At 41.2% G+C, this 288358-nt stretch overlaps 13 protein-coding genes across 23 annotated transcripts in view; 8 read left to right on the forward strand and 5 right to left on the reverse strand.

Moving 5' to 3' along the window:
- Positions 1 to 9453: 9453 nt before the first annotated feature.
- Positions 9454 to 20518, forward strand: LOC125883190 (neoverrucotoxin subunit beta-like). Its single transcript, XM_049567410.1, has 3 exons — positions 9454 to 9544; positions 15522 to 16983; positions 17919 to 20518. Exons 1-3 carry the CDS (start codon positions 9454 to 9456, stop codon positions 18406 to 18408), a joined length of 2043 nt encoding a protein of 680 aa, XP_049423367.1. The 3' UTR covers positions 18409 to 20518.
- Positions 20519 to 22591: 2073 nt separating this feature from the next.
- On the reverse strand, positions 22592 to 93125 carry lhfpl3 (LHFPL tetraspan subfamily member 3). 2 transcript variants are annotated; one of them, XM_049566503.1, is made up of 5 exons: positions 92929 to 93125; positions 90839 to 91832; positions 32729 to 32959; positions 27856 to 27909; positions 22592 to 25435 (listed from the first exon to the last, which is right to left on the reverse strand). In XM_049566503.1, the coding sequence occupies exons 2-4, from the start codon at positions 91275 to 91277 to the stop codon at positions 27887 to 27889; spliced, it is 693 nt and encodes a 230-aa protein (XP_049422460.1). In that variant the 5' UTR covers positions 91278 to 91832; positions 92929 to 93125; the 3' UTR covers positions 22592 to 25435; positions 27856 to 27886. The 2 variants fall into 2 exon arrangements, with proteins under 2 accessions (XP_049422460.1, XP_049422459.1); XM_049566502.1 differs by lacking the exon at positions 92929 to 93125 and having other exon boundaries at positions 90839 to 91956.
- Positions 93126 to 93955: 830 nt separating this feature from the next.
- Positions 93956 to 105382, forward strand: orc5 (origin recognition complex, subunit 5). Its single transcript, XM_049566490.1, has 15 exons — positions 93956 to 93975; positions 94223 to 94382; positions 95652 to 95744; positions 96684 to 96869; positions 97235 to 97309; positions 100110 to 100221; positions 100524 to 100654; positions 100765 to 100813; positions 102091 to 102181; positions 102347 to 102402; positions 102673 to 102785; positions 103007 to 103054; positions 103147 to 103257; positions 104887 to 104999; positions 105105 to 105382. The coding sequence occupies exons 2-15, from the start codon at positions 94269 to 94271 to the stop codon at positions 105148 to 105150; spliced, it is 1338 nt and encodes a 445-aa protein (XP_049422447.1). The 5' UTR covers positions 93956 to 93975; positions 94223 to 94268; the 3' UTR covers positions 105151 to 105382.
- A 3250-nt stretch (positions 105383 to 108632) lies between these two features.
- Positions 108633 to 115426, reverse strand: guca1a (guanylate cyclase activator 1A). 4 transcript variants are annotated; one of them, XM_049566505.1, is made up of 4 exons: positions 115033 to 115426; positions 113764 to 114587; positions 111021 to 111345; positions 108633 to 109450 (listed from the first exon to the last, which is right to left on the reverse strand). In XM_049566505.1, the coding sequence occupies exons 2-4, from the start codon at positions 113959 to 113961 to the stop codon at positions 109323 to 109325; spliced, it is 651 nt and encodes a 216-aa protein (XP_049422462.1). In that variant the 5' UTR covers positions 113962 to 114587; positions 115033 to 115426; the 3' UTR covers positions 108633 to 109322. The 4 variants fall into 4 exon arrangements, with proteins under 4 accessions (XP_049422462.1, XP_049422461.1, XP_049422463.1 ...); XM_049566504.1 differs by having other exon boundaries at positions 114888 to 115426; XM_049566506.1 differs by having other exon boundaries at positions 113764 to 113974; positions 114261 to 115426.
- Positions 115427 to 118122: 2696 nt separating this feature from the next.
- Positions 118123 to 155953, forward strand: golgb1 (golgin B1). Of its 2 annotated transcripts, none has more exons than XM_049566479.1 (20): positions 118123 to 118308; positions 121786 to 121864; positions 130984 to 131175; positions 132449 to 132562; positions 132732 to 132899; positions 132995 to 133117; positions 133376 to 133489; positions 133714 to 134416; positions 134509 to 134585; positions 136462 to 136522; positions 138945 to 143997; positions 144086 to 144497; positions 144581 to 144814; positions 147446 to 148282; positions 148434 to 148627; positions 148730 to 148889; positions 149203 to 149303; positions 149401 to 149472; positions 152362 to 152449; positions 152566 to 155953. In XM_049566479.1, the coding sequence occupies exons 2-20, from the start codon at positions 121796 to 121798 to the stop codon at positions 152701 to 152703; spliced, it is 8910 nt and encodes a 2969-aa protein (XP_049422436.1). In that variant the 5' UTR covers positions 118123 to 118308; positions 121786 to 121795; the 3' UTR covers positions 152704 to 155953. The 2 variants fall into 2 exon arrangements, with proteins under 2 accessions (XP_049422436.1, XP_049422437.1); XM_049566480.1 differs by having other exon boundaries at positions 132735 to 132899.
- A 2525-nt stretch (positions 155954 to 158478) lies between these two features.
- On the forward strand, positions 158479 to 170421 carry hcls1 (hematopoietic cell-specific Lyn substrate 1). Of its 3 annotated transcripts, XM_049566487.1 has the most exons (16): positions 158479 to 158582; positions 159307 to 159390; positions 159479 to 159552; positions 162736 to 162859; positions 162982 to 163092; positions 163373 to 163427; positions 163527 to 163637; positions 163718 to 163828; positions 163916 to 164026; positions 164112 to 164167; positions 164534 to 164603; positions 164738 to 164886; positions 164991 to 165146; positions 169072 to 169243; positions 169321 to 169389; positions 169486 to 170421. In XM_049566487.1, the coding sequence occupies exons 2-16, from the start codon at positions 159307 to 159309 to the stop codon at positions 169617 to 169619; spliced, it is 1587 nt and encodes a 528-aa protein (XP_049422444.1). In that variant the 5' UTR covers positions 158479 to 158582; the 3' UTR covers positions 169620 to 170421. The 3 variants fall into 3 exon arrangements, with proteins under 3 accessions (XP_049422444.1, XP_049422442.1, XP_049422443.1); XM_049566485.1 differs by having other exon boundaries at positions 163373 to 163637; XM_049566486.1 differs by having other exon boundaries at positions 163718 to 164026.
- Positions 170422 to 171248: 827 nt separating this feature from the next.
- llph (LLP homolog, long-term synaptic facilitation factor) lies at positions 171249 to 173475 on the reverse strand. The gene is made up of 3 exons (XM_049566510.1): positions 173364 to 173475; positions 171858 to 172086; positions 171249 to 171712 (listed from the first exon to the last, which is right to left on the reverse strand). Exons 2-3 carry the CDS (start codon positions 172072 to 172074, stop codon positions 171549 to 171551), a joined length of 381 nt encoding a protein of 126 aa, XP_049422467.1. The 5' UTR covers positions 172075 to 172086; positions 173364 to 173475; the 3' UTR covers positions 171249 to 171548.
- Positions 173476 to 173530: 55 nt separating this feature from the next.
- Positions 173531 to 177522, forward strand: pex26 (peroxisomal biogenesis factor 26). Of its 2 annotated transcripts, XM_049566498.1 has the most exons (6): positions 173538 to 173688; positions 173747 to 173915; positions 174005 to 174145; positions 176273 to 176598; positions 176679 to 176819; positions 176937 to 177522. In XM_049566498.1, exons 2-6 carry the CDS (start codon positions 173794 to 173796, stop codon positions 177047 to 177049), a joined length of 843 nt encoding a protein of 280 aa, XP_049422455.1. In that variant the 5' UTR covers positions 173538 to 173688; positions 173747 to 173793; the 3' UTR covers positions 177050 to 177522. The 2 variants fall into 2 exon arrangements, with proteins under 2 accessions (XP_049422454.1, XP_049422455.1); XM_049566497.1 differs by having other exon boundaries at positions 173531 to 173915.
- A 2893-nt stretch (positions 177523 to 180415) lies between these two features.
- On the forward strand, positions 180416 to 187631 carry usp18 (ubiquitin specific peptidase 18). 2 transcript variants are annotated; one of them, XM_049566494.1, is made up of 10 exons: positions 180416 to 180656; positions 182687 to 182816; positions 183663 to 183805; positions 183879 to 183958; positions 184045 to 184179; positions 184631 to 184726; positions 184798 to 184959; positions 185035 to 185166; positions 185261 to 185304; positions 187078 to 187631. In XM_049566494.1, exons 2-10 carry the CDS (start codon positions 182722 to 182724, stop codon positions 187148 to 187150), a joined length of 960 nt encoding a protein of 319 aa, XP_049422451.1. In that variant the 5' UTR covers positions 180416 to 180656; positions 182687 to 182721; the 3' UTR covers positions 187151 to 187631. The 2 variants fall into 2 exon arrangements, with proteins under 2 accessions (XP_049422451.1, XP_049422450.1); XM_049566493.1 differs by having other exon boundaries at positions 182720 to 182816.
- Positions 187632 to 228188: 40557 nt separating this feature from the next.
- LOC125882679 (G1/S-specific cyclin-D2-like) lies at positions 228189 to 247885 on the forward strand. The gene is made up of 5 exons (XM_049566500.1): positions 228189 to 228604; positions 229494 to 229709; positions 233707 to 233866; positions 239394 to 239542; positions 244462 to 247885. Exons 1-5 carry the CDS (start codon positions 228410 to 228412, stop codon positions 244624 to 244626), a joined length of 885 nt encoding a protein of 294 aa, XP_049422457.1. The 5' UTR covers positions 228189 to 228409; the 3' UTR covers positions 244627 to 247885.
- Positions 247886 to 249241: 1356 nt separating this feature from the next.
- On the forward strand, positions 249242 to 262806 carry tigarb (TP53 induced glycolysis regulatory phosphatase b). The gene is made up of 7 exons (XM_049566499.1): positions 249242 to 249316; positions 249631 to 249668; positions 251789 to 251910; positions 254990 to 255067; positions 255173 to 255283; positions 257343 to 257780; positions 262679 to 262806. The coding sequence occupies exons 1-7, from the start codon at positions 249285 to 249287 to the stop codon at positions 262775 to 262777; spliced, it is 918 nt and encodes a 305-aa protein (XP_049422456.1). The 5' UTR covers positions 249242 to 249284; the 3' UTR covers positions 262778 to 262806.
- Positions 262807 to 264241: 1435 nt separating this feature from the next.
- On the reverse strand, positions 264242 to 266969 carry fgf23 (fibroblast growth factor 23). The gene is made up of 3 exons (XM_049566501.1): positions 266337 to 266969; positions 266144 to 266247; positions 264242 to 264984 (listed from the first exon to the last, which is right to left on the reverse strand). Exons 1-3 carry the CDS (start codon positions 266569 to 266571, stop codon positions 264526 to 264528), a joined length of 798 nt encoding a protein of 265 aa, XP_049422458.1. The 5' UTR covers positions 266572 to 266969; the 3' UTR covers positions 264242 to 264525.
- A 5298-nt stretch (positions 266970 to 272267) lies between these two features.
- The window catches only part of LOC125882684 (fibroblast growth factor 6-like), a 34877-nt gene continuing 18786 nt past the window's right edge, over positions 272268 to 288358 (reverse strand). The window contains exons 1-3 of one of the 2 annotated variants that reach the window (XM_049566508.1): positions 283271 to 284543; positions 282621 to 282724; positions 272268 to 277246 (exon numbers count right to left, since the gene is read on the reverse strand). In XM_049566508.1, the coding sequence (XP_049422465.1) occupies positions 277070 to 277246; positions 282621 to 282724; positions 283271 to 283613 (624 nt within the window). In that variant the 5' untranslated portion in view covers positions 283614 to 284543 and the 3' untranslated portion in view covers positions 272268 to 277069. Of the gene's footprint in view, positions 277247 to 282620; positions 282725 to 283270; positions 284544 to 288358 lie in introns of those variants that run through there. The other variant, XM_049566509.1, reaches the window with a different exon arrangement.

Consider the following 288358-nt stretch of genomic DNA (forward strand, 5'->3'; position numbering starts at 1 on the left):
TGGCATAGTATGTTGGAAAATGATAAAAACGTCATAGTATAGTATGTCGAAAAAAGCTATGAAAACATCATGCTAGAGCATGTCCAAAAATCTATAAAAACGTCATAGTATAGTATGTCGAAAAAAGCTATAAAAACATCATGCTAGAGCATGTCCAAAAATCTATAAAAACGTCATAGTATAGTATGTTGAAAAAAGCTATCAAAACATCATGCTAGAGCATGTCCAAAAATCTATAAAAACGTCATAGTATAGTATGTTGAAAAAAGCTATAAAAACATCATGCTAGAGCATGTCCAAAAATCTATAAAAACGTCACAGTATAGTATGTCCAATACGTGATAAAAACAACATAGTGTAACATATCGAAAAAGTGAAAAAAAAGTCATAGTATGACCAAAGAAAGTGATAAAAATGTCATAGTATAGTATGTCGAAAAAATTGTTAAAAAAGACAGTATAGTATGTTGAAAAAAGTGACGAAAATGTCATCGTATAGTATGTCGAAAAAAGCCACAAAAACATCATTGTATAATATGTCGAAAAAAGCTATAAAAACATCATAGTAGGGTATGTCCAAAAATCTATTAAAACGTCAAAGTATAGTATGACGAAAAAACTATAAAAATGTGATAGTATAGTATGTCGAAAAAAAAGTGATAAAAACAACATAGTATATTATGTTGAGAAAAACTGATAAAAACGTCATAGTATAGTATGTCCAAAAAAGCTATAAAAATGTCATAGTGTAGTATGTCGAAAAAACTGTAAAAACGTTGTATGTTGAAAAAAGTGATAAAAACGTCATTGTGCAGTATGTCGAAAAAAACTGGAAAAAACGTCATAGTATAGTATGTCCAAAAAAGCTATAAAAATGTCATCGTATCGTATGTTGAAAAAAGCCATAAAAACAGCATAGTATAGTATGTCGAAAAAAAGCCATAAAAACGTCATAGTATAGTATTTTGAAAAACGTGATAAAAATGTCGAAAAAAGTGAAAAAAAAAATCATATTATAGTATGAACACAAAAAGTGATAAAAAAACGTCATAGTATGTCGAAAAAAGTGACGAAAATGTCATCGTATAGTATGTCAAAAAAAGCCATTAAAATATCAAAGTATGGTATGTCGAAAAAAGCCATAAAAACGTCATAGTATAGTATGTCCAAAAAAGCAATAAAAACGTCATAGTATAGTATAGTATGGCGAAAAAACTATAAAAACATCGTATGTTGAAAAAGTGATAAAAACGTCATAGTGCAGTATGTCAAAAAAACTGATAAAAACGTCATAGTATAGTATGTCGAAAAGAGCCATAAAAGCATCATAGTATAGTATGTCAAAAAAAGCCATGAAAAACATCATAGTATAGTATTTTGAAAAATGTGATAAAAACGTCACAGTATAGGCTGTCGAAAAAGTGATTAAAAACGTCATAGTATAGTATGTCGAAAAAAATGATAGAAAGGACATAGTATAGTCTGTCGAAAAAAGTGATGAAAAAGGTCATAGATAGTATGTCCAAAAAAGTGATAAAAACGTCATAGTATAGTATGTTGAAAAAAGTGACAAAAACATCATAGTATAGCATGTCGAAAAAAGCTATAAAAATGTCATAGTATCGTATGTCAAAAAAAGTGATAAAAACGTCATAGTATACTATGTTGAAAAAACTGATGAAAACGTCATAGTATAGTATGTCCAAGAAAGCTATAAAAACGTCATAGTATAGTATGTCGACAAAAGTATAAAAACATTGTATGTTGAAAAAAGTGATAAAAACGTCATAGTATACTATGTTGAAAAAACTGATAAAAACGTCATAGTATAGTATGTCCAAGAAAGCTATAAAAACGTCATAGTATAGTATGTCGACAAAAGTATAAAAACGTTGTATGTTGAAAAAAGTGATTAAAAACGTCATAGTGTAGTATGTCGAAAAAAAGCCATAAAAATGTCATAGTATAGTTTGACCAAAAAACCGATAAAAACGTCATAGTATCGTATGTCAAAAAAAGTGATACAAATGACATAGTATACTATGTCGGAAAAAAAAACTAAAAAAAAATGTGATACTATAGTATGTCGAAAAAAGTGATAAAAACGACATACTGTGTCGAAAAAAGCTATAAAAATGTCATAGTATAGTATGTCAAAAAAAAGTTATAAAAATGACATAGTATACTATGTCGGAAAAAAAAACTATAAAAATGTGATAGTATAGTATGTCGAAATAAGTGATAAAAACGTCATAGCATAGTATGTTGAAAAAAGTGATAAAAATGTCATAGTGTAGTATGTCGAAAAAAACAGATAAAACCGCCATAGTAAGGTATGTCGAAAAAAGTGACGAAAAAGTTATCATATAGTATGTCGAAAAAAGCCATAAAACATTATAGTATAGTATGTTAAAAAAGCCATAAAAACGTCATAGTATAGCATGTCGAAAAAAGTGATAAAAACGACATAGTATACTATGTCCAAAAAAACTATAAAAACGTCATACTCTAGTATGTGGAAAAACTATAAAAACGTCATAGTATATAGTATGTCCATAAAACATGATAAAAATGACATAGTATAGTATGACCAAAAAAAGTGATAAAAACGGCCTAGTATATTATGTTGAAAAACGTGATAAAAACTTCATAGTATAGTATGACCAAAAAAGTAATAAAAACGTCCTAGTATATTATGTTGAAAAAAGTGATAAAAACGTCCTAGTATATTATGTTGAAAAACGTGATAAAAACTTCATAGTATAGTATGACCAAAAAAGTAATAAAAACATCCTAGTATATTATGTTGAAAAAAGTGATAAAAACGTCATAGTGTAGTATGTCGAAAAAAGTAACGAAAATGTCATCGTATAGTATGTCGAAAAAAGCCACTGTTCGTTTGGGCCTGCCAGGTCTGCGCGGCATCTTCCCCCGCCATCTGATCCAACTCACCACCAGGTGGTGATCAATCAGTTGACAGCTCTGCTCCTCTCTTCACCCGAGTGTCCAGAACATATGGCCGCAGGTCAAATGATATGACTACAAAGTCAATCATTGACCTGCGACCTAGGCTGTCTTGGTGCTACGTGCACCGATGGACATCCTTATGTTTGAACATGGTGTTAGTTATGGCCAAACTGCGATCCACACAGAAGTCCAATAACTGAACACCACTCAGGTTCAGATCGGGCAGGCTGTTCCTCCCAATCACGGCCCCCCAGGTCCTGCTGTCATTGCTCACGTGAGTGTTTAAGTCCCCCAGCAGAACAATGGAGTCCCCAGTCGGGGCACTGTCCAGCACCCGTCCCAGGGACTCCAAAAAGGACGGGTACTCTGCTGAACTGTTGTTCGGCGCATAAGCGCAGACAACAGTCAGGACCCGTTCCCCGACCCGAAGGCGCAGGGAAGCAACCCTTTCGTCTACCGGGGTAAACCCCAACATACAGGCAGAGAGTCTGGGGGCTATCAGAAAGCCCACCCCGGCCCTCCCCCTCTCACCCGGAGCAACTCCAGCGAAGGAGAGAGTCCAACCCCTCTCAAGGACTTGGGTTCCAGAGCCGGAACTATGTGTCTAGGTGAGGCCGACTATATCTAGCCGATAATGCTCAACCTCATCCACAAGCTCCAGCTCCTTCCCCGCCAGAGAGGTGACATTCCATGTCCCAAGAGCCAACTTCTGTAGCTGAGAATCGGACCGCCAAGGCCCCCGCCTTGGTCTGCTGCCCAAATCTAGATAGCACCGAACCCTTCTGGATCCCTCTGCGGGTTGTGGGCCTACAGGGGGACGAGCCCATGTAGCCAGTTCGGGCTGGGCCCGGCCGGACCCCATGGGCGAAGGCCCGGCCACCAGGCGCTCGCCCACGGGCCCCAACCCCAGGCCTGGCTCCAGGGCAGGGCTCCAGTAACCCTCCAGGCCGGGTACACGAATCCTTGTTTTTATCCATCATGAAGGGTCTTTTGAACCGTTCTTCGTCTGACCCTTCGCCCAGAACCAATCTGCCATGGGAAACCCTACCAGGGGCAAAATGCCCCCGACAGCATAGCTCCTAGGGTTATTAGGGCACTCAAACTCCTCCACCACGTTAAGGTGATGGTTCTCAGAGGAGTGCAATCTTTTTATAATGCACAAACTAGAGGAACTGAATTAACATTACACTTGAAAAAACTGATACAAAAGAAATAGTATAGTATGTCAAAAATAGTCATAGTGTAGTATGTTGAAAAACCTGATTAAAAACGAAATAGTATAGTATGTCAAAAATAGTCATGGTATAGTATGTTGAAAAAGCTGATTAAAATGACATAGTATAGTATGTTGAAAAAAAAAAATTAAAATTACATAGTATAGTATGTCAAAAATATTCATTGTATAGAAATTTTTAAAAAGTCATAAAAACAACACTATGGTATGTTGAAAAAAGTGATAAAAAATGACATAGTATAGTATGTCGGAAAAAAAAAAGTCATAGTATAGTATCTTGAAAAAAATGATAAACGACATAGTATAGTATGTTGAAAAAGTGCTAAAAACAACATAGTATGTCGAAAATACTCATGGTATAATATAATGAAAAAGTGCTAAAAATAACATAGTATAGTATGTTGAAAAAAGTCAAAAACAATATATTATAGTTTTGGCAACAATTAAATCATAGGCAACTGGACTTTGATTTTGTCTAGAAGACGTTTTGCCTCTTATCCAAGCGGCTTCATCAGTTCTCAACGCATCGGTCTGACTAGTCCTCACTAGTCTGACAAACAGTGGAGTAAGACTCAGGTTTTTAACCTCTGTGGAGGTGTACACCCACCACCCTCATAAGACAATACTTCGTTAGTAGAGTTTCACTGGACCATTGTTTGGGTCAGGTGAGTCACACTAGTGAACGACAGTCGTTAGGAGTGAATGGGGCCACTGGTGAGCCACAGTCGTTAGGCATAATGTGTGGTTACCAGTGAACGACTGTCGTTGTGTTTCTTTGAGCCACTTGAGGTTAGTTTCGGGCAGTCTTTGTTGTTCAAACTCTTAACAACAAAAGTAATCAAACATAGTGACCTCTCAAGAAAAACAAGCTCATGTCTCTGTCACCACATTCTTTATGATGCCCTTAAATTCACTGATGGATGTAAGTGTCTCTAATTTTAGATCTTTTTGAAGACTGTTTAATGTCCAAGGTGCAGTGTAGGAGAATGCAGTTTTCCCCAGATCTGTTAAAACCTGAGGTTCATTAAAAAGTAACCACTTAGAGGAGCGTAGCTGGAAACTACCAGAGCTGACACACAGAAGGGTGCAGAGGTAGGCTGGAAGTTTGCCCAATGTTTCTTTATAGATAAAAAAAAAAATAAATATATATATATATATATATATATATATATATATATATATATATATATATACATATATATATATATATACACCAGTGGTCAATGACGTCCATCCCACCAGATCATAAAGAATGCGGTGATGAGTAGGTGACTTTGCATTTGTTATAAAACATAGAGGTGCATGGTATACTGAATCAAAGCTACATAAAATGGAGGAGGTTGCATGCATGTTAGAACATGATTTGTCCCAATTCTTAAGAATGGGTGAAATACGTTGGTGCCTATCTGCAAAATCTCCTCTGTCACTGTTATATTATAGGGGCAAGACAAGTTAGTTGTTTCAGTAGTTACACATAAACAATTACAACATTGTAACCTTATCAAATAGCAAACAGGAAATTAGGTCATCAGAAGGTCTTTATAGTTTTATTTCCCAGTAGGTACTAATTTCTGAGGAAGACATTCTGTTATGCATTTGATCAGGGGTCAAGGCCATGGCACCCACCGAGCGGAAACCTTTGACATGCCAAGTTCATTGTGCAGAATGTTCTCTACTCTTTCACAGGAGATGCTTACAGCCTTAGCTATCTGATAAACAGTCAAATGTCTGTCACCCATCACCATGTGGTGAACACGATCAATATTTTCTTGGGTAGTGGCTGTGGCAGGACGTCTGGACCTTGGGTCATCTTCAAGGCTCTCACTACCCCTCTTGAATTCAGCCGCCCACTTTTGCACAATTGATAAAACTGGAGCATCATCCCCTAATGTGGCAATGTCAGCATAATGTCCTTGGGGGCTAACCCCTTTTTCTGCAGACATTTGATAACACCACAATGCCAAATTTTGTCCATGTTCATGAAATGTCTCTAGTACTAATATTCAATGTCCTCGATTAGCTGTCAAATGTGGGTTTAACCAGAAGGAAACAATGCAGTTAATGTCAGGAAAGGTGGAATTAATGCATGCCAAGTTTCATTGCTCTGGCATTACTCCTTCTTAGTCAGCCTATGAACTTTTCAGTCCACCCTCGTAAATGAACTGATATTAGCAACTTCATAACTATAACTGGCTGGAATCAATATGTATTGTGTCATTTTGTGTCCCAGCAAACTGGGATGCTGATCTTGAATTCTTGAATTAGGCGTGTTTATATGATGTTATTTTATGACACTTCATACATGTCTTGAGGTGTGTAATAGGAGGGGTCAATAGAAGTGGCAGTATCTGACAGGATATAAATAATCTACTATAATAATCAACATGACAGATCATCAGACGGAAAGCTCCAGTTGAAAGTCAAGAAGACTCACACACAACTCAGCTGATCTACACAACTTCACCAGGTGAGTACAAATTAGGCGGCCAGAGACAGAAGGTATTTTTAGACCTTTACTTAAAGGGGAACACCATCTACATATGTTATTTCCATGACCTTGGAAAGTTCAATCAGTATTTGAGTCATTATATGAAAACGTGCCATTTCCCATTTTAATGTTTGATTTTTTTAAAGTACTGTTTTAAAACAATTTATGACCCTTTTTGGATTAAATAGATCCTTACCTATCAGAAATAGGTGCTGTGCCATCTCAGGCTATCTTTCCCCCCCCCCCCCCCCACATTTAATCAACATGCATATGTGTGTTTTGTCAACCTTGTTACAATACATCATTTAATGTTTGAAAATGTTTTAAATGTATATTTACAACAAATCTGATATACTATGAAAGATAAATCTCCCCTTGTTACACTGAGTGTGTTTGTACAGTGAGAATATTGAGGTGTTTATTTTTATCCATGGATGAATATGCTAATTTGCAATTGACACTTTCACAGCATCTTTCTTTTTAAGAACAGAATATGGAAACAAAACAATAAAACCCTCATTTTGTTCTGTAGATTACTGGTTTCTTTTACTTAACATATAAAATGAGTTTTTGACATTTGTCTTGTCTATAATTTTTGAATTATACTAGAATATTATACAAGTAACAGGGCTGACACCTCAGTAACAGTTGACAAGAGTTACCATACTGCTAGTTTAAGTTGCAGCTTTGGGTGTAATGGAGATAATGCGACAGTTCACCAACAGACAGCTTTTTCCCTGTGTCCCTGTCCTTTCTCCATTTTGCCCTCTTTTTTCAAATATGCTTCTCGTCTTTCGGGATTAGCATCTCTGCGCTGTCTGTATAGGCGCTGTTTTATATAATGTAAATACTATTGGTAAGGAAAGTATATTTTCATGTACTCGCAAAACCATACTTTTGTCAACCCTGTTACCATCAACCCTGTTATGCTAGACCGGTAACAGGGTTGACGGTGACAGGGTTGACAAAACATGTTCTTGGCAGCCATAACTAGCCATGTGGTGAAGGTCATGAGACCACATGGTATGCATTCGTTGACAGGCTTAAATCATGTTATTTATGTACATTAAAAAATTCTAACAAATATCTTAACGTGTCCTTTTGTGGAAACAGGGCTGACACAATAAGCTTGTCCCTCTCTGTCAAACATTATATAACTCTAAGAAAAATCATGAAAAGAAGAGGACAGTTACTTGTCTTTTCACCAGCATGTTCACAAAAAAGGAAGCTGATTTCACTCCCAGGAAATGATGCGACTTTTGGAGCAGTCCGTTATCTCAGAAGGGGTGTTTTCATTTAAAGTAACAGGGTTGACGACTACCTGGGGACCCGACTAAATTGATGTTTTTTTGTTTGTTTTTTTTTTACAACATTTTACATATATTAAGAATAAAACCCATTCATGAGTAATTAAAGGACACTTGAGGCTTTATATATAAGTTTATGTTTTTATGATAGTTTGACTTTTGTGGGCCTTAATAGCTAGTAAAAGTAGAACAATCATATTGAGGGACAGGCCATTTTTACAGTTTTTGAATGATGATTCATACAAAAAGGTGTTTAAAACTCTTTGAAAACAAAATAAATAAAACTTTACATTGTTTTAATGTTGCAAGAGAAATCATGGAATATAAATTCTAAAATGATTATAGCATATTTATTGTTTATTGACATTTATAGCACAGTTTTGTTTGAGGCACATAAAATGGCATGTTTTCGTTTAACGACCCATTTGAGAACATGAGCCTCTCTCTTTCAAAGCCAGAAACCAGAGAGGTAAGTCTCTTGTTACTTGTGATGTTATCAAGTTCGCATGTGTGAACACAGCAATCAAACTCAGGTGTGCACCAAAACAACCGGACCGAGACGATTACAAACGAACTCTGGTGTGGTTGGTTTGTAGTGAGAACGTGTTCCGACCTCGATCCGAACCAACTGCAGTCACATGACACATTGTTTGGGTTAAACATGAGCATGTTACAGTCCTGGAGGATTATTAATGTGCACCTCCTCCTGTACTGCCTTAATATGCACATTCAGCACATCCAATGCATCAAAACATTGTTTTCTAGTTGGAGCCGCGCCTCGTTTTCAAACTGTATGGTTTGACTAAAATGAACAATGACAGCAATATAGTCCACGATGAGCAGCGCTAAAATCAACCTGCGTAGTTGTCCCTCCACTGTGACATTAGAAAGTGTCACATTTATCTTGCAAGTGTACTCTTAATAATAATAATAATAATAATAATAGATTAGATTTATATAGCACTTTTCAGGATACTCAAAGACGCTTTATAAAGAGCAACAGTTTTGTTTAATTCCTGGATTTTTCCCACATGGACATTCTGACCAGTCAAGAGCAGCTTTCTCACGCAAGGCATTTGATCTGGTCTGCTTGTAAATGCTGCCATGAGAACACAAATCAACTCTAGGCAATTTTATAACTTTGGTCCAAATCAGGAGGTAATTTAATTACAAATCAAGACAACCCTAGGTCTAAAAGCACCTTTATGCATAGAAATAACATAGCGTAGCATAGCTCCTCTTTAACTGTGTAAAACTGTCAGTGTCTGCAGGGAAACACAGTATTTCTAAGTGTAGTAGACTGTCAGTCTTTCTGTCTCTTATCTTTGTCGTCCTTTATGCTTGTGTCAAGGAGGAGAATTGACTCCCAGTGATATAAACTCTCAACACTTGGATAACTTAAGAGTGTAAATTAAGTGTTAAGGGCTGTGTGATCATTTTTCTCAACAGGTTGGAGAAATGGCCTCAGATCAAATCACAGTTGCAGCCCTGGGTCGACCTTTCACCCTAGGAATGCTCTACGACGCTCGGAAAGATGAACTGATCCCAGGTAAGTCTTGACTTAGACTACAATCTTATTAAATAATATTTCTAAATGTATCTGCCTACAGGAACTTTAAAATCATTTCATAAAGCAGTACCACTATTTTAACAAATACAACGGTCTGCCTGTGGGCTCATAAGGTATTGTGTGATGATAATGATATGTAAAAAAAAAACTGCTATATTTGCTGGGTTTAAGTGATTTACTCCTGCAACCTAACGTTAGAAACTTGCGCTCCCTGAGGCGACAGATGTAGACAATGTCAAGATATGACCATCAAGGCAGGTTTAATAAACACCGTCAGACAAAAAACAAACAAATAACTCACCTTAGAAGCGTTATCATAATCCACAGATCCATATTATGGCAACAAGAACAGTCCTCATACAGTCTTCATACACTTCCAGTGGACTAGACAATCTAAATTCAGCAAAATATTTAGTCCAAATATGTTATTACATCCATAGATATCCACAAACTGCTGTTGCATCATCTCAAACATTCATATTTCTTCACATTCGTTCATCCATTTTCTGTAACAGCTTATCCTGTTGAGGGTCGCAGGGGGGCTGGAGCCTATCCCAGCTGACATTGAGCGAGAGGCGGGGTACACCCTGGACAGGTCACCAGACTATCACAGGTCTGACACACAGAGACAGATAACCAGTGTACTTGACCACCTGAAAGGTTGGCCAGGTAAAACGCGGCAGAACAAGAATGAAAATAAGGCAGTCAAAGTCTGAGTAGGGTGGGCTGGAGGGGTGGTGGATGGGTCTAGCAACCACCGACCTTCACTTGAGAGAGCAGCATTCACAGCCCGTACGATTACAAAAGCCAAACTCTGTTCTTTTTTCCTAAACCTAACCATATGCTTTTGTTGTTGAAGGAAAAAATATGTCAATTCACGGTGTTGTACTGTGCGTTTATTTTGAAAGAGACTGTATGTAAACGGTAAATTTCCTGTGAAAATAGAAGTGTATTTTTAAAGACAATGCATGTAACAGGCAGAACTTGACACGGCATCCCAGAACGTCAACAACCAATGTACCCAGAGTACCTTGCACGTTGTATGTGGACATTGAAAGTCCATAACCAAATGTCACTATATTGTTGACGTTGTTATGAGGTTGTTGTGACAATGTGTTGCCCGTTTCTACTCGTCTGTAGGGATGTAACGATATGAAAAATTTGATATCTCGATTATAGTGACCAAATTATCACGGTAAACGATAATATCGAGATATTTTTTTAAGTGCTGTAAAATGTCCAAAAAATAGACATATTGAAATAACTTCACTAAATCTTGTAACTTCCTTATCATACCAAAATATTAACAGTCAAAATCTCATATTAAAATGAAACTTTCACATTAAAGGGGCAAGGGATTGGCACAGCATCAGAAAATTTTATTTTAAATGAACAAAGCATGGGCGGCACGGTGGTGTGTGGTTCGGAATCATTTCAATTACATTGACAAGTGTAGCACCCGACCCATGTAGCTCAGGGCTTGACGCTAACTTTTTTCCCAAGGAGCACATGTGCTCCCAAGTTGAAAAAGTAAGGAGCGCACAAAGAACTTTAGGGGCACAATGTAAATTGATCAAATAACGTGTTTTCCGTAATAAACGTGATGCAAATAGACATTTACAAGCAAAATTATTTAATGAATTTGTATACAAAATATACAGAAAGGTAAAATCATCAAGTTTTGAAAAAGTAGGCCTATTGCAATTTAATTTTGTCTTTAATGTTATTATCTTATATATATTATCTTTGCAATATGATTATCTTATATAATGTTATTACTATCCTAAAACATTCTCCAGGTCCTCTGAAACTCTGCAGGACTTAAGCCTCTTTCACACAGAGCTTTTGCGGCGGCCACCGCAGGGTAGGGCGCAGAGGACAGGATTTGGGGGAGTACAGGCTCGTTCAGGAGCTACAGCTCCATGGTGACCGCTTCCGGGTCTACTTCAGGCTCTTCTCTGCTATTGGACGCGCGGCGCCGAGGTTTTGTCACAGCGCGCAGACGCCGCGACATGCGCCCCCTCGCGCGCCGCTCAGCTCGGTGGCAGAGCAGTGTGCACTTGCGCCAAGGTAGCACATACACAATGAATGGGTTCGTTGGTGGAGGTCTGCGCTTTGCGCGCTCTGTGTGAAAAGGGCTTTATTTCCACCCTGCCCAGCAGCGGTACCGTGGCGAACGGACCCTAAAGGCCTCTACACATGATCAGCTGTAAAACCGCTTTGCGCTGGCTGTCCCATTGTTTGTCTACGGGGAGGGCAGTAACGCCTGACAAAGCGGCACCGCTACCCTTGGCGTCGCGCACCGCTCTGATTTTCCGCCCGAGCACTGCGCTCAGAGCTGAAATTATTTGAACTACGGGGAGAACGGAACAGGCTTCCCCGGAGATCCGCCGCTTAACCGGGTCCATCTCCTCCACACTTTGACTTATTTCCACGCTGCCGACAGTGGGACTTAAGCCCTTTTCACACAGAGCGCGCAAAGCGCAGACCTCCGCCGACAAACCCATTCATTGTGTATGTGCTACCGCGGCGCAAGAGCGCATTGTTCCAACAGTGGCTTGGAAAACCGCCCATAACCGTGTCACATGGGGAAGAGGGAATAGGGAAGGCAGCTGGAGTATTTTTAGTTGCAAATGCGAGTGAAACGCTCACACTGTCAAGCGCTGTAGCTAGGTGGTTAATAACTGAATAACCCGTGTGGCAGTACTGTGAGCGGGGCCCTGGGTACATTTATTTATGGCGGTCCGTATTAACCTGTTCACACAATAAGATTTCCAATTTACAAACAGCTCAATTATTAATTTCAAATATTTGGCGGTGCCTCCACTTAGTAGGACTAAATGATTTTAATCACTAGTTTTAACCCACTAAGAATTATTTATGCTTTTTAAATCACTACTCCCTTTTTTTCTCAAAACACACCTTAATGAAATGTAAACAACACACACACACACACACACACACACACACACACAATACCTTAAATGCAAATCACGAATTTAGTCAAGGAAAACCAATATTTAAATCAGTCATAAAATAAACAAATATGAAATTACACAAAACTTACATGTGTTCCTTTTTCTGTTCTTTTCTCAACAGTTGTGACCTTTTGTTTACCTTATTTTTCAGTTACACCGAAAAGGCTCACAATCACCCACATTCACACTCACTCTGCAACCCAAATAATTAATGTAATGTCCTTTAAACAAAACAAAAAACCGTTGCAGGCCTGATTCGTTGGTCGTTTCACTTGCTAGGCAAGCTGTAAAATAAAATGCACGTGCACTGTGTTTAGGGTTGGGATCCGGATCCGGTTCTTTTTTGGAACTGGGTCCAAAGTTCTAGTTCCGGAACTGGTTCCATCACATTTGGAGTAACGGTTCCTGCAAACGGTTCCTAGATTGTAAAAAAAAAACCCAACGTCACGTGCATTTCCATTAGAGTGCGGCACGGGCCGCATATTTCTGTCCGAACCCGACTGAGCCCGGCATTATTTAATTACTAAAGCACTGAGTTTGTGTCACACAGTTGTTATAGTTACAGGCTTTAACAGGCCGGGGTGCGCCGGGTGCTCAGCGGAGAGGGAGACCTCCGTGGTCCGCTTCCAGCAAGGGGAGAGGGAGAAATATAACAAAATAAGATAAAATAGGAGACACCTGTCTCCCTCTTTTATTTTATTTTCAGTGTTTAATCAAGGCGGAGGCGGGCGGTGGGAGGTCCGAGAATTTGAGGTAATAGTGTTACTGTAGAAATCAGAGAATCACTTTTTGTTTTTATATATTCTCAGGGAGATGATACAAGCTCTAAATCTGAAATACACACCACACACAAATGTGTATTTTCATCTAATTGTACTGTGCAACAGTTAGAAGAAAGTTTTTGTATTTGTATGATTGCATTTGTGTTTATTATATACTTTTTTAAGTATAGCAAGTATAATGAATATAATGTAGGAATCGGTGAGAGGAATCGGAATCGTTAAAATCCTAACGAGTCCCAACCCTAACTGTGTTTCTGTTACTCACAAATCCTGATGTGAACTTGGTAAAGGGGGGAAACCTGGCGCAGTATGACGAGAGGGAGACGAGGAGCGAGGCCACCGGCGGGCTGCCGACAACAGTCCTGGTACAGAGAGTCCAAGGAGCTTTTCCTGGTCCTCAGTCTAACGAATGTACATGACAGTTTTTCTCAGTCACATATCTCACACCGAAACTCATGTCGAGCTTCCAGCTAATAAACATTTACACATATCAGCACACACAATAACATTAGCGGCTAATACAGTGAGATATGAGCTAGTTTAGCTACCATGCTAACTCGCTAATCGCGATTAGCATCAATATTTTACATGCAACATATTGATGAAACAATATACAGATTACACAGAGGTTATTTACCTTCTGCAGTTGCAATATGTCCCTTACACTTCGGTAAACTCTGCATCCACCAACGTAATGGACACACACAAATCTCCAGCAGCGTACTTTCACACAGCGTCTTTTGTTTTCGTCTGACGCTGTAATCTACAGGGTCTCCTCTACATCCCGCCCCTATCAGATAGGCTGACGAGTGAATAACAACCAATACAGTTAACAACATGACATGACTGACAACCTGATGCTCTCAGAAACTAGGTTGTGAGCTGAACACGTTTCTCTTCTGCGCATCATAAACAAACTATTTAAACGTCAATGAACTTTATACACCCACAGACAAAGATTTATTTATCTGCCTATAGCACTGTTGTTTTTAATTCACTTATGAACTGTAATTAAGACTCTTTAATCTAACTTATTTTAATAAAATAGCCTTTAAACACTTTTCCACATATGAAATACTTCTATTTTAAATAGTTTTTAAAACATATTTATTAGTCTAAACTTAAATGTTTTAGACTGTGCTACACCAGGGCAGAGTGTAGAGTCTGCAAGATTAAAATCTCATATCCAAACAACCTGCACAGGCACATGAGAACTGTTTATCCATCAGTACATTGGAAGAAAAAAGACAAGCAAGGGAACCTGCTATTAATCAAGGTGCCAGTGTGTCTACTGCAACTGCTGCTTCTGTTTAAGATGGTTAAATGTTTAATAGTAAAAAGCCAAAAATTTAAAATAGTTAAAAGTTTTTTGTACTTTATAATTTATTTTTTTGTAGCACTCTGTAGAGTATATAAAGCCATATAAATAATAAACATTTGATATAATGTATTTTTTTTACATTAGTAATGGATTTTACATTATTGTTGATAATACATTAATTTAAGCAACAAAAATCTGAGGAGCCACTTGGGAACCGAAAGAGCCGGCTCTTTTTAGTGAGCCGAGCCAAAAGAACCGGCTCTCTAAAAAGAGCTGGAATTCCCATCATTAATTGGCTGTAAAGCTGTGGATGACGGTCACGGAGATGAGCCAGCAGATTTGTAGTGTTGCTGCCCTTCGCAGCAACTTTCTTTCTGCATGTTCTGCACACAGGATAGTTGTCCTCCACCAGCCGTCCCTCGGCATTCTTCAGAAACCCAAAGTACGCCCAGACCTCAGACTTTGTGCGTTTAGTTGGGGGGGATGTCCTGAGTGCCACTATCACCGCCTTCCACCATGTTCTCATTCTTTGTGTTTACACATGCTACGCATTCACGCAGCGCCTGCATTGCGAGACTTGAATGAGGCTGTTATTACATATCCTGATTATCCAATGACAGAAGCACTTACAGTGATTCTTACTGCTGAGGAAAAACATCAGTTTTATCTTTGAAATGAGACCCTGCATGTACATGTTCTAAAAGTGGAACAACAATAACTTTCAAATTGCTTTGGGTATTCCTTGGATAGGTGTTTTAGGTTAATTTTACAGGACCAGTTAACAAAATATTAATCACCGGACATGTTTGGTGTGAATCTTTAACAAAAAACATTTTCCTTCTAATCAGATGACTGATGTTTTCCAATCTCTACAGGTATGACATTGTGGGAAGAGAAAACTCTAGAAGAGCACACTACTGAAAATCTTCAGCACAGCAGTGATTTTGTCATTTCTGCATCTGACTCCATTGAATCCAAGTCCTCTCTGCTGGATATTGAAGCTTCTCTGAGGGCCAGTTTCCTGTGTGGACTGGTTGAAGTTGGAGGATCTGCCAAGTATCTGAATGATGAGAAGAAATTCAAGAATCAGAGCAGAGTGACAGGTCGGTTCAAAGCTACTACCAGCTTCAAGCAGCTGTCAGTGAATCACCTTGGAGCCGTGAAAACCCAAGACATGGATGTCATTAAGAAGGGCATGGCAACACATGTCGTCACAGGCATTCAGTATGGGGCAAATGCTGTCTTTGTGTTTGACAGTGAGAAGTTAGAAGACAACAGCGTTCAGGACATCCAGGGCAGCATGGAAGCTGTGATAAAGAAGATCCCGTCATTTGATGTTAAGGGAAGAGTTGACATCAAACTGACTGATGAGGAAAAAACCCTGACCAACAAATTCTCCTGCAAATTCTACGGAGACTTCATTCTTGACAGCAACCCTGCCACATTCGAAGATGCAGTGAAGACCTACGTACAACTCCCACAGCTACTGGAAAAAAATGGAGAGAACAGCGTTCCAGTGAAGGTCTGGCTGATGCCGCTGAAGAATTTTGATCTGGAAGCTGCTGATCTGATGTGTGATATCAGTGTTGGACTGGTGTGGAAGGCACAGGATGCTCTGGAAGATTTAAGGGAAATGAGAATGAGATGCAACGATTCTCTAGAAGACAGAGTGGTAGAGAACTTTCCACAGATTCAAGAAGGGTTACGCACTTTCCAAAAATTGTGTGGCTATTATGAGTCTAACCTCCAGCAGACCATGGCAAAGAAACTCCTAGCCATCCGTGAAGGGAAAGAAGATGAGAGCTCTATAGCGCAACTCTTTGAAGACAGAGACAAGTCACCATTCAGTCATGAAAAACTAAGCAAGTGGCTGCTTCATAAGGAGAGAGAGATCAACGTCATCAGATCCTCTGTGGATATGATGAAGGGAATAAAGATCGTCCCAAATCAGTCAGGGCTGGACAGAGAGGTTCTCGCACCAGGTGTAGATGATGCTTTGTGCTTCGTTTTCACCTCCCTGGGCAGCATCGATCCCTGCCTTGATGTGTTGACCAACTACCTGAACTCACCTGAATTGAGCATCACCAATGAAGACCCGTGGTACTTCTCCGATGATGTTTTCATCAGAATGAGAGAAAAAGCCAAAGATTTCCATGATCTTGCCAAAGCACAGAAGAAAAACAAACGATTCCGGTTCCTTGTAGCAGCCATTGCAAATGAGAAATACAAAGGAGCAACCATCTATCGTTACAAGGAAGGCATCCTGGACACTGAAGACTTTTCAAAGCCCGAACTGCCTGAAGTGGAGACCATCACAGACAGAAGAGATCTGATCTGGTGGTTTTTATGTGTTTTTGGTAAAACTAACAGTGTCAATGTTTAACCGATAACCACAAGAATATTTTTTTTTTTTAACTTTGCTGCGGGCAGGAACGGGTGGCTAAAAAAAAACACTGTGGGATCGGGATGTAACAGAAAGCCAGACATATACACATTATTTTCGGCATATTTGTAAAGCTTTTCAATTAATGTAGGAACTTGGTGCACATGCATGAGCGTTTCCACTCCATATTTATTCATGAATGGACGAATATGCCCTGAACCAGCTTTCGTACCAATTTGCCGCTTGCTCCACCTGTCTGTCTGTCTGTAAGCTCCATCTGTCATGAGACAAACATGAAAGAAGACATGCAGTTTATTGTGTTTCACCGGCGTCGAGCTGTCATTACGTGCGACAATTACGCACGGCTGCGCGCTCTTTATAACTCACTGTGTGAACCTATGTTGCATAATAAAGATTTGCCCCCTCGTAATTTTTAACCGCCCCCTCAGTAACTTCATCCTGGCGCCAGGCTTGCCCTAACCTCAATCACTGCGTGATTATATAAAGGTAGAAAAATAAATAAATACAGAGGAGGAGAATAGAATATGAAACAGCCTTTATTTCATTACAAACTAAATGAAAACAATGAAATAGGAGCGCTATTCCTGACCAGTGCGTCAAAAGACATGCAGACCAGGGAAACAAACAAACAACCCAATGAAGCTCTTTATTAATAGCCTATAAAATGACGTGTTTTCTCCTGCGGGACGGGAGAAGACACAAAATCAATGCATCTCTATTATTGTGCGGGCATAAATTCTGAGTTTTGCGGGAACGGGCGGGAGTGGACATAAACATTGTGGGAGCGGGCGGGAGTGTAACACACACATTGCGGTTGCAGGCGGTAATGGTCAGAAATTCAACGGGAGCGGGCAGGAGCGGGATGAAGCGGGATGACATGCGGAGAATGGCAGACATATCCCGATTGCCAGGAGAGGTTTGATGTACATACTCAGGTTTTGTGCTACGAGAGCTTAAACAGGCGCCATTACTGGGAGGTTGAGTTTAGTCAGTGTCCTAAGGAATCTAATTATGTAGCTGTGGCATACAAGGAGATTGAAAGAAAATCTGGCAGTTCAAGGGCTGAGTTTGGAAATAATACCGTATCGTGGGCTTTTGGCCAGTGTGCATCACCTCACAAACACCTACTTAGAGCATGGCACAATGGGGAGGTGTGGCACACTCCTTTTCCCTCTGGTGGCTGCAGCAGAGTTGGGGTCTATCTGGACCAGCCTGCTGGCACTCTGTCCTTCTACAAGGTCTCTTCTAACACACTGAGCCACTTATACACCTTTCGCACCACATTCACTGAGCCTGTTTACCCAGGCCTCTGGGTTTATCATACAAACAACTTCGGGTACCTGCGTCCAGTAGAGTAAGAGCAAGTATGGAGACTTGTTAGAGTCTAGGTCTGTTGATAGGAATATGGGTTTACATTTAAAGTTTAAAGAGCAACTTAACACCCCATTTTAGCTTTAATGTGCTTCACAAAGTAAAAAAAAAAATACATTAAAACCCAGACGGACCAGAATATAATCAATATCAATATCAATATCAATATGAAGCTGACCTTATTAAACGAAGCACGTCAAAAGGCACAACAATGACAATGAATGCAAGACCTTCAGAAAATATCTTGCAGCATTCACAGACAAACACTTGTCTTTATCTGGACACATTTTCCCCACAAATACAACATGCTAACGTTTTTAGCACAAGCCTATGGCATTTTACATTATATAAATTAGCCTAGCAGCTAGTGAACCTTTCCTCTACTCATATAAAGCCAGGGACAACAGCAACATTTAACAAAGGTAACGTTACAAAATTTGGCTCTATTACAGCTCACAAGGTTCACTGACAAAACAACTGTCTTATACTAAATATGTTTTCCAAACAAATATAACATGCTAACGATATTAACACAAGCCTATAGCATTTTACATTGTATAAATTAGCCTCGGGGAGATTTCCTCTGCTCATATGAAGCCAGGATAAATCATACACAAGACTTAAAATGCTATTTTTTGGAGGCTTTATTGTCTTCACAATTTATTGTTGTTGGTTTGTTTGTTTTTTTTACACATTCTTGAGAATTAGGACAAGACCTTATTTGTTGGAGTTTTTATTTTTTATTTTTACTCTTCAGTTAGACTGGGGGGAAAAAAATATTTTAAAAGATCAAAGTCTTGACTATCAAACCTTATAATGAGCCAACCTCCCAGTGATTTAATTTTTCTTGAATAGCATACATAATGGGTGTCAGAGGTAAAAATCTGATTGAGCTAGCATCATATGCATTAAGCAAAAAGTTGATACAACTTTTAATGAATTCATTTAATGAATTTAAAAAAAAAAAAGCTAACCAGTGCTTGAGCAGCATTCCTGCCTTTTTGAAAACCAGTAAGTGAGACAGGCGTCTTCGGGATATAACTGACATTTTCATACCTGATTAAATTATGTTTTTGTAGAAATCTGACGAACTGGAACACATCTTTAAAGAGACAACATTTTCATGAAAATATAATATATTTTAAAACAAAGATGATTATAGCAGTACATTTTTAGACAGTTGTTGTCAGTACATAGTGTTATTTTTAGATTTTGAAGCCTTTTAATACATTTTTTAATTGTTTGAATTCTCGTCTAGGGCAAGGATGTATTCTGGCACATAGCAAGTAAAAAAAATAAAAGCAGATCAAAGTATTTTAGAAATCAAATTTGTTTTTTACATAAAAAATGTTTGAAATTTGTATGTTGAAAAAATGGGTGAAAATACTCATTAAGGAGCTGGGCCATATTTTGCTGTCCAACAACCGGACAGACAGTAAATGACAAAGACACACATACTTGTTCTTCTATCTTTGTGAGGACCCTCATCAACATAATGCATTCCCTTGCCCCTAACCCTAACCTTAACCATCACAACTAAATGCCTAACCCTAGACCCCCTAACCCTTATCTGACCTAAGGACCAGCTAAAATGTCCTCACTCTGTACACACACACACACACACACACACACACACACACTATATGATTAATATGAATCAATGTTAATGTTGTGTTAATGTTACTATAATTGTGTTCTGACAAATTTTATTTTGATGCTTTTGGCAGCATTGTTATAGAAACTTTCATGCCAGTTAAATCCTTTGTATTGATTGATAAAATCAAAAATGTATTTACACACCTCGTGTGTTTGTGCAAAAATACAATGTAATGGCATTAAAATATATTTTAGGTGTTGGTATTTTAGAAATGTGCTTTATATCATGTTATACTTGCAATAGTGGGTTTATGTAATGGAAACTAATTCAGTTATTGTTAAACTGTTGATTGATTTGTTGAATTCATTATCTAATCATTCCTTATTATGTGCAGTTATTTCACGGCTGCATTTCTTTCTTTGCATTGATTTACAGACATATTAACTGACTAGTGTGGTGTGTCTCTCCTCTGATGACTTCATGATTTCAGGCTTTGTGCATTTTTTTTCTTGTTAAAATGTTGGGCTTCACAAGCTTGTGTTTCCCCTCTGTTTCCATAAGAAATGAATGTGCCAAAGATAAGTATATCTGTCTTTAAATTGTATTTTAACATTTAATAAACACTGAAACATTATCTACACAGCTTTAGAGATTGAGTTGTTTTTTTTGAGAGATGTAAGAATGATTAGTTTCATCCATTTCATGTTTTGAACATTCCTCTCATGAAAAGTAACACTAAATGTCAAAACCCACTTTAAGGTGAACTTCACAGAGTGACAAGTTAATCTTTTGTGATCTAGCATCAACATAAGCTTTACACATTAAAATAAGCAGACTGTAGAAAATGAGCAAAACAGAACAGAAAGCAGATGGGCTCCTGCCGTGACCATGCACAGGCAAATAATGATAAATAAGAAGAAATTTCACTGCTCAAAAATATTAAGGGAACACTTAATGGTCACAGTATAATACCAAGTCAGTTAAACTTCAGGGATATCAATCTGTCCATTTAGGAAGCACAAGTGATGATGAATCAGGTTCACCTGCTGTGGTGCAAATCAAAGTGACAACAGGTGCAATGGAAAGGCAAAAACAAGACAACTCCCAAAAAGGGAAAGGTTTTACATATGGTGGCCACACATAGGAGGGCAGCCGTAACACAAGGAGAGCTGGACAGGGCCGTAGAAGGGCATGAACCCATCAGCAGAAACGGTATCTGCTCCTTGGTGTGAGGAGGAACAGGAGGAGCACTGTCAGAGACCACCAAAATGATCTCCAGCAGGCTACTGGTGTGCATGTTTCTGACCCAACTGTCAAAAACAGACTCCATGAGGGTGGCATGAGGGCCCGATGTCCTCTAGTGCAGTGGTTCCCAACCATTTTCTTGAGGGACCCATATTTTTACCATAGTAGACTTTGGGGCCCCAAAGTCTACTATGGTAAAAACTTTGGGGCCCCAAAATCTACAACCCCTAAATGTTGACAAAGAACACATTAAATTTACACCCCTTAAAATCAAGAGAGCTTTGGGACCCCCCTATGGGGGTTGCGTCCCCCCGGTTGGGAACCACTGCTCTAGTGGGACCTGTGCTCACAGCCCAGCACTGTGCAGCTTGATTGGCATTCTTCAGAGAACACCAGAATTGGCAGGTCCGTCATTGGCGCCCCGTTCTCTTCATAAATGAGAGCAGGTTCACACTGAGCACATGTGACAGGTGTTAAAGATTCTGGAGACGCTGTGGTGAACGTTATGCTGCCTGTAACATCATCCAGCATGACCGGTTTGGTGGTGGGTCAGTGATGGTCTGGGGAGGCATATCCTTGGAGGGTCACACAGACCTCCATGTCATAGCCAACGGTACCCTGACTGCTGTAAGGTACCAGGATGAAATCCTCAGAGCGACTGTCAGACGTTACTCTGGTGCAGTGGGCCCTGGGTTCCTCCTGGTGCCGGACAATGCCCAGCATCATGTGGCCAAAGTGTGTAGGCAGTCCCTGGATGACAAATGCATTGAGGCCACTGACTGGCTCTCTCGCTCCCCTGACATTAATTCAACTGAGTAATGGGACATTATGTATCAGTACATCCGACGCTGCCAAGATCCAGCACAAACTGTCCAGGAGCTCACTGAAGCCCTGATCCAGGTCTGGGAGGAGATCCCCAGGACACCATCCATTGATTTTTCAGGAGCATGCCCAGACGTTGTTGGGAGTACATACAGGCACTACTGGTACTACTGAGTCACATCATGAGTTGTTGTGATAAAATTGGCGTCACCAGCCCAAGATGGTGGCGCCCATTTCTGTTATATTTTGGCCTTATTTTTGTACAGTAGGGAGAAGTTGAGACGCGTTGTCCATCTTTTTACAGTCATTGGTCTTCACTGAAAATGGTCCCCCTCAATGTTAAATACGTTATTACAGCCCTGCTTTAATTGGAATTAAGGAGCCTCGCCCAAAACATAAAAAACCCACAAGACATCTAGCTACAAAATGTTTTTTCTTTGATCTCATTTTCAAAAAAACCTTCAAACTAAAGCACAGGCACACACCGCTTAGTAAATTTGGTCATATTTTATTATATCTCACACTTTGATTCCATATTAGAAGTTATTCATCTGGATAGACTCGTACAGAAAAGGGTTCAACATCTTGTCATAGTCTCAAAATGACTTGAGAGAAAGAAGTACAACCTCCACCTCCACCTCCACCTTACACCTCTGGGCCCAGGAATGTGACCTGATGACAGGGCAGGAGAGTTCAATGAGTCCTTTTGGAGTAACAGTCTGTATTTCAGTTTGGTAACAAACACTCAGGACCTTCAGCTCAACCTGGAAACACCTGAAGTAACAGCAAATCACAAAGGAGGCATGTTCACAAATATCATATTGCCGCATGACACTCAAAACTGTCCTACTTTGTTTAAAAAAAAAAAAGATGTTCAAGAAATTCAACACTTTGGGAAATGGGCTGGTTAGTTTTCTAGCGAAGAGTTGGCTAGCTTAAAAGATTGACACCACCCTCATGTTTGTCCAATGGATGTATAAAGACACCTGGATACAGTGTTGGAGGCAAGACTCTGTTCCATCCTATAAAAGTCACTCAGTGGTGCATGGAGCCAAAAAGGCTGAACTGCCGCTTGTAACCTGGATGATCGCCACTGCTTCCCCATCGCTGGGCCAAATAAGCAAGTGCACTAGAGATTTCCAACATTCAAGCCAGCTACTTCAGTTTAGCGCTCTGCTAACTTGAATGGGAATACAATGACTTAATCTTGTGGCTCTTCTAGGCTTTCCAAATGTTACTATGAACATATGGATAGTGTAACAAGTCATTTCATGGGGGTTGTAACACGAAGATTCTCAGTCATCCAGATCATGGTAATCTTTATTGCTCCTTCAGCTCCCTTGGATGAGAGGTGAATACGTCTTCAAGAAACTTAAACAAGTCTGGCTGCCTACAACATAGCACTTAAGATCACTCAAAAAATTGTATCCACTGATTTACAGGCGTTTCTTTTCCAACGTAAGTCTTTGGGAAATTGTCTTTTGGGCCGAATGGCATCATGTGATGGACTCAGAAGCTGTACTTCAAGTTGGCTTCAAAGTGCCGCGCACTTCCTGGGGGCTTGATTTCTCTGACTCTGTTAGTCAGTTAGCTTAGCCTAATGTTTGTGAGGTTAGCACAAATGCAAACTTCCCCTTACTAGCACCTCTAAGGCGTACCAATTAAAAGATTATATCAAGCTTGCTTAATATGTACAAAACCTGAAGTGTAAGACCCCCAATTCAGTGTTTTAATTTAGCAAGCTATAGGCCAGACTACTCAACACCTCGCCTCTCACTCCGACCTCGTCACATATCAATGTTTGGTTATGGACCTTCCATGTCCAGATATGACGTGGGAGGTACCCTGGGTGTGTTGGTTATTGATGTTCTGGGACGCTGTGTCAAGTTCTGCCTGTTACATGCATTGTCTTCTTTCAAAATAAACGTGTTACGTCAGTACAACAATGCGAATTGAATTTTTTTCCCTCCAATAACTAATGCACATGGTTTGGGCAACAAAAACCCATGGTTAGGTTTAGACCACAGAAATGGTTGAGACCAGGACCCCAGGAAAGCCGCTTAGTCTTGCAGCAAATCTCTCCCAGTGGCCACTCGCGGTATTGCAGCCAAAAAATCCCCTACGGCCCAAAAATTATTTTCCCCTTAGACCACAATTGTAAAAGACACACTGTTACTTTACTTTACTGTTCTCTCATCTTCTAAAATGATATACAGATACACAGCATTACTCTCTTCCAGAAAGCGAATGAGCGTATTTCCCAAAATGTCTATTTTTTTGCTTTAAATGTGTCGAACATTTTCAGTGTCAGACTCACTACTTGTGTTTAACTATCTATTTTAGCGTGAGACTGAAGAATGACAGGCAACAAAAAGATTCAAAGAGTCAAACTTACCCAGCTTCAATTCATGTTCAGTTTAACTTTTTTTACTCCCTGTTAGTACTCCACAATACTGTCAGATTACACAATACTGTATGGCACACACTAATAATGGACCAATAGCTTGACATTTCAAAGTGTACATTTCAAAGTCAAGACAAAGTACAGGGACCTAATCAACATAGAGCTATACACAGATTATAGACTTGTCACAATTGATGTTTTCTCCTGCTTAGTATCTTTTTTTTTCACCTCTAATAACTACCTTTGATTCTATCACATCAAACATTTATTTATAACAAAACAGCACTGTTTTTCTGTTGGTTTATCCAGTCAGTCGTTTTTGTCAGTCCTCACTTCGCTCTCCTTTAAATCAAAGGTCAAAGAGTGTCAAAGCCAAATTCCTTCGCAGGGAGTTTGTTGACTTGATAAGAAAGAAGATCTGACAGCTTTGACCTCGAGTCTGTTAAGTCCTTATTTGTGTCGGTCAAAGTCTGTATAATTTGTTTTGATTTAATTCGATTTGAGCAGCCGTCGCTCCATGATGTGTATCCCGGGGCTGAATTACCACACTAAGAGTCTTTTTAGTGTTTTTTTTTTTCTTCTTTTTTTCAGCTGAACCATCGCAGCCCTCCTCACATCCACACGGACAAACATTTCAGTTTGAACAGCTTGGGTAAGATGATGCAGTGACATACCAACACAGGTTAATTTTGAGAACGTCTTTTTGACAATTCATCCTGCAGTTTGAGATGAATGAGACGGCTATTTTACAGGGGTGGAGCTTTCAGAGAGGACGAACGGCATCCTGGTGTTCACCAAGGTTGTGTGGCCTCTTTCAGACCTCCTCCTCTTCCTCCTCCTCTTTGATCTGTTCTTTCCCTTCACATCAGCTCTGCATCCCAGCCACAGGTTGGACCAGGAGAGGGAAGCTGGATCCTGAAGTAACATCACGTTTAGGCAGCAAAACCTGCAGGCAAGAGAAAAAATAATGTATAATCCGCAGCAATACATGTAATTTAGAACAGTGGATATAGATCAGTTATTCCCTCTGGTTTGCACTGTATTTAATTGATACAGATGATTTTTCCCGTGCATTTGATTGAAGATCCTAGTAGGTGGGAGCTTCATAATGTTCACACTCATACATCATCCAATTATTGTGCAAATGAACTTACATGCTTTTAAAAAAGAAACACACCCTCGTGCTTTTAAACAGCAATTATTCACTTAAAATGCAAAAGCATCTCTAATTCAGATTCATGAGCACAGCAGCAGCTGAAAGGCACTTGTAAATAAAGAACAAATCAATTTTGATGTGCTGAATCCACTACTGTTTTAAGTGATTATGATTAGGGTATTATTATTACTATTTAATTTCAGTATTTTACGCACTGATTTGTGTTAAAAAAAAATGCTATGAAAAAAATAAACAATTCATTACATGATGAGGACGTTTATCAGATGATGAATGTCATTATTGTCATTAGCGCCACTTCTGATAATTATATTGATGTTGCTTGAGGAGCATTTAATCGCCATAAATATGTTCTGGGTTCTGTTCAAACCCACAGAACTTTATTTAAAACTCTAGTGACGATTCAAAGGCACAATCAGGATGAACACCTAACGCAAATAGCTAATCAGCCAATCGTGGCAGCAACTCAATGCATTTAGGCACGTTGGCATGGTCAAGACGACCTGCTGAAGTTCATTCAGAGCATCAGAATGTAGAAGAAAGGTGATTTGAGTGACTTTGAATGTGGCATGGTTGTTGGTGTCATAATTTAAAGCTGGGGTAGGCAGAAATTTGGAAATGGCAAAAAGCAGCAGAAATTAAAAATACACCCTCCTTGCTCTCTGTCCTCAGCCCCTCCCACCAGACAACCACAGGCATATGCACGTGCTTCATACAGTAACCCAGTGTTTTCCATGTACTGATTTATTTAATCTTATTGTATTGTAGAGTTGTGCACAATGCCTTCACTCTTCTCCTCATCCCACTCTTTCTCTTTGTTAATCAGACCACAAATGAGCAGCTTGGGAGACGGAACTTTGGTCGGCAGCTAAATTCAGCCGGCATAAAGCCCCCAGCGCTGGGTGTCCCAGCAGGCTGGTGACCAGCAGCAGTGACAGCACCCAGGACTAACTTGTGTCACAGCAGCAACAGAAAGCTTGCTGATCCAGGGCTGTCAGGTCCCCCGCAGCTGGGGTTTACACTGGCTGGATTTAAGTTGCAAGGTGCTCTATAGTGGCGGGGAGTGAGGCGGAGGACACACTGTGATTCAAAGCTCTAGATAACATTAGCTACATAAAAGTGAACTTGAAGCTGCAGCCTTGAGCCTTTGGCTCTGGTAAGCAGAAGGTTAAACTATTAGCGGAACATTTTCTTTCCATCTCTTAAACTTCGATACTGACACATGTTTTATTGTGTTTATTGTCAGACTGTCTTTCTGACAACTCCTATCTTCTTTTTTGGGTTGCTTTGCAGAGTTGACAGTATTTACCAATGCTGGAATAGCAACTTTCTCTGCAGGACTGAGAGTATTGAAATGAGGAGAGGGAGGTTTTATTGCTCATGAATCTAACATTTTGCTTGTAAGAGGAAAATCTCTTTTTTCAAAAGTTACATAGTCTCCTAAATGTATTTTCTCTATCATCACATTGGAGTTTTTGAATGTTGCGCTCTATATAAATGATAACTGACTCTGATTTTTGCTTATTTAGTTGTGAACGGTGGTTAAAAGGAAATGGGGAAAAAGGAAAACTGGATATTAAGGGGATAAAGTGGCTTGTAATGGGAGAAATTTTAAGCAAACACATGATTATTGCTTGAAAGGTTCAGTGATAGCTTATCCTCCTGAGACCTGAACTTTTGTTTGGTATGCATTTTTAATTTCTCCTAGCTATTTGGGATCAGTAGGGCCCAATATGTATAAAAAACTGAACGTTGTCAACAATAATAAAGTCCCAGTGTCCTCAAATGAGTACTTCCTATCTAGCAGCGTCTTATCTTCTTACTGTTGCTAAAATTGGTCAAATTTGTTGCCATATCAAACTACAAAAGTTATTAATCATAAACAAGTTTCAACCATAAAATGTGATCAGGTTTTGAACCTTGTCCACTTTTGTGTCGGGATCAACTGCAGACTGACTTGGCAGAGATGGCTGCCATCTTGTTTTTACATGGATTAGTATATTGTGCTCTTACTATCATTAGATGGGACAAAAAAGGATGACAACAACAGGTCTAAGTTAAGCAGAATCAAGTATAAGGTGCAGTAAACCCAAAATGTGATGTCCTCATATGAGGTCTCAGGAGGATTTGATTTATGTTTCTGATTTCTATTTGTTGCTATAAACAACATTACACTTAAATATAATCCTTACCTGTGTGTGTGTGCTTTACCATTATCAGATATTATATGGCGTTGTTGCCGCTCTCTGTGGGGACAAAAAGAGAGACACCAGTTCAGTATAAAGAGGATTGCTCTGACATCGTTTTAACCAGCAGGTGGCAGTGCTACATCACTTTTTCCTCCTCTACAGGCTGCATGAATTAAAACACCTCTGGACAGGTGTCACTATCCATCCTCCTGAGTGACAAGATAAGACAACATCCAATTTAAACTTCATCTGCTGGGTGATGAATCCCCAACTTTTCACTTTGATTCTCATATTTCATGTACATCTGCCTCTCTTCCTCTTCCTCAGCTCATTATCCTCTCTCTGTCTTGCCCTTCCCTCTCCGGTCTCTCGTTGATAATGGCTTCTTCCTCCCAGTCTTTTTGCTTATATGAGCTAACAGGCGACTGTGTCCCGGCTGATAGGGTGGCTGTGATTCATTTAGACAGGCTGGCAGCAAGCTGTGTAAACAGCCATTAGTAATTCATGACTCTGTCCAGCATCCCCAGGCTTCAATTAACCCTTGCTATCGGTGCATTCTTCCTCTCAGTCACCCATCTTTCTCTCTGTGTGCGTCTCTCCTCTCATCTCCGGCCTTCTTCATCTGTATTCTCCTCCTCTTCCTGCCTCCTTCCTCGCTGTTTAAATCATTCTCGTTGGGTCCGAGTGCAGTTGTCACCTCGCCCCAATCAGGACAGAAAAATCTCACTGGTAACAGAAGCAAGCAGGTGGTGTACAACATTCATCTAATGTATGAAAATGAATAAGCTGAGCATGGGAAATTATGCAAGGAGGAGTTTTTAATTTCAAGCTGCTGGTGGGATGTGGAATCAGATTTTTGATGTGTGCCGTCTCATTAATGTACTGAGGTTTAATGGTAAAGCCAATTAAGCTCAAAAACGTAGCAGAGGTGTGGATACGAGTCACAGATCTAATGTATTCAGACTTGTAGCTCACTTTGACTTTGCTTGGACTCGAGCCTCACGATGCTCCTCAAGCCAAAAGTGGAATAGATCTCAGACACAGAGCAGACATTCAGGCCAGCGTCCAAATGGATTTTTTAATAAGTTTAGTGGCACCTGCTTTGTTTTGTTTTGAAAATAGCCTGAATCTCATTTCAGGTGTAATTGCACTACAGCTTTTATTATGTTGTCGTGCACCAAACTGTCTCTGTTAAAGTGCTCCGTGAATTAACATGAAATGGGTTTTGAGATGTACAAAGTGTACTATTACTCTTCTGGGGTTTCCATTTCGAAAGGGCGACAAATCTAGTGAAGAATGTGTTATGACTTTTAGAGGACTTGCCTGTTTTAATTTGGGACTTCAGTGCCAAGACTGCAGCTGAAACAATTAGTTGAATCGTTTAGTCCTTTGGCCCGTGACCCTTTAAGGCAAAGCAGTGTTTACTTGTGACTTCTCCTCACAGACTGCAGGTATCTACGAGTTACGAGCAGTTCAAACAAAGAGCAACGTTCCCCTTTCAGACTTATTCAACTGAAAATTTTAGGTAAGTGGGTCCAAATTGGTGGGTTGCGGTCTAAAAATGGATCATGGGTCCACTCTGAGTGGACCAGAAGTGATTGCAGACGTGTCAAGTTTGTAAAAAACACACTTTACTTTGAAGTACAGTGAGTATCTGGCACAGAACCTTTATTTTCAAGTGCTGTTTCCTGCTGTAGAGTGAATGAGTCACGGACAGCTACTTGACAGAGACAGCAAACTAGCTCTACTGAATGGCCAAACACAATAATGACGCTGAATGTGTTAAACTGTGTGGACCTTGAACTAATGAGGAAGGAGAAATCTGGACCCTGTGGCTGGACCAGTTGGGAACCACTGTTTTATCTCTGCCAGCTGTAAGCCTGGAGGGGATCGTGCATTTGGTCATGTGTGTAAATGTGTATCTGTCTGTCCACAGCTAATCTTGCAATCTACTGGACCAACCAGCCTCATATTTTGTAAGACTGTATGCTCAAGGACTTCTTGTGCTTGCGGTGATTTACAATTGTTGAAAAACCTGTTTTATTGACTCCTTCATATCGTCACTCACTGCTGACTCCTCTTCATTTTAACCAGCCAGTTGGAGCCGTAAGTTTTCCAGACATCCGCTCAGCTAAAAGCATTTAGGCATCGTCGTGGCTCAAAAACTGACATCCATACAAAGGTTTTCTCTCATTTTGAACCAGAGCACCTACAACTTATTTTTAAACCAATATGTTATGATCATTTCAAGTTAGGTATGATATGAGATGATTAGGTCAATTGCTTTCGTTATCTTTGACACCATCAGTGCCACCTGGCGCAGCTATGCCAGGTTTTGGCTGCCATGGCTGTGACCTGGTTTTGTTTCGTCTGACGCATGCTGTCATTCCACACCACGAGTGTTTCAGAAGTGGATGGTTTTGTCTGCCCGTTTTTGTAGACTTGCAGATTTTGTTGATTTGGTCTTGATATTCATGCTTCTATCCTCAGCAGGCAGTTGTTTCTTTATCTGTTATGTTTTAATCATGTTTATTGCTGTTATTTACTTTGTTGTGCTGTGGCCTACAGGCAAAGTTAGTACTGTTAAAACTCCAGTTATGAGTGACATGGATTAAAGATTTGTGCCTGTGTTTTAGCTATTAAAAATACATTAATCCTCATAATAACATTGTATCTTTATTTTACATCCAGTGCCTGTTAACTGGAGAACTCGATCTGCTTCATGAAACGCCCTGCAGCTCTGTCAAAAATAGACGAGGTGTGTATTTCATTAGCCTCTAGGATGCTTCTGAAACATGCATTGGCTGAAATTACAACAGTTCTGTAGAGACGCAGCGACCACTTTGCAGTCTGGTGGAGCACTTCTCTAGTTTACCGATAACAAGCAAATATTAGGTACGTTTTTCCTCAGTTTGTGCAAGACATGGACTTTTGCAATTTAAAATCTTGCATAGACTCCACTTATAAAATAAGCTCAGGAACATGTATCCAAATATTAGTCCAGTGTGCAACAATGGGCAACCATTGTGTAAAATCACCTGCCTCACTAGCCTTTATGTTCTGGCACTGCCCAGGAGTCACAGTATATTGGCAAAATATTTCTCAGTTGCTACCAGATAGGACCAGATAGTCCTGGATAGACCTGAAGATTCTGATCCACTGACAGCACTCTTTGGTATTTAAGGTTCTGATCTTGTGTTAACCAGCTCCCAACATATATGTTAGTATTTGTAACCTTACTAGCACGCATCATTTGATGGAAGATGGTGGTGGAAGGTTAAATTCTCCTTAGTAGGGTGCGAAAACAAACCCTACCAGATCTGGCAACCCTTTATAGACCGCTTAAAGAAAGATGCGCTAAGTTCTTCCCCAAACTAGCCCAGTTTGAATGACACAAAACACTGCCAAATTTTATTTTATTTTTTTTAGAAATATTTGTCTATTTATTTTCTTTTTTATTGTAATGATATATACGATACATTTTATCTGTAAATATTATATTTATATATATTATAATATTATAATATTATATTTATGACAAATCACCCTTTAGAGTATTTCTGATTTTTGACTTGTGGAATATTTTATACATTTCTGTATCAGAAATTCTGTTTTCCCTTTTATACTATTGCCACTGTTTGTTTAACTTCAAAAAACCCAATTAAAAGTATTGAAAAAAAGCAAATATTAAGCAAAATGCATGTGACTTGTTTAGCAAAAATGTTTTTGGTTTTGTTTTTCCTCTATATTCAGTCTTTGTAATTTAATCATGGCCCTTCAGACGGATCTAGTTATCCGCTGACGGGTCCTGACCCCAAGGAAAGTTAGTAGTCAATTAAAAGAAAACGAAAACAGCAGCTATTTAAATAATAAATTGGTCATGTTAAGTAATTTATTAAGTAATTTGATAAGCATTTACCATTATTCTTGAAATCCTTGAAAAATTGTGAACTTGAGGGAAAAAATCAAGGCCTTTAAAATTTTTGATAACAGACATTAATAGATATGGGTTATTAAAGGTGCTTGAATTTATATATTTTATGCAACGATAGCAGATATTATCAAAAGAGCTTCAATTTCTGTCACTGTAACACAGCACAACTGAGAAGAACTCATTCTTTCTGCCTGTGAGCTTCTGTAAATCCTGCTGGATCTCACTATGTAACTTCTCATTGCTGTAACACTAATTAATCTTGAGTCCTGTCCCAAACTGTGCCATGTAGGGTCCTTAAATTTGAGGGAGCTTGGCCTGGAAAGTCCTGGAATTTGAATCATCGCAGCTTTTCTGGGTCTGTCTAATTTAAGGCTGTCAGAAGTATTAATACTTGACAACATGATCTCTGTTAATTACACATTTAATAGTAGTGAATGTATCAAAGCTAAAAAAACGAACAGATCTACAATCAGATTTGCATCCCAAGGCTGGAAAGATGAAACAACAGGAAAGAAAATCAACTGGTCCTCAACCTGTGGCTGTTACAGCCTTCTCTCTAACAACAAAGCCACCACGTGACTGGAGGCAAGCAGTAACTCTTTCTGTATCAGCGCTGTGTGCAGGTTGTTCATTAAAAATAAAATTTCCCATTCTGTGTGCCAAGGACTTTTTCGTCTTTTTGCCATGGTACTGAAAGAGGTATCATTTTTTTATACTATTTTTTATTGAAGTTAAAATTCTGTATCGTGACAACCTTAATCTGAGGGCATTTACAGGATGTTTCTGTGAGTCTGACCATGAAAACGGCCTCAGATCAGAGCACAAAGTATGTGCACTGTTGTTTCTCCTCTCCCTGACCAACTGCATTATTCCAGAACCTGCAGCCTAACACACACATGGCCTGTGTGTGCCCACTGAGCCATGACGGCATTATCCTCTTACTGTCTCCCAGCAGCTCCTCAGACATCAGACTGTCCTGACGGTTCCCCAGCACGAAGGCCAGGAAGGAGAGGATGAGGGCGTCCATGATGCCCATGATAGCCAGGATGTAGGCCCAGCGCACCGAGCAAGCTCCCAGCGTGTACTTGTCCGTCTGCTCGCCACACATCCGTTTCACCTCGTCGCTGTCCCAGCCATCCGGGTAGATCATGCAGCCCAGAATCAGACATGTACCTGGATCAGGAGGAGAGAAAGACGGGTTAGTTGGCTACCACGAGAGGATTTGGATTTGGGATACTCTGTGAACCTAGAAAAATGCACAAGACACGAAGTAGTCAATAAAATGTAAATTCATGGAGGAGATATTAGCAGAGGGTCTGTATCTTGAGTGATGAGCAGGTGAACTCTGCAGAGAAACAGGGTGAAATATATTTTATAAGGAAAAAAGAAATAAGGCAGTATGAGAAGAAGAGGTGACAGCAGTGCAGAAATGGGACAGGGAGGTGAGGAAGGAGGCAGAAACAGAGAGAATATGTTACAACATGTCACAGCACCATGTGGCGAGTCGCGCTGCCTTCATTAGCCGTCTGCTGCACGGCTGACAATGACAGACTGAGCTGTTAGAGAGCAGAGTCATCTAACAACACTTCTGCTGCCAGTAGGGAACTGTTGTCACATTCACACACTCACACACAGTCAGCTGAGGCAATCAGATGATTTACAGGTCTGAGAGGTCCGCATTTATTTATTTATTGACGACGCTGCCAAAAGCTAAGTCTGAATGTCAGAGGTTTTGTTTTAATTTACGTCTCAGCAAGGGCCAATTTTAATTTTAGATAATTAGAGTGAGGACGTTTTTGGGAAGGCAGGAGAAGTTGGATGATTGAGGGCTGGGACTTCAGGACAACGTCCAGCACTGCCTGGCAGGAGAGATATTGTATCTTAATGGGACCTTTCTGGTTAAATAAAGGATAAATAAGAAGCTTTAGGGTTAGTGTTTGAGGGAGGTGAGAGGGGCTTTTATTGGGAGCTTTGCCTCTAAAGGCCCAGACACACAAAACCAACTTTCCCTTACCCTTCTCTCACTCATACTCAAAATGATTTAAAGTAGAGGTTACAACTGCACTTTGTATACGATGTGATCTGAGGGGCTGCCAAGTTGTAATATATTAAGCCCTTTAAGATATATCTTAGATCATGTAGCCACATACTGAAGGTAGGAACTGTTGTTTCTTTCCATGACATAAGTAGAAGGTTTTGATGTTGTAATGATACAGATAAGTTGTTGCTGTGCTGTGGTAAGTTGTCCCAATATTTCAGATACAGAATGATTAATATAGGTTCTGGTTCTGGTGAAATATTAATAATGTCTGAGACGATGAAGATATCGGACCAAAAAAGATGCAATCTGAGGGCATAATACAAAGCTATGAAAAAGAGTTGCCTCTGAGGAATGAATCATCATAAGTGGGTGTTACGTTTGGATATATTTTGTGTATTTTTACCACAAATACCCTTGGGTGTGCGCTTACACACTGGGGGCATGGAGTATGAAAGAAGTTTCTTTACTTAGTCGACCAGCTATCAGAAACAGAAACAGAACAGAAATTCACAAAACTTTATTTAAATTCTAGTGAAGATCCCAAAGTTTCCAAAGATATCTAGAATATTTCCTCGAACATTTTGATGGAATCACACAGCCATAAAAAACACAAAGTCTTGGGTATGAATATTTCAACACCATAATGCTTCAATGATGAACTGGAATGAGCCGATAAAGAAGATACATGATAAAGTTAAACACTGTGGAATATGATTTTGTTTTTAAACTGAAAGTTGGGTAAAAAGAAAAAAAAAAACTCAAGTGAAGTTCAAGTACTGTAAATTTGTACTTAAAGGGTTACTTCAGTATTTTTCAGCCTGGACCATGTTTTTGTGTCTAAGTGAATAATTGGAACAATAATATTTGAAACTGGTCCTGTTTTTTAAGATCTGTCAGCATTGGGTACTTTTACTTTAAATATTTAAGTACATAAGTAACATTTTCAATGCAGGACTTTTACTTGTAACAGAGTATTTTCACGCTGTGGCATTAGTACTTCTACTTAAGTAAACGATCTGATTAATTCCTCCACCACTGCTTGCAAAATTATCTTTAAAACTGTCAAACATTATATGTGTACAATTCAAACTGGATCAATTATTTATCTCTGTTGACTGTTGACTACTGCACATATCTTTTCAGAAATAATGTCCTATAGGGGACATCAGAAGGAGAAGGGGGAGCGTCACTGCATTCACGTGTCTCACAAGTACGGAAACTCAAGTGTGTGTGTGTATACTTGTGTATGCTACATAGTGAGGACCAAATAACACAGTGAGGACATTTCTGCAAAGTGGGGACATTTTGTCCAGTCCTCAGTTTTTCAAAGGCCTGCTTGAGGGTTAAGACGTTTAGGTTGGGGCTAAAACGCAGCACTCTGAAAACAGCGCTCCGAGGGACACGGGCTCTTGATGAGTGGTAGGATGGGAATACTTAAAAATGTCCTTTTATGAGTCCCGATAGAGGTTGGAAGAGCCACATGAACATAAAATCTGAGTGTACTGAGCCACTACACATGTGGGCAATGGGAAATTTGTCATTTATTAACGCTGCTCCCATCCCCCAGGGTCTCTGAAGAAATTACCTGGTGACTGCCGATGAGATTTATGAGATGAATAAATAGATAAATAGATCCATGAATACATCAGTTAAAAAAAATAATCGATTATTAAGCAGGTTTAATAATAAATCAGCTGAACTAGGGCAAAAAGACCTGTTAATAAGTGTTTAAAAATATAAAACAGACAAAGGTAAGTGCTTGTTAAAAAGAGTAGGTGCTTAAAAGGTGAAAAAACTTAATTTCAAACAATCCATATAGACATAAGAGACATTAGAGTTCAAATAAAGTTGTGCATCAGTGTATTTATATCAATTAAAGTATTGTAATTCAAGTCAGTGGTTATATGACCGTTAGGGTAAGGGGCAAGGGAATTCATTATGTCAATGAAGGTCCTCACAAAATTAGAAGTACAAGAATGTGTGTGTGTGTAAGGTTAGCACACTAAGGTGAGCAGCCAGAAGATTAAGTAAACGGATAATCTCCGGAAATGTCAGGGACTTGTGTCCCTCCTTCCCTCCGCTTTCCCTCTTTCTTATCTCCCCCTCCCCCCTTGCGCTCTCTTTGTGGCCGCCATAATGAGAAAAGATAGCGAGAGGAGCAGCGGTGAGACGGAGACCTTTATACACAGTCCATAACAGAGACGGAGGACGAGCTGAAACCACACAGGTGTCTGGGTCATGTCTGTTTTCCTGTTAGTCATGAGTTAAACACAACCAGCCGTCCCTCTCACAGTTGTACCAATAAAAGCAGCAACAAGCTACTGTAATAATAACCTGCATTGATGCGAAAGCACTCTAATCCATATCCGACGCCTACATTTCCCAGGAGGCTCTGAGTCTATTGACTTTCCTGCAGCCTTCCTGAGTTTGGAGATCAATGTTCTCAGAGCAAATCCAAAAGAAAAAAACTGTTTAAAGCAGCAGTGAGTTTCTTTATGTTATTTTTATTAGACACATCAGTTCCCTGTTTGGTGCATAACGGAGAGACAGAGTTTATCAGATATGTAAGTTGTCGTCTTGAACATATCATAAATCAGATCCCAGTGATTAGCGTTAATATTTTCCAGTTCTTTTTTAAACTCAGCCTGTGATCGCACAGCAACAACAACTGAGAGTCCAAATTTGCACACCATGCCAAACACCTCGCCACCAAAACAAAGCTTGAAAGAAAACAACCGAGAGAGTAATGTGTGAAATTCAACAAGGACGAGGATAATTTCTGAGATACTGGTGCGTCTCCAGGACTGATTAGTTTGTTTGTTATACAACAGTTATTCTTGCGGTCCACATGAAAATATAGTCAGCGACAGTACAAATCAAACACACAGCTCACAGTCTTACACCAACGATGACAATAATATACAAAAGCATTACAACATTAGATACAACATGAGGAGACAGACAAAAGTGGTATAAGCAGAGCTGTCTTTCCTAGCATTGATATAGTCAGTGTCTCATCATAGATGGGGGTATAGTGAGGGCAGAGTGAGAGGGGAAAACGGTTCTTTCCCTCAGCCTCCAAACGCCCTGAAAGTGCGTATTTCAAATTTACATAAGAGACGCTTTTACTTTTTTTTTTTTATAGGTATGATTAATGAAACTTTACCAGTGGCTAAACAATCTAACACTGTTTGGTTAAAGCGTTAGATCGTTTTTGTTTAACAAAAAACAACCCTAAAGTCACTATCGCCAAACCCACCAGCCTCCATTTAAATAAACAGTCATTTTAGTGTGTTGTTACCAGCTCACACTTTTTAAAGCAAGACAGCTTGTTTGGGGTCCCAGGCCCCCAAAACACTAAATCCATGCCTGCTTTTATCAATATTTCCCTCCAAAGTCTGACTAAAACTTAAACAAAGCACTCTAGCCCCTTTTACACTGCCAGATTTTCGGCGAATGTTGGGCCGTTTTGCCAGCAAGCTGCGAGCATTTAGACACACAGAGCCGGATTGGCGAGTTGATCCGAGGTGCCCAATTTTCCGCCTCGTAGGGTAGTCATATTGGTGGAACCTTTTTGGTTTAAACAGACCGAGGCGGCCTTCTGCTACACGAGAGGCTGTTGAAGACTTGTGGGAGGAGCTGTTGATGACGCCACACGTGCACTGGCGGTGGATAAACAGGAAACAGCTGATAGCAGGAATTAGTGAGCAGCTAGTAGCAAGAGGGAAACACAAACCTGACAGACACTGTAAAGATGAGCAACTGGGGAGACAAGGCATTGCGCGCCCTCCTTGTCTTCGCAAACGAAGAGGCCATTAACTGTCAGATGACGGGGACGGTAAAGGATGGGCCGACTTATGAGAGAATCGTCGAAGGACTGACCAGCTGGGGCTTCCTTCACACATCACTGTTTACGTCACACGCTGAGCTACACGTTTTGTTACTTGCTCACGCCCCCCATTGCCCCGAAAAAGGCGCATTCTGTGTAAACAAAAGTAGGTAGGCAGCATTTTGCTGCACTCCCCGATTTTGTTTTTATACTGCCAATGCTGAAAGAAGACTGATTGGGCTTTCCTGCAAATTTGCACAATTCCTGTTTAAAAAGGGCTTCAGTCCAAGTCTAACGAGTCACTTTCCATCATGATCAGTGTAGTCCACAAATGTGTTGGGTTTTTGTCAGTTGCTGAAAATAGTAAAATAAATCCATCGGGCTCAGTTACTTGGGTTTGGACTGAAATGTGCTGCCTGAGCCACATCTGGCACACATACAGGCAGGTTTTCTTGGAGAAAAAAAAAGTGTTTCTCTGCATTTACAGTATCAACTCTTTAAACAGCAGTTGTATGTTGAATGTTTAATAAAACATAGGACACAGAGTGGTAAGGATCATGTGCTACAGACTGTATGCACCTCCTGAATGCATTATGACCAACACAATGATTACCAGGGGTCTCATTTATAAAACAATGCGTAGGAACCATACTAAACATGTTCGCACTGACGAAAGCCAAAGAGTATTTGACAAGTTCTAAAAACAGGCTTCCACCTCACCATGTGTGTCGTCAATTTCCCATCTCCAAAATGTTTGTAAGCATAGGTCAAAGTTTCTCCTATCAAGTCTGTTTTTATAGATTACAACTTTTGCGTGGGAAGTGGCATACGCCTCTTTCAGGCCATACAAAATATTTATAAATGAGACCCCTGGTCCGTTCACAGTGAGGTGGATGAATGTGTTTTTAATATCCTTCTTGTCACTTGCTTTCAAGCACTTTAAAGTGTATTGATTTGTTTGAAAGGCACTGTATAAATACATTTTGATGGATTGATTGATTGATTACATGCTAAAATAAGATACATGCTAAGTATCAGCAAATTAGCATGTTAATGTTTAGCTCAAAGCAACATTAGCATCAGAGAGCTCTCAGTCTCTTTTAGATTGATCATTAACTAAGCATTAACTAGTTTTATCATCATCACATCCCTGTCACAATATGATCACAATGAGATTTAGAGCATAACTTTGCACACGGTGCTGAACACCATGGCACTACAACAAAGCTCGAAACAAAGCACCTGAGGGTGTAATCTCTGAAATTCACAAGAGGACATTTGGTGTTTCTGTGCAGACAGTGAAAAACTGTCAACAAAGTATTTCGGTACGTTTACAGGACTGTTTGATACCACCACTATCGCATTTAGTGCAGCTCTAACAAACCTTTAAACCCGCAGGTTTATGCATGCCCTTTAAAGTGTAAATGCGGCTGCTTAAAATGTGTCGCGTCTTTAATTTCTGACTCTTCTGATCTTCAGGAAACGTTTTTTCATGTTCACAAAACGCTAAACTTTCACCATGTCTTCCACGGTATATTAGTGTGGATTTCCTTTTATTCATATTAGAGGATTTGGTACAGTGCACACAGTTCTCTCCTGTGTAAACAACCTGCTCCTGCAGGCTTTGCAGCTGTAATATTAATAGAATGAGTTGAACTGCACGCTGTCTCAACGGCAAATCTTAAATCTCCCACGGAGCTCAAGTCAAAGAGAAATACAGATGATCAAAGAGACACCCGGTTTGTCTTTCTGACTCTCATCTGACTGTTTTAAAATGCCCATTTCCGTGCTGTGGTGGTTCAGCCTTAAGCTTCCTGTAGCTGCAGGTTTGATGCCACCAAAGCTGAAGTGCAGCCCTCGCTCTTTGCATGCTGTTGCATAAAAGGACTAAAGGATTGTCATTCTTCTCACCGACTGATCTCATCATCATACATTTATCCTCAAAACCTAAACGCTTCCTGCAAAAACACTTTTTTCCTGTTTTCCAAAATGTTCTGAATCTAATCTTTCAGCTTCACAGACATGTATTTTTTTCTCCTGTTATCAGCAAAGCTAAAAAAGCTCAAACAGAAATCGTCTCTATCCCCAAACTGCATCCAAATGTCTCTAAAGTGGGCCGAGGGCAATCTTTTATCTTTGGCAGCACTGTTTTGTTTTCAGGCTTGTACAGAAACATTGTGTAGCCACAAACAATCCTCCAAATGGCATGCAGCTACAGTGTAACATGCAGTAACAACAGGGGTAAGCCAAAGGGGTCAGGCTCTTCATCTCCTGATGAATAAATTCTCTTCATCTCAACATCCCTGCAGCCACAGCAGCCTGCACACAATCCTCACCATAAATAATGAAAGATATTATGAAAGCCTCCAACGAGGAATCATGTCAGCCGATTTCAACACTTTAAATGAGTGATGTTTTAAACCTGCACAACCTGCGAAGCTCAGGGTAACACTCGGACTCATAGGGAGAAAACAGATGAGCGATATGGGTTCAATGCTCCAAATGATTTAGGTCGAGGGAAAAAAAACAAGCTCACAAGCTGTTCAGAAATGTTAAAAAACAGGCTTCTTAACTGAAGGCTTCATTCAGCGTGGTAGTACTCCAACTCTGCAGGAGGTGGGTAGTAATGAGCTGAAGTTCAGCCTTGGACGACTGGGAAAGGCTTTTCATCACAGAGGGAAGAGGAGGTCAATTACTAAGCAACGCTGCATCGCACTCTTTTATCTCTTTCTCGTTACTAGAGAGACTCCAGGCATGTTTTGCTCTTTGGTTCAGTCAGTATTGAAGAGATCAAATGTTCTGGATTCCTCGAGAGTAATGAATTGGTTTGGTTTAAATGCAAATAGTGAAATGTTCGACTGTTCAGATTGGTTTAGAGAAAGAGAAAACTAGTGATGAAGGCTGATTGAAACCAATTCAAAAATTTATTTATCATTGAAATAGTAAATTAAAGGGTAACTTCGGTATTTTTCAACCTGGACTGTATTCCTTTGTGTTTTTATGTCTAAATTACTCATGGGAACAACATGACCCCGCCCCTTTGTGATGGTCCGACAAGCTGTCGCAGTAAGCATGGAGCCCACACTGTAATTAACTGCACTCTCTGAAGAAAAATGATCATATTTTTGGAAAAATGAAGCAGTAATTCCAGAGAGAAGCAGACAGAGGGGTCTACAGTCTGTGTTTGAAGGATATATCCAGGATGTCAAACTGACTCAGCAGCAACAACAGGTTAAAAAGACAAAGATAGTTAGAAGCTAAAGCCGAACTATAGGCTACAGATCACAGTGTAAAAGTGAACCACCACATCACTGCTGATCACCACACAAGACAATGAATATAAAGGGAAACTTTGCTGATATTCAACCAGCTGTGTGGCAACGGAGTGTGTGCAGATGAACGGTGTTTGCACATTGCGATGCCACACAGCTGGTTGAATATCAGTAAAGTTTCCTTGCTTCCCTTCACTGGTCTTTGTTTCACTGTTATAATCATCAAAAAGCAAAAGCAGCATGTGTATACATTCAGTAGGCTATATCTTCAGTAGCTAGCTAGCTAACCCTAGACTTTTCAGGGTTTGATTTTGGTTTTGGAACAGGGAAGAAACGTATATCTTTTTCCAACCTCTCCAGGTAACGAGTATCATTAATACACAACGTGCCCCAGACACAACATTTAGCTCCAAATCCACAAAACCAGCCTGAAAATGACGGAAACCTGAAATGACTGCATTAGAGTCAATGGAGGTCTGAATTGGCCCGATGATAGGTTGTGATTGGCCAGTCTGCGTCCGAAGGCGGGACTTAGTGAAGGGTCAATTAGTGCCAAATACCTGCATCTGGTAGAAAAGTCTTGGGCAGATTGACGAGGCGGCCACCCAACCAGAGAAGAGTGTTTCAAACGACTACCAATGAGGTGGCGGAGAGGAGGGTTTAAGCAACCAAAATGCAGAAATAAATAGGCCATGGTGTGTCGGACCAAGAAGAGAATGGCCTGAGAGGATGGCTCGAGGGGTAGCACGAGGGGACGGCAGCGAGGCAAGACTACAAAGAGCTGGAAATGGCACAGCAGTCAGCAGTCCATTAAGGGGTGGTCGCAGAGGAGCGACCAGCAGCCACAGCACTTTGGCGCATCATAACTGTCAAGCAGAGTTGAGAGCTCTACCTGATTAAGCGAGTATCCCCCAACTTGACTTGGGTGTAAGTAGGTAATGGCCCTCTGGACGAGTGACTGCCGGTTGTCTCTTATAACAGGTTGCCTGTGAACGCGTGGACATCTGACGCAGAAGAGTGGAGCTACAGTGTCGCAGCGCCGTATTGGTCAGACAAGTCTTAAAAACTGTTGCTCCCACTGGACACAAAAAGAAGGGAAAAGAGGGTCCAGTTTGAAAAATATCACAGTCACCTTTTAATAGGCTAGAAAGCAGAATTCAACAGCACTCTGGATTAAAATCTGTCATGCATTACCCAACAGGGATGCCATGGTGTACTGGAGTACACTTCTACATCACTGCAGTCAGCAAGACCAAAATTTTTAGGGGTCTAAAACTGCTCTCTGTAATTTTTTGGCTAAAAATACCAAACATTTGCCTGTTGATCGTGGCAAAATAACCTTGAGTTGGACATTTTTAGAATTGTGTAATGTTTTATGGACAAAAAACTACAACTAGAAAGAAATTATCTTTTCACGTGGAGGTCAGAAGTCGTGCAGAATGAGTTCGCCTTTAAAAAGTTTCTCAAACATCCCCTTAACAGTTTTGGATGCCCTTGATTTCTCTCTTAACACACACATACACACACACACACACACACACACACACACACACACTAAACACTCACTTCCTCTCTTCTTAAAGGCCTCCCAGCTGACAGCTGTTGGCAGTGACATCAGGGACAATCAGAGTAGGAGGAGGTGTCATAATCTAGACCTCTGTGTCCAATCGCCACATGCTATTACACACACACACACACACACACACACACACACACACACACACACACACACATGAAGCCACTCATTATGGTGCATTTCACAGGCCCAGCTGTAGCTGTCTACTCTGTGTGATTCATGTTCCTTTAAACATCATGGTTATTAAGACATTGTGAGTGCATGTGCAGGAGTGTTTCTATCTGTGCATGTGTGGTGGCGTGCCAGAGATACAGAGGGCTCATACTGTATGCACCGAGCATCGGCATCAAGGTGGACCGCGGCAAATTATATTAATGGGAGTTAATTGGGGCAGAAACTGGCAGATGCAAGAAGGTATGAGGACAAAATCTCTCTCTCCACCCCCCCTACCCTGATCCCTTCTGCTCCACAGAGGACTGTGAGTGTGTGTGTATGTGTGTGTGTGTTGGGAGATAAGGCAAAGGAGAGGCAGCATGATTTGCAACACAAATCCGTTGGTATACGCCCCATCCTCATTAACACCTCTTGTATTAGGTCCACTGATTCACAGGGTCCGTCTGTGCTATCAACCGCTGGCTCAGCAGATTAGTGGGCTGCTCTGATGTCACCGTACTTGTTTCACAAACTCATATGTTGCATGATACACTTACACACACACACACAAAGAGAAACTAGAAGGGCACCCAGAGAGCACAGACCTCTGCCAAGGCCAAATGCCCTGACTCACAATGTTAATGAAAGGGAAAAACATCCAGGTTGTATCTGCCCCGTTATCTGCTCTAAAAATTTAATGGGTTCTTCCTTCCAGAGAGACCCCTTCACCAAGTGTCATGAAAATCAGGCTGCTGACAGACAAAAAACCAACAAACAAACAAACCGAACCTTGTTTTTTAAATAGTAAGGTTTTAGCGAAAATGCATGTGTTAAAGGTGGAGCTGCACCTTGTCAAAATAAATCAAAACCTATATGTCTGGACCATGTGGGAATCTGATTTGAAAGGACAGACACAGCAAGTGTCCACGCTCAGCAGTCAGACAGGAGTCAGGTTAATTATTAATTAATTTTATTAATTATATCAAACAAAAGCCAGAGACTGTATTGTATTAAATTACTCTGAACTGTAAATTCACCACTTCTAAACAGAACGTAGAGGATAACGTTATCTCAGAATCCGACCGGGCAAAGCCTCTCTTCCTCCGGGCAGCTGTCTCCATCTCACTCAGACTCACCTTGGGTCTGAGTCTGCAGCTGCCTGTACCAGAGAGCAGCGTGAAAGTGAGGAGCGCTCCCTCTGCAGCTAAATCTGGGGTCTAAATGTCTGCAGAGGTACTCTGCAAACTGACAACACAACAAAATAAAACTTGAAGGAATCTCAGTTGCCTGAACGGTCTCTGACTTATGATTCAAATAGACTTTTTGGGGGGCAGCCCTAGAAAAAACAGGTAAGACAGGGCTAGTAATTGGTATACAGATGGTCATTTCTTGCATAAAGTATTCCTTTAACTTACAGTGTGCACAACAAAGCATGAGTTAGTTAGTTAGAGAGGCAAGATGAAAGTCAGAGTCTGAGTAACTGACTGCACACTCAGCCCATTAAAATCTATATGATCAGGGATCTTTTATGAACGTTGGCATGAGCAACATGCTTTGTTCAGCACTTCATTAGGCTCATGAAGAGATGCAACGAGCCAACTGTAATTTATAATGTTACCCATGTGTGTTCATAAAAAATGTAGATAATAATTACAGGAAAAAACATTAAACTATCCCTGCACTGTGAGCAAACATCATGTAAAAAATACACAGGAGCAAAACACAACTATCTATAACAAAGCTGACTATAAACAAAAGAAATCAAATTAAAGGTCCAGTGTGGGGGATATTTTGGCAGAAATGGAATATAATATAATAAGTATGTTTCCTCTAGTGTGTAATCACCTGAAAATAAGAATCACTGTGTTTTTATTACCTTAGAATGAGCCGTTTATATTGACATAGGGAGCGTGTTTTCGCGCCGGCCTTCATAGCTAGCAGACCCCTGACAAAAGAATACTGAAGGAATTCTAACCGGGAGCTTGCGCTTGGTACATGGGAGAATTTCAGCTGGTTACGATATGTAATCTTCACTACTTTTCTAGAAAATAAGCTAATACACTCTATGGCCACTTTATTAGGTACACCTATTCAACTGCTCGTTAACGCGAATAGCTAATCAGCAACTCAGTGCATCTAGGCACGTAGACATGGTGAGGACGACCTGCTGAAGTTCATACCGAGCATCAGAATGGAGAAGAAAGGTGATTTAAGGGACTTTGAATGTGCCATGGTTTGCTGGTGCTAGACGGGCTGGTCTGAGTGTTTCAGAACCTGCTGATCTGCTGGGATTTTCACACACAACCATCTCTAGGGTTTACAGAGGATGGTCCCAAAAAGAGAAAATATCCAGTGAGCAGCAATTCTCTGGGTGAAAATGCCTTGTTGATGCCAGAGGTCAGAGGAGAATGGCCAGACTGGTTCAAGATGATAGAAAGGCAACAGTAACTCAAATAACCACTGGTTACAACCAAGGTCTGCAGAAGACCATCTCTGAAACAACAACACGTCCAACCTTGAAGCAGATGGGCTACAGCAGCAGAAGACCACACCACCTGACAGGTGCCACCCTGTCAGCTAACAACAGGAAACAGAATTTGCTTGGGCTCACAAGAACTGGACAATAGAAGATTGGAAAACATTGCCTGGTCTGATGAGTCTGGATTTCTGCTGCCACATTCAGATGGTAGGGTCAGAATTTGGTGTGAACAACATGAAAGCATGGATCCATCCTGCCTTGTATCAACGGTTCAGGCTGCTGCTGGTGGTGTAATGGTGTGGGGGAGATTTTCTTGGCACACTTTATGACCACAGTGTACCCATCTTCTGATGGCTACTTCCAGCAGGATAACGCACCATGTCACAAAGCTCAAATCATCTCAAACTGGTTTCTTGAACATGACAATGAGTTCACTGTACTCCAATGGCCTCCACAGTCACCAGATCTCAATTCAATAGAGCACCTTTGGGATGTGGTGGAACGGGAGATTCACATCATGGATGTGCAGCTGACAAGTCTGCAGCAACTGTGTGATGTCATCACGTCAATATGGATCAACATCTCTGAGGAATGTTTCCAGCACCTTGTTGAATCTATGACACCAAGAATGACGGCAATTCTGAAGGCAAAAGGGGTCCAACCTGGTACTAGCAAGGTGTACCTAATAAAGTGGCCAGTGAGAGTATGTATTACTGAGAAAGATTCCTGAAAATAATGTAATTACCGGGACACTTGCTTCACTTTTCAGTCATGCAGAGGGTCTAAAAATACTGAAACAGTCCTCAGCTGTAGCTACAGTTCTTGTTCCCACACTGCATTTGCATAACACAAAACCCAATGAAAAAATACTATCAATATTTTATATATGCATGCCCCAATATTGAACATACCAATCTACCAACAAGTCTGGCTATCACTGCGAGCACTGCAAAGACACAAAACACAGAGGATAAGAATATCTAATTCAATTCAGAGTCTAGCTAAACTTCCCCGCTAACACTGTAATCCTCACAAGGAGCTGTCCGCGCACCGCAGTGCTGAAACAACACTTTTCAGCTGCTCCATTCTGCACTACACAGCCTCAACAATTCGCTGTGATTTAGACGCTGACTGGGGTCACTCTGGGCCACTCTGTATGCATGCCAGCACTCAGGCTGAAACAAAAGACTTTCCCCTCTCCACCTCCTACAACAACCATGTTTCTGTTGTCACGGTGGATGATGACACAGAGGGAGAAGGGGAAGGAGAGGTGAGGATGATAAAGCACAGCCTGAAGATGAAGAGACACGAAAGAGAAAGACAAGAATAAAGACATGAAATGAGGAAAAAATAGTAGAGGAGAGAGGCGCTTGATCGGTGCAGCTCAGGCTTAAAAATAACATAAGTGGTTGCATGGTGTTTGCTTGTAAGGAAGGTACAGACAACGACGGCAAGAAGAGGATGATGATGAGGATGAGACAGGAATCATTAGGTGTCAGGACAGAATCTGATTGTTATTGATATCACGATACGTGTGTCATTTACGTGTCATTTTCAGGTGTGGATTTAAAATGAATGCTGTTCGGCAGGAACACGGGTTACTTGATTGGAATCCCAATGCACCTCATTTGAGACATGAAGGGAATGAAAGTGGCTGTTTAAAAATGCAGCGCCAGACAGACCACGCTCCTTCATCAGATCAGAGAACGGCACACAGACAGAGAGACCACACTTCAAAGACATAAAGCAGACTGGCTTTCAAGTCAAGAGTCGGAGTTAAAAAAATAAAAAAAAACCTGGCTAATCCACTCTTTATTTTACTCGCGAGGATGACCTCGGCCATTAGGCTGTCCTCATTCAATTTATTGGAAAGCAAAATAAAATTTAACTCTGTGTCAAAGACAAGCTAGTTTGGGGATGGTCCCTGGAGGGGGGAGTGCCGTAAAATTGATTGAGGATCAAATTTACAATCTAATCATCTCTGAAGGGAGAGGGAAGCAGCACGGGTCTGTAGTGAGCGCAGGCCAAACACAAGAGTTATTATATTATTACTGCTTTATCATTTATCAAAGGAAAAAACAGCTGACCTTGGTTCAAGGATATACACACCTTTATTTAAACCTAATGTAATAGAGGAAACACAGCAGCAGCTAATTGACAGTCCTTAGTTACTGTTGCTACATCTCGCCTTGCTAAGGTTGCTACGCTTTCTGTTCTTGAGGTTTACAATCGTCACAAAGACAGTTATCATTTAAAATTCATAGTACTTTTTAGTTCACAAAGGGTCCTTGATTTTAGGCAAAAGTAGGCTGCTCATTTCTAGCCAGTGAATGTCAATTTTGCTGCTGCTCTATCGATACGTGCTACCTATCAACATGCTACTTAGCGGTTCTGCACTTTTTTTTTTTTTCTTTAAGATTTTTTTTGGGCTTTTTAGCCTTTAATGGACAGGACAGACAAGTGTGAAAGGGGGAGAGAGAGAGGGAGTGACATGCAGCAAAAGGCCACAGGCTGGAGTCGAACCCGGGCCGCTGCGACCATAGCCTTGTACATGGGGCGCCTGCTCTACCACTAAGCCACCAGCGCCCCGGTTCTGCACATTTTTACAGTAAACATGGAGTGAGTAGTGGTGTAAAGACAATGATTCTGTAGTATAAGCATTATTTTATAGTACGAATCTTAATGACCAGATCATAACTTTTGTTTACAGTGACTTTAAGGTATAAAAACCCTGCGTCACGTACATAAAATTAAATGGCGCTGAGCAAATGCTGCCTCACCTGGTTAGCATTTAGTCACCTACAAAGAGGCCAACCTAAAAAAAATAATTAAAAAAATCACTATCAGTTTAAGTGTGTGCTATAATTGGAATATTTTCACCACCCTACCTTGCTGTCAGACAGCACTTCTGAAGGGGAACTGAAGCCGTTATTCCAAAGCCGCCAGACTCTATTCACAAAAACAGTAATTTTACTTTGCAGAACATGGGAGTTGCTGGTCTACCAAGGCCACAATCAGTATATGAGGTAAAGTGGATGAAATATTTCAAATACAGCATGCACATTGCTTGGGTGGCTATAATACCTTTTGTATTATTTGTATGCATTTTTTATTTCTCCTAGCTATTTGGGATCAATAAGACCAGATAAGTCTAAAAAACGAAACATTGTCAACGATAATTCAGTCCCAGTCTCCTCAAATGAGTACTGCCTTATTAATGGTGTCTTATTTTGTTACTGTTGCTAAAACTGGTCAAATTTGTTGCCATATCAAAATACAAACATCGTTAATTATAAATAAACAAGTTTCAACCATAAAATGTGATCAGGTTTTGGACGTTGTCCACTTTTGTGTCGGGAATAGGGCTGCAACTAATGATTATTTTCATTGTCAACTGATCTGTCGATTATTTCTTCGATTAGTCGACTAACCATTTTATCAAAAAATGTGTTCAAATGTCAGTCTGTCTCTCCCAAACCCCAAAATTATGTCATCTAATCTTGTTTCGTACTCACACCAGAGGGTTTTAGTTCACCGTCATAGGAGGGTGTGTAAAGCTGCCAATATTTGAACGTAAGAAGCTGCAATAAGAGTATTGTGGGGTACTTTTATAGTACTTTTCTATGAAAAATGACTCAAACCAATTAGTCGACTACTAAAATTGACACTGATTATTTTAATAGTCGATTAGTCACAGATTAGCCGACTAGTCATCGATTAGTCGACTAATCGATTAGTCCACTTACTACCACTAGATGGCACAAAAAAAGTGTCCACGAACAAGGACAACAGGTCTAAGTTAAGCAGAATGACATAAAAGGTCAAGTAAACCGAAAATGTGTGTGTTTAACGTAATATCTCACAAAGTATATGTATAAAAAAATATATACCGTGAGATCACATCATAGGGCCGCTACAAAGTCCCTTCTTCATGCCACCTTTGCATTTTTACACTGTGACACATCAACATATGCGTTGGTAGCGCTTTATAAACAACAACAATGGCATAACATGCCAGTAACAATCATTTGATGTCCCTGTTATATGGGGGTTGAACTTGTCCTCTTCCTTGAGGGTAAGGAGCTCCTGGATCTCATTGTTTTCCTCATTTGCAAACATTATCAGCCACTTTTTTTTGTTTTCTTTGAGTTAGCTGCTAACTGCTAACAGTCACTATCTAAATCTCCCGCAGTGGGTTGCACACATAACACATTGTCAAAATGTCACACCCGTGCCACCCATTATCCTGTCCTGCCGGCTGTCCCGTTTATACAGACATCGTTTTGGCACTGTTACTACCTCCGATGCCGGCTTAAAGGCGAAACAATCCCCCCACTCCCCCATTCCGTGAACAACAGAACAGCGAGGCAGCATAACGGTTTGAATAACCCCCTTGAAGAGGCGATGTACAAGGGGCTAGAAAGAGTGACGGTGTGGAGACAGAGAGGGAAGACAGCTCAGCCCCTTCATGTAGCCGCAGTGCCAAACGCAAGACGCCAGCAGAGAACGGTGACAGACGGAGACGTAACTCTAGTGGAGAGATGCACAGGAGCAAATGTGTCTTTACATTTTGTCTCATATTGTCTCAGAGTGCAAAGGCCTGAACTGTAAATGAACCAACATGTAACAGTGATGATTCATTTATAGTTCAGGCCTTTGCACTCTGAGGGGCGAATGGTGCAACCACTTCAAAGGAAAATAATGTAAGTTAATGTTGTGAAAATGGCTGAAAGCCTCTTAAGGTGATGATGTGAAAATGTGTTATCATATTAGGATGATTTTAAGACACCTCAGGTGGCCCGTTTTAAAACTTCTCTCTCACACGGCAGCGCTGCAGAAACAAAGCCTTCTTATTTTAGTGATAATCTGCATAATAGTTATTATGATAATCCTCCTGGGCTGAGGTATTGTTTTCCTCCTTTAGATGCCTCCTCTATTGCACGAGGCCCCCCTGCTGCCTCGCAGTACACAGGAGACGACTTCAGAAGTTGCATCCAAACACTGATGGCGCCTCAGATTTGGTGCCTGTCTCGTTTGAAGTCGGTCCTAGTTGGAACAGTCTCCCTCTAAGTTTTCAAACAAGCTTTTAATCAAAGCTTCCTCTGATTTTTCTTCTGAGCACAAAACATGTTCAGGAGTGGGAGGTCGCTCCCCACGCCGAGGATCCAATCGGCGGGTTGGATGAGGGAGATGCTGCATCGCCATGGCGACGGGCCGCCTGCTGTCCCCGCTCCGACTGATATGTGGATTTGTATGGATGAGTGTCAGGATTGCACCAACACCTCAGCGCTGTGGTGTGAATGTGACACAAAAGGCCCGTCTCGTTTTCTTCGTCCATCTGTTCTGATGAGTAAAGCCCCGCCGTATGTCCATATGAGCAACATATCCTCACGTATGACCATAATCTGAGGCAGCTTTTGTTCTGTGGAAGTACAGGAGGACTCCCAAAAACCTATCACAGGGGGATCGAGAACAGGTGTCCCCATTAATTAACAGCTCCTACCGGTGAAGCTGAGGAGTAAATCTGCCAAACAGGATCCACGCTGCATCCACGACTTAAGAACAACACAAATTAAAGCTTGCATGCTCACTGTCAGTAAAGCTAAAATCCCCCTACAGTGATAATGTTAGTGAAGCCCAGTATTGTCACGGCTCAGCGGGTGACAGGCGAAGACTAAACAAGAGTAAGACATTTTATTTTCTCTGTTGGAGGGCGAGGAAAACGCCCACACGGTCAGGTTTTATTCACGACATTCGATCCGATGGATGTTGCGCTACACGTTTGATCAATCGCTTCATTTAAGTGCTCTCTCCTCTCTTTGCCTTCTCAGATGTTGGTGACAGCGTTCTTGAACGCAACTTTGGCAGTTCTGAATCTTTAACGGTTGTCCTTATTTTCTCTTCCAAAACCGGCTGCCTTTGAAGTGGAGCCGAGGGGATTGCTCCACTCCGTTTCAGTAACTTCTAATGTGTCTCTGATCTGTGGTGATGGCAGAGAGTACATGTTCTCCTCTTTTTATTTTCTTTCAAGCCTTCCCCCCCTTGCTCCTCTCTGTCTCACTCTCTTCCTGAAGCACTGTCTAATTGAGGAAAATCCACCTGGCACCAATAGAGAGATGCAGGCTGGTAAGAACAATGGAGGCATGGAGACCTCTTAAACCACGCTGTCTCAGTGGGAGGCCACTGGGAACGAGGCTGCTTGTTTGTGTCGACAAAAACTGTTCTGATTTGGAGCTGCTGACCTCATTACATACTGACATCACTGATTTTCAGACATAGTAATTTTTCATTTTCCTGTGCTTTTCTTTTCATCCATGTTGGTTTTAAAGTTGAGACTGAAAATGCACACTTGAGTTTGGAAAAAGCAGTTGACAAACTCACCACAAGCTGCATTCAGTTGCTGTTCTTGCTGTTTAACACCACACAACTTTCCTTTAAATTCTGGTAAAGATCCAAAAGTTTTCAAAGATATGAAATATGTGTATGAAAAGATGCATGAGACATCTGTAATATTTGCTTTTGGCAGTTTTTGCGTTGTGACTTGCCTCGCGTTTTTGTGCTCTAAGCACCATTTTACTAAATGAAGGAAATCCCCTGTTGATTTATCGATATAGAACCCAGGGGATATTTTTTGTATTTGGGAGCTGTTTAAATGTGTAATTTGTGGCAGATTTTATTTTGTTTAATTATTAATATTGTATTCAAAATCTGAATCTGAGTTAGTTGTTTACAAACTAAACAAAATGAGAGATCAGTTGAATATTCACTGAATGTTTGAAGGCAAACTCTAAAAATATATCACTTATTTTGCTGTAATTCTGTGTTCTTAAATTAATATTTTTTCCCACAAATTTGTCATATTGTCAAGAACATCATTTAAATTACGTTGAAATTTTGTGATATTATTTAAAGGGCTCACCCCTAACATAATGCACCATTTTACGATGTACTTACATCCTGTATGCAGTTGCAATCCTAGACTCTGGGGCCCCCATTTTGGGGCTCCAAACATTTGCAAGGTTTGCCTCTCTTGACAGTGCACCCCTGTCTGCGTGTAACAAACATAGTTTTTAGGCCTAGTCTACTCAGACCCGTGTACTTCTGAAACCGAAGTTTTTCAGGCTCCAGTTTACAAAAAAAATTCGTCCACACGAGTGGTGTGATAAAAAAAAATATGCTATCCACATGAAACCGCAAAACCCGCTACCACGTGATGTAATACACATGCCAAAGCAGTAGGTGGCGATGTAACTTCTAACGGAAAGGCCATTTTAACCAATCAGAAGTCAGAGTCAATACTGGAATAGGGATCCACGATGGGCCTGCCAACGGAGGTCGACCCGGCCGGATCCAGAACCTACGTTGGCAGGCCCGTCACTGCTCTCCTGGTAGTGTAGTTGGGGTAGCTAGCAACACGAGCAGCCTCCTTCGTTGGTCGCTAGGTTGAGCAGCTGGATATGCCATCCAAAGAGAGCAGATATAGCACAAATAAAGTTAGCACCAGGATGTTTGTTTGGTCTGCCATTTCACTAGCTATTTACCGTCGCTCTGACGTCAAACAATGGAGAAAGGTAATAAAATACTGTGGTTATCCTATCTACACGCAACCGCTGGCACCGGAGTCTTCCAAAAACTTCACCCAAAAGTGTGGTTGCGTGTGGCCAAACAGCCAAATCGCAGAGAATAATACACGGTTTCAGAAGTACACAGGTCCGTGTGGACTAGGCCTTAGTCTAAAACACAATCTTTTAACCCTTAAGTTCAAGTTAGAAGCAAAACATGTTTACTAAAATTGAGCAAACCTGAATAGTCTCACTCTCGGGAGAAGTCTTAGAGCAGAGTGACCTGGCAAACATTGTGATGGAGAAACACTGTGATGGGGAAATAGATGTCCTTAGTAGAACAAAATGTGGTGGAACGCCAAGTATTAAGGTGAAGTGTGTGGGGGTGTATTTATCTACAGATTATCTGCCCTCTGCCTGTATTTTCTTATTTTCCATGTATGTTTGGGATGTTTAAGAGTGTGTAGCCACCAGTCAGTAACAGCATGCAGGTGAGGTTGTGACTTTATACAGAAGTAATGCTAGAGATCAGGTAGTAGCAGCACGTATCCAAGAAGCAGCTACTGAATTGTGGACACTGCACAGAAGAAATACAAATACAGGTGAACCAACAAGTGGACAAAGCTCAAGAGTGAATCTGGGGTTTGCTTTCACGTTTGCTGGTGACTGAAGGAGGGGACGGGATGATGAGTGACGCTGAATTGGGCTGTTTTCTGTTAAACAGGTAGGTGCCAGTGGTTATTTTAGTTAGCTTGCGTAAGTATCAGCTTTGTAATCACACCAAATGTAATGTTCCTACAATAGTTCAGTAGCTTGCAGTGAACATACAAGCAGTGTAGGAAGGAGGGGTCAGGTTTGAATGCTGTGTTTACAAACAGTAAACAACAATTCATGCACAAGATTCTTCAAATGATGTCACTCTTGCACTGATGTGAGACGGAAAAAAAGCCTCATGTAGCCACTTGTCATGCAGCTGTGATGCTTCACTGCTCCGGGGACGCTCTCCTGACCTGCAGTTTGTGACCTGAAGCAAGCAGTTGGCTTTTACGGAGCCAAATCGGCTTGAACCTTGTTCTTGAATTCGTGTAGGTTGCCATGGAGACACCTTGAACCACAGCAGGGGTTCATCAGCTCCCACATCGCGTCCCCATCCTTTCGGCAGCTCCTGAAGGACCCCGTTGATCCTGAGCAGCTCACCTTGGCGATCTCTTGGCGAGTGAGAGTGATAGGATGCCGCCTGCAGCAGCAGCAGCAGCAGTGGCGGCAGCAGCAGCAGCAGCACGGAGAGTGGTTTCCATGGAAACCGGCAAGCTCGGAGGGAGGAAGAGCATTAATGGGTGGCTGAGGTGTCTGCGCGCATCACTGAAACAACACACGTCCCCTCTCTCTTTGCACACACACTCGGAGTCCGTGTTCTCTGATCCGTGACCTTCGAAAAACGGCGACTGTAAACAAACACACTGCAGAGCAAAGGCAACTGTTAACCCACAAACACACACACACACACACACACCTGAGGAAACACTTGAGAGAGCCTCCTCCGAGGGCAGCAAGGAGTATTGTTCCTCCGGTGTAATCATAAGTAAGTCCACTGGGATGCAAACACTCCCACAGCTCACACTTCTTAACTCCCCCTGCTAAGTTTATCAAATAACAACCCTCTGCTGTGGCGCTACACGAGCTTGGGAAGTCTTTTGATGTCCTCTCAAGCTCAAACCTCATTTGTATTCCACTTCTACCCCCAGTTTTCACTAAGCTTTCTTTGATTCAGTCCCCCTGCCAATATGTTTTCCAATGTTAACATTGTTAGTCATGTTTTCCACACAGCATGGTGCACCTCCTCATTTGCAGCTCAATACCACTGTTATAATCACCAATGGATGATCACTGTAATTAGGCGTCTACCTCGGAGGGAAACCAGCGGGAGGAGACGCCTTGCGACTCTGATCCATGAACCGATTTCAGCTCAGTTCACGTCCATTCAGAGGTGATCTCAGCAGGTAGACATCAGGTGGACATTTATTACTCAATAACAGCCAGTCATGTTTCCTCTCAGTCGACCCAGTGCAGCACTTAAATCATCCGAGGCCGCAGAGGGTAATATATTCTGGATGTCACGTCTGTATGATTGCTAAAAGGCTGCAGTCATCAAACAGCTTCTTCATCCGATATGAGGGTATTGATTGATGAGAGGATGGGATGTTGGAAATGAAATGTCCTGCTGAGAAGTAGATCTAATGGATGTGAGTTTTGTTTTGGCTCTTTGGGGGAGGAAATGTGGCTGCACTTTAGACCTGCAGGGATGACCAGAACAGGGGATTGTGGGTCATAAATGGGACATTTAGGAGGAGGAGAAAGCAGAGAGAGTATAGTATATAGAGATTGAATGCTGGGCTGAATAAACAATGCGGGTAATCAGAAAGATCCACATAAAGTGCAGAGCTTTATTGTCTTTAGTGTTGACAAACTGCAGACTTTTATATTTATTTATCATATTTCTTTTCAGCCCTCACTGGCACCTTCTTATGTTCGTTTTCATATTTTTTTTTTCTATTTGAACTAAGTCAGTCATTCATTCCTTCGACTAGACAGTCTAAACGTCATCTTCCTTTATGTTCGTGATGTGTTTTGTGGAATTCAAACTTGCATACTGTGCATCATTCATCATCTTGTTTACTTTAAAAAAAAACACCCTAAACAAACATTGGTAACTACGGAGCCCCTTTTAGGTCAAGTTTTTTTTTTTTTTTCGTCAGGAGATTTTTTTTTTTCGTCAGGAGATTTTTTTTTTTCGGACTGACTTTTGCGTTACCTCCCAATAAATTTTGCGTTACCTCACAATACTTTTGCATACCCTCATGCAACGCGTCACAGTGTATTGCAAGGGAACACAAAAGTATTGTGAGGCAACGCAAAATTTATTGCGAGGGAATGCAGAAAGTATTCTGAGGGAACGCAAAAGTCAGTCCAAAAAAAATCTCCCGACTTGACCTTTAAGGGGCTCCGTAGATAACTTCCCCATTATAGTTTTGACAGTTGGACTGGGGTGAGAAATATATGTATATGAAAAAAAAATTATAGAGGCCATTGTAACTTATTCTTATTACCAAGTTAACAAAAAACCTGACACTTTATCAAGACCCTTAGCATCTCATAGTGACCCACAGGGCAACCTTTGGCATCTCTATGTGAAGCACAGCTGAAACATGTTGTAACACGTGTTGCAGGTGTGAAACTTTTGCTGTTTAGGCAACAAAATCTATTCAGGGACTGTTCTTTATTCATCAGAGGAGGAGGGTGGCTGGAGTGTGACTTCGGGTTTTTTTTTTGTTTAGATTTTTTCCATCCCTGAAGCTACAAATATTTTTCTTTGAGCCTCCCTGAGTGACTGGCAAAAAATGCATGACCTTCCCTCCACCATAAATTTGTTATTAGATTTTTAAAACGTACTCTCTGATGTTTGAAAAATAAAAGTTAGAAACAGAAGACAAAATTGAGTTGAAAAAAGCCTTGGTTTTACACTCTTGTCGTGCATGCTGGCTAGTTCGTGCAAACAGTTTATTTTTGGCTAATTTCTAAATGAGGTGTAGAATAAAGTGACTTCAATAAAATATCACTATTTTAAGCTCAGATTTAGTTATATTTTTTTTCTCACACAAAAGCATTCGTTGCATATTATGTGTCCAAGAACCATCAGAAATTTGAAAATCCATTAATAATTTCTTTTTCTTTTTTTTACAGTTTCTGGCGGTGATAAATGGCATAATTTTGACTATTTCTAAAGAAAGCATGCCTTCCACACCAGCACAAGTTTGGATGGCATGTTTTCTTTAAAGATCGGCAGTAAAATAAACACAAAATTCAACCATTTAAATTTGTGTGCCTCTGTCTTAATCCAAAATAAAAAACACAAGTCCCTCCTTGGTGCTTAGAAAATTATTTGACATGCCTCCCCCATTTTGCACCAACACCTCCCCCCTCATAAATAACGAACAGTCCCTTAGGTTTAGAAAAAAATCATCTTTTGGGTTTAAATAAGTACATTTGCTACGTAATGTAACCTGAGTGACATCAGTGCACGACGGCCGTATGTGTAATTGTGTAAAGTTATATTGAAACAACACCGATTGTCAGCTTGAGACAAGAACTGCAGTCTCCTGGATGAAAGTCTGTTCTTGTTTGACCCATCCACCTCCACTCCCTCCCACCCTACGCTGATCTTCTAGCTCTTTATACTTAGGTTAGTTGCTCTCTGCCTTAAGTACTGCCAAAGCTGGGTTTACATTGGAGTTAGTTGGAAGCCTGATGCTGTGGAAGAGTGCCGATATCCACACTGAGGGGTGTGACAAAGCCTTGGCATTTATAGACGTGGGAATAAGCATGGGCTGGTCTTTTTATTACTTATCATTTTCATTTCCTCTGCTTGCTTTGAATCTTTGTACAAGCTTTTAGCTTCCTAACTCTTTTCCAAGCTTTTTTTAAATTTTAAATTCATGTAAATCTGAGTATATGTGGGTAAAAGTGTGTACGTCTTTGTGTATGTATCATATCTTTCATAATTATTTTATCTTTCAATGTGCAGACAAATCAAAAGAAATACTGTTTCCTACCAGCAGAGGTATATGTTGGTAAAGATTCAACATAAGCTGTGTGGGGAGTGGTACAGTGATGGTACTGTATATGGCAGCGGAAGAGGAGTGATGTGCTATTTTTTTGCCATTAACCAGTCAAACAGCAGGAACCTATCATGAGTCAAAGCGGCCTAAAACATTGAAAGAAGAGTGGCACAACCACCGGTAGGCTGGTGGATGGTAAGACTGAGTCAGTGAGAAGCGGTTTATGACAGAAGAAGATGAGGAACATACTAGAAACCAACAGTGACATATCAGCCACTTTTCATTGACATCACTCACAATATCTGCAAAAATGTGGAAGCAGCTTTCTTAATGTCACGTCCTCCTGCTGTCATTGGAAAAGAGAGTTCACAGCTGTTTTTCAGAGTTTAAAATTGGGCATTGTGGTGCAGCCTTCACAGAAGTGTCTCTTCTATAAATCAAGGAGCATCTGCGCATCATTCACCCTGAAACAATGACAGCCAGGTGTCATAACAGAACCTGATATATGACGAAGACCCAAGCCCGTGCGTCAGTCTCCTCGACACCAGCAGACACCGGCATCACTCATTAACTCAAAGTCTCGCACACGTTGAAATGAACATCACTCAAATGCGCATGCACGGACACACGCAGGCTTATCCGAGGCAGATAGTTTCAAATGGGTCACTGTGTCCTTGTCCTGCTGCCTAACTCAGGAGGAGGAGGATAAATCAAATGGCTGTCTTCTCCATCCCGGCCCAGTGATCAAGAAGATAAACTCCCGATGGGAAATCTATAAAGCCTGCCCCTCCTCTGGGGAAACATGTGAAAGCGAGCAGCAGAGGAAGAGATGTATTGACGACAGTTAGAGATGCGCTGTAGAGGACACAGCTGCAAAGTCTAATGGATCAAACGGGAGCTTGATATAGCTGCTGTCTATAGCTGGTCATTCATTTCTTTACAGAAAGAAAACACAAGACTCAACCGTCTGGTCATTTGCTTTTATCCTTAGTTTTATGGCCCTTCTTACTTCAATAATACACTTACGGAAAGTAAGAGACAAGACAGCAAACAAAAACCAACCTGCCAGTACACCAAGTTGCTTTGCTGTTATAACTGGTAGCTCCTTCTTGTTGTTTTCCTCTCAGATATCACTTAGTATTCAACCAGTGTCCAAACTTTTTGTTTGGAGATGGTAACAGACTAAAAGTTTTCATCTTGGAAGATAATGTTGGCACTGTACATTTCTGCAAATCACAAATCTGTTACATTTGCATCTTTCATATGTATCATTTGAGAGTGATGTAGTATATAAGCTGACTTTGTCATCAGGAGGTGGAGGGGACTGGGAGGGGACTGGCGTGACACCTGGGTGAGACGCCTGCCTAGCTGCAGACCCCTGTTCGAGAACAATAAACAACAAATCAGGTTGTGATTTAGTGAGTCATTGCTGTGTTCTCAGCTGCTTTTAAGGTGCCAAACGTGGGTTTTTTGTAGTGACCCTTTGTGGATTTCTAGGCATGAAACGCAGTGATTTTTAACAAGACACGCTGCTTTTCCTGCTGAGATAGTGGCACAAAAAGCGGCTGTTTATTCCTGCAACACCGCTGCGTTTTCTGCCAGGATAGTGGCCCGAAAAGCGGTTATCTTTTACCAAAACATCACTGCTTTTCCTGTGGGATTAGTGGCATAAATAGCATTTGTTTTTTACTGCGACATTGCTGCGTTTCCTGTTGGGAAAGTGGCAGGAAAAGCAGTTGTTTTTTCCAAGACACTGTGTTTTTCCTGCTGGAATAGTGGCATGAAAAGCGTTTGTTTATTCTTATGACATCGCTGCGTTTTCTGCCAGGATAGTGGCCTGAAAGGCGGTTGTCTTTTACCAAAACATCACTGCTTTTCCTGTGGGATTAGTGGCACAAATAGCATTTGTTTTTTACCACGACATTACTGCGTTTCCTGTTGGGATAGTGGCAAAAAAGCGGTTGTTTTTTACCCGGACATTGCTGTGTTTCCTGTCAAGATAGTGGCACAAAAAGCGGTTGTTTATTCCTGCAACATTACTGCATTTCCTGATGGGAAAGTGGCAGGAAAAGCGTTTGTTTACTCTTGCGACATCGCTGCGTTTTCTGTCTGGATAGTGGCCCGAAAGTGGTTATTTGTATTTATTTATTAGTGGTTGTTTTTACGGAAACATCACTTAATTCCCTGCTAGAATAGTGGCACAGAAAGCTGTTGTTTATTCCTGCGACATTGCTGCATTTTCTGTTGGGATAGTAGCACGAAAAGGGGCTGTAAAACACCACATTTGGTGGCACAGATAGCACTGGAAAAGCAGGGATGAGGTGGTGAAAAACACCCAAGAACGCTGGCTCAAATACAGCTGGGAAACACAGCAAAGTGTCGGTAAAAACACCCAAGAACGCTGGCTTAAATGCCACTGGAGAATGCCACTAAGGGTCGGTAAAAACACCTAGGATTGGTGGCTCAAATACAGCTGGGAAACACCCCGAAGCGTTGGTAAAAACACCCGAGATCACTGGCTTAAATGCCGCTGGGAAATGCCACTAAGGGTTGGTAAACACACCTAGGATTGGAAGTTCAAATGCCGCTGAAAAACTTAAACTAACTGCAGGAAGTGTGTATTTTGGCAGGTTTTTTCTTTTCTTTTTGCAGTAACGGGCTGTCGGAGAAATGAACTTTCAGTCCAATGGGACATTTTCGGACACATGGAGCAGCAGACCTTTGGGCCATCGGAACAATGGCACGGCGCCGTGAATGTCACGCATCTGTGGTTTGCACAAATGTACAATGCCAACATTTTTTCTGGCAATTGAGTCGTAGAGATATTAATAAATCAAAGCAAAATAAGAAAAAAAATAATAAATCAAAGCGTTTCAGCTTTCACATTGTGAACCAGGGAGTTTTACAAATTTTCCCTGCCAACATGAAAATAGCTGCAGCCAGCCCAGTGAGCCCACAGACATGCTGGTGAATTAAAATGCTTAGATCATTAGTAGCATGGAAGCGCTTCACAATAGTGAGCTCTTGTAGTATAATTACTTAACACGGTGTATTGTCTTCCCCTGCACAGTAAACATGTTCCTACAAACATGATGTGTTCTTGTTAAGACACCACGTCTCCCTTTTTTTTTCTTGCTAAAACACAGCACCCTCTCGTCACCCTCGGGGTGAGATTAATTGTGTGAAGTTATTTCTCTCTCTTTGCCCTCAGGCCCTAATTAGGTGGAATTCAACTTGCTTCATCTCATAATTATGAAGCAGGGGAGGGAGAGGAGCGGCTTTGGACCCAGTGTATGTACAAACAGATTGAGGAGGAGGAGGAGGAGGGAGAGCTGGAGAGGGTGGGCAGGAGGTTGTTAGTTGGACGTTTTTGCTGCAGCTTTGTGTTCGTATTTTTACTGTATGTAATTCCAGTAAAGCTACACGTTCATTTGCATTCAGGAGATTTGGAGTAGTTAGCCTACAGTTGCGATCTGCAGATTGAATGAGGATATTTACTTTGTAAGAGTCGAACGTGACTGAAATTTTGAGAAACTGCACCATAAGAGCAACTCGACACACTCCGAGGCTTTCATTCATGTCTGAGAGTGTAATGATTAATTCACAAACAAGCCGTTGTGTTTGCATTTATAATTCATATCAAAGTGACCCGCTGCAGAGAGACAATGAGAACAACAACAGCAGCACTTAATCCGCGAGGTCGCTGGAACTGACTGTGATGTTCAAAATATCTCGACTGTGAACTGTGAGCTCAGATTGAAAAGGCCCGAGGGATCAAGAAGCAACAAAGTCATTCGCCAGTCGATTTGGCATCCTGTTGGTCCGGGGGTCTCGTTCCATGCATTCAGCCTGTCACATCTCATCACGGCGAGCGCAGCCTCAAAGCTCAGTCTTGTTTTTAGCTCTGATGTGAAACTTTGGCAGAAGTTTCCGAGTCGTCTGAGGTTATGATAAGTCGTCGGTCACCACCTCCTCAGCGACGTCTCCTCATAACTGTAGGTGTCTAAGCAGAGAGGTCAGAGCAGCGGGGCAGGGCTGTAATCAGCCTTTCCACTCAACCATCCTGGTTACACTAATTACATTACTCCTGGGGAGACGGGATAATCAAATCTTAATGAGGCGTGGAGGACTTGAGTGCTGCGCTTGACATGACAGTTTCTACTAACAGAGGTGCTGAACCTTTGTCGATTTGCAGGAGCTTCTGTAGAAAGTGCACAGAAAAGGCAGCTGAAACCCATTTTACATCAGAACTGCTGTCCAGCTGAAAACTGTGAGTGCAACACAGTCCGCCCTGATAAAGAGCAGCACAGAGATGTGAGTGTAAAAGCAGATTCACACCGAGCACAGGTTTTCTTCCGGATAGTTTCTACAGAAATTTTAAAAAACTGATATGGGATCTTATGAATGCAGAACATTTGGATGGGGAAAAATATATATTCAGAAGGACATTGATTTCAGATGATTATCAGCTGTGAAAATATGTTTGACCAATGAAATCATTTGTTCCAACTGATGTCATACCTCCATGTCTTATGCTGCCCTCCATTTACCTCAGATGCCGTAAGTCAGAGCTGGGAATGACATCACACCTGAGTTGGTGGCGTTCTAGTACAAGTCAGAAAACCAAGATCTTGCCCTGCGATCCATTGCAAGTCGGAAGTCGATTATTCCAACTCAGTATTCCCAACTTCTGATCTAAATGCATCCCAGTGTATCTGCTCGGGAAACTTGGAACACCCACAGCAAACTGATATTGGTATGGCAAGTCTCCAACCTTTACCAGCATCCAATGGTCCATAACGTAAGTCAGCTGTCTTGCTCATCTTTACCCATTCAAATAATGTACAACAGCTCAAAATTGTGTCAACAGGAGCGGAGTATAACGGTGTAAATCACCATGTTCTTGTGTGCATTACGAACGCTCACAAAGACATCTATGAGGCGCAACTCAACTACATGGAAATGGCAGCTACAACAGCTTCCCAAAAACTAGGGATTCACCAATCCAACGTTAGTTATCGGTTTATCCTAAATTTAATATGTGTCTACATCACGTTGTGAAACACATCTGGATCATTGTTATGGAAGTTGTCGGTGAAGATTCTCAGTCATCCAGGTCATGGTAATCGTAAGGGCTAATATCATAGGCAGCTGGACTTGCTTGCGTTTCTTGAAGACGTTTCGCCTCTCATCCAAGAAGCTTCTTCAGTTCTAAATGACTGGTACAAAGTTGCAGGCTATAAACCCTGTGTGGGTGGGAACCCTTGCAGAGTCGTAGGGGTCACGTGAGCTCTTAGGCCATGTTTACACAAAAACGATCCACTGAAAACAGAATCTTTTCTCATTTTCGTTTTGAGAAAAGTTCCGCATTTAGATTACAACTTTTTGATAACAATCGCCGTGCACACGGATCCGCAAAAATGACCCATAACGCTGCAGTACAGGCCAGTAGTTGGCGTTTGGACAGACAACGAGGTGGAGTTGCTACAGTAAATCTACACTATGATGGGGAAGCGTTGATAAATTCACTACGGTGAGCAGCACAAACAGAGCTTGGCATTGTTGTTGTGATGGTCAGCTTTCTCGCGCATGCCTAGTGACTGGAACCGTAACGCGCATGTGCGAAAAGTCTGCATATTGCAAGTTTACATGACAGCGGAGACGCTGCCGTTTCCAAAAAATTGCACTCTGGAACCTGTTTTCAGAACGTTGCGTTTTTAGGCACCCAAAACACCGCTGTCGTGTAAATGATCAGCCAAAACGCAACTAAAATTTACCGTTTTCAGTTGAAATTGTTGACGTATAAACGGGACCTTAGTTTCAGAGTCGTTAAGGCCACCATGTGAGTAGTTAGGGTCAGGTGGGACCAGGTTTGAATGGGTGTGAAGTCGTCTGGGGAGTGATCCCAAGACTGCATTGTAGGTGGGTGACGAGTGGTGTCATAAGCCACAGAGGGGGTGGCTTATGGACTTCATCCGTACATACTGTGACATCACGTGTTCAGTGTCCTCACATAAAGTCTGCAAGAGAGCAAGACTGCAAACCAAAAACCAATTATAGACAGGCCTCAAGTCCTCTTCACTCATTGCTGTGGAAACGTTTAAGTGACAGTGACAACTACATGGTGTAGAGAGTAATCGGCGTTTTCATATTACCAGTGTAAGTTGAATTGTGTTTGCCCATCTGTCCTTACAGATACTGACATAATAATCCCACAGGCTTTTCCGTGAGTGAACAAAATGATATTCATACCTTTCTATACAACATATAATCTACACACATTTAAATATAGAAATGTTTGGAACTAAGGACTGAACTATGGCTAAATAAAGTGTCTTTTACTTCTTGTCATTGAGAAGCAGAATTCACCATGCAATGGATTGTTCACCCATTAACAGGGAACGTGAGCTGGGTTTAGACGTCCCAAGACAGGTTAGTTTTACCCTGCTGATGATACTGATATATGATGATATACATATGAGGTTATTTCTAAATATTCCTGTAATTGTTTTACACATTCATTATAGGTTTGTTTTGTTTTTTATCTGGCAGTTGGAAAAACTACGCCAAATCTGCAGTGAATTGCAGGGTAATTAAATGAATGAGGTCTGATGAAATCTGCACCCCAGACGGACACACTGGAAGTCTGCAGAAACATTTGGTGCCCTAGACAAGTCCACAATAATCAATTAAAAAAGAATTACAAATTAACTTGTTCAGAAGAATAAACAATAACATAATATATGACATTGTAAAATAATAATAAAATGTACTAATGGAACTAGGGATGCACTGATTTTGAAATTTTGGGTCGATACATATACCAATATCTAACAGCCAATACCTATGTTTAAGTATTGGTGTTGCTTTTGTTTATTGTTGTTATTTATTTTTCTTCTGTGCCAAGGAAACACAGAAATCTACACTACAAAAAATGCAGTTTTAAAGTCACCCAGTCCTTCATTACACGACCTTCGAGTGAGCACAAATTCAGTAATACACATTTGTGCAACAACCTTTAACATAACCTTCTTTCACATGAAAAACATCTTTAAAAAATAGGCAAAATGCCTTTTTACTGTATATGATCCATCATAATTCCCTCTCTAATATCTATTTCATATTACTGTAAAAACATCAACTAATTTCTCCTTCAAAAAGCTGTATTTATTCAAGTTTCTCCTCAGCATTTTACAAAATTCCACTGAACGCATCATGAGAATGTTATAATTTATCTTCACCCAATACTCCTTTTTACTGAATAGAGTTGGAACGCTTCACAATGTAAATCAATGCATCCTCTGGCTCTCCTGCTGATTTCATGTTCTTTCTCTCCACGAACGCTCCTCTCAGTAGTGTCGTGGTAGTTGAGTGGGCACTAGAGAGCTTTGGTCGTTTTGACGTGATAACGATACAGTGTGTTTCAGTGTTCATGTGATGTCAGATAACGCATCCATCTCCCCCAGAGAGCAGGTAAAGTGTAAGGAGCTGAGGAGGGGGGCCGGAAGGCTTCTCTATTATTTAGTAGGCTTTGCTATGTAGTTATGTTGCTATGGCCTTACGTAATATTTCAAAATAATTTTGATTTTTTTCCGTCCCCCATGTGTGGCGCCCCCTATGGATGACAGCGCCCTTAGCGTCCACCTGTACTACCTATGCCATAGCCAGCACTACCGCAAAGTCTGCAAATCTGCAAGTGCAGTGAAGTCCAGACAACTGGATTCAGCCTTATATAATTCAACCAGGCATCAATCTACATTTTTAGTGCATTAAACCCCTATCTAAGCATTTTGCTTTCAATTTTCTTTGAGATTTTCTTGAAGACAACACACAGAACAGCATTAATTTATGATATTAGTAGCCAAAAAAGCAATATATCTAATGCACCACTGGACTCTGAATAATGGAGGCTTTCCTGTTTAAAGTTCTGCAAACTGGTCTGACTGGAAGGATTTTAGCAATTACTTAATAGAAGGAATCAATCAGGACCAGCTGTGATTGACTGAGTGGAGTGAGTCCAAAACTGCTGGTGGTGGGATGGATGGATTTAATTTTAGCAGCTCAATCACAATAACATTTTTACAATGTCCTCATAATACAGACAAGGCGGGCGTATATCAATAAACTATGATTCAAATCCTGAGATTTTTATTTTATTTTACAAATGTGAATAAAATATGAACTGTTCTGCAACTGAAATCCACCATCATGGTAGCCTTTCATATGCAGAGAAGACTGATACCCACAACTCTGACGAATAAGTTAGTTAGTGTTATTCCGGAGCTTCCCGTAAGACTTAAAAAGCAGCAGGAAAAACAGAGTATTTTGTTCTCCTCTGGGACGAGCTTATGCTCCTTGAGATTATCACTTTCCCCTGCTGGGGGATTTGTCACTGATCCCTCGTGCAGCGGGCAAGCTATTTAGTGACGCTCCCTCAGGGATACATAATACAATGGGATAATACAACAGCAGATTGGGAGCATTTTCTTTCGCGGAGAGAAAAAAAAAATAACACAACATCGACGGCTGCTGCTCGCATCAGTGATACTCCCACTCAGCCGGGCTGAAACACACTTGCTGAATAAATCTCTTGTCTTTCATACACACAGACACTCTGTTCAACAACAACACACCGGGGATGTCAAACTCAGAGCTGCCAATCACTCCTCTTCCTCTCCTCACGCCATTCAGCGCGCTCATTTCCGTCCAAATCCCCTGCTGTTAGCTCTCCTGCTGCTCCATAACTAGCACCTGATTAGGAGCGTTATTAAGCTCTATAACTTCAGCACATCCACATCCTGCAGAGACTCCTGGAAAGACCTCGTTATCTCCCCATCAGCTTCACAATCGGCTCCCTCTGTCTGGCAACTGGACACTATCCCATCATCATCTCACCAATTTAAAGGGCACCACAGCTGTGGAAAATGCCAACGGACTTCCAAAGCTGCGCAGCTTCTTTCTCCAGCCTCAGCGAAACATGAGAGAAGCAGGCAGAGCTCATGAAACATGTATAAAGCCATACTTCTGGCAAACACTGCAGAAATCGGGGCTATGGGCCGCCTCTGAGAGACACATCGCTCCGTCATGCAAGCAAATTGAGGGTGTAATTAGAGGTTCAACTCTGACAGTTTTTAATAACGGCAATGCTGAGGAATTTCCCCCAGCAATATCCTAACAACATGAACATTAAACCAGCCTCCTCGTAGATGGTTTAATGAAGAGGTAATGGAGCCTGTGTGGTCTCTGATGCTTGTCCCCATAAAGCAACTGTCCAGAACGCTGCAGTTAAAGTGCGATTTAATGTTAAATAAGGCATTCAAAACAAAGAGAAAGCGAACAGAGAGCACATATGTCCACAGAGGCCACATTAGTCTCATGATGGAGGGGATGCGAGTTTTTAATCTGCTTCAAACACATGAAGTGTTGGACGTATTCTGAGAATATTAGGGCATTGTACAAGAGTGAATTATGTCGAGTTTTACATGACAGCTCGGAGTAAACGTGTGCACATGTTGCCTCAATTTGTCCAAGAGTTATGGCAGTTTATGTCAAATAATAGACTACTAGAATTTGGCAGCCAATTACAGGAAAACTGTACGGCATGTCAAAAAATGTAATAAATAACTTTTCCCCAGGGTAATCGAAATATTTAAACTCCAACTTTGGTGAAGACTGAGTGACGGATGAGGACAAAATGTTTCTAAAGTCGACATCTCATGGTTTAAAAGGAGCAGTGTGTGAGATTTAGGAGGATTTAGTTGTATCTAGCAGTGAGGACTGCAGATTGCAACCAGCTAAAACTTCTCCTGGTTAGAATTCCTTCAGTGTTCATTGTTCAAGAGGTTGATACTGGGAGCAGAATTATACGCAAAGGTCTCCTCCTCTCCAAAACAATTTGATCAAGTGATTAAAACTGCTAAAAACACTGAATAAAGCAGCTTCATGTTTGAAAATCTGTGTTTTTCCGACAGCATATCAGCATATCAGCAACATGGCGGACTCCGTGGACCTGCTGCGTATAGATATAAATGGCTCATTCTATATCCTCCCACAGACTGTGGGATTTTAGCAGTCTTAAAAGATTAGTGCAGCTGCACTGTGCGACATGGATCTAATAAACTTGGGTACGACATCAAGTTTGATGTATGCAGACTGTACAGTGACGAGCACCTATTGAATCGTAGGCTACGACGTACGTCCAACGGGTCTCATTCATGAAAAGTGAGTAAATCTGTGTGTAGATTTGCACATAAAAGCCTACGCTACTAAAAACCTACTCCGGATTCAGGAACGCCGCGGGAAACTCAGATTTGATCGTAAACGTGTGTATGATCATGAATGCCAATCCATCGTAAAGTGACAGCGCGCTCCCGGTAATCAGCAATTAGCATAAATCCCCACCCATGAATAGCCAATGACCACCATATAAGGAGGTGTAGGTGCATCCAGTGGACCTGTCGGTCATGGAGCAAAGAAAGAAAGAGAAAGGAAGAAAAAAGAATTTTTCCGAAGCAGAGATCGAAATAATTTTGGGTGAAGTGGACTTAAGAAAAAACATTTTATTTTCTTCAGTTAGTAGTGGTGTGACAGGGACAGACAAAGCGAAGGCCTGGAGGCCTGCGTGCTTCTTCGTGGCTTCACCCCTGCTGCCCCTGCTGAACCCAGGCACCGAGGCCGAAGAGGCTGTGATCCGGCTGTCCTTACGGATATTTTTATTATCATCATTCAACATGTAGAAAGAACGTGTAATCTATTGAGTCGATTAACATAGATAATTCACAATCATGAACCTAATCTGGATCTTAAACCTGCTAATTGCCAACTAATTTAACTAAATGTGTTATATTTTTAATATTTTTGTCATGTTTAGATTACGTGTTTCAAAGGCATCTGTGTATTGTGTACATAACAGAGCGCAATACGAATTAAAATTGTAATTTCCAATAGTGAAAAGCAATATTTATGTGCTTTACTAAATTTACACAAGCACTAAGAGTGGTCAGGAGCAGGAGTAGATTTTGTTCGTAACTACGAAAAGATCGGAGCTACTAAAATATTGATGGATGCGGACATGCACGTAAATTTCCGTCTGCGAACAGTTAACACACAAATTCCTTCTGCTCACGTTTCATGAATGAGACCCAACGATGTCAATATGCAAGAGCAAAACGTCAGCGTACGTCAGCATACATCATCAGGCTATGCTGCTGTGGCCATAAGAGATAAATGACAACAAACATGAATTGAGCCTGAAAAAGTCTGAAGAAGAGGAGGAGAATGTGGACGCGGACATGGCATGCCAATTTTGCAGCAAGAGCTCGAAGGGTATTCATTAGCATCTACTAGCATTTAGCATTGTCGCGCTGATCAATGCGTCATTTCATGCTGCATTTCTATTGGTTGGTTAGTAGACGTAGGTCATAACAGCAGTCACACAGTGAGATGGTAATCCCAAATTTCTGACACTGTCAAATTTTTATCCCAGGATGTCTTTAATCGCAAGACCGTGATGTTACTGGCTCATCCTTTTTCCCCTTTGTAACTAACTTTGTCTGTCTGCTGTTTAACACATGGCAGGGAGCATTAAGTGGTTTTAATCTGAGCTTTTTTGTTGAAAACACCTGCATGTAGAAAAGAGGTTGATGAGAGCCATGAGAGTGAATCGAAACAGTAAAGCTGGGGGCCGTAAAACCAAAACAATTAGCTGAAAGCTGCTAAAATGCTCCACAGAGCTGAGAGGAACTGCAGAATCGGGTGATAATTTGTTTCTATGAACCACACCTTTCACAATATTAAACATCTTAATTAAAAAATACTGATTAGTTCAGCTTTAATCATTCACTGAAATCTCCAAAAGCATCTTTTGTGCTAACACACAAAAAAGGTAATAGGGCGGCAATGATCTCTCCCTATCAGTCAAACAATAGCCTTGGTGCTATTATATTATGTTTTGTTTATGCATGTAAATTCACACCCCTATCACTGTGCCTCATTTCATTGCAATTTAACCTGAACAGAGGAGTATCCATTTTGCAGAACATAATTACAGTTCCAGAGCGTTTTGAAGAACGAGGGACTCTGGATGTCATTTTCATCTGTCAGCCCTGACAGTTTCTTCGTCTCCTCATCTCACATAATCTCCATCTCTCTGCTCATTCCACGTCGTAACTACTCTGCAATCAAAACTGTCAGTCACACTTAAGGCTCTAAATACCTTGCGATTCCCCAATCAGGCACACCACTCTCGTTTTACCTCGAACAGGCTCCAGACGCTCCTGCAGCCCCATCTGTCCATCACGCCTCGGCTAATAAAAGACAAACTCATCATCACCTCGGGATGACATGTTATTCATCAACAAGCTGCAGTAAATGGCTCAAAACAATGTGACCTTGACGATATCTGTGTAGTGTTTTTCTGTTTGTGCTTGTATTTACACTCATTATATACTATAAATGTATATTTATCACATATTTCATCTAACTGCGGTTGCTCTAAGGATGGATGACAATGTTGATCTACCTCTTTGGTCCAGACTGAAATATCTCAACAACTATTGGATGAATTGCCATGAAATTTTATGCAGAAATGTAGAGGATAAAGCCTACAGAGCTTGGTGATCACTTAACTTTTCATCGAGCACCATCATCAAGTTAAAATTTGCCTGATTCTTTGGTTTATGACCATCAGCTTCAACTGTACTTGACATACACTACAAACTCTTGAGTGAGCTTCAGTTTTCCATCCTTTCTGGTTAATCCTACAACCTTGTTACATTTTGATCGAAGAATATCGAGGCCAACAACGACTATTTCGATGTCCTCTCTGGTGATTCTAAAGCAAGATATGAAGGAAAGCTCACTCTTGAATTCACAAGCATAACATGGTTGGTACCAACTGATCCCGTGGGTTGTCTAGTTTCACATGATACCGCTACTTTCGTGCTAGCTTATAAAATGAGTAAAGTACGTATGAGGAAAGTACTTAAAACTGGCCATGCCTGGGCCCATAAATACCACCAAAATAAAAGACCAAACATGGGTTTGCCGTATCACAGTCATACCATTATTATATGAGATTTTTTTTTTTTTATTCTGATGTCAAACAGCCAATCAACTGAGCAGCTGATTGATGGAAGGGAGTCAGCTGATAGATCACATGATTCCTTTCTATGCAACCAATTGGTGAATCTCACTCATAGCGCCCTATTTAAACTGCTCCAGCCTGCCTACGGTTGCTGCTTCCTCTGCAAGCCACTTTGTAACCTGCCTCCTCCCCAGCTCCTCCTTTTCATGCTGTGTCTGACTTATCAATGTCATTTCTGTTTGTCATTGATGCTGCTCTGTTCTGTTCCCGGGGGGGTCTTCGCTGCTGCTCTCCCTGCCTTAGGCTTTCCATGTATGCGCATAGAAGGGCAGAGAGGTGTGCTCTCTCTGCCTCAGGCCTTCCTTGTATTCACCTGCAAGGGCAGAGAGGTATGCTACCTCTGCCTCGGGCCTTCCCTGTATTCACTTGGAAGGGCAGAGAGGTATGCTACCTCTGCCTCGGGCATTCCCTGTATTCACCTGGAAGGGCAGGGAGGTGTGCTCTCTCTGCCTCAGGCCTTCCTTGTATTCACCTGGAAGGGCAGAGAGGTATGCTATCTCTGCTTTGGGGTTTCTGCACAGGCCCAAGGAAAGGCAGAGAGGCCCCAGGACAGAGCCATACCACCAAATATAATACTGCAAATGGAAATAAAGTTTTCTTAAGCGTTCCTGACTGAAATTAGGTTAGGCAACAAATTCACAATTTTGGGTATCCTGTACATTTACTGCTAACTGACCCTTTGCATTGCGCCAGCCCAGACCAGGGTCCGACAACAACATGGCTGTGCACCATTGACTTTAATGCAGATATTTCAGATTTCCTTCATTATCAGGCTGGTTTTGTTGATTCCAAGCTAAACATTGTGCCTGGGACACGTCATATATTAATGTAACTGCTTTTTTGTTTCTCCAAAAACGTGATAATATTTCTTCAGGGAGTGCAGTTAGTCAGAGTGGGCTCCATGCTTACTCCGACAGCTTGGGCGGAGTAAGCTTAGTGAAGAGTCAATGAAAATAAATGTTAACATTGCTAATATGCTAATCGTATACGGTAAACATTACACCTGTTAAGTGCCAGCATGTAAGTATGTTAGCATGCTGTGCCTAAGTGGCATTGCTGTAGACTTAACATTCTGGTTAGCAATATATTTATCATGTATTTAATGCACTTTTGTTCACGTGTCTTTATCTGGTTTTCATATCTATAAAGCACTTTGACTTCTTATCGTTATTTATCCAGAACTTTTACAAAGAATATTTGATTATTTCTCAAGGTCAGCACTACAATTAAACCATAGAGACCCTGTAATCCTTGTTAGAGAAAGCACAGTCCCGCAGCAGCTTGTAGCCCTGACCACTCTGTTACCTATGAAACTGTTAGCGCACATTAATGTCAAAGTCCTCCACTGGCTGCAGCAGATTTGTGAACAGCTGACAGGCAGATATTAGGACTTCAAGTCCGGCTGTGATTGCAGCATCTTGGACACCATGTTTCGACCTCACATCTCCACCAGACCACACACCTCATAAAACACCTCACCCTCTGGGACACCTTTAAATTGCCTCGCCCACGCTTTTGTTTGATTTATTCTCTGTGGGTGACAGCTCTATTAAGTAGATCACTGATGGTCTGGGTGGAAGCTTGTAAAGGACACATTTTAAGCTTTTTTTTGTTGGGGGGGGGGTTGATCTCGTGATCTCATGAAGCTCTAGGCCTTTATTTTTTATGTCTATGTTTAAAGGGGCATCTTTTTTCCAATCCCACTGCTCAGAACAACCATCTGTAGAGGGGCTGACACCCTCAGAAAAGTGGCCTCAGCAACATTTGCAGCTGTGATTGAGACACTAAAACCAGGTATTTTAAACCAAAAACACGATCTTTTCCGAACCATAACTGAGTGGTTTTTGTGCTTAAACATAACCACACGAAAGCCACAGTGTTGTTACATTGTAAAAAAAAAAAAGTATAGTTTAAATCTATCTGCTACACAGTAATGTACAAACGTTACATATCCATGGTCTGCAGAAATGTACAATGCCGACACTTATTCTGCTGACTGGGTTAAATGTACATCTAACAAAACATTAAACTGTTTAATATGTTATGATATAATGAAAGGAAAAAAAGCAACATGTGAGTTCAGTGTTTTGCACATGCACACTTTGACACGTGGAAAGGAAGAGCTGAAGATCAAAACTCCAACTGCACAATTTTTTTTAGCTTTACCTGTTAAAATGGATTTCGGATCACATTCCTGCTGGAGCATGTCCAGTTTTGGTGAAGAAGCTTTCTGGTTTTTTTGGGGCATCGGTGGCTTAGTGGTAGAGCAGGTGCCCCATGTACAAGGCTGCTGCCGCAGCGGCCCAGGTTCGGCTCCAGCCTGCGGCCCTATGCTGCATATCACTCTACTGTTTGTCTGTCCTATCAAATAAAGGCTAAAAATGCCCCAAAAATATCTTTAAAAAAAGAAAAGCTTTGTGTTTTTCAACATTAGAAAGAGCCACTATCCGCTATTCTCCATTACAGTCATTTTGCCGGATGCAGTGTGGGGTCTTTAACACTGCGTCCCAAGTGGATCGCTGCAAGCAGGCGTCAGCAACCAAATGAGAGATCTTATTTATTTAGGATTAGGAGTCTTAAATTGATACATGGTGTAAGAGATGTGCTCTAAATGGAGCGTTTCAGACAGAGGGTAAATACAGTTGTTCTAACACAGATAGTAGCATAGTGGTTTTTTTGATCATTAAAGCATATAAACATGACTCAGATACAAGTGTGAACTTGAAAATGAACATCCTTTACTGTAAACTGTAGACTGTAACTCAGGTGGTGGGCAGATAAGTTATGTTATTGGTAAAAGTAATAAAATGTAGAATTATGACTTGAAGCAGCACAATGATGCAGCAGCTTCATGATTATAGGCCCGTTTCCACCGAAGAACTTCGGGGTAATTTTATGGGGCCGGTCCGTTGGTGCGTGTCTCCACCACAGGAACCACCCCTGAAGGACAGAGTTCTGGAACTTTTACAGGGGCCAAACAAGTCACTGCCTCGGAGTAGGTACTCAGAACGGCCCCGAGAGACTCCTGGCTGGGGCTTGGGGATTACTTGGTGCTGATTGGATATACTCAAGACGGGATGTGACGTCAACAGAAAGCGGCAAAATAGCCGGCATTTTTAAACGCAGCAGACGAGGGTTAGCTCGTGCATAGCTTCAGAAACTCAAATGGTCCGTGAAAAAAGTATTTTTTCCAGCGGATATCTTAGTTACAACATGATTGAGCTAGCAAAGCCACTACGTCACCCCACGTAGCGGCGTAGGGACACCGTTAGCTGTTAGCCCTTAGCGGTGTCTGTAATACTCAGTAACTCAATATATGGTTTGTGGAAAAAAAAAAGTTTACAGCGGATGTCTTAGTTACAACATGATTGAGCTAACTGGAGTAGTTTCATGTCATATCCGACAACGGGAGGCTTTTAACAGATGACGTCCTGATGTTAGCTTTGCTGCTGCTGTTAGCTGTCCCTGTCAGCTGCAGCCACTGATGCTTTCTAGACATCGTGATTTCCCAAAACTGAATAAATACCACACATAGCAACACAAAACTGCTTTGCTAGCTCAATCATGTTGTAACTAAGATATCCGCTGGAAAAAATCAAAATGGTCGCGCAACGATTACATCACATACAGAGCCTGGTAACTTTACAGGAACCTTCCTCCTACTCCACTCTCTCAGTGGAGACACGGCGGTTGAGAGGGCCGAGCGAGAGGACGTTCCTGTAGTAGTTCCTGTCCCCCACATAGTACCAGGAACTTCTTCAGTGGAAACGGGCCTTATGCTACTTTTCTCTGCATCGTTACTTAATGTTTCTGTTGTCAAAGGGATGTTGAGGCTATTAGAGTGTCAAACATAGATGCTGGCAGAGGTCACAGATCGGCCACTGTCCCTTTAAAAGCATCACCAGCTAAAGGAGGTGATCCACTTTCTTAATCCTTTAGAAATAGTCTGTAGTTTGAGATCTGTGAGCTTCAGCTGACTTGGCTGCCTTTTAATTTGGCTGATTCACTCTGCATGCTTCAGCATCTCTCTTTTTGTTTATGCCACTGTAGCTTTTTCTTTTTTTGTTGTTTTTCTTTTTGACTCTGTGTAAAAATCACCGTCCATCCACTGTGACCTTTCTGAGTTCAAAAAAAAGAAATGTTTTCCTGTAAGGCAGCCAGAGGGAAGCAGCTGGGCACTTAGCCGAGTGCAGAGAGGGAATAAAGGGAAAGAGGGGAGAGGGTTTCAACTAAAAACCTGCAGGTGAACACTGAATCTTTTTCCTTTTTTTCTGCTAATAGCTTCTTCCTCTGTGTGTGTGTGTGTGTGTGTGTGTGTGTGTGTGTGTGTGTGTCGGCATCTTAGTCTCAAGTGTGGTCATGTTACATCACTGTAAAGCCTCTCAGACTCTTCCGGCCTGTCATTATATGTGTGAGAGGATAAAGGCTGGGCTGATGTCATTAGCTCTCTGCTTTAAATCCAGACCATCTCAGCGACACTGCAAGTGTTCACAGAGCAGTTCACATTAATGTTTTTTTCCCCCAGATTAGCTTTGATCAACAGCCAGTTATAGCCAACAGACTCCGACTTTGATTTATTTATTTAATGTCTATTTTTATAGAGACGAGCGCTGAATTTACAGCATTTATTTAGATCAGGGATTTTAGCTATTTCCTTGGCCTGTGATACAACAACGTTTGTATACTGTACATGTGAAAAGTTTGGTGTTTGGTTGGACGTTAAGTGCTAATGTGCAGCCCAATCACCAGAATAAAATGCTGGCATTGTACGTTTCTGCACACCATGGATATGTTACATTTGTAAGTTTCATATGTAACACACAGTTCAAATCACGTAGCGAGTTTCTCATCAGGAGGGGATGGTGGATAGCAAAGACCCATGCGAGACAGCTGCCTGGATGCAGACAGCAGCAGACCACTCATCAAAACCAATAAAGCGGATGTTTTTAACAAAAGGTCGGGGACATTTCCAGCTGTGTTTGTTGCAACAACGGTGGACATTTTTTAATGACAGTTTAGGACATTTCCAGCTGTTATTGTAGCTGCAATAAAGCAGGTGTTTTTTAACAATAGTTCGGGACATTGCCAGCTATGATTTTTAGCGACAAAAGCAGGTGTTTAACAATAGGTCGGGGACATTTCCAGCTGTGTTTGTAGCAACAAATGTGGGCGTTTCTTAATGGCATTTTCAGCTGGTGCTTTAGCTGCAATAAAGCTTGTGTTTTTAATGTCAGTTCGAGACATTTCCTGCTGCATTTCTAGCCTAGTTTCAGAGTATTCTTTGGTTATGTCTTGATAAATAAATGACGGCTGTGACTGACACATTGATGCTTTTGATTCATGCTCAAATGATGCACTTATTCTTTGTATGATTGTCAGTATTATCTATCATTTGTCTTGCCTTCACTTGACTTTTTGTTCGAGTTATGATGGCACACTTGTAAAAGAGAGATCTACAATGTGTTCTTTCTGACTCTGAATATAAGTGGGACTAAAAGATGAAAGAATGAATAAATAAAAAAAGCAAAAAATTAAAGTTTGATTGCAGGAAATTGCACTGTAATGCATCCATCATATAGAACATAATGTGTAATTTGTACAATATATGTGTATTTCTAACCACGGATAATGAATTTTAAGGAGTGAACGAGTCTTCTTATTGGATTATTAAATGGACAGAAATAAGACGAGCAGCATTTCAACATGAAGATTTCAGCTTTCAAACATTCCCTGGATCGTTTCTCATTATCTCCCCTGCTCCTCTGCAAACGAAGTGTGATAGTGTCTCCGCATATCTTTCCCTCTCCTTTCCAACACAATGTGACGGTGATAAGCAGAACGTCCCCGTTCCGCTTGACATCTCTCTGAGGAGGTATAAAATTGAATACCGCACGACGCGCCAAGCGTTCATATAATGTAATATCAGTCACTCAGATGTTTTTATCAAACTGTGTTATCATCCATCAAACATAAGGAGAGCAGAGCTTTTATGTTCTCTGTCACTCTGACAGCGTGATAATAACATAACAGAACATGCAGCTGTCCCCTGTTGGAGCCTCTTCCTGATATTCTGGAAGTCAACATTTGGATCAATAAACCTCCAGCAACCAAATGGACTTTTTAGTTTTGGCTCCAAATGCGAGACCACTTAGCACCGTGAGGAAAGCTACTTAACTGCAAAGGATGGTGCTGGTGAGACAACCAGCAAACGGGCCCATCTCTGATTCTATGGATTTCTATGAATTTACAGCCGCTGAAAATGTGCAGCTATTTATGCCATTGAAATCTTCATGTGTGTGTTTGTGAGATGTGGACCCTGTGTGTCCTGTTCTCGGTGGGAGTTTTTAGTAGCTTTTAAAAAGGGGTTCATACGTTGTAACTAATGGATTTATTAATGGCAAATAAATCATGGCTTTATATATAAATAATAGACCATTAATAACCTTGCAGGTCATGAGGTTGTGAAAAATCCATTTGGCGTCCTCCAGACTGCTGGTTTACAAGCTCCTTAAAGGAATACTTCTACACTCAAAATGATCATCTGTCAATTACTCACCCCGTTAATTTTTTATTCGTAAAGCCAACTTTGTTTTCCGCACACGCCTCCATTCAGGCTGTTGTCATGCACTGTTCCTATGTATACCTACAGGAAGTAATGCACCAGAATTCCTATGTAACCCACATAATCATGTGGCAGTAATTTGTGTATAACCTACGTAATCAGGAAGGGTGCGATCAGGTGACCAATTTGCTGACAGCAGTAAAGAAGGAAGTGGTATAAAGAGCAAGAGGCAGTTGGAACAATGGATGGGTCAAACAAATACATGACTTCCCCCCAAGAGACCAGTGTTTGTGTCCCCTGTGAAACCAAGTGAGCTTCAAGTTTTTTAAAAAGGTGTGTCGTCACCATGCTTCTTTTCTTAAACCTAACCTAAGGAACTTTATGTTAAGTACCTCAAATTATGTACATAACTTTATATTAATGTAATTACTGAAGGCACGTAATGTGACGACAACCAACCATGTTTATTTTCCTAAACCCAACCAATGTAACTTTATGTTAAGTATGAAGTGACAATGCTCAATCATATTAATCTTCCAAAACTTAACTTACGTAACTTTAATTTACTATACTTAACCTGCATAACTTTACGTTAAGAACGTAACATAATGACACCCAACTATATTTCCTTTCCTAAACCCAACCTATGTAACTTTATGTTGAATATGTAGTGACGATGCTCAGCCATGTTTTCCATAATTTAAGATACATAACTTAATTTACTATACTTAACCTTTACGTTAAGAACATAAATTTACGTTAAGAACGGACACCCAACTATGTTTTTTTTCCTGAACCCAACCCACCTGACTTTATTTTAAGTACATAATCATGTTAGGTACGTAACGTGATGACACTCAACCATGTTTCTTTTCCTAGACCTAATCCACTAAACTTTATTTAACTAAAATTAACGTACATAACTTTACATTAAGTACACCCAACTATGTTTCTTTTCCTAAACCCAACCAATGTAACTTTATGTTAAGTATGTAACTTTATATAAAGTACATATGGTGATGATGCCCATAGTGGGGCACCAATTCCTTAGATAGCATACAAACTGTTGTTGCTCCAGTGAACAAAGAATCTGAAAACAGAGAAAATTCTTCATGGATTTAAGGGGGTGTTAAGTATGAAGTGATGATGCTCGACCATGTTTTCCAAAACTTAAGCTACGTAACTTTAATTTATTAAACTTAACCTGCATAACTTTATGTTAGTACATAATTTTACGTTAAGTATGGAACATAACGATGTCCAACTATGTTTTTTTTCCTAAACCCAACCCACGTAACTTCATGTTAAGTATGTAATCACGTTAGGTACATAACGTGATGACACTCAACCATGTTTCTTTTCCTAAACCTAATCCACTAAACTTTACTTGACTAAACTTAACGTACATAACTTTACATTAAGTACATAATTTTATGTTAAGCACAAAATGTAACAACACCCAACTATGTTTCTTTTCCTAAACCCAACCAATGTAACTTTATGTGAAGTACGTAATTATGTTAAGTACAAAACGTGACAACACCCAACCATGTTTATTTCCCAAACCCAACCTATGTAACTTTATGTTAAGTATCAAGTGACGATGCTCAACCATGTTAATTCTCCAAAACTTAAGCTACGTAACTTTAATTTACTAAAATTAACCTGCATAACTTTACGTTAAGTACATAATTTTACGTTAAGAACGTAACGTAACGTAACGACACCCAACTATGTTTCTTTTCCTAAACCCAACCCACGTAACTTTATGTTAAGTACGTAATCATGTTAGGTACGTAACGTAGTGACACTCAACCATGTTTCTTTTCCTAAACCTAATCCACTAAACTTTACTTAACTAAAATTAACGTACATAACTTTACATTAAGTACACCCAACTATGTTTCTTTTCCTAAACCCAATCAATGTAACTTTATGTTAAGTACGTAACTTTATATAAAGTACATATGGTGATGATGCCCATAGTGGGGCGCCAATTCCTTAGATAGCATACAAACCGTTGTTGCTCCAGTGAACAAAGAATCTGAAAACAGAGAAAATTCTTCATGGATTTAAGGGGGTCCGCGTCTAACAACAGCAAAATTGTATCAAAACATCCATTTACAAACTCTCACACAAGTCGTGCAGTAAAATCCAAGGCTCATTTATCCGGTCGTACGCTATGTACTTCAAAAACACAGCCATTTTCTCTAAAACCTCACTAAAAAAACTATGCAAATGTGTGAGTTTGGACTCTGCTCGTGCATTTCACTGAGAGTCCAAACACAGTTCTCACTTTTTGGATTCTTTGTTCATCATTCAGGCATGCTGGAAAAACAAAGCTTTAAGATAAGTTTTTCTGTAATTGTCAGAAAGAAATTCTGAAATTTGTCTCACGTCACAGGACATCAACTGTTTCACATGAATATGAAAATATAATGCAACACATAAATACAATACAAAACATTCAACCAAACAACAAAACCTACACCTTCTACAAACGCTACAAATCATATCAGACAAAACAAAAAGAGGATGCAGTGGAACAACTTATTCATATTATACTCAAATTCAACGCAACACAAGGTGATGATTAACAGATGATCATTTTAAGTGTGAGGTAATCTTCAAATTCCTAAAAAAAAAAAAAGGAAGATTTTAAATAGAAAAGGAAACTAAAAAGGCAAAAATCAACATGAAACATCTTTGAGCAAACACGAGCTTCAGTGCTCCTTGGCACAGATTCCACAACTCTGAGGGATGAAACACAAATTTTTCCAAGAGATATTCCCTCATTTGGCAACAACATCATTCTCACGCTGTGTTAAGCTGTTTAAGGTTGTAGATGATTCCACATTATCAAGTCTGATTTTAAACAATAATCAGGCAGCTTACAAGAATTAGGTTCCATGCCTGGTGGACTGATGTGCAGCCAACAACTACCAGTTCCAAAACAAAAGACATAGCAGTGGGGGGGCGTCCATACGAGACACAGTGTCCTTCTACTTTTAGTTATAAATAGGAACTGGAAAATTCAGCAGGTGGGGAGCTGGTGGTGCTCATGCAGAAAAGTAAAGGTAAGTAACAGAGGAGAAAGATATGAAAGTTGTAGGTTTGGGCGGGATGCCAGCTCCGTCTGATATACGTCTGCCAGCTACTGAGCAAAGCAAAAGATTTGTGCAAACCATAAAACAGACCATCAAACCAGACTGTGTTTTTACCCACATCTGCAAAGAAGCAAAGAAACGACTACATCATTACAGCCATCATCATTATTCTTCTGTAAAAACCTCTTTATCTAGCAGAAGGCAGAGCTCATCAAACATTCAGGACATCCCATCGTAGGAGAGGAGGGCTGCCTCTGAGCTGTGTGCACTGCCTTTGATAGCACATCACAGCAACCTCATACCACCTGAAATGACATCTGACTGGGAGGATTTTTTTACAATCACCTCAGGATTTCAGACTGCTTAGACAGAAAAAGCACCTTGATATTGGCTATTTAAGTCGCCAAGAAAACCTTTAAATGGCAGATTTCATGGCGGCCTCGACGAGAATGAGATACGATAAGACAGATGTAGAGATACGGAATGAGACTACAAGTGAAAGAAGCCCCGCAATGATCAAGAAGGATTATTTCTACTTGAGTAAAAGTCCAGAAATATCAGCAGCAAAATGTACTTAAGGGGGACCTATTATTCTTTCCCTATCCTCTATCATATATATGCTACTGTGACTATGAATACCTGCACAAAATGTTCTTATTTTTTGCCCTTATTCCAAACAAGACAATATCCATACTAAGCCGTTTACATGACTAATGAAAATTATTTATCAACCAACGTTCCTGTTTACATGCAGCTGTGCACACAGTATGTTTTTTTTTATATAAAATCTTTCCTGAAATGTAACTTCACCTGTTATACCAAATGAAATGCAGGTGATTAAAAAGTACAATATATCACTCTGAAATGTTACATGTTTCCACCGAGCAGTTCAGTTCAATACACTTTCTTTCGGTCTCCACTGTGTAAAGTTGTGGATGGTACCAATGGAAGCGTTCCTAACCGTCCCCATTTTTGGTCCCCCCTCTGTTGGGGTACCTAGCACACAGATCTGGTACTAAAAGGTGGAGCTGTGAACACTGCAGTCTGATTGGTCAATAGAGGACGGTCACTCTGCTCAGGGCTGAGTCGTGGCTGGTTTTGAGGCTCATGTAACCACTGTTCATACTGTGGAGAGGTTTATTAGTAAACTGTAACTATAAAATGAAAGGATGTTGTGCTGCCTCTCACAGCAGCTGGAGTCGGAGAAAAAATAACTTCATTCACTGGGCCGACTGCCGGCAACTTTTAAGGTGGTTTACTTGTAATGTAATCTGGAAATCCATCGGTCAAAAAAAAAGTTCTTCCTTTACCTCTGGAGGCACAGCCCGGAGTTTTTCGACTAACGGAAGTGCAGGGGCCTCGGCGATCACTGACGCCCTTCACTTCTGGCGGTGCCCCCAGGGAATCGCTGTGTTGTTTACAAATACTTCGGGTAGAAAACCAGCAGAGTTTAGCTATATATCACATTTTTCACGTCACTATATCACCATGTAGACTAATCTGATGTTTGTTAAGTCTGTAAACACAATGGTTGAACAAACGTTACTATTTCTGTGTGCATGTTTTGTAATAAATAACATTGTTATCGTAGATTAGCTGGGCTAACCGTTAGCTGTTAACGTTAGCCGTTAGCGGTGTCTGTAATAACCATAGACTGTATAAAAATAAGGTATTAACTCATTAAATGGTCCGTGAAAAAAATATTTTTTCCAGCGGATATCTTAGTTACAACATGATTGAGCTAGCAAAGCAGTTTTGTGTTGCTATGTGTGGTATTTATTCAGTTATGGGAAATCACGATGTCTAGAAAGCATCAGTGGCTGCAGCTGACAGGGACAGTTAGCAAAGCTAACATCAGGACGTCATCTGTTAAAAGCCTCCCGTTGTTGGATACGACATGAAACTACTCCAGTTAGCTCAATCATGTTGTAACTAAGACATCCTCTGGAAATAATTTTTTTTTTTCACGTTGACGAGATGGCGTTTTGGGTGGAGCGGTCGCTATGGACGTGGAGCTTGCTGTTTCTGTAGGCACACATTTCCTGGGGACAGGAACTGTGTGCTCGGCCACGCCCCCTCCATTGTGATTGGCAAAAGCGCAGTATCGTTCAAACTCAAAACCTCGCCCTCCCCCCCTCTAGTCGTCTTTCACACAGGGCTGCTGACAGATTCTACAATGGAAATTGCAGAATCTGTCTTGAGAGATTACTTGTAATGTTACTCAACTTTTAGTAATAGATCTTCAGCTGTTATATACATTAATTTTGACTGGGTTATGTGAGCTGCATATCTTCTAACCCTCACTTGAGAGAAAAAAAAGTGTTGCAGAGCGTAGTTCCTGTGAGCTCCAGAAACACTAAACCCATGAGCTTGCCTGAGAAGGACTAAATGCACAAACCCGCTATTTTTAAATATCTCATGGAGAGAGACTCTCACTGCAGCCTGTTTTCTTCTGTTCAGAAAATGTCGGCGTGCAGCCTCGTTCTGTGGACGATAAACGAGGTGCAGACTGATAAAGGAGGAAATACAGTGAGTGCTGGACGGAGCAGAGTGACTACAACCCAGCCCACATTTAAGAGTACTGTTGTGGTGGAAACCCTAGGGTCTACGTACCATGTCTGAAGGGTTACTGTTGGTTCCATTGGTACCATACTGAAAGTGTTTGGTGGAAACGCGGCTAAAATCTACCTCAAAAATTGTACTTCAGTGATGATTAGTCAGTCAACAGGAAATTAATAGACAACTATTTTGCTAATCAAATAATCATTTGGTGATTTTTTTGGCAAAAAAGCTTAACGTTAAATGCATAGGTGTAGATTTGGGATGTGTCCCACCCAAAAGTTGAAACGAAACAAACACTGTTGCTTACATGCCTAAATTGATGCTTTTCTTTGTCATACATGATAATAAACAAAACAGTTTAGATTTTCGGACTGCTGGTCTGACAAAACGTACCATTTATAGATGTAACTTTGGGCTAAGATAAATTGCACACGGTGTTTTCCACTATTTTCTGACATTTGATTGACAAACAATTGATCAAAAACAGTGTGGCAGATTAATCAACAATGAGAAAAATCGTTTGTCACAGCCCCATACTTAAGCACAACACTTGAGTAAATGTACTTAGTTACTCCGCCACTGCGAATCACATTCACAGAAACCACCAGAGAAGAAAATCTGATTCATGTCTTCACCTGAATGTGTTGCACACTGTCACATCTGCTCCTCTGACACGGTGGGAAACCTGAAGAACATGTGACTCAGAAGAAAAAGAAGCAGCTTTGATCTGTGACAAGAAAAAAAAAAACCTGCAAAGACTCAAACTGCCAGGATGTGACACTCATTACAACTCTGACAGAGCTCGTCGTAGTGCTTTTACATCCAACTCACAGCTGCTGGCGTCTGAGACACTGATGATACTTTAACGACAGTTTTTTTTTTTTTTGCTCACAGCTGGCCAATGGCTCCACTAACCTCTGTATCTAATCAACGGCTTGTGCAACGACAAATTAGACTGGAGTCTGTGGTTGATATTTATTGCCAAACTGGTGATCAGCGGACTTTTGGGACACATGTTCACCCTGAATCAGAGTGGATATTCAGCCGCTGTGTGCTTCTGTGGGCAAAGCAGACTCTATGAATGTGACTGTTATTGGGTATGACGTTTAATTCCCATTTGAGAACAAGCTGTGTTTTACAAGCAGGCATCCGTGAAGATGCACAGCGTGACACTGCGGAGATTATTCATACACATAAATTAGATTTAGATGAGAATTACGAACCATACATTACGCTCAAAAAGTCATTATTTGCCATACGTTTCTCAGTGGGGGTGTGAATTAGTGAGATGCCAGTTATTTTCTCACAGAAACACAATGAAATCTCTTGTTTTCGGTTTAAATTACACCTCCCCTCATTTACACAGTTGTTCTTATGTGTTTATTAACAATGGCTCTTTTTCGCAGCGTGTTACAAAATCCACCGCTCTCACCAGTGAATATTGAGTCAAGGTCATTTTAATGACAGGCTGACAGATGACCACAGCTGGGGTCATTACTCAGAATGAGTAATGTATAACACATGACTCGGTAGTTTTAAAAAAGGATACATTACATGACTTAATTACCTCCTGTAGAAGGTAATTAATTCAGGTTGTTCTCACTGTGACACAACAATCGCGACTACAGCAGAGTCAAACATTCAGACACACAAATATCAAAAGACTTAACCTCTTCATCTCTGCCTGAGTTTAGTGAGAAGAATATGTTGGCATTGTAAGTTCCTGCAAATCAAGGATATTATGTCAACTTTTCTATAGTGAAGCGATCTGACTTTGACATGGTCAAGGAGGCGGAAGGGCAACCTGGTCTCCCTCCAAAGTCGTCGAAATCTGGGCAGTGACTTGCAGAGTCAGACATCGACAGAAAAAGCTGTTCTTCATGTCGGCATGATACACGACCGGTTGCCATTAGTGTTTAACGGTGCCCAGTGGCATCAGTGGAAAACGTAGTGGGACAAGAACGAAAGTTAAGGCGACAAAAGTCCAAGTGGGGTGGGCAGGAGGGGTGGCTAATGGGTCCATCAAACACTGACTTTCACCCGGGAGAGGGGTGTTTGTGTCCTGTAAGATTATAAAGCCAAAAAAACATTGATTGGTGGTGTTGTACCGACATAGTGCGTTTATTTTCAAAGAGACTGTATGTAAATGTTAAATTTCCAGTAAAACAAAAGTGCATTTTGAAAGAAGACAACGCATGTAACAGGCAGAACTTGACACGGCATCCCAGAACGTCAACTTAACGCACCCAGGGTACCTTTCACATCGTATCCGGACGTGGTAAGTCCATGACCAAACGTCGATATGGGACGATGTTGGAGTGAGAATGTGTTGGGAGGGGTTGATGCATGCAGAGCTGCAGACCACTGTTTGAGACCCACAAACAACAACACCGGCTGTTTTTTAGTGAGTCACTGCTGCATTTCCCGAAGCTTTTTAGGCAACAATGTGGGTGTTTTTTTTTTAGCGACCCATCACTGTTTCTCCAGTGAGATGGAAAACTTGTTTTTAACAAAGACATCTCTCTGTTTTCAGCTGTTACTGTGCCACTACAACCATGGATTTTAAACTAAAACATGATATTTTTCTAACCATAACCAACTGTTTTTGGTGCCTAAACCTCACCACACAATAACCACAGTCGTCAGTGGCAGAAGAAAATGCTGGCATTGTACATTTCTGCAAACCCTGCAAGCCATTTGTACGTTTCATACATGTCATGTCAGTTAGCCTAGCAGGAGAACCAACATGGCATTTTTTTGTAACCTGATTTTTTAGGACTCTAATGGTGTCTAGTTGAGAATTTGAACTTGAATTGATGTCCAAGCTAATTGCTAAAAAATGATGATTTTCATAACTCCACCAGACAACATACAAAAGACAAATGAACCCACTAACCCACTAATTTTGACACTAGGAATTGAATGGAGAAGTCATTGGCATGCTACAACCACTTTTTATTAGTAAAAAAAGCAGGCAAATAACACATTTTAGGTTCATAACAATATTAAGTTCTACTGGTTTGTTTAGCAGTTGTCTCCTGCAATAGCCAAATGTAGCTACTTTATTATCTTCCATAAATCTCAAGGTTATTACATGGTCTATGACAGCAAGATGAGTCTGTTTCAGGTCGGTGAGGAGGACCTCAGATCAGACCAGGTGCCTGTTGAGGTGTGAATAATGATGTTGAGTGTTAAGTTGAATAAGCTTTGAAGTTTCACAATCTTACTTGTATATAATATGAGAGCTTTGTTCAATACAATAATCTGGAGTAGTTCTGATTATCAAATGTGAGGAACAAGTCCGCTACGTCCACATTGTACTTAAGGGAGAGCACCAGGTCATTGGTCCTCACAGAGAAGAGGAGCATGAAAATGAACCGCCTGCAGTCCATGTCTCCAAGGTGACGTAGTGTATGAGCTGACTTTGTCATGGTGAATGGTGTGTCATCTAGGCAGTACGCAACAAAACCTGACGTTTTCTGGAGAGTCACCGCTGTGTTTCCAGCGGCTTTTTAGGCAACAAATGTGGGTGTGTTTGGCAACCTGTTGCTGTTTTTCCACAGGGTTAGTGCCACGACAAGGTGTTGGCTTTTACAGAAACGCTCCTGCATTTCCTACTGGGATAGTGCCATAAAAAGCAGTTATCTTTAATTGAGACATTGCTGCATTTCCTGCCGGGATTGTGCCACGAAAAGAAAAAGAAAATTGCACCATTTTTGATTTAACAAGATTTCTTCTTTAAACACAGGCTTATTTCCAGGTGGCAATCAGGCCCCTCCATCCCACTGGACCCAGTGCAACTGCGCTGCTTACACGAGCCATGTTTCCATCAGCCTGTTTAGATGCATATCTAGAAGTATCGCATCAGAAAATTATGATGGAAACGCCAAAATTCAAATTAAAATCCCCTGATTCGCACAAACTAAAATACGCTCACTTTAGCCGGGTTTTGGTTGATTAAAAAAAACGGGGGATGGAAACAGTTATGTTCGAATTAAGTCTGACGTAGCACACCTCTCTCCATGGTGATATCCACACTCTGGGTCGGGAAGGTGGTAATGCATGTACAAGCTGGTTGCCAACCGCCAGAAAACGTAGAAGAAGAAGAATGCAAGACTTGTTTTGTTTCCAGTTCTGTGGAAAACTCGCACGAGTTCGTAGTTTTCACCAACATCCGTACATTTAATGGAAACACAGGATTCGTATTTCTTTTAATGCGCATTTCCCAATGATTCAAATCACTTTTGGATGGAAACATAGCTACTGTCTCCCTGAATAGTGCCATGAAAGGTTTTCTAAATTTTGAGAGACATCGCTGAATTTCCAGCGGAGATTGTGCCACGAGAAGTGGTTGGTTTGGGTTTTTGTTGTTGTTATTGTTGTGCTGAAACCTGACTTCACTTTAACCACAGGGTTGCCAAAACATAAAGTTTCAACGTATCTGCTAAATAATAACATATAAATGTAATGTATCCATAGTTTGCTGAAATGTACAGCGCCAACATTGTTTTCTGGTGACTGGGTTACGCTTTAAAATGTGTGAACATTAAACAACCTACAAGTACATCAAGTTCAAAAGACCAATATGCATCAGAACAAACTGTTACAGTGCGAGATATTCATGTTACATACAACCAAAATTAAATGTGTTTTCCATACATGTATTCCAATTGCTGAATTTCATCTTGTAAGTGTGTATGTGATGATTATGTGCACCCGAGTTTGTGTGTATGTGTGCTATCAAAGGCTCTTTATAGTGATATCAATATGAACTCTCGGCCTGGAGCTAATTGAGAGCCAAATTAACAGATGATAAAATGTAAAACTCTTGTGTTTGGTCTCTCGTCAATTTTTTCTTTGTGTGCTGAAAAAAGTTGGCTGAGATATAAAAGCTGAGCCGCACCAGCTATTTGAAAAATATCATTTTGGAAGGAAATCAAGATCCTGTGTGTCTGCTTCAGAGCGGATGCTGGAAATTTGACTAAAAATAATTAAAGTAGTTCAGTCAGTCGTACTCTTCATGGTCCTGCTCCTTTGATTTCTCCTTTCTAATTTCTTTTTACATGTGTTTTTCTTTCATATTTAATATGCACGGTGGGTTTTAAGATGTTAGAGAGACTCCTTCTGTTCTCATTAAGAAAAGAAGCATTTGCATATTTTTGATTTATGCTCCTATGGTTGAAAGGGCCATAAAATGTAAAGCCCCTAAAACAGAGGACTTACCTGTTTCTGTGGTGTTGTCGGGGGTTTTTAAGCTTTATATTGACAAGTCGTATTTATTACAGTTTTTGGCTGATGTGACAAAATTCTATGGAATAAGTTGCATGAAAAGAATTGAATCTCTGAATATTAGAGCTTTAGGATGAAAAACAAACAGAAAATACATCTTTGTTGGTATCTTTGTTCATATTGATGATCCTCACCTGGAATGAAATTCTTCATATACTGTATATCACTGTCCAACACAACCACCAGAATAAATGCTGGCATTGTACATTTCTGCAAACCACTGATGCATTACATTGGTACATGAAATGTTATGTTTCAACACGGCTGTGGTTTAACTGAAGTTAGGTTTTGCACAACAATAACAACAAAAAGCAAAACACTTTTCCTGACACTATCCAGGGGTGTAAATATAGACAGATCAGGCAGTATGGTTGCACTAGGGCCCATGGGGAGGAGGGGCCCAATTGCCACCTGGAAATACACCCGTGTTCAAAGAAGAACTCAAGTTAAATAAACAATGGAGTGATTTTCTACATATGCCCTCAAAAAGGCAAACCCATCTCCATCATGGCTTTCTGTGTCTGAAAAATAGTCAGTCTATAACAAAAGTATGTTTATTCTATATAAAATATAAAAAACTATTTAGTTAAACTCATAATTTTCTATTTTCTTTTGTAGTTTTTGTCATACACAGATATGCAATGATGATTGCTGGGTATTATCAAGTCTGTTAATCATGTGACGAGACAATACGATTCACAGCTAGGTGCAAAATCTCTTAAGTCTGACAAGCTGGGCACATCTGCAAACAGATATAACATAAGAGCAACAGTAAAACACACTGTTACGCCTAAATGTCTGTGTGTGCTTAATAACTACTAACTAAGGCGCACTAGGGCCCGTCATAACAGCGTGCACTGGAGCCCATCCTAACTATCCACTGGCACTATCCCAGCAGAGAATGCAGCAATGTCTCGGTAAAAAGTGACCGCTTTTTGTGGCACAATCCTGGTAGGAAACGCAGCAACATCCTGGTTAAAGATAACCACTTTTTGTGGCACAAGCCCAGCTGGAAATGCAGCGACATCTCACCTCAGTAAAAGCCAAACCCTTGCTGCAACCCCGGTCTCACTATGAAGTCGTTCAAATCTGGCGCTTGGGCAGTGACTTGTAGCATCAGACACTGGTGAAAAAAAGCCCTTCTTTAACGTCGGCATGATACGCAGCTGGTTGCCATTATAGTTTAATGGCGCTCAACGGTGTCAGGGGGAAACACGGTGGGACAAGAACGAAAGTTAAGGCGGTAAAAGTCCAAGTAGGGTGGTGGGGCGGTGGTGGTGGATGGGTCCAACAAACACAGACCATCACCCAGGAGAGCTGTGTTTGCATCCTGTAAGATTCCAAAGCCAAACCCTGTTCTTTTTTCCTAAACTCAACCACGTGTGTTAGCTGTTGAAGGAAAAAGACATCAATTTGTGTTGTACCAACGTAGTGCTTTTATTTTGAAAGAGACTGTATGCAGACGGTAAATTTCCTGTGAGAACCGAAGTGTATTTTGAAAGAAGACAATGCATGTAACAGGCAGAACTTGACATGGCGTCCCAGAACATCAACAACCAACACACCCAGGGTACCTTTGACATCGTATGTGGACGTGGTGAGTCCATGACCAAACGTCGATATGCGACAAGGTCGAAGTGTCACTGTGGCACTAGTCTCTATATACAGACTCTACATTCAGTGAATGTAGAGTCTATAGGCAAACCCTGGAGATCTTGCCTCCGGAAGAAGAGCGGAAGAGCCCTGGTTTCCGGTTGTAGGCTGTTTGTAGTCCGTGTGATATTGACCAATCACGTTTGAGCCGGCTGCAGTTGTTGCCAGGTTAAACGGTCCGTGTGGTGAACTAACGAGGCAGAACATAACTGGCGTCACTGCAAACTCTGAATCCATCGCAATTGTTTGGCATATTTACTTAAATGGAAGTTGGAAACGGAAATTCTCCCTCCGCCCAAATCAAACCGGAATGCCAAAAAATCAGGGGTCTGCCCCCAGAGGCTGTATTGCCGTCTGCCGGAAGTCAGACGCTGAATACAGCCGATGGGTTCCGAGAATGCTGTGGCACTAACCCCTAAACACACCCACATTTGATGTTTAAAAAGCCGCTGGAAACACAGCGATGACTCCCTAAAAAACAACCAGTTTTGTTGCATTCTGCCGAAGTCACACACCATTCACCATGACGAAGTCAACCTAGAAACATTGACATGACACGTACGAAACGTACAAAAGTAACTGTGGTTTGCAGAAAAACACAATGCCAGCATTTTATTCTGAGAAATCTGTTCCACAAAGTCAACCTCTAACCTGCAGGTATCAGTTAAACATCCCCAGCGAAAGATACAACTGAAAAAAATTCTTGAATCTGCACATTATTCACCTCTAGAGGCATCCGGAGTTTTATTTTATCACTGATTCAGTCGGAGGTCTTACGCTCTCCCAAGGGTGTTTCACTCCACCTACACTTCAGACAGTTACATAATGTTTTATCAGGGGCTTTAATAACCACAGAGATCTGCTAAAATGGGGCTCTGTGGCAGAGTCAGTGGAGCCCTCGAGCTGAGAAGGAAGAGGAACATGTAGATTTAAGTGAAAGGTGTTTGCATTTTGATCCTGGTCAGTTATTTACAAGGGTGAGTGTCTATTGAAGCATATGAGCTGGGGAAGATGAAGAACATCTGGATTTTTAGGTGCAGACTGCATTTTGAGCTATACCAAACTTTCAGTGGTGGACAGATGAGGGAGAAACCTTTATAGTGAGCTGTATTTCTTACTCTGGTGGGATCTCATTGGAGCTCCTGCACAGTGACACACTGAACTGTTAAACTCCAACCTGTAGTCAGAGCAGAGCAGAGCCTCCTACCTGCAGCCAGCTGCATCCAGCCGCAGATCTTGTACACGGTGCCGGTGCTGCAGAAGAAGAAGAGCGCGAAGCAGCCGATGCAGGTGAGCACCAGCACCATAGACATGCCGATGAAGAAGGAGGCGGCCTTGAACGCACCGGAGGGGATGGTGCTGAACTCGGTGAAGCTGCCCTGGCAGGTCAAGTCCCGGGACAGCCCGTTCCCGATGCAGTAGTGGAACAGCCCGAAGTAGCCCGCCTGCGGTGTGTCCATGCCGTCCCCGATCCAGTAGGGCTGGATGAAGCACACCACGTTGACGATGGCGAAGAGGATGGTGAAGATGGCCCACAGGACGCCGATGGCGCGGGAGTTGCGCACGTAGTTGGTTTGGTAGATTTTGGCAGCCTCGGAGGCGGGGAGCATGGTGGTGGTGGTGGTGCTGGGGGCCCCGGGGATCATCCTCCAGTCTGTGTGAAGGGGGGTCTGCTCGGTCCTCAGGATCAAACTCACATCTGCCGCATCTGATCCGAAAAAGGCAAAAATCACAGCTTTGAGCAGAACTTGTTCTCGGATTTTAATTTCTCAGACTTGAGTCACAGATGTGTCCACAGCATCACTGCACTCTCGTCTCCATGGCGAGCTCGGGTTTTCTTTCCTTGTGTTTTCCTCTGGTTTTCATTCATCACTCTCGCAAACGTGCGCTCCGTGGAAAAACACAATCATCAGGAGCACATCCTCCCGTGGATTCATCCTACATCTGTCCTCATATTCACTAACATTCAGCCTGTGGAAAATGTCGCTGCCAGAGTCGTGTCCAGAGCCGGAGAGTGTTATTCCTGTGTGATTCAGTGTGTGACAGCTCGCTGTAATGGTCCGTGTGTGCTCGACGACAGAGCCACAGCCGCAGCTCAGCTCCTATTGAATTAGAGTAGGAGGATAGCCTCGGATATCACAGGGCCAGCCCACATCCCTTAATCCCAGCATGACGTATTGTTCCAGTAACACGCGCGAAATCTTAAACAGACACAAGTGAATAATGAAAAACAACAAGTGGAGCTGATTGTCCCAAATGTAATGCTCATATAATCCCACAGCTGCACCAACAGCCTGTTAGCGGGGTGTGGACACATGCACCAAGAATTACTGCACATAAATGTCTCTATTCAGCAATAATATTTAGAACAGTAATAAAAGAAATAACATAAACTAACAAACTAACATCCAGTGTCTGTCTGACCTAGTCATCAGAAAACTACAATAATGTTTCCAGAAATTGCTTGGTTTTTTGGGGGTTTTTTTTGGCAAAAATATAGCCACTGTGATGTAAAATATGTATTTAACATTTACATCGTATATGTGATATACACATTAATTACACTGTGTAATTATTCTTAGATTATATCTATCATTATATAATTATACGATCTCGTATATATCTAAATATTATATATATTATTAAATGTAAATAAATAAATATATGTTATATAACATAGTAGCCTATACTAATTTCTTATAAATGTTATAATATATACAATATTTTATTTAAAATATTGCATACATTAAATAATATTTATAATATATTATTATACTATTATTATATATTTATTTAAATTTAATAATATATGTAAATTGTTATATAAATATATGTAAATATATCATTAAATTAACTAAACTAACTAAATAAATATATGTTATATAAATTAATTATGTATTATAAATGTTATATAATATATGCAATATTTTCTCTCTATAAAATATTAATAATAAAAATATTGCAATATTATATAGTATTGCATTTATTATAAATTAGTTACAATATATTATTATATTCTATTATATAATATTATTTATTTATTTATTTATTTATCCATAGTTTCTCCTGGCCTGGGATCAATAGGACCCTATAATTATAAAAATCTAAACATCGTCAACAATAATAAAGTCCCAGTGTCCTCAAATGAGTACTTCCTAATTAACTTCCTAATTAACAGTGTCTCATCTTGTTACTGCTGCTACAAAAATTGGTCAAATTTGTTGCCATATCAAACTACACACATAACTTATCATGAATAAACAAGTTCCAACCGTAAAATGTGATTAGATTTTGGACCTTGTCCACTTCTGTGTCGGGATCAGCTGCAGACTGACTTGGCAGAGATGGCTGCCATCTTGTTTTTTTTTTTGTTTTTTTGTTGTTGTTTTTTTAGCACGCATTAGTGTATAGTGGTCTCACTACCACTAGATGGCAGACAAAAGTGTCCACAAACGAGGACGACAAGTCTAGGTTAAACCCAAGTAAACCCAAAATGTGATGTCCTCATATGAGGTCTCAGCAGGATATATATATTTCTATACTTTTTCAGTAAAAATACTGAACACCATGTTTGCATTACTATCATCCTGTGCAACTATCAATCATGAACATACAGTAGGCCTATCTGTATAAGTGAAAGGCAGTGCTGGGAAATAACTTGTTACGTATAATTGAATTACACAGTAAATGTTATTGCAATCAATTATAGCTACTGAGAAAATATATCTACAAAAGGGGTTACATCCACAATATCGCCTATTCTTTTGTGTAAAAAGTTTATATGTAGGATGTAACATTCTTTCTGTTGCTTTGCATCTTTTCCTGTGCAGGAATGCCTGTTTTTTGGCCTATTCCCAGGCATTTTTTAGCTTTATTGCCCACTTTAAAACATTTGTTAGAAAAGTAATTAAAAAATATTCAAATGTAAGTAATACATCATCAAAATGGTAACATTACATATCACATTTTTAACAGGGTAACTAGTAACCTGAAGCCTATTTTTATTTCAAAATTAACCTTTCCAACATTGATAAAAAGGTGTATGTAGTGTATATAGCTTTTATATTATCTTAAATTTACCTTTATCAGATTTGTATTTTTGTCGTATTTTTATTCTTATGCATCACTCAATCACTTTTTTCCTTTTTTGTTTTGCTTCTGATTATATAAAGATGTATGTGCGTGTGTTTTAAAAGTATATTAAAGCATCTAATGAGCTTTAGTTCCACAAAACTAGTTTTAGAGCCAAAGACTCCATTACCCATGATTCTGTGTGTGATATCTGATTGGCCAGTAACCGAAGACTGTCATTTGACGTAATCCGAAGGCGCGCGCGAATCTCCTGTGAGTGTGCTCAACTGTTTGTTTGTGATTTTAACTTTTAACGTCGCTTTTCACCGCATTTTGAGTTTGTTACACATTTTATTCTCAGTTATGGACATTTCCATGATACTCTGTCGTGTTCACAGTGAATAATTTCCTACAAATTTCCCCGTTTTGGTCGCATTTTTACAGAATACCGTCGTGTGTGCTTTAACTGTACGTGAAAACTAGCTAACGTTAACTTGTAGCTGTCACTAACCTCTCACAGTGTACTTCACATACACGGTGCTGTGGTTGGTAGTAGGAAGACCAGGATGTTAGCGCCGTTACAGCACCCAGGATATGAGGAGGAGAGGCTGCAGAGGGTCTCGGAGCAGCTGCCCTGCAGAGAGGTCCAGGCGGGGATGCTGCTGTCGCTCATGGGGCAGGTATGTAGGCTGGTGTCAGGTCCTGTCAGCGCCGGGGTTTCGCTCAGGTAGTTACCCACTAGGCTGTGTGCACCTGGTCGCGGGAGCGCGCACGTATTAGGTGGAGGTGGATTTTTTTTTACATTAGTAAGTAACAATAACAACATGTTGATTGTTTAACGTGTGAGTGTTGTTTTAGCAAGAGGTTTTGCATGTGCCACTTTATTAGGTACACTTGTTCAACTGCTCATTAACGCAAATAGCTGATCACATGGCAGCAACGCAATGCACTTAGGCACGCAGACATGGTGACCTGCTGAAGTTCAAACCGAGCATCAGAATGGGGAAGAAAGGTGATTTAAGTGGCTTTGAACGTGACATGGTTGTTGGTGGCTACAGTTCACACAGGCTCACCAAAACTGGACAATAGAAGATTGGAAAAACGTTGCCTGGTCTGATGAGTCTGGATTTCTGCTGCCACATTCAGATGGTAGGGTCAGAATTTGGCGTCATGGATCCATCCTGCCTTGTATCAACGGTTCAGGCTGCTGCTGGTGGTGTAATGGTGTGGGGGAGATTTTCTTAGTACCAACTGAGCATTGTTTAAACACCACAGCCTACCTGAGTATTGTTGCTGACCGTGTCCATCCCTTTATGACCACAGTGTACCCATCTTCTGATGGCTACTTCCAGCAGGATAACACACCATGTCACAAAGCTCAAATCATCTCAAACTGTTTTCTCGAATATGACAATAAGTTCACTGTACTCCAATGGCCTCCACAGTCACCAGATCTCAGTCCAATAGAGCACCTTTGGGATGTGGTGGAACGGGAGATTCACATCATGGATGTGCAGCCGACAAATCTGCAGCAACTGTGTGATGTCATCATGTCAATATGGACCAACATCTCTGAGGAATGTTTCCAGCACCCTGTTGAATCTATGACACCAAGAATGACCGCAGTTCTGAAAGCAAAAGGGGTCCCACCTGGTACTGGCAAGATGTACCTAATAAAGTGGCCTGTGAGAGTAAATGTGTAAAGTTAGGGTTTAATATCTTTATAAAATTATGTTTCATCGGATTAATAGTTATTCCTGTTATAAAAAAAACATTTAATCAAGTTACATTTGTCCATTTTGCATTAGGGTATTGGTTGACATAGTAATATTTAGAAATGTTTAGAATGTTTAATGTTCTTTGTATGAGAATGAACTTGTGTGTGTAGATTGTAATTGATCATAATTAAATGTCACATTTGTATTAAGTGAAAACGTTTCTTCTTACAGCCACACCAGTACAGCTACCCTTCGATCTTCATCTATGGTCATCGGGCTTCTGGGAAGAGTCATGTGTTGCATGTCCTGCTGAAGGAACTTGAGGTGAGAGACATTTACTAAAGTTTGTTACAGATGAAAGAGTTTGACTCAGTGTCTACTTCAGGCTCATATAAACCTGAAACAGATGCTGGTACTTTAGCCATGCGGAGCCTCCTTCGTCAGACTGCTGAAAGAGCGCTTAGTCCTTGAAAATATATCTTTTATTTTTAATAAATTTTATTGCAGCTCAGAGAAATCTCATTTCTCAGTGTGCACAAAGCTTTGTGTTTGTACTTTGAATGTGTGTGTAGGCTTATATTTCCTTCCTTGATTTAAAATGTATGAACAGAATCACAAGGTGTCTGTTTTAGATTTCTTCCCACCCTTTGCACCCATACTTTGAGCTTTTCCCCTTCGGGGAGACGTTATAGACAAGTAACAGCCACAGAAAATGTGCGCAGAAAGTCTTTCTTGCCGACTACAGTTAGAATGCTTAATGCATCACCTCATTATCAAATTACAGACATACGTACAGCTTTTTGTTTTTGTTGAATTTATGTTTTGGTTAATCAGGTTTTTTCTTGAGATGTTGCAACAAGTTATTATTATTTTCATTGTTTATAAAATGTTAGAAAAGGCAAAACCCAACACAACGTCCTCAAATGTTTTGTCCACAACCCAAAGATATTAAATTCACTGTGATAGAAGAGTAAAGTACCTAGAAATGTGAATATATTGACATTTAAAAAGCTGGAATCAAGTATTGAAGATGTTTCAAATACTCAGAATCGATATGTATGGATAGATTGACATGTTTGACTCCTCCTATTGTAACAATAAAAAACAGCAGGGGAGATTTTTGACAGTTTCTGTACTTAATGCTTCACTGAGGACAGATTGTAAATGTTCAGTGTGCACCAAATACAAAGCAGAGAGCCAAGACAATGTGTACTTAACAATATCAAACTGACTGTCTCTCATCATCCCTCCTCCTCTCTGCAGCTTCCTCACGCCACAGTCAGCTGTGTCGAATGTGTTTCAGTTGCGTTGCTGTTTGAACAAGTGCTGCTGTCCTTCTTTGGCTGCGACGCCGCCTCGCTGCTCCCCCGCAGTCCCTCCCTGTCTGACTTTGTTCGCATCTACAGACAGCAGCGCTCCCAGTCTCCTGCCAAGCAGACGCGATACATTGTGAGTGCCGTGCACTTTATGCCCAGCCACGAAAAATCACTGCTCACTTGAAACATGGCATCACTGTAATCCATACGACATCAAATAATTTATTCTTTGGCTGTGTCACTGAAATGTTTGTGTGATAATATGATTAGTGGTAATAACACATGCAAATAGATGCTGAAACAAAGCTGCAGATGCATCAGCCTGGAGAGAGTACATGTGATTTTCAGCCAGCACAGGAGCGCCTTTAATCTAGTATTTTGGAAAGTGAACTTGCAGCATATTAAGCAGTAATGTGCCGTGATAAAACAGCCATTCACTGCCTCTATAGTTTACTGAATATGGATGTTACACAGTAAACTCAAATGTATATTTTCCAGATGATTGAAAAAGCCGAGCTTCTGAGAGACACCGATGCCAATCTGCTCCCTGCTCTGCTGCGTCTCCAGGAACTGGTGAGAAAGTGCAGTGTGTTATCTATCAAGTGAGCCACTTTATTGTTGTAGCGCTGTGCGGATGATGAAGAGTAACTCAAGGAGCTTCTTTTGTGATGAATGACCTTGAGCAGAGTGTGTGGAGCGCTTTCATAGCGCTGTTAGGAGAGAAGAATGGTAAACACTCATGGCATTTTAATTAAAGACATCAGGAGTCAAAAGACCATTTGTGTTTTGTTCCTGTGAAAGCTGTTTGCTGGTGGGTTGTGAGTGTTTAGAGGAATCGGTCTTCTCAATGTCATGCCGCTTCAGTATGGCCACGCAGGAATCTGAAGTGATAATTAGGATGCGGATTTACACCTATGTGAAGGCTGACAGGATGTTGACAGGTTGTTGTGTCTCTAATGTGTGTTAGTAGTAGTAGTAGTAGTAGTAGTAGTGCATTATCTATGCAAAAAGGTTAACATGACAGATTTACTGCCAAGTGTTAGAGTATATTTTATTATAGTAGCAGGAAGGCACAAGCAGAGGTCAGAGTGTGTGTTACTTATGATTATGGCGATGCAGGTATTTGCATATTTAAATTGACACTATGCAAGAATTGTTGGTTACTGTTTGTAAACAGTATTCCCAGTGAAAGTGACAGCCAGGCCCCGATAAGTCATTTGGAACAAGCTTTGTTTGCTTGGTGTTTTGCCTCGTTTTACTTGCATTTTACAGTGTGTGCGTCTGATTTTCCTAGCTTCCTCTTTGATGCATGGTGCTTATGTTTTGGCACCTTTCTAAGTTCCAACCTCACCTGCATGCTGTGCCCATAAATATCCGGACCACAGCAAAATAAGAAGAAAGTAAGAAAATACAGGACTAGACAATGACGAGCTAAAAATAGATCTTGATAAAACTAAGCATTCACACCAGGATAGTCCGGGGAACTTGGTTTGATTGGGCGGGGAGTGCCGAAAAGTTTCACACCTTCATTTGGTTCGGTTCACTTTCACACTGCACTTTTTAATGCGGACCAAACTGCCTGGACAACGTCACGCAGTTACAACAGCTGCTCGTCTGGGGGCGGTATTGCCCAAATGGACCTCTGATCAGGAAGAAAGAAAGCAAGAGGAAGAAGAAAACCCAGCTCATCGATTGGCCAGGACCGAAAACGGACATCCATCCTCTTCTGTCAAGGACCTTGATATATTGCTGTTGTAGTTTTGATCCGCCTACCGATTAAATCCGCATGCCTCCATCCTCTCCTTAAACAATTTCAAAACTGCTTCTCTCGGTTTGCGCTTTTGGCTTTCTTTGTTTTTTTTACCCAAAATGCACTATGCTCTACGTCACTTCGTGTCTTTGGTTCACTTTCTGTCTTTGGTTCACTTTCTCTCTTTGGTTTGCTGGATATGATGCGTTCGTTTTGTACTCGGAGGTCGGAAATTCCCAGTTCCCAGTCGGAAGTTTAAACTCAAACGCACCTTGAGATCAGATTTCCAACTCGGAAACTTGGAGCAAACGCATCAGCTCCGACTTACGAATTCAAGATGGCTGCCGGTCACATACATAGTGAGTAAACACTCTGCTAAAGTACTGTTTATAGCAATTTTGTCTTATTTGTTTTACATTAGGTCAGCCTCATCTGTGGCGTTCCTCAGTTGGAGTGCATGATGGTTTTGAAGCTGTCTATACTCGGAAAGTGCAAGGGCAACAAAGGCTTTCTTGTGAGCATCTATGTTTTTTTCCGACTTGTCCACCGTTGTCAACTAGAATGCAAAAACTGTTTTTCCCACTTCTGACCTCCGAGTACAAAACGAACGCACCAGTAGTCCGTTTGCATTTCCCACTGTAAGCACACCGCACGTGTGTTCACTTGCAAGTGAACCGAGACCCCCAGTTTTGGTCTGCACCAGGGTTTGAATGAGCGTTCACATCACTCCAAACGAACCAAACTATTCATGAGAGCGAACCAGGGTTTGTTTTAAGTGGACCAAATAGCGGCAGTGTGAATGTGTCATAAGACAAAATCTATGCTTCAGTTTCGTTGACGAGATGTGATGAAAATGTTTGTGGTCGACTATCGGACATTGAGAGCTGAGAATGGCTGTGCTTACAATTTTCAAATGCCACATGAGCAACGGGCTGGTAAACTCCAGTATAGTCTGTGCCAGGATGTTCCGCTGGCCAGCGAAAACACTCACACCAGAGCAGCGTCAGCCGTTGGTGCGAGCTGTGAGCTGTAATTCAGCAGTTAATAATCAGCTGCGTGTGTCTGACTGTAGATGGTGGAGCTGTTGAATAGATGGGTGGAGTTTGTTAGTTGCAGCGGTGGCTGTTAGCAGTTAGCTCCACTTGTTAGCCACTGATTGGCAGTGGAGCAAGCAGCCACTGGCCGCCTGACTCCACTCAGTCCGCATTGTCTCAGGAAGGTTTATGGGTTGATGTTGTTAAACAGGCAGGTAGGAGGCGAGAAGAAGGAGATGGAAGTTAAGTTTTAATCACCAACTCTGTGAGAGGACGTGAGTTTAAACCTCCAGTCATATAACCTCGATAAAACTACAAAATCCTCACATTTAAACAACTGTAACTTGGGAATGTTTGATGGTTTTTGCTTCATAAATGACTTAAATGATTAATTAACTATCAAAATTGTCAACCGACTTATCAATCCAGCATTAAATGAAATACACAGAACATTAGACATAAATACATATAAAACATAAATTGAAAGAGACAGCAATGCCTGTAGCCATGGCGATGTACTGTCACTGAGTCCACATTTACAAGCCACTGTTACATGATATGTGTCTTTCTTCCTCTGTGTCCTCGTCAGGTTGAGGACAACGTGACCGTCATCCTGCTCAGTGAAATCGTCTGGGACAAGTTCAGACCAAACACCGGCTGTTTCGAGCCCCTTCTGCTCCATTTCCCCGACTACAGTAAAGGTATTATCGTTCATGCGCTCGCACACGCTACATCAGCCAGTGTCATGAATAAACTCCCTCCACGCTGCATAATAATGACGTGCACTTGGCGGATGCGGTGTGAGATTTGTACCTGTGATTTTGTTCTAACACTTCAGGCAGCGATTGTGGAGGAACGTTGCATTATCAAACACCACTGTATAAAATCAGCACTTTACAGGGGGTGAATCGTTGTGTACGATATGTGAGACCAGACATTGCTTTTTATAATACCTCAGTGTCATTGGTGTTCTGTGTGTGTCTGTGTGTTCATGTATTTGAAGGTGAGCTGCAGCAGATTTTGTCCCAGGACAGACATCCTTCATATTCCGCTGAGTTTTACTCGTCCTACATCAACATCCTGCTGGGAGTCTTTTACTCGGTCTGTCGGGACCTCAGAGAGCTGCGCCACCTGGTCAGACACACACACAACACACACACTCATAGCTCAGTAAAGATTTCTCATTGTTTTGATTTTCTTTCACTCTTTGATCATCGATTTCTCTTTATTCTCTTTTCAACCAGGCTGCCCTCAACTTCTCAAAGTTCTGTGAGCCATTAGCAGAAGGAAAAGGTAAAGCACACAGAGGCGTATTCATTCATCTGACAGCTGATCAATATTTAAAGATACCTTATTTCTCCCTTTTCTTTGTGTTTATTTGAAGAGAGATCTCTCTATCATGTTGAAATGCCCTTAAGCTGTTTTAACGTTTTAATAGTTATTTCTTTAAAATTGCATTATTGATTTTTTTGGCCAACTGGGGCAAAGCTTTGAACACAGTGTTGACATATTATCTCCATATAAAGCTGGTGAATGTGAATGTGTTAGCAAACTGATATACACATCCTCCATACACATAGCAACATAAGTTGGCCAATCACAGTTCTTACATTCCTCGTGTGGTTACCTGGTAGGAGGGGCACGTCAGAAACAGCGCAGGTACAGCAAAACCCCTAAATACAGAAGTGTAAATGAACCTTAAGATGAAAAAATGCTGTTCTTGTAGCTCTGTTTTGGTCCCCTCTTGGTCTGGTGTGACAAAAATATCTGGATCTTTAGCTGCTGGGTGATCAGCTTCCATCTCGGCTAGTTGCTAACTTTGTGTGTGTGCCAGTTAGGGTTCGGTACTTTTCACTTTTACACCGATACTGTTACCAGGGGTGCTGGAGTGGTCATGGGAGTTTGCCCATCCTGGATTGCCCCCTTCGGGTTGGGGGTAAGTTACTGCCCCAAGCGAGGGAGCCCAGGTATCTCGGGGTCCTGTTCATGAGTGAGGGTAAAATGGAGCTTCTGCAGTGATGCGGGCGCAGATGCGGCCTGTCATGGTGATCAGGAAGCTGAACCTGAAGGCGAAGCTTTCGATTTACTGGTCCATCTACGCCCCAACCCTCACCTATGGTTATGAGCTCGGGGTAGTGACCGACAGAATGAAATCACGGATGCAAGCGGCCGATATAAGTTTCCTCCGTGGTGTGGCTGGGCTCAGCCTTAGAGATGGGGTGAGGATGTTGGACATCTGGAAAGAGCTCGGAGGAGAGCTGCTGCTCACATTAGAGGTGTAAGACCCAGACCCAGAACACACTGGATGGATTACATATCTCATCTGGCCTTGGGGCCCCCCAGGAGGAGCTGGAAAGCGTTCAAGGTTTCCAGTGTACGTGTTGACTTGAGTCTGGTGATAACTGTCTACGGGTTCATTACTACAGCCTTCACTACATCTTATACATCATACAGTCATTTAATCCATTTGTCCTTCCTGTTTACATCCCTTTATTAATAAGCAAATCTTGAACTCGTCATATGCTGTAACTGTGTTTTTACAACAATGCTGCTGTGTTTTATGTCCTCAGTGAAAGAGACTGACACACATAAGCTGTGGAGAAACATCGAGCCTCATCTGAAAAAAGCCATGCAGACTGTTTACCTGCGAGAAGTGTCCAGGTCTGTGTCCCTTACATCAGCCTGCTAATGAACTGTGTCACTTCTCTCCACTCATTCTAGTAATTCTGCTTGTTTACGGCCGTCTGGCAAACAACACGATCAAGCGTGATTACTGAGCGCTGTGTTTTATTGTCATAGTTATTGTCCTCTCCTGTCTCTGTTCAGCCTTCAGTGGGAGCAGATGCAGCAAATGGAGGAGAAGGAGAACGGAGCCGTGAGAGGTACCAACACACACTGAGCGCTGTGGCACTCGGTGACGTTTGCAGAGCAGATGTTAAACTGTAAAACAGCTGATAGGGTGCAGTGACACCCTGGATTCATGCTAAAATTGTGACTTATTTTTAACAGCATATCTGTGCATCACACCAAATATAAATCACATTATCACCAAATCTCAGGGTTGCGCTGAACATCATGATGTACTGTGTGAAAGTATATTTAGTTTTCTGGATATACGGTGCATCTGACGCGTTGCATTTATTTCCCCTCAGGTTTATCTGCTCACACTCATGTTGAACTGCCTTATTACTCCAAGTTCTTGCTGATCGCTGCCTACCTGGCATCCTACAACCCTGCCCGCACAGATAAACGCTTCTTTGTAAAGGTACAGGAATTTTATCTGACAAGGTTTGAGAATCTCCCGTTAAATTATGCCTCTGTAGTTCTTTCTTATTGGAATCAAGAGTCTGAGGATAGACAGTATTGTGTGTTGTACATATTGTAAAGCCCTCTGAGGCAGGTTGGTTATTTGTGATTCATGCAGATTAAATTGTTTTGTCTTGTGTGAATTGATGAGTTTGACATGCCTTTGTTTCCTCCCCACAGCACCACGGTAAAATAAGAAAAACAAACTTCTTGAAGAAAAATGAAAAGGTGATTATCTTAACATCAACACAGGCTTTGACTCACAGGTTTTAGATATAACCTCTTATTTTAATATCAATATATTCTGTCTCTTTTGCTAGACAAGTAACCATCTTCTGGGACCAAAGCCGTTTCCTCTGGACCGCCTGCTTGCCATTTTCTACAGCGTGGTGGACAGCAGAGTCGCCCCCACTGCCAGCATCTTTTCCCAGGTCAGCGTCCAGTCATATTTAGGCTACAACCACACGTATACATTTTTGTTTGAAAACACATAAATATTGCTGTGTTAACACCTAGTGTCCACACTACTTCGGCGTTTTGGAATCCCTAAAATGGAGACCTTTGAAAACACTGCTGACCCTGTTTTAGTTTGTAAACTCCACGGTTGTGTTTTAGTCTGGATTGGTGGAAACAGAGACTTTGGAAACGATGACACAGACAACCATCTTTGCTTACTGATTGGGTCTTATCACGACAGATCAAGCCCACAGCAGCAGAAGTGCTTGGCTGTTGAGCAGCACTTGTTGGTGGACTTGCTGCAGTTTTGGCCCAGATTGTCATGCTCTCAGTGTAGTCGCTGGGATGATTGTAGTATTTCTCATCCTGGTTGGCACCAACTGACGCCATATTTTGCAGACCGTCTTTGACCGTGCGTCGTCACCTTTCAAGTAGCCAAACCACTTTCAAATTACTGATGTTGTGTAACCTTTTTTAGCCACAATTCTGTCTGTTTTTGAGGATAATGCAGCTCTTCTTCAGCTTCACTGATGCTTTGCTCCTCACTTCCACTCATTTGCCCCTTTTTTCATTATGTCCACGCTACTTTCAATTCCTCTTCACCTCAGCACAAGTTTTGCAATGGAAAAATGGGCGTGTACAATGACGCGCATCACTTAATACTGCAGACTGACTGACAGCGGTGTGTTAACTTCTGCTGCTTGACACGCTGTTTGGATTTATCTAGATCTGTCCATATCAAGTAAAAATGGCTATAGTTTATCATCATCATCGACATACATTTTATTGCGATCCTGATTCTAAATAGTTTTATCACCCAGCTCTACCGCCCATCATCTACTGTAGGTAATACACTGACCATGCATATGCACCTGACACAACCTCTCTTCAAAAGATCTGAGCTGTGCTTTTTTTGTGGATTGTCTGAGATTACTAGACTAATAAAATAAAGATGAACGATGTCAGCACAACACTAAAATTATCCATCCAAAACTTCAGTAGTTTGGATGGCTCAAACTCAATAATTGTCTGTATACATGCCTCTTACTGCTTTTTCAACATGGCCGGTTCTGTTAGAGTTAAACTGAGCTCTGAAGTGCTTTAATTTTGTCCTTCATTTAGTCCTGCGGCGCTTGTAATCTTTCCAGTGATTGTGGCTCCCAAACATAGCTGCAGGAAGTGTAATGGGTCTGTAAAGTGGCTTCTACCGAAGATAAAAAAAATATTTAATACATGCTTTTTCCCCGTTTTCCAGATAAGCAAATGAAAGAGAATGCACACTATGATAATAAGGGTTTTAAATGACATTTTTTCCATTACTAGGTGCTAATGGCACACTGTTTTGTGTTAAACCAAGCCTAATGACCACAGTGCCTCTGATGAGAGTTTTCTACCCATATGGTCATGAGTTGCGGGATCCGTGGCCAAATGCTGATCTATTTATGGCCCTGAGCATGAAATGGTTTTAGGAAATTAGCCCCGACCCATATCTGTGCAACTGGCTCTCTCTATCACTTAGTGCCACACATCAAAGTGAGGAAAAGCTGTGTTTAAAGAAGTGGAACAGAGAGTCATTTCATGTTTCCCCTCTGTTCTCCATTTAGATCTCGTCTCTGGTGACCCTGCAGCTGTTGACTCAGGTCAGCCACGACGACCAGCTCGACGCCCCCAAGTACAAATGTGCCGTTTCTATGGACTTCATCTGTGCCATCTCCAGGTGTGTGTGTGTGTGTGAATATGACTGAGGCTAAAGCCCAATTATTCAAGTGACTTGACCTTTCTTTTGTCAGTAATAGTGTGTTTTGTGTGATTTATCTTCCAGGACGGTGAATTTTGAGATTGTCAAGTACCTTTATGACTTCCTGTGAGGCTGCTGAGAACAAAGGAGAGATGACACACTGTGACTGTAAGACAAAAGGGGGATTTATACATTTAGAGATAAGCAGAATGAGGAGCTCAGACCATTGTAGGGAATTTTGTGGAGGAAAATTCATCCAATTATGTTGCTGCCCCCTTGTGGTTGATGAACGAGATTACGTATGTCTTGTAAAGTCTCTCAGAATGTGAAAAAAAAACAACTGTTCATGTTAAATATTTGCATCTGTATAAAATAAATGCCATATTGGCAATTTTGCTTTACATTTGTTTTGTTCAAAACCTCTTTTAAGTTATCTAAGTCCAAAGAGTCTCACTGTAGTCGAGAAATTTCTTTTATTTTTTTACTATAGCCCCCAGCCTGTCTGTAATATAGGTCATCCTGTTTAAAATAATGGGGTAAAACAAGATGAAAACGATGCAGGTTGAGCATGTTTGCCTGACACAGAGCGACCTGGCATCATGCAGGTGAATCATCGTCCTTGCTCAAAGGGAAGATTTTGTTTCCGTGGTGTGTCATCTTTGTTTATGTGGTTGTATGAGGCTGTACACTGACCTCATAGAATACTAGATTCTGTAATGGAGAACATTAACAAGCTTTTATAAAGGTTCAGTGTGTTACAGGTCCTCCTTTAACTGTAACCTTTAATCTAAAATACATTAGTGGTTCCTAACTGTCAAAACAAACCACTGTCAGTGTGTGACCCCCTGCAACTGGTTGTATACGTCTGCCAGTTGTTTGTATTGTTATATTTAACAAAGCTCGTCCTAGCTCATGGTAAATATCTAGTCTTTCTAAAAGATGGTTTATGATATTGTACAACTCAGATGCTCACTCGTTTTTTATTTCTAAACAAGCAGTTTTTTTAATATAGAAATGAAATCAAAATGCAGTCAGACGGGGAAAGACAGAGATACTGCACTGATGTTGAGTGACAGACCTGTCTAGGTGTCTCTCTCTCTTCCATAAATGCTGATTTAATACTTCTCCACTCAGCTATGTCTTGGGAGACTTTTGGTTTCATTATTTCTCATGTCAACTGTTGACATGTTGTTAAAGTAAAATATTAACCATAGTCTGGTTGCTAGTACAGCCGCGGACAGTGCACAAGGTGCCAGAGCTCTGCCAAGACGCTAATCAATTCATTCCTGGAGCCTATCACAACGGTCACTGTGCAAGAGGCACAGTTCACCCTGGACAGGTCCCCAGACTCTAACAGGGCTGACACACAGAGACAGAACCCACCCACATTCACACCTACTGGCAATTTAGAGTCACCAATTAACCTACATGTCTTTGGACTTTGGGAGGAAGCCGGAGTACCCAGAGAAAACCCACACTGACACAGGGAGAACATGCAAACCGAATTTCTTGGTGTTTGAGCCACAGATCCCTGGTGTTTATATCAACCCTTTGCTGAATTTCTTAGTATTTGAGCCACAGATCCCTGGTGTTTATATCGACCTTTTGCAGAATTTCTTGGTGTTTGAGCCACAGATCCCTGGTGTTTATATCGACCCTTTGCTGAATTTCTTGGTGTTTGAGCCACAGATCCCTGGCGTTTTTACTGACCCTTTGCCGAATTTCTTGGCGTTTGAGCCACAGATCCCTGGTGTTTCTAATGACCCTTTGCTGAATTTCTTAGTATTTGAGCCACAGATCCCTGGTGTTTATATCGACCCTTTGCTGAATTTCTTGGCGTTTGAGCCACAGATCCCTAGTGTTTCTAATGACCCTTTGCTGAATTTCTTAGTATTTGAGCCACAGATCCCTGGTGTTTATATCGACCTTTTGCAGATTTTCTTGGTGTTTGAGCCACAGATCCCTGGCGTTTTTACTGACCCTTTGCCTAATTTCTTGGCGTTTGAGCCACAGATCCCTGGTGTTTTTACTGACCCTTTGCCGAATTTCTTGGCGTTTGAGCCACAGATCCCTGGTGTTTCTAATGACCCTTTGCTGAATTTCTTGGCGTTTGAGCCACAGATCCCTGGTGTTTCTAATGACCCTTTGCTGAATTTCTTAGTATTTGAGCCACAGATCCCTGGTGTTTATATCAACCTTTTGCAGATTTTCTTGGTGTTTGAGCCACAGATCCCTGGCGTTTTTACTGACTCTTTGCCTAATTTCTTGGCGTTTGAGCCACAGATCCCTGGTGTTTCTAATGACCCTTTGCTGAATTTCTTAGTATTTGAGCCACAGATCCCTGGTGTTTATATCGACCCTTTGCTGAATTTCTTGGTGTTTGAGCCACAGATCCCTGGCGTTTTTACTGACTCTTTGCCGAATTTCTTGGCGTTTGAGCCACAGATCCCTGGTGTTTCTAATGACCCTTTGCTGAATTTCTTAGTATTTGAGCCACAGATCCCTGGTGTTTATATCGACCCTTTGCTGAATTTCTTGGTGTTTGAGCCACAGATCCCTGGTGTTCTTACTGACCCTTTGCCGAATTTCTTGGCGTTTGAGCCACAGATCCCTGGTGTTTTTACTGACCCTTTGCCGAATTTCTTGGCGTTTGAGCCACAGATCCCTGGTGATTTTACTGACCCTTTGCAGCTTTTTTTGACGTTTGAGTGTCCGAGTGCTTTCACTGACCCATTCCTGCTTTTCCAGCAGATTTTGTGCCACCAAACATGGACGTTTTAGCCAAAACATGATCTTTTCTTAACCAGAGATTCCTGTGCTGTACTTAACCACACATCCATTTATTGAGAAATTTAAAGTTTCAACATATCTGATACAAGATAATGTACAAATGTAACGTATCCATGGTTTGCAAAAACGTACAATACAATTTTTTTTTACGGCAATCTGGTTGTCTAATTGCAGGGAATGCGTATTTTCTGGTGGAACGGGACTAAGGAGCAATATAAGTGTGTTTCTGGGATAACAGGCTGTCTGAGAAATAAGTTCTGGTCCACTGGGACATTTTTTGGACCAACATGGCTTCATATCTTTGGGGCATTGGAACAATTGGCTGTCCACCATCAGGTGATGTTGGAAAACATGTTTAGCATTTTGATGCTTTAGTGACCCTAAAACTCTTGGTTGTATTTTGACAAGAGGCCAAATCGCAGAGGAAAATAGCCATTCCCAGAACTATCTGTATACATGTAGACAGGGCCAACGTAAAATGTTTCCAACAGATCTCTGGGTTGTGCTTCAGAGATAATTGAAATTTTAAAATTCCAATTTTTGGGCTGTCAGATGCAGAATTGAAATGTATGTCTAAACACTTCCTGAGGTTTTATTTGCAGTTTTTATGGCAACCAGCAGGCTGGACTGAAGCCTGCAGCACATTGATATCCAGTACATTAAATGGAGACATCACACAGCACACTTAAATTATTAATTTTTATTTTACAAATAAGCAAAAGCTGAACAAACACACACATTTGGCTGTGCTCTAACAGAAGGCACCAGTCTAGGTAGCCAGCAAACATAATCTATATCTGTATTTATTCTGTATATTCAGCCAATGAAACACCCACACACCACCAGCCAGTGTTTTGCTTTCTGCTTCAACTTATTTTAAACATTTAAAAAAAAAGGTTATGAACATTATTTACAAAAGGTAAACATTTGAGAATCTGCACACTGCTAAATGTCTTCAGACACTTTCACCTGCTCCTGTATTTTACAGCCTCTGACTTAATCAAATTATCATGGATGCTGAGCACAGTGCAGAGTCAGAGCTTCGTCCTGTAAACCCCACAGGCAAGAATGGGTAAAAACAGATTGAAGTATTTGGATGCAGAGCAGCTCAGACCCAGAGAAAAAAACATTTGGGGAGCATTGAGTGCATATAATTGCCACTCTGCTCCACTATCTCTCTCTTTTATCCCGCGGGGTATCTGTGGACCGTCTGAGAGATCATCCCTCGTGCCAAGGTGGCCTTGGGAGAGCTGTGCATCGATAAACAAGGACAATGACCAGTTTGCAAAGGTTGACTGAGTCATCCAGATGCATTTAAAGTGCGTATGTGTCGCTCTTTGAGAGATTAAAAACAAGACATGTCAGTGTTTGCAGTACACTGGCATTTATATTCAGCTGGATTCAATCTTAATAGAAATCTCAGTCTATAAATGACGTTTTTGCCGGAGGCCGTGTACCGAGGCTCTCGGGTTCAATCATGAATGAGGATGAGGTAGTGTGGACGGGCAGATCCTAAACGCTGTGCCTCCTGTTGTGGATCATCGCCACGATGTGGGAGAGATCCAGACTCTTCATCATCACCTCCATGAAATCTTCATCACTGCGAGCGCCTTCCACGAATTCCTCCAAGGACAGCTCGCCTGTTGGAGGAGAAGGGTTACATTTAAAGACATTAAATACATATATTTTTTCTCACATTGAAGGGCGCGTCCATCTGTGTTCTCTTGAGTTTCTCAAAACAAAATGCCCACTCAACTGTTACCAAAAAACAGTGACGTATGTGGGAACAGCAATCGCTGGTAATAATGATAATTAATCAAAGGGTTAGGTTGAAATTTTTTGAAGTGGGGTTGTCTGAGGTACTTCTCCATGGTCAGTGTCATATTTTCAGCACTCTACCTTGCCGTCAGACAGCCCGTTCCAACAGGAACCTGAAGCCGTTATATTGCTGTCTTTAAAGCAACCAGACTCTTTTGACACTAACAGTAATTTTACCTCACAGAACACGGAAGTTGTTGGTCTACCGCTGCCTCAATCAGTTAGTTTTGTGATTGTTTGACTTCTGGATCAGAATTAATGTGAAGTCCACAGCAGAACACTGCTTAGTTTCAAGGATCGCTAATGCACAATATTCAAAGAAAGTTTGGCTCAGTCACGAATAGGCACAAAAGGCGGGCTGGGGGATTCATATGTAGCAACGTCATCATGCAGAAACCTACGCTAGGTGGTGCCATGCCATTGTTTTTGACAGGCCAAAATTCTGAAGTCCCATATATCTGAAAAATTTCTCTGACAGCCCTTTATCCACAAACCAAATGCTCACAGTCCCATTTCTCCCCGCAGTTAGTTTCAGTTTCCCAGGGGTGTTTGAGCCACAGATCCCTGGTGTTTATATCGACTGTTTGTGGTGTTTCATGGCATTTGAGCCACAGATCCCTGGTGTTTTTACCAACCGTTTGTGGTGTTTCAATAGCGTTTGAGCCACAGATCCTTGGTGTTTATATCGACCCTTTGCTGAATTTCTTGGTGTTTGAGCCACAGATCCCTGGTGATTTTACTGACCCTTTCCTGAATTTCTTGGTGTTTGAGCCACAGATCCCTGGTGTTTTTACTGACCCTTTGCTGAATTTCTTGGTGTTAGAGCCACAGATCCCTGGTGTTTTTACTGACCCTTTGCTGAATTTCTTGGTGTTTGAGCCACAGATCCCTGGTGATTTTACTGACCCTTTGCTGAATTTCTTGGCGTTTGAGCCACAGATCCCTGGTGTTTTTACTGACCCTTTGCAGCTTTTTCTGACGTTGAGTGTTTTGACTGACCCATCCCTGCTTTTCCAGTGGATTTTGTGCCACCAAACATGGACGTTTTAGCCAAAACATGAACTGTAGTGGAAAGCTACAGGGTGGTATAAAACCTTGAAAAAAATGGATCCGCACTTTAAGTGTGGTTTAAAAGAGCACTATACCCATTTAGTTGGCATTGCACTCCTCCGTATACCATTGTAACGCTCATGGACATTTTGAAGGTCTTTACTTAAAAATTAAATTAGCATCTTGTTATTATGTTCAACAGCCACTTTGAGAATCTCTTCTCATTGTGCTTGTTGTGTTCCCTGACTGATGACAGCACTGGAGCTGATGAATGTCCAAACACTGTCCACCCACGATCGATTCCTCTCTAAATCTTCCTATACAGTGCCAGAACACACTCACCGTCTCCGTTTATATCAATCCTGTCAAACACACGGTTGGTGAAATCCTCAGCAGATCCCTCCTGGTTCTCACTCCCATTGATTGCACGGATGGCCTGCGGGAACAGAATAAAATCAGCATGAGACCAGGACTTGCTGTAAAGTCCACAGTTGCAGATGCATGGTAGAAACTGTACCTTTATGATGTTGAGGAGCTCATGTCGGTCAATGCAGCCGTTGCCATCCACATCATAAAGCTTGAAATACCAGCGCAGCTTGTGCTCCATCTTTCCTCTCATCACCAGACTGAGAGCAGCCACATACTCCATGAAGTCTATGTAGCCGTCCTGGAAAAAAAAAAGTGTCAAACATCAATAAATTATTATGCATGACCGTCTTTTTTCAGTGATGAATCAGTCGCTCGTTTGAATGAGATCCCCCTCATCTCAACTCCAAAAGCTATCTGTGTGAAACAAAGTGTGCCAGGACGGAGGATTATCTCCAGGGACGGTCTGAACACGGGCAACAATCTTAGCATCAAAGCATTTGTCTCAAAGATAATCTCACTGTTTAAATCATGCAGAAAGATTAGCACCAGGGACTAAATATAGCCTCTCAGACAGAGACATCCTGCGATGACCCCGTCGCACGCTCTGAGACACTCTTAATTAAAACTGATTTGAGGGTTACAAGGGGAGCATATTTATGTTCCCAGGGTCCTGTGCTCCTTGGCTTAATGCCCTCTTAATGTGGAACATTAAGGGGACATGTTGTCAGGAACGTATGTTTCTCTGTAGGTCAAATCACCAACAGCTTATAGCCTACTTATGTTGTTCTCCTTGACACCTTCGCCCTCAAAATTTAAAGTCAAGACAGTTTTTTTTTCCAGCACAGTGGTAAGACTGATATATACCATTTAAACTGCATTTGAAATGTCCATATCCTTTCATTCATGTGCAGTTTGAACCTTGAAGATGAGAGTTTGCATCAACAAAGGACCTTGAGATGAACGTTGAGATGACCCCGGTACAAGCTTGTTGCTCGGAGATCCCTGCATTGTTTATGTTTGAACATAAATAATACAGATGTTTTTCAGTTCAGGCAACATGTTGAAGTTTTAAGAACATTTCTGCTCTTGACCCAACTTTAGTTATAACCCCAACAAACTTCTGAAGTCAAGCAGCAGAGCATCTGACTCAAATGTTTTCATCCATTTGAATGCTTGAGTAGTTAGTCAGTTAATCAGTTAGTCAAATTTTGATCACAAAGTAATTGTTAAAATAATTTTTCAGGCAAAAGGGCCCAAATTAACCGGTTTGTATGAAGGGATGATGAACAGAAAAAGATCCTATAAGTCATTATGAGTAATGATTTAGTATCTTAAAACAATGGGGAAAAAACAATGGGAAACTCTCTCATAATGACCTCCTTATCTTGAAATATTAGCATTGTAAAATAATGACTTAATAACACAATATCTTAAACTAGGTTTCTTAAAATAACGGCTCAGTTTCTCAAAATAACGTGAGGTTTCTTCAAACTAATTGATAACTATGGCAAAACAATGGGAAACTCTCAAAATTATGACATTATGACATGAAATTCACATCTCAAAATAGGCCTCAGTCAAAATATTGAGAAAACTATTTTTCAATATTAAGACAATAACTTTTTTCATCAGATTGGTGGAAATTAGCTCCCATTGCCTCAAATGTGAGGAATTGAAACCCTGCAATTTATCAAAGATATCAACTTAATAACTTTTTTTTCTGGACTGATTCAAATTAAAAATGTCACCCTGAGCTGTGATGGCCATTTTTCATCATGTTTACACTCCATTTAGAAACAAGTAATGAGTGAATGAGTGAATTATTAGTGACAACCCTTATCTGTTTCCCAAATTATTACCCCTTAAAGATTTGGAGCAATTAGTCTATCGAAAGAAAATAAATCTGAAACAGTTATTAACCAAATTGCCAAAAAGCTACAGCTCCAGCATCTCCAAAGAGAGGATTTTAAAACAAAGTATAACTGTAATTGAAATATCTTTGCATTTTATACTGCTGGTCAGACAAAGCAGGCAATGTGAGGACATCACTTTGGACACATGGAAATAGGTATGCTTATTTTTTAGTATTTATGAGCACTATGGACATCTTCCACTATTTTATACATCCTAAAATTAATTGAATAAATAATTGAAAAATTATTCAAAATGAAATTGTTAGTTGCAGCCTTATTTGTAAATATAATTGCAAATATATTTGACCTCAGTTGATCTCCATACAATTGGTTTTCCAGTACTTTTGTGAACCATAGCGAGGTAACAAAAAAAAGAGTACCTAATAAGCACATAATATGAATCATTGGACAATTTTTTTTCTTTAGTTTTAAAGGGTGAAGTAAATAATTTGAAAATACAATAATTTCAAGGGAACACATTTTAAACATTTAAAAACAAAGAAACAGGCCTCCCTACTGATGTTAAATGTATTAAATAAATAGGCATGCAATATTAATTATGTTATAAAAATAAGTTGTTACAATGTGAGAAGCCAGAAAGAAACATTTAAGTTGTTCTACTCATGTCAAAAAGGTCTTTATGTTTCTATGATGCTGACTTTGTGTGCGTTATTTCTCTTTTTAAAGTGATTAAAAATGCAATTATAAAACATGGCACATATTAGAAATCACAGGAACCATCAGACTCTGCCAGCTTAATTTGAATTTACCCTTGCAGGTAAAAAAAAGAAGCACCATCTCACCTTGTTCATATCAAAGGTGCGGAACATCTGCTCTATGTAGGCGTTGGCCTCGGGGTCCAGCCCTCGCAGCCCGAAGAACTGCTTGAACTCGTGCAGGGTGAGCTGACCTGAAGGGCACTCCGTCATGAACTTCTTGTACCACAGGTGCATCTCCACCGCCTGCAGGTCGTCCACGGTGCTTCCTGTTGAGTTACCCATGTCTTCCTGACACCTGAGTGTGTAGACGTTAGATAGCTGGAGCCTCTCTGCAGCCGCTCAGCAAACCTCTCAGCCCAATTGGTCTACTGTGAAGCGGAGGTTATCCCTCTTCACAGTCACACAACAACGGGACTTAGGGTGAGAGGAGCGGCAGGCAGGGGCCTTTTGTAGCTGCCTGTGTTTGGGGATCAGACGGCGGTGCACGCCCCTCTGTGCCCTCCTTGGGTTTAATCACTGGCTGTAATCCAGGGGAACATGCAGATGATCAGCATAATCGCCACGTGAAAGGACATATTTACCACGAGAAGTGCTGACGGACACAATGCAGCTCTCATCCGTCATGTGTGTTCGACCTCCACAGTCATGCATCTGAACTGATGACTCAAGTGTGAGTGGTGCAGCTGTTGATGAAGACTGTGCACACAACAAAACACACCACCCTCAGCAGATCCATCATCACAGCTCAGACAGGCAGCTTACTGTAGACGCATTCTTTCGGACGGTGGTGCAGTGGTTGGCGTTATTGTATCTAAGCAAGAGGGTTCTGGGTTTGAATTCGCCATGCCGGATGTCAGTGTGGGTACTCCAGCTTCCTCCAGCAGTCTGAAGACAGGCGTTCCTATTGGCTGGAATGGAAGATGAACTCATCAAAAAGTCCTGACAATAAGCAAAATAAAACACATCACTATCAGCAAAGCTTTTTAGAGATGGAGGGAAAATGTTGCTAAGAGTTTAGCCTTCTGCTAACTGGAGTAAAGGCTCACAGCTGTGGCTACAAGGTCACATTCATGTAGCTAACATTGGTGAAAGCCTCAAATTACAGTGTGTCAAACAGGCCTACAGGGCAGAGGTCCAGGGGCCCAAAGTCTAAGGGGCCCCCCCTGGCCCTCACCGGCAAAATGTCACTCAAATGAACTTGTACTGACCAGGGAGAGACTCAATATGACCAAAAAGAGATGCAAAGAAAATGCAAAAAGAAGGGTTTTCCTGAGGCAAAAGAAGGCGCCACGCAGCAGTGCAGCGGCTTCCCAGCTACTGGCGACTGGCGTATAACGACCTCACGTTGCTCACCAACGCAGCCAGCATCATGAGGAAGGCGTCCATCACTGTTTGGTACGGGAACTGCTCTGCGGCTGACAGGAAGGCGCTGCAACATGTGGTTAAATCTGCCTCCCTTTCTTGGAGGACTTTTTGGTCAGCAGGTGCAGAAGCAGAGCGTCATGTGTCATGAAGGACTCCGCCCAACCGGCACACTACCTGTTCACCTCCCTCCCCTCAGGCAGAAGGCTGCGCAGCCTCAAAGCACAAACAAGGCTAAAGTGTAGCTTCGTCCCAGGGGCTCATGAACTCTCTGGTTTAAGTCTGTCGTCCTTCCCTTTATTATGGGTCTGTCTCTTTGTTATTTATTCTGTACGCTGCCGGACCTGGGTGACAAATTTCGTTCCTCCATGTTCTTTGACAATAAACTGAACCATGAACACAAAGAGACATAAAACCACACCCAAAAAAAAAGCATTACGACTACAAAGACATGCAAAACAACGACACAAAAAGAGGCTAAACGACAAAGTCTGTCTGTCTTGCTCCTATGTAGGAGCGGTGTGGGAGGGGGTCTTTTACATACAGTACCCAGGGACCCACTGTATCATGATGCAGCTGTGCCTTCGCCTCACTCCCCGCCACTGCAGATCACCTCACCAGGAGGAGAGCAGGCAGCAGGTGCAGCAACCTGAGTCCAGCCAGTGAAACCCTAGCTCCGGAGGATCAGACAGCCCAAGCTTCTGGCTGAATTTGAGTTGCTATAGCCACCAACCGAAGGTCCATCTCCTGAGCTGCTGCCTGCTCTCCTCCTGGGGAAGCAGTCCACAGTGGCGGGGAGTGAGTTGTGTAATTTTTGTCTCATTTGTGTTCTGATAAACAGTAGGGCTGCAACAATTAGTCAACTAATCGATGACTAATCCACTATTAAAATAAGGCTAATCAGTTTCAGTCATTTTTCATAGCAAAGTACTATAAAAGTACCCCTAAATACTCTTATTGCAGCTTCTTACGTTCAAATATTGGCAGCTTTACACACTCTCCCATGACGGTGAACTAAAACCCTTTGCCGTGAGTACGAAACAAGACTATTCGACTATTCGAAGAAATAATCAACAGATTAGTCGACAATGAAAATAATCGTTAGTTGCAGCCCTACTGAACAGAGATGGAGTGGGGCAAGGAGGGGCTGAGTGAATGCGCTGTGAGCAGCTCTGCAATGAAATACCATTAAATAAATACATGTATGAGAAACACTGGGTTACTGTGTGATGTGGGTGCATATGCCTGTGGCCGTCTTGTGGGAGGGGCTTAGGGCAAAGAGGGAGGAGCTGCAGGAGGAGGGTGTGTTTCTAATGATGCCTTTTTTAAAGGCTTTTCCAAACTTCTCCTGACCCCAGTTTCAATAAAATGAATAAATGTTTAGTAGCGTGTGTTTCTGCAAATAAAACATAGAATGCCAAACATTATTTGGTAGAGAATTTTACTTGGATACCACAGTTTAAAACCAAGAGGGCATGACCCATGGCTGACTGGTACAGTCAGTTAAACATTACAGTTTGAATCTGTGAAATTAAAATAACAAAACACCACAAAAAGCATTTTTGATCTCAATGCCGATACCAGAAACAAGGAAAAATAATAGTTCATTCATGTCTTAGTGCTTTTGTACGAAATGAAGTCCCAAGTCTAAATGGGGCCCAGATATCTTCACAATCATATTTGAAAGCAATATTGTATTAGTGGTATTCTTCAGCAGCTATAAGTGCATTCTTCAACTTCTTTTATAAGTAAAAAAAAAAAAAAAGACAAATAACATTTATATACATGTTAGTGTTTGAACTAAAGTTAATATGAACTATGGATTGAAATATACGCATTAATACAAAAGTAAAAATAAAAGCTTCATTAATAAGTGCAGCTGCGGGTCATTTTTCATTTTGTCACTTCTCACATCAACATTCCAGGATTTGTTTATCTCACATTAGTTGCCTCTGGAGTACATTCACAACGGAGCGTTAGTGTTTCTTACTGGCCGTAAAGCAAAACAGAAGTTTCAGATCATCACAGGAAAACTACAGGAAGCAACATCTCCACGGGTCAACCGGTGTAGCCAGAGCGCTGAGTCATTGTTCATGCCTCCATTTTCATTCACGCCACATAAGGATCGGCCTGCTCTCCAAAAGAAACAAACCAACAGATGCTGCAGCAAAATGAAATATGGTGTACGCTTCAGACAGGCACAGATGTAGAAAAAATAATTTGGCTGGTGATGTAGCTTTGAATCGAAACTCCTTCTTCTTCTGTAGTGCAATAATGTAATACAGAAAGGACATACAGTGCTTCCTTTATATTTGCATTACCCTGTAACATTTGCATTAACAGTCATATCAGCAGATATGAGGGATGAATGGCAGCAACAGGGGGTTTTGTTCCTTCCATTGTGTCTAATGAATAGCCTGAAATACAGTTTCCAACATTTTTGGAAGAGCTTTTCCTGATAATAACAAAACTTGGAGTACACACGTTATGTAACCACACATAGAAATATAACACTAATAAGACTATGTAACAAAAAGCTATGTTTTAAGAGCTTAAAAAAGTAAAAAGCTATATTTGTTCTGACTTCAGTAAGGCCTCATTTACACTTCATCAGTTCCCCAAAAGTTCACTCCTTCAGGTTCAGTTTTTGTTGTCTTACTTCATGTCTGGACAACACAGTTATAATAAACATGAAGTCACTGCGGCTGCATGTCAGTGCTCGAGATCTCTCTGGCACCACCACCACCACCACCGGCGACACTTTTCCTCTTCCCCCAGTGCAGATGTCTGTAGATGGAGTCAAACACTGACACCGTGTAGCGTGCAAACAGGCTGGTCCACCTCACTGCATCCACCATCCAGCCCACAGTGCGTCCCACGAAGGCCACAAACACTGTGGTGTAGTGGGCCAACAGCAGCAGACTCCTCCCCAGCTGCCTGCCATGGTTGATGATCCGGTTGACTCTCTGGTCATGTCCTGCCATCATTGCTGTGTCTTCTGTATGCTTCCAAGTGTAGAGATTTACTTAGTGTTCACTTGAGGGCTCATTTTTCGTTTTTAAAGACGTATATGATCACGTAGACGCTCCCTAGGTAGGAGTAGGCGCCTGGGAATTTGCACACAGTCCCTTATGTGCGGCTGTCCAATCAGAGCAAGGGAAGTTTTGTTTCCGGGAATGTTTGGTGATGTGGCTAAGCTCTGACATCCATCCGAGGAAATATATCAAATAAAAAGCACATACATTTACCTGGGGAGCACTCGCACAGGTGAGTCAAATGTCCTTTCTTTAAAAAACATAAAAATACGCCACTCACACGGCTGCATCACAGAGCTGTCACGCGCGGAGGGGAAAAACTCACGAAGCAGCTTTTGAAGTCCTTATTTACGAGAGAGCAGCGTTAGCTAGCTCCGTAGCGTTAGCTAACTTACTGTGCCGTGGAAGAAACTGCAGCCAGAGTAAACACCGGATGTGTCCTGTTCACGCCACCGTGGCTTAATCTTCGCGTGTGTCTACTGCTTTTTGGAGACACCGTCGTCCAGCCGCTTGGAAAGTTTGCCGTCCATTTTCGCGTTAGCTAGCTATAATCTTTGCTGTTCACAAAAAGAGTGACGCAGCCGCAGTGGAGTGTCCAGCAGGTTCGGGGGGAGTCGGTTCTGTCCGGTCCAACTCGGCTAACAGGTTGGGGAGTGTCTGCCAATGTGTTGCTGTGGAAAAGAGAAACAGAAGTACTTCATTGATCCCTGGGGGGACACTGTGATGCGTTTTTTTGATTAACTGTATTGAGAATGTACACAACATCTTTGGCAACAATCATATTCAATATAGACACAGGTCAGTGCAAAGAAGTTGCCAAAACGATTAGTAGTGTAATACAAGATTGACAAATGCTAATAAGGGAGTGCTAGTAACTGTAAGTTGAATAGAAATGAATTATTCAACAACAAAAAAATAGAAACAAATATCTCCACATACAAGGAGAAAATACATCTAACTCAGTTATCTAATGCTTTGGGAAACTTTTATAATATATTATAATTCCCTTTCATTAGATTTAAAGATTCTGTGTACAGTTTAAATTTATTCAAGAAAAAGTTGGAGGGTGATTTCAGGATTCTGTTCTTATGTGTGAACAATTTTGCTAGACATACACATAAGTTACAACGGAGTTCATCATTTCTGTTGCTCAAATGTAACCGAATGTAGTATTGTCTCTGGAGAGAGAAGCTGAAAATGATGAAATATTCAGTTTTATCCAGTTGTGAATGTCAAGCCAAAGTGTTTTACTTTACATGAGAAAAATACAGTCTGTGGTTGCGATATCATTTTCAGGAAATTGTGATACATTACAGACGCTCTGATGGAAAGCATAGAGAATCTCAGAAGCAGGAATAACAAGAATAAGTCACAAAGTATGTAAAAATATGTGTATACTGCTACAGTGTACAACACAATATATATATATATATATATAGCAGTAGACATAAGAATAACATCTATACAGTATGTGCAACATATGTTAAATATACATTCAAGAGTGGTGTTGGTAAGAATAAATTAGAATACTGAAGAATATGGCACAGTTGACAGTGTTATAAAGAATGATTGTGCCTTTTAAGTCCATATTACGCAGTTGAAATATAAGAAATCAGTCATGGGATTATATCTGCTGACAGGTGAATTAGTCCAATTGCCAGTGTGTTGACTCAGAGTCTGTTGACTCTCAAAAATAGAAAATATGAGTTAGTGTAAGCCTGTCATGTAGCTAGTTTATTTATTTAAAACTGGTTCTGCAAATCTATCAGGTTCTGAAACGCTCCCCGAATATTCTAAACACTGTAATATAAATGTATTACCAACAATAATTTACGTACACTCCATATTACACTGTTAAATTCATATGTAGAGACTTAGTATTTTCCAAAAATACTGCTTTTTATTTTTTGTTTCAGGCCTGTTTTTGCAGTGGGTTTTGAAATGTCATTTGTAGAGCTGCAGCCAACAATTCTGTTTATTAACGGCAGTGTTGGAGGAAGTATTCAGATCCTTTACTTAAGTAAAAGTATTAATACCACACTGTAAAAATACTCTGTTACTAGTAAAAGTCCCGCATTGAAGATGTTACTTAAATATAAGTATGTATGTACAGTCGCAAAAATGTATTTAAGTATTAAAAGTAAAAGCACTCAATGCTGGAAAAAAATCTATCAAATTAATTAAAAGGAAAAACCTTTAAAAAATTATCATATTTAAGATGATGGAAACATGAAATAATTTTGCATGAAAAATAATGAAAACAATTATCAAAGCAGTTGCCAATTAATTTTCTCATCAGTCGACTGATTATGGATTCAGCTGCACATGTGTTTTTTATATGGTGTGTGCAAAAATCCCAATTTTTAAAGCAACTAGTAACTAAAGTTTAAATAATTGTAGTGACATATAAATACAGTATTTCCCTCTCAAGTGCAGTGAAGTAGAAAGTTGCAAATACTTAAGTAAAGTAAAAGTATTATAAATCTGTTCTTATGCACAGTGCTTGAGTAAATGTACTTAGTTACATTCAACAGCTGATTAACGGTTAATCTGCTGATTATTTTCTTCTTTAACTGATGAATCGTTTGACATATAAAACATATAAAACCATTACAGTCATAGTTTCCTGGAGCCTCAAATGATTATGTGATTTCTCCCTTTTTTTACCTACTTGTATGAATATGTTAGGTTTAGGCTTATTTATTTGCACAATTATAAGAAAATATAAAACGTATAGAACAGAGATAATTGCAGTGCTGGAGAGGGAGTAAACATGACCAGCTTATCCAAAGTCCTCCCCTATTAAAATAAGAAAAAAAATGACGTTACTTATTAAAATGAAGCAAAATAAGCCACAAACAAACACACGGCACAAAAAATGATGATGAAAATGAAAAAACAACAACAGAAATACAAATCTGAAATAATACAGTACAACAGTACAATAGTTTCATGTTTATTTCACTTGTGTGTTCAGTTTTGTTGTCCTTGTTTTTAGCTTTATGTCTCTTTCTATCTCCTCTCTATTGTAAGTGTGTTTAACACCGAGAGCAACTTTAAACAGGAGTCAAAGTCCATCTATGTGTAAACTCACTTGGCCATTCAAGCTGAGTCTGATATCCAGTAGCTTATTTTTTAACCACCTCCCCAAAACCTAAATATATTCTGCTCATTATCAGATAAGGCAAAAGAAAAACAACAAAGCTGCGAAGCTGAAATGAAAGTATGTTGACTTGAAAAACAAGTACTCCATTGTCTGAGTAGTTATAGCCAGTTATTTCTCCGTCCTTTTCACTAATGGACTCATAGTATCAGCTCCAGTGTAGAGTAACGTGGCCGCTTGCAGACAGTATGTGCACACAGAAGTAAAATACAGTATGCTTTAGGACTGTGTGTGTATGCAGCTATCAGGCAGCACTTCAAGCTGTTCTCTGCAGAGACGTAGTAAAAAGGCAAATGTACAAATCCTCCATTATGTACTCTGCATTACGATAAGACAGGCTTTACTCCAGGCTGCTGTGTGAGGAAAATTAGACACACTGATGGAGGAAGAATCAGCATAGGTGTTATGCTCCCACCATTTTATCTACAGGGTTACAGAATAGCGCTGGCGCAGGTGCAGCAGAGACATGATTTATATGCCAGACTACTTATTTTAGTTTACACTGCAGCCTCAGACCTTTGATACATATTTTTTTCTCCCTCACAGTGCCAGCTTTATGTTGAGCCGTCTGGCCACAGTCCTCCAGGAGCTCTCTGGAGAGGAGGCCCCAGATGGAGACCCACAGGTGAGACAGCAACACATCAGTTATAACACACTATAACAGAGAGCATCGCCGGCAGTGTCCTCGGCTTTAACTGTGGGTTTTATGCCTGGTCCAGTTTAAATTCTCCAGAGTGTTTTATCCTCCTTTTGGGGCCACTGGTGAAAAAACGAGAGGATGATGATAGAAAACGTCTCTGATCTTTTAAAATAAAGACAGATGATTTCTTAACACATCCTATCTGTACAGAATTAGGTCAAAGACTGCTTTATCTTTCATAGTTTCACTGACTCAGAATTTCATATTTGCATAACTCGTTTGGTTCCAGAGCGTCCGCACATTCAAGGACACATTTCTCTCCCACATTAAAGAGGCATTCCAGTGATATAGTTCGTCACTTCCATTAAGTTGTGGCATACAGATGAACTACAGGCTGGAGAACGATAGCTTCTTTCGCTATCTACAAGTTAAAGATTGCATACGTAAATACCTAAAAGGTTTTCAGACGGAAACGCAATGAAAATAGATGACTGTCTGAAACTGTCACCACATTAAAGTAAGTCGATTTCTCCTATGAATAAATAATAAATAAAGCAGAAGTGAGAAGGGGAATTTGTTGAACTGATTCCAGGTGATTCATGAGGAAAGAGCCTTGAGAATATACATACTTGTTCAATTGTCCAATTTAAAGCCATCCACCTTATTCCTAGCCCCCATGATACCATAATTATATGCGCAACTTCCTGCGTAGAACCGAAACCTGCGATTTCCAATGGTAACAGTTTGTTTACAGTACTCTATTCTTGGGAAATAAAACGTGGAACACACCACATGTTAAAGCTCAAACGGGATTATGCGATCGTACATCTGCCATCTCTGACAGCCATCTCAAAGCAACTGAGCACGCTAGCAGTTAGCTTGCCTTGCTCCGTTAAAATATTGTTAAGTTTGACATGGCCCGAGCTAGCTTAAGGTAAACATCTACTCCTACTAAAGATGATTTCCAATTTCTGATGGCTTATTAAGAGATACTTACACTTCTGTCAAAGATTTAATAGTTCAGTATGAACTGTAGCTCCATGTAAAGTGAATAAATGTGATGTTTCCCAGCTAATCCTCCACTCGTCTGCATTAACGATGCAGTTTACGTGTTTTTTTTTTTAAACTTCTGATTTATTAAAAACTGTTCTGAGCAAAACATCATGCTGAATTTAGCAGCAGACTTCAGTAATAGTGATATAAAGTAGTAGTAAAATAAGCAATTTTCTAATGTAGGTTGAGAATGAAGTCAGACGGGGATATCATGTACTGACGTTGAGTGATGGACCTGTCAGTCTACGTGTCATTCTCTTCTACAAATTCTGATGTAATACTTTTTCGCTAAGTCTCGTGAAACTCTTGTGGTTTTATTTCTCATATCAATGGTAACCATGGCAACAGGAGCAATCCCTTTTTTGTTCTGGTTACATATTCAACACACAGTTGCTGAAGGCAAAAATTTAGGTTAGACTGGTTGTTAGTCGTTACTGTGGTGGCAAAACTACTATTTAATGAAAAAGTCTTCACACGTCGGCTGTCTTTCTTGAGTTTAATAAGCATTCATGAATGGAGACACTCAAACATACAACCGCATGAACAGTCAGTCAGTGAGCGAGTGCCTAGCAAGTCTTCTTGCCCTGCTATCTTTATAGTTCCCATAACACATGCACATCAACAGTCAAAATATGTGGCGCCTTGACATTCCTAAAACACAACATATCTTCAGACTAACAAGGACACTTGTTGTCCTCCCTGGCTCATACTCTTGGTGTCTGAGCCTCCCTGGCTCGTGACCTTGGTGTCTCTCACTGCTGTCACAGTAGGGGTTAAATGAGCAACACACATCATACATCATAGCAATACCAAATACCAGAATTTTCCATCACATTCCACCCTTTTTAGCATTCTCATGCTAAACCATTAGCATGGGAAATTCTCTTACTACCTTATGTCCTATGAGTTCCATCCGTACCAGCCAAACGCCAGTATCACCATCCTCCAACATGGTAGATGAAAACCCAGGCAGAAGTCACAGGCCATAAGCACAGGCAAGCCAAACATCCCCCTCCTATATGGTGAAGGAGAGGGTAAAAGACTTGTCCGTCTAACTACTCTACCTCATAAGGGAAAAACCTCTATATGATGAGGGCAAAAATCCCTTATGCCACACTCTAAGCTAAGGCAAGATAAGCATAAATGAAAATTTTCATCTTTAATGAGAATACACAATAGTAAAATCAATAAAGGGAACACATTGCTTTACTGACTGTCATGCGAATGTTTATATAAAAGTAAATAAAGATGAATAAAATGAGAAATAAAAATGAAAATAGAAAAATGAAAGTGAAAATCAAAACAATAAATTGAGTGTAATGTAAAAATGTGATTTGCTAATCAACCTCCTATTGAATCAACTTTAATGATCAAAACATTTCTAAACTAAAACACATAAATGTGAATCAGAATAAAACTTAAACAAGTGACTCCTGTGAATTGTAAGGAGGAGTCCACAGATCCATCTGCACGTAGCGCCCTACAGAAGATGATACCATTGATGTAATCAAAGATCTCACACAGGGAACGATGCACCACATAAAAATGCACAGCATCAGCAGAACCAGTATGACAGGGGCAAACAGATGCAATAATGCTTTCCATCCACTCAAAGAAAACCAGGACCACCGGTCCATACCTGCTACAAGTTCAGTGTCACAGCTCTTCTCCAGATGCAACAGGTCATTAAGATGAGCAACCACATGTGTCATGTTATCAGTGATGTATGTGTGTATGTATGTATGTATGTATGTATGTATGTATGTATGTATGTATCGCAATCAGTACCCACAATATGACAAATCCCCCTTGGCTAGCCAGGACTAAATCCATAGCCATCCTGTTCTGCAGAGCCACATTTCTGAGGCCCTGTACTGCTGGTGTGAGTGAGCTAAATCCTGTAGCCACGTTGCCTGTGAGATTTTCCAAGTCCACAGCTACAGCATCAATCTTGTGTGCATTGTTTACTGTTCCCCACCTTTGCAGGAGACCCCCAAAACCCTTCTCCACAGGGGCCACCCTTACCACAGCTTGTCTTGCTCTGTGCGGTGGGTAGTGATCATAGTCTGTGTGAAAATGAGTCAAATCAGGAACAATAGTCACAGCAGGCAGCAACTTAGCCAAGTAGCACCTGCCACACCATCCAGGCTGAAGTGCCTGATGAACATGTCTGCCACACACCCAGACGTGTTGTCTGAGCGATCCATACCCATCACTGGATGTCAGTAAGCCATCTCCATCACCAAAAGCACCTGGATCGAACCGTTCCACCTGCGAGCTTTCCAGTTCTTTTGTCTCAGATCTCTCACCACAACGTAGTCGCCTGCATTGAGATCATGCAGCTTCTCTTCTGCTGGTTTGGGCAGGGCAGCTTTCACCTGTTGGTGGATTTCAGACAAAACAGAGGACAAGGTTGCACAATATCATAACATTTCATCCTCGCAGTGACCAGTGTCTGGCAACTGCCTTTTAACGGGCCCAGTCGCGGTATTGAGATGTCTGCCAAATAAGATCTCAAATGGACTGAATCCATTTCTGTTCCTCCTCCTAGAGCTTTTGTCCATGACATCTTAGTCTCCTCACACACTTTCACAAGTTTGTTTTTAAAGTTGCATTTTCTCTCTCAAATGCCCCTCCAGAGCTGGGTGATATGCACAATGTTGTCTCAAATCAATACTCACCAACTCACCAATTGGAATTTCCCACCTAGGAATTATCAGAGTCATCAACGGTTTTGCCACTGCTGCTGCATCCTGTTTAGCTGTGGGAAAAGCTTCAACCCATTTAAAACATGCACACAATCACCAAAACAAACTTTTTTCCCTTTGCTTGGTGTTAGTTCAATGAAATCCATTTGCAAGTGATCAAAAGTATTAGTATAAAAAGGTATACTATAAAGTATAGTAGCACAGATCACACATCTTTTGCAAAACTCTGTGGTATAACTGGAAAACCCTCTTGTGAACCAGTATCTACGTATCGCATCAACCATTTTAGCAAAGAAATGAAAAAGATAGCGAGGGAGACAGGGCAGGCCATCGGGGCCTGTCCACACTTTATCAACCACAGTATTTCCTGCTTTTTTCTAAATGACCTTCTCCGCCGGAGAGGCCCTTATCTGCAGGTCTGTTATCTCAGCCGTAGCCACGACTGCAGGAGTAGAAGCAGGGGTTTAGTCTAGTTTCCCCCATTAAAGTTAAGAAATCTTCCAAATTTGTCTAAAATCATGAACCACACCCCAAGCATATCTGCTGTCTGTGTAAATATTTACAGATTTGCCCTCTGCCAGTTTACATGCCTCTGTCAGAGCCACCAATTCAGCCGCTGTAGCTGAATGTGAGGATGACAAAGGATGTGCGATCACTGTCTCCTGCAGTGATGTGACGACAAAACCTGAAACATTTTTACCAGTGCTAGGGTCTCTCGAAGCTGATCTATCTACAAAGATTCAAATCAGCCTTGGCAATCGGTGTGTCTCTCAAATCTGGCTTGGGAGAGCAAGCAGAATTTATCACAGCTACACAGACATGTGTGTCAACTGCAACAACACTATCAAGTTTAGATGAAAAATAAGCTACAAGTCGCTTTTCCCCCCGTGTTCTTGTAACAGTACAGAAGTCATGTACCCACCCTTTTCGTCAACATTCTGGGTAAATGGTTGTGTACAGTCAGGCAGTCCAAGAGTAGGAAGTTTAAAATAAACAAAAGATTTCTCTGCGTCAGGAGTCCAAATGATACAATCAGATGCTTTCAGGCCTTTCCCATGAGCAATTGCTGCTAATGGTGCCTCAATTTCAGCGTAATTAGGAAGAGATCACGTGACCCAGGAATGTGAACTCTTTTGCAACAAACTGTAGCTTTCACAGGCTGACTTTATGGCCCTGTTCAGCCAAATGAGTCAGCAAGGCGAGGGTGTCTTTAACACAGCCCTCTCTGGTTTCACTCGCAACCAAAATGTCATCAACACACTGCAACAAAGCACTTCCTTGAGGCAGTACAAGAGTTTCCAAACTGTCTCTCAAAGCAGAATTTCAAATCAAAATGCAAACCAGAATTGACTCTTGGTGTACTGGAACAGTCAGAAAAAACATTTGACAGTTTAACAACTGAAAACCATTTGCTATCAGCTGGAACTTGGGACAGAATTGTATATGGATTTTGGGACCGTAGGCTCCCTGGCCTTCACAGCAGCGTTCACAGCTTGCAGGTTTTGCACAAATCTCCACTCTGCAGATTCGCCATCAAGTCGTATTTTACACATAGGAAATATGGGCGTTCTCACAGGAGAGTCTGCACATGGAACAATCACGCCCGCTTTCAACAGATCATCAAACACAGGTTTGATGCCTTCAACTGCTTCACATCTGAGAGGATATTGATTACGACAGGGTCTGTTGTCCGATTTAGGTGTGATTATCACAGGCTCACAGTTGTTTTATCAGACCAACATCAACCAATCAATCAATTTTATTTGTAAAGCCCAATATCACAAATCACAATTTGCCTCGCAGGGCACATCATGTTTACTTATAGTCCAGAGATAAGCGGGAACCTGCTGTAGCTCTGGGATGTCTGCAACAGATTTAACCGTGCACATGTCAGTATCAAAACCCAGTCTTGTCTGCAAACACGACTTAACGGGGAGTCTCAATGGCACAATTTAGTTTCTTTCTGTGCACCCTCATTTCCTCATTAAAATCAATATGAGGATCAGTTGTAGACTTCCAGCATGGAGTGGCGTTCAGCTCCTGCACCCACAGACCCTGTGCGGCTAGGATTTACCAGTGAGATGTGTGGATCAGAGTTTTGTGACAAAATCAACTCATGCAATCAATCAGGAAGTTTCACCGAGACAGCACAATTAACGTCATTCCAATACAACCAATCTAGCTGTAACCTGTCCTTTTCCTGTCCTTTACTACACCAGATGTCCTCAGAACCACGGTCAGTGTGTGACATAGGAACCATGTGTGCCGAGCAGTGCAGGCATGTGATGTCAGCGTGTGTGTGTGTGTGTCTGAGAGCTGCAGCAAAACAGAGGGAGGGAGATCTATCTATCTATCTATCTATCACACACAAACTGTCCCTCTGCCCCCCACTGCGTTTTGGAAAAAAAGTAGAACTTTCCTTAATTTCATTCACTCTCCTCACCTAAATGCCGTCAAGTGCACAAATCAAAACAATCCCCAATCTACACGAGCTCTTGTCCCATCAGATTGATGGGGCATTTGTCAGAATACAACAATGAGTGTCTGAAAGATTTCCCTGTCTCAGAATCATGACAATTCAGTGGAGCAGTGTATTTTTCAACAATTGCTACTCCTGTAATCCCAATTGTTTTCTAAGATCTCCCACTCAGTTTAGGGTTAACCTTCGGATGAAAATCACAACGTCTTACGACTAATTCCGCAGCTCCGGAATCCACCAAGAAAGAGAGTTCAACACCCTTAACTGACAGTGTATATCTAGACATTTATTTTATATGCCTTTGCTGAAAAATCAGCCAGCATACTGCTATGCTCACTCTCTCTCTGTTTAGATTCAAGGTGCAGAATCGCGTCAGAAACAAGCTCACTCTCTGCATCAGTCATGATGTGTGTGTTGTGTGTTTCTGTATTTGTGTTAGTGTCAGTGTTCTCACGTGTCTGAAGCGTTGGTTGGTTTTCCAGGTCAGTGTCATCACCAGATTCGGCCGTCCTCGTGCTCTCACCACATAGTCAGTCTGACTCATCTGCCCCATTTTTCCTTGTTGTTTCCCCTTTACGGCAGTTTCTTGCCCAGTGTCTCTTTCTGCCGCACTTGAAACAACGGTCATTGTCTTTGTGTCCTCCTTCTGACTTTCCCCAAGTTCGGTCAGTCCACCATACTGCATCGCTGCTTGTCTCAGGCGGTATAGATAGGCAGAGATAGTTTCATTTGCATCCTGCTTAACCGCCACCACTTTTCCCAGTCCAAACGAACAGGGAACTCCGTTTTCAATCTTGTCATCAGCCGAAGAACAATGTCTCTGTAGGGAGCGCTGATTCAGAGAGGCCAGCTGCTCCCTCCGGTTCGTGGTGTTCAACAAACGGTGGAGGCCGTTCGGGTGGAGCCGAGTCGAGGTCCGAATCCAGCTTCGAACACTGCACCAGGAAACCTTTGGGGCCCTGCCTATGCTTGGCTTCCCTCATCCAACGACTAAAAGTTGACCAATCTGCCTGAAACTTGACCTTACCTCCAAACTTCCCTTCTACACCCCATCTTTCTAAGTCTGTCAACCTCACCTCTAAAGCCTCGAGCTGTTTAACACTCAGGCTGCCTGTTCTCGGGAAACAGCACTTATTGACCCACAGATCTAACTGAGCCACGCTCTCCTTTCCATAATTAATCTCCATAAATCTCACGTTAGGAGCACTATAATCAGGCTCAGTTTTCCTTTTTGAGGTATTGCTCTGTCCAGATCCCACTGTAATCAAACTCTCAGTTTTCTAATTAGTATTAGAAGTAGGTCAAACTTGTGGAAGCAAAAATCAATCTCAAAAAATGCACAAACTTATCACTTTAAAGTTTTTTGTTTTTTGTTTTTTTTTTTACCTTTACCCGAAAAACGCGCATGACTTACAAAAAGGAAATGAAGAAAAAAAAACGTGCTTCACTCACTCGCCTGTTCCACTTTGATAGCAAGTGTCTCTACTTCTCCTTTAACCCAGACAGCTTCTCACCACCTTTTCTTCCTCCCTTAACGGCTGAAATAATCAGGTGTCATGTTAGGTTCCCAACCTACACTACTTTAGGTCCCTGACCTAAACCGAGCTCACCACTTTTCCTGCACTCCGCTTCCCAGAAACGGTGCCTGGCACGTCTGCCAACCTATCACAATAGGTGGAAAAGACTTTTCCTGCAGTCCTCAAAACTCACCAGAAAAGACAGCGAGGTGTTGACAGCCACCAAGTTCATTGGACCCCAACGGTGAAGGGAATCCCGGTTTTCCAGACATCAGGCCCTCCTCTCAACCTTCCTTTGTGGGGGAGTTTGAGGTGTAAGAGCCTCGGCTCTTGCTGTGCGCACAGTCTTCACACCTTCAGTCCAGAATTCCAGAATCCGCTCACAGATGAGGTCCCTTCGTGGTCGCCAATTTTGTGGTGGCAAAACTACTATTTAATGAAAAAGTCTTCACACGTCGGCTGTCTTTCTTGAGTTTAATAAGCATTCATGAATGGAGACACTCAAACATACAACCGCATGAACAGTCAGTCAGTGAGCGAGTGCCTAGCAAGTCTTCTTGCCCTGCTATCTTTATAGTTCCCATAACACATGCACATCAACAGTCAAAATATGTGGCGCCTTGACATTCCTAAAACACAACATATCTTCAGACTAACAAGGACACTTGTTGTCCTCCCTGGCTCATACTCTTGGTGTCTGAGCCTCCCTGGCTCGTGACCTTGGTGTCTCTCACTGCTGTCACAGTAGGGGTTAAATGAGCAACACACATCATACATCATAGCAATACCAAATACCAGAATTTTCAATCACATTACAGACACGGACGGTGCAACAGGTACCAGAGCTCCGCAGAGACATTTTAGAAAATGCTAAGTTAATATTAGTTAAATATTTGTTAAAAAATAAATCAGTATTTGCTAAACTGAAGGAAAATTATTTTAGAGAAGAACCAGCGTTAGCGGTTAGCCACGTACCACACTTACCACAGACAGTCTATGGGACTAACTAGCTTACTGCTACTTCCTCTGTCTCACAGGAAGTTGCGCCCATAATCTTTTTTTACAGTAGTGCCCTCAGGAATAAGGTGGATACACAGGCTTCAATACTTACAGAAGCAACTACGTAATATACACCCAGAGGTGTCGCCTACATGTGATAAATGCTGATCATGCACAACTGTAGTGTTCAGAAAAATTAGCCTTGAATGTCCTTCATTTCCCATAATGCAGCTCAGTAGCATCTTTCATTAGATCACTGAGCCACAGAGAACATCATGCAGCTGTTTCTACAGGTTCGGTCGGACTACCCGTGACTCATAAACTGACCCTCTCTGTTTCCTCAAACAGGGCATGCTGGTGCCTCAGCTCGCCGCCGGAGAGAGCCAGGCTCCAGTGGAGTCTGGGGCACCTGAGGAGGTCGTGGAGAGGCTGGCCCACATGGAGCAACTGGTGGTCCAGCTGAAGGAGCTCATCCGAGAGAAAGACACCCAGCTCGTCCAAAAGGACACTGAGCTGTCGAAGAAAGATGCACAGCACAAGGTAAATAAGCTGCGTGTGTTAATGTTGACAGCTATTCTTTTATTTAATCTAAGTCCTTGTTTTATCATATTTAGACAACCCATCCTGTTTCGTTAGTCAAGTTTTAGTCGACTAAAAATCTGGGATTCTTCTGTCTTCATACACGAGAGTTTTCGGTCAAACACTAAAAGTTTTTGCAAAGACTTGCAGGGTCACTTTCTATAAGTCTGCAACTTGATTCCTTTTGAGATCATTTCCCATCCTGCTTCTGATAGAAAATATTACGCCACACTGCCTTTAAGAAACATAACACATGAACTATTCCTTAAGCGTCCGCAAAAACACACAACTCTAGAAACACAAGATAAAAGGCGTCATATGTTGACAGTGTTCTAACACAGTGGTTCCCAACTGGTCCAACCACGGGGTCGAGACTTCTCCTTAGTCATTAGTTCAAGGTCCACACAGCTTAGTATATTTGGCATCATACTTGTGTTTGGACATGTCATCAGTTAGTTTGCTGTCTCTGTCAAGTAGATGTCCGTTAGTCACTCACTCTACAGCAGGAAACAGTGCTTCAAAATAAAAGCTCTGTGCCAGAAATTCACTGTACTTCAAAATAAAGTGCGTTTTTTTACGAACTTGACATTTTCACCAGTCAGTTAAGGTCGATTCAGAATGGACTGCGACCCACCAGTTGGGAACCACTCTTCTAATTCGGTATCAGTATAATCCATAAAGATAAACTGTATTTGTGTGCAGACTTTAGATGTTGGATTTTGTTGCCTCATCTCGCTACCAGTGCAAACTGACATTTAATCTTTTTCAGTCATCAGATTATAATGAACATTTTAGCCCATCTGGTCGAGCCCAAACCAGTAATTCTGTTATTTCAGTCAAACTTATTTTACACAAGATTTTATCTTTTCGTTATCTGATGGAGCACACAAGCTGGATGATGAAGATTGCAGCTCTGCAGAAAGTGTCTGGTCTGGTGGTCGGATATTATCTAGATCAGGAAGACATCCAGACGTGGAATAAAGCAGTGCATTTGGGGTTTTTTTCTCAGCCTCATTGTAACAAAAATGGGCCGAAATACCACCTCATCTCTTTCTCCCCACCTCTGTCGTTGCCACTGTAAACTTCAACTTCAGTAAACAAGTTACTCCAAGTCCCCTTGACTGTGTTCTTGTGTGTAGTCCTGAAATGGGGCTACGCTGAAGAAAAAAAGATTATAATGTTTTGTCTCCTCTTTTGTGACTGAGCACCAACACTTTTTGCTTCACATTCACAGAGTGAGAAAGAAGAAGCCGAGGCTCGCTTCACCAAACTCAAACTGCAGGCCAAAGCCAAGATGGCTTCACTAAACAAACAGATCACTGAGCTGAAAGGACAAGAAGGAGCGACAGTAAGTTTGAGTGAAGTGAAGCAGGATCGTTTGTGTGCTCGTAGGATTATAACGAATCCTCCTCCAGTTGCCTTTTACAACAAAGATCTCATACAGACTGAGATGCGCCACAAACCAACATTAAAGCACTTCGGTTTTTATCTGATGTAAACATCTGTTTTGTCTACAGCAGAGTCCAGACAGCTCTTTCACAGGAGCCGGTGCCGCAGTCGAGGAGGAGCTCCAGGAACTGAAGAACAAGCTGAGCAAGGAGGAGGCCAACAGCAGGGAGCTGCAGGAGCGACTCAACGCCACAGAGCGGCTGCTTCAAGAGAAGGAAGCTGCACATGCTGAAGAGGTGACGGAGCTGCGTCTTTGATTTTGCCACTCCGTTAACAGATAGTGGTTTTTATTTTCACGAGACTGAATGATGTGTTGTGTTTTTGTTTTCAGTTGCAGAAACTGCAGGCTGTGGTGTGTGAGAAGGACGTGCGCTTCCAGGAACAGATCCAGAAACATGAGGAGGAGCTGCTGAGGGTCACAACACAGTCTCAGAGTGACGGCGAGCTTCAGCAGGTACAACATCCAGGAGTCCCGGAATAACAAATATGTCTCACAGGACCTTACAGTTTCTACAACATACAACACCCTCTACTGTTAGACCCTTAATTCAGATAAGAAAATCCTTCAGACCAGGCCACACATAGTCCATGAACTGTGACTTTATTCTGAAATAACACAGAGGATAAACACAGAAATGTTTCAGTTTGGTCAGTAGTCAAAAAGCAGATGAGGGCCACACTTCACGTTCACCTCATTTGTGCTTTCTCCCAGGCCCTGCACACAGCGCAGAGACGTTGCGAAGAGCTGGAGGAAGCCTTGAACTCTCGATCACAAGTCCTGGAAATGCTGCAGCAGGAAGTGAGCAGTGCAGATCAGCAAAAACAGGTACAGATCCTGATGCACTGGATGCCATTTGGGCAGCGACTTGGCCCTGCATGTTGGCAGATATTTACGGATGCTTCAGCTGTTGTGAACGCTGCTCCTGCTTGATGAAAAGAAAACTGTTCAAACAGACACACCCCACATCTTGACAGCACGTCATTGTTATGCATTGTTTGGCTGAACCGCACAACACACACCCACTCATATCCTCTTTCTCCGTCTCTCAGATCTTGACTGCACAGTTCCGGCAGATGGAGCAGGAGCTGACCGAGGCCGTCAAGCAGAGGGAGGAGGACAGGCAGCAGTGGGCCGAACAGGCCAGCAGGGCCGACGCAGAAGTAGCGGCCCTCCGAACCAGCCTGGCGGACTTGGAAACGGAGAGAACGAAGGCGGCGAGGCAAGAGGGCGAGCTCGCCTCCCTGAGACAGGCAGAGCATGTTAGTCGGGAGGCTCTGGAGAAGGAGAGGATGGAAGTTGCCAGATTGGAGAGGGAACTGTCTCTGATGAAAGAGGCTGAGCTCGCAGCCGTTCAAGCGAGCCGTGATGCTTCAGAGTGCGACAGAGCGGAAATAGTCCGTCTTGAAAGTGAACTCGCATCGATGAGGGAGGCAGCTGTCCATGCCCACCAGGACGCCTCCGAGAGGGAGAAATCAGAAGTTGATAAACTGGAGCGAGAGCTGGCGTTACTGAAGAAGGAACACGAAGATGCCCAGAGGAAGAGTGACATCCTGGGTGAAATTTGGAGACATCTACGTTCTCTGGCTCAGGAGGATGTGCAAGCAGCAGAGGAAGCCCCCGTCCCTGCTGACCTCTCCCTGCTCCTGGACACTGTGCAGTCTATTGAGTCACAACTGACAAGCCTGAAACGTGAACGCAGTGAGAGTGAGGGACGCTGTGCAGAGCTCACCCACTCCATGGAGACCCTTCAGGGTGAGAAACTGTATCTGCTTATGAAATTCAGTGTGCTCATGTCGAACCTTTGTAGTTGTCTCAAAATGTTTTTGTATGAACTTGTTTTTCAGAACAACTGGACATAAAAACGACAGAACAGGAGGAAACCACCGCCAAGATTCAACAACTGGAGCATCAGATTGTAACGGTCAGTGCTGCGAACCTGTTCACACACCTGGCATTAACATATGATCTGTAACATATGATATGGATTATCCACAGGCTTTTGCATTTACGTGTGGTAGTAAAATGTGTTGTTGTTATCTCAATTCTGCCTGTGATGGGATGGGAGCTCAGTGTGGAAATTCATTTTTAAATCACAGTTTGTCAAGGAAGACTAGCTACCAGTTGTAGTATTTGATGGGCAGTTTAAAGGAACACTTCATCCCATCAGGTGATAATATGTGTATCAATTACTCAACCCATGCTACATTGAATTTGTGAGGAAAACTTTGTTTTTGTCGCATCCCTCCATGGTGAGTGAAGAATCCAAAAACTCTGAAAATTCTTGACAAATTGAAGTCATAGGGCTCCACGAAACAAAATTATATTATCCTCTTGTACTCCAGCCCCATTTTATAGCAAAAACGCCTAAAACGACATACCCAAATTAAAATGACTGTAGCTTCTGAACCGCTCTGACTACATGCATGCATGAGGTCTTGCCAGAAAGAAAACTCTCTGAAGTTTCTTGTGAAAGAGTCAGAAACATTCTAGGTGATACAGAGACAGAGTAATGGGTCTCTGAAATCAGTAAAAAAATGCCTAAAATGCCTAAAATAAAATAAAAAATGTGTTTCAGGATGAATAACTGTCTGTGGCTTCATCTGAGCAGGTAAATGACACTATGGGGCTGTAAGCACACTATCAATGAACATTTGTTTTAAATTTGAAGGAGATTGCTCAAAGTATGACCATTCTATAGTGTTTTTTCCATGCAAAGATCCAGGCAGAGCTCCAAATGACAAGTCGGTCATTCATCTTCAAAACAGTGCTATCAGTGATCAAACAACACTCAGCCAGCTTCAAACATTGTACCTTACTGAAATCAGGAGTGATTATGATAGCTGATGTTGTTTATGACACAGAAACACCATAAATTCAGTGTAACACAGGTTGAGTAACTGACTTACAAATGATAATTTGGGGGGTGGGACTGTCCCTTTAAGCAAGCAGGAAGAGGTGGAGTTCAACTGGCTGTTGCTGTGTGGGGTTTCTTCCTAAGAATGTGGTCACGCTGTATGGGTTGCATTCCCACCTGGCTGAAATCCGACCACAATTCGAGCTTGACTGCCTCCAAATGTGATCTGTCTGATTTGATTACATTCCAGACACAGTGCGCTGTGTGTGCATTTACACCAGATGTGATATCCAGGATACAGATCACATGAATGTGAGGTCTTAAAAACAAAGAAACAAGTGTTACTCACAATGTAAACTTCAAAAGGAAATCTTAAATAAGATCTGTGATACTTTGCGAGCTTTATCATCTCGGCAAAGCTTTGACTATAAGTTTTCTGTGTCTCTGTTTTTATGGTTTAAAAAGGTGTTGAAATGAAAGACATGGGATGGAACCTTAGTATAAGCTGAGGTATAAGAAGTCAAAGTAGTCCGTCTACAAAGTCAGAAAATTGTGTCATATTTGCTCCTTTTGTAACAGTTTGCAGAGTCAGTCAGTCTGACTGGGTCATCCTCGACACCGGGTCCAGGGTCACGACTTGTGTCTGGCCCAGGTGATGTCCGTCGGTCTCAGACGGGACAGACGCAGGGTCATAGACAGACAATGCTTGAACTCAGTGTGAGAAAGGGCGCCTAATCCCATCTGCGCTGATCCACTGTTACAGCTGACCGTCTTATCCGACCTTCACCTCACGCTACAGCTGTACATGCTACTGATAGAGACTTGGGAGCAATCACGGAGGCCATATAGAGCTTTAAAAGTGTTGCCCCTTTGATTTTTTCCCAGTAAATGTTTAATCTTGAGATGAGAAAGTTTCAGTCCTGCCAATTCTCTTTTGTTTCAGATGTCTGAAAAGGATGATCTGACAGAAGCAGCAGCACAGGATTCATCTGAAGCTAATAAAGGTACAAAACTGGATTTGTACTCCCAAAATAACATTCACACATTATATGGAAACAGAATCAAACATAGTGGCTAACATCAGTACGCTCACACCTACAGTCAAAGGATTTTTCCTCTGCTTGTCAGAGGCGTTTATTTACTTTTTATGCAGTGCCAAAACAAATATAGAGCTCTTATTCACAAGGCTACTGTGTGTAGATGTAAGGGTACAACTGGAGCTGTAACTTGACATCACTGAGTGTGCGGCAGAGATGTACGGAAAATATAGACCTCTACCTCAAGATCCCCTCGACTCAAGATGTCTGACCTTGACTGTACTGGCTTGTGTCTGTGCAGAGTTTGTCACCAGAGAGGTTTTTTCACATTCCACTTCTGAAGGTGGTGATTTCTGCAGAGAAGAAACTTTGTGCTTTAGGTTCCAGAAGAAACCTGGAACCTAAAGCACACAGCAGACAGACAGTACAGTGAGCAAAGTTAGCATTAGCATGGTTAAAGTTTTGACACCCAACATGGTGTATACAGTTTGGACGTAAACTGGAGCCTGGAGCTTCCTGCCACTATCTACCAAAAAAACCCTCGCAACCGCCGCTAGCGCTGTGTCAGCCATTGTCAGTTAGCCTACAAGCTAACAAGCGAACATCACCTTTCTGATTCATCTGCTAGTCGCTAACTTTAGTGCACAACAGCCTCCTAATCTGAGTCTGCGTCTGACTGAGGCTCAAACATGTGTGGCTGAGTGTCTCAGATGTTTCCTTTAATGTTAATGTTAGCCGTTTTGATACACTGGACTCCCTAAAAACACACTGGTTTCACCCAGATCAGTGTTGTTTTGTCATACTTTATAATGTTAACCTGCCTGCATCTTTATAAGAGTTCAGAACAGAAATCCTGAATTATGATGACAATGAGAAGTTGAACTGAGTTGCAAAGAGTAGGCTAGTTTTATTTTTAAAGCTTGGAAAATTAGACAAACTAGGCTGAATAGTACACACTACAAGTATGAAGGCATACAAAATATACTATTTTATGTTTTCTTATAACTCATATAACACCTGTATATTCCTAGATAGATTTAGCTTTTTTATGTGGGGGCAGAAAAACGAACACAGACACAAACAACTTCATGTGGGAAAATCAGGTTAAACAAAATATTGATCATAGTAATTTTACATGTCTTTGAAATGTGACCAAAGGGGAACTTTGTGTACAAACTTAAGTACAAATTTGAGGTATTTTTTATTTGATTGAGTGTTTCAATTACACTATATTTATTTTACAGCTAAAAAAAAACCCTAACAATTTTGTAGCAGAGTTAGCTTTGGAATTTTTAAAGTTTTTGTATTTTTCATTAGTTTATATTTTTATTTAAGTTTTTATTGTATTTTTAATTTTTTTTTAATGTTATTTGTTTAATTTTTTTAATATTATTATTATTATTTATATCATTTATTTTTATTTTTAGTTTAGTTTCCATAGTGGGTTTGGTCTGTATTTTTTTAAAAAAAAATATTTAGTTTTAGTTTAGTTTTTATTAGATTTATTTATTTATTTATTTATTTTTTTATTGTAATATGGTGCGCATTTGTCAGGGGCAAGATTTATCAGATCAGAATAGGTGATACAGTACAAACACAACACTTTGTTCAGGCGGTTGAATCAAAGTCATGTAGACGTTTCACTCTCAGTGAACATGCACCAGTACCTTCTAATGCTTGTTGTATTGACGAATATGACCAAATTGACAAGGACCAAAATTAAAGATATTTTCTGTATATTTATTTTTTAAATTGTAAGTCAAATGTTTGAGTTATCATGTTACAATCAACCCGTTTAGATTACCCATGCATTCCAATGGACGTCATTTCTCTAGGATGACTAGATCAATGATTAGTGCCATCTGACTCTACCGAAGTGCACAGATTTATTTGATAGGACGTCTATAAACCAGTCACAGTGTTCATTTAATGTGGGCTGCACTAGAGCCACGCCCCCTTTTTCAACAAGCATGGCCAACAGTGAGGCAAAGAGAAAACACAAGGCACATTTCAATCTATTAATTATAATGTTTAAGTACATAATTTGGGTTTAAACTGTGTTTAAAGTAAACACAGCATGTTATATTACTTAAACATATAAAAAAATCATTGAAATGAAAGTTTAGTTTCTGTTTTTATGTAAGTTAACTAAAATGTTTTTTACATCAAGTTCTAGTTTAGTTTTAGTTAACTTTTAATAGCCTTGCTTTGTAGAATTAGATCATTAATATGAAATACAACCAACAAATAAATGATGATGATTTAGAGCTGAAATAATTAGTGATGATAAGTCAAGTTTGATAATCAATTATCCATTTAAGTCATTTTCTAGCAAAAAATGCCAAATAGTGTTTTTCTAATTACTTCCTCCTTTTGTTTTCTTCCACAGCACACATACAGGAGCTGGAGCAGCAGCTTTTAGAAAAAGACAATGAGCTGGTTGCCCTGCGAGAGTCCCTCAGACTGGCTAAAGAGCAAAGCTCCAGTGAAGTTGCATCATCAAGCTACGATCAGACTCCAGATCAGGGTCAGGATGACAGCTCTGCAGCCCTGCATGACCTCATGGAGGATACACAAGAAGAGGAGACCACCTTAGTTGCTGAGGACACCTCAGTCCTCTCCATTCCTGCTGATAATGAGAGCAGCCCAGAGCTTATTGGACACCAGTCTGAGTCCCCAGAGGAATCCAAAGGGACCTCCTCAGACGAGATGGTCGCCAGTAGTGATTCAGAGGTGGCTCACAGCAGCTGGACGCTCCTGGAAGCTGTCAATCAAGATGGAGGCCAGGAGTGGCCGTCCATGCTGCAGGACTTTGGCCAGCTGCAGCTGCAGTCATGGGAGGCGACGAGCATGGAGCAAGAAACCTCCACAGTTCAAGCTGAGTCCTCCTCTGTCATCATCCGAGAAACGGTACAAGTTCATGTAACTCAGCAGAGCTCTTCCACCACAGATGCTAGCATGTCCTCCGGCCAGGTCTTTGCTCAGGCCTTAGCCGAGGAACTTCAGAAGAGGTACAGTGAGCTTTTGGCTGAGCTTCAGAGGCTCAGAGACGCAGCTGCAGAGTCACAGGAGAAAATCAAGAGCCTGGAAGAAGAAACTCAGTCCCTTACTGCTGCGAAAGAAAAGGCTGAGTCCCAGGCACATAGCGTTACAGAGGAACTTAAGTCAGCCAGAGAGGAGTTGGACAAGCTCTCTGAGCAAAGCAGCACTGGTGTGGAGAAACAAAGTGTTGAAATGCAACTCCTAGAGGAACAGATTGAAATTTTAAGCTCTGAAAGTAAAACAAAGGAAGACAAGATCCAAGCGCTGCAGGCAGATCTGGAAACAGCTCGCCAAGCTTTCTCTGAGCAGGAGGGGCAGGTCAGGATGCTGAGCGCTCAGCTGGAGGACAGAGAGCTCCTCTCTTCTGAGCTTGAAAGGAGGCTTCAAGAGATGGAAAGCAGCATGTTGGAATACTCTCAGACATCAGAGCTCAACAACGACACTCTGTCCAAGAAGGACACGGAGATCAGTGAGCTACAGCTCCGCCTCAGCCAAAAGGAGCAAGAGGTGATGGAGCTCAGTGATAGTATGTCTGCCAAACTCCTCCAAGCAGAGGAAGAGAAGTTCCAGATAGACAGTGAAGTCAGTAAACTGAAGGGGCAGATTGTGGAGCTGGAGAGAGTCCGAGACGAGAAAGAGACAGTGAGTTCTGAGGACTCCACTGTTCATGTAGATGATGACCTCACGAGTGTGCGAAAGGAGAAAAAAGTGCTGGAAACCCAACTGGCAGCCACAAAGAAGAAGTTGCAGGCTGCACTTGTGCAACGCAAAGAGCTCATGAAGAAGGTTGCTGAATTTGAGGTAGAAGCAAAGAAATGGAAAGAGCGCGACGAAACAGCAAAGGAAGAAACTCCTGCTGACATTCCAGCGGTAGAACAATCCAGAGGACACGAGATTCAGGAAATGGAGGCTAAACTCTGTGAACTCCAACAAGCTTTAAGGTCCAAAGAGGAGGCAGTTGGGACTCTTGAGCTGAAAATTAGCCAGCAGGATCAAGTTCTCACCGAAACACTCGCTCTGAATAGAAAGCTAAGTGAAGAAGCCGAAAACTCTCAGCAGGCACCTGACAGTTCTAATGAAACGACTGCGTTACAGACCCAAGTGGCCTCTCTTGAAACAGAGTGCGAAACCCTTCAAAAGAAAGTTCAAGAGGCCCAGGAGTCTCGCAAGGAAACCATCCGCAAAGCGAAAGAGAAAGACAGGCACCACCGTGAGCAGCTGAAGCAGCAGAAAGAAGAATACAGCGAGCTCTTGGAGCGTTTTGAGATGCAGAGCGGCGAGCGAGAAGTCCTCCTGACTAAACTGAGAGAATTGGAAGAAAAGGCAATGGCTGAAAAGGAACCTCACCAAGAGACGAAGCAACTGGTTGACAGTCTGGCAAAGCAAGCAACGAGTGAGTGGGTCCAGGAGGACTGGGTGGATTTTGCCACATCTGAGACAGATTCGTCGCGACCACAATCCAGCGATCCAGTTCAGCATCCTGCAGAGAAGACCGACGTCTTTTCTGCACAGGTGGAGGAATCTGTGAAAGCTCTCAGAGTAGAGATTCAGACTCTGCAGGTTGCTAACACAGAGCTAGAGAAGCAGCTGCAGGAAACTCACAGCAGTTTGTCCCTGAAGGAGGCTGAAATACTGGAACTAGGCAAAGAGCTACAGACACTAAGAGAAAAGGAAAGACAGATTGATGCACTCTCAGAGGAGATTAATGATCTCAGAGAAAAGTATCACCAAGCTGAGTCTTATGCTGAAACCCTGAAAGCAGAGATGGCAGCTGCAGCCGAAGCAGCATCTGCGGACTCTACGTCCTCCGTTACAACTCTTCAGACTGAAATGGACGACCTCAAGCAGTTCCTTGACAGTAAGAATCACGAAATCATGGAGCTAAGCCAGCAGCTGAGCGAGCAGAACTCTCTCATACACTCAATGCAGGACACAGTGTCTCAGAAGGATCAGCTCATATCATCTTTACAGGAGGAACTGAAGGCTGAGCAAGAGAAATCCCAAAGGTTAGAGGTCGAGGTTCCACTGAAGCAGGAGGAAGAAAAAGACAGTGAGGCAAAGATCCAGCAGCTTCAACGGAAGCTTCAGGCTGCGCTGATCTCTCGCAAAGAGGCCTTGAAGGAGAACAAAAGCCAGAAGGAGCAAATTGCTTCAACTGAGAAGCTTCTGGCCGAACTGCAGCAGAAAATGGAGTCAGCAGAGGATGAGCTGGAGAAGCTGAGAGGGGAAAGAGTTAGACTGATTGATGAGGTTGACCGGACATTACTGGAAAACCAGAGCTTGGGATCATCCTGTGAGAGCCTCAAACTGGCCATGGAGGGCATACTGAGCGAGAAAGATGCCTGTAAGAGAGAAGTGGAGCTGGCGAAAGAAGAGGCCACCAGAAGCTGCAGAGAGTGGGAGGAAAAGGTCCAAGGCATGAAGGATGAGTACGAGACTCTGCTCAAGTCGTACGAGAACGTGAGCGACGAGGCAGAGCGAGTGAGACGAGTCCTGGAAGCCGCCAGGCAGGAGAGGCAAGAGCTCGCAGCCAGGGTGAGGACGCATGAGGCTGGGAGGCAGGAAGCTGAAAGACAGGCGGAAGAGGCACAGAAGGAGGTGGATTCAGTCAAAGACAAGATGAGGAAGTTTGCTAAAACGAAGCAGCAGAAAATACTGGAGTTAGAGGAGGAGAATGAGAGACTCAGAGAGATGCAGGACAAGACTGTAGTAAAACGAGAGGACAGGGCTCATAAAGCTGAGGTGGAGAGACTTCAAGAGGAGCTGGGGGCTCTGAAAACTGAGTTGGATGCTACAGTGGCAGAAAGAGACTCTTTAGGGCAGCAGATTGAAGAGTTGAGGGAACAACTTGCCCAAACAGGAGAGAAAGATGACACTGTGATTCAGGCTGCTGCCGCTGTTGTAGAAGAGGTTGTCACTGCACAGCAGTCAGACATAACTATGACCAAAGCAGAGCCTATTGAGAGTCAGAACGAAGACAAAGAAAGACAAGATGAAGAGACAGCAGCTGATCAGATAGCTGCAGTGAATGCACCAGAAACACTTTCACAACTTATTGAGGAAAAAGAAAAAGCAGAAATGACTGAGAGTGTTCAGGCCATGTTAGAGGCTAAGATAAGGGAGATGGAGGCAGCTGTTAATGCAGAGAGGGACCAGTGGAAGGAACTGGAGGCTGGACTGAAAGCTGAACTGGCCTCTCTTGAGCGAGACCTTCAGGAGAGTAAAGAGAAGGAGAGCGACGTGGCCGCTCTGGAGAAGTGCGTCCAAGAGGGCAAAGAGAGCGAAAAGAGCCTGATTGAAGAGGGTTCAAAGAGAGAGGCTCAGTTCAAAGAGCTGCTCAAAAGCCTTGAAACTGAGAAGGACAACCTGGAGGAGCGTCTGATGAACCAGCTGGCTCAGCTAAACGGGAGCATCGCCGGCTACCAGCAAGAGGCCTCAGACCACCGGGAGCACCTCGCTGAGTTGCAGCGGGAGATGGAGAGGCTGGAGAGGGAGCGAGCGGAGCTGGAGGCTAAGGCTCAGAGCGAGAGCGACCGCGCTGCCAGGCTGGAAGAGGACATGAGGCAAGCTCAGAGAGAAAGAGCCGAAGCCGAAGCAGAGTCTGGTAAGCAGAGGGAGCTGGAGCAGCAGCTGAGGTCTGCTCAGAGGGTCAGGGAAGGCAGTCAGAGCAGAGCACGTCAGCTGGAGGAGCTGTTGAGGGAGAAGCAGCTGGAGGTCCGTCAGCTGCAGAAGGACTGCATCAAGTACCAGGAGAGGATCAGCGAGCTGGGTAGAGAAGCTAAGGCGCTGCAGCTCAGCCATGATGAGCTCCAAAACAAACTGGAGCAATCCCAACTGGAGACTTCCAAAACTATAGATGACCTGAAGAGGACTGAAGCAGAGTTGGATAGCTGTAAATCTCAGCTGAATGAAGCCGAGAAGCAGGCGAGTGAAGCTTTAGCTGCGAAAACAGCCCTTGAACAGAACGCCCAGCAGAAAGAGGCCTCGATGAAAGCCGAGGCAGAGCAAACCCTCGACTCTGTGAGATTCAGGCTTGGAGCTGAGCTAAAAGAGATGGAGCTGAGACTTGAAGAGGTAGAAAGAGAAAGGGAAAAGGAAGAGGAAGCCACACTAGAGGCCAGAGAGGTCGCAGAAGGAGCCGAGAGACGCGCCCAGGAGATGCAAGCCCGTCTGGATGAGTCTCTGGCCAGGTTAGCTGCCTTCTCGCGCTGCATGTCCTCACTGCAAGACGACCGGGACAGAGTTTTGGACGAGGCCAAACAGTGGGAGACTCGCTTCAAGGATGCCCTGCAGGGTAAGGAGGCTGAAGTGCGGGAGGCTGAAACAAAGACCAAGGAAATGGCAGAGCAGCTTCAGAAAGAATCTGCCCTGAAAGAGGAGCTTCAGCTTTCAGTGGACAGGTAAAAACCCTCTCTCTGTATTTGTTTCATTTGATTTAATATGTTCATATGTTCAGCTATAACTCATAACTGACAACATTTCTTTCAGACTGGAGAAAGCAGACAAAGACTGGCAGCTGAAACTGGCAGAGGAGGAAAAGAAAGTCACAGAGAGCCAAGCTGCCCTGGAGGAGGAGAGGAGCAAGCTTCAGCAAACTACAACCGAGCTGCAGTCTGCACAAAATGAAGTCCGTGCCTTGAAGACTGAGGTGGAGAGTCTCGTTCAGAGGGCCAGAGCTCTGGAGGAGGCTGTGGGTCGGCTGCAGGGTGAAGTCGACCAGGCCAGGACTGAGCTGAGGGAGAGGGAGGCAGAGGAGAGGCGGCTGTGTCTGAACGTGGAGCAGCTGGAGACAGACCTGAGGTCCTCTAAGGCCCTGACAGAGAGTCTGCAGACTGAGTTACATGAGAAGGAAAGGAGAGAGGTGGAAATGCTGGGGGAGAAGGAGCAAGCTGTTGCTCAGGTATTAAAATGTTTACATTTACATAGTAAATATCGTTCATGGCTGACACACGTGTCACCATTCATGTGTGTTTTGTTTCCCAGGCTGCAGAGGAGGCCAGAAAGGAGGCTGACAGCAGGGCACAGGAAGCTGAGGAGGAGCTGGAGCAGAGGAGAGGGGAAGTGCGGGATCTGGAGGAGAAACTGCGAAAGGCAGAGGAGGAGAGCAACAACAGAAAAGCCAGACTGGACTCTTTCATGAAGGCCATGGGCTCGTTGCAGGATGACAGAGACAGAGTCATGAACATGTACAAACAGCTGGAGGAGAAACACCTGCAGGTAACGCACAAAAACCTAAAGCTTAGTGGCCCAAACTATTTCTCACTTTTATTTTTTTATGAAACAGGACAACCCTTCAAGATCCTGATACGTCAGTGGTAGCAGACTCAACTGATGCAGTAATGTTATAATCACAGTAACGTTGCCATTTATGTGATGGAGATCTGTTCACAACTTAAGTTCAGATAAAAAGAGCACTGCTTTGTTACCAGGCCACCAGCAGTTAGCTTCATAGGCTAACGCTAGTAACCCATGCTCCTAGACACCCTTCTAATGTACACTGATGTTAGAGGAGCGATAGCAAGTTCAGTAACTTTGCTGCTGGACTGAAGTTAAATTTCAGGCATCATTTGACATCAAAGGGTGGGAATGCAACATGGAAATATAATAATAGTAATAATAGTAATCTTTATTTGTATAGCACAGTTACAAAGTGCTTTATGAGACAAATAAAATAGTATACACCATAAAGATAAAAACAGCAGAGACCAGATAAACCAGTGTAATTAAAATAAATAAATAGATAATAAAACTGATAAATGAAGGATGAAACTAGACACACAACAGATTTACTGTAAAAACAAAAAAAGGACTTTTTGGAGGAGTGTTTTAAATGAGGACACTGAGTTTGTCAACATAAGTTCCTCAGGGTATATGCAGGAATCCTGAGGTTAATTTCAATACCTTTTTAAGACTCTTTTAAGACCTTCCAAAAAAACCTTAAGACCTTTTCGCCACTTCAAGCTGTCGTTAGCAGCAACGCATCTTTAACTTACTAAACAGTTGTAGTTTACAATTAAATCTATGGAGCACGAACATACAACAGAACTCAGATAAGATGAGAAGGATTTTTTATTGTCTTTTGCTCCTGTTTGGTGCCTGTACGTGTGCTAGGGCTGTCAAAATTGCTCAAAAATGACATTCGAATATTTGTTCTAAAAATAACTCATAGGTTTGAACCATTCAAATTATTTTTTTTTTCGCATTATGTCCACAAGAGGGCAAACTAATACAAGGAAACATACTTGTATATGTATTAATGCAAGGAAACATAACTACTTGTAGGTATTTTTATTTCAACATCAACGTCTTTGAAAACATTTATATACCTACACATTAAAACACATAAAACAATTATCTATAACATTATGTTATAAACGATCACGGACCTTTCGCTCGCCCCCCCTCTCTGACCCTTCATGCAGTGCGTTCAGTGCAGCAGCCCAGGCCAACGCCCACTCGCAAAGAGGACAGCTGCGGTGGTGTTTTTTTTTTCTTCACAATCGAATATTAATTTTCACATTCGAAGGTCCATATTTTTTTTTTTTCAAATTCGAATTTAAATACGAATTTAGAATATTCGTTGACAGCCCTAACGTGCGCTGTCGCGTGATGTCGCACAGGTACGCGCACGGCCCCGAGTGGCAGTCCGAGTGTGCCTACCTACACATCGTTGTTTGTAATAGTCGCGAGGAGGAAAATAAATTATACATTCATGGATACTTTTTGTCAAAGCTTGAACGCCAAGAAAATTTAATACTTCATAAAATCGCGATTAAGACTTTTTAATACTTTTTAAGAGCCTTAATTTTCCAACATTTGATTTATCAACTTTTAATACTTTTTAAGACCCCGCAGACACCCTGGTTCCTGTATGTCAAAATGTGGGACTGTCCGGCGTGAATGAGCAAAAACAATGTAGAGTTAGCTAGCTAGCTCGTTAGCTACAAAGACATCAACGTACTGCTGGTGTTTTTATGCCTCTGTGCCATGTTTTTGTGTTTTTCTGTACATCTCATTCTTGTGAACCCGGTATCTAAGAACACATTAAGGGAATTTCTTCAAATTTGGCACAAACGTCCACTTGGAGTCAAGAATGATGAGACCTAATTGTGACCTCAGAGACAACTTTTTTGGCCATAACTTGAGAATTTATACGTTAATTATGACAAAGTTTCACACAAATGTCAAACAGGATAAAATGATAAAGTGGTGACATTTTATATCCAAAGAGTCAAAGATCAGCTTCACTGTGACATCATAATACTCTGCAAAAACATGTCTCTGGCCATTATTCAGCACCCTAACTTAAGGACAGAAGGGGCGACATTTGGTCAGATACTGAATTAGTGACACTAATCTTTGGTGCCCATCTTGAAACTGTTTTGATTGTACAGATCCTATGTGAAGATTCATGGCTCCATATGAGTCTGGACAGACAGGGATATAAACTGTAAGTGCAACTTTACTGGTTCACCGAGGCGTACAAACATGAGGTGGTCATTTAAGTTTGTTTGTCATGTTTGTAAGAAAGAAGGGGAACATGAAACACTGAAACAACATAAGGTAATATGAAGGTTATCCAAATTTTAAAATCGTTAAGAACAAATAAAATACATTTTGTTTTTGTTTTTTTTGTTTCATTGCTTGTGCAACTATCATGTTTCATAACACTCCTTTGAGTGTGCCTTTGATTTGGAGGACCATCTAGCCCAAATTAGCCTAAACACTCTGTCCCGACAAGAATCGGGGTACCCTAACTTTAAGCATGAACACAGGGTTAGGGAGGTTGAGGGATGTATCTGTGGAGCTTGTTTTATTAGTCATTATAATATTTGTATCGTGTCCTAGGTGATGATGGAGAAGGACGGTCTGATCCAGGAGGCAGCAGGGGAGAACAACAGCCTGAAAGAAGAGCTGCGCTCTCTGCTGGTCCAGAGAGACGACCTGTATGCTGAGAAGGCCCAGCTGTCTGCTCAGCTTCACGGCTACCGCGATGAACTGAACCAAGTCCTGAGCATGAAGGACTCCCAACACAAACAGGTCCTGGCAGCTCAGCGAGGGCGAATCGCTTCACTGGAAAAGCAACGCGAGGAATTGGAACGTCAATTACAGAGCGTTAGCAGCGCCAAAGAGACAGAAGTAGAGGCAGTCAGAGTGGAAAGGGAGACTCTTAGCCAGGCTGCTGACCTTAAGACAACACCACAGGTGATAGATGCCCCTGGTGCAGAGGTGGAGAAGCTGAGGGAGCAGCTGCAAGCAGCGAGAGAACAGGTGGAGGTTTTGGAGGAGAGCTTACAGAAGGAGAGACAAGAGCATGAGAGCAAGAGCAAAGAGCTTGCCGAGCTGCAATGGGAGGGAGGTGTGATGCGGACAGAGTCAGAGAGCGCTCAGGAGAGGGTGGCAGAGCTGGCCAGAGACTTGCTGGCTGTCGAACAGAGTCTGCTGGAGGAGAAAGAGATGACGACAAAGCTGAGAGCGGAGAACGAGTCGTTCTCAAAAGCCATGGCCTCCCTCCAGGACAGCAGGGACCAGGCAGTGAACAAAGCCCAAGAAATGAGCCTGAAGCTGGAAGAGATGAGCAGGGCAGGTGGCCACGCAGCACACAGCAGCCCGGGAGGCTCCACTGGAGAAGTGTGGGGGCTGAAGAACGCACTACAAGCCCTGCAGAATGACAGGGAGAGACTGGTGAGTAACACGTCTCACAATCACTGTAAATATTTTACTCATAAATGCACAGATTCACAACTCTCCTGGCAAAGAATATAAATGTAGGGTTGTGTTTTCATTGACACCTACAGTATTTCAACATATTTTTTTCACTTCTCTTGGTGTGCAGCTGGAGCAGCTTCAAACACAGACGTCTGAGCTGAAAAAGCAGAAGTCGGAGCTGGCCCGACTGGGAGCAGGAGAGCTGATTAAAGTCAGCCAGGAGCTGTTTGAGGAGAAGAAGAAGAATGAAGACATGCTGGGTGCTGTAGTGCAGCTGGAGAATGTGGTGGAAATGGGCAAGCAGGAAATAGAAACTCTCAGGTGAGGCACAGAGATAGCGTTTTATCATTGCTGTTTTAACAAAGCAAAGTGGCATAAAAAGGCTTTTATTGTATCTGAATGTGTGTGTCCTGTGTGAGTTAGACTGGAGCGTGTCGACTGGATGGCTCAGGCAGAGCAGCTGAAGCAGCAGACCCTCGCCACGCTCTCAGAGAGGGACCAACAACTGCGGCAACTCTCCGCCATGCTGGAGGAAGCCCGCACTCACAAGCCCAAACTTCAGCAGGAAGCCTATCAAAGAGAGGTAAATATGTTTTTACTTTGACTGTTGCTGTGGGCTAATGGGCATGTAGCTACTTCCATGTTTCAGATGATACATCATGTCTGTAGTCGACCAATGAAGATGAGTTTACATATCACCTTGGGTTCGTCCTTGACCTTCTCAAAAATGATCCCACACTTTGGATTTCCTGCCCGACATGTTATTAACTAGCCTGTGGAATAACCGCAGGTACCAGCCCTGGAAATTAGGGGCCGTACACATGCTGTGTCTAAACTAGCAAGACACAGGACCGGGATGTTGCATATAATGTGATTTTTCTTTTTGCCTTCTCCAGGGTACAGAGGAGGTGGACAGCGCTCCTGGAGCCCCACAGGAGCGAAGCAGCCTGGTAGACAGCAGCACCTACATAGCTGAGGTCAAAGAGCTACAGAGAAGGTACAGTGTAGGAAGAATCTGATCAGAAATACTGTTTTAAAAGTGGTATAATGAAAAAATATGGATACTAATTAATGTTAAACTTTTTTTGCGTCAGGCTGGATGACGAAATGCAGCAGAGGGTGTCTGCTGAGGAGCAGCTGCTGGCCGTGCAGGATCGACTCAAACGGTATGAAATCTGATACAAGATAAAAAAGAAGGGGAATTAATAGTGCTACACGCATTGTTATATATTTAACCTGCAGTGTGGAACGTTTGTCTCCCACTCTGGCTGTTAAAGTCCGTGTAAAGCAAAAATAAATGTGTGCACACAGAAAATGTGTTAAAGGCACTGTATATAAGAATGTGGCCAAAACGGTTACTGCACTCAAATTCAAAATACTGCCGTGAGTCGTGTCCGCCCCCCCTCCCCTACAGATTCGAGGTTGCTGGACAGCGGCACGCTGGAGACTGATTTGTTTGCCCACGGGCGGCTGCCAAGGCAGGGCTGCGTCGCCACGTCTTTGATTTTCGGTTTTCCAGCAGACCGTTCGAGCAAGTCCGGCTTCTCGGCTGCTAACGCTGCTGCCGGGATACAGCTGAGGAGGAGCCGGCTGCTAATGCTATGTACTGGGATGCTGCTAATGCTGCTTGCTGTGCTGCTGTAGCTCAGTTATAACTGTAACTGATGCTGAGACTCTACTGACTGTGTGACTGGTAGACGGCATAAACATAATTTGCGGACCGTAAAATATTTTTTTAAATGCGAATATTCTGGCTGTACTATTGTTGTCGGTGAGATCAGTATGTTATATGAACATTATTCCTTAGTCTCTGTGACATATTAGGAGGATTTTACGACTATTTGCTTTAGATTTCTTACATATAGCTCCTTTAATAAGCATCCAGCCAAACCGAATGATTTAAAAGTCGCCAAGTATATAAAGTTACGTTTCAAAATCCTGAAACGATAGGCAGTGTTCTCTGCTCTGAGACACTGGGGGCACGTTGGCTGAATGTGCTGAAGCCACGCCCACTTGCGGGAAAGCAGCAGCCTATTTTAAGTGTAGCACTACAGTGGATGCTCCGTTTAGCAGTTTTATCGGACGCGTACAGCCAAACATGTTTGAGCCACCAGAGCCAGAATCAAATTTAGAACTAGAGGATGCTGGCCTTCCTGAAAATTAGTTCTTCTCAGTCTACAGCAGGATAGTAATTTTTATTTCATTTTTCAAACAACAACAAAACTCAATAGCTGTAGTTCTTATATAGTGTAGGGGCGGGGCTTATGCGAAGAGGTGCTCCACTGTATCATCAAGCAGGCTTTGAGTTCCACCCTAAAAATCCTGGACACAGAAATGGTGAAAATCAGTTTAACATCTTAACTGTAGTGTTTTCTAACATGTATAATGTTTAGAGATGTAAATCTCAGATTTAACTTTCCCATGATTTTAAGAGTAATCACAAAATATATGATATATGCCTGCAGGTGAGCTCGCTGCATCACCTATGTCCCCAGGAGCACTCTCGTCAAGTCTTTACCTTTTACTTCCTCTGAACACAGAGTTTCTTTTTTTGCCTGGAGCATCCACTCCAGAAAGTTTTCTTTGGATTTTCTGCCATATCCTCCGCCATACTCCTAGCTGCTGCTCGGTTGATATGGTCTCCTCTCCCTTAGGTTTTTTTTAAGTCATTATTTCGAACTTGGCAGCAAAAACAACACAAATATTAACTTAAAATAAATTAATCTCGTCCCTTTGACTCTGGCTGGTTTACATTAAATATATCACCTTTGGTACGTCAGCGTGGAAAGTTCGGTTTCGACATCCAACACCAAAACTCTGCTATGATGAGAAGTACAGGGAGCAGAGTGATAGGCCTAGTCAGCATCGTGTGGACTCATCTGACAGGGGCTTGAATGAAACAAAAAAAGTCCTGCACTACAGTTATAACAGTGGAGTAAATGTGAAGAGGGGGTTACTTCTGGTGACAAAACCACAGGTAGTTATCACCTGTTCTATAAAGCTTTTTTAGCACCTTTTAGCTTATTGTTTTGGTTTCTCAGCCTGTGTTACTTAACTGTTTTGCTGCAGTCTAACCTATGGATGTATAAAGAGAACTGGATACAGTGTTAGAGGTGGGTCCTATTCATTTCTATGAAAGTAGCTCAGTGGCGTATATAGCCAAAAAGTTTGACTTTTCTTGGGGAAAAAAAAAAGAATCAGCAAAAAAAGAATCAGAAAACTAAGCTCTGTGGGGTTAACGCTGCATTCAGGTGCTACTTGGATGGTCCCATTTCCTGAATTGCGAAGTCATTAGATGTCGATATTTGGTTGAATTTAGGTTGCGATGTCAGTTGACCAAAATTCAGTGTCAAGATTTCGTATGTCAACATCAATTTGATGTAGAATACTGGCGACAGATGACGATGATACTTTGTTGGTTTTAAATTGTGTTCCACGTCCCCCAAATGCCTCATGCCAGCGTCCTCTTTACGTAGAGAATATGGACATTTAGTCGTAACTAAACCCAACGTCTGCGAAACATCATGATGTTAACGTCCACACAACGTGAAATTCTAATGTCATTAGACATTTAAAATACCATCAATCTAATTTTCATTCCAACCAAAATTTAAAGTCTGCCCAATTTAAGAATCCAGCATCTTTCTGACATCATATTGATGTCCAGTGCCATCTGACATCTGTACGTCATCATCAAATAGTTGCTTGTTTTCTCTAACACAGTCCAAAACCTAAAGATATGCAGTTAATTATAATAGAAGACTAAGAATAGCCGAAAGTATTCACACTCAAACAGCTGCTTTTCATGTTGTATTTTATTTTTCTTGCGTAAATTAATGTTAAAAAGTGTATAAAAGATTAGTTTTTTCTTGATTAATTGTTTTTAATTATATAATATTGAGACTAATGATTGTATTCTGCTATAACAGTTGATAAAAGGTGCTTTCTGTTTCCTGTTGTTTCTCTGCATCTGAATAATTCATCTTTCAGCCCTGATAAATGTGTTGAATCAACAGAATATGATGGCTAACATCTGTTTTTATTATTATTATTAGTCACAGCCAGACGAAATGGCACTCCGCACACGACGAGGATCACTCAGAGACTGCTGTCCTTATCGAGCCAGAAGGAGTTGTCACTCGAGTAAGGCTGCGCTAACGTCCTGTACCACCTCATCTGTCATCTTAATAACTGCGATAATGAAGACACATGACTCGAATGTTTTCCCGTAACCTTGTTCCTCCCTCCCTCTCTCGCAGACTCGAAGGAGCAGCCCGGGTTTGATGCGGATGCTCCGAGTGGCCTTCTGCTCCCGCCAGCGCACCCCTCTGCTGTTCAGCCTCTATCTGCTCACCGTGCACGTCCTGCTGCTGCTGTGTCTGGGCGGATACCTCTGAAACCAGCTCCTTTAAAAAAAAAGAAAACTCACAGATAAGAGACAGAGAGAGGAGGGGAGAGAAAATGGAAGTGTGACACAGACCTAACCCAAGCCATCAATATGTTTTATATTGTGACATGTAATGAGTTATACAAGGGTGTGAGGGAAGTTCGACACACAAACATTGCACTTTACAGGACTTAGTCTTTTAGCCAAAGTATGTGGAGTTAAATAGGAAGCTGTTGTCATTGGTTTTAAATTTGAGGGAAACCCAAGCAGAGGGGACATAAAGGGACTAATATGTCTGTTTAAAAATCAGTGGTTTTAGTGGGTAAAAATGTAGATTCGTAATCAAGTGTGTTGGCAGATGGTGTTCTTCATGTGCCTTTAGATATGAACATAAAAGGGTCACTTTAAGTTAGAGCAGAAGTCGGACATTTTGGGGACTAAGCTACAGGTTTTGTTAAATATGACGCCACAGTCAGAGTGGTGTCCATCTTGTCATGTTACACCTCTTCTAACATACAGATGGAACGCAAGCAAGTGTCCAGATGTACTCAGAGCATGGATTTATTATAATACCTTGATATCCTATGTCAAGATGGCGCCTATTGATTCCAATGGAACGGCTCGCCTGGTACGTAGAGACAAGTATAGCTGCAGACACATTACATTTGTAGCGTACACGACATTCCCAGCGCCCACCACGAGTATTAAACAAACCCAACATCAGGGCGGTTATCCGAACCCTGCTGCAACACAGAGTAGTGAATAAGGCTCAGATGAAAGTCTTACCTTACCCTAACTGTAATCACCTCTCTTTTACATTACTACTTCATAGCTAGGTAATCGCTAGCATAGCATTTTTGGCCTCTGCTGGTTGATAGTGGATTGACGTGTAAGTATGGTGGGTGAGTCACATAGCTGCTTCAGCTGCAGTTACCTACTACCTACTTGAGCTCATATGCCAAAAAAAAGTTCTTCTACATTTACTTCAACAGTATGCAGCTCACTGAATATGCGCAGTAGTGTTTCTCCCGCTGGCTCCACCCACAAGTTCCCGCTCGGCTTGTGTACTTTACATTGTGATGACATCACAGATTTTTGAATCCCTTTTCTCGGCTCCAGGAAAGTTTTACAACTATGGAACCTCCATGGGTCGAAAAGTTCTACAGCTATACAGACGTCTCTTTTATAATGGTGGCCTATGGGGGAAATGCTTTTTAGGACACAGAGGATTTTTGTTGCTGGAAAACTGAGAGTGGCCACTTGGGAACAATTGGCTGCAAGGCTGAGTGGCTTTCCTGGGGGCCTGATTACGAGCAACAACATTCAGGGAGCGCAGTGGGCCCCAAGTGAGCCTCAGAAACAGCTTTCTATTGCTCTGAAGATAAATTGGAGGCAAAATAGAGCCAGAGCAAGCAGTTTTTCAACAAGCGACACCTTGCGGAGCCTTTTCGTGAGCCTTTTCGAGCTCATGACCTGATGTGAATTAATTTAGGGGTCTTTGACATGAAAAAGACTGAGAACCACCGGGTTAGGACATCTTCACCGGGAAACTGTGAAACAATTTAATGGTTGTTCGCTTACTGGTTTGCTTTGCGGCCAGGCAGGAACAGGTCTCGCTCGACTCGCAGCATTTCTCTGACCTTAGGACACACTCAGCAGAACAGGTAAGCACTCCATCACTAAACCCAGAAACCAAAAGGCAGAGGAAAAGACAGTGGATGACTTCACAGATTTTGTTTTATTACACCAGATCCCAGTGAAGATGTCCTGACCTGCTTCATGCGTCAGTGTCGCTTGTTTGATGAACCACTCACCCTGGCTCTGTTTTGGCGAAGCTTCACGCACCTCCAACCTGCTTTTAAAACACCAAACTGTTGCTTAGGTTCGCTCAGGGCCCTGAATGCATTCTGTATGTTTGGAGGAGGTGTAACTCTCACCTGAAAGCGAAAAGCCTTTTTCCCAAAATGTGATTTTTATTTAAAGATGGCTTGAGGTTCAGGATGTGCTGTTATAGTCCAGTCTCTTCCTCTTCTACTCATTTCATGCACAAAAACGGAGCACAGTGCAATTTCTGTTCTTACACATTCCTGTTGTGTTTTCATTTCTCTCTTCTTTTCTTCTTCTATAAATCAGTGGGAGCATTATATTGATATTTGTACATATATGTATATGTATGATGCACATCAGCTGGATGTGGGTTTTCCCCTCGTACATATCCAAAAATATTCCCTGTCCATGCTTGTGTTGCACAGATTTAGATTTTACAGTGTGCTCTGTAGTTTTTATGGCAGGTGAAGCTGCCGTTCAGGTGCAATGTTACCACAGTGTGGACTCATTCCAGAGGAGAAAGACTGCTGTGTTTTCTAATGATATCCATCCCATCATAAACTACTCGGATGTAGCATAATTTATTGCCCATAACAGTTACTATGGTCCACCTACGCATATATCGACATCATTCTCTTCATTATTTAATCGCTCTCTGTTGGTGAAAAGATTCCTCTGTACTCGTATTCTTTTAACGTTCATGTCCTTCACGTCGTACACAAACTTCATCTGTAAATAACTGTTTTAAAAAAGGGCTGTATAGAAAACTAAAATGTAATAAAAGTGTTGGTGGTTTAGATCAGGGACAGATCCTGTCAAACATGTTCATTTGTGTCTGTCGAACAAAAACAGACATCGGGACTTTTGTTCTTTTTATTTTGGGCTCAGTTACTTTTCAGTTCAGTGATTTTAAACACGTTGGGGGTTTTTTTCTCTTTATTTGTGAAGTCATTAAGAATAAATGGGTCGTCATTAATCAGTGATTTTGAGTGAGTTTCAGCAAACGTTTATACATGTGGGTCATGATAAACTGATGTTTTAAAATGCTCACAGTTAAGTGCTGGTCTTATAAACACTACAGTGCTTCTCTATGTGGGAGAAAGCATCATGTAAACACACTGTCTGTGCTGTTACTTAAAGGTCTGGTGTGAGGGATTTAGCGGCATCTAGTGGCTCAAGTTGTGGACTGCAACCAACTGAAACTTAACACCATGTGGCAACCATGTAGAAGAACTACGACGGCTGATGCAATAATGGAAATGGCCCTATTTAGAGTCAGTGTTTGGTTTGTCTGATTATTACACACTTAAGAAAACATACTTATATTTTTGCCAATATACCCCTCTAAATCCTGAACACTGGACCTTTAACTCACCATCACTTTTTGCAGCAGTGCTCAAAGCACATAATAAAGACTAAACATATTCATATCATATCATTGTCTCTGTCTGTTGTCAGTCAGTTAATCACTGAATATGGAAGTTAAAATGGTACAAATAAGATTTAATGACACATCTAAACTCAGCATGGATCTAAAAGAATAATGTTTAATAACTATTTTAATACTTCTTTCCGATATTAAGTGATGGCTCTGAACCCACTTTCCTGACAAAACAACAACAAAAACCAAACAAAATACTGTGATTTTAGTCACAGTATTTTGTAGTGTAGTTATAGTGTAGTCACTATAATTTTAGAGTTTGAGTACTCACAATCATCAATCATTCCAATGTTTATTTCCTGTCCCTGTGGCTGTTGGGTATAAGCTGTGTAAGTCTGCCCCCAAGTGTTACAACTACACCACAGCTGCTTAAATCACACCTGTAACTGACTGCATCCAGGTTCTGCTTTTAAAATTATTTTAAGGGGGAAACATTACAGGTGATTGACTAACACATATCACTGTGAAACTTCCCCAGCTCATTACTTACAGTCAGGCTATTATGTTTTATAAGACAAGTTTTCTCAGATTCTATGCTTAAATATGCAAATGAGGCACAATCTATTTAAATACACACTGATTTATTTCCTGAACAGAGATCTGAGCATTGCTAAAGCCAGGTTCAAAATTCTTGTTTCACTTTATAATCATATTAGAGTCAAAGGATTTCACAGAGGGAAGGAGGGAGGGAGGGAGGGAGATCTTTTTTTTTTTCATTCCACAAATAAAACTAATTTTTAACCTTGTTTTGGGAATAAAATGTTATATAAATCAGGCTATGAATGATATATGAACAAACCTATCTGTAAAAACCTTCAGGCTATGGAAAGGAATAAAACTGGAAAGTTTGGTGGATGTAAGTGCTGCTGAAGTTGAGATTTCTGGCTCAGACACTAGCAGAAGATTTCAAATATATATCCCAAATGCAGATGGTGCATTGTTAAATTAAATAAGCACTTTTTGGATACATTTCCAGAACAGATATCTGTACAAAAATGAACACCTTAATTTGTATTTTGGACGTTTTCTTTCCACTAGTCTGAAAGAAGAGAAGCAAAATAATCATTAATCTCAAAATTGTTAAGTGCATGAGAAAACTGCACTAGACAAAACTTTAACACTTTAGTTTCTCTCCCATATTTCACAGGTTTAATTTAGAGATCTAAGACTTTTTCATGCACTCAATAGATGTATTTCTGCTAAGTTTTGGTGGTGTATTTGTTGAAATCAATGTCAGTGAGCACTTCATCTTTTCCAAGATCCATCCACCTGACAGGTGTGACATATCAACATGCTGATTACATAGCGTCATTACCACACAGGTGTGTCTTGGGATGGTCACAATAAAAGGACACTCTTAAATGTGCAGTCTGATCACAGGACACAGATGTCTCAAGGTTGAGGGAGGGAACGTGCTATTGGCATGCTGACTGCAGGAATGTCCACCAGAGTTGTTGCCCGTGACCTTAACGTTCATTTCACTACCAATTCCGATCCCTTTAATTTGGCAGTACATCTAACCGGCCTCACAGCTGTAGTCCACATGTAGCCACACCAGCTCAGGACCTTCACATCCAGTGTCTTCACCTGCAAGACAGGTAATGCAACAAATGGTTTGCACAGCCAAGAATTTCTCCACAAACCATGAGAAACTGTCTTGGGGAAGTCACCTGCATGCTCATCGTCCTCACCAGGGTCTTAACCTGACAGCATTTCGTCACTATAACCAGCTTGTGCAGTGTGAGGCTGGTTGGATGTGCTGCCAAATTCAGGGAAACTACACTGGAGACATCTTATGGTAGTGAATTGAACATTAAGATCAAGGGCAACAGCTCTTGTGGACATTCCTGTGATCAGCACGCCACTAGCACGCTCCCTCAGAATTTGGGACATCTGTGGCATAGTGTTTGGTGATCAAACTGTACATTTCCCTTGCTGTTTGATCAGCATGTTGATATGCCACAGCTGTCAGGTGGGTGGATCTTGGAAAAGAAGAAGTGCTCACTGACACGGATATTAAATTTGTAACCAAAATTTGAGAGCTATATATCTACTGAGTACTTGAAAAAAAGTTTTAGATCCTTAACTTAATACCTGTGAAAATGGGAGCAAGTGTTGCGTTTAAATGTTTGTTCAGTGTGTGTTTTCAACTGAGGTGTCTCTCCTTAAAGTAGGAAAATTTAACTAAAAGTGACAGCCCATCATTGTCAATGTTAACTGCTTGTTGGCTAAAGTCGCTGCTGCAGCTTCTGTGTCCTAAAACACCGCATTTACTGTCATCACCGCTTCGTCTGGTCGCTAAATCTCTAATTTCCGTGTATACTTGAACGCATCATAATTTACTATCTTAATTTCTTTGAAAATATAAATTAATTTATTTTTTTAAACTACATATACATAATTTATGCTACAACGGCAACGTTATATACGTGTTTTTGATTAAATTACTATAAAAATGGACGATATTTGTGCGATTATTTACATCAACGCGCGCTCACGTGCGCCCGATGCGCGTTCACTTGTCGCCCATCAAGCTGTCACAACCTGAGGGAAGAAGTTCATCAACACTTGTCAGTGTAAACTTCACCTTTACACGGATAATTAACCCTGACAACTAAAAGGTAACGATCGTTTTTGTTCTTTAAACTAACTCTAATAAGGTTATATGTGTGTATTTTTATTTTATTTAACTTTAAACTGTATTAAGGAAGTGAATTTAGTCAGACGTATTTAAGCTGATGTACAGTAAACCGTTGGGGCAGACGTTAGCCAGACATGGATGCCAAAACAGTACATGTACATGAGGGGGCTAACTTTAGGTAGCATTTGTATTTTATGGACCTGTGTGTTCAATATTATGTCAAATTCTACTACATTTACTTGCCTATAACTTCCATTTATGACAGTAAAATATAATATACATTCAAGCAAAAGTGATAATTAGCAACTTAGCATTAATTAAATGAATATAAAGAATATTTTTTATGCCACACTGAAGAAATAATGTAATTTCTAGTATGTTACAGAGGATCTTAAGCTCTACATGAAGTATTATCTTAAATAATATGCTGTAATGGTGCTATTTATTGAAGTACTTTAGTGTCTTTGCCGCATGAAGTGCTGAAGTGTGTGTCATTATGGGGAAATGAAGCTTGGTGTTGAAATAACTTCCTTTTTGAGACTTCAGCAAATGGTTGGCAGAGCTTGTAGTTTAAATTTAGTCCTCATAATAAAAACACAGCGAACAGACTGTAAGTGCATAGAGATATAACAGTTTTTATGACGTTGTGAACACATGATCGTTAATCAGAACTCTGTGGCTCATTGTGTGTTTTACTTCCCCAGATGTGGAAGTCAGTCGTGGGCCACAGTGTGAGCATGAAGGTGGCTGCAGAGGGCGACGACTGGGAGACAGACCCTGATTTTGAGGTGCTGTAAACGTCCTGGAGATGTGTATCATCATATTTGGGGGGTGTGTGTGCGCGTCAGTCAAACTTTTTTTGACATTGTGTTTCAGAATGACGTATCAGAGCAGGAGCAGAGGTGGGGAGCCAAGACCATTGAGGGTTCAGGACGTAAAGAGCACATCAGGTAACAGATGCACGACTTTTGTGTCTGTCTGGAAACTAACAAATATGTAGACGACGTAGAGAAACGCAGGTCAGAGTGGGTGCTGTGTAGCAACAGGAAGAGGAAGTGTGAGCAGAGCTGTCAGACAGCAAGTGTCTCCTAATATGGGTAATATACGCTGATGACACTTTGACAGTGAGATTTAAACCACTGTGCATTGTCACTGCAGACAGTGAGACTATAAATACAGGCAGTGGTGCTGAATGTAAGAATAGGGCTAGAAACTGCTGACAGGTTTAGATACCACTTCCTGAGAAGTCACACTTTATAAAGAGCTTATAAGGTGTTAGCTTGCAAGGTTGTGAAGAGTCACCTCAGCGGGTGTTCATCCTCCTCCAGCAGGAAACTTGATTTATCCTTTTTAGAGTTATGTAGTTGTTTCGGTAGCTACTATGGGCCACAAATCCTGCGGAGTGACACAACCAAAATCTATTCATTAACAACTTTTGTAACATTAAAATTTATGCAATATTCACTAACAAGGACCACACCAATAAGTTAAAATTTCGAATGGTTTATTGCATATGATAGATTATGGGTTTGGAGGAAAGCGGTTAGGACAGACGGATTAGAGAATGAAAGGATAAAGATGGAGAGATGAAGGGATGAGGGTCGAAAGGTTGAGGGACAAATGGATGAGGGTTGAATGGATAAGGGACGAGGGTCGGAGGGTGGAGGGATGAAGGTTGATGGACGAATGGATGAGGGTTGAATGGATAAGGGACAAGGGTCGGAGGGTTGAGGGATGAAGATTGATGGACGAATGGATGAGGGTTGAATGGATAAGGGACGAGGGTCGGAGGGTGGAGGGATGAAGGTTGATGGACGAATGGATGAGGGTTGAATGGATAAGGGACAAGGGTCAGAGGGATGAAGGTTGATGGACGAATGGATGAGGGTTAAATAGATAAGGGACGAGGGTCGGAGGGTTGAGGGATGAAGGTCGAGGGACGAATGGATGAAAGGTTAGGGATGACAGGATGAGGATCAAGGGTTCATGGGAGTGAGACTGAGTCGGGGAGTTGTCTCTTCGTGAGCTCGGCTTCGGATAGAACCCCCACTGGTTCATGTATGCAGAAAGGAGAAGAGAAAGACGTGAGAAGCGAGTAGGGCTTGGGCGGGTGGGATATGAAAAATGCATCGAAGAGAGGGAAATGCATCAGGTGTGCTTAAATACTTTTGGGTGGAAATGAGAAGTATTCGAGGCGTGGTGTTTGTTGCCGAACCTAGTTGTAAAACTACATTTATAAAGTATTAAATCTGCAAGCATTTAGTAATAGATTTCCAATGCTTACAACTGTATAACTACCAAACAGTAAGGGTGGGGGGAAAATATTTACTCACAGTGTAAAGTATCAGTTTATTTTTAATTATATGAATTATTAATATTACAAATACAAATTAAACTTATGGTAGCCTACGAGAAGAATTACTTTTTCAGTCTACTAGACACATTTTGCTGCTGCAAAAAATGTCTAAAGTTAGGTCAACAAACTAAAAACTTTTTATTAGGAAAAATCAGATATTGACAAAGTTTCCCTTGAGGATATAATTTACATTTTTAAAAAAGGTAATAAATCGCATTATATTGTGTAAGAGCCACTTAAGCACATACTAATATTTGGTAAGAATTTCTGTGTTGATATGACATATCGTATAGGTTCTGATGGTATTTAAGTTTACACAATAGTTTCTGTATATTTTGAATAGTGTATGGTAGTGGACTGTACTGAGGGTAAATATTTACTTTATGTGTTAGAATACAGGCACAAGTTATTTACATCAGGTTTGGTGCCATGAGGCAGTTTAGTGCACACGACAAAAGGAGAGTGTTGACAACGTCGTGCGTAAAAGACAACTTGCAGTTTGTGTTGATTTGGATCGTTATATTATGCAGTGTTGAAGTATAATAACAGGTAATCTGTGAGAATATATAGAAATAGGACATCAAGTCAGTGGTGAAGTCAGTAAACCTTGTTAAACTTTTTCTGTGCCACATGTGAGTACTGTGATCTCCAGAAAGGGAACAGAAACTCGAGTCAAAACCGATACACCTCACAAACTAGGTGGCCTGTAGTAGGAACTGTAGTATGTTGAAACTGCCACTACATATTGCTATATATATTATCACAATACTTAGCATATCGCAGCATATGTAAAATCGCAATAATATTGAGCCATGACTCAAGTATCATGATTCTATCGTATTGTGGATCCTCTGGTGATTCCCACCCCTACCTAACAGAAAGGATAAACACCAGCAAAAGGAACTTCTCACAACCTGGCGACCACAAAGCCGCTCCTATTAGTGGTGTACAACTAATCTAAAGCATCAGTAACACCCGTTGTTTTCATCTGCCTTCTGATGTTGCATTTATCACTTTTATTTTAGTTTTATGTCTGAATTTGCATTTTGTTGAATCATGCAAATTTGTTCACACTGTCTTTAATTTAGGCCAGGGGTTGTCTAACATATGGCGCCGGGGACAGAACTTGCCCGCCAAAGAGTCTAATCCGTATGTGGCCTGTGAACTAAAATGAAATGTGACACCCCTGATTTATGCTTTTAAGGTATTATGTTATGAGTTACTGATAAACAATCAAATGACAAATATTACTGTCATCATGTGTACTGGAGTCAGTGGTGTATGGTAGTTATGACAGGCCCTAATGCACGCTGTCATGCACATATCGTCTTGTCACATGATCAGGATAACATCAACATACATATCACCCAACTATCATCATTAAATATCTGTATATGATTAAAAATACTAGAGAAAATAAGAAATTATTTATTTAATTTAACATTTTTAATAGTTTATTTATAGTTATAGAATAATTGATTTATAGTTATAGAAGAAGCAGAAAAAATAAACATGTCAGAGATGGGTTTGCCTTTTTCAAGGACATACGTAGCAGATGGCACTGTTTTTAATTTAATGAGAGTTCCTCTTTGAACACAGGCATATTTTTAAGGTGGCAATGACTCATAAGGGCCCATTCTCCACCCAATGCATCTCTCAGTGGGCCCCCTACCTCATGAGCTCCAGTGCCACCACACTGCCTGCACTGTCTGTATTTACACCCTTGACTGGAGTGCATCTCAGTGTCAGTGTGTTTGAACCCTGTGTGATCTGTCAGTGTTGCAGAGCTCAGAAGCAAAGTGGTTGGGGAGCACGAGCAGGTGAAGCAGAAGGAACAGACTCCCAAAGCCTCGTACGGATATGGAGGGAAGTTTGGAGTCGAAAAAGACCGAATGGACAAGGTTGACACATTTTTAATACTCTAAATACGGCGATAAGCTCCTTTTATCTACTGCCATCTATTTTATCCTTCACTCTGCGTCCACTGTTCACGTGTACTGTTTGATGTATCTCTGCTCTTCAGGCGGCTCTGGGGCACGACTATGTGGCACAGGTCGAGCAGCACTCCTCTCAGAAAGATGCAGCGAAAGGGTTCGGTGGGAAATTTGGTGTTCAGAAAGACCGAGTGGACAAGGTGAGAGGACAAGACGAGTCCCCCTTAGCTCAAAGATTTGTCTTTATTATTCCTTTATTTTCATGTTTGACCTTCACTGGCGTATGTGAAGTTTTACGCTAGACGGTTTACAGCCATCTGTAGAAGGAGGAAAGCCTCTCTGTGCTCACTTTAAATGTGAGTTTAACACGTGTAACAATGGTCCAGATATTGTGACATCACATCTAGTTGGGAGGGTTCCTCTAGCGTACTTTAAAGCAATATGTGAACCTTAAATGCAGCCTCTGTGTTGTCTGTGCAGTCCGCCCTGGGCTTTGAATACAAAGGAGAGGTGCAGCAACATGCATCTCAGAAAGGTAAGTCACCTGTCATCCACCTTCTCACTTACAGTACAATATTTCCCTTTTGGAAGTTGCCACCTAACAGAATTTTACTTAAAATCCAAATGTTTTTAGATTACTCAAAGGGCTTTGGAGGAAAATACGGAGTGGAGAAGGAGAAAGTAGATAAGGCCGCTTTGGGATATGACTATAAAGGACAAACAGAGAAGCACCAGTCACAAAAAGGTGAGTTTAGGTGTAGCAATCATCAGTTTTCACACTCCTTGTTTCACATTTGCTTGATTTTGCATCTTATTTTTCCCCAGACTACTCTAAGGGATTCGGAGGGAAGTACGGTGTAGAAAAGGAGAAGGTGGACAAAGCTGCTTTGGGGTACGACTACAAAGGGGAGACAGAGAAGCACCAGTCGCAGAAAGGTACGTTAAAGTCGAAGCATTTGTCAGTTTTAACACCTTTTTGCTCAACATCTGATTTCTTTATTCTGTTATTCACTTCGCATTCAGATTATTCGAAGGGATTTGGAGGGAAGTTTGGTGTCGAGAAGGAAAAGGTGGATAAAGCTGCGTTGGGTTACGATTATAAGGGCGAGACGGAGAAACATCAGTCACAGAAAGGTGAGGAAACACATGTATATTTAAACACACTAGATTATTACTGACACTGTAGCACACCAGACTCATTCAACTGTCGTCTGTTTAGATTATTCAGCAGGTTTCGGAGGTCGTTATGGAGTTCAGGAAGATCGCATGGATAAGGTCGGTGTTACACCTGAGAAGTAAAGCAACTAATTGCCCTGTGGATTGGCATTATTGGCATTTATATTGATTATTTGTGTCTCAATCTTTATTTTACTTAATTATTATGCCTATTTGAGCCTCTTTTAGTAATCTGTATTGTTGTGCTTTGAATTCAAGATATCATTTTTAAGTGATGCAGGGTTGTACAAGCTTTGTTGTGTGAATAATATGTTGAACATGACCAACTTAGGGCCAGCTATGGTGCTACAGTTGGCTGTATAATCATGGTTCACACACATATGAATCATTTGACTATCTGATCATTACTGTGCTAGTCAGTATCAACAGATGAACAGATTGAATGATTATTGTCTGTGCTTTCAGAGTGCAGCCGGCTTCTCTGACATTGACTCTCCAACCTCAGCATATGAAAAGACACAACCAATAGAGGCCTGTAAGTACTTTATTTCACTCAACATAATCAACTCTGCCGCGTGCTGAACAAGTAAAGCTGCCAGTGCTGAGGTGTTCACATGTTCAGACATTGATTTGCTCTGTATTCATATTTTATCCCTCTGTGTTATGCAGGTAGTTCAGGTGCAGGAAAGCTGAAGGCCCGTTTTGAGAACATGGCCAAAGCGTCAGATGAAGAGAGCAAGAAGAAGGCAGAAGAAGAGAAAGTGAGGAGACAAGCCAGGGAGAGCAGAGAGCGAGAGGCGGCCAAACGCAGACAAGAGGTAACACGTACACACTGCACTGTATACACAATGTGAACATGTAAAGAGGTCAGAATATAAAGTACCGGTCAACATGCATGTTAATGATTTTGTGTTTCCTGCAGGAGGAGAGCAGAAGACAGGAGGAAATCCGTCCACCACCTGTTCCAAATGTGGCTCCAGATGTGGAACCAGATGTGGAGTACGAAATGCCACCAGAAGAATTCCCCCAGCACATGCCACAGATACAAGAAACACCGGAGCCACAGCCAGAGTCTGAGGTACGATTCAAACAATTACAGATGCACCAGTGACACAGGCGGCACAGTGATGCAGCGGTTAGCATTGTCACCTCACAGCTGGTTTGAACCCGAGGTGGGGAGCCCCCTCCGTGAAGAGTTTGCATGTTCTCCCTGTGTCAGTGTTGGTTTTCTCCGAGTACTCCAGCTTCCTCCCACAGTCCAAAGACATGATGTGAATGTGAGTGTGAATGGTTGTCTGTCTCTATGTGTCAGCCCTGTGATAGTCTGGCGACCTGTCCAGGGTGTACCCTGCCTCTCGCCCAATGTCAGCTGGGATAGGCTCCAGCCCCCACGCGACCCCCAACAGGATAAGCAGTTACGGAAAATGAATGAGTGAACCAATAGCAGAATAATTCATGCATCAATTTAAACAATAAGGCGAGCAATACTCTGTATACTATTGACAGCAGATCCCATGACAATCAAATAGTAACTGAAAAACATAGCAACAGTAATACCAACTAAATAAACTGAGGAGGGTAAAAATAAAAGTAGAAAAAGGCAACAAAAAGTCAAGATAATCCCCCTTTATCTCTCTGTAACTTCCCTGTGTATCTTTTATTCTTTTCATATTTCTGTTTCACAAAGTGAGTTTGTCTTAAAAGCTTTTGAATCCTCTGTAAATATAAGGTGTTTATTAAGTCATCAGCCATGTTTTAATAGTTGGGACAACTTTCCTGCAGTGTGCGAGACTTTCTTTTTGCTTTAATGGCAATTAGGAAAAAAAAGACCATGAGATCAGGCCACAGAAATTCAGTGTTTGTTGTTTAAGAGGGCTCAATTATTTCATTACTAAAACGGGAGAACTGAGGAAGGGGAAACCTCTGCTATGTAATTTAGCTTTTAATTTATTGAATTGAATTTTAAGAGGAGGACAGAGGGGTCGGAGGTTGGGAGAGAGAGATTTTTTTTATTATTATATGTATTATTTATGTATGTACGTATTTCTTTAGTAATTTATTTATTTTCTTCATTTTTATTTATTTTTCTGTCTCCCTTTTTCCTTATTTAAGTTTGCTTAGTCTTTTTTGCACCCATGACTCTTCCCCTCTTGCCTGTTCCTCTTGTTCTAACTCATTCCCCCTTTTTTACTACCTCATCAACTTCATCAACACACAAACACACACCAGCAAACACAAAATGCCACTAGTAGCGGCAGTAGCTCAGCCCATAGGGACTTGGGTTGGGAACCGGAGGGTCGTCTGTTCAAGCCCCCGTCCGGACCAAAATATGGAGTGTGGACTGGCAGCTGGAGAGGTGCCAGTTCACCTCCTGGGCACTGCTGAGGTGCCCCTGAGCAAGGCACCGAACCCCCCAGCTGCTCGGAGCGCCTGTCATGGGCAGCCCACTCTGACATCTCTCCACTTAGTGCATGTATAGGTCCAGTTTGCACATGTGTGTGTTTGGACCTGTGTGTAATTGACAACAGAGTGAAAAATTGAATTTCCCCTCGGCGATTAATAAAGTATATAAAATTTAAAAAAAACATTGTCAACATTATACCAATATGCCTGTGTTTGTCTTTTGTGTTAATTGTTATTTTACACCTGTCTTGTGTCCCACATAGTTTTGTCCCTGTCATGTCTATCACTTGTTTTTTACCTGCATCACCTAATTAAAATTTTCAGCTGCAGATTAACACGCATTTGGTGCTTCAGCGAGTATTTTATATCAGCGTTTAGTGATTACTGTCACAAAAAAACAGAAGACAAACATGTAAAGTAACAAATAAATAGAATTTTTTTAAACAAAAAAGAATAAAAACAAAGAAAGGAAACAAAAGCCACAACACAAAGATGTCGGGCGAGACAAGATCAGCCCGCAGACTGGCTGCTGCCCGCTCATTCATGCACGGGGCACCCCGGGCACAGGTGTGTCACATGTCGCTGATTAAACTTAATCAGGTCTGCAGCCCTGATGAGAGAAAGTGCAGCAAGCAGAGGGACTGTCACAGTAATAATGTGTTATATTTTATTTAAAAATATATAAAATACTGTAAGGAAACATCACTGTATACTAACTTACAGTATGTCATAATAATATTTTTTAATTTTTGTCTGTGTTTCACAACTTGAGCACAGACATGACTCAATATCTAGCTACTATCTTTGTTTGCATTAGGAAATGAGGTGCAAGTAGGGAAACAGGTTTAATACTGTGCAGCAGACACAATATTTCTTTTTTCCATCTGATTAGAAGAGTGTTAAAAAAACAGACACAGTGACTTAAATGTGACAGTGATACATGAGAGATCTTATATGGAAGTCTTCTTAGGTCAGGGGTGTCTGGACTTTCTTCATTAGGCCAGATTAGAGAAGGTAAAAAATACCTGGGGGCCAGCTGGAACACAAATACAAATGAGGCAAACGTTTCATCTTTTACTAAAAAAGAATTCAACTTTCCACCACTTCTGAAACCAGCGTCCCTCAATGTCAACTTTGTGCTTCTTTGCTGCGGCCATGTCCGCTTCCTGGCAGGAAATGTCTGCTGCTAGGTAACCTATCGTTTGCTTCTTTACCGTCATTAGTTCCACTTGTGTGCATGTCTACAAACTGTACAATAGTCCTACCATCATGAGGTGAATGGAAAAATACAAGATGATCTCGCCTGATTAACGTTATTCCTTTGCAACACTCCTTATTCCTTATTTACCACAGTTTTTTTTACTTTTAAGCACCTTCAACAAAAAACCAACAAACAATCCAGATTTTGTATGCGTTGTGAGATAAGCTACTGGGTACCTTCGTTTCCCTTGGGATTAATAAAGTACCGACCTACCTACCTGCCATTGTGTTGTTGGCCACACATAGTACATTTTGACCTACAAGCCGCAGGCCATTTAAAATCACTTTGCAGGCCACGACTGGCCCCCGGGTCAGACTTTGGACATGCGTGTCTTAGATCATATCTGTGCCCAGTTGTTTAGAAATATTCTGATCTGATTTCAGATTGGATTAAATCTTGCAAATTGGTTGCTCAAAAGAAAAAAGGATTCTTAAATGAGATCAGATCATGTAATCCATCTTTGGTACTGATCTGGATCAAACCTTCAGTATGTTGTTCAAACTTTTTAGTAGGATTGTAACACCTTTGATCCAACTCATTAGGATTATGCTGATTTCAGCTGAAGCTTAGATTCAGGGTGGATTTCAGGAACAAATTGTAATAAATCTATTAAATGGGTCAAAAATATGTTTATTTATTTATATTTTGCACTTAATTTATTTGATAAAGTAGATAAAGATTAGGCGACCTAATTAAACTTCCAGTAAAGTAAAAAAAAAAAAAAAAGGAATTGTGTCCATAAAATAATCCCTTAATAGCTGCCAATATCAAACAAAAATTCTATATCAATCACCTTATAATACTTAAAATGAAACAGTCAAAAAATAGTTTCCAACAAAGTCTGTTTTCTGTCTCAAATAAAAACACTTAAAGTTACATCAAGCTGCTGGTCTCCCCGTGAGCTCGTAGTCTACATTGCAATATGAAGTCCCATTGAGAGCACTGGTTATTCAGATTCAGTGATCCGATCCAATGTTGCTTTGAAAAGTCGGCACAGAAGTAAACCGATTAGCTGATGTTGGGCCCAAACAAATTTAATCTGGATCAGAGTGATCAAGATTTGGAAATCCCATGTTCTGCTGTCCAGGATCAGCTAATCCATCTTACTTTGTGTTGGTTTTTCAAATAACACTGGATTGGAGATTGGATCACACTGATCCAAACTTTACAAGACTACCAAACCTGGATAACCATGGGACTACATGTCACAACATCATAGGCAGTCTGCCAACAAACACAGTTACCGTAATCTAGTTCTTCTTATCCAGATTAAACTTTCTGAACACCTGGGCTCTGGATTTGAGATCATGAAATCAAAGGTATTCTGTCATGTTTCCAGGAGGAACCAGAATACGACGAGCCCCCGGCCTTGCCTCCACGCTCAGATGATTTCCTTGAGCTCGATGCTCCTCCCCCTCTACCCAGCAGGTCAGCAGATGTGGAGGAGGACGAAGGAGAGGACGAAGCAGAGTACGAGGAACTTGTTGAGCCGCCTCCTCCTGCACCGCAAGGTCTGTGTCTGAGTCTGTTAAATGTCAAAACCTTTCACATGTGAAATACTCATTTATTTCAGTGTCTTCTTTTATAGCTGACGATAACGACTATGAGGACCTGACGTCTGGTCAGACGGCAGTAGCGATTTACGACTACGAAGGAGGTATGACACTCTTGGAGTCTTAATTTTTTGGTCATGTAATTATCATCTCTCAACATTGTGAGGACAGATCCTCAAACCGTCTCCTCTCCCACACAGAGGCTGACGACGAGATCTCCTTCAACCCGGATGACATCATCACCAACATAGAGATGATTGACGAGGGCTGGTGGAAGGGATATTGTCACGGACGTGTCGGTCTTTTCCCGGCCGCTTACGTTCAGCTGCAGTGAGCGCCGTGCTCAGGGAGGTTTTGCACAAGCTTCAAACAACTATGTTTCTGAGGTTTTTAGACAGAGGGAATTCACTTTAGCAACATATTTATAAAATAACTGTGTTCCAGTCCCCATACTACCATACTGTATAGTCTGCCAGAAAAAGATTTAGTCCCAATAGATAGTATGTCAAACGCAGTATGCCAGAAATACCAGGATGTTCTACTACATCCGGTCCGGTTTTGCAATATGCAAGTATGTAAGCCAGCATGCTTTTCTGGCTATACTGACCCACAATCCTTTGCACAGCAACAGATACGTCACATCAACTGAGCCGCAAACACATAACTGATTGACAGCAATGGTGGAATTACATCTGCATTTTTCTGTCATTGTTATTTTCAATCTGTGCAGTTACAACTTTAAACCACATACATGCAAACTAACAACAGCAGAGCACTCAGGTTGATCTGTCTCTGGTGAACCCAGTAAGTGGCATTTTTATCTCCAAGGTAACACATATGAAAGCAAGAGGGTCAAAGTTCAGGGCGTAAAGTTTGTGCATACTGCATGGAGCAGTACACTCTAAGGGCAGCTGCTGTACCTACTAAAAGTAAAAAAGTATGCGATTCGGAGTGCACCCTGAATGACAAAAAATCTGTCAAAATGGCTTCTGATCTGACTTCTGTAGTTTTACTGTGCAATATCTCGCTTAATGTCTGTGGCAATAAGTATCTGACGGTATATTCGTGGCAATGAGCTACATCTTTTATCTGTAATGAACTGATAGGAGTCAATAAAATATTCTCCAGGCAGCTTCTTTGTGTTTGTACAGCAACAATTTTTATTTACAGTAACGTCAGCATCAACGTTATCATTTATAATCTTTCACTGGAAATGTATCTTATCATGGTCATATTGTGTTATCGTTTGACGTACTGTAATTCTGCAGTGAATGATTCAAAACAAAGTGTGGTTATCAATGGGGGACAAATCTGTTGATTGAGGCCCTGATCAAACAGAAAGCGTATTTGTTTTTAATCAGAATAAAGCGCCTAACGTTTCTGCACTCTAGGAGTTTTTGCCGGAGTGCTCCAAACTCCTCAAGTTGAAAAACTTCAACCTAAAGCAGAAAACCACCCCACGTCATCTCTTTATTTGTAATCTTTTATACCCATGGTCCAATCGTATGATTTGATTTGAGAGGCGGGCCTTCTGTGGTGGTCACGACAACAAGTTTACAGTTGGTAAACAATGGAGGAGAAACTGGTGGTAGCGGTTGCTGGATACCCAGAGCTATACGGCCTGACGATAGACAGCAGGTTGTCAAGCCTGCCCTGGAGTCATCCTAAAATATTCCTGGAAACAGCCATTATTGAGGAGGAGAAGCTCCTGGACCAACTGGTGGTTGAGAGATCTGTGTGGGTCTCATGTACCCACACAGATCTCTGTTTCCCTGTGCCCAGCAAACTATTTGCTGACAGTCTCCCACCCTCAACCAGAGCCACAGCAAGTACCCTCTGCCTCAACATTTTAGGAACTGGATACTGATTATTGTGGAAAAATAAACAGTAGATTGATTATATGGGAAGGTTAGTGTAAAGGACGCAGCCTATATACTACTAGAAACAAAACAAGTCACAGATCTGTAAATATGATTTTGTTTTTATAGTATGAAAAGATTTAAATTGAAGTAGAACACGACAATCAGACACTTTGCACAAGTCTTACATTCATAAAACTTGTCCTAACATGAAGCTGCTGTTCCATAAGAACAAACATTTTCCTGCAGTGAATTATTTTATAAGAACAGACTCCGTGGCACAACCATGAATCCTGTAATCCACTGAACAGAATGAGATTAAGCAGCAGAAGTTCCACAGTTACCCTGTGTTTCTGCATCAAACGTCTATAAGGCAAAGCAAAGTTCTTTTGGTTTCCTCTGGTTCACCAGGCGATCCCCTTCTTCTTCTTGCCCTGGCCGCCTTTCTTACCCATCCGTTTGCCTTTCAGTTTCTTGGCCTGTCGCTGATTCATCCACACAGGGTACTGACCGTTTTCATCCAGCAGGGTTTTCTTGTTGCGCTTGCTGTCCATATCCATCTTCCCCTCTGTAAGACAAAGATTGAATAAACAGATAAATATAACCAAGGACAATACTAAACACATGTGCCTGGAAGACAAACACTTAATAATACAACAGGTCAGCCTAAACTGTATGAATATAAAAGCTGTTGTGCTCAATCTCTGACTCACCATCCCCCTCTACCTCGCCCATATCCACATCCGTCTGCTTCTTGATCTTGTCAGCTGGCACCACAGTGGCGATCTCCTGCATGTCCGTCATGACGGCTTCTCCTTTCTTATCCAAACTCAGAGCTTGTTTCAGACGGGCCAGCTCCTTGGGGGCGTTCTTTTTCCTCTTCTCTGCACGCATCTTCCTCTTCCATTTGCTCCGGAGGCTTTTTGCCATTTTGAGGTTGATCTGAAAACAACAAAAAATATTCTCTGATGAGATTCTTATCTGGCTCACCGGGGCCCCATATTTTTATTATTATTTTTTATTAAAAATAAATCATGTTTCCCTGGGATCTATTAGATCTTATTTAAAAAAAAAAAAAAAAAAAAGGATGACCCAGCATTCAACAAGTACGTACACATAAACCTATCAGTCTAAACATTTAAACCATTGACAGGTGAAGTGAATAACATTCGTCATCTTTCCATGATGCCACTTGACATGCTCCACCCGTCCAAACACCTTTACAGAGCAAGTACATCCCCTCTCCCCCAGCAGGACAATGCAGGCTGCAAAACCACTCAGGAATGGCCCGTGGAAACAAAGAGCTCAAGGCATCGACACAGGAGAAGTCATGGGACGTGCTGGTACCCCTGATCCGCCACTGAACTGTCAGGACGAGGTAGGTTACCAGCATGTACGAAGGATGCTTCATCTGATTGGGATATGAGGAATTCGTACCCCAAGTGGACTCCTTGAGCTCCTTGTCATGTTCTTCGGGCCATTCCCGAGCAGTTCGTATGGATTGGTGTGGCACACTGTCCTGCTGGAGGGCCACTGCCATTGGTCAGGAGTTTCCCTTAAGAACACTGTACTGTGACAAAGTGATCAATATTGTTCACTTCACCAACCAGGGATTTTGGTGTTTTGGCTGATTGGTGACTGTTACTTCATTTTTCTTTTTTAAGGATAAATCTCACTATTCAGCATATCTGTGAATATAAATGTACTTTTAACAGAAAGGTTTAAAACAACCTGGTATCAAGTGAAAAAAACAATCAAAATAGGACATTTATTATAATCTGTAGTCCTAAATAGTATTACAAAAGTAAAAGTGACACAGCTCTACAGCCAATACAGCACTCTTAAGTCTTACATGTTTAATCCACTGTCAGTGCTTAATGGGGGTTAATTTAAACACAAAACACGTCTTCAAAAATGTGCAATTGTCCTTTAATAACCTTGTAAAGGGACCCAGCTCATCATATACAATATGTATGATCATGGTAATAACGTGTGTATAATGTAGATAAACATGAATGTAACGTTAGCGTTTTAAATTGTCACTTTTCTGTTGTATTAGCAACTAGCTTTACAGCTAAGCAAACTGTCTGCTAGCTTGTTAGCTTCCCAAAGCTAAAGCAGCCCAAACAAGTCACTTCGAAGCTAAGCTAATTCTGTATGCTAACGTAATACAGCGTATTAGCATTATAATACATATAAAACAGTGAGCGGTGACTTACAGAAAACTAGTTTAGCTGTTTAATTTCCTCCGTGAACAGACAGGGACACACTCTGCTCCGTGCACGTGTTTACAAGTGGGAGAAAAAAAACTGATGACGCACTTTTAAAGAGACAGTGACGTGATTGGCTGCTGCAGTCAAGCCGAAGAACGTAAGATCTGATTGGCTGGTGATGTCAAACCAGGAAGTTTGACAGCTCATGGAGTGTAAACAAGATGATAATGTACAAGTCAAACCTCCAGACTGGTTTATTTGGCGTTTAGGTGTAAACTGAGAAGCTGTAAGTAAATTTTATCTTTAAGAGTTGTTAGTTTTTGTTTTATTTGTGTTAAATTTGACTGACGTCATGAGCCGCTGCTCCACCAGCCTGGCTCCTGCTCGCAGCTTCGTCTCAGTCTGCAGCCCGCAGCTCTCCTCCTCTTTAGCACACATGTCCAGCATGTTGGACACCGCTGCAGAGCAAATGATGGTCCACAAAGACTTCCAGGCAGCTTTTGATACGTGTGAAAGAGGCTTGGAGAGCCTCGCCAACATGGAGCAGGAGGACAACAGGTGAGAGTCTGAATACACCTTCTGTGTATGAGTTAAATGCTCCCTGCAGCCTGGATGATAATGTCACTATGTCTCTGGTGTTTTCTCAGATGTGGAGAGTTTAAAGCTGGCTTCTGCATCGTAGGGATTCAAGCTCTGGCTGAGCTTAATCAGTGGCAGGGTGTCCTGCCATGGGTCCTTCAGCAGTACGAGCACCAGGAGAAGATACCAGCTAAAATAATGCAGATGTGGTGAGCACAGCTGGAACGTGTAGAAGAATAATTAAAGTTAACAGAAAATGAACTAACAACAATTTAGATAGCTCCTTTTTTAACTAAACTCTCTGATTGCAGCTTCTTAACGGTGAGGTTTTCTCTGTTGTACATAATTTTTAAATGAATTTTAGATTTTGAAAAGTCCAAAGACACAACAAGCATTTCTTTTAGACATCACCCTGGGGTCTGAAAACTGTGGTGAACATTTTCTGATGTTTCATATACTTTTTAACAGTTGATCGAAGAAAAAAAAATCATGAAAATAATCGTTTGCATTTTCCTTTTCTTACTGCACTATAGAGAACGTGAAGGGGTGTAGCTCTGTGTTGAACAGGGGCGCCATCTTGTGAGGATCAGGCTCTGTTATCTCTTTTTATCAAAGTATAGCATTCAGTTTTAAAACAGGATAGTTTACAGTGTGCAGGTTTGTGAGTTGAGGAAGTGCAGCAGAGCTTGGGCTGCCTATTCATATGGATCTATGTTGTTTATTGTGATTAGTTTGTCCAAAAATGTTGCTTGACCACCATAGCAGGCACATTCTACACAGCATGGTATGTATGACGTCAACTTCACATTCTCTATATGACCAAAAGTCAGTGGACTGTAGGGGTGTTCACTGACTTCAACCATATGATGGAAACTACTCTACTACCCCTACTGTCGCTTCAGCCATTTTGTGTAGTAAGAGGACAGTAGTGGTGTCCACTGACACTTGGCCATACAGTGTGGTTTCAACCCGTTCTCATTCCCAGGTCGTTACCGATGCTTTACCCTTTAATGTCTCTATGTGATGCACAGCTGAAACACATAAGGCCCGTTTTGAGATGATCTGCACCTCGCCTGTAAAGTGAGGCGGCAGCAGTTGGTGGCAGTGACAAAATTTCGTTGTCAAGTCAGACTGTTTCACATCCTGTTACATCTGATTCTGATATATTAAAGTGTCAACAGACCCGTATATCATTTGGTTCGCAGTCTCCAGTTGTGTTAATTATGGCAGCCTAGCCTTATAAAATGCTTTACAGGCCATCTGTAATTTCTGTTCATGGTTAGACCAGCATCATATCAGTTTGCTGCTGTACATAAATGAGCTGAGAAGACCTGTCACCCTCAAACTACATAAATAACCACAGAGAAAAGAAATACAAGACAACAGTTCTCATTAAAGATCACTCAGATACAGCCAGGGCTTCACATCTGTACAGAATCCTCACATCCCACTGACCACAAGTCTTGCTGAATATTTCAATAATTGTTCATATACTTTTGACGGTTTGGTCAACCTTGTGAGATTTTCATTGCCCATTTGTGCATGATGTTAGAGCAAGTTGGGATCGAGTCAGGAACAAATCTAACCAGCATACTTTGTGCAGCAGATTCTGCGCAGGCCTGGCTCATCTTGAATGAACCTGAGTTAATGCATGCTAAATGTGTGAAACGGTCTTGTTTTGGTTTAGGAAAACTACTTGGTTAGGGTTAGAAAATAGATCATGTGCATTTGTTACGTCATGAGTGATGTCAGTGCAAGACGACAATTTTGTAACATTACATTAAAACAATGTTGACCTTTGGTTTCTGTGGTCTCCTGGGTGAAAGTCTTGTTTTGTTTGACCCATATACCTACGCGGACTTTCTCGCTCTCTATATGACGTCAGTTGCTCTCAGCATTAGGTATTGTCATGGGTGGGTTTACATTGGAGTTACTTGAAAGCCCAGTGTGTCTCATAAGGACGCTGAAGGGTATCTTTAGCGTCAATATGACACGTGAAGCGATGTGATAAAGTGTTGGTATTTGACGTCCTGTGGATGACAACGGGCTGGTAGTTTCCGGGATAAAAGGTTAAAGGTCAGGTAATTTCACATAAATGAACAAGCTACACTGTATGGCCAAAAGATTCAAGGGAACACGATTCCCAAACCCAAATATTTTTAATACAAGAAGAGCAGCAAATCCTCATATTTGAGAAGCTGAATTCAGAGAATATTTAAACTTGACAAATGACTGAACTTAAGATTATATTTCTATCAATTGACTAATCAATTTATCGACTGATCTTTTTAGCTCTAAAATACATACTGAATAGGTTTTCTCTCTCATTGTGGCAGCATACTTCTTTACTCCAAGGTGGGAGAACCTGCCGCGATGCAGGAGGCAGCCAGAGTTTGGTTACACTGCCCATCCAACAGCAGAGTAACAGGCTTTGGTACGGTGGCGGAGCTTTACCTGCTGCACGTCCTCGTGCCTCTTGGACACAGAGATGAAGCTCTGGAGCTGATTGTTGGTGAGGTTGGAAGCAGTGCGTTCACAGAAGACCAGAGGCAGACGGCACTGGATGTTCTAGAGGAAAAAGAGCGACAGAATCAGGATCTGCCTCTAAATCCTATAATCAGTCCAGACTCTGGCATCACTGCACACCCTGTCTCAACTCAAGGTCTGATATGCTTTACATTAAGTCATACAAGTGCGAATAATGAGTGCAGACAGATTTCTGATCGTCTCTGTGTTTTACAGGATCATTGATTCATAAACTTACAGCCATGGTCAGGTTTTTGTACAGAAAAGCGATGGTGACCGGCTCCGGCTCATTTCCCCTGCGGAGAGTCTTCCTGGCTGCCGTCCTTCTCTACATGCTTTTTATTCGAATGGATCCAGGTTAGAATAAAATTCTCTGTCGCTCAGTTTCATCACAAGCCTTTGTTGAAGTATAAAACATTAGACTGGAAATAAATGGTTTCCTTTCTTCCTGTTCTTCCTGTTCTCCCCCTGCAGCTCTTCCGTCTTCATTCATGTGGATTTCCAAACTTCTCGAACTGCTCAGACAGATGTGGAGAGCCATGTTTGCACCGTACTATCAGAGTCTCACTCAGAGCAAAGGACTGTAATATAGTCTTACTGGTGACTTTTTTGTTACATCGAATAGTAGAGACATTCCCAGCAATGTTTGCTGATATCTGAGTGAGAAACCACAGACTCTTGAAGCTGTCAAGATGCTCTGCAGACTGCTAGAGGCTGGCATCCTTCTGGCTGCAGGTCCAGATCGAAAACTTTCTGAACTGACTGCTGTTGACTGACATTGAATCATCAGCTTCTCATTCAGCTATGTGACACTAAAATACATTTAAAGCTGGTCATTGTATGAGATATGCGCACAAATGTGGACATCTATATGTGTATAGGCTCAATTTGTGCCTGTATGTGTAATTCAGCCATAAATTTTGAGATCCTGCAAAAATATCACGGCAAAATTGAAATGATATCAGCCACTTTAGTGACAGTCTAACCATAATAATAATGGAGTAGCATCACATATATTTTGTATTACATTTTAACAGTATTTGTACAGTTGAGATGACAAAATTAAAGTTGTAAAAATTTATTTAAACAATTTGTGTAACTGAAATTTTGCATTTCTTTTGGTTGAAGTGTTCTCTGGGCTTACAAATCTGAATACATTTTCAAAACCGGTCAAACTGTCTGAAAAATAAGTTTTCTTATCATACTGTATTTTGTCTTTGGGCACACTGTTGTTTTTTCTATATATTTAATTAAATTTTAGGAAAAACCAGCAGTCCCATGTGCTCAAAGACTAACTATATTACACCTATGATAAGAAAATGGCCGTACCTCAAAAACCATAAGAAGCACAATCAATAATTTGGTATGTATGAACTCGTATCAAGTTGATTTTCAAATGTATGCACATATATGCAGTAAAAAGTGTATTTCATATGGACAACAGCAAGGGAAAAATCCCTCTCAATATTTGGAAAACATTCATTTGTCCCGCCAGTAAAAACATTAAAGTAGCAGATCACCTTTTTCTAGACTGCTAGGACACGACTCATCGATGCAACATTGCCTCCAGTTAAGGAGGTGCTGGCATATGCAACCTCAAAAGCAACGATTGCAGCCTACCATAAAACGGAAAGAAGATGTAGCAGCGATGCCTGATTGAAACAGGAAGTAATTGTAATTTGGTCCAGTGAAACTGAAACTTCTCCCGTGTGCCAAACATGTTGGAGAACTACCCGGGAGGGTGCAAAAACATGAATGGCCCTATACATCCTAAATCACATACTCTGCACTACATACCCAACACGTGTGCTACTGTTCAACATAGTTTTGTGTAAACATACAGCAGTATCATCTTTTCAGACGCAGTAGGTTGTAAGTGCCACGTCACTTCTTGAGAGCTTCCTTGCCAGTTGGAGACGCGTCACCATGGAAACCTGCATCAACTTAAGCTCTAAAGGTAATTCAGTAATAATTTAAAAACTATGTTATGCCTAGCAAAATGAAATCTTACTCTTCTTACATACTTAGCTGAAGTGATGTTGAGGTTACAGGATGTGTTGGTTGTTGTCCTCTACCGCATTGCACTGTGGGATATTTATGTCTTTGTAGTGTCCAGTGTTTGTAAGCTGTAATATTTCACCAGAAAATATGGTTTCATACTGCGGTTTCGGAAAGAGTAAAAAACTATCTCATGCTGTTTTAGCCTAGTAAATAGCAAGGAATTTCAGTCACAGCCAGTTCTGGGCGACTGTAGAAACAACATGGCGTACTCTGTGGAGGAGGACCCACTCTACAGACATTAATAGCTCATTCTAAGGTAACAAACACGATTCTTATTTTCCGGTGGTTATACGTGGCACAGAGGTGCAGTGATTAGCATTGTCGCCTCACAGCAAGAAGGTTCTTGGTTCGATGCCTGAGGTCGTTTTTGAACATCCACAACTCCTGCCTCCCTCCAAAGTCCCATCCCTCTCCTTCTACAACTCCACCTCCCTCCAAAGGCCTACTCCCCCCTCCTCCATTACGTCCTCATTACATCTGTGATAGATGTAGGTGTTGGCAAGGTAACATTAGATTCACGGAAGAGGAGAGTGAGTGTAACGTTACAACCAAGACAGTCAAACGCAACCCCAGAGTTTTAAAACTCAACCAGAGTCAGTGATGACTGATGAGTTTTAGAATAAGGTTACAGTGCTAACCTTAGATAGTAGCATCAACGTAACTAGTAAGTGGAAATGCACAAGGAAGGTGACGATGTTTCAGAGGCTACGCTACAGTAGGCTAACTTTAGCAACTGGATGCTGTGTTGTAATGTTATGAACTGAATTGAACTTCTTTGTCATTTTTATGCACAGCACAGCAACGAATGCGAGCGATTTCGTCAGTCAGAGGCCTCCACGTGGGGAAAACAGACAGGACAGGAGAAAACTCCGACCACCGAATGCAATGATTGGTCGGAGTTTTCTTAGAACCATATGAGAATGGTGTAATTATGAGTTTTTATTTCTGGTGGAATTCACTTACATTTCAGTGTGCCATCAGCTTATTAATAGCATTTTAACCTAAACAAAGAAAAGTGTAAAATTTCCGCAAAGGTATATGTCGCTTTAATTGGTGAACGTGAGCATGAATGGTTGTCTGTCTCTATGTGTCAGCTCTGTGATAGCCCAGGGTGTCCCAATATCACCTGGGATAGGCTCCAACGCCCCCACGACCCCTAACTGGATACGTGGTTACAGAAAATGAATGAATAAACTAATACGCTAATAAGAACATAGTTATGGAATTGAATATTATGACATTTTTATCACTTTTTTGGACATACTATTTGTCACCCTGCATCCAACACACTGGACCTTTAATATACACCATGTAGGGATGCACGATAATATGGACACTTCATCTGTATCAGCTGATACTGACTTCAGAATACGCAATTGGCTAACGTGCTTTTTCTTATTTTGCATAATGAATGAATTTTGCATCAAGTATTGTCTGAGTATACGTGCATAATATGATGTTAATTCCACTACAGCAGAGACTTGATGATCACTAAAATCAGGTGGGAAAAAAGTGGATATATCGGTATCGGCTAAATAAGTTATGTATCGGCATATCGGCATTTTTCCTCATTTTTCAAAAATCCTGACCTCTATTGATAAAGTGTATTTTTCTCATGAGGTGTAAAAATCACAAAGTTGTTCTGTTATATATGTGCCCAAACTATGTTCATACCGGATTTCATGATTTTTGCGCAATAAGAACAAATGTTTGGCCGTTTTTCCTTTTCACAGTAAACTCATACTCTTTGCGCACAAACTGACTCAATGTGTTTTACTGGAGACACACCGTGAGATTAAGAAAATGTTGCAAAAGCCGAATGAAGCCGAGGAAAATGCCCATTGCGCATGTCAGCGTTTAAGTTTCGATTCCATCAAAGTGACGAACGAAAACCAAAAACGAAAGTGATCCTGAAGCTGCCGGTGTTATAGTGGTGTTTACTGTGAGATGAGAGGAGCAGACTCATCTTGTAACATACAGTAATCAGCTGATACTCTCTGACTGTCTCTGAGGTCCGGGCTCGTTCCTGTCCTGCCAGCCTTTAAAGAAGATAACGGACACTGAAATCTGTGCTGATGTATGCGAGGTTCTGCAGCAGTTTCTCATTCCTCAGTATAGCAGAGCACTGTCACAGTGAGTAGACCATGTTCAGCCTGTCTGACGGTGATTTGTGTTGGATATGATTTAAATGATGACAAAAATAACCATAGCTCTGCGATACATATTATACTACAAGTGTTTCTGAGGCTGAAGCTGTTTGGACTCTGTGTTGGTGTTTGCATTAGATTTCCTCTTGTACAGGATGTAATTAAAGTGGGGAAAAATTAATATAAGACACATCCTTATGTTGCAGTACCATTTACATACACAACTAAACAACACAGAAACTGAATTAATAGTCAAAGTATTTATTGCAGGGTTTTATATTACATCATTCATGTCTGTTTAACTGTTAGAGGGGAACACACCCATTTCTGAAACTCACCCATGTTATTCCTGTGGTCTAATACAGTCCAAAAACATTAGTAAACATGAATAATGTGCTCCAAAATCCAAAAGCTAGAGTGCTAAAACTCAAATTTGTGATGTCATCAAGTACATAGCCTGCAACTGCTCCTTAAGCCCAGTTCAGACCAATGATTCTCAGCAAGACGAAACCGTTTTAGGACGTTGCAGAGAAAAGTTGCAGTGGTGTCAACTGGCTGTCTGAGTTCAACTCAAGCCGGCTGATGTTGTCACCTGGTCAAATCGCTGGCAGCTGGTTTTAGAGTCTGCTGGTCAATCAAAATGATCGCAGATTGTAACCCTTTTTAGATAGGAATTGTGCAAATTTGCAGGAAAGCCCAATCAGTCTTTATTCAGCATTGGCAGTATAAAAACAAAATTGGGGAGTGCAGCAAAATGGCACCTATCTACTTTTGTTTACACAGAATGCGCCTTTTTCTGGGCAATGGGGAGCGTGAGCAAGTAACCTAACAAAACGTGTAGCTCAGCGTGTGACGTAACCAGTGATGTGGGAGGGAAGCCCAAGAATGGGAAAAGTAATGAGTAATAAGTAAAAAGTAAGTAAGTAAGTAAAAAGTAATCCATTTTCATCCGCTTATCCGGGGCCGGGTCCCAGGAGCAGCAGGCCAAGCAAAGCGCCCCAGACTTCCCTCTACCCAGCAGCGCTTTCCAGCTCCTCCTGGGGGACCACAAGGTGTTCCCAGGCCAGATGAGATATGCAATCCCTCCAACGTGTTCTGGGTCTGCCCCGGGGCCTCCTTCAATATTTAATAGAGCATTATTCCAGAACCATTCAGGGTGATCAAGATCAGTGAAATCACTTATTTACACTGTGAAGTTCCTGTGGGAATCCCTGAGGGCCACTCAGCCCTGTAAGCTTCTCACCCAGTCGATCTGGCACAGTGGTTCCCATCCGGTAGGTTGTGGTCCAAAAGTGGGTTGCGAGTCCATTCTGAATGGACAGCAAGTGACTCACAAACATGTCAAGTTTGTAAAAAAAAACAAAACACACTTTATTTTGACTTATTGTGACTTTCTGGCACAGAGCTTTTGTTTTGAAGTGCAGTTTCCTGCTGTAGTGTGAGTGACAAACTAGCTTGAGACATGGCCAAATGCAAGTATGATGCTGAATATGACAAAGGAGAAATCTGGACCCTGTGGCTGGACCAGTTGGGAACCACTGACCCACCAGACCCACACAGACCTGGTTCTTTGTCAGCAGTTATAACAGTATGGCTGAATTAAGATCTCTACGGGCCCCACCGCATCCTCTAACAATGCAGTTTCTTTCACATGACGTGTGGTTTCATCAGTGAGTTTCATACCATCACTGCATTTCACACAATTATTTTCCTCTTCACAACCAATAAATCCCTCGTGTGTGCAGCAGTGACATAGAAAACAAAATGCTGACCTTGAGTCTGTGTAAAATAAACATCTGCTGTACGCAGGGTCTTCAATAAACCAAACCTGTCCTTCTCACTCTGTCTTTTATAAAATGATTGTTTATTTTACTACAATATGTAAGTGAGGTGGGTGTTCTGCACGGCTATATTCACCAGTACATTTTTATTTTCACACATGTGAATGCCCGCTGGCACTCTGGGCCCCTGTGTGGGGCCGTGGATAACGTGCCTGACTTGTGTTTTCACGAACAGGATTATTTTGACGTTTCTGATGGTCTGCCACAGGAATGAGAGGCCTGCCCAACTACCACCTGTCCTGCTGTGTCAACACTCTGCTGCAGACCTTCGCTGCTACCTGGGAGATAGGAGACATACTTGACAGGTAAGAGAAGGAAGTTACGGAACTTTGAACTCAAGCATGAACACATTCAATGGGGTAAAATATCTGCAGTCGTAGTCAGAACAAGTAAACACACTACACATTAAACAAAATTAAGAGTACGACATAACAGTAACTGTAAATAGTTTCCTAGATTAATCCACTCTATTACTTTACTCTGTGTTATTTAAAAGCAGATTTTATATTGAATAAGACATAAGAAGTTATGACATACATTTTGAGCTCCCCCATGAATCCTCTTGAGATGGTACTGACCATTTTGCTGGATGAATGCCACCTCAGGTAAGAAACAGAACTGAAACTTAAGCAGGAAGATGATGTCATTACTAATGATATACAGTCTGTTTTATGGTCTATGAAACAATGTGTCATGTTTTAAAGGTTCTGAATGCAACATTTAGAGCATTAATATAGCAGCAAACCTGTATTTGCTATGTTAAGATATGGCGGAGTAATGGGGTCCTGCCAAGATGTAGGTTTTGTTTCAACATCGAGGATGACACACATATAAAACGGAGTATCAAATACTTAATTACCTGCATTCTGGTGAATTTTTTGCACCATGTGCAGCATTTCATGGTGTAAATGTCTTAAATGTTAATAAAATAGAAGTTGGGCGGCACAGTAGTGCAGTGGTTAGCATTGTAGCCTCACAGCAGAGGGCTACTGATTTGAACCCTGGGGTGGGGGAGCCCCTCGGTGTGAAGTTTGCATGTTCTCCCCGTGTCAGCGTGGGTTTTCTCCAGGTACTCCGGTTTCCTCCCACAGTCCAAAGACATGCAGGTTAAGTGGTGATTCTAAATTGTCCGTGTTTCTGAATTGCACAAGGTGGGAAGCAGCTGGTGGGAAAGGGGATGGTCAGAACGTCCCCCTGCAGCTCAAGAGAGTTCTCGCAGCCATGAACAGCGACTGCCCTCAGCCTGTTCCCCATCGTGACTTCCTCCACTCTCTGGACAGGAACTGCGTTCGACGTAAGGAGAAACAAACTTACACATTGATGTGGCTCATCTCACAACTTCTAATGATGTGAATGTTGTTTTGCAGTTAATACGCAGCATGACGCTGACGAGGTGTTCCTCGCCATCCTGAACTTGATACAGCAGCAGATGGACGATAAATCTCTGGTTAGTGTTGAATCATGAGTGTTCGTTATTTTTTCCACCTGTAAGTGAACCATCTATACTGTGCTTTCATTTGCTTTCCCTGCCAGGCTCTTCAAATCCAGAGTCTGTTCAAGATTTCTGAGGAGACACACCTGCAGTGTTTGGAGTGTAACTCTGTCCAGACTCTGGCCAGCTACAGGCTCAGCTTGTCTCTGTGTGTAAAGGAAGACCACGACTCTCTGGTGCTGTTTCTTTATTTACTCATTATAAAGGAATATTTTCTGGCTCAGAATTATGTCCATCAAATCAGATTCAGCCATTTATTATGAATATTCAACGGTGCTTTTATAGGTGGTTATATATTAAGCTATGTGTTGGCCAGTTGCTAAGAAATCCTCAAGAATATCATCTCGTGTATAACAACAAATTAACGTATTTACACCTCGATTTTTGTGCAAATTAAACAAACAAAACACTGGATGAGAGGTACTCATAGGCAGACAGGTGGATTTTGTTTCTTTGGACAGAGCCATGCTAACTGTTTCCCCCCGTTTCCAGTCTCTATGCTAAGCTAAGCTAACTGGTTGCTGGCTGTTGTTACACATTTACCGTTAAGACGTGACAGTGGTCTCAATCTTCTCATCTAACCTCATCAAGTCGAACTTACAAGTATTCTTCACATGAACCTTTCAGGAAGGCTGCATGACCTCCTTCTTTGAGCATCAGGAGCTAACGGGTATAAACTGCTGCTATTGTGCACAATGTGAAAGGAAGACTTCATCCAAACGGGTGAGGCTCGATTTAAATGCTTCCCAGAGAGTATGAACCAACAGAGTGAAACATCTTTATGTCTTTCTCAGGGTGTCAAACTGCTCTCCCTGCCTCCAATCGTGTGCGTGCACCTGAAAAGGTTTCGGAATTGCCGTGGTAACACCCGAAAGCTTGACTGTAGGGTTACCTTCCCAGAAACCTTTGACTTCTCTGAGACTCTTAGAGAAGCCTTTTCCTCGGACTTTGCCCAGGTACTTAAAGAATATAATCATGAATTATCTGACTGTTGTATCTTTTGTCATCCACAAGTTTATTTCTTCTTTCAGAATGACTGCAAGTACACTTTGCACGCAGTGGTGGTGCACTCTGGATATGCAATGTGTGGGCACTATACTGCCTACGTTCGTCACAGACGGAACCAGAGCTGGTACTATGCAGATGACAGCCACACAAGACAGGTACATCCAATCTGATAAAATCTTTCTCACTTCAAAGCAATTTATTTCTGTCTTGTACTTGTTAAACTGGTCTCTGATTTGGTCCAACACGTAGGCCTCCTGGGAAGAAGTGCAGACAACATATGGAGGACAGTACAGGTAAATTGCTCAACATAAATTTATCATGTGTGGCTCTTTTGGTAACTGTACATGAGGGTTATGGAGTCTTCTTACGGGCTTGGTTCAACATTTTGTGAATTGCGCTTATTTGCTTTGTGGTTATCGATGAGAAGATTGATACCATTCAGATTAGCTTAGCTTGTCATTACAGTGCAGGTAAAGAAAAAATATGTTTTGAATTTGTTACCACAGAAAATTGTCATTAAACACCCAGTCAAATTTGAATGACAACGTAGAGTCTACGCTATACCCTACACCATAGCCTGACGCGCACCTCCCAGAAATGTAACTACGCGTCACGGCACAGACCTCCTGCCTGTTTCTGTAAGCTGAAACCATTTCCCTCAGTGGAGTATTTCACAGATAAGAAACAATAAATTGTGAAGACAATAAAGCCTCCACAAAAATAGCATTTTAAGTCTTGTGTGTAATTTATTCTGGTTTCATATGAGCAGAGGAAATCTCTGCTTGTCGCTAGGCTAATTTATACAATGTAAAATGGCATAGGCTTGTGCTAATAATGCTAGCATGATACATTTATTTGAAAACATGTTTAACATAAGACAGTTGTTTTGTCAGTGAACCTTGTGAGCTGTAATGGAGCTGAATTTTGTAACGTTACCTTTTGTTAAATGTTGCTGTTATCCCTGGCTTCATATGAGTAGAGGAAAAGACCGCTAGCTGCTAGGCTAATTTGTACAATGTAAAATGCCATAGGCTTGTGCTAAAAACATTAGCATGTTGTATTTGTGGGGAATTGTGTCCAGATAAAGAATAAAGACAAGTGCTTTGTCTGTGAATGCTGCGAGTTATAGTGAAGCTGATTTGTGCACTTGTGTTTGAAATTGTCTCTATTAAGCCATGTTTGATATGTTTAGGTTTTAGGTCTAGTTTTTTGGAGGTGTAACTGCAGAGTGACGCAGACACACCATCGCACAAATATAAATGCTCACAGCGGTGTAGGCTATGGCTCTGCATATAGCTGATGCACATGTATAAGTCCTGCCTAAGATGGATAATTCTTTCTTCTCCTTTGCCTTAATGTGACCGTGGAGCGCTTCAGGGCTCTGTTCCGGTTCACCTCATCAACCCTTAGCAGGAAAGCAAATAAGTGTATTTCCAAAAATGACAACCTGTTCCTTTAAATTTTGAGGAGGATATGTAAAGGCATGCATTAGATTTAATGTCTGAGCTTCATACAGAGGGCTATTCAGACTTTTATTTCTTCTCACAACTCAAGTTATTTGTGTCCAGCCTCATCTATAAAATCATATAAAAAATGGAATAAAACAACCAATGCTTTTACTAAAAAGTAACAAAATAACATGTGACTTCTGTTTTAGCCTATTTAAACCAGCCTCCAGTTGCTTTCAGAGTATAAAAATTTATTAATAACATTAAAAGCCTTACATGCTCCACTCCCACTGACATCATGTAGCTTTTATCTTCCTACTTGCGGAAACCACTTTAGATCTTTAGACAAAGCCTTATTGTCTGTTCCTCGGTGAAGATTAAAGACTAAAGGTGACTGTGTTTCTGCCATGAGGGCTTTCAGATTTTGGAAGTCTTGAACAGAGGAAATCTGTCTTGCCCTATGTTGTCTTGCCTGTCAACAGCTTTTTGCCCTATAGTAACATTGGCGCTTTATATTAATGTTTGTTGCAGTGAAAATTCTTCCTTTATCTGTTTTGTGTCCAAACTTGTAAAAGAATAACTTTTTGTATAAAAATGTTAATGCTGTTCTTGTTACAGTGGCACAGCATACATGTTGATGTACAGAAGAGGTGCGCAAGAGGAAAGACGACAGCCTGAACTCTCCGGCTGAGCGGATGGATGCGGATGAATTAACTAGGGGTCATGATGCAATATAAGATCAATTTGGGAACTATAGGAATTTTAAGGAATACTTATTTGTTTTACATGATTTATTGTGATTTTATTGTGCATGGTGATGGGTATTATATGTCATGAATTTCTTTAGCTCATTCAGATTGTAGATCAGCACAGTAATTTCTGCCAAACACCAGCAGGTGGAGTTGAAGACTCAACACACTGATGGGTTTTCCCTCAGACCACACACACTGTGAACACACTCTATAATACTTGGGGGGGCTGGTTTGAAAAGAATGCTTAGCTTAGATATTCACTGTTTAGGGGAAAAATACCTGCTATTGGAGTCAGTGTTCATTTTCCTGACACTGCTGTATAATATATGAGTCACCCATGAAGAACAATGGAGTCATTTTTTTTTAAATCTTATTTGGGCTGCCAAAAACAACAGTAATAAAATCTCCTTAAGCATCTAACTCTTATGTATTGCATTTTCTCCCTACCTGCAGGCCCTTTTACATGACGTTACTAAAACTGTTATGGAATGACACACCCTAATGTTTTTTGCTCTTATTGATGCATCAACACCAGCACACCTCCGGCTACCTGAGCACTTTAAGGTACTGAAAAGCCCCCGCTCTGCATGTACGTTATAGCAGAACTTAAACACTGCAGTTGCAGCCACAGGACTTAAATGCTTGGTATAGGCTGTCAGCAGAGCCTCTAAAGTTCCCACTCGCTTCGCCAAGAGTCGGGGGACCGTGTGAAATGGTGCCTATGTGCTGCAGAGCTCTGACAGAATGGAACATGTCTGCACAGTGCCACAGGCAGCGGGCCTCATGCTTAGTCATCTCGCTGCCATGCGGCACAGGCGCAGCTTTCTGTATAGGGGGTAGCTCCCTCCCACGTTCACACCAAAGACCAGGGCTAGATGTTTATATTATGTGTCTAGATCTGAGTCACTTTCACAGATATGGTAACTTGATTCGAGATCTTGTCTGTTCCTCTGACTTGTAAAGGTAGAAAGCTGACACTGGGACAGTCATAATACTAAAGACTGTTGACATATACTTGAGAAAAGTTTGTATTTTTACACGATAGCACATGTGAATAGTTGGTACGTGGATGGATTTACAAGCAGTGTAATGCATTGTTATCTACTAGTTGTAGAAGACTTGTTCAGATCTTTTAATTAGAGCTGCTATAATCAATAATTTTATATTAACAGTGGATCAAATGACTGTGTAATGTTGAAGGGGTCACTCACAGTGATGAACTCACAGTCATCGCCTATATACCAAACAACTTATCAACCAATTTTACTATTGCAGACAAATTTCCAATGTCGGAGAGAGTTGGTGCTCGCTCCTGTGATCTTGATTGTTTGGTTTAAGGGGGTCATAAACTCAGTCAAAGCGAGTAGACAGTAACCGTGAAGGGGACTCCGGGAAGGCACAAGAACGTGAACAAGTGTCGGTGCTCTTGGACTGTGGAAAAGAGGAGAAACTGGTGGAGTTGTGGACTGAACAAGTCAGTGTTTAATTCTGACTGTATCTTATCCACCAACCAGCACTTATTTTAGTCAGAAATCTCAATTTTTGAAACCTTTCATCCCCACAGTCTCCTCCCACTAAAATAGCCCAGCTACCCAAGGGAGGCTGGTAGCGAGCTGAGATGACAAAATCCAAAATGTAAACGTGTCTTTATGGATTATATGGATGACGAATTGACGAGCACTGTCAACCTGTTGGTGTGTTTTTCACAAACTTGACACGTTTGTGAGTCACTTGCGGTCCATTCAGAATGGGCCTGCGACCCATTTTGGAGTGCGACCCACCAGTTGGGAATCACTGTTCTAATGTCCGATAGGCATAACTGCAGCTCTATTGTTTTGGTCTTCTTGGCCACACATTGAGCGTAGCTTTGGTTCAGACAGGAAACGATGTCAAGCTCAGCTCACATCCCAGCGACATCAGCTGATCTCAAACAGCCCAATCAACTGATGGAGCAGCTGATTGATGGAAGGGAGTCAGCTGGTAGATCACATGATTCCTTTCTATGCAACCAATTGGTGGATCTCATTCAGGGCGCCCTATTTAAACTGCTCTGGCCTGCCTACTGTTGCTGCTTCCTCTGCAAGGCGCTTTGCAACCCACCTCCACCCCAGCTCCTCCTTTTCATGCTGTGTCTGACTTATCAATGTCATTTCTGTTTGTCATTAATGCTGCTCTATTCTGTTCCCCGGGGGTCTTTGCTGCTGCTCTGCCTGCCTTAGGCTTTCCATGTAGGTGCATGGAAGGGCAGAGAGGTTTACTTTCTCTGCCTTCGGTTTTCCATGTAGGCACATGGAAGGGCAGGGAGGTGTGCTCTCTCCATCTTAAGCTTTCCACGTAGGCGTGTGGAGAAGGCTTTCTGCATAGGCCCGAGGAAAGGCAGAGAGGCCACAGAAAAGAGCCATACTGCCAAATATAATACTGCAAATGGAAATCTAGTGTTCTTTGATGAAGTCTTCTTGAAGGAACTTAATTATTTTGGTTCACTCTCGTTGCTGTTTTGATTGGAAAACTTCAGTGAGCCAAGGTAATGATACCTGCTCAGCACCAACAGATAAAGGAAGTTTCCATTGATATAAATACATTATGATCATAAACCCGTCAGAAATGGGCCATTGTGCAAGCTGAGTACTTTTACTTTCGATTCTTTAAGTTCATTATGCTGATAAAGCTCATGTACTCTCACCTGAGTACATGTTCGAATGCAGATCAGATCAGTATTATTAATGTATTACTGTGTGAGCAGCATTTTAAAGTTGTTATTTTACATGCTGTTGGGTTGTTTAAGTTCAATATTTACATACAGAGTACAATAGTAAAATAGTAAAAAGCACATTATTTCTGTCTGAAATGTAGTAGAGTAGAAGTATAAAGCATTTTAGTCGCTTTCTACCACCTTGTAATACTCAGTGTTTGTATAAAAGGCACATTTGGTAGATGCATCCATATTATCCAGACTGATTGTGAACAAGTAGGTCAAGTGAAATTTTAGAAGAAATGACAACAACAAGAACTGAGTCTTCTCTTTGTAGGGTTTTAATTAATAATTCATGTTGTCTGACCATGTGTCAAGTACATGTTAGTTGTGCACCTGTTTGGCACCACCCTGACATTGACCACAACACAGACCCTTACAATGCAACAGCATGACATAGGCAGCACGCCCCGAGGCCGCACGAATGAAGTCTGACTGAACGTCTGGACATCTTTAATTTCAAAGCACGTGTCACATGCATGAGGTCTTTGTCTTTATTGTTTGAGGTTGAGCTCTGGCCCCTGGATGCAGTTATTCAAACACTTTATGGCAGATCATAATCATAATAATCAAAGATCATAATAATGTAGCTCTTTGTCTTGATCAGGTGTTGGCCAGTCAGCCAAGGACACCTTATGCTGTATAGTTTTGGCACATCATTTTGCCAGCAGTGATAGTGATTGACACGGTAAATCAGTAAATTGAGGCAGATACATGGTGTGAACCTCGTCCCAGTAGGCACGAAGGCTATAATGATATTCCTCAGGCCTTGCAGTGTGGCAACACTTGAAACTGTTTTCTTTGGAGACTATATCGAGGTTCGTTAATGCTTTTTCGTCATTGTTGATGTCTGTTTACCAGTTACTAGGTGAGCACACACCACTGTGATGCATCGAGGAGAAAATGGAATTTGGCTATTTGAGAACCACTCTTAAATTTTCCCCTTTTTTGTTTGGAGGATTTCACGGGCTTAGATAAATGCTTGTGTCTGACTTGAATTTTTTTTCAAAAGGGACAGCCAGCCTAGCAAGTACTCCTGCCCTCCCCTTGTCTATTTGATGATAATCACCAATAATGTAATTTCATGTCGCTTCTCAAAGAACAGCCCTCATGCTGTTCTGCCAAACAAAGGGCAGAGAACAGTGAAGTTGAACTGTGATGACATTACCAGCAGCCTCAGGCACTTTGTGCTTTTTGCAAATTAGCAAATGTTAGCATACTAACTTAGATGGTGAACACACCACGACTACTTAACATCATCGTGTTGGCATTGCATTGATAATACCTTACAAATGAACACCCTACTTCACTCTACATATGAATAATCTTTATGGTATGCCAGGGGAGAAAATCTAACATAAATGTCTTCTTTCCACCATCCAGCCTTAGAGATAGGGTAAGGAGCTTAGACATCTGGAGGGAGTTTGGAGTAGAGCCGCTGCTTCCTGTTAGAGGTACTCCGGGCACATCCCACTGGTAGGAGGCCCCAGGTTAGACAGAACACACTGGATAGGTTATATATCTCATCTAGCCTGGGGACACATCAGGATGCCCCAGGAGGAGCTGGAAAGTGTCGCTGGGGAAAGAGACATCTGGAGTACTTTGCTCAGTCTGCTGCCGTCGCTATGCGACCCCGGACAAGGGGAGATGGATGGATGGATGGATGGATGTTATTTATGTGTATAACAACATCAACCAGTATCAGTTCATCAACAATGTATGCTTTTCAGTTACAAATAATCCATCCATTTTCATCCACCTTTCCGGGCTTGGTAGCGGGGATAGCAGGCCAAGCAAAGCACCCCTGACATCCCTCGCCCCGACAACACTCTCCTACCAGTGGGATCTGTCCGGAATGCCTCTAACGGGGGCGCCCAGGAGGCATCCTGATCAGATGTCGTCTCTTTCGACACAAAGGAGCAGTGGCTCTACATCGAGCTCCCTCCAGATGTCCCAGCTCCTTACCCTATCTCTAAGGCTGAGCCCAGACACCCCAAGTAGAAACTCATTTCAGCCGCTTGTATCCGCAATCTCATTCTTTCGGCCACTACCCAGAGCTCACGAGCATAGGTGAGGTTAGGCGACAGGAAATCACCTAAATCAAGTTAGTTTGGCTAGCCATGGCTATCTGATCAGCTAGCATTCCTTCAAAAGTAATGTTAGCCTACACAGGCAGAGTGCAGGAGTGGTTTAGCTCGGCTTTAGCTCTGTTTTGTAGTTACTGCACTTTTTACACGCTGTTTCCATGACATTATAAATATATTTCGATTATAAAACAAATTAAGTTATTGCCTTTTGGCATTGTAGGAGAGTGTTTGAGCTGCCTGTTTCATTCAGAATTTACTGATGTCATCTCCTGGTTTTATTTTTACAGCCTTAAAAAGGAACAAGTTCATACACTGTCTCTACACAGTTCCCCTTTTCTGCTCAGGACAGAGATTGTGAATGGTGGCTGGTCTTGCTTGGCTTGTTGCAGGAATGCTCCCCTATGAGATGACTGTGTAAGGGAAGATGTTTCCTCCATAATGTTAAACTGAAACCCTTTCTAACTGCCCCTCATCTGCACCTATCCTATATACCCTATCTAACAGCAAATCTCTTGATGCTTCAGGGGTGGCAAGCCAGCTCTCACAGCTATCTTTTGGTTACATAATGAGTCTTCAAATAGGAAATGATTCTCTTTCATTCTCTCCGTGTCCAAAGTGCAAGCCGGGTGACCATGGTGAAGTCTGCTTTTGTAAATAGCAAACAAGAACTCAAGGCAAATGTCTGCTGCATGACTTAGGTATTTCCTCTCATGCTAAAAAAAAGTGGTAGATCAGATAAAGGAACACAGACCTGATAATGAATTCACATATTTTTGTCATAAAAAAACCCCTGCATAATTCAAATGACCTAAATTCCTAATTATAGCCATTGGGGAAGGGTTGTCTATGATCTGCTTTGATTCGTGACCTGTGACCCTAACCTTTAATCTAAAAAAGGCTGCTCTTGACTTGTAAGTCATAGTAGTTGCTTAGTTTAGGTATTTACACATACATTGGTCTTTGGATATACTGTGGTGACTTCAGTGGAATTTGTAGTATGAGCGGTCATGTTGAGGAAAGAAGTCTTATCTTTCCCCAGTGAGTTCATAAAATTTCCTCTCTGGTGGGAGAAGGGGAGTCTGGTCAACACAAAGTTTGCCTCTCCTCACGTGTTCAGCTGTCCTCCCCGAGATTCTTGGCAGTCTGAGCGTAATAAATAGAACATCTGCTGAGTTTTCTAGGAAAAGGGGATGTCAAATAGTCAAACTGCTATAAGTGAACAGAAAAGAAAAAGTGCGGTTCCAATTTGTTCTGGTTTGGTTTTGGACCAGACGATTCACTTTCATTTTGGTCGGCTCAAAATGGCAAGTGACAGTACCATTTAGTGGCTAATGATAGGTGCTCAATCTAATTTTCAGGTTATTTATATTTATTATGAAGTGGACTTCCAACTTAGAGGAGTTGAAAGCATGTTAACAGATGTTGGTTCTCACAGGAGGTGAGCGGAGGCCCCCCTTGGTAATTGTGGTTGGGATATATGACCCGATGCCCCACCCTTGTCTTCCTGGCTCTGTCGTTACTCCTCAGTTAGTGCCTTATCTCGGCTCCTTATCATCAGACTCAGGATTCAGAGAAGATCAGCCATCATCTCAGAAGCCGAGCTGCTCAGGTTACAGGTGAAATGGCTTTCTTGACGGGGCCCAGGTAACTGTCTGTCTCTGAGTCTGTGAGCATCCTGCCTCAAAGCTCCTGCTCTGACATGTCTACCACCATGTTTCTGCACCTCCACACTGGTGGCCCCTCCACTAAACATGTACCAGAATGACGTTTTAGTTTATTGTTATTTTTTACTTTTATTTATGTGTGATATGTTGTCACTTTGGTTAATGTCATAGTTGGCCATTGTCACATTACATACTTACGTAAAGTTACATGCGTTAATATTATGAAAGTTATGTCAGTTAGGTTTAGGACAAGATTCACAGTTGGGTGTTTAAACATTGCATACTTAACATAAAGTAAAAAAAAATAAATACGAAGTTACGAAGGGTAGGTTTATGAAAGTAAAGTTATGTAGGTTAGGTTTAGGAAAAGAATCATAGTTGGGCATTGTAACGTTACATTCTTAATGTAAAGTTACATAGGTTTGGTTAGGAAAGTAAAGTTACGTAGGCTAAGTTTAGGAAAAGCAAGTCACATGGATAGGTTTAGGAAAAGATTCATGGTTGGGCATTGTAACATTAAGAACTTAACGTGAAGTTGCATAGGTTATGTTAGGAAAGTAAAGAGCCATAGGCTAAGTTATGTAGATTAAGTTTACTACAATTAAGTTACGTGGATTAGGTTTAAAAAAAAGATTCATGTTTGGGTGTTGTAACATTACGTACAAAGTAAATTTACGTTGGTCAGGTTAGGAAAGTTAAGTTACGTAGTTTAGGTTTAGGAAAAGAACCAAAGTTGGGTGTCATTATGTTACATATGTAACGTAAAGTTACGTGGTTTAGGTTTACGAAAAGAATCGTGTTTGGGAGTTCTCATGTAACATACTTAAGTTACGTAGGTTAGTTTAGGAAAGTAAAGTTATGTAGGTTAGGTTTAGGAAAGTAAAGTTATGGTTGGGTTTCGGAAAAGTATGGTTTGGCATTTTAAAGTCACGTACTTGTGTTATGGAGGTTTGGTTGAGGAAAAGAATCATAGTTTTGGCGTCATCACATTTACGTATGTTAGGTTAGGTTTAGGAAAAGATTCATGTTTGGGCATTGTAACATTACATACTTCATGTAAAGTTACATAGGTTAGGTTTAGGAAAAGATTCATGTTTGGGCATTGTAACATTACATACTTCATGTAAAGTTACGTAGGTTAGGTTTAGGAAAAAAGAATTGTGGTTTAGCATTGCCATGTTACATACTTGCTGTAAAGTTATTTACTTAACATAACATGACAACGTACCTTAAAATATCTCAAGGTTTACTGGGTTTCACCTGAGACACGCACACTGGACTCTCAAGAGAAAGTCATGTGCATGTCTGACCCATCTACCTCCCCAACCTCCCTCCTTTCGCAGACTTTCACTCTTTATACCACTTCCATATTTATTCCCGCCAGCATGTTCATCACATAATCGGAGCCTTAACAATTACATGGGTTATGTAAGAACTACTGGCTTATGATTATACGTGAGTTATACGAATGCTAGTGCATTACTTGTCATAGGTATACATATAATCAGTGCATGAGAACAGCCTGTTTTGGTTATGCAATGCTATGCATCAGCTGTAGAATCACATTTGAATGTCACTCAAATTAACTCTTGTTGTGACCTGTTGTGAGAAAAGCTCATCAGATAGTATCATAATAAATCCTCATCTTCACATAGCATCCTTCAAATTAAAATCCTCCTTCTTTGGTCTCTCACTATACAGGAATGAATGGAATTGCACCTTGAGGCTAACCGCTGCCTCACCATTCCAGCTCTCAGCTAGTGATAAGCTCACAACAACCTGTTAACTGCTGCAGACACACATTTCAGCTGTGCTTGTGCATGCATGCCAATCAGTTGCTACATCAGTGCTCCAGTTAATGATTTGTACAGTAGGAGAAAAACCTGACAGGAGGAGAGCTCATAGCAAAACCAGCCTGCTTGCAAATAATGCCTTTTTTTCCACTTCTCCTCAGTGCACCTTGCCATGTTTAGGAGACTTGACCCGAGTTCTGCTGTTCACTCGCTCTGTAATATGGGCTGGGCACCTTGAGAAGTGAGCTATCCATTGTCAAACCTCTTTGACCTGCTCTCTCCTTCAGCCTCTCCTATTTCCGCACAAAGACTCTCTAATGCCAGGTAGCTGGCTCTGGCATTCCTGTTGCATTCCACCATGGGGAAGTTGCTGGGATCAGGATGAAAAATGCCTGAAACAAAGGCCTACTCTCATTCACAGGGTTTAGGGTTCTGTGGGAAAGTCCAGCCTGGACAGAGGTTGGATGGCAGAGGAATGCAAAGCGGGGCATAGCTCACACAGTCTCTACGGCACAAACCCAAAGACACATTGACAAGGTAGAGGTCTTCTTACAGAGAGGAGTCAGCTCTCATGAAAGAGGATGATAGGGCTCCAGATAAGTGCAATACATCCTCATTTATCATGTTTACAGACAGTCAAGTCATCCATTCTGCAGACATGATGGGTAAGACTTTGATTGGATGTCTGGGTGAAAGCTCTGTCCTCATCCCCCCAAACCTGACACTCTCCACTGCATCTTATCCAGCATTATTTCCCTTTATTTGACAGCGGCAGTAGAGAGAGATGGCATGTAATTAAGCAGTGGTTCCCAACCTTTTCGGCTTGTGGACCCTTAGGGTGCTTTCAGACCTTTGAGACCTAGAGTTGTCTTGCTTTGGTCCAAATCAGGGACTCATTTTGTTACAAACTGTATAATTGCATAGAGTTGGTTCGTGTTCTCACGGCAGCATTTACGAGCGGACCAGATAAAATCCCTTGCGTGGGAAAGCTGCTCTTGATTGGTCAGAATTTCCATGCAGGACAAATCCAGGTAGTAAACAAAACGCTGAAGAAGAGTACACTTGCAAGATAAATGTGACACTTTCTAATGTCACAATGGAGGGACAACTACGCAGGTTGATTTTAGCGCTGCTCATCGTGGACTATATTGCTGTCATTGTTCATTTTAGTCAAACCATACAGTTTGAAAACGAGGCGCGGCTCCAACTAGAAAACAATGTTTTGATGTATTGGATGTGCTGAATGTGCATATTAAGGCAGTACAGGAGGAGGTGCACATTAATAATCCTCCAGGACTGTAACATGCTCATGTTTAACCCAAACAATGTGTCATGTGACTGCAGTTGGTTCAGATCCAGGTTGGAGCACCTTCTCACCACAAACGAACCACACCAGAGTTCGTTTGTAACTGGACCAAGACCACCTCTTCAAGAAGGTCTCGGTCTGGTTGTTTTGGTGCACACCTGAGTGTGATTGCTGTGTTCACACCTGCCCAAACGAACCACACTTAGGGGGGAAACGAACTTGAGTTCGATTGAACTGAACCAAACAGGGCAGGTGTGAAAACACTGTAAAAAGCAAAAGTTTGACATTTTGGGATCATCATCATCTTCGTCTGGGGACCCCTCTTGATTTTTTGGGGACCCTTTGAGAAACACATTTTAACTCCCAACTCGTCAAATGCTGATGCTTGGTCAGTGGCCCAACACATCAAAGTATGACACTCAAGATAACCCTCCAGCATCAGATTTGGATGCTCAGGGACAGCATGTAATTTATACTCTACATGCATTGTGTCTCTTCAAAATGGGACTTCCATTTTCACAGGAAATATACTGTCTCCACTCGTTAAATGCATACAATCTCTTTTTTAAATAAATAAAGGTATAACTTAGGTAAAAAAGTTTGTTTTTGGGGGATACTTCCTTATGTGTATGGGCCCATACTAAGGCGGTGCTCAGAGCGTCATAAGATGCATCTCATACCACCGCTGAAGAGTGCCTCGGTACGTCGATATTCGACAGCGAGGGCCACTGACCAAACTTCAATATTTGACGAGTTGGGGGTGAGACGGGGTTAAGAGGTCTTGTTACTCCTGCCTTGGGAACCACTGTCATAAAGGTCCCCAGCCAGACACAAACAATTCAATTCCTTAACCTTCTACCACACTCAACTGAAAATAAATGGCGGCTGCCCTTACCTTTTATTCATCATAAACTATTACACTTCTAGCTTTTTCATTTGTAAAAGTATGAAGTCCATTCCTTTACCACCTCATGCTGAGGTGAAACGCCTGACCTCACTTCACCCACCCTCCCCTGAGTCGTGCTGAACCTCGGCTTTTGAAGCTTTAGAGAGGAGTTTACTGTCAAAGCCTTTTCACTCTCCCACAACAAATACCAACAGATATTCCTGATAAAGCATCTTCAGGTATGGGGGGGAGAGGCAATGAGGGAAATGAAGGTACTGTTAGATGACAGTTGAAATTTTTGCAAGTCAGACTCTTTCATATTTTGGTGGGATTTAATGATCAAAGACGGCAGGTAATTGTTTTCAGGCATGGCAGTGTTAGTCGGCCCATCCATGACTTTGGGTCTGACTGAAATATCTCAACAAATATGTGATGGATTTCCATGAAATTTTGTACAAATGTTCATGATCCCCAGAGGATGAATCGTAATAACTTTGGTGATCCTCTGACTTTTCTTTCACCGCTAACACAAGGTTGACATTTGTGGTTTTCAGTGAAATGTCTCAACAATTATGAAATGGATTGCCATGAAATTTGGCACACACATTTATGTCCCCCTCAATATTAATCTTATTCATTTTGGTAGTCCCCTGACTTTCCATCTTGTGTCATCATCAGGTCAAATCTAGTTTCTCCAGTAATTTGGTTTATGATTAAACACCTGCAAATAACGAGGCTCCCATCAGTCAGTGTTATTAGTGCTAATTAGCATGCTAACAATCTAAAAATAAAACGGCGAACATGGTAAACATTTAACTTGCTTAATTTCAGCATTTCAAAATTGTTATTGTGAGCATGTTAGCATGCTGATGTCAGCGCAAAGCACCACTGTGTCTGATGGTGTGTTCCATCGCACTGTTCACATGCGGAAATTTCAACTGGATTGCCCTCTTTAGTAGGATTTCTGACTCGGAAAGTCAGCTCAAGTTGGTTCTCAGCTGGAACCAAAAATGAGGTTTTCCTTGAACTGAAGTGCAAATGGTGATGACATCAAGGGATGTGTCATATTCTACAAGTAAAAGAGAGGATGGAGTCTTGCACACAAGTCCTTCATGTTGTGTATGCTTGCTTTTGGATAAAAACAAATATTTGTAATAACGAAAGAAAACCTCACAGATAATCAGTGCAATCTACCATCTTAAGCTGGATTTATACTTCTGCGTCGCATCAACGCCATACTGATGGCTCTACGTCGACTTAGAGCCTAAGCCATACCCTACACCGTAGCCTGAAGTAGCCACGCAGACCTCCTGTCTGTTACTGTAAGCTGAAACCATTTCCCTCAGTTGAAACAAAGCTTTAATTTATTTTGATTTCACAGATAAGAAACAATAAACTGTGACGACAATAAAGCCTCCACAAAAATAGCATTTTAAGTCTTGTGTGTGATTTATCCTGGCTTCATATGAGCAGAGGAAATCTCCACTAGTCACTAGGCTAATTTATACAATGTAAAATGCCATAGCCTTGTGCTAATAATGTTAGCATGTTGTATGTGTTTGGAAAACGTGTTTAGTGTAAGACAGTTGTTTTGTTGGTGAACCTTGTGAGCTGTAATGGAGCCGAATTTTGTAACGTTACTTTTGTTAAATGTTGCTGTTGTCCCTGGCTTCATATGAGTAGAGGAAAGGTCAGCTAGCTGCTAGGCTAATTTATACAATGTAAAATGCCATAGGCTTGTGCTAATAACGTTAGCATGTTGTATGTGTTTGGAAAACGTGTTAAGTATAAGACAGTTGTTTTGTTGGTGAACCTTGTGAGCTGTAATGGAGCCGAATTTTGTAACATTACCTTTGTTAAATGTTGCTGTTGTCCCTGGCTTCATATGAGAAGAGGAAAAGATTGCTAGACACTAGGCTAATTTATACAATGTAAAATGCCATAGACTTGTGCTAATAACATTAGCATGTTGTATTTGTGGGGAAAATGTGTCCAGATAAAGACAAGTGCTTTGTCTGTGAATGCTGCGAGTTATAGTGAAGCTGATTTGCGTACTTGTGTTTGAAATTGTCTCTGTTAAGCCATGTTTAATGTGTGTTTAATGTGTGTTTTGAATCAACTAAAATTGAATTGGAAATGAAATCTTCTTTCTTTTCATCATCATATAAAGAACAAAGCCGGCCTACAGTATTTCTGAATGTATACTCAGCAAAAACAATGCTAACCTCAGTGGTTTGCATTTCACTAACTACATAACCACAGATCACTACAACGAGCAGGAAGCCTTCCCGCCACTGTCAGTATGGATAGCATCACTAAATGATCCTGCAATTTCCGCATTTCACACATAACTTGCAGCTTTCTTTACCTGTAAACACTGTCTATCTTTACACATGAATGAATGTGGACAGTTGTTGATAAACCTTTTTCCTCAAACGTATTTTTGGACTCTTTTTCTCATGGAGATAAAATCACGGCCGAGCACACCTAAACAGTTAAAGCTGCCATTTGTTTATACTCTGAGCTGCGGCCTGCTCTCAGCTCAGGCTATATATCATCTCCAGAGTCCATACGTGGGCCTGGTGTGTGGTTGTGGGGCGTTGGAGATGGAGTATGTGGGGAAATGAGAGGAGATCTGTTGCAGCCCACAGGCCCCTTCAGATTCTCTGATGTGGCTTTCAAGACTTCCTCGGAAATGCAAGGCCTTCTGGGATAACACTTAAGTAGTCTCCAGAGTTTTGCAAGCGTGTGTTTTGAGTGTGAATGAGGGCATGGGCCTGTATCTTAGTGTATCTAAGTGCCTTTTCCGCCGGCGTTGTCATTAAACTCTCTGCTTTGATATGTGAGGACACAGTCTGCGGCTTTGCAAAGAATGAGGGAGTGTCGCTGCAAACGAAAGGGCACAGCAGACTGTATCACACAGGTGATTTCTCTCGCGGGGCGGGGCGTGTTGATAACACATGGAGGGCTCTGCCTCTGAAACCTCACTTCCGCTTCACATAATGCACAGACCTTAAAACGCATTACCACTGTTTTCTCATGGGCTGTTATCAGTGTTATTCAAACAAGGTGCTCATGAGAGAAACAGTGAGCTATTATCTCTGCTATCTCCAGTACAACAGGCTGTGATGCATTAGAGACTATTTTAATGGATAATAAGTGAGTTTAGATGGAGAAAAATGTTAATGTTGAGGGATATGCAATACTGTTTTAATTTTTTTATGCTTTTCCCTGCTTTTCGTTAAGTGAATAAGGCTGCTGAGAGGCCCAGCCCCTCTCATCTGCAGCCTGTTATGGCGGAGCGGGAGGATGACATCATATTGGTCTCGGAGCGGCAGCTGGTAATTGGCCTGCTCTCCTCCTCCAGCGGCACGGGCCAAACAGAACACACAAGTGGAGCCAGGCAATGCAAGTCAGATGCACCGGGTTTTTCCAGAGTGGCTGGTGGGGCCTCAGTGCAGACTGAGAGCCAAGAGGCCTCGGAGAGGGGTGCACCGATCCAACTGTAAATGTCAGAAATTAATGAAGGGCCTCAACTCAAAATGAAATCTGATATAATGCGCCCCAGGCCAGCCTTGTTTGATCTGCCGTACAATCCACTGCTGTAGTCGTCTGGGTAACTGCGTCTGTTCTCCAAGATATGACATTGCAAAAGCATTCTCGTGTGGAAGTTTTGCGAGAGCCAACGTCAATGAGCTCTCAGCCCACACAAAGTTCCATTACAGTGAGACCGAGCCGCTGCACCTCTGGGCTGCAGAGGAGCCAGTGATTGTTTGTAATATTGAAATCAGTGTGCGATTTCTCAGTTCTGAGGATATTCACATGCCTCGCGATGCGGATGCATTACTGATGATAGATGATGTAAAGCTCCACAAGGCATTATTCTGAAATTCCTAGCACATGTGAAAAATGGCCAGAGGATGAAACATCTGGAAATAAGATTAAACCTCTGCAGGTTCAGATGTGTGTCTTGTAGACAAAAATCCCATCAGCAGGACAATAACATGCAACCCCATTAGTTTTTTAAGCAGCTATTTGATGTGGCAACGTGAGTAAAGCCTAATTGGTTGCAGTGGATCTGTGAATGAGACCTGGTTCTACCCTGTGGCCAGTCTCACACACCGCACATGGGCCGGGCAGAGATGTTGGATACCTCTATTCTAATAAAACACAGTCTTTATCTTTTATAGAGGCTGCTCAGTCATGCCACCATGTTTTCTGCAATGTGGTGCTTGCACAGAAAACAGAGGTGTGCTGATCTTCTGATTACATAGGTGGAGGATTACATAAACCTCTCTGTTATCATATAAAAGAACGGTTGTGAGAACACGTTTGGTGTTTAAAGCATGTGTGGGAAAACACGCGTTCCTGTTGTGTCAAAAGAGGGTGCAGTGCTCGGCGTGTTGGCACGTGCCCGTCCGCCTGTCTGTTGCCCATTGTTGTTTCCCCACATCAGTGACAGATAAATGAGTGTCAGTTGTGAACAGAAGGTCACATTGGGCTTGTAGGTGGTGAGAACATCGGAGTTCCTGTCACCGCTGAGATGCAACTCAGCATCTGTGGGCAAAAAAAACGACTGACTGAGCAAAAAGACTGTTCTCAGTGAAATCTTTGAATGCTTTCACTCTTAGTGCTCTGTCAGGTACTGCACTGAGCTGTGAAGCTGTGCACTGCAGTCGCACAGCAGTGTAGGTGTTGTTGCCATGACGAAATCGCTACAATATTTGTTGCATGTTTAATGGATTTCCTGCAGAGTTTTAGTATCTTGTGGCCTGAAGGTTGAGATACAGACTGCTGATGCATGCAATAAGAGTCACAAGTCAATCTAACTTTACTGTGAGGCTCTTTTAAGCTCCTTCTTAAAGCAGACTGAGAAAATCAAGTTGTGTGTGAAGTCACAGTGAAACATCAGGCAGAGCGTCTTATCTTAAGGCAGCATCATTTGTTTTTTTGGCCACTTGGGGCAGCGCAGAAAGCTGATAGTTTTTTTTTTTTCACTAAAATTAGCACGTACATGAAGGTTTTTAAACACGGGAAAACTTGGACGATGGCGATGGACGTCTTCCACATTTCCAGTGGACCAGAGCTGTGTACAAGGCTCTGCAGTAGACAGCATGCCTACGTTTTTTTCCAATGTGTCACGTTCAATGTGGCGGAGAGGCCAGAAAACATGTTAGTGAACAGTAGAAAGTAGCATTGAGGCCAGAGAAAATGTTACTTCTTTTTATATCTTTTACTTATTTTGCTCAGACTGGGTGCAGAGTAAATTTTGAACGATGTTCGAGTGCTGCTTGGACAGAGACAGGCTGTATTTCGTGGTGGCAAGTCATTGCATTGCACCAGGAAAGGCACTAAAATTAGCATGTCCACCCAGCCCGTTCTCATTCCCAACTCCTTGTTACCTCTCTCAGTGACAGTGTACCGGCTCCGAACCATAGTTTGTAACACGCTGACTTATTAACATTCATTTTAGCTTTGCTCATTATTAGCTTGTAACTAGATTCTAGTGGTCCAACAATGGCATGTCATATTCTGACTTTCAGGTCCACTGACAACACGATGGTATTTGACGTGTTGGGATGAGAACGTGTATTTCCATCACTGCCAATCGGAGCTGGAGATACTAAATACCTGTGACTACTGCAGAGTCATTTGTCCTACAAGTAAATGCCGATTATAACCTTTACCATAAAGACAGAAAACGCCAGATTTTAGTGGATATTAGGTCTTTTTTGTGGGGTTATATGATATTTAAACATCTAGACGTCTGGCATTCATTTTGAGTCGTGTTTCTGGCCAGTTTCTGCTTTTAGCTTTGGCAATGTGATCCCTTCTCGTCATATGTTGACACCTGGGCAGAAGCACTCGATATCATTACAATGACGCCAAGGGCAGCCTTTTGCATTGTATCTTGACAAAGTGGGTCGGCTGTAAGGAGTAGGGTAGGGTTAGGAAAAGATTGTTATTAATGTTAATCATGACTAACCAGTAACATGACAAAATAATTCTACACTGACTTTAAGTTTCACATGGCACATGAACACTGTCACCTGGGTCAAAGTCCTGTGCTTGTTTGACCCATCCACTTGCCCTCAGCGGACTTTCGCTCTCTTCATACTACATCTGTTGCTCTGGTTTACATTGGAGGTGGTTGAAAGCCCAGTACGTCTCATATGGATGCTTAAGGGTGCATTGTGCGTCTGTATCTGATGCCAAGGGCCACTGCCCAAGTGGCTGTTTTTAACACCCTGGGAGTGAGACCAGGCTGGCTGCCGTCTGGTCTCCACCAGCTCTTGAGAAAAATATCTGGCTCTTTAGCTCCTAAATGTTCCACTATGTTCACCGGCTAGTCACTTACTTTTTCTGTCTGCTGTCAGTGGTGGTGCACAGCTGGGTTATCAGAGCTTTTCCACACAAAACAGAAAAGCTGCCTACTAGCTGGAAACCAGGTTGAGGCTGAACTGAAATTGTTTCAGACCGTAAAACTAAAACATTGAGCTGAAAGATGCTGAGGCACTCTGTAGAGCTGAAAGAAAACTGTGTTATATTTCATGTGGGCTCGTCAGTATGAGCAAACCTCTTCACATTACACCGCACGTGCCAATCTGAGATCTCAAAAACAGGGATGATTTGGAAACCAAAGCAGGGGATGAGGGGGTCCTTGAGATTCAGAGACTTTGCTTCCTGCGTTATGGTCACTTTTTAAAAATGAAAGCATCATTTTTATGTCAAACACTTTTAATTCTCAGGAAAGAAAAAAGAAACTTATGGGAATCTTTTCCATAAACTAATATTCACCAGTTTTTATTTATCCATTAATTTATTTCATCTCACAGTGCGAAGCCAGTGGTCGATGCAAAATCATCCCAGCAGTTTATTTTTACAAAATACATACACCTCTCCTTTAAACAGGAATTTGTCTTTCGAGTACGTTTCCTTGAGTATTTCTTTCTCATAGTACTCTTCTTGTGCCAGGAAATGACATTCAGTGTAGTTGTGTTGTTGTCTGGGTGGAAACAATAGACATAGACAATAGAAACATTAGGTTTATACATGTTGTACCAGACACAGGTTGTGATAACGGAAAGGATAAAAAAAAAAAAAAAAAAAAAAAAAAAAGGTATTAAAATTTGTCATAAATCAGGGGAAATACGAGAGAAATGTGACCTGGGAGGAAACCAGGCAACACAGCTGCCAGAAAAAAATGTTATTGTATGTTTCTGCAAGACACGGATACATTATATTTGCACGTCATTATATAGCCAGTAAGGTGAAGTTCCAACAACAATGTAGTTAATGTGTGGTTAGGTTTAGGCACAAAAACACTCTGTAATGGTTTGGAAAAGATCATTTCAGTCAGGAACACTTTAGTCGAACACTTTATTTCCATCTGAAGTGTGATATTTGGTGGTATGGCTGTGTTCTGGGGCCTCTCTGCCTTGCCTCAGGCCTACGCAGAAAGCCTCCTCTACACGCCTACGCGGAAAGCCTAAGGCAGAGAGAGCACACCTCTCCGTCCGTCCACATGCAAATGAGGAAAGTCTGAGGCAGTGAGAGCAAACCTCCCTGCCCTTCCATGCGCCTACATGGAAAGCCTAAGGCAGGGAGAGCAGCAGCAAAGACCCCCCAAAATACCCCGTTTTGGGGGCACGATCCCACCTAGAAACACAGCTATGTCTTGGTGTAAAACAACCATTTTTGTGGCACTATCCTTTGTGGTAAAACAGTGATGAGTCCCTAAAAATACATCCACATTTGGTGGCTAAAAAGCTGCTGGAAATGCAAAAATGTCTTTCTAAAAAACAATCGGTTTTGTTGTTTGTTGGTCTCAGACAGTGGTCTGCAGTCTGACCCGCCATCCACCATCCCCTCCACCTCCTGATGAAAAAGTCAGCTCACATATGATATCACTTTAGTAACGATATGAAACATGCCAACATTTTTTTGTGGCAACTAGGCTGAAATTGACAAAGGCAATGAAAAATGGGAGTCTCCTGGGAAAATCACAAGTGTTGGCAAGTATGCACATAGTCACTTGACACGTTGTTGATATAAAATATTGATTCATGCAGCTTTGATGTGACAGGAGAAAATCATTAATTAGCTAGCATGACCAACAGGAAGAGAAAAGAGAAGGATTTCTATATAAGAACCCTCAAAATGTTATTTATTTTTTAACATGTATTTGGCATATAACAAGAGATAATTGAACTATTAGCCCAGAACGTGTTAAATCTTCATCTTTAAAGTCCCTAAATGTGTTGTAGATTCGCCTTTTAGCTCTTGAGAGTAGTGTGTGTTGAAACATTCACACAATACCTCTGGTTTTATTGGTGTGAAACTGTTCACAATGATAATAATGACTGAGCCTTTTCACTTCCCATCACGAGTCACCTGAGGACAGACAGCTCAGTTTGAATGAGCTGATCAACACTTGACTTTAAATGTGAACTTATGTGGAAAAAGTTGCCATATCTTTCATTTTTTGCTGCTGCTGGTGCACATTTCCCAGTACATCCTCTCAGCTGGTGAGCTCGCTGTCGAGGCAGAAACTGCGCCGGAGGGAGGAAATGATTATAGCATAAGGGAATGTGTTATCACTTTCTCCCTCTTGTGCATACTCTCTCAACCAATTGGATGTCATATATTTGAGTTTCTTATCTGTAAGATGAGAAAGAAGCACATTTCACAACTGGGACGAGAGTGACACGTGTGCTCTGCATTTTTCTGGAGATTTGAACGCTTCTGTGTGTCATGTCAAGACGATTAGTCCGGACCGGACATGTGCAATGAAATATCGAATGTCATGTAGGCTGTTGTGTGGCTGCACAGTGGAAAAGTCTATATCATGTTCCTCATCCATCAAACGCAGCTCTCTGGAGGAAGCAGACCCAGCTGCTGTTGGCCTTTGATACCTTTGTTGTTCCTCTCTGTTGAACCGCAATAGTCTGCAGTCCTCAGCTGCTACTGTAGCTCCTCACCAGCCTGTTGGTTCACTTCGTTTTCTGTCTGTCTGCCTTAAAAATTCCTGCCTCATTTTTTCTCCCACGGCAATGTTAAATTTGAACCTGGCCGGTTGACTTCTGATCTTCAAGTTGCGTACTCCTCTCAGAAATGTCCGCTTAATGACAGGTGTTAACTACAGAAACTGTAAAGTGAACAAAAGGGTTTGAAGTTTGATGACTATTAGCCAAGCTGTGAAGCATGCATTTAAGTTGTAATTCTTTGCCTTTCAGGCATTAATTATTGTCACAGACTTTACGTAATACCTATAAAATCTTTAGATACTACACCTAATAATAAAGAGCACAGGAAAAACACAGTATCTAAAAATGAAAATATGTTCTTGTGTCTTATTGTTTCTAATAAATACATCTAGATATTTGATTTAAAGGTAGTTTAACCAGATCAAATCACATGAATGTCACAAAAGTCAGAGGCCGCAGAGGCTGCTACTTAATCAGGCTGTTCTCATACACTGATATACCTACAAAAAGTAATGCATCATGAGCCAGTTCTTCCAACACACTCTCAGCCTGACTTCGTCACATATCGACGTTCAGTCATGGACCTTCCACGTCCAGATACGACGTGACCTGGGTGTGTTAGTTGTCGACGTTCCGGGACGTCATGTCAAGTTGTGCCTGTTACATGCATTGTCTTCATTCAAAATACATTTCCATTTTCACAGAAAATTTACCATTGACATACAGTCTCTTTTAAAATAAATGCACTACGACAGAACGACGACGAGAATTGATTTTTTTCCCTCCAACAATTAACACACGTGGTTGGGTTTAGGCAACATCCACCACCACTCTCACCCGTCCTACTTGGACTTTCGCTGCCTTAACTTTCGTTCTCTCCCCACCGCATTTCCCCCGACAACGCCGCTTATCAAGCCAATGTTAAAGGACAGCTTTTTTCGGCAGTGTCTGACACCGCAAGTCACTGCCCAAATGCCAGATTTCAATGACTTAGGAGTGAGACCAGGTTGGTAATTCTTATATAAACTCGTAACTGTGAGGGCTGCGATCATGTGACAGGGGTTAAGAAGGAAGTAGTATAAAGAGCCAAAGTCTGCCAAAGGCAGCATGCTGGGGTTTGTGGATGGGTCAAACACACAAACATAGGACTTTCCCCCTAGGAGACTGGCGTTTGTGTCCCATGTGAAACTAAGTCAGCTTTTGTTTATTTTAAGGTATGTCGTCATTTATGTTACGTTAAGTACATAACTTTCCATTAAGTACGTAACATGACAACGCCCAATCATGATTGTTTTCCTAAATTTATTCTAACTGATAGGGGCGTTAATTTTTTTAGCACTAATTCGTGCGTTACGAGCTGTTCTATGAGGATATGTTGACTTGGTTAATGTCAAGCTAAGCTAGGTACCTTTTAGTGGGACTATCTTACTTTCTTTCTTTATAATTAGATTTAGCCACTACTTTATTCATGTGTTGTAACAAACTCAATTACTACGATGTTAGAGGATCAAAATTATTACATTATCATGTCATTTTTCAATTACAGAAAACAGAAAAAGAAAAATGTCAGTAAGTTAGCTAGCTACTAGTGCTACAACTAGCTGGTGCAATCACTGTGGCTTTTTTTTTGGCTATTTTTATATGCTGTTATTCTTATATTTTCCCCAACGCAATCACCAGAAAAAATGTTGGCATTGTATGTTTTGGCTAACCATGGATGCGTTCATTTGTATATTATGTAGGTCAGTGGTTCCCAACTGGTCCAGCCATGGGGCCCAGATTTCTCCTTTGTCATTAGTTTAAGTCCACACAGTTAAATATATTCAGCATCATACTTGAGTTTGACCATGTCGTTGAGCTAGTTTGCTGTCTCACAGTGCTTCTCAAAGTCAAGGATGCTTCCTTGGTAGGACAAGTCCTTCCAAATTTGGTCCTACAGAGGCTAGGCAAGACTCGCTACTAGCATTCAGTGAACACACATTGGAACACGCCAGAGAGGTTTCCCCCAGGTGTGGGTAATATAAGAGGCCCCGCCTTTAATTCCAGCTAATCGTGCACATAGAATTGTGGGTGTCCTCGGTAGAATTCAAAGAATCCCTGACATTGCAACAGTCTGTGGGTGGGACGCGATGACGTAGCCTCCTTGATATTGAGTCATTCAAGGATCCTTCCTTGGGTTTGAGAAGCACCATCTGTCAAGTAGCTGCCTGTTAGTCATTCACTCTACAGCAGGAAACAGCACTTCCAAATAACAGCTGTTATTTACAAACTTTTTCAAACTTGACATGTTTGCAAGTCACTTGCGGTCCATTCAGAATGGACCCGCGACCCACTTTTGGACTGCGGCCCACCAGTTGGGAACCACTATTGTAGTGGATACGTTAAAACTTTTCGTTGTGGTTACTGTGTGGTTAGGTGTAAGTAAAAAAATCCCGGCAGGAAACGCAGAGATGTCTCAGTAAAAAACATCAGCTTTTGGTGGCACTATCCCCACTGAGAGAAGGGCGATAGGTCGCTAGAGAATATCCACATTTGGTGGCTAAAATGCTGCCGGAAACACAGCAATGACTCACTAAAACACCACTGGTTTTGTTTGTTGGTCTCTAACAGTGGTCTGCAGCTTGGCAGCTTGGCAGGCAACTTCCCAAGGTGTCATGTCATCTACTATCCTCTTCAGCTCCCAATGACAAAGTTAGCTTTTATACATGGTATAAGATCTACGTCACTTGAGAAACGGTGACATGTTAAGGTGTCAAATGTGCAAATGTAACAGACTGATGGTTTGCAGAAATGTACAACACCAACATTTCCATGGTATAATGATTTTTATATGACAAGGTAAGATGTCAAAAAGATTCTGGTCTCAGCTACATGTTGATGTAATGTGTTAGTGCAGTTTGGCTTTGTTGTGCAGTGTCGTTGATGTTGCAGCCGGGCGTGATCTCATATATTGTGATCACTGTATTTGTATTAGCCACAGACTGAACTCAGGGAACCCTGCAGAATGCAAACATATAGGCTACAGTCCCCTTCACATCTGAGAACACATATCAATCTGACAGCCGGGACTGCAAAGGGTGGAGAGAGGAGCCGCACCTTGAAAGCCCTGGCAACTTTTCATGTCTCGCAACCAGCCACATGTGTCAAACTTCTCCTCCCACGCTGCACATTTCACACATTCCTCAAGAATGTTTGCTTTTTTTACCAGGTCAAGAGAATGAATCCAGCGCTGCATTGTGTGTCTCACCAGCTTTGTGCAGCTCTCGCAGATCATTCTATGAAGAATATTTCATCTTGTGCAATTCTTTCTTTGCCCAGTCATCAGTTTTTCTGCAGTCTGATTGAAAGTCTTCTTCCCAGTGAGTATTTATGTCTTCATGGGCTAACCATAAAGAGAGCCTCCCTGTGCTTTCATTTCCTCAGTGACAGTGGGAATCCTGACCAAGGGCTTGAGCTCTGGCCGTGGCTCTAACCATAACATATGTCTCCCTACTTCCTGTTATCAATGATTACATAAGTTTCGGAAACAAAGACATCCTAGGTTGTCAGGGAAGCAGTCAGCTCCCCCTCGATTTCCATGAGAATGGAATAATTGAAAGTTTTATGGTGGCACTGAAAAGGAGAGTTGTGCACAATATCAAACAAACAGTGCGTTCCAATAACCAAACCACCGTACTATTTAGTATGCCAGAACAACATTTAGTATGTCCCAATAAATAGTATGTCAAAGGCAGTATGCCAAAAGTACCAGGATATCCTACTGCATCTGGTCACATTTTGCAGTTTGCAAGACAGCACGCTTGCTATTCTGACCCACAATCCTCTGCACAGCAGAAGATGCGACACATTGACTGAGCTGCAGACAGATGACAGCTCACTGGCAGCTAACTGACAGCTGACATGATCATAGAGATAACCAATAACAACAATCAGACATAACTATGCAATTAACAATGACAAATGTAATTTAATTTAATATAATACTGCATGTTAGAATCTACAATATATGCAGTTATAACTCAAAAGCTTAATGTACTTCTGTTGCAAAGTAACAACAGTAGAGTTCCCTTGGTTGACCTCTTTCTCTGCGAGCCTGGCGAATGGCATTTTGTTGTATCTCCAAGGTAACGTTAGCTGATGTTAAAGGAAATGACCACTTTAGAATGAAAATACAGACAGTACTTACTCACCCTCATGCCGACAAGAAGTCCAGTGTATTTTTTTAATCCACAAAACTCATTCAGGGTATTGGAGGATAAGGATAACAGCTAGCCAGATTTTTCCATACACTTGGAGTGCATGGAACCTACATCCACAATCATTTTGAAAATGTAATGAAACTCTTCTAATGCATTTCAAAAACAGAAGAACGGCTCGTCCGTTGTAATCCAAGTGCCCTGAAGCCGCGGCATGCAAAATTGACTTTATTTACTCCACTTTTAAAGCATAATGTCTCACCGTGGTCAGTTAGCCTACAGGCGTGTTGTGTTTACATGGCAACTCACGGGAGACTCGAGAACGCTCAGAGACGTTCTCATTCTTGAGTCTCGCAAGTTTCAGGGCTTCAGGGCACTTGGATTACGACGCACGAGCCCTTCTGACGTTTTTGAAATGCATTAGCGGAGTTTTATTACATTTTCAAAATGATTTTGGACGTTTTGTGGATTAAAAAACTACACTGGACTTCTTGTCGGCATGAGGGTGAGTAAGTACTGTCTGTATTTTCATTCTAAAGTGGTTATTTCCTTTAAGGCCTGCTGAATTACAAACTACATAGGCCTACATTTTGCCTGGGACATTGGAATAGCCCACACCTCTGAACTGACTGATAAGTCTGGTATCGTGACAAGAAGCAGCCAGTGTGAGGGATGGTAATATTTAAATGGAGAAAGCCTTGAGTGGAACAATAAATGGCTTTATTGTACAGAGCAAATTACAACAAAGCACCAGTGAAGACGACCTACCGTGACAAGAGTGATAACGCACATTATAGAACCTGTTGTGCATAGATATAAATACAGGTGTGCCTTGAGATTTTGGCTTGTTCTTTGGTGTGCCTTGGGCACAAAAAGTTTAAAAACCACTGGTGTACCAACAGGTTCTGTCAGAAAGAGCCACAGGTGTCATAGGCCAGCAGCAGCCTTGATGACACATTGATCTGACACATACAGATACATCAGTATTGAATTCAGACGTGTGGTGCATTGTTTATGTTTTTATAAGCATATTTGGTTGGGTAACAATGAGTGGGACAAAACATGAGAAATGTTTAGCGCTGAAAACAAGTATATTTTTATTACTATTATTTTAATTTTGGTGAAAACCAGAACATTTTAGTGATTTATAGATAATTGGACAATTCCAGACAAACCAGCCGAAGCCAATCCATCATGTGGATTTTAAGATGTTTCACTGAATATGTGAAAACTTTGACCTCTTGGTGGTGCTTCAAGAAGAAGAAGTCAGAGGATCACCAAAGTCACTACAATTTATCCTGTTGGGACCATAAATATATGTGGCCAATCTCATGACAATGCATCCAACAGTTGGCAGGCCACATAGGATTCCTCCTCTGGGGACTATGGATGACTGTACCAGATTTCATGGCCATCCATCCATACTGCTAACATGGCTAAAATAGTTTGCAGGTGGTGGATGCCCCTCTGTTTGACCTCTCCATCAGCTGTGTGATTTGATGTCTTACATGCATTCTCATGTGCATACAGTATGTAGGTCATTACAATGGGATGGGTTTCCATTATGGACAGTGCTGAGGATGCAGAGTGACATAGCTGGAACTTCAGCGCAGCTCCCCAGGGACGAGGCCTCGGTCCTGGGAAGCAGTGGCCAAGGATCAACTGGACCATTGCTGCTTCAGGCCGCAGTAGCACTGTGAACCTCCTTCTTTCCCAGCGTGGGCCGGCTGACATTTGAACAAATACTACAATAAGTCCCGTCCCTCTCAGCCTTTCGGTGGGAAGAATTGATGAGTCTCACTTCGATGACTCTAGGCAAAGCGGAAAAAGATTTCTCCTGGGCGGTGACTATTATTAAAGGACCAATAAACAAGGCAGTCCTTGTGGGAATGTTTAGTCGGATCAAATGTCATGTTTCCAGGAGTGTGAAATGATTTTGTGTGCATGTAGCATGTTGTATCATGATCAGTCTGATCCACCTCTCATAGCTCAGGGGCCCTTAGCTTGGTAACAAAGCCCTGGTATCTGGTTCTGCAAGCTTGTTATTTGATTAAGACTAATCTCCAGGTTTTGATTTCAACTGTTTTTGTCTAGGGTGGAAGTGCTTTTTGCTCTCTGTCTGCGTCTAACCTAAAGCTCAGCCTGTTCAACTGGATTTTGAGTTCTCTGAGCTAAAAAAAGGGCTGCACCCACAGTAAAGTGTAAAAGACATGGGAAAATGCTGACTAAAGGGTTTTAGGAGGACAAATTACAGGAGAAAAATTACATTTATTAAATAAATAGTTTGACATTTTGCGGAAAACACTCACTCCCCTCTCTTTCCAGGAGCTAAATAAGAAGATTGATACCACTCTAAAGTAAATATGATGCTGGAGCCAGCCACTGGTTAGCTTAGCTTAGCATAAAGACTGGAAACAGGGGGGAGCAGCTCGTCTGGCTCTGTCTAAAGGCAACAAAATCTCCTTACCAACATCTTTAAAGCTCAATAATTACCATGTTATGTCTAATTAGTTTGATCCACGCAAAGACCAAAGTGTAAAAACAGCAATTTGCCATTTAAAAGGACAGGACTGAACAGGACCACAAGGCCATGCAAAGAGTGTAGTGTTTAACTGAGCATAGTATAGGAGGGTGTTTCTACCAGGCACTGCAAAAATAAGGCCAGGAGAATCATTAAAGATCCTAACCACCTGATTCAAAGCTTTTGCTCCCTTCTGCGGCAAGGAGGAAGGCATTGGATACACCAGGTCTTAAGCTGGTATCAATCAGAACCATGGTAATCAAGGATGCGCCATAAATGGAGGGCATTGCACAATGCACAACTGAAGTAAACAGTAACAGCAAGATGGTTGATCGCACTGATTACCTGGAAGCTTTTGCTCTGTTATTATGGATTTTTGCTTTTATCCAAGAAACATGCAAGGATGTGTCATTTCTTTCCAGTATGTAGAATATAACACACCCACTGATGTCGTCAAGGTTCACACCTATGGTTGACGATAACCTCTGGACAGCTTCCTCGCTACCACCCTGCATGTCCCTGATTCTCCTGATTCGTCTGCTCCCCAGTAAACCACTCTGCTTTCTGTCCTCGACCAAGAGTTCCACTTCCTGGTTCCTGTTCACCTGTTTTCTGGGACTGTCCAGAGAGACCGTCACCTAGCTCTCCAAAGTGAGCTTATCAGTCCAGTTACCTCTGGTCTTCTGCACTGTGGATTGCTTCCCTGTGTGGCTCTCTCTGTACTTGCTAAAGTGGTGCATTAAAGCTCAGTATAAACTGCTCTGCCTGTCCCTGGTGCTGCTTTTGGGTCACCTGTTACAGTTTTGGCTTAAAATACTTGGTTTTGGTGGCACCGCTGGAAAACGCTGCTGATGTCTCACTGAAGAACAACCAGTTTTGATGTTGGTGTTGAACAGCAGTCTGCGGCTTGGCAGCTGTCTCGTCTAGGTGTCACACCATCCACCATCCCCTCCACCTCAGTCAGCTCTTGCGCATGTAATCAGAAATTCGTTACTGTATAAACATTGATAAATATGAGACGTACAGATGTATCTGTATGGTTTGCAGAAATGTACAATACCAACATTTTCTTTTGGCGCCTGGGCTGTAGCTTCATATTTAACGGACAAACATGAGAGTGGTATCAATCTTCTCACCTCGCTCTCAGCAAGAAAGTAAATGAGCATTTTCCCCCAAATGTCGAACTATTCCTTTAACAGAGGCTTGGAATGAATTTAATCTTTAATCAGAGGACGAGGCAATTACGGAGTTGTTTCGTATATTCCTGCACTTGAGTGAGAGATGAGATGATTTCTGCAATATTGCCCGGTATGTGAAATCCCTTGGCATGACCAGAGACAGGAACGCCCTGGTGGATACAGATTCAAGCTAATGGTCTGGGCGCCACCAGCTGAGTTGGCTCCACAGGACCTCCACTGGACCCCCCACCCACAACAGGATCAAAGCCAGGCTGGATGTCAGGGGACGGAGGAGAATGATATCGTCATCCAGCCCCTGACCACGCCATCGCTATGCTAACTCATATCATGGCATTTCCTGCAGATAGGCCTGGTATGCCCCCTGTTTACCTTCTCTTTTATTCCAGCGCTCTCTGGTATGCCAAATTACGCAATAAGCAAGGGAAATGTTGGATTTCGCCATCACACGAAGTGTTTGTTTGTTTGCGTCGCTAAATGTGGTGGTAAGCTCACCGCCAACCAGAAATGGACCAAACAATTGCTTTGTGGTTGAAATGAAATGGTCATTTCAGGATCGTGTCATGCTATATGCTAAATGCTTTGTGCGTTTCACACACTCCTCCTTTGTCTTCTGTGCTTAATTGGATAAATGCAGTCTGTTTTGCAATGTCATAGTCGGCCAAGAATGCTAGAATGGTTTCAATTTTAAGACAAAGTCATTACCTCACAGAAACAATATTTCCCACTCTCACTTAGATCTATTAAACTGACAATACTTATCAGTGTTCACTGATGTGTTTGGTCTGGACTGTTTCTCTATCTGGACTACATGAGGAGCATTGTTGTGACAGGCTCCAGCTCTCATACTGATAACAGGTTCATTTCCAGCCATTTGTTTGAATGCATGAGGCATTTTGGGGTAAACAGGGGCTTTCTGAGTCCCCCTGTTGAATTTAATCAAGCAATGAGACCAATGAAGTAAATTAAGGCTGGAGCTGACTCAGCCTTACAGAGGCCTCTTTATGCCACTGCCGAAGTCGAGGGGGCCCAGGGTTAGCATGCATCACACACAGGAAAACACCAGGCAGCTCCCAGACAGTCCAGGCCCCAGCAGTCCGCCCCTGAATTCCTCCCCGCTCGACGTTTATAAGGAGCATATCGCCTCACTAGAGCCACTTTCAAAGAGCTTTCGTTCACATTGCGAGGCCCCCCATTTCCTCCTCTCTCTCAGGAGGGAAATGTAAGTGTGCAGCAGTGGAAATGTTGCAGAGTCGAAGGGAAGTGAATGGACGAAGAAAGCAACGTTATTTGTGGAACAGTGAGGCCCATTGGCTTAAAATAAACTCACACAAAATGACTTACTGGAAACTTCTCCGTTCTCTGCTGCTGATTAATGCCTCGTTTTTCTATGGGCACAGAGAGTGTTTGAGAGAAGGACATAAAGAGAAAGACTAACTTTTGTTTGATCCAAGGTCATTGAGTGGCCAGCTGCAAGGCCCTCTATCTACCCCTGGGATCTGTCTTCCTATTGGACATCCTGTCCCTGATGAATTGTCACTCTTCTCATTTAAGATCACACAGAGGAAGCAGGACACTGCCAGGACCCACCCACTCGTCCTCGACCCGGCCAATCAGCTCGCTCCAGTTGTCCAGCATCCTTCGCACTTAGAAAACCGCAGCTGCCACAGGAGCTCCTCCACCGGAATTTTTGTTTGTGTCCTTCCTTCCCTAATCTCTGACCACACACACTTGTTCACTTGTGACGAGCAGGCGATGCCTCTTGGCCCCGGCCTCGGCCTCAGCCCAGCCCCCCACCCCCCGTCTTCTGCACCGCCCTGAGACATCTGGGTGATGTGAGGCCAATGAGCAGGAAAGCTGGGGGAACTTCAGAGTCGACTGCTGGAACAGAGCAGAACAAGGGGGCCCCCACAGCAGTGTTATATAACAGTCAGAAATCTAACTGTACGCTCACATGAAGAACATCACTCTCTTTTGCAGAAGCATGCCGCACTCTCATACCATGAACATGGACATAACTTTACAAGCATGCTTGTTGTTTTTTACAGTCTGGCATGAAGGCAGGGATAAGACAGACACATCTTATCCTGATATCTAAGTGATTTCTTCTAGACATGAGGTTTGTGCACTGTGAAATGGAGAGGATGTGATCTCACCCAATTAACATCCAACCTATGTCGCTGGCTGCTTATGACTTAATCCAGGCTTCCCCTTTGTGCCAAGTGTCCCTACCAACCCCCCCACGTGTAGAAAAATGAGCGTTCTTCAAGGGCTTTGGGTAGAATAGATCTGTATACACAGCCCAGCCACCAGAGGAATATGTTGGCATTGTACGTTTCTGCAAACCATTGCATTTCTACATTTCATACGTGTCATGTAAGTGTTTCTAAAGAGACATTATGCTGACTGCATGTATATCTGCTGACTTTGTCATTAGAAGGTGGGGGGGACGGTGGATGGCATGACACCCAGGCAAGCTGCAGGTCAGTGTTTAAGACCAACTAACAACAAAACCTGTTGTTCATTTGTGACACATTACAGCATTTCCAATGGCAATTGTGCCACCAAACCTGGGTGTATTAAGTAACACATTGCAGCGTTTCTAATGACGTTTGTGCCACTGAGTTGGAGTGTTTTTCAGCTACACACTGTGCAGTTTCCTGTGGTGATTGTGCCACCAAACCTGGGTACGTTTTAGCAAGGCTCTGCATCGTTTCAGTGGCATTTGTGCCATCAAACCGAGGCGTTTTTTTTTTTGTGACACACTGCATCGTTTCAGCAGCGTTTGTGCCACAATACCTGGTTGTTTTTCACTGACACATCATGCTGTTTCCCACTGCATATATGCCACCAAGCCTGAGTATTTTTTAGCGATACATTATGCTGTTTCCTGCTGTGTTTGTGCCACAATACCTGGGTGTTTTTTAGTGACACACTGCATCGTTTCAGCAGCGTTTGTGCCACAATACCTGGGTGTTTTTTAGTGACACATCATGCTGTTTCCTACTGCATATTTGCCACCAAGCCTGAGTATTTCTTAGCAATACATTATGCTGTTTCCTGCTGCGTTTGTGCCACCTAAGCTGGGTATTTTTTTAGCAACACACTGCATCGTTTGAGCAGTGTTTGTGCCACAATACCTGGGTGTTTTTTAGTGACACATCATGCTGTTTCCCACTGCATATGTGCCACCAAGCCTGAGTATTTTTTAGCGATACATTATGCTGTTTCCTGCTGTGTTTGTGCCACCAAACCTGGGTATTTTTTAGCAACACAATGCATTGTTTCAGCGGCGTTTGTGCCACAATACCTGGGTGTTTTTTAGTGACACATCATGCTGTTTCCTACTGCATATTTGCCACCAAGCCTGAGTATTTCTTAGCAATACATTATGCTGTTTCCTGCTGCGTTTGTGCCACCTAAGCTGGGTATTTTTTTAGCAACACACTGCATCGTTTGAGCAGTGTTTGTGCCACAATACCTGGGTGTTTTTTAGTGACACATCATGCTGTTTCCCACTGCATATGTGCCACCAAGCCTGAGTATTTTTTAGCGATACATTATGCTGTGTCCTGCTGTGTTTGTGCCACCAAACCTGGGTATTTTTTAGCAACACAATGCATCGTTTCAGCGGCGTTTGTGCCACAATACCTGGGTGTTTTTTAGTGACACATCATGTTGTTTCCCACTGCATATATGCCACCAAGCCTGAGTATTTTTTTAGCGATACCTTATACCGTTTCCTGCTGCGTTTGTGCCACAATACCGGTGTGTTTTTTAGTGACACATCATGCTGTTTCCCACTGCATATATGCCACCAAGCCTGAGTATTTTTTAGCGATATATTATGCTGTTTCCTGCTGCGTTTGTGCCACAATACCTGGGTGTTTTTTAGTGACACATCATGCTGTTTCCTACTGCATATTTGCCACCAAGCCTGAGTATTTTTTAGCGATACATTATGCTGTTTCCTGCTGCGTTTGTGCCACCTAAGCTGGGTATTTTTTAGCAACACACTGCATTGTTTCAGCAGCGTTTGTGCCACAATACCTGGGTGTTTTTTAATGACACATCGCAGTATTTCGAGCGGCATTTGTACCACCAAATCTGGGGATTATCTTTAACATCACACCACAGGATTTCCAGCAATGATTGTGCGGGTATTTTAAGCCAAAACATGATCTTTTCCTAACTATAACCAAGTGTTTTTTGTTGTTGTAAACTAAACCACACGTTAATCACAGCATTGTTGAATATTGTCACATAATAACGTTCAAGTGTTGCATATCTGTAGTTTACAGAAAATTTCTTGACTTTAGTCTATACTAAAACCAAAGAGTAAAAACAACAATACACAATGGAGCAGTTGCCAGGTCACAAAAGTTAGTCTTTTTCAGTTGGATTTTCTATAGAAAAAAAAACAAGAGTTATGACGTGTTAATTAATGAGCTTTGGTGATGCTGATAAATGGATTTTCGCACTGGACAGAGCCAGGTTGGCTTTTTCCCCTGATTTTTTGGTTTTGTGCTAAGCTAAGCTAACCAGCTGCTCGTTCTACTTTCATATTTAATGGGAAAAGATGAGAGTGGTGTCAGTCTTCTCAACTAAGTCTTCCACACTAAGTGAGTAAGTATATTTCTCAATTCTCCTGTGAAAGGATTTTTGGAACAGCAGTGTGGAGCATTATGCATTACATGCCTGAATGTCTTGTTCTCGCACCTTATAGATCCCCTTTTGTTTAAAGTGTATCCTCTTCCTCTCCCCTCCTCTGTCTGCGATTACTCCTGAGTGCATGCAGGAGAATAGGGCAATGTTCTCAGAGGCTCTGGTAGGAGTGAGGGATGCAAGCTGCCGGACGTCAGACTTGTATACAGAGTTAATGGAGAAGGGGGGAGATTCAGCAGTGACTGAGGCCCAAACTGTAGAAAAGAAACCCTCTTGTGTTCACGACCCAGACGACTAAAGACCAGGCCCGGATGTTGCTATCTGTCCCGTCATTGTCTCCTCAAATGTTGGCATTTCAGTTTAGCCAAAACATTCCTAAGACACAGTGTGGAAAACACCCTCTTTTTCCTGTGCTGATTTGATGACGCTCCATTTGTTTTCCAATCTTGCTGCGTAGTTGGGTGCAAATTAGCTGGTTGTACCACAGGGCCTCCAATCACATCTTAAAGATTGATGGTGGGGGTTACTCAAGCATTAAGGAAGTGGGATCTACACATCCAAAAAAATATAATTATGAGATGGTGGAAGGAGAAAACCACAGCAACTGTTGGGAGCGGCACTGCAAACAGTTATTTCTCAGATCCTGCGCACGTTCTGCTCAACTTCTCCTGGGAAGCACCTTCTTTTCCCACTTTTCAGCTCAGCCTCTCAGTAGGCTTTGATGCGTGACACCAATCGTTGGTGGTTTTTAACGACATAGCGGCATGTGTACCATCAGACCGGGGTGTTTTTTAGCAAAACATTGTAGCCTTTTCCAGCAGTGTCTGTACAACCAGACCTGGGTGTTTTTCAGTGACACTTCGTGGTGTACTCAGTGGCATTTGTGCCATCAAACCTGGGTGTTTTCAGCCACATGTCACAGTGTTTCCAGAGGTGTCTGTGCCACCAAACCTGGGTGTTTTCAAGCAACACATCATGGCATTTTCAGTGGCATTAGTGCCACCAAACTTGGTTGTTTTTGGCCAAACATCATGGCGTTTCCAGCTTTTTTTTTTTGTCACCATGCCTGGATGTTTTTAAGTAAAATATTGTGGCCTTTTCCAGTGGCGTCTGTGCCACCAAATCTGGGTATTTTTCAGTGACACGTCGCAATGTATTCAGTGGCGTTTGTGCCACCAAACCTGGGTGTTTTCAAGCAAAATATTGTGGCCTTTTTTAGCACTGTCTGTGCCACCAAACCTGGGTGTTTTTCAGTGACACATTGTGGCATTTCCTGTGGTGTTTGTGCCACCAAACCTGTATGTTTTTAAGCAACACATTGTGGCGTTTCCAGTAGCTTCGGTGCCACCAAACCTGAGTTTTTTTTACTGACACATCATGGCATTCTCTGTGGTGTTTGTGCTACCAAGCCTGGGTGCTTTTCAGCAACACATTGCATCGTTTCAGTGGCGCTGTGTGCACCAAACCTGGATGTTTTTCAGTGCCGCATCACATCGTCTCTATTTGCATTTGTGGCACCAAACATGGGTTCTTTTAGCAACATAACATTGCATTCCCTGTGGTGTTTGTGCTCCCAAACCTGGGTGTTTTTTAGTGACACATCTCATCGTTTCTATTTGCATTTGTGCCACCAAACCTGGGTGTTTTTAGCAACACATCTGTAGTTGAGCTCAAATTAGCTTGTTACACCACAGGGCTTCGAATCACATCTTGAAGATTGATGGTGGGTTTTGTTTAAGCGTTAAAGACGTGGGATTTACACATTGAAAAAACATAATTATGAGATGTTAAGTACTGCTCCAAACAGTTCTTTTTCAGATCCTGAACCCGATTTCCTAAACTCCTCCTGGAAAGCACCTTCTTTTCCCACTTTTCCCCTCTCTTCCCCTCAGTGACAGGACGGCTTTGATGTGTGACATTGGCGATAGAGGCCCGCTCCACGCTGCTGATAGCCTGACCAGAATAGAATGTGAAAGAGCCAGAACATGCATGAACATTTATGTCGCCCACTTTTCATGTTTGGGAACGGGTGTTTAGTCCACTTCCAGTGGGGTGTAATCAGTTGATGTGAAAGCATATAGTATGCAACCATGTGACAGACAGAAGCCACTTTATCTACTCTGCTGGCTGAGCTATCACTCAGCACTGGGAGGAGTGTTCACCACTGTTCACACCACAGCATTCCAGCCATAGCATCCTCTTCTCTACTGTCAGTAAACCCAAACAGCCAGCTTGACTCAGAGCACATGGGCAACCTGTAATCAAGCTTGGCCTCGAAAGTGGCATGTAAAAGTAAATCCTGTGTTTATATCCGAGAAAGGCCTCCCTCATGGAGCGACTTGTGCAGGAAACACATAAGATGATGTTAAGCTTCAAACCAATCTCTGGGATTAAAGAATTTGACTATCACCCTCCACCTCTCTTTCTCTTTCTCTTTCTCTTTCTCTGTCTTTGTCTCTTTCTCTTGATCTGTGGCAGCCTGCCCATCTCCGGGCCCCTGTGCTCTGGTGGGTTCAGTGGACTGGTATGCAGCAGGAATCTTTGGATCAAGGTGATTTCACGCTCCTCCACGTTTTCCCAGGGCTTTGGGCGCTCTCTGTTACCTCTGTGCAGCCCGGAGTGTGTGATAGCGGCTGACATGTGTTATCATAGGACACATGTACAAACAGCAGCAACAGGGTAAGGCTGCTTTATCTGTCTAACACCTCTGTTTCCCTCAAGTGTCAGGCTTTGACTGTCTGGTATGGAAGGCTTCTTTGGCCTCATTCGCAGAGACCCCCTTTGGACTAAAACACGGGGATTTGTCCGCCGCTCCATGGACAGACAAAGGGATAACCCTGCGACATGAAATCTCAATTTTAAGACGAATCCTCTCAAACATACACCCCCTCCTTTGAAGTAGAACTAATCTTGCTAACCTTGACATTCCCTCGGAGACAGTTCCCACTCTCACTTCACAGTCTGCTCTCATAATAGCTCCACAGTGCTCTTTTTTTTTCTCTCAATGAAACTCCATATCTCATTCAGCTCTTTGGTGGCGACTGTGAAGGGGGGGGGGGGGGGTTGTGAAGTCGTTCCAGCAGAGAAGTGGTTCAGTTCAGCTCCTGTCATTCAGCTCGACTGGGCTGTAAATATGCCTACACATGATCGGAAGCAGAAAATGTAGATGTGTAAAAAGTGTATTTGTACGTATTTCGATGCCCGTGATAAGGAATTTAGTGCTTACAGCTCAGCTGCACAGAGAAAACACAAGGAAGTGAAATGGCCTTCACAGATAAAACATGATGGGGAGTTAACAATCTCATGACTTCCTCTTCTATTATAATCCTACCTTTTCCAGATTAGATCCTGTTTTAGGACAAAATAACAACTTTAAGACATCCTGGAGACACCACAAGCGCTCTCTGCAGATTTACATGTCCATCCTCATACTTTCATCCTTTGGCATGCCACCATGCCAAACGATTTCCTTTATGGAAACTTTTCCTTGGAAATGGATCAACATGCCGTCCACACCCATCGCCATAAGGATGTGTGCAACATCACACTGTGTCCCACGGATCCTCGCTCATGTGGCAGGACTGTGACCTGATTAAAAGCACCAGTGGTTTCAGAGAGGCTGTGAACTGACTTTAAGTGAGGGCTATCACAAGTTATTAGACAGTGAACCAGTGGTCACACTCACAATAAGGAAAATCTACACATAAGCTGCAGCTGTGTACCATGGCACAGCTGTGTTTTAAAGGGAAATTTCGGTTTATTTCAACGTCTCCTATCGTCCTAAATTTGTTTCAAGTGACTAGTGACATAAAAATAATAGTTAGCATGTTAGCCGTTAGGAGCGTAGTAGCGTCAGACCTTCAAGTGCAAAGTTAGTCTACTAAACAAGCTTTTTCTCCACAAAGACCGCCTCATATCGTTAGGATAAATGTCAGAGAACATATAGAAAACGACATGTAAACATGTTGTCTTACCTTACCGGTGTGGTGCCATGTTTGTTTACCATTTAGCTCAGCTTTCCAAAGCGCAGTCGAAATATCGCGAGAACAAGCAGCGATCTCATACCATGCCTGAAATCTCGCGAGAACAAGCAGCAACAGCTGGAAGGCAGAACCGGACAGTAGCCTGAAAAGTTCATTCATTTATTTTATTAAAGATTTATAGAATAATGGCTGACTTTTTGCCAGACTTCGACTTTGTGGAGGAGGAAGCTTTGTGAAATTGAAGAATGGAGGAGGAGAGAGAGAGAGAGAGAGAGGCGCAACAGGTAGAGGACGAGAGAGGAGGAATGGCTGCTGCGTAGCTCTGGAGATTGGTGGTGTAACGTTACCTGTGAATGCTGTGCCCCAGTGCCCACAGAAGAGGAATGCCTCTGTTGCAAGGAATAGGACCGGTTGCAGCCTTATTTTCAAGGTCTGGATGTGACCGAGGACGAGACACCTCCACCTGGAGTAGTATCCAGCTCGTGAGATATATTTCGGCCGCGCTTTGGAAAGCAGAGCTAAATGGTAAACAACAAACATGGCACCACACCGGTAAGATAAGACAACATGTTTACATGGCGTTTTCTATATGTTCTCTGACATTTATCCTAACGATATGAGGCGGTCTTTGTGAAAAAAAAAGCTTGTCTAGTGGACTAACTTTGCACTTGAAGGTTGCCTGTTCACTTACGTTTTAACAGGTCTGACGCTACTATGCGCCCCGGCTGTATCTAGGCTAACAGCTAACATGCTAACTATTATTTTTATGTCACTAGTCACAAACAAATTTAGGACGATAGGAGACAGGTTGAAATAAACTGAAATTTCCCTTTAAGCTAAATGCTAACATCAGCATGCTAACATGCACATTTAAAGCAGGTATGATGTTCACCATCTTATAGTCTTTTCGCCAACATATTCTTACTCCGATCTCGTCACATATTGCTGCTTGGTCATGCACTTTCCATGTCAACATATGACATGCAAGGTACCCTGGGTACGTCTGTCGTTGACGTTCTGGGACACCGTGTAAACTTCTGCCTGTTACATGCATTGTGACTTTTCAAAATACACTTCCGTTTTCCCAGGAAATGTACAGTTTGCATACAGTCTCTTTCAAAATAAATGTACTACATTGGTACAGCACTGCAAATTTACTTTTTTTCCCTTCAAGTACAAATACATATGGTAACATTTAGCCAATGCTTGCACATAGCAACAAGTGCACATGGTTAGGTTTACATTCACACAGGAAGTGAACACCGGCCACCTAGGCGAAAGTCGGAGATTGTTGGACCCTTCCACCACCCTTCCCTCCCTGCTCTGACTTTTTGCCCCCTTAAGTTATGTTGTTGTCCAGCCGCATTAGCTCACTCTTCTTCCAATCACTTTCATAACACTTTCATCACACTTTTCATAATTCTGCTTTTTGTTCATCATTGTTTGAATCTAACTTTGATTTGGTTTTGTGATTGACTTATTGTATTTTGAAGTTGTATTTCTGTTAACTGCATTACTTGTATTAGTGTCTAGTTCAACTTTACCTGAACAGGTACTGCGACAGAAATGAGCTAGTAGCTCAGTCTGGTACAATGTGAGATTATTGTCCATGGTCCCTGACAAACAAAATTTTTGTTGTCAGTGTTTTATTTTTCCTTTCTTGGTGAGATTCCCTCATGTCTCTGTTTTTTTTAATTTCACCAGCAAAAACCTTTTTATTAAGAGATATTTATGTTTTATGTGTTTATTTTTCTGTAACTTAAAAAAGGAGAAATGCTACAAACAGATACTTCGATGAATAAATAAATACAATTGATTAACTGTTAAAATATATTTGTTGTAATGTAAATTTAATCTTTTACATTTCTATTATGATGATAATGCTGCTGCTGATTCCTATGATCATCGTACTCATTCTTTATGAACTAGCTTTGTCCTTTGATTTCTCTAACAAACAACAAACACAAAGCTCTCATAATAAATTATGTGAGCTTATTACAGTACATATATTTATCAGAAAAAAAACATGATTTCACAGTATCATGGTATACGATATTATACACTCATTATTATTATTATTATTATTATTATTATCAGTTACAGTGACTCGTAAAGAAATGAAAACAGAAGGGTTCTTTATTATGATAGAAACCTGAAACCATTTTTTAAAATGGAAGCAGCCCATGTGTATAAATGTCTGACAGTCCGGTTGCAGTTTTTTCACAACAGTAAATAACCAAATATAGGCCTAAACAATATGATAACTATCAATTTTGATACCACAGTATATGGCTTGACGTTATACCAGTGCAACCCTTGTACACACACAAGTAATTTGATTCCAGGTTTTTGCATTGCTTTTATACACTTACACATACATTGACATAATGGCTAGAGACAGGGAAACAAAGCTGGAACTTAAGGGTAAAGAATAAATCACACTATTAGGTTCAAGGTTATTTATTGTCAAATGAACAAACTTGGGTCACAGAATCCCTCCAACAGTGTAATTTAGGTATGTATAATAATGATGATAATAATAGTAATACTAATATCACACAATTAGAAACAATAAGAGAAACTAAATATAAGGATGTAGGGATGTAAAGTAGAGCAAATTAAAATGGGATGAAATATGTAATATGTAGTATAAATCCATGGTTTTAAAATATGAAGTGAGGGACTGTCAGGCACACGGGAGGGATTTATGTTTTTTATTTAGGCTTAGTGGAGGGACTTACAAATTTAAATGGTTGTATTTATTTTACAGCAGATGTTTAAAGAAATAATTATATTTTCTTTAAAAACCTCCAAAATTACATCATTTACCAACGGCAGAAACTGTAAAAACTGATGTTATTGTTGAATTATTGTTGAAAACTTCCATCGGAATAAAACAAAACTAAATCTGAGCATACAATAGTGATTTTTCATCAGAACGACTTTATTCGTCATGACATTTAAAATATGTCCAAAAAGAAACTGTTTGCACGAACCAACCAGCACGCATAATAAGATGGAAAAACCGAGCCTTGTTTTACAACTCCAGGATTTTGTCTTCAACTTTTAACTTTCAAACATCAAGGGGAAAGTTTTTTTTTTTTTTAAAAATCTACTAACTAATTAATGGTGGAGGAAGGGTCATGCATTTTCCACTAAACACTCATTCACATCCCAGCCACCTCCTCCTCTGATAAATCAAGAACAGTCCATGAGTTATATAAATCAGTTATACAATACGAAGTAAGTGATATAAATCAGTGGTTGCATGAATACACAGAATTTAACAAGAACATGCTGTAGTAAAATGTGTATGTGAAAAAAGTGGTGTATATATGACTTATAATATACATACAGTACAGGCCTACATTAAAAAGCACTAATGACCAACAATAAAAATAAAACATCCAAATACAAGTTTAGCTCTGTAAGTTGTAAACGAGAGGAATAACCACTGAATGGATATACATGCAGATTATGTTTATGTCAGCCACATTATGTGCATGCATACATGTCTATAGACTGTATATGCAGCATGTAGGTTTTTTTTTTTTTTTTTAAAAAAGGATTTAATTAGAGACTGTTTGTTATTTATGAGGGGGGCAGGTGTGGAGCAAAAAGAGGGAGGCATGTCAACTAATGTTTTTAGCAGTGGGGTGGTGGGTTTTTTGCTTGGGGGAGGGGCATACATATTTTAATGGTTGTATTTTGTATTTATTTCACTGCCGATGAAACATGTTTTCTTTAAAAATCACCAAAATTACACCATTTAACACACTAAGTAAAAACTGAAGTTATTATTGCATTTTCAAATTTCTGACGGATGTACATGCACTTTATCATTATGTAGGCCACATTATGTGCATGCATACAGTACATGTCTATAGACTATATATACAGCATGTAAGAGTTTTTAAAGGATTTAATTAGGGACTGTTTTTATTTGGGAGGGGCAAGGGGATGCTGCAAAAAGGAGGAAGCATGTCAACTAATGGGGTTTTTTTCCGGCTTGGGAGAGGGGCATACAAATTTAAATGGCTGTATTTTGTTCTGTTTTATTTATTTATTTATTTATTACCACCGGTATTTAGAGAAAACATGCTGTTCAGACCTGGAAGGCATGTTTTCTTTAAAAATGACCAAAACTACATCATTTATCGTGGCCAGGATTTGTAAAAACAGAAATTATCATTGAAATTTCAAACTTCTGATGGATATACATGCAGTTTACGTTATGTTGGCCACATTATGTGCATGCAGACATGTTTATAGACCGTATACAGCATGTAGGAGTTAATTAGGAACTGTTTGTTATTCATGACGGTGGAGGGGGTGGTACAAAAAGGAGGAAGCATGTCAACTAATGTTTTAAGCGCTGGGGAGCTGTTTATTATTATTATCAATATTATTATTAATATTATCTTGGCTTAGGGGAGGGGCATACAAATTTAAATGGTTGTATTTTGTGATAATTTTCCTACTGATTTTTAAAGAAGTATTTAAATTTTCTTCAAAAATCAATTTATCACAGCCAGAATTTGTAAAAACAGAAATTATTGCTGCTTTTTCAAATTTCTGATGGATATACATGCACTTGTGTTTATGTAGGCCACATTATGTGCATGCAGACATGGTTATAAAGTGTAGGCCTTTGGCTGGGGTTTTTTAGGATTTAATTAGTATGTCCATTGTAGTTATTATGCTATATTTCATGCAGAGGCATCTGAAGGCACCATAAAAGTATGTTGTATTGAAAACCAGTTTTGATGAGGCCTACGTCATGGTCGGCGTGTCTGCCTCTCTTTCAAAGTATTAGCTGAGAAAGTAGAGCAGGACCGGAAGCCAGGCCCACAGTTCCTAGAAGAGCAGCAGTCAGAAGAGAACGGCTTGTGCCACGGGGACTTTTATTTTGAAAGCCATCACCGGATGTTGTCCCCGTCGTTGTGTCCGGTTTGACTCGGAGCAGGCAGCGCAGAAGAAGAAGCAGCAGAGAGGCAGCAGGACTGGAGCACAACCAGCAGTCTCAGCCTCATGCTTCACCCTGGGCACTTCTCCTCCTCCTCCGGCCCGCTGAAGACAACATTGTGACAATATTTATTTTTTATTTTTTTATTATTTAGCCACACAAAAAAGTGGAGGGGAGGAGAAGGGGGGGCCGAGTCATGGAGCTTTATTGCCTGGAGTCGGACACAGCCGTGAGAGCCCAGCCTGACCCAAACATCCTCTATGATGACAGAGTGTTGCAAAGTTTATTAACCATTGAGGACAGGTTTTTACCTCAGTGCTCTTATTTCCAGCGGGTCCAGAAGGATATTCAGCCTTATATGAGACGAATGGTTGCAGGTTGGATGCACGAGGTTTGTGGACATTGTGTGAGCTAACCTAACTGCTTTAGCTAATTCTCCTTCTTTTGCATGTCGACGTTCAGCTTTTAAGCTAATTAAAGCCCATAAAGTGAGAGTTTTAGCTCGCAGAGAGTTGTCATGGATGTTAACCCATTTGACAATTGAATGAGAGTGACTCACCAAAAGGCGTGGGAGAGTCGGAAATTCCACCACGAAGAGTTTCAGCTTCAAAGAAATAGCCTAGCTAGATATTTACATTGGTTAACAGCTACAAAGTTGGTGCTTTTTGCTAACCAGCTAGCTCAGGCGACAGAGGGGAAGTCAATGTTAATTTACATAATCGAAAAACCCACAGTTCCCCTTTTTAATAATTATTATTAATTTTTTAAAATGGCCTAAGCTCGCTGGCTTCGCTCGGGCAACGTGCATGCAAACCCACTTTCATTTTTGGAGATAAAAACACGTCATGTTTGCAAAATAATCCGATTTTTAACTGTCGGGAAGTGTTTCAACATAACTTGTGGACATTGTGCACGTTTTTTAAAGCTCATAGGTGATATATTTTAATTTTTAAATATTTTTTAAAGTGGGCAAGCCCCAACAAGGAAGAGGAGTTGAATGGCGTAGTTTTGCTGAACGACTTCCTATTGAACTAATTTGTTTCTGCCTTGCCCTGACTTCACAGACTTCACAGCCTCTGACTGACTGAAGTGACATGAAAATTAGTGATTTAACCCAAATTAACTCCAACATGGGGCAATCACATTTCTCAGCATAGCCCACCCCCATCTGCAACTCCTGCTCTGCTTTTAAAACTTACAAATCCTCCACTTTTCTTTTATATTTCTCACATTTTTACCTATAATCTAATTTTCTCTGTCCCATTTCTGTCTCATTTCAGGTATGCGAAGAGGAGAAGAGTAATGAAGACGTCTTCCCATTAGCCATTAATTATTTGGACAGATTTTTAGCAGTGATGCCCACAAGAAAGAGTTATTTGCAGCTCCTGGGAGCTGTGTGCATATTCGTGGCCTCCAAGTTAAAGGACTTCAGGCCGCTCTCTGCAGAAAAACTTTGCATGTACACAGACAACTCCATCACACCACGGGAACTGCTGGTAAGCACTGGACTTTTCAAAAGCCCCAATTCATTCATTCATGAGAGCATAAAAATGCCGTATCATATTTTTGGGATGATTTTATAATGCTAATGGCTATATTGGTTTCACAGGAAGTATCCCATTTTCCTTTATAAGTGGAGCTGTGCACAATACAGCCACATCCTTTCTTTGGATCCATGTGGACTGGAGAGGCGTGTGATGCCATCTAGTGCCAGTTATGCAGCATAGGCTTTAGATAGGGACTCGCTTTGTGTTTTAGATACAGATAGGAGGGTTTATACTTACTAAAGCAGCCAATATGCACACATCTACATGAGTTTTCATTTCATTTTATTGGTTTATTTCAAACAGGGGCAGTGCACACAACACAATGCTAATTTCCATCTGTTGTCCCTACGTGTATATAATGTACGTGACAATATGATACACATATAACAAAATAAAACAGTATAGGGCAAGCAAACAAAACAGAAAACATTATAAGACCGTAGGACATACCAGTGTGTATACATTTAGAGAGGCATTATTTCAGCCATTTTAGTATGAAACAAGTAGTATATCTCTTAATTGGATCAACAAGAAAACTTTGCGAAAATTAAGCTTATGGAACAAACTTTTAAGAGCAGTGTGTCCACCACAACTCAGCGTATTAAAGCTGCAACTACCCGTTATTTTTTTAATAATCAAATGTTTTCTTAATTAATTATTTGTTCTATAAAATGCCATAAAATTTAAAAAAAAAAGTAGCCATCACCATCCCCAAAAGCCCAAGTTGATGTCTTCAAAACTGTTCTGTCTGACGAACATTCCAAAAACTACAGATGTTAAGTTGACAAAAAAAAAAAAAAAAATGCACTCAAGGTCTGCAAACAAGCTTGTTCTGGAGCTTTCTACAGTCTCGCACAGTCCTCCTCAGCAGATTAAGTTCGCTCAGTCGCTATAGACGTGTACAGTTGATCAGACTTTGTCCATGAGATCTTTAGTTTACCATCGCAGTGCTAAGAGAAGGGGAAGCAGAGCTGAGATGATTAGTAGATCGGCTGAAAAATTCAGTCATTTTTCAAGCAAAGTGGTCAAGTTTCCGGCTTTTCAATTAAAGAATCTGTAGCTCTTCTTGTCTTAGCTGACTGTAAGCTCTGCATCTTTGAGGTTAGGACTGTTTAGAGACAAGAATTTACAAATAAAAAACTTATAATAGGTGACATTTTATAGATAAATCAAGGGAGGAATCAGTTGCAGCCATAAAGAAAAGAAGCAAATTCTCCAGTTGAAGCAGTAATAAAATCATATTTATGCTTAAAATTTACACTAACAATGAACTGAACATCAGAATAGTCTAATCCATAAACCAGCTAATTGTTCCAGTTCTAGAACATGTCACAGTTTGCCTCTTAGTTCAACCAACAGCTCCACACGCTCTCTATACATCCTCCTGTGTTGCCTGCAGCTGTTGAGGGAAATGACATTCGTCCCATTTGATGCTCCATATTGTCGTAAGACCCCAGATTCCTGGATATCCTGACAGGATGCACAGAGAAGGCAGCAGGAGCCAGTCAAAGACGCTGCAACTCTTCCTTGTAATGAAGACTCAGCTGCTGCTGCCTCAGCTGGAAGAGAGATGTTTTCAGGGGGCGGAGGGGTGGTTGTGTCGAGGGCAGCTGTCCAGGAAGTGAGCGCACCGACAGCGAACCTCCGCCCCGCTCATCTTGCAGTCGAAAATCTCCACAAGGGCTAAAATAGGTTGAACGCAAGCATGTGTGAGGCAGGTTATGTACAGGAAACCCACGTAAATGTGAATGATGGCTGACATTTGAGATGACTGATGAGCGTTTAGTGACGGGGGGGGGACTGTCCCTGTTGGCGTTTGGGGTTTTGGGGTTTACTACGTTTGCTTTTTAGGCGAGACTGCTCCGTGAAGTGAGTGAGGAGTTAAAGTCATCAGCATTTATTTTGTCAGTGTATAAAAATGTCTCGATAGTACAGTCAACCAGTTTAGCTGCTTTTACTGCTCAGATGTCACGTTTTTTAAATGCACTTTTTTAATCAGCCTTGTCTTTCCCGTACTTGCTGCTACATATAGTTGTCAAATTAAAGAAAGTACAAGCAAGAAACTTTCCTCAGTAATGTAACAGTGCTGTCATCTTCCAGAGGGACAGTTATTCTGAAAACATAATGAAATGACTCAACAGTCCTCTGCACATGGCTGACGTCATGGTCTTCACGGGGGACCACGAGGAGAAATGTCAGAAAGCCTTTACAGACCTGCAGTGGGACTTTTATTTTGGCTAATGAGTAGGTTTGATGAAAAACAGGGAAATAAAATCAAGACTTTTAATGTTTAAATGTGTTATGGGTCAAAACTCCAGCAGCACCAGCAAGACCACTGCGTTTCAGCTTGTGGCCTTCATCAGGATCAACATGAAACCCATTAGCTTAAATCATTAATGTTTCATGATGACCCTGATGAAGGCCACAAGCTGAAACACATTGGTCTTGCAGTAAAGTTGTTATGTGTACTACAAGTTTTGCTGGAGTTTCAGCCTCATCAGACTTATTTCCCTTCTCTATGTATCCTGAAAGTAGGTGGGGTCACATCAGAAACTGCCACCCTGCTTCTAAAATGTGTAACAGGACATGAGCAAATGTTTAAAAATGCATTGTGTGAGTGGGTGTTGTAATGATTTTGATACTGACAATGACTGCTCATTCTGTGTCCAGCTTTTGTACTCAAAGGAATATTTCACCTGTGAAACGATGACATTTGCATATCAATAACTCACCCCATGTAAAGTTGAAGTCGTGAAGAATGCGAAGAGTCCAAAAACAGACAATTTCTAATAAATTGAAGCAGTAATTTTACCTCACTGAACACAGGAGCTGCTGCAGCGTCCATTGTTTGTGCTATATTCCATATAACGAGTAGCACGCCTGGACAAGAGTGTACGTTTGAACTCTGACTAATGGAGTGCACAAGTAGAGTTCAAATGCACATGCATGCCCAGGTGTGCTAATTGAATGCGGAAGAATTTTTTAATCATAAGGTTTTAGTGAAGGTGCATGTGTTTGGGAAGTACTGAGCGTATGACTGGATAAATGAGACTTGGATTATACTGCATGAGTTGTGTGAGAGTTTGTAGTGAGATGTTTTGCTGTTGTTAAACACGGCCACTTTTTACTTCAATTCATGAAGAATTTTCTCCGGTTTTGGATTCTTCGTTCACCGTGGAGACGTATGAGAAAAACAGGGTGTTCCTCATGAATTCAACATAGCTTGGAGTGAGTAATTGATATACAAATGATCATTATGTGGGTGCAGTGTTCTTTAAACTTCTGCAGCCTCTGTGGTTTTGACAAGTCAGAGGGTTGTATGCATTTGCACATGACATTTTTAGTTTTCATTTGTGCAGTTGCACTTTTTTAAAGACTGACTTCTTGATGTCCTGACTTTTTCAATTGATACTTAAGTTGCATCCTCGTCCTTGCTATTACTCACTCAAATACCGAAAGCCAAACAGGAAAACATTAAAATTAAATTAGCAAGTGGGCAAATTATTTAGATGATTTAACAAACAGGAAATTAAATCACGAGATATGTACACCTTTCCTGCTGATGCAAAATCTGACTGTATGAAGAGTCAGCTCTGTGCTGCTGCTGCCTGTGCAGTGCACATTCACTGTAGCTGTTTGAGGCTTGTGACAGGAAGGAAGGGGCTAGCTGTCTCATTGGCAGGGCAAAGCTTGTCACATGCCGGCGTTATGAACACAAAGGATGTGAGGAATGAGAAAGGCACGCAGATAATAAGATACAGCGAGGAGAGATAAAGTGAAAAAATGTTACTCTTCTTACAGAGCTATTTCCTCTGGGAATAGGGACAGGCTGTGATCTTTTTCACGGTCAATGGAGGCATGGCAGCACGCCATTTAACCCTCTGACTGAGAAGACTCTGCCAACAGACTGAATGTGAAATGACTGACACTCTCCTCTGTGTTTTAGGACTGGGAGCTGGTCGTGCTGGGGAAGTTGAAGTGGAACATGGCCTCAGTCATCCCCAATGATTTTATAGAGCACATCATTCGCAGGCTTCCCCTTCCCAAAGACAAGCTGGCGATGGTCCGCAAACACACACAGACATTCATTGCCCTCTGTGCCACAGGTAATGCAGCTGCATATCATCTCATGAGCATTTTTCTGTTTCTGTTGCTCCCTCGCACGCTCACTTTGCTGCCTTGTGATTCCCACATCCACCAGAATATTCCCACACACACAAACATTCTCCCATCATGAGTCATCGGTGACCTCTTTCTTCTCTCGGCATACTCTTCTGGCCGCCTTATCCTCTTTCTAGTCTCAGCCTGTAGTAGGGGTTTTTCTTCCCAGCTGCTAAAAGCTGCTTAAAGTGGCCATTTCCACATTTTTCTCAAGTGTCTGGGAAGAATGCCATCAGTGCTGCTCTGTTTAGATGAGCCACGTACACGGGTAAAAGTTTTTCACCGGTGTGATATGAAAATGCAATGCAGGATTACGGAAATCTGCATACAAATTTTAGGCATGGCAACTATGCACACCGGCTTTGTTGCAAATAATCCACGTTGCCATGTGCAATTTTTCCTCTTAAATAATGCCAATGTCCACTCTGAACAACAAAAACCTATCCACACAGAAGATGTGTGGGGCAAACATTAATTACACGATGCACAAACCTTATTAAACCCCCAAATTTGTTGCTAACACTAATGTTAGCTTTTGTAGCTAGCCAGTAGATATATTGTAATAACCAGACAGTAGACCCCAAGATGGCGCTTATTCAGTCCAAGGAAACTGCTTTCTCATCATATGGGTTATAAAAAAAAAACAGGCAAAAAAATCACATACAAATGAATGAAATGCAACTGTTTCAACTCTGAAAGAAAACTTTCTGCCACTCCAGAGAGTGGTGGTCCTCAGTGTCAACTTTACGCTGTTTTGTTGTGACCATTTCTGCTACTTAGCAGGAAATGTTAGGTAACTGATTGTTTGCGTGTTTACCGTCTGTTATTGAAAACATTAGTTCCACCTGCAGTAGTTCCTGCTTGGCACATGTATGATAAACTGTATGACAGTCCTGCCATCTTTATCTTACTTGATAAACCATTATTGTGTGACAGGCCACATATTTTGAAAGACAAGCCGCGGGCCATTTAGAATGGGTCCATGGGCCACGATTGGCCCCCGGTCCAGACTTTGGACCTGCCTGGTATAAAATGACGGATGTGGCACCAGTGATGGCACCCATTGGTTTGTGGACAGCTGTTCTGAAGCCTTGAGTTTGGGATTTCGACTGTCACTATTTTGGGTTCTTTTGGAGCCAAAAGTGACCATATTTGGACGAGAGGGTGGAGCTGTGGATGAGCAAGGGTTTGATCTGACTCACAGGCTGTAGCGGCACCTCGCACGCAGCCACTCACTCAAGCTGCCACACCCTTAAATATGCATAATTTTAAGCCTTAATAAAATGCAATTGGGTAAGTGGTGGCATGCTGGTGCAGTGGTTAGCATTGTTGCTTCACAGCAAGATGGTTCAAACCCCTCTGTGTGGAGTTTGCATGTTCTTCCTGTGTCAGCATGGGTTTTCTCCGGGTACTCCAGCTTCCTCCCACAGTCCAAAGACGTGCAGGTTAACTGGTGACTCTAAATTGGCTGTAGGTGTGGTGTGGTAATAGTCTGGCAACCTGTCCAGGGTGTACCCCTCCTCTCGTCCAGTGTCAGCTGGGATAGGCTCCAGCCCCCCTTGCGACCCCCTAATAGGATACACAGTTACAAAAAATGAATGAATGAATGAATGGGTAAGTTATTAAAAAAAAAATCCAATTAGCCAGCAAATTAGCTATAGAGACCAAAACTGTTTTTGTGCCAAGCTATAAACATGGGTATTTCTGCTGTAAAGTCAGACATTTCAACATGGCGGTTTATGGGGACTGACTCTGTTCTGGAGCCTGCCTCAAGTGGTCATTCGATAAACTGCAATTTTTGTTCACTCGGCTCATAGACTTTACATTGTGATGTTTACACAGATATTTGAGTTGTTTTTCTTGGCTCAAGGAAATTTTTACAAATATAAAACCTCTATGGATCAAAAAGTCATAATAGTGAATAACTGACCTTGTTTGCAGTTTGAGGTGTCCGGTCAGACGTCTCTCATATAATGGTGATCTATGGGGAAAATGCTCTTTGGGCCCCAGGGTATTTTTTCACATCAAAACAATGAGTGGCCACTTGGGTCTGGGCTAACCCCGTTGTGCGATCAACGTAAAACGTTAGCAAGGGCATATCAGCTACATTAGCATCGTCATTGTATCCCAGCTGAAGCACAACCCACATTGATAAGATGGTCCCCCGTTTTGGCAGCAAGCTATCTATGACCTGGGGGTGTGACATCTGTCAGAACAAAGGATTTCATTGGTACAAAAAACAAGATCCCAGAGTCTCAAATGAACGCAGACAACTATAGCCAAAAAAACAAGGCAGGTGAAATATATATTTTTCACTATGTTTATTTTTTGAGCACAGGTAATCTAACAGACCAACACCTTTCAACTCTTTCGCGGTCTGCGAAACACTAATCAGACCCTTCAGATTCTGCCCAAAACGAGGTCTAGTATATAACCAATAGAGGGCGCTCAAACAACAGCCTAAGCCCCAAGCATGCCAAAGGATTTCATTGGTTTAACATATATTTTCACAGGCAGATATCCGCTGAATTAAAGGTCCAAGCGAATGTTTTTTCCCCTGCATGAATGTTCCGCAGGTGTGTTCAAGCATTCATGAGAACCCACAAACTAGTTTTTAGAAATTTCTGTGCAAGCTTTTCAGACAAAAATCCATGCTTGGTGTGAAACGGCTTTAAGTATGGTGATTGTATCGTACTGTCATGTGACGTAGGACTCAGGTGCAGCTGAACTCTCCCTCTGTCGTTTGTTGACAAGGAAGCTTCCAGGTTTAAAAAAGTCAGGCCAGTGATCCTCCGTTTCCCTTTTGTCCCAGCTTCATGTCCAAAATATACTCTGGAGGCTCCGGAGAAGCACAAACTCAGATGTCCCCTTAGTCCTCTCCCTAGGTGAATTTCCATGGCATTCCTTCGCCTATACGAGGAATCCTTCTAATATTTTCATATCCTGCACAGAAATACTACAGCAGGATCACGTAACATGCAGCACTGCTCTGTCACAAGGCTGCCTTTCATCTGCTACCTCCTTTCAGCTAATTCAATGAAGGAAATAAAACAAAGGAGGTCACTTTAGTCACTGCGGTCAGATCTGGCCAATAAGCACTTGTTTACTAGAGCTAGTTATTGGAACCATAGGCCTCTTCAATGAGTTTCATGCCCCGTTTAGCACAGTTTTAGTGTCACACTTTTTTTTATATTTGGGTGTGTTTCAGTGGTCGCCTCTGCTATTCATAAGCAGCTGGTTATATCCAAGCACAAAGCAGCCGCAGTGGGGGAAAAAAAGAGGCCTGCTGTGGTTGTGCAGTAATGTAAATGTTTGGAGTTTTATATGGAGTTGAGATGTTATTCTTATGATGGAGGAGCTCCTCCTATGGACAGCTGGCCCCTGGAGGAGAAGATGGGCGTAGTGAAGCAGGCTGCTCTCCAGGGTTTAATCAAAGCTATCAGGCCACCACCACTGGTTTCCACTGGGCTAGGACTATGTGCTGGGTTGGACTTATACAGCCCTTAACAATTGTGTGTGCCAAGTCTCTTCCTTTTTAAGATTGGTCATGTCCATGTGCTGAGGCCGGAACAAGCCTGTGTATTGTAATAGTGGAAAACCCTCCAGGGGCTGTATTCAAGAAACATCCTAAAACTGAAGTAGTTCCTGACTGGCTTTGTTGGAACAAACTCCTGAAAATAAAGGGCGTGTTAGTCCCTTACTTTGGGACTCCAGTCAGGAAATCAACAAACTTCAAAAGCATATTTTGATGGTGTATAAGTTGGTAAGCTTACCCACAAATGGAAACAAGCCAATAGGAGTTGGGTAATGCTTGAACAGAACTGGTTTTGTACGACGAATTGTTTGGCCTCATTGGAACTCTAAAAATATGAATTGTTGTTCCAACACTCCAATCAATTGATTGGTTGATGCACATTATCTCAAGATTAACGAAAGTATGGGACAGACAGGGAGGACAGCTCCCCTGCCCCTTCAGGCAGCTGTGGTGCCAAATGAAAGACAGGGAGGGAGTGGTGACAGCCAGATAGATAACTCCAGTGGAGTGAGGCAAAGGAGGGAATGTGTCTTTTTTTGTTGTCACGTATTGTGAATTTTCGCACCGAATAGAGCATTTTCACACATCGGACTCAGTGTACAAGGTTTCTGTGCATAATGATGTTTTTTTTTTTCAGGAGACAGGTTTTAAAAAACACATCCGAAAAAACTAACTCAGTGTGCAATGGCCTTTCGCTGAAACAAATGCTGCACCTCCAAAGCGCTAGCACCAGTGATTGTCTCACGAATGAGAATTTGGTTGAACAAGAGCATATTGACTTACAGACTAGAAGATGTCAACCCCTGGAAAAATTAGAGCAATAGTTGTGTTAGGAATGAAAAAACAGAGCTGAAGAGAGAAAACCGGCTCCTTTCTCAGAATCACAGCATGAAGTGGGTGTGAAAATCAGATTGTCAGCTTCGGAAAGTTGCAGAAATGCTTGGAAATGTGTGGGGGGAGGGAGGTGACCGCGGTTATTCGACTGTTCAACAGCTCTGCAGAAGCACGCTAGCAGCTTAACACTGGAGATGATTCGAATGCTTAGTGTATGAACTTGGAATTTCTCTGATGAATTATCCATCAAATCAAAAATGTGCCCCTCAGACTCCACTTTGTTTGACAGCCAATGAAGTGTCCATGAAATAGTTATAAATAAATCAACTGAGCTGATTTGGTCAACCAGAAGTAATTCAGTCACAACCTCTGCCTATCTGATTGACAGATCATAGTCACCTGCCAAACACCAATCACTGTGGACATAGTAAGTTCATTCATAAGACATGATGTAAACCATAGAAACGGACTCATCTCTTAGCTCAGGAGTTCTCTTAGATCCTCTGAAAAAGTTTCTCTCAGCAGCTTTGTGAAAAGTTTCAAGAGAAAACTCATAGATGGGAACTTTTCAGAAGACGCCTAGTGGTCAGATACTTACAGGTTTTCCTATGAAGTGAAAATAAGGCGAGAGAAGGAGGTTTTGTTCACAGCCACATCATGAGCTGTTCTAAAGCAGCTCAGTACTTGCGGAGGTGTAGTCTCAATGGCTGCCTCTTCTTCCGCCTCCTCCATCCAGGCCTGTTGTCACTTAAGCCTTTAGACTGGGATACGCACCGGAGGGAGTCGTTCCTGGAACTCATTGCACAGCGAGTAGGAGGATTCCTACTCTGCTTTTCTAATCACAGCTGAAGTTTCTATGAAGGAAACCACACAGGTTACACTGTGCAGCTACGTCTGTCGAAATTCACACTGTGGGAAAGTTGAGTTCAGCTGCGGAGCATGCGCACTGGGGACGACTCAGATGTTTGCAGCTCTCATACTTCCTCTGGGCTGATTAAGTGTTGCAGCTCTTCACGTCACAGCTAGAAATGTGATTTCCGCATGTCACTGTGGTCTGAAGCTGCTGCGTGACTAATTGCACATTAACACTCTTTCCTTGCCAGATGACCGCCTTGCCATGAACCCTCCTTCCATGATCGCCACAGGCAGCATGGGAGCTGCTGTCTGTGGCCTGCAGCTGGACCACGCTGACCAGAGGCTGAGTCGAGACAACCTGACAGACCTGCTGGCCAAGATCACCAACACAGAGGTGGTGAGTACAGCAGCGAGGGGGATTTATACCTGCCAGAAGTAATTACTCAATAGTTTTAGTGCTACACAACAATGCATAATCATTGCAACATCTCACGACAGCAGCATAAAAGGCCCTTTAGTAAACAACAGTGATGACTTCAGTAGTGGCAGATTGAAGCTATTTACTTTTCATGGAGAGAGAGGCAGAGCGAGCTTTTGGCTCTTGGCTGTGGAGCCAGACTGCTGCTATAAAGAGCAGCGGCAGAGGGAATGTCTTCTTAAAACTCAGAGCCCACATTCTTGTGGTAGGACACATGCAATTTCTCTGCATGGCTCCCACTTTAGCTGCGTGCCCCTCCTGGTGGAGGAATATGTTTGTAATCAAGTTGAGGAGCATCTTTCCCAGAGCAAACGGGCCGATGAAGAAACAGTTATCCAAGCTGTCTGCATATCTGCAGAACAACACGTAAGAACATTCTTAGATTACTTTATAAATGTATGAAAACCCATTGACTTTAATGCATTAACTGTATACAACCTATAACCTACACATGCCATCGTAATGAGCGCCTGTACAATTTATCGGTTTGCGTTAATAAGCATTTTAAAATATGAATGGAGTTTGCACTGTGTACAGGTGCTGTATTAAAAATAAACGGAAGTGAATGGGTCTCCATTGACTTTAATGTATTATGTAAGTTATGAAATGTGCATGCCATCATAATGAGCTTTGATTCAATTTATTAGTGTGCTCTAAGTAGCATTTTAAACTTGAATGGTTTGTGCTTTATGTAGGTGCTGTATTATAAATACAATGGGAGTGAATGGGCCTCTATTGACTTTAATGCATTTTGTAAGTCATAAAAAGAACATGCCATCATAACCAGTTTTCATACAGTTTATTAGCATGCACTAAAAAGCATTTTATATTTTGAACAGAGTTTGCACTGCATACAGGTGCTGCATTAAAAATACAATGGGAGTAAATGGGCCTCCATTGACTTAAATGCATTATGTCACCTCATAACAATTCATAAACTATAAATACCATTATAATTGGATTATACATACCATTCTGTTGGCAATAATAAGCATTTTCAGATACCAGTGGGGTCTGTACTATATACAGGTGCTGTGTTATAAATACAGTGGGAGTAAATGGGCCTCCATTGTCTTTAATGTGTCATCGAAATCATAAAAGTTGCATGCCATCATATTGAGCTTTCATTTAGTTTAGTAGTGTGTACTAATAAGCATTTTTAAATATGAATGGAGTTTGCGCTGTATGCAGGTGTTCTGTTATAAATACAATGGGTATAACGTGCCTCCATTGACTTTAATGCATTGTATGACCTCATAACAATTCATAAACTATAAACCATTATAATAAAAATACATTATAATTAGATTACACATACCAATTGTTGGCGATAATAAGCATTTTCAAATATTTTGTACTATGTACAGGTGCTGTGTCGTAAATACAGTTGAAGTGAATGGGCCTCCATTGACTTTAATGTATTGTGAAAGTCATAAAATATGAATGCCATTACAATGAGCCTTCATACAGTTTATTTGTTTGTACTAATAGGCATTGTGAAATTTGAATGGCGTTTGTGTTGTATTTAGGTGTTGTATCATGAATACAATGGGAGTGAATGGGCCTCCATTGACTTAAATTTATAGTATTACTTCACTGCATTCACTATAAATCCCATCATAATGTGATTATACACCCTTGATCAGTGGGCAACACTGAGTATTTTCAAATATCAATGCAGTCTTTATTGTATATCGGTGCTGTGTTATAAATACAGTGAGAGTGAATGGGCCTCCATTGACTTAAATGTTTTATATAAGTCATAAAAAGTGTGCATTGCATCATACTGAGCTTTCATACAGATGACAAGTGTGCAATAGTTAGCATTTTTCAAGGTATAGAGTTTCTACTGAATTCCCACAGAAATCCATTTTTGTTGGATTTAAAAATTAAACAACTCATAATATAGATATTGATAATCAGTATCAATAACAAAGGTCACAGCAGACATAAATTATCATATGTAATGTGTCATACTTGGCATAACTTTTTTTGTTTAACATATAAATGGTTTCCCATGCTGCTACAGAGCAGTCACAATAACTTCATATATTTATCCCAGTGTGTGATTTCATTGTCACAGTGAGTCACTGTTACACCAGAGGACCATTTCAGAAGCCTAGAAATCCCAAAAAGGCCACAGCCAATGGGCCACAGGAACAACACGGTTTGCCTCTTAGCTTGTGGTTACGTTGCCACGGCGACGAGGGCCCCGCAAACCCAGCCGTCACAACAGGCGCTCCAAATGCAGCCCATCGGGTTCCAATTATCCGTACATTTCAAAGGAATGTTGGCCTCTTTGCGAGCCTCGGTTCATTCTTTTAAGAGTCCTGCAGCCGGCTCAGTGAGCCAGACCTCCCACATCTTCCACACAGACCTGCAGAGGGACGCAGACGGAGAGACAGAGGATCCCCTTTCACTAGAGAAGTTGTCCAAAAACATCCGGTCCCACTGTCCTATATTCTCTTTTACACCCAAACTCAGAGGTTCAGGGTGCAGTAGGTCAAAGCCATTTCCTCTAGACCTCCACATGGGACTGACCGTGCTGTAAACCCAAAGGGGGGGTGGAGGCAGGGAGTCCAGATCTGCTTATCTGTTCCCTGATAGACCACAGAGGTCCTGTAGGAGTCTTGACCCTACACATTCCCCCAGTATTCATACCTCAGACATGCACAGGTCTCGTGTCAGAGAGGAGTCCTGTGCCCACCGTGGAGCTCGCTGCAGTGTGTTGTTGGTATTGGAGCGTGCTGGTACCCATTGTTCTGGTCATGATGCAGACAGGACCACCTACCTCAACCCACATAATACCCTGCTGGTATGCTATGCATGTGACCAAAGCTGTTTAACAACTTGCACCTCAAATGTGATGAAATGCCAGGTTTTTGCACGCGAGTGTCTGCGGACAGGTGGACAAATTAAACCCTCTAATGTCCGTCTATTCATCATCTGTAAATACGCAGAGCATCTTTCATTTACAGTTACATAACTTTATGAAGTTTCTCATGCGTCAGAAAACCAGCTGTAAGTGCTGATTTGGGGCTTCTACATAATCGTTATGTCTGTAGCATAACAGTTTTTTGAGACATGTTTGGAAGAAGACTTTATTATAGTTTCTTATAATGTTCTGAAACAACATCTTTAACAACCTTGAGCCGTTTATATTTTGACGAAAGATTTGCACATTTTTATAGGCGCCTATTTAATTTTTTCCACTTTGGTGGGGTTGGTCCAGGATTTATATTCGTGCGTCAGCTCTGTGCAGAGCCTATGCATGTAGCCTACGCCATTGTGAGCATTTATACTTGTGCGGTGGTGTGTCTGTGTCACTCTGCAGTTACACCTCCAAAACACTAGTCTGTGGCAGAGGTTTCTGTGAAGTGCTGTAAAGTTTAGTTAATTCAAAACACACCCAAAACACACATTAAACATGGCTTAATAGAGACAGTTTAAAACACAAGTACATAAATCACCTTCACTATAACTCGCAGCATTCACAGACAAAGCACTTGTGTTTATCTGGACACGTTTTCCCCACAAATACAACATGTGTCCCTTGGGGGGTCGTGTGGGGTGTACTGTGCGATTATGGGGTACCAGTGTTGCTGCTACGAGCCATCCAATCCCTGTATGACCAAAGTGAGAGCTGCGTCCGCATACTTGGCGTTAAGTCAAACACGTTCTCCATGGGTGCTGGCCTCCACCAAGATTGTCCCTTGTCACCAATTCTGTTCGTGATATTCATGGACGGGATCTTGAGGTGTAGCCAGGAGGAGGAAGGGGTCCCGTTTGGGGATCTCAGAATTGCATCACTACTTTTTGCAGATGATGTGGTTCTGTTGGCTTCATCACACCGTGACCTCCACCATGCACTGGGGCGGTTTGCAGCTGAGTGTGAAGCAGTCGGGATGAGAGTCAGCACCTCGAAATCTGAGGTCATGGTTCTCTGATGGAAAATGGTGGATTGCCTCCTGCGGGTTAGAGTTACTGCCTCAAGGGAGGGAGTTCAAGTATGTCTGGGTCCTGTTCATGAGTGAGGGTAGAACGGAGTGTGAGATGGATCAGCGGCTTCTGCAGTGATGCAGGCCCTGCGCTGGACCGCCATGGTGGAGAGGGAGCTGGGCTGGAAGGCGAAGCTTTCAATTTACTGGTGCCTCTATGTCCTATCCCTCACCTATGGTTATGAGCTCTGGGTAGTAACCGGAAGAATGAGATCGCAGATACAAGTGGCCGAAATGAGTTTCTTTCGTGGGGTGATTGGGCTCAGCCTTAGAGATAGAGTACGGACATCCAGAGGGAGCTCGGAGTAGAGCTGCTGCTCCTTGGCGTCAAAAGGGGTCAGTTGAGGTGGTTCAGGCATCTGATCAGGATGCCTCCTGGGCATGTCCAACCGGTAGGAGGCGCCGGGGTGGACCCAGAACACGCTGGAGGGATTTCATATCTTATCTGGCCTGGGAACGCCTTAGGGTCCTCAAGGAGGAGCTGGAAAGCATTGCTGGGGAGAGGGACGTCTGGGGAGCTTTGCTTGGCCTGCTCCTGACCCAGCCCCAGATAAGTAGATAAAAAAAGATGGATGATCGGGGCCTAATACTTTGTTAAGTTGACCAAAAAAAGTCAGACTTATATCTAAATTTGTGCTGGAAAAAAGATTGTGCATGTGGGGTAAGAACAGTTTAAAAGACAAAAATGGATGCAGAGAGTCAGCAAAACAAACCAAAATGAGCTTTGACTCGGGGGTTGTACAGCTGATGTGCCTTACAATCACTTTAACAGAAGCAAATAGCAAAAAGTGTGACTGAACTGCATATATGTGTAACAGCGTCTGACCCTTTTTGTTCCAGGATTGTTTGAGGGCGTGCCAGGAGCAGATAGAGCGCGTGCTGGCCACCAGCCTGCAGCAGGGCCAGCAGTACCGGCAGGAGAACGGTGTCAGGGCAGGAAACAAGGCGAGAGATCAGCAAGACCAGTCCAGCACCCCCACAGATGTACGTGATGTCAACTTATGAACTCCCATCACCATTCGAATTGCACACACCACTCATGCCTGTTTACCAATGAACTAACGGGAGCGAGGGGGCATGAGCTGCCAGTATGAACGCCACATGAGCGATGGTGTGACAATCTATGAACTTTTAGCAAATAAGAAATTTCTAGTTTTTCTCCTTTTTTTTGCCCCATTCATGCCCAGTTGGGTGTTATTGTACTGTTTTGAAAAGCGCTTTAAAAAATAAAGGTATTATTATTAATATTAATATTATTATTATTACTTCCACCTTTTGTACGGGCCACACGTAATCAAACAAGCTATCTTGAAAACTTGATAGTGCCTAGGTTTCCCCAGAATGGAAACCTGAATATATTTTCATACTTGAACAAAAGAAAAAACGGCATAATTATATGAAATATATTTCTTTTGATACAACCTAGTAAAAATAAATATGATAAATAATGTATATTTAGCTAGCATTTAGTTATGTAACTCTTTTATCATCTTTAGTGAGCAGTTATCGATTCACAGTTTTATTGTGTTTTCCTCACCTGTGCAGGAAAACTATCGTAGTGATTGAAATGCTGATAATACAGTACATGGCATTTAAACCGAGCTGATATCCAGTCAGAGGAGCGCTACTGTAGCTAGCTGCTCCCTGTCTCTATCAATCATACTGTGCACCTGTAGCACTGCTTACTATTTATGCTGAAAAGTGCTGGCCAGGAGTGGGCTGGGCCTGCTCACAGAGGAAGGACATGAGGGGCTTTGAGGTCTGGAGCAGTGGCTACTGTTAACGATTAACGCAGAGGTCTTGATTTCACTGCTCAATCCACAGACCAATACAGTATGTTAATAGGACGATGTGTACATGTATTATAATTTAGCAAGGCTACATAATAATTGTTCTGTTCTTGGTCTGGCTCCTATGTGTTAGAGAGTGTTTAGTAGATGGTTTGCGGGCGATCATAGCCTCAGATAGGTAGTATGATGTCATGTTACTAGAGGAAAAGGAGATTTGGCAAGTTGTTTTTACCAGGTTTGAGAGGAAATGGATGCAAGTTGAAGTAGAGATGTTCCGATACCATTTTTTCCCATTTACCAAGTCCAATACCTGAATTTACGCATTAGCCAATACCGAATAGAGATCCAATACCAGATAAAAATTCAGCAGCTGTATACTGCTAATCCTGGTGGATATGGATGTGAAATTATTGCTGTCATTGACTACGTTTACATGCTCAAAATGTTCCAGTTCTTGCCCTTACTTCAAAAAAGACAGTATTCCTACTAGTCTGTTCACATGTCTAATAAAAAATGAATATTCCCATTTACATGCAGGTGTGTGTACTCCGGTTATCGTGCCCTAACCTGTCGATTATCATGCGAAAATATAGCAAAGTGGAAAGACTGGAGCCGTGTACAGTGTATCCATGACAACACACAGAGCTGACCGTAAGCAGGCGAGAGGCCGTGAGTTTCTCGACAAATTACCTGGTATCAGATTCATGCATAGACTTATGCTCGCTGATACCTGATGCATCATTTTGGACAGTATCGGAGGTATATCTGATGCCGGTATCGGAACAACTCTAGGTTAGAGGTGTTTGTCGTGAGGTTTTTTTGGAAAACAAATGCATGTGTAAAGTAGGGGGGAAGCTAGAAGTCCGGGTTTGAATGATAGCGAAACAGGAAGTTAACTTAAGCTATGTAATGTTTCTGCAGATAAGTTGTGCTGCAGTTTCTCCTGTTATCAATTTCACCATTAATTTTTTTTTTTGAGAGAAAGAGTGGGCGACTCGGAACAATATTGATGCACTTTTAAAAACACACTCCTTAAGAATGGTAAGGGGATGGTGGTTGAGGAGAGTTCGGTGGGTTTTTAGGGTCTTTTTTTTTTTTTTTTTTTTAAGTTATTTGATTTTTTTTTTTTCTGGGCTGGATTCCCATGGGGTAACGCACATTGTCTTGAAAGCTACGGCCTGACAGGTGAGTAGACGTAGGATAATCGGTGTTATAGTATATTAAGGAAAGCCAAGTCACTTGTAGACTTTTTTTTTTTTTTGTTTCAGTGCGTTTATGTAACCTTACTTGAATTTTTAATTCATAGCCAAAACCTTCCAATAGTTCTTTCAAACAGTGACACACGTACTGTGTCCTAAATATGCTTCATGTTTTTGCTCTTTTTATGTAAACTGCTCTCTGAACTGAAGTTTTCTCCATTATAGACATGGGTAGGTAGGGGTGAAAGTTTTGACTGTATATAACCAATTTCCCAACGTGCAGAAATGCTGCAAAGTCATTACATTTTTAGAAGAGAAATGTAATCATATTCATGCATGTTCTGTTGTGCAAAAAGCCAAATGTTCTCTGAAAAAAAAGTGCTTTAAACAGATAAAATGTGTATGCTTTAAAAGGTTTTGTGTATAATTTGAAAGATAATTCCAAGGTGAGAAAACTAGATTATACATGTCATTCTCTTGCTGCTATGAAGCTTTTTCTTTTCTAGTCTTACACAAAGATGCCTTATTGTGATTCACTTGTGTGCTGCTATATTATGAAATTGTGTATATGTAACAAGTCTTTGCTTTTTCTGTTGTATGTGTACTGGAGGGAACGTAACACAGTTTTGGTGCGGGACTGGAAGTACTTTGTTTTTTGCCGATCTTTTTTTGATTAGCATGTTTTATTCTTTTTATTGTTCCATTTGTATCTTTATATTCTACCATATTCTTGCTGCTTCTGTGTAATGTTTGTGTACCTCAGGTTAATTTGGACGAATAGAGCGAGAGCCCATCTCGCATTACCTCATCAAACATCACATCACACACACGTCGTTTTCACTCTGAATTTGTTGGACGGGTTTCACGTTTTGTTTTTTTTTGTTTTTTTGTTTTTTTTTTTCTGTCTGGATGAGAGGAAAGACGGTGCTTCTCCTCTTTAAATCAAGAAATGTCTGCCGCCAGATTCCACTGAGCAGTTATAAGTGCCTATACTTTAAAATAGGTTATTCGTATATCTAAATAAAAAACTGCCTATACTGTTTGTTATACATGTATTTGGAAAGACAAAAAAAAATCATTTTTTCCTTGGAATTTCATTGGAACAAAGTGGAATATTGTTTATTTTTGAGGTACCCATTTAGTTGAAGTTTAAACCACGAGAATGTTTTATCATTGTTCAGTGTGGTTGTTTTTCCAGACTCCTCTCCCACTATCCCCATGTGCAACCACACAGTGTACCTCAACAATTTCTCCTCAATAAATTGGCTAAAATCATGTGACTGGTTTATTTGTCTTCCTCTGTAGAGACTGAGACCTGACCATCTGCAGGAATGAGAAGTGAATTGTGCCTTTTGTCAGAATTTATCTTCCTGTCACCACTAGAGGACGACTAAACCACTGAAACGTGGACAAGAGGGTGAAAGAGCAAGTGGTGCTGCCCTTAAAACTATATATAAATCAGTGCACAAGGCTGCATCTGTAAAACAAGCTACTTTTTTTTATTTAGTATTAGTGTTTAACATATAAATGATTATTATTTAAGTAGGATGGATGTGATGTATAAAAAGAAATGCATTCTAAGTAACAGCACTGCAATAGCGTAGATTAATAAATGACTAATATAGAAATTAGTGTTATAAATAATATTAAAATTTGATACATGTAAAAATACTTGCAATTTTGGTGGAAATAGAGATGAGTTGTTTTTTGTTTTCAGTTGAACAAATATTGTCTATAATCATATTTAACTTTTTAAGACTGGAAGTACAGTGGTTGATTTTACTTTTTTTTTTTACTTGAATTTGTTCAAGCTTTAGAGACTTAAATATAAAGGGCACTGTTAATAGTTAAATGTTGTTAATCTTCTTTAAAATTAATTGTTAAAATTAAATGTTTGCTCTAATTCATCTAAAACTAGCACAGTAATCAATATGGGTCTGCAATTTTTTTTATTTCTCCATGTAAACATACATTTATATAATGCCTACAGGTGCTTTAGATCACAGAATATTATTGTTATTATTTTTAAATATTATTAATTTTGATAAGTCATTTGTTTTTTGAAAAGTAAAAAAATGCTAAAAGAGAACTTTTCATTTAGACATTCTTGACAAAATATCAGACAATAAATGCAATCAACAGCGTATAAATTAAATATTAATCCTTAATAAATCAATCATATTATTTTCCACATCACACAAATACAAAATCAATAAATTATTCGCGTTATTTGTCCAAATAATACAAATACAAAGCAGAAATAAACAAAAGATCCCAAGTTAAAGAACTTAAAAGTTTATATATATATATATATATTAACATAAAGTTCATATGCAGTGATAATAATAATAAAAGATGAAACAAAGTAAAAATGAAAATACATAAACATACATTTTTTTAAAAATGAAAATATATATAAAATAGAATTAAAAGAATATTTTTTTCTGTACAAAATTTACAAAATAAAGAAATATTAATTAAATTTTATATTAATAAATTTACAACCGTAATATTAACACTTACAACCTCAAAATATGAATATTATTATATTACAATTAAATAGTCTTTACGCAGCCCTGCAATGCGATATGATTTACGTCATGACGCATGAGGCTACGTCACATAATTGCGGCTGAACCAACCGGAAGCAGTTGCATGAGAGTAGCCGGTGAAAATGTTTACGTTCAGTTTAACTCTCGTACGACAGTAAGTGATTATTTCCAGCTTTAATTTTCCTCTCCTGTCCTCAGAGGACTTAAACATGAATTGATAATGTAAATATATTCTACAGAGACAGTGTGTCGCGTCAGTTTGGTGATGAAGCATGGCGGCTGAATGTGTGCGGTTAGAGTTCACAGAAACAGGAGCAAAGTAACTGAGCTACTATGAGTGTGTTTATTGTGTTACAGTCTTCATAACTAGCTGTGTGTTTGAAGGGAGGTATATTAGTTTTAATGTCACCGATGAAACGCACTGACGTGTTTAAGATAATTGAATGACATTGCTGTGTTTTCTCACAGTGGGGAAACTCAGTACAACAGGGACAAGCTGCTGCAAGGTACGTTGTTACAGTCTGACTCACTCGTATACAGATACAGTCAAACGTGGGTGTTTGCTCTAGACTTACATGTCTTACATGTTACAGGAGGGAGCATGAATATGTTTCCAGGATCCTCAATATCAGTATCAATATCATCTTAATATGACTCATTTGGGAGACCTGTCAATTAGTTTTTATGTGCTCAGCAATGTTTTTTCAATGGGTCAGATGCTCAGTGTATGTTTGCCTGGGTCAGTATGTTCAGTGTATGTTTGCCTGGGTCAGTATGTTCAGTGTATGTTTCCCTGGGTCAGTATATTCAGTGTATGTTTCCCTGGGTCAGTATGTTGTAATCATCCACCCACAGTTTATAGCCTACTGTTCATATAAGTAACTCCTTGAGACTTAGGCCCTTTAAAGTTGTGAGCAGAACAGTTTTCTTGACTTTAGACATTGATATCTCCACAGTGGCTGAGCAGATTTTTACCAAAGTTCTAGGGACGCACCGATCCGATATCTAGATCGAATTTTGGCACCGATATCATCAAAATAGATGGATCGGGTATCGGAAAATGCAATCTATACCTGAGGCAATCCTTTCCTTTTAAATCTATTGCGACAGGAGCTACGTCATACCTCATGGAGCGAAGGAGAGAATCTGCTGTGTGGAGGTATTTCACACTAATCACTCCAACTAGCCCGACGGCAGTTTGTAATGTCTGCAAAGTGAATGTTGCTAGGGATGGTGGTAGTACCGCCAAGTATAATACTACCAATTAAATAAATAATAATAAATCTACAAAAACATCATCAAATGGAGGACCAAGAGTTCCAGCAGTTGAGCAGGTCGAAAACCAGCAGGAGGTAATACTACACAGCAGTTAACGAAAAAGAAAAAGAGAGAAATTCCCAAGCAATAGCGCAAAAGAAAGAAAATTTCTGAGAAAGTGCTGGAGTACATTGTTTTGGATGGACAGCCAATGACAGTTATTGAAAACATGGGCTTCCAATGTTTGCTGGATCACCTGGAGCCACGGTACAATTTGCCGTCATGCGACACGACTGCACTGTTGGAAATGTACGAGGGCGAGCAAACACTTGTTTCATTTTACCTTAGGAACAAACTGTGTAGTCATCAATGCCTGATGCCTCTAGTCTTTTCTGTTCTACATGTAAAGGTATATAGCTTTTTAGGTCAACCATGGTATCGGATCGGTATCGGGTATCAGCTTATACTCAAAGCCACAGCATCGGGATTGGTATCAAAACTGAAAAAGCTGCATCGGTGCATCTCTACATAGTTCGCGGTCCTAACTAATGATTTTAATGTAACAATAATAACTTGTATAGCATTTATCTAAACAAGGTTACAGAGTGCTTGAAAAATAACATGAAAATAAGATGTCAATAAGATTACGATGATTTTTAAAATAAATTTAAGAGCTAGAAAAAATAATAAACTATATAGCACCTTTCATAGAAGAAATGCAGCGCAAAGTCCTCTACAATAACGGCATTATAAGCACCGAGTGCCTCACATGAAAGTAGACATAATAGACATATAACAGACAAGGCAATTTAGTATAAAAGGACATTTAAAAACAGTTTAAAACATCCAGGTGTGCTGTGGGATTTCTTGATAACCACACATTATTATTGCAATGTTCAACTGAGCCTATGCAAAAAGTTATGAATGAATTTTTAATTGACTGTATCAGTATGTTGTGTGCACCCATTTCCCAATACAGAGGAAACTCTAGCTAGAACATGTAATCTAATTTAATTGAATTTAAAAAAAAAACCTTCACAGGGAACCTATTTGTCACTGTTCACACGTGGAAATTATAAGTGTGTGACACATCAAAGCCCTGATTGGCAGCCAGTGTGAGGGGTGAGAAAGCCGTGAGTGGGACGATGGATCACTTTATCGTACGGAGCAAATTACAACAAAGCACCAGTGAAGACGACCTACCACCGAAAGAAAAGAGAAATAAATGTCAGACAGTATCATAAAAGCTACCTGTTGTATTTTTATTGTCGTATGTCGTGATAAGAATGATAGCACAGGTTATAGAGAAGGTTGTGAACAGATAAATACAGAGTATTACTGCCAAACCGACAACTCTGTGTTTTTTTAGGTCAAGGTGTGGACACGCCCTTGTCAGAAACAGGTTTGCAGCAGGGTGAGGCGGTGGGACAATACCTCAAAGACATCAAATTCAACAATGTGTATGTCAGTAACCTACAACGAGCCGTACAGGTAAGACACACCTACCAACCTGGTGTCACACACAGATCAGCTGACAGAAGAATCACTGTCTTTCTATGATCTGCATAGTGACTAAATAGGTGTCAGATCATGCAGACTTGTTGTTTTATCTGTGTAGTGCTGTTCGCACATGAAAAGGATAAGTTTGGTGATATTCTGTATTTTTGTTATTGTGAACAATTCCATGAAAAGACCCAACAACAATCATACTAACAAGTATTGTCTCTAAAGCCAAAGCCTGATATAACTTATTCCTCTGCGACACTATTGTTGTCCAGAAACTGATTTTTAAAAAACACATCAATCAGCAACCCCTTTGCACTGGGTGACACGTCCCTTCATTGTGATGAACACAGTCACTATCATTCATTTTGAGACAGTCCTACGTACATACACCCTCTGGCTGGAAATTTTCACTAGATTCTCAAATGTGTATTAATTAGCAGGTGAATATAGTCCCCGACAAATGCGCTGCTTACACATGTTTACACACTGTTTTATTATTTATCCTTTTGTAAAAGTGACACTCATATTAAAGGAACAGTGTTTAAGATTTAGGGGAATTTAGTGGTATCTAGTGGTAAGGATGCAGATTGCAGCTGAAACTTCTAGTTAGAATTCCTTCAGTGTTTATTGTTCAGGAGGTTTTTGCTGGGAGCTGAATTATCCACAGAGGTCTCTTCCTCTCCAAAACAAACAGACCTGGTGATTTCAAACCGGTAAAAACACAGAATAAAGAAGTTTCATGCAAAAAAAAAATCAGTGTTTTTCTGACACAGTGTGTCATGGCGGGGTTGCCAACGAAGGTGGTCGACACAAGAATGTGAATAGCCCCATCTAGAGTCAGTGTTTAGTTTGTCTGTACTGTAGAAACATGGTGGTGCAACATGGGGGACTCTGTGGACGAGGACCCACTTCCTCTGTAGACATAAAGGGCTCATTCTGAGGTAATGAAAACACAGTTCTTATTTTCAGGTGATTATACACCAAAGAAAACTCCCTCGAAAACATGATAGCACATCTCAAGGGGTTTTATCCTAATAAACAAATTTGAATAATTAATATTCTTCCAATACATCCCTAGACTCACAAGTCAGTCTTTATACGCTTTGTTTAACTAAAGACTGATGTCTTTCTCCCTGATTTTGTGTTTAGATGGGCGGATACAATTTCAGAGTTTAAAAAAACTCCCTACGTTGCAGAACCAATAATAAATCTGCAGGGCGGTCCTTCGGTGGCTCGCTGAACTTTTGTGCTCGTAAACATAGTTAAAAGTTTTAAACAAAGTCACTTTAAGTCCTTCATTTCCATAATCTTGTGGACTGAGCACACGTTTGATAAAACGAAGTTAAATCTCTCGGCATCCATTTTCAAGCTCTCTGTGTGTTTGTGTCCTTGTGGACGAGAAAAGGGGGAGCGCACATTTCTGGGAGGGCGTGTCCTTTTCAGAAATGCAAGAGGCGTTACTTTGTTGCCGGCCGTTTTCTCCGGTGTGTTAAACGCACTTTAGAAAGGAGTGTCCCCAGACTATCAGAAGGTTGAGATCTCTGATTGTCTGGTGGCGAGACGAATACATCCCTATCAATCTTTCACACTGAACCTTAAAATATGTGAATAATTTCTAAAGAGTTACATCTTCAGTATGAATGAATCAGGCCACAGAAAGAGTAGGACAGTCTGAAACTACTGAGAGACAGACTTTGGTTTTGCCTTTACATAGGCAGCAGTGAGTCCTTTAAAACCTTTGAGGTTTTTTTTTTTGGTCTAACCTTTAATAGAATAATTTATCAGCATATGACTCCCCAGAGATCCCACATGGCGTTTTACCCACTATTGTAGTGATATTTAACATTTTGTCCATGGAACTTCTCAAGTTTGATGAAATTTCCTGTGAGTAACACAAACATTGTGCAACAGCCTTACATCAGTGACCTTTGAAAAAAGTGATTCCAGACCAAACCTCACACATTTTTCCTTTAGTTAAGTGTCAACATTTTAACAAACTCCTACGTGATTGTGTGCCTCCACATGTCATTATGCATATAAAACAGAACAGGCCCTAAAAGCATCTTACGGCTACAACGGTCTGAGCTCATGACGCTGGAAATGGGACTTGGGTCATCTTAGTTTAAAGGTCCCGTGTGTAGGATTTCGGAGGACATATTGGCAGAAATGGATTATAAAATAATGGGAATGTTTTCTTTAGTGTATAATCACCTGAAAATAATAAGTGTTGTGTTTTCTTTAACTTGAGCCGTTTATGTCTACATAGGGAGCAGGTCCTCATCTGAGGAGTCCGCCATGTTACACCACTAGGTTTCTACAGAAGCCCAGAGCGGACAAACCAAACACTGGCTGTAGATAGGGACATTTATGTGTTGGCCGCAGCTGTTAGCAGCCCCTCTGCAATGACAGCGTCGGAAACTGAAACTGCGTTTTTACCGGTTTAAATCAGCAGGTTCATTTGTTTTTGAGAGGATACAATACGATACAAAATGATTTACCGTATTTACCCTAAGTTTCAGCCGGTTGCGATCTGCAGTCTTCACCACTAGATGGAACTAAATCTCCCTTAATCTTACACATTGCTACTGCTTTTGGTATATTGGTGGTAAATCGCGCTGAGCAAGGGATAACTGACAAATAAAACCGTTGTTTACATTAACCTGCATTAAACTAATAGGCAGTGTTCATAACCAAGATGCAAAAGAAGCTCTGTGATTGAACATGAGCAGAAAATGTCCCAACAGTTTCACAGCTGGAGCTCCAGACCTTTTTTCTGTCCGCAGAGTATCTGCAGCTTGTTTATTTCCCATCAGGAACAAATGATTCTGTTATGCCAGTTAAGTGTCACTATTGTTTTCTCAAGGTTGTGAAAAAGGGGAAAAACAGGATGCATGTAAAAGACTTCCAGATATAAAATAGTTGTGTGCACATTCATGTCTCTGTGGTCTTTGACTCACTGATGCTGACAGTGTATTAATGACTTTTTAGTTTGCCTATGACAGACACGTTTGGCACTCACAAATTATTTGAGTCAGTAATTCCCAGATTACATTTCCTCCTTCAGACAGCTGAAATAATTCTGAGAAACAACACTCACTGTTCTGGCACGGAGATGGTCCTGGAGCCATTACTCAGAGAGAGGGTAAGTTGTCTTTGTACTACCTCCAAATATTAAAGCTTTAAATGTAGCACTACATCAGCTACTGTTCTGATTTATAGCCTGTGGTGTGCGGTTGTGTTAATGCAGGGTTTTGGTGTTGCTGAAGGACGTCCCAAAGAGGATCTGAAGAACATGGCCAACGCTGCTGGGCAGTCATGTCGTGACTACACTCCTCCAGGAGGCGAGACTTTAGACCAGGTGAGTCAGATACAGTCAGGATTCATCATTTGGACACTCACTGTACAGTACTGTACTGTTAAAATGTTAAACAGCCACTTTTACCAGCTGGCACTAAATTGCATTTTGGGGGATTTGATTGCAGTCAGATAGTGCTTGACCACATCAAAATGCACCCAACACCCCTTAAAGGTTGGACTTTGGGCTGGGTGATATAATGACTATGTACAATATATCAATATATTTTCAAGCAAGATATAGATTTAGACAACACCATTTGTATTGATATAGGGTCATATCATCATGAGGTGGATCATAGTGCATCGCTATTCTTCTTGGTAGTTGTAGTCTGACAGAACTGTTTAAAGAATGCAGCGAGAACACAGACATTTCATATACAAGACGTATATAATGTGGACACAGTGTCTCTTGTTCCTTCCCTCCCTCGGCCTCTCTGTTGATGCTATGCGCATAAATAAGATTAAAATCCCAAATAAATAAAAAGATATAAATCATTTCCCGGCACTACATTTAAAGGCCATGGACAATGACTTTTTAACTCCCCCTACAAAGAGTTGTAATTGTTTCAAACCTACTTGATACTTTCATACTCATGTTATAGTCTTGTGTCCTGTGCTGCAAATTAGTGATGGGCAGATGAAGCTTCATGAAGCATTGAAGCTTTTCATCAGATTGGTTCACTCAAGGGCAAAGCTTCTTGATGCTTCATTTGCTCTACTAAGCCATCTACTGGACAAAAAAAGCAATTACACTTAGTGGTTTGTATATATAGATCTGAACCACTTCCCGAACCAGTCACGTGGTACAGCCGGCCAGCGAGGCTTCGGACGTCACCAATGATGTCACTCGTCTGAAACGACACAAGCCTCGATACACACATTGCGGAAACAGTTCCTGGATTACTCGACACACGCTTCGAAGCCTCGGCACGGCGAGTCACATCACTACTTTAAATCTCTGTAGCTCCAGTGCTTCGTGCTCACATACTGTTAAAAACGTCTTGTGACATGTCAAATGTGGCTTTGACTATATATATTGTGTATCGCCAGTCAGCCTGTAATCTAGATACAATCTGGATACAAGACACATTTTCATACCAGGAGTAAAGGGAGGTCTGTGAAACTTAAGGTCAGGAGATTATTGTTTGTGCAACAGCGCCATGTTGTGCCCATTTTGAATATTGCACGGACAGATAATAGCTGCAAAAGACAGTGCAGTTTGGTAGTTAATGTGGAAGATCCCAAGCTACTCTACTTGATTCTTCCATGGTTATATGCTTGTGACAATGCTTGTGGGGTTTTTTTGTATTTTTTTTGTAAAGCCACAGCTGGTAACTTTAATGAGAATAACTTTTGTCATGTTTGCTGAAACTGTCACTTTATTCTGAATGAAGTACATGAGACAGATAATCTGTGAAAACAAATCATGCCTCCTCCTCTTCCTATTGCCTCTAATGGTATCTGCCAGAATCTACCGCAGCGCACCAAAAGCGACCAACCCGACCCAAGAAGTCACTAAAGCAGCTGTCAATCATGTTGATCACTGCTTGTTAACTGTGTCAAACTAGGCAGCGCTGATCAAACACGAATCAAGATTCTGTAACTGCATTGCCCATTTCTCACCTCAGATGTTTTCAGAAACACATGTAAGTGACTGTTTCGCTGTAAAATGAGAGAGTTTGCTCTTAGTAGTGCAAAATGCACAGCAGAATTTTCCAAAACTATCACAGAGCTGACACAGAGAGACAGACAACCATTCACACCTACGGGCAATATAGAGTCACCAATTAACCTGCATGTCTTTGGACTGTGGGAGGAAGCCGGAGTACCCAGAGAAAACCCTCGCTGTCATGGGGAGCACCACCATGCTGCCCTATGTCTATAGATCAACTTACTGATGAATCAATTTCTCATTTCATTTTTTATATAGTTTGTGCAATGGCAAAATAATTTAAAGAAACCTCTATCTGACAGACAGCACGAGACTCTGACAGTGTTTACTTTGTCAGATGATTCACACTCTCAAACTTGCTCTGGTTCCCTGTCACCTTTTTTTCCAGGTGAAGCTGCGATTCAAAAAATTCCTCAAAGTCCTTTTCAAGCAAATGTTAGATGAACACGGGCAGTCAGGACCACACGCCTCCGCAGGAGCATCAGGAGCTGGAGATGCTGCGAACGGACCCGCAGCTGCTACCTCAGTCCTTGCTTCTGTCAGCTCGGCTGATGACGGTCTCCAGGGAGTGTCGGTCCACGCTCTGGTCGTGAGCCACGGCGCTTACATCCGTGTAGCCGTCAAGCACCTCGTAGAGGACTTAAAAAGCTCTCTGCCTGCAGGGGTGAAGATGTCCCAGCTGTTCTCACCGTGTCCTAACACAGGCATCAGTCGCTTCGTTTTCACCCTGAGCCAGTCCGAGTGCGGCCCGGTCCTCTCTGCAGCTCGCTGCTTCTTTACCAACAGGAAGGATCACCTGGAAAACCTCACAGCTGCTGAATATTGTGTAAGGGAAGACAGAAGTTTTATGTAATGATACTGTTTGTGTGCACATGTACTGTATACATTCTCTGACAGGAACAATCACGAACACTAAAGGGAAAGTAAGAGGCAAAGACCTCAGAGTTACTACAGGGTAACTGAATAAAGCAATGCACATGGTCTTTTAAATAATCACATGGTTTTACTGTGGATCCATAGTCAAAATAAGTGTGCAGTGCTGTATTATCAGTGTTTTATCATCCTCCAACTGTAGGGCAGTGAGGACTTGTGTCATACTACATATATTTTATTATTGTCAACATTATTGCCTCTGATCATGTTATACCAAAGTCAGAACTATTTAATGTATTGTTGGGCACTTAACATGTGTGGCATTTTTAATTTGATGTCTCCTTTGTTGCTGCTCATTTTACTTGTGCAATACATAATGAAAACACTGAATTTATGTTGTGTTTTATACATACCTATAGATAAGAGAGATGAATACAGGGTTCACATATGACAAAATGCTGTGGAAGTATATAAATGCAGTGTGGTCTATTTATTAAATCCTGTAAGGTGTGATCTATAAACTGACTTTCCATTCAACATAAATGCATTTTTTATGATTCTGAAATACTGGAAGGAGAGCTGTCTCCAGATCGCTGTGTTTCATGGTAATGATCAGTGGTGGATGGAGTATTCACATCTTTTACTCAAATACTTGTAGTAATTCTGCAGTTCAACAATAATACAAATATGATACAAATATGAGTCCTGCAGTCTCCATTTTACTCAATTAAAGTACAAAAGTGTTCAGTAGCATGAGTATATGCTTTAAGTACCCACTACCCAGTGTGAAAGTACTGAAGATACAGAGTGCACCAGTTCATGATCATACTATACTATGACAGTTTTTTTCAACGTACAATGATATGTTCTTTTTATCAGTTTTTTCAACATACTGTCCTTTGACTTTTTTTGGCATACTATACCATGCCGTTTTCATCAGTTATTTGACATGCTATGCTATGTCGTTTTTATCAGTTTTTTCAACATACTATACTATGACTTTTTTTTGACATACTATACTATGACGTTTTTACCAGTTTTTTCTTCGACAAAATATACTATGACTTTTTTAGACGTTTTTCGACATACTATACTATGATGTTTTTTCAGTTTTTCCAACATACTATACTATGACCTTTTTTTCATTTTTTTCGACAAACTATACTATGACTTTTTAAGACTTTTTTCAACGTACTATGCTATGTCGTTTTTATCACTTTTTTCGACATACTATACTATGATGTTTTTATCATTTTTTTGACATCCTATACTATGATGTTTTTTCAGTTTTTTCAACATACTCTACTATGACGTTTTTATCAGTTTTTCCAACATACTTTACCATGACGTTTTAATCAGTTTTTTCTTTGATAAAATATACTATGACTTTTTTAGACGTTTTTCGACATACTATACTATGATGTTTTTTCAGTTTTTCCAACATACTATACTATGACGTTTTTTTCGACAAACTATACTATGACTTTTTAAGACTTTTTTCGACGTACTATACTATGATGTTTTTTTTCATTTTTTTGACATCCTATACTATGATGTTTTTTCAGTTTTTTTAACATACTATACTATGACTTTTTTTGACATACTATACTATGACGTTTTTATCACTTTTTTTGACATACTATACTAGTCGTTTTTATCACTTTTTTCGACATACTATACTATGATGTTTTTTCAGTTTTTCCAACATACTATACTATGACGTTTTTTTCGACAAACTATACTATGATGTTTTTCATTTTTTTCGACAAACTATACTATGACTTTTTAAGACTTTTTTCGACGTACTATACTATCATGTTTTTATCATTTTTTTTGACATCCTATACTATGATGTTTTTTCAGTTTTTTTAACATACTATACTATGACTTTTTTCGACATACTATACTATGACTTTTTTATCTTTTTTTTTTGACAAACTATACTATGACTTTTTAAGACTTTTTTCGACATACAATACTATGACTCTTTTCGACATACTATACTATGATGTTTTTACAGTTTTTTTTCAACATACTATACTATGACGTTTTTATCACTTTCTTCGACATACTATACTATGAAGTTTTTTCAGTTTTTTTGATACATTATACTCTGACTTTTTTCGACATACTATACTATGACGTTTTTTCAGTTTTTTTGACATACTCTACTATGACGTTTTTATCAGTTTGTCCAACATACTATACTATGACGTTTTAATCAGTTTTTTCTTCAACAAACTATACTATGACTTTTTTCAACATACCATACTATGACGTTTTTACCACTTTCTTCGACATACTATACTATGATGTTTTTTCAGTTTTTCCAAAATACTATACTATGACGTTTTTATCATTTTTTTTCGACAAACTATACTATGACTTTTTAAGACTTTTTCAACATACTATACTGTCGTTTTTATCACTTTTTTCGACATAGTATACTATGACTTTTTCGACATACTATACTATGACGTTTTTACCACTTTCTTCGACATACTATACTATGTTTTTTCAGTTTTTCCAACATACTATACTATGATGTTTTTTCCATTTTTTTTCGACAAACTATACTATGACTTTTTAAGACTTTTTTCGACATACTATACTATGTCATTTTTATCACTTTTTTCGACATACTATATGATGACTTTTTTCGACATACTATACTATGATGTTTTTATCGCTTTTTTCGACATACTATACTATGATGTTTTTTCTGTTTTTTCAACATAGCATACTATGACTTTTTTCAACATACTATGTTATGTCATTTTTATCAGTTTTTTCGGAATACTCTACTATGACGTTTTTATCAGTTTGTCCAACGTACTTTACTATGACGTTTTCATCAGTTTTTTCTTCGACAAACTATACTATCACTTTTTAAGACTTTTTTTGTCATACTATACTATGATGGTTTTACCACTTTCTTCAACATACTATACTATGATGTTTCTTCAGTTTTTTCCACATACTATACTATGACTTTTTTCGACATACTCTACTATGACGTTTTTATCAGTTTTTACGATAAACTATACTGTGACGTTTTTATCAATTTTTTTGTACATTCTCTACTATGACTTTTTAAGAATTTTTTTTACATACTATGCTGATGGTTTTATCAGTTTTTTCAGCAAACTTTGCTATGACATTTTTCGACATACTATACTATGATGTTTTTATCAATTTTTTTGACATTCTATAATATGACTTTTTAAGACTTTTTTTTAACCTACTATGCTGACGTTTTTATCAGTTTTTTCAGCAAACTTTGCTATGACATTTTTCGACATACTAAACTGACTTTTTTCAACATACTATACTATGTTATTTTCATCAGTTTTTTCAAAATACTCTACCATGACGTTTTTATCAGTTTTTTCAACAAACTATACTATGAAGTTTTTGTCATTTTTTTCAACATACTATACTATGTCGTGTTTTTTTGACATGCTATACTATGACTTTGTTCGACATACTATACTATGTCGTGTTTTTTTGACATGCTATACTATGAAGGGTTTTTTTTCAGTTTTTTTTTCGACATACTATGAATTTTTTTTTTTTTTAATTTTTTCGACATACTATACTATGATGTTTGTATCAGTTTCTTCGACTTACTATACTATGACTTTTTTTTCGATTTCTTTGACACACTATACTATGTGGGGCGTTTTTGGGTTTTTTTTCAGTTTTTTCCACAAACCTTGTTGTGCCTTTTTTCGAAATACTATACGATATTGTTTTTATTCGTTTTTTCAAAATACTATACTATGACGTTTTTATCTGTTTTTTCAACATACTATATTATGACTTTGTTCTACATACTACACTATGTGGTTTTCATCAGTTTTTTCGACATGCTATACTATGACATTTTTATCTTTTTTTGACATACTATACTGTGACATTTTTATCAGTTTTTTCAACATGCCATATTATGACTTCTTTTGACATACTATACTATGATGTTTTTTGTAGTTTTTTCACTATACTATACTATGATGTTTTTATCGGAGGGGTTTTGCCATACTATATTATGACTTTTTTTGACATACTGCACTGTCAAGTTTTTTTCAGTTTTTTCGACATGGTATACTATGAAGTTTTTAGCAGTTTTTTCAACATACTATACTCAGACTTTTTTTTGACATATTATACTTTGATGTTTTTAACAGCTTTTTCAAAAATACTGACTATACTATGATATTTGTATAAATTTTTTCAGTATGACTTTTTTCGACAAACTATATACTATGACGTCTTCATACATTTCATAAGATACTATAGTATGACATTTTTATGATTTTTCTTTACACATGATACAATGACTTTTTTCATGATTTTTTAATGCTATGCTGTGACTTCTTTTATTATATTTTTATGATATACTATACTTTGACATTTTTACGAAATACTTTCCTATGACTTTTTGTATGACATTCCTATGCTATGATTGTGGTCATGATAGAATTTTGACATACTATACTATGACTTTTTTTAAATGATTTTTCATGACGTCTTAACTTCATATGACGTTTTGATCATATATTATGCTATGACATTTTTAAGGCATACAATGAAGTGCTATTAATAATTACCTTGATACCTTGCAAGGAAGGCTTACTGAAGGTGTCAGTCAAGGCGTCATTGCAAAGGCTAAATTTAAATCAGCTGGCTTGCTGTTTTAGCCTTCAAACATATTTGTCTTTAAAATGGACATACTGTGTCCATTTCTTCCACCATTTTTGAAATTGTTGGGAGGAATTGAAGACAGAACCTTTTCAATGACACACTTCCACTCTCTCACGACTGTTCCTTTCTGTTTTCTCTGAATGCTAGGAAGGAGTCTCGCCTAGCCTCTGTGGGAACCGACTTGGACAAACCCATCCTACCAAGGAAGCATCCTTTACTTTTAGAAGCGCCCAGTTTTTTGGCTAAGAGTTGAAGCTTCCTGAAATATCTGCTGTTTGCCTGAAAACTGCAACAACGGAAACGTATTTCCCAAGATGTTGAACTAACAGGTCAAAGGTTAATGGATGACCATTTTAACAGTTAGCTAAAGTACAACAGGAACTGAGTGTATTTTTAGAGTGAAGTGACTCAGCTGCAGCTCATGTACCTGTTTGCTAATTAAGTAGAAGAGGTGTGATGGTGCAGGAAATTCAGCTGTAATGAGTGGAACTGCTCAGTAACTGGGTCAGTGTTAAACCTGCTTACTCATTCATGACTTCCTCTTAGACGGCAAATTAGCACACAGAGAACACCAAAGTTTAAAGAAACTCACAGCAATATAAGTTTGCATAAATGACACAACACCAGACATGTTTCCTTTATAGTTTATTTTGTCCCAAACACTTCATCCACAGCTCCGACTCATACATTCAAAGACAAACCATGTTTTCTTATATGTACATTTAACTGTAAAGCATCCTCATAAATACCATAAATAACAACAAAGGAATGGAATTAAATAAATAAATACTCTTTGGGACTGGTTTTAGTGTTTGCTGGTGGTGCCCAGCACCTGTAAAATCACATAGCGAAAGTTCAGATTTGTTGTCAAGATTACTGCTTCGTAAAGGCTGTTTACCCTGTAGTTATATTCATTCAAGTCACGAGGTCGGAAGATTGTACAAATACAGACACATTAACATAACAAAATACTGTAACTGTAGTGATCTGTAGTTTACAAGTTTTGGGTTTTTTGGTTTTAGGTTCAAAATCTAACAATAAAACAAACATCAAACATCCAACTCAGTAAAAGCAGGACTCTAAAATACAGGCAAAGCCTAACCTTAACTCTACTAAATGCAACTCTTAAGTATATTCATGTATATATTTTTGATTTAAAATCATGTCTGCCTAGTTTCACATCAACAGACAGGGCCTTTAGTCCTCCAGATGTAGGCTAAGTTCTGCTCCTGTCTTGACATAATGTCACTTTGAAATGTGGGTTTCTCAGACCAGCTGTAAAAACCTCAATGAGAGGAAACCACCGACAAAAGGTACACATGCTGACTTCTCCTCAGTGTTTGGTTAATTAGTTTCTAAGGCTTTGTTTGCTTTAGCAATTGCATCCTCTCTAAAATTAATCATGTAGCTCTTCAGGGAGACCAAACATGAATAATTCAATCAATTTTTATGGCCGTTTCTCATCAGAGCTATAACTCAGTGTGAAAGAGAGCCAACTAATTGTAATGGATGGAGGTGGGAAATGGATTTGGATCACTCATCTTGGCACAAAGCTAAGATTTTCTTTTTCAGTAATCTGTTTCTGATGGGGGAAGAGTCAGATGTAAATACAAAGTCCTTTTTTAAGCTCAATTTATCACCAAAACTTCTTGTGAATGTAAAAAAAAAAAACTCATTATATTGATGAGATAATTCACACACATTAACACACACATGCCTTATTGAATTAAGTTATTAAATCTGCAGTGATGTCAGAGAATTAGGAATAAATTGTGCAAAAGGGGGCTGCAAGTCAAGTCGAATATTATGCATCAAAACTGCTTTTCTGAGTGAGTGATGACTCAGATATTTAGTCAGAATGAAAAAGAAGGAACATCCTGAATCTCCTTTTCAAAATAAAGTCTGATGCGTTTTGTTCTCTGACATGATGACAAACTACAAGGTTAAACTTTGACTCACTTTAGTAAATCAATCCGGATCAGCCACCACTAAGATCACCCCATGGTCCCGGTGCTCCGGGGGCTGCCCGAGTTAGAGGAGTGCACGTTCCAGGGGTCGTGGGTGGACGGAGCCAGCGGCGTCTCCCGGGACACGTTGCGCCCGTCGTCCCCGGCCTCCACCTCCACCTCTACCTCCACCTCCAGATCGGCGTCGTCCTCCGGCACGGCCCGAGAGTCCGAGCCCTCCTCGGTCTGACCCATGTAGACGCTGTGCGGGTCGGAGGGATCCACCACCTGGTTCCTCTTCTCCCTGTGCAGCAGGAGGCGCTCCAGCGGCACCGTGTTCTTCTTGGGCAGGAAGAGGGAGGTCTGCGGCAGGTTCTGGCCCGCGGTGAACACCTGCCGGGAGCCCTCCAGGTTGAAGAGGATGCCGGTCCGGCTGGAGTAGTACACGTCCCGGTTGTTCTCCAGGAGTCTGTGGTTGAACAGACAGTCGTCCCTGAGGCAGATGGGCTGGAGGACAGAAGGAGGGAGGCGAGAAATTAAAATATAGTGAAGGAATATCAAGATGCAAGATAATAAACAGCAGTTTGTTGGTTAGAAAAACTTTTATTTGCATCAGGATACTGGTGAAATCGTCTTAAAATAGGCTGCTGCGCTGAATGTGCCCAACTTAAGTAAAAAACTTTTATTTTCTTTCAAATTATATGACTAAATAACAACAAATATCATTTTCCATATGGGTAGGCTTTATGAAGTAGATCTGATAACAATTTTACAAACAAGAATAGAAGTTTGCGCATTAGATTGGGGTTGAGATTAGTGCAGTTTTATTTCCTAGATATGATCTGAGTACAGAAACTTGCAAAAGTGTTCACGCCCTGGTGTTTTTCCTATTTTGTTGCGTCACAACCTGGAATTTAAATGGATTTTTCTTGATTTTTTATGGACATCCACAATATAATCAAAATTCATTCATTCATTCATTCATTCATTCATCTTCTAACCGCTTCATCCTCTTGAGGGTCGCGGGGGGGCTGGAGCACAATCAAAATTGATGAAGTGAAATAAACAAAATAAAATAAATAAATAAATAAAACTTGCTTAAAAAAACCCTGAAAATAAACTTAAATGTGGTGTGTATCCTTGCGTACCCCTGTGCCCCCGTATCTGTCTTGGTTCGGTACATAAACTCTTTTTTTTTTTAATTATTTCAAGGAACTACTCGATTATTAACAAATGAAACTTCTTCTAACGTCGGGACTATAAGCGGGTTGTTAACTTTATATGAATGGTATCATGAAAAATTGATCAAATGAATAAATTCAGGCGTAAAAAGCCAAAGTTACAGTAAATTTTGCGCGTAAAATGATGCGTATACCCTCACCATGGTGTTAAATATGACCACAAAGTTGAGCGTTTTGACCAATTTAGATAAAATTAACATTTAGATGAAGAGAGTTGATAGATTTAGAAGATAAGCTACAGTTGCAGTAGCTTAAGTTTGTGCGTAAAACTTCTAGAAAGCGATGTGTGAATAAAATAAAATAAAAAATAATGCGCAAAACCAGTGTGCCAAATCAAAGGAACTCAAAATTAAAACGTCACTGCAGCGGACTGATTTTTATTAATAACGACAATCAACTTGAACAGAAGATAAACATTGTCTTACAGAGCTGAATGGGTTGCCCTCCAAATCCATACAGAGGTAACGGCTACTTTTGACCCCGAGGATGGCGACGCGCTCCCTTGTTTCAGCTTTCAGTAAAATCACACCTGCAGAGAGAGAACATGCGATGAGTATGAATGTGTTTAAAGACAGGACTTCATATTAAACACGTGTTTAAAAAAAAAAAAAAACTTACTATATGAACTCCTGACTGTGGTTCTGCGCACTGTGCCATCTAATCTGATCTCCAAGTAGAAGTTGTTGAGGTCTGTGGATGTCTGCAGGTGGACGTATCTCCTCGGGTTCCCCCAGTTGGATCCCACAAGCGGTGACGGATTCGGGACTGATTCCCCGAGATGAAACCCCTGGAGCACGGCGAGTAGAAGCGCCAGCACAGTGTCCCTCACCCCCAGTCTCCTGTTGACGTCCATCCTGAGGCAAACCGGTGCTTTCTACTGCGAGCTGCTGGAAGTGTTCAGATGCTCTGATGTCCCAAAGTTTGGAGACAGTTCCTATTTAAAGCCTCCTGAATGCCACTCCTGCTCACATCCTTTGCGTAAAAAAAAGAAACTCGCCCCCAAAGCAGATGTGCGGGTTTGTTGCAGCGGAAGGGCCACTTCCACCTCTGTCTGTTTATCCTGATGCTCTTGGTCAGACTGGACTCTTATTTTTGGTCTTGACTCATCCACCTTAAACATTATTCTAAGACTATTTCCTAATGGTCCAAAGTCCACTGGGTCTGTTTTTTTGTTTTGTTTAGAACATGGTGCACTGAGCAACATAAAGAAGAAAGACAGAAAAATAAAGGACACACATCCAGAATTGTTAAAAAAAAAAAAAGAAATGATTTATTAATTAAATCAGGGATGTAATATTTTCTTAGTTATGTTTGACTTAAGTTGAATTGCGCAAACTCCAGGTTTCTTAAAGATTAATAAATTCATTAACATATAATTAAGCGTCATATTTATTATTTCATAGTTTTATTAATCTGTCTGAAAGTTAAGTCACAGTTTGAAGTTCAGTTTGCTGCTGTTACGCACCTGCCCAACGCAACAGTTTCACCATTTCACCAGCAGAGGGAGCCAGTGCCTTATGTAGCGCAGTGTCACTGGGCGACACTGGGATGTTAACATTTGACTGGCTGAACTATTTATGGATGCTTCAGTTTTAGCAAAGGATACATTCAACTGAATATCAGTTTATATAAGAACACTCCTAAAAATTGTGTTTGAGAAAAACTGTTCAACAGCTCCTCTTAAAAATAAATAAATAAAATGTAACTATGTAAAGAAGTTTTAATGGTTCCACCTGGAGCAGCTGCAGCAGTAAAATGCTGCTCACACACTGATGCATCAGTGTTAACAATCTAACATGGTTTATCAGTTACAGAGCGAGTACCTTAAAGGGACAGTTCATGTCAAAATCAAAAAAACATATTTTTCCTTTTAATGCTAGGGTCCATTCCAAAAAGCAGGTTTAGCAAACTCTAAGGGTGTTTTCAGACCTAGAGTTGTCTTGCTTGCCTAGAGTTGGTTCGTGTTCTCACGGCAGCATTTACAAGCGGACCAGATCAAATGCCTTGTGTGAGAAAGCTGCTCTTGATTGGTCAGAATTTCCATGTGGGAAAAATCCAGGAAGTAAAGCAAACGTTGAAGAAGAGTACACTTGCAAGATAAATGTGACACTTTCTAACGTCACAATGGAGGGACAACTACGCAGGTTGATTTTAGCGCTGCTCATCGTGGACTATATTGCTGTCATTGTTCATTTTAGTCAAACCATACAGTTTGAAAACAAGGCGCGGCTCCAACTAGAAAACAATGTTTTGATGCATTGGATGTGCTGAATGTGCATATTAAGGCAGTACAGGAGGAGGTGCACATTAATAATCCTCCAGGACTGTAACATGCTCATGTTTAACCCAAACAATGTGTCATGTGACTGCAGTTGGTTCACATCCAGGCCAGAACACGTTCTCACCACAAACGAACCGCACCAGAGTTCATTTGGTCAAGTTCAAGGTCTTGGTCCGGTTTTCTGGTGCATGCCTGAGTGTGATTGCTGTGTTCACACCTGCTCAAACGAACTGCACTTAGGGGGCACAAACTTGAGTTTGATTGAACCGAACCAAACAGGGCAGGTGTGAAAGCACCCTAAGAACTAACGATGGTACTCCTAATGCAGACCAACTGCTAGGATTAGAGCTTTGTATCATTTGTCTCATATTTGATTTTTTTTTTTAATATAAATAAATAAATATGAAGTTCGGTGTGTGTGTGTGTGTGTGTGTGTGTGTGTGTGTGTGTTTGGTTACAACTAACTTTCAGGGATTTCAAATTATAAGACCAAGATAAAAAGAAAACCTAAATACTTAAGTGAACATTTAAGGAAATCTTAAGGTGAAGACTTAAAGGATAACTTCGGTATTTTTCAACCTGGGCCCTATTTCCCCATGTGTATGTCTCCGTATCATTCATAGGTACAACTCGTTCTAAAATTGGTTCAGTATTCAGGGAGGCGGATGCAACCGGGAGCCGCGAAACGAGCTAAAATGGTAACGGGGGCAAATGCATCCCGTATAAGTTTGCGCATTAAAAGTGCTTTTTTTCGCCACTGACCGGTTCAGATCGCCAGTGCTATCTCTGTAAATAGCATACTAACTTAGCCTTTCCCTTACCTCTGGGCTGTGTGATGTCATGAGCTTTGCTCCACTGTGTCTGTAGCTCTCTCTACTCATGGGACAGACGTTTTCTTGAGGAAGAGGTGTTTCGGGATTGGATATCTCCTGATGTTGTACTCGTATATCATCACAGCTGTGATTCGGTCATAATCACAACCGTGACGATACACAAGTATAACATCACGAGCTCGAGTGTGATATTGCTTTTATACAACAGTTCAACAGTTAAATAAGCAAGGCAGTTTCTGGTGACTGCATGGTGGACTGTTGCTTCACAGCCACAGCAAGACAGACCCGCAAGACAAAAGTTATATTTTAGGGCCCGACTCCTAATTAGAAGACTAACTTAACACATAGGCTACGTTAAAACAACATCATACCTGTGCCCATTCACCGTCATGAGCTCCCTCGCTTCAAGTCCCGCATCTGACAGTTTCTGTATGGCAGTCGCCCTGAGGCTGTGACTGGTGTAGATAGCTGTTGTCCCCGCGTCTTTACACATCTTCGGCAGCATCTGTGCGAGTGAGTTTATTCCCAGCGGAGCTTTAGTGTACCAGATATTGTCTGTGTGAGCTGCTGTCATCCTGGGCTTCAGATAAAGGGCATTTGCATCTGGTGGAAGTTTGTTTAAATACTTTTCCAGGGATGCAACGCAACTGCTGACCTAACTGACACTAACCGTCAGTTTTGATTTGATTGTTGATTGCAATCAGCTGTGAGGCGGAGTGATACATACACAGTGAAATAACCGTGAGGTTGTACTCCAATATCGTCACGGTTTTACTGTCTCTCGACCAATCAGATTGCAGGGCCGGAACTAACTGTTGTATCATGTAAGATATGACATCACGCACGATTTTTGAATTTTTAAAACATGCACCTACAGGGCCAAGTTGTAGGAGCTCATACTTTGAGAAAGTCTTTATGAAAAAGACACTGCTGGCAAGAGAAACAAATACTGAAAACAATTTCCAACCCGGAGACAGATTGAGAAGAGATGGCAGGAAACATGGATCAGACTAAAACTGAGGTCAAGAGGCAAAGCCAGGCTTTCTTGAAGGTGTGTGATGAGCTACAAGCCAAACTCTGTCTGGTCCCACCACCCCCCACAACCACACAGGAGGCAAAGACAGAGTCCCCCACAAAGCCAGAGGGTGAGTCTCCAGGATGTCTACCTATGAAGGGTGACACTCTTCATGAGCGCCTGCAGAGAACCGAGTACCTGCTCCAGCAGGAAAAACAGATGAAGCTACAGGCACAGCAAGAGCAGGCCACCATGAAACACAAGCTCCGGGACACAGAGAAGGAGCTGGAGGAGGAGTGCCGTTTGAGAGTCAAGTGTGAGAAGCTGACAGACACATCAGGAAGAAGAAAAGCAGAGTGACCTAATGAACAAACTGGTGAAAGTCAGTGCTTAACTCAAAGCGATCCTCTCCAAAGACATGACGCTGATTGAGAGGCTAGGAGCTAAAAATAAAGACCTGGAGCGTGAGAGGTTGGAGATGAGATTCCTGCACAAACAACAACAAGAGGAGACTGCAGCTCGGCTAGATGACTTGAGGAAGCAGCTGCAGGAGAAGACCAGTGAGTTAGCCTCCCAATCAAAGTCAGAGGAGAAGACCAGTCAGGACCTCCAGAAGAAGTGTGAGGCTCTGCAACAAATGATGGACGAAACTGTCATCGAGCCAGTCCTGGAGGACCCTCAACTGAGGAAGAGAGCTGCCAGCTTTGAAAAGGCTCCAGATGCTCCAGAGGCTTCAGATGCTCTGGATGCGTTTCTGCGTCCAGTGTAAACCCGGCGTTACGGTAAACGCCACAGGGGGCACAGTGCAAAATAAAGAAAAAACAAGATGAAACTTGCAAATCATTTTCAAATTTTCTCAAAAATATCATATCTTTTTGGGGGTTGGGGTGTTGGGGAAGCTTGCTTAGGGTGCTGAATGTGCTCGGTCTGGCACTGGTCTTGAGTTTGATCACTCTACTCCATGCAGCCCCTTTGCAATAATTAATACTCTGTGGTTTTATGCAACGGGACCTTACCTCATTACCTCAGTGAAAGATGGCGAGGTGGTTCATGTCCACAGGGTAACAGTGTGTCGCGTCTTTCTCCGAGCTTCAAACCCGTCTGCTGAATACTGGTCCAAAAGAGTACATTTTGATGATAATAGTTCCAGGTACTTTTATTATGGTAAGATGTAGAATGCTGGAGTATTTTACACTGTGAGACTTTTGCTTCGTCTATGGGTGAATCCCGGCTTCCATAGGCAATAAAGCCTGAATATTTTTGACCAATCAAATTCCACTGATGTTCTATTTGAGTGGTTTTCAATTTGAATTCTGATATCTTATATTTAAGCAACCTGAATCTACTTTTTGTAATTCTGAAACTTGAATGTTTTTGGGATCTGAATTTGTGAACACTGAAAAAATATATAAATAAATAAATAAAATTTAGAAGGCAAAGCTTTTGATTTACTGGTCCATCTACGTCCCAACCCTCACCTATGGTCATGAGCTCTGGGTAGTGACCGAAACAATGAGATCACAGATACAAGCCGCCGAAATGAGTTTCCTCTGTGGGGTGTCTGGGCTCAGCCTAAGGGGGCGATCACACAGAAATGAGATGCTAGAGACGCGAACGCTTCAAAGACGCTTGAAACGCTTGAAGCGCTTTTTCAATGCGCGCTAGCTACTGGCGTCTGACACTCAAAAAAGCTGAAAATATTTTAACTTTTCAGCGTCTACGTGTGTCTAAAAACACACGTCTAAAAAGAAGCGTCTACAAAAACGGCCATCTAAAAAGACGCCAGAAAAATCATCTCATTCATCTCAGTGTGATCGCTCCCCAAGAGATAGGGTAAGGAGCTCGGACATCTGGTGGGAGCTCGGAGAAGAGCCGCTGCTCCTTCGTGTCGCAAGGGGTCAGTTGAGATGATTTGGGCATCTGATCAGGATGCCTCCTGGGTGCCTCTTGCTGGAGGTGTTTCAAGCCCGTCCCACTGGTAGGAGGCCCCGGGGCAGACCCAGAATGTGCTGGAGGGATTACATATCTCATCTGGCCTGGGGATGCCTCGGGTCCCCCCAGGAGGAGCTGGAAAGTGTTGATGGGAAGAGGGATGTCTTGCTGGTTTATCATCTGTTTATGAGAACAAATTTATTCCATCTGCGCAGTTCCTACTTGGTGCATGTCTACAAACTGTATGGCAGCCCTACCATCATTAGGTGAATGGAAAGAATGCAGAGCTGTGGGCCGTTTACTGTCGGCCCGTGGGTCACAATTGGTCCCCGGGCCGCACTTTGAACATGCCTGCCCTAAATCCTACACACTGGACCTTTAAGTGAAAGACCTGGGTGCTTCTTCCACCCCTGATAAACACAAAGTCCCATCAGAGTTGAGCCGATCCAGCGGAGAGAACGACACTTTACCAGCAACCAGTTAAAAAAAAACCTTTTATTGTTATCTCAGGAATACAGTAGACTGCTGTGCACAGCACATACGTACAAAAATAAAAGGAAAAACTTTAATATCCTTACTTAGCATCGTCTGTTTTCAGAAACAAATAACTGAAGTTTGTTTCATCTCAATTTACAGTCATCAGCAAACCAAAACTAAGGCAGAGGGTGAGGTATATGAGAACAGAGATGAGAGGAATAGAGTGGACGCTCACTCCCTTTTAGACCAGGAGTTAAAGAAAATACACACAAAGCACACACCCCTTATTAAGCTAGGGGCCCAGGCATGCTAATAGTACATTAAGCATTAAAAAAAGATATTCCTCCTCTTGAATTAATTCAGATTTGATCTATGATAAGCTGTGGAAAGAAAAAAAAAGAAGACGACAGAGAAATCTGGATAAAATTTTTTGGTCAAAGCTGAAAGGTGAGCTTTTTGTTTTAGACACAGACCTTCACTCTTTTAGGGATCCAGCTCGATTTTCTGACAGAAAACATATGAGAAAACTGTAGTTTATGATCAAGTAAGGTGCTGCTACAGACGTCAGACATCTTTGATTGTGAGGTGGGCGAGAGAAGTGCTCGTTGCTGTGCATGCGCAAAGTTCACTCCTTCACATCTTCCTCGGCTAAAAACGCTGAAAATGTGGATTGTTTCTGTTTTTTGTGTTTTGCAACTTTAGCCAAAACCAAATGACGATTTACTCCCGACGAGAAATGTACACCTGTGCTAATTCATGCAGCCTCATCTACAGCAGCAACAAGTCGGTTTTGTTTTTTGAAACTTTTGAGCTACGCTCCAGGTAAGATTTGTATCTCGGTATCCTCGGCACTCGCACACACACGCAAAAACTCCTCAGAACAAAAAGAGCAAGAGATTTATCCGTTAGAAAAATACTGTTATGAATCGATCTGTGCGTCATAGACAGTTGAGCAGCAGGTGATACTGTGTCAGTATGAGATGAAAGGTGTTTGGGGTCGGGGCAGTGCCCAGCAGCAGCAGCAGCAGCAGCAGCAGCAGCAGAGGGCACGTCCTGAGGATGGCTGGGCTGCCGTCCTGCAGCAGGAGAGGAGAGGTGAGGCTCTGCGTGACTCGGCTCCTCGCACACTGCATTAACTCTGCAGATGTCCCCTCCCCAGAAATATCCAAAGACAAGCACTTGGGAAGGGGCGGGGACGGCATGTTGTGGAGCTGCATTTTAAAGAGGTGGGGCTCTAGAAATCCTGAACGGGGAGTACTTTGAAAAGATTCTGCAGATGGTGAAGCGAGGAACTATGAGAGCTATCTATGGTTTGTACAGATGAGCTGGAGAGCAACTCTCGAGCCATCAGTTCACTGAATTTGATTCTGTGTGCGCAGTAAATTAAGTGTTTCCTGCATGAAAAAGATACCTCAAATTCCTATTTCACGGAAACAGTAAGACCCATATAGCCGACCACCGTGGCCACTGGGGTTGGGGCCAAGGCTGGTCCGTGACTCTGACCTTGAACTAAAAAAGGCTGAAAGGAGAGGAGGAAGCTCCTGGGTTACAGCTGGAATCCCAAGGTCCCTGCCTGCGGTGAGTGAGGGGGGTAAGGGACGAGCAGAGGTGGGTGGCGAGGGGTGACAGAGCTCAAAGGAGGGGGGCCGCTCAGGTATGTGGGAGGCTGCCTGTCATCCTGGCAGATCCACATTCCTGCAGGGCGTTTGACGAACAACAAAGGCAGCAGACCGGCTCCCTCGCATGCATCTTTCCTGGATTTAAATAGTTTGGCTTCCTGTCTAAACAAGAATGCATGGAGGCAGCGAGATTCAGGTCTTCCAGTCAACAGCTGCAGACACTGCACGGGTTGATGCATGCTGTAAGATTCTCAGAAACTGAGTGAAGCAAGAACAACATCATTTAACAAGATCTATAATGTCAGGATCAGATGATATTTCTCTGCTAAATATTATATATATTTATTATTTTTGCACTTGATTTGATTTAGGATATTTTACTTTAATTTTACAGTTTTTGTTTGGCAGCTGCTGCTGCAAGTCATTTACCCATTTTCTCACTTTATTGAGGGTATTTTGTCAAAATAATTCAGGAAAAATCAGTAAAATAACTCTTCCGTTTAACTTTTAGTGCCATCATTTTGTTAAAGGTGTTTGATCATAATAATTTACTGGAAAAAAAAAACCACAACTGCAATTAACAGTGTTTCTCTGGACAACATTTGATTTAAATCTCTGCAAGTTTAAAAATTTTGCACTTCATTTGAATTGGAATATTTTTAATTAAATTTTAATTTTATTTGAAATTTTGGGTTTTTGTTTTGCAGCCACTGTTGCAAGTCATTTGCCCATTTTTTTCACTGTATTTAGGGCATTTTATCTTAATTATTCAGGAAAAATCTGTAAAAATAACAGTATTTTTCTGCTGAACTTTCAGTGCCATCATTTTATTACCAAGGTGATCGTAATAATTTAGGAAAAAAATGAAAAATAACAGTGTTTCACAGGACAACCTTTGATTAAAATTTCTATAAATTTTTTCTATAACTCATTTTTGCACTTTATTTGAATTAGGATATTTTAATTTTAATTTCAATATTACGGTTTTTGTTTGGCAGCTGCATGTCATTTGCCTGTTTGGTTTTTTTTCCCTTCACTTTATTGAGGGTATTTTATCATAAATAATTCAGGAAAAATTAGTAAAATTACATTTTTTCTTTTTTAGTGCTATCATTTCATTAAAGGTGTTTGATCGTAATAATTTAGCGAAAAACTGTAAAATGAGTTTTTCTCAGGACGACTTTTTAAAAATTAGGATATTTTACTTTAATTCTATGGTTTTTGTTTGCAGGTCATTTGCCCGTTTGTTTGTTTTCTTTTAAGTTGTTGTTTGTTTGTTTTTTCACAATGTGGATCACGATAAGTTGATTATAGTGAATTTTCATTATTGAGATAATTGTGAGTATCATGTCCACCAGGACACAGACAGACTGCTGAACACAGAATGACTCTACAAAAACAGACAGCATATGCACCAAACTCAAAGAATGCAGAAGATCTTAAACAAGCATTGGTGTATTTCATATCAACAGATTTGATGATTTGATTTTAAACTTTTTTTTAGATTGTTTGTTTTTTCTTAAATGAATGTTGACTAAAAAAAAGATGCAAGTCCTGTCAGTGATGCAATAAAAAATATTTGTTCCTTTAAATGTAAGGTAAAGTGGTTCCAGCATGTTTTAGTGCTATTTTAGGAGTTTTAAGCATTATCAGGATGATACTGAAATTATTTTGGGCAGGATGACCACGACATGAAATGTTCATATTGTCCCATACCTTATATGGATCAACATGATAGTAATGAGTGTACAAAGTGTGGTAGATGCTCAGCTTATTATATTAAAAAAAAGTGCTTCTAAGCCCTGTTTACCCTCCAAATTCATAAAATGAAGCTTAAAAAAATCAAGTAATATTTCTTATAGCGTGCATGCAGTCAACCAGCTGCACTGTCCTTGAGTCCTTCGGGGAAACGTGATTGACTCCTCCATAATTGCATTAAAACTATCTGCCTCCAGCTCCCAACACCTCGCTGCCACTGCAGTGCTGCTGCAGAGCACACACACAAACGGGGGGGAAAATGGCCCAGGGCGCGCACATACTCCACCAATCACACAAAGACAAATGAAAAGAAACAAAACGTGTGGGAACGATTCGTACCAAAGCATTCAGGCGCCATCATGGATGGCTAACTGTGCAACCCGAACTCTTTTTGCCTCGTTCAGGCAACTGCGACGAAGCAGCGTAAAAAGCTCCTGAAGTCTTCTTTTTACATTTGCAACTATTTACAGTGTTTTTCATTGGTTTTAATGGACAGTAGACATCATTTTCAACAGCAGCTAAAGCTTTGCACACACAGCAACCCGCCTTACTGTAGGAGCTCCGTCCAAGACAATGAGCAGGTTTCTACTGTGCGCTCGCAATCTATCCCTTCAGTCGATTGTTGTGCAAGCTAGGTCCAAACAAAAATTCCCCCCATGCTCGGATAGATATGTATTCCACCCTGTTTATTAGCTGGCACAGTCATACTTATGGCCTTGTGCCACTCTCTATGGCCGACCGCTCTCTGGTCTCAACCACAGATTGTATATTACTTAATCGATCTAATTACAGAAAAGAAAATAAACCAGAGATAGTCACCCCCCCCTCTCTGAGGCCCTCTCCGGAGTGTCAGCCCTATTTCTGACTCCGGCGGGTGTCTCTTACATGCAAGTTTAAGGGGGCCACAAGTGGGAACACCAAGGCACCTTTAAATCGTGCAGCAAAGGTAGTGCATTTAAGTTTCCCCCACTGCCGGATATTGATAATCGAGCAGGGAGCCATCAAGCGCTCAAAAGGTTTCCAAAGAAAATCATAAACTTAGCAGATATTTGAGCAGAAGTCCATGCATCCCTTAATCTAGTAAAGTGGTTCTTTGAGGTAATAAAAAGTATTCATTTCACTCTTTAAAAGCACAGGATATAGCTCATCCTCCATCTCAAAAAAGGAAGTGACACATAGTTCAGTTACAGCAAGCACCAAGGTAAAGTGAGACAGGCAAAGGCTTCAACTCTCCCCGTCCATAAAAACAATAAGCAGCACAGTACATATACAAAGATAGCTATCCAAATATACATATATATATAAACAGAATAAATATTTGTGTTTTCTCTCGCAGTCCTTCGGTGTGTGTGTGTGTGTGTATCACGACTATGCATTTCTGTGTTACCTGGAAGAACCTCCACATGTGCAAATTACTGAGTTATTGCCAGTTTCTCTCATAGTCGCGGGAGGAAGTGTGTGACGGTCATGGCGGTGGTGGCCTTGTTGCCTCTCTTTACGCGGCCATGCTTGCTGAGGGCGATGTAGAAGCCCTTGTAAACAAAAGACTCATAGGCGTTGTAGTTGTTGGGCAGCAAAGTCTCCTTGAACTTGCACTCATCCACGAAGACTCTCTAAAAACAGCAGGGAACAAAGACAGAGAGAGGGAGGGTCAATAAATCTCATCACAGACACAGAGTGAAAACAGAGCAGGAGACAAGAGGAGGTGGCAGCCTCCTGTTTCTACTCTCATTATTCACAATATATTCCCAAGTAGGCTACTAGACAACTAAATTTTTTCTACCTTATTCAAAGGAGAACTAAGTAAGCAACGATCAAATGTAAAACAATAGCTACAGCATTAGGAAACAAGGACACATTATATCTGACAGTCCAACACATTGTACTCCATAAAATCCTTATTTCTAACCATATTTGAACAAAATTTAATTAAGTTTATATCCTTTAAGACTAGAGCTGGGTATAGTACCAATAAGATACCTGGCCAACACCAAAACAATACTTTATATTCCTCAAAGCAAAATATTGAATGAACATAGTTTCCTACAAAACCCATTTTAAGAAAAGAAGCTTAACTTCTTACATGTTGAATGCTGATTAAAGCAAGCTGTAAAACAATACTGCCTCAACAAAAAGCTTTAAAGCTGAAGTTGGTCATATTTTCTGAACATGAACATCCATACAGCAGTGCAGAAAGTATGTGAAAAAAATAATGTTTGGCAGAGGAACATCTAATGCCATAGCCTGATGTGCACCTCCCCAGAAATGTAACAACACGACGCAGTGACGCAGACCTCCTGTCTATGTTTGTAAGCTGAAACCATTTCCCTCAGTGGAGACAAAGCTGTAATTTACTTTAATTTCACAGATAAGAAACAATAAATTGTGAAGACAATAAAGCCTCCACAAAATAATATTTTAAGTCTTGTGTGTGATTTATCCTGGCTTCATATGAGCAGAGGAAATCTCTGCTAGTTGCTAGGCTAATTTATACAATGTAAAATGCCATAGGCTTGTGCTAATAACGTTAGCATGTTGTATTTGTTTGGGAAAACGTGTTTAGTATAAGACAGTTGTTTTGTCAGTGAACCTTGTGAGTTGTAATGGAGCGTAATTTTGTAACATTACCTTTGTTAAATGTTGTTGTTGTCCCTGACTTCATATGAGTAGAGGCAAGGTCCGCTAGCCACTAGGCTAATTTATACAATGTAAAATGTCATAGGCTAATGCTAATAACGTTAGCATGTTATATTTGTGGGGAAAGTGTGTCCAGATAAAGACAAGTGTTTGTCTGTGAATGCTGCGGGTTATAGTGAAGCTGATTTGTGTACTTGTGTTCGCAACTGTCTCTATTCAGCCATGTGTGTTTTGAATCAACTAAACTTTACGGCACTTCACAGAAACCTGCACCGCCAACTAGTGTTTTGGAGGTGTAACTGCAGAGTGACACAAACACACCACCGCACAAGTATAAATGCTCACAACCGTGCAGGCCACATGCGTAGACTAAGGTGTAGGCTCTCCATAGAGCTGATGCACAAGTATAAATCCCACTTAAATTGAGAAAGTTGGTCTGGCTGGTGGGCGGTGCTTGTTTTTGGCTCGACTGTTTTCAACATGGCAGCTGGGTCACAAACTTTCTCATTTTATAGCTACACTGAAATACGTTTCTGTAAACATCCAAGGCGAGAAAAAAGCAATGCAGTGACAGAATATTAATACGTATTTGATCAGCGCTGCCTGGTTTGACCACAGTTCATTAAGTCGTGGTGGTCATTTATGCTCAACATTAGATACGACAACAGTGATGGATGGAGCCCTCTGCCCATGCCTTCATTTCATCTGTATTTGCGCATATTTCCTGAAAGCTTACAGCTACTGACAAAATGTAGCAGTACCACCAGAGATTGTGAAAGCAGTGTAGAGTAGTCCAAGCGAGACACGACTGTCGGAGAAGAAATTTAAATAATGGCAAAACTTCTATCTACAATATCTGTAATATAGTCAAAAGAATTCTCTATCCATGTCGGGATGTAACGTTGAAAGGCTGGATAGACCAACGCCATCTACAAGACTGCCTTTAAAGGTACAATATTAAGACCTCTTCCACCATCGCCTCATTTTATGTTGTGTGAAACTTTTGATTCCGCCCTCTAGTGCCATCTATGGGGTGTATCTGTGCCATCATAAAGGATGCATGGAAGTATGAGGGCAGTGATGTTTACAACGTTTGAAACAGACGTATCTATTTTCGTATGTAAAGGGAGTATTAATGAGACTCCTCAGATCTGACGGGTTGTTTTCCTAGTCGACCAATAGTCGACATTTCGGGCCATTAGTCAACTAGTCGCCTGCATGTTTACAATATTATTGTAATTATTAAGTGATATATTTTGGGCGGGGCGACACAATGGTTTGAGTTGAAGGTGTGAGAAAGAATAGTATCAATAACATTGTTAACACTGTGCTACATTACAGAGAAACACAAAACCGTACTAATGAACCTTCATTAATATAGGCCTATATTTTATCTACAAGTGCACGTCACACACTGAGCGAGCCGCCTGTTAATGACGCTGTGGGCTAATGGGCACGTAGCTACTTCCATGTTTCAGATGGTACGTCATGTTTGTAGTCGACCAATGAAGATGAGTTTACATATCACCTTGGGTTCGTCCTTCACCTTCTCAAAATGATCCCACACTTTGGATTTCCTGCCCGACATGTTATTAACTAGCCTGTGGAATAACCGCAGGTACCAGTCCTGGAAATTAACCTGACTCCTGTCTGACTGCTGAGCGTGGACACTTCCTGTGTCTGTCCTTTCAAATTAAATTCCCACATGGTCCAGTCATATAGGTTTTGACTTACTTTGACGAGGTGCAGCTCCTAATAGAGTCTCACGTTTGTTTGTTTGTTTATCCTGCGACTAAGCGACCAATGAAATCTTGCCAACTAATGCCCTTTCTGGTCGTTTAATGTTTGGTCGACTATTGATTTATATTTGAAACCTTATTAGAAGTTTTTATAATAGAAACTGAGTGAGTAGATGTTGGTACTTTCAACCCTGAACGCTATCAAAGAAGTAATGAGATGTAATGGCTAATCCTACATAAAATTACATCGATCTCTTTTTAATAGAGATAAATAAATTTCTCACATAGGCTCATTAAAAACCAACAGGACAGTTACCAATCATTCAGTACCTCCTTGAGTACTCTAAACACTGTATGCTGTATGTTTCCTCCTATACGGTAGTGTACATGGTATTTAAAACTACAATCTGATGTTCTGAGGTTAGTTCTTAAAATTCTTACTAGTTTTCTATGATATATGTTCAAAACAATCACTTAAAATGTCTTTTTACAGTAAAATATTTTGTAAGTATATTAAGGTGTTTTACAGTGTAATTTTTCAGTGATATCTTAACACTCCTAAATAAACATATACTTTACATTTGTGATTATTACATAATAAGCATTAGACACTATGTCAGAACTGGCCTTCTTTTAAAGACAGGACATCACTCAGTTCAACGTTTGTCTTGCTGTTGGTTTTGATCATGAATGTTCACTTATTGTTTGACTGTTTGCAGATGAATGATCACTAATGTTTATTATCTGCTTTGATTAACTTAGTGAGGAATAAACATATATTTACTTGGTTATCTTTTTTTAATGATTTATGCGATTTCAATCCTTCTGTTTCATTAAATCTAAGAGGAAGAACTTTTTACTCCACTACATTTATTTTAAAACAACAACAATGATAGATCATCATAGTTTAATATAAGACTTTATTGATCCTCTAGGGAATATTCACAAGCTATCCAGTGCTACATAAAGTCATCATTAAAATGAGCTCCACCTTTATCAGCTGCAACATTAAAGAGCATTACTGATTATAATACGATAATATAATATATATTATTGTCAAACTGGCCATTCTGCATAATGAGCACTTTTACTTCTGGTACTGTGAGTATATTTTGATGCTGATACTTTAATACTTTTACAGTGTTTAGTACTTCTAGTGGAGTTGTGGTGTAGCTGCTTTCACTCTGGTGGAACATAACTAAGTAAATTTACTAAAGTTACTGTACTTAAATACGACTTTGAGGTACTTGTACTGCAGTATTTTCAGTTTCTGCTACATTATACGTCTACTCCACTGCTAACCAGACACAGATATTGTACTTTATACTCCACTACATTTATTTTAATGACTTCAGTTACTTTGCAGATTGAGATTAATAACAAAATATAATCAACAAATAAATTATGATGCATTATTTTAGGGTTAATATAAGACTTGATTGAATTCACAAGCTACCCAGCACTATATTAAGTCATTAAAATGAGCTCCCCCCTTTACCAGCTGCAATATTAAAGTGCATCATTGTTTACAATATGATAATTTATTATTATATAATGAGCACTTTTACTTCTGGTACTGTAAGTATATTTTGATGCTGATACTTTTGTACTTTTACTTAAGTACAGTATTAAGTGCTTGTGGTGGAGTACTTTTATACTGTGGTATGGCTGCTTTTACTCGGGTGGAACATAACCAAGTACATTTACTCGAGTACTGTGTTTAAGTACAATTTAAGGTACTCGTACTGAAGTATTTTCATTTTGTGCTACTTCATACGTCTACTGCACTATGATTTAGGGGCAAATATTGTACATTTTACTCCACTGCATTTATTTTAATGACTTTGGTGACTTTGCAGATTGAGATCAATAACAAAACAGAATTAAGAAAATAAATTATGATGCATGATTGTAGGGTAATATAAGACTTCATTGATACCCTGAGCTATCTAGCAGTAAATAAAGTCATTATATATTACTGTGAAACAAGCACTTTTACCTTTGGTTCTTAAAATACATTCTGATGCTGATACTTTAGTACTTATCTAATAGTTGTAATGGCATACTTTTACATTGTGGTATAGCTGCTTTCACTCTGATGGAACATAATTAACTACATTTACTTAAGTACTGTACTTCAGTATAATTTGAGGTACTTGTATGTAGAAGCAGAGCGACCAGGCAGTATATAACGTCCTTAAAATGAGCTCCACCTGCAACATTAAAGCGCTTTAATATATATATATATATATATATATATATATATATATATATATATATATATCACTGTGAAAGGGGGCATTCTTCATAATGAGCACTTTTACTTTTTGTACTTAAGTATATTCTGATGCTGATACTTTGAAATAAAAATCTGAATGCAGGACTTTGACTTGTAACAGAGTATTTTTACACTGTGGTATTAGTGAAAGATCTCTGCCCCTGACACACAAACTCACCAATCATCATCAGAGCATATTAATAACACAACAGCGCTCATAAAGCCACGGATGCAGCAGCTACACGAACTCATCTTACACTGAGCAGGATGTGTGTGCGTGCCTGTGTGTGTGTGTGTATGTGCCTGTGTGTGTGGAGTTGCGCACAAACGTACCGTTCCGTATAACCTTCCCCTGCTGTTCATTGCGACAAACAGCTCACTCCTCACCCCGAACATGCTGATCACTCCTCGGTCCACGGCGGAGATCTCTATCAGACCTAAAGGAGACACAGTGTTAGGACAGGACAGCAGCAGAGACAGTGTCACACTGCGACTGAGAAGGGGTGGGGGGGGGCAAACACAAAGTCGAGTAACTGGCCTCTGCAGCAGTGATGGGTGTAACCTTGCAGGTGCATTGCGACTGGATGATGCTCTCTCTGCTCAATTAGCCCTTTGGATTAATCACCTATATGCAGTTTAAACATGATGTGAGTGTAGTTTACAGGGTGCTGAGTGGCGTCTGTGTGTGTGTGTGTGTGAGTGTGAGACTGTGTGCGTGCTGCTGCAGCGGGACGCAGGGTAAAAATAAGTTAGCGTCTAAACTGGGTCCAAGCATTCATGTCATGTTTTTGGCTTGGGAGGATATTTCGCACTGCAGGATGTAAGGGCTCAGTACACTGTTTTTGCTTTCGGAAACTTTCAACCATGCCGACGCGTCTTATTAAATATCATGCAAAGACAAGTGACCCGCTCTAACTTTCACACAGCCTGCGCATAGGGTTACACTCTTTTTCGGCTCCAGCGCGTCGCCGGATGCAACTCACTGTATTGGTTCTCATTGTGTGCACCGCTTATCCTGCCATCCGGGAGCACCTGCAGGTGAAACCCAATGCCCACGTTGCAGTACAGTCGCCGCACTCTTTTGATGCCCTGCAAATAGTCACTCTCCCAGTTGAGCTCCGATTTCCCCCCGTTTATACCCAGATAGGAGCGGGAGAAGAGCGTCTCCCACTTCTTCTCCAACAAAGTCGCATTAGTCCTGCTCGGAATCGGATAAGATGAAACGATCCCCCAGAGAGAAGTCCACAGTACAAGAAGTGCTGCAAGCGTCCAGTGCGTCCTGGCCCCGTTGGACATACTGTAGAGGCACCTCTGCGCAACGGCCATCCAGTTTACCTTCGGGGCACGTGGTCAAAGTTACCTGCCCTAAAAATGCAACTCTTCTTATTTTTTGTCCTTTGGCATGGTGGTGGTGGTAAAGGCTTGTTTTGGGATCAAGGCAGATCAGGGCCCCATAGCCCGAGATCTGAGTAGGAGGAGAGGGACAGAGCGCGTCGGAGCTTGAATTGGTGCCGGTGGCGATGATCATCTTTCGCCGCTCCGCGCCTCTGGACAGGCAACGCTGGTCGTGGAGGGGACACACCACTCACCGCAAAACCAGCTCACCTTGCCCCCCGACACTCACATCCTAAAATGACATCACTGTGACTTCACCGCTGCACCCCCCATCAAAAGGAGGAGGAGGAGGAGAGGGAGAGAGAGAGAGAGTTACAGGACCCCAGCAGCAGCAGCAGATCTGATAGGAATGATGGGGGGGTGCTGCACCTTCACATCGGCTTCGGCTCAGACAAGTCACAGACAATATGAAGGCGCATTTCCTGTGGTGCTTTTCAAAATAAAAATCAGTGTGGCTGTGTTCCAACTCTCAGAAGGATCAAATGATTCTCTGCATCATCAGTCTCCAAACCTAAATAAATAAACATGTAAAGAAAAGCCTGAATAAAGGATTTCATACACAGTCAGTAAACGGTCTGATGAGTAAGAAAATGATGTAAAATCATCCGCTTTGACCTCCACAATTTGAAGTTTAATTTGTCATTACCCAGGTAGGGGTGTAACGATTCATTGATCTGGATCGATATATCCATTCAATGATCAACAATCCAATATCATCCATGCAAAGCGAAAACATCGATCCATATCGTCATCTTAGGATACGCTTTTATTTTGAAAAGGCAGAAGGTAAGCAGCCAAGAGAAAGACGACTTGGGAATAAATCTGCAGAGTGGAATTAATTTGGACAAGTACGAGTCAACAGACAGGGCACATTACAAGATAAAACACGACATACCTGCCTGGATAAGCATCTCACTCCACTGAGTCTCACTCAGTTTAAAGTAAACTTTGCTGCACTTAAGCAGCTACTATTATTTACATTATTTATATGTTGTTTTTATCTTTTATGGCCGAAAGCAAGAAAGAAAGGGGTGGCAGCTTCTTCTGTAACCGACTGTGTTATATGAGCATTTAATATTGTCTCATATCGATTGCAGGCCCCTAAATTGCACTGAATGGAAATTGTATCGTGGCAATATTTGCAAATATTGTATTGTTGTCTAAAGAATCGTTATAACATCACATCATGATGAAACTGGTGATTTACACCCCTACAACCAAAGAAAAATGGAGCAATTCAATTAACTTCAATAGAAAGGTCAAAGTTCAATGGAAAGTGCCGGACTTAGCCAATGAGATATCAACACAATCAAACAACTTAGTTACAACACGCTCTCATCCCAACTCGTCAAATACCACCACGCTGTCAGAAGCCCTATATACGCCCTACAAAAGACATACTGCATCTGTTTTGGATGTTCAGGGATGGTGTGTCAAGTTACACTTGTTACATGCATTGTGTCTTTTCAAAGTAAACTTCCATTTTCACAGGAAATGTACAGTTTCCATTCGTTATATGCATAGTCTTTTTCAAAATAAACTTACAATGGAGGTAAAACACTTTGTTTTAACACACTACGCTTATTAAAATAATGATTTACTTTTCACAAGGGATGCCAAAGTGAAACCTGGGATATTTTTAATGAGACACTAGGACATTTTCGGTTGGGTTTGTGGCAACAAAACCAAAATTTTTAACAAGACAATTCCACCTGTCTTTTTGGCAACAAAACTGAGTATTGTTAAAGAAACGTTGGGACATTTTCAGCTACGTTTGTGGTGACAAAACCAGGTATTTGTAATGAGATATCAGGACATTTACAGCTGTGGAAAACATGATGTTTTCCTAAACCTACCCAGGTGATTTTCTTGCGTAAATATAAGTACACATTAGCCATGTTAAGATAACACTGTCACAAGATAAACTGAAATCATGAAGTGTAAAGTTTCAATATTTTTGCTTTAAACTAAATGCACAAATATAACATACCAATAATACACAGAAATGTACAATGCCAAAAGATTTCTTCTGGCAAATAGGTTGGTATTTTCTCAAGAATGTCATTTTGATATCACAAAATGTATGAACAGCATAGATTATAAATCTCATCTGAGAGAAATTCAGGGTTGCAAGTCCGTAATACCCCCCACCCCCCAAGCTGTGGTATTCTGTGCTTTTATTTTGAAGGTAATCTAACCTATTTTCTCCGTCTTCCTGTGGCTAAATGCAGCTGACCTGACGCAGCTCTTCCTCACATGGGAGACCTGCAGGAAGGGAGGGTGTGTGTGAGTCTGTGAGACTTTCATTGGCGTTGAGCAATCATGGGATGGATGGATGGATACTGTGTCCAGAACCCAAATCGGGACGGTGGTCATATGTCCTGGCAGCCTGCTGCCTTATTTAGAAGGAAGGTGTAAAAACAGTCACAGCCAGTCACAGGAGAGCAAATGGCAATCCAGTCTGACACTTCCTTAGCTGTTTGTTCAGGAAGTTTACACAACCAGATATTTTGCCTGGTCAGATTGCGCGTTATTATTGTAAGTAACACACCCAGCGACTAACAGAATAATATGTCCTGCATGAATCAAATGCATGGCATTGTTTTGAGTTCAGGTCCAGAAATAAAGCCGTTAAGGGAGTGTTGAAGAAGACCTGCAGTGGCCGTTTAAAAATGGCAGGAGGCTCCATTTTATTTTAGAAAAAATACCAAATTTTGTCAGTTTTAAATGTGGAAAAAATGTGGTGCAAATAAAAGTAAGCTGAGTGCACAGGTTCACCCTCCTTTACATCCCTGTTTGCATCCCATCCTGCAGGGTGCTGGTAGGAGATGAGGACTCAGGGGAATTCCCAACGCGTCATAGAGCACCAGGCTCTGGGGCCCAGAGGTGCTGTCGGCTGCCAGGGAGCCTCAAGCCCACCTTAGCAACCAGAGAGGCCTTGTTACTGATAAACAGCAGTGGCAACCCATAAGGGAAAAACAACAAACAAACAAAACATCTCATTTATCCAACAAAGTGGACATACGTAAAGTGCAACAGAAATGTAATTATACATGTTGACAGTCAATAAAAATACATACACTGCAAGTATCTGTTATATATTTAAAGATACAGTGTATGTAGTCAATGCATATGTATAAAGTAAAAGAGAAATCAAGGACCTTTCAGTACCACTGGAGCAGACAGACTGGACCACACTGGACCATCAAATTAATGATTTGCTGTGTAAGCACATGACGATGCAGTCCAAGGCAACCAACAGCCTGAATAGACAAAACTACTTGGTTATTGACAGAGTGTAACTTCAATCAATGGAGAGTGGGCACCGTTAATGAGACGCTGCTGAGCTCTGGAGATTAATTCAGCTAATACCGTTATACTGGCTGAGGCTGCTTTTTCTGGAAACCTAATGCATTCACTTGAGAAATGAAAAAATCTGCTCTTTTTCTGAATTAATGAGATTATTATCACAGAAATCTGGGAAAAAGGTTTCCTGAAAAAGAAAAAAAAACGCTCTTGTATTTCTAATTTGTGAGATAATAATCATGTTATTTCAGAACAACAGATTTTTTTCTAATGAAAACTTCTCTCATAATTCTGAGATCATCTCGTTAATTCAGAGAAAAACTAGCCTTTTTTCCCCCAGTGAATGCATTATGGTTCCATGGATTTTTAAAAATCTGAAGCAAATGCACGAGATTTCACTTATTCGTGAATATTATTTTACACATTCCACACATTTCAAGCATGTCAATATGATATGTCGATTGTGATATGGTGACATAAGAAATAATCAACCACTGTCCACTTTAAATTGGACAGAGCCCTTGCTTTTCCACAAACACTAGTGTATGACTGCAACTGTTATTTTTAATGTTGATTCATTTGCAGATTTTATTCATGATTGATTGATTTTTGGGCTTGAAGAATGTCAGAAAATAATGAAAACTGTCCAAGGTCCAAATTCTAATCAGTTCATTCTTAAGTCCTAGTGGAAGTTTGTGCCAAATTTGAGGAAAATTCCCTCAAGGCCTTCTTAAGATATTGCATTCATGAAAATGAGACAGATTCAAGGTCACAGTGACCTTTGACTTACGACCATTAAATTCTAATCAGTTCATTCTTGAGTCCAAGTGGAACTTTGTGCCAAATTTGAGAAAATTCCCTTTAGGCCATCTTGAGATATCACTTTCACAAAAGTGAGATGGATACAAGGTCACAGTGACCTGTGACCTATGGCCAACAAATTCTAATCAGTTGAGTAAAGTGGAAGTTTGTGCCAAGTTTGAGAAAATCCCTTCAAGGCATTAAGGCAAGGCATTAAGATATTGCATTCACAAGAATGAGATGGATTCAAGGTCACAGTGACCTTTGACTAACGACTACCAAAATCTAATCAGTTCATCATTGACTTGAATCGCATTTCCTCAATGTGTTCTTGAGATGCCGCATTCACAAGAATGAGACAGATGCAAGGTCACAGTGACCTGTGATCTTTGACCACCAAAATCTAATCAGTTTGTGCCAAAATTGAGGAAACTCCCTCGAGACATTCTTGAGGTATTGCATTCACGAGAATGAGACAAATGCATATGACCACCAAAATACGAATGAGTTCACTGTTAAGTCAAAGTGGACGTTTGTGCCAAATTTGAAGAAATTCTCTTCAGGCATTC

Source organism: Epinephelus fuscoguttatus, linkage group LG22, assembly GCF_011397635.1.
Source record: "Epinephelus fuscoguttatus linkage group LG22, E.fuscoguttatus.final_Chr_v1".
Taxonomy (NCBI): domain Eukaryota; kingdom Metazoa; phylum Chordata; class Actinopteri; order Perciformes; family Serranidae; genus Epinephelus; species Epinephelus fuscoguttatus.

What these genes read in the sequence shown, in the direction of transcription:
- llph (XM_049566510.1), bottom strand. Translation starts at nt 172,074, where the DNA reads ATGGCAAAAAGCCTCCGGAGCAAATGGAAGAGGAAGATGCGTGCAGAG. An exon ending in GGGCGAGGTAGAGGGGGATG is followed by an intron (nt 171,713 to 171,857) that starts GTGAGTCAGAGA and finishes TTTGTCTTACAG; the next exon opens with AGGGGAAGATGGATATGGAC.
- guca1a (XM_049566505.1), bottom strand. Translation starts at nt 113,961, where the DNA reads ATGGGTAACTCAACAGGAAGCACCGTGGACGACCTGCAGGCGGTGGAG. An exon ending in GCACCTTTGATATGAACAAG is followed by an intron (nt 111,346 to 113,763) that starts GTGAGATGGTGC and finishes TTTTTTTTCCAG; the next exon opens with GACGGCTACATAGACTTCAT. An exon ending in GATTGATATAAACGGAGACG is followed by an intron (nt 109,451 to 111,020) that starts GTGAGTGTGTTC and finishes CTCCTCCAACAG; the next exon opens with GCGAGCTGTCCTTGGAGGAA.
- orc5 (XM_049566490.1), top strand. Translation starts at nt 94,269, where the DNA reads ATGTTAGCGCCGTTACAGCACCCAGGATATGAGGAGGAGAGGCTGCAG. An exon ending in TCAGAGAGCTGCGCCACCTG is followed by an intron (nt 100,655 to 100,764) that starts GTCAGACACACA and finishes CTTTTCAACCAG; the next exon opens with GCTGCCCTCAACTTCTCAAA. An exon ending in TTCATCTGTGCCATCTCCAG is followed by an intron (nt 105,000 to 105,104) that starts GTGTGTGTGTGT and finishes TTTATCTTCCAG; the next exon opens with GACGGTGAATTTTGAGATTG.
- LOC125883190 (XM_049567410.1), top strand. Translation starts at nt 9,454, where the DNA reads ATGGCCTCAGATCAAATCACAGTTGCAGCCCTGGGTCGACCTTTCACC. An exon ending in GAAAGATGAACTGATCCCAG is followed by an intron (nt 9,545 to 15,521) that starts GTAAGTCTTGAC and finishes CAATCTCTACAG; the next exon opens with GTATGACATTGTGGGAAGAG. An exon ending in GACAGAAGAGATCTGATCTG is followed by an intron (nt 16,984 to 17,918) that starts GTGGTTTTTATG and finishes AGCGGGATGAAG; the next exon opens with CGGGATGACATGCGGAGAAT.
- hcls1 (XM_049566485.1), top strand. Translation starts at nt 159,307, where the DNA reads ATGTGGAAGTCAGTCGTGGGCCACAGTGTGAGCATGAAGGTGGCTGCA. An exon ending in AGACAGACCCTGATTTTGAG is followed by an intron (nt 159,391 to 159,478) that starts GTGCTGTAAACG and finishes ATTGTGTTTCAG; the next exon opens with AATGACGTATCAGAGCAGGA. An exon ending in GGACGTAAAGAGCACATCAG is followed by an intron (nt 159,553 to 162,735) that starts GTAACAGATGCA and finishes GTGATCTGTCAG; the next exon opens with TGTTGCAGAGCTCAGAAGCA.
- pex26 (XM_049566497.1), top strand. Translation starts at nt 173,710, where the DNA reads ATGAGCCGCTGCTCCACCAGCCTGGCTCCTGCTCGCAGCTTCGTCTCA. An exon ending in GCTAAAATAATGCAGATGTG is followed by an intron (nt 174,146 to 176,272) that starts GTGAGCACAGCT and finishes TCATTGTGGCAG; the next exon opens with CATACTTCTTTACTCCAAGG. An exon ending in ACACCCTGTCTCAACTCAAG is followed by an intron (nt 176,599 to 176,678) that starts GTCTGATATGCT and finishes TGTGTTTTACAG; the next exon opens with GATCATTGATTCATAAACTT.
- fgf23 (XM_049566501.1), bottom strand. Translation starts at nt 266,571, where the DNA reads ATGGACGTCAACAGGAGACTGGGGGTGAGGGACACTGTGCTGGCGCTT. An exon ending in CACAGTCAGGAGTTCATATA is followed by an intron (nt 266,248 to 266,336) that starts GTAAGTTTTTTT and finishes CTCTCTCTGCAG; the next exon opens with GTGTGATTTTACTGAAAGCT. An exon ending in AGGGCAACCCATTCAGCTCT is followed by an intron (nt 264,985 to 266,143) that starts GTAAGACAATGT and finishes TCTGTCCTCCAG; the next exon opens with CCCATCTGCCTCAGGGACGA.
- LOC125882679 (XM_049566500.1), top strand. Translation starts at nt 228,410, where the DNA reads ATGGAGCTTTATTGCCTGGAGTCGGACACAGCCGTGAGAGCCCAGCCT. An exon ending in TCACACCACGGGAACTGCTG is followed by an intron (nt 229,710 to 233,706) that starts GTAAGCACTGGA and finishes TCTGTGTTTTAG; the next exon opens with GACTGGGAGCTGGTCGTGCT. An exon ending in AGATCACCAACACAGAGGTG is followed by an intron (nt 239,543 to 244,461) that starts GTGAGTACAGCA and finishes TTTTTGTTCCAG; the next exon opens with GATTGTTTGAGGGCGTGCCA.
- usp18 (XM_049566493.1), top strand. Translation starts at nt 180,599, where the DNA reads ATGTATGCGAGGTTCTGCAGCAGTTTCTCATTCCTCAGTATAGCAGAG. An exon ending in ATAGGAGACATACTTGACAG is followed by an intron (nt 182,817 to 183,662) that starts GTAAGAGAAGGA and finishes GAATTGCACAAG; the next exon opens with GTGGGAAGCAGCTGGTGGGA. An exon ending in GGAAGACTTCATCCAAACGG is followed by an intron (nt 184,727 to 184,797) that starts GTGAGGCTCGAT and finishes TGTCTTTCTCAG; the next exon opens with GGTGTCAAACTGCTCTCCCT.
- tigarb (XM_049566499.1), top strand. Translation starts at nt 249,285, where the DNA reads ATGTTTACGTTCAGTTTAACTCTCGTACGACA. An exon ending in AGCCATTACTCAGAGAGAGG is followed by an intron (nt 255,068 to 255,172) that starts GTAAGTTGTCTT and finishes GTGTTAATGCAG; the next exon opens with GGTTTTGGTGTTGCTGAAGG. An exon ending in GAGGCGAGACTTTAGACCAG is followed by an intron (nt 255,284 to 257,342) that starts GTGAGTCAGATA and finishes CTTTTTTTCCAG; the next exon opens with GTGAAGCTGCGATTCAAAAA.
- golgb1 (XM_049566479.1), top strand. Translation starts at nt 121,796, where the DNA reads ATGTTGAGCCGTCTGGCCACAGTCCTCCAGGAGCTCTCTGGAGAGGAG. An exon ending in TGGAGCATCAGATTGTAACG is followed by an intron (nt 134,586 to 136,461) that starts GTCAGTGCTGCG and finishes CTTTTGTTTCAG; the next exon opens with ATGTCTGAAAAGGATGATCT. An exon ending in AGGAAGCCTATCAAAGAGAG is followed by an intron (nt 148,890 to 149,202) that starts GTAAATATGTTT and finishes TGCCTTCTCCAG; the next exon opens with GGTACAGAGGAGGTGGACAG.
- lhfpl3 (XM_049566503.1), bottom strand. Translation starts at nt 91,277, where the DNA reads ATGATCCCCGGGGCCCCCAGCACCACCACCACCACCATGCTCCCCGCC. An exon ending in CTGGATGCAGCTGGCTGCAG is followed by an intron (nt 32,960 to 90,838) that starts GTAGGAGGCTCT and finishes CTCCTGATCCAG; the next exon opens with GTACATGTCTGATTCTGGGC. An exon ending in TGAGGAGCTGCTGGGAGACA is followed by an intron (nt 27,910 to 32,728) that starts GTAAGAGGATAA and finishes TTGTCCCCACAG; the next exon opens with AGAGCGGCAACAACGCCATA.